Source organism: Pseudophryne corroboree, chromosome 6 (assembly GCF_028390025.1).
Source record: "Pseudophryne corroboree isolate aPseCor3 chromosome 6, aPseCor3.hap2, whole genome shotgun sequence".
Taxonomy (NCBI): Eukaryota; Metazoa; Chordata; class Amphibia; order Anura; family Myobatrachidae; genus Pseudophryne; species Pseudophryne corroboree.
The window spans coordinates 190,332,758-190,598,343 of NC_086449.1; the positions used below are offsets into that span (position 1 = coordinate 190,332,758).

The following is a 265,586-nucleotide window of genomic DNA, read 5'->3' on the forward strand; positions in this document are numbered from 1 at the left end:
AGGTGAAGTAAGTGACTTGTGTATTTTAGGGAGGTGATAATAAATAGGGACTGTGGGGTATTTGTTAAACAAAAAGTTGAATTCATCCTTGGAGATAACTCCATCAGCCAGGGCATCGTCCAAGAGATGTTGTAATTCTCTCAAATAATTTGGCGTCGGATCTTTAGTTAACTTTTTGTAAAAATCCTCATTATTAAGTTGTCTAGTGGCTTCAGTGATGTAGTCACTCCTATCCTGCACAACTAGACCACCCCCCTTGTCTGCCTCCCTAAAAACTAGAGACGTATCTTTGGTGAGATTCTGCAAGGCTTTGCATTCCCATTTGTTGAGGTTCCTCCTGAATTTCTTATTATTTTTTGACACCCCTTGTTGGCATAATTTATTAAAGTCGTCTAAAGTTGTTTTGTAAAAACATTCTATCATGTTACTTTTGTATGTGAGAGGGTAAAACTCGGATTTTCGTTTAAACTTACTCTTATTTATATCAAACATTTTTTTAGTAGTAGTAGTAGTATCAGTAGTGATACCAGGGTTCTCGTCCAATAATTGTTGTAAAATGTGGAGGGCTGGATCATCCCCTGAATCTAAGGAGATGGCCAAACCCTCCTCATTATGTCTGTGCATATTGCGCTGAATGAAGTAGCGTTTTCTGCACAATGTGCGAACAAAGCGATTTAATTCTGCAAAGAGATTAAACATGTTGGGAGTACTAGTGGGTGCATAACTTAAACCCTTCGATAAGAGGGATTTTTCAGTTTCAGTCAATTTTCTTGTGGATAAATCAAATATGTTGGTACGAGTTTTAGATTTGTTAACTAATCCCATCCTCTTGGCTGTCTCCTTTTTCCCCCCTCTACACCCTCGTGGCTTCTTGATCTTCTTCTTTTTGGTGTTTGTGGTCCCCAGTTGTTTTTGGGGGGTGGCCCTTGTCTTTCTTCCTGTCTCTGTTCTAAAAAAACCCCAGAGTCTTTAGAATTCTGTTGTTGGTCAAATCTGGGCTCACGTGATCTAGCTCCCGGGTTAGGGGCAGGGTCAATTCGATCTAGATGGCCATTTCTTTCCCTATTAGTTCGAGGAGATCTGTAATTAGAGTTGGTTTGGCTTTTTGTTTGAAATTTAGTAGGCCGGGATCTATAGGTCTCTCGGGATATTCCTTCTCTGTTACTGGGAACACGTTCTCTATTTTTATCTCGATTGAGGGTTCGATAGCTCCTAACATGTCCCATATTGTAATCTTCTAAGTCTCTTTGGAATTTTTTACACTTATTATCTACCACCAACTGTTCAAATTTGGTCATCCTTTCCATGACCAACTGATCCCTCTCTTTATATTCTTTGGTGTTACTATGAGGTTCTAATTTATTTTTAAGAGCTTCTATCTCCGCTTCTACTTCCCTAGTTTTTTTGTCTCTGTAGGAAATAACCAGTTCCATAAGGCTTAGGGAACATTTATCTAAGGCCTTCTCCCAAAGCTCCTCAAATTCCCTATTGCCATTAAAAATGGAGGGTTTAAATAGCCTAAGGCCTCTGGGTATCATATTCTTATCTACATATTTTCGTAGATTAGTCCCATCAAGCCAATGTTTAGTTTAGTACGAATATAACTAACCATTTGAAAGATGAATTTTATAAGTTAGAGGACCTTATGAGATCTGAAACTAAACATTGGCTTGATGGGACTAATCTACGAAAATATGTAGATAAGAATATGATACCCAGAGGCCTTAGGCTATTTAAACCCTCCATTTTTAATGGCAATAGGGAATTTGAGGAGCTTTGGGAGAAGGCCTTAGATAAATGTTCCCTAAGCCTTATGGAACTGGTTATTTCCTACAGAGACAAAAAAACTAGGGAAGTAGAAGCGGAGATAGAAGCTCTTAAAAATAAATTAGAACCTCATAGTAACACCAAAGAATATAAAGAGAGGGATCAGTTGGTCATGGAAAGGATGACCAAATTTGAACAGTTGGTGGTAGATAATAAGTGTAAAAAATTCCAAAGAGACTTAGAAGATTACAATATGGGACATGTTAGGAGCTATCGAACCCTCAATCGAGATAAAAATAGAGAACGTGTTCCCAGTAACAGAGAAGGAATATCCCGAGAGACCTATAGATCCCGGCCTACTAAATTTCAAACAAAAAGCCAAACCAACTCTAATTACAGATCTCCTCGAACTAATAGGGAAAGAAATGGCCATCTAGATCGAATTGACCCTGCCCCTAACCCGGGAGCTAGATCACGTGAGCCCAGATTTGACCAACAACAGAATTCTAAAGACTCTGGGGTTTTTTTAGAACAGAGACAGGAAGAAAGACAAGGGCCACCCCCCAAAAACAACTGGGGACCACAAACACCAAAAAGAAGAAGATCAAGAAGCCACGAGGGTGTAGAGGGGGGAAAAAGGAGACAGCCAAGAGGATGGGATTAGTTAACAAATCTAAAACTCGTACCAACATATTTGATTTATCCACAAGAAAATTGACTGAAACTGAAAAATCCCTCTTATCGAAGGGTTTAAGTTATGCACCCACTAGTACTCCCAACATGTTTAATCTCTTTGCAGAATTAAATCGCTTTGTTCGCACATTGTGCAGAAAACGCTACTTCATTCAGCGCAATATGCACAGACATAATGAGGAGGGTTTGGCCATCTCCTTAGATTCAGGGGATGATCCAGCCCTCCACATTTTACAACAATTATTGGACGAGAACCCTGGTATCACTACTGATACTACTACTACTACTAAAAAAATGTTTGATATAAATAAGAGTAAGTTTAAACGAAAATCCGAGTTTTACCCTCTCACATACAAAAGTAACATGATAGAATGTTTTTACAAAACAACTTTAGACGACTTTAATAAATTATGCCAACAAGGGGTGTCAAAAAATAATAAGAAATTCAGGAGGAACCTCAACAAATGGGAATGCAAAGCCTTGCAGAATCTCACCAAAGATACGTCTCTAGTTTTTAGGGAGGCAGACAAGGGGGGTGGTCTAGTTGTGCAGGATAGGAGTGACTACATCACTGAAGCCACTAGACAACTTAATAATGAGGATTTTTACAAAAAGTTAACTAAAGATCCGACGCCAAATTATTTGAGAGAATTACAACATCTCTTGGACGATGCCCTGGCTGATGGAGTTATCTCCAAGGATGAATTCAACTTTTTGTTTAACAAATACCCCACAGTCCCTATTTATTATCACCTCCCTAAAATACACAAGTCACTTACTTCACCTCCTGGGCGCCCCATTATTTCTGGTATAGGTTCTCTCTCTTCCAATTTATCATTTTATGTTGATTCCTTTCTGCAACCCCGTGTCTCGACTTTGAGGTCACACATCAAGGACACCACACATTTCTTACAATTGTTAAAGGGCTTTGTATGGAATAAGACATATGCTTTCATGACTTTAGATGTACAGAGCCTGTATACCAACATTCCACATGATCTAGGTCGTAATGCCATAGCAACCAGATTATTAGCGGATGGTGACCTCACAGCGAGACACGGGATCTTTCTCTTGGATGCAATTTCTTTCATTTTACAACACAACTATTTTCTTTTTTTGGACACGTACTACTTACAGGTGATGGGAACGGCCATGGGGACCAGGTTTGCGCCTAGCTACGCCAACCTGTACATGGGTGAGTTTGAAGACATCCATGTGTGGGGCGGGGGCTGGGACGCGAATCTGGTCCTCTATGGCCGTTATATAGATGATCTATTTATTATTTGGGACGGGGATCACACTTCAGCACTTCAATTTGTTTCCAACCTCAACTCTAATCATTTTAATTTACATTTTACCCACACTTATCACCCCACCACTATTAATTTTTTGGATATAACCCTTGAAGCCAGGGAGGGTAGAATCCATACGTCCAATTATATCAAGGAGGTTTCCACCAACTCCTACCTGCACTACCGAAGTGCCCACTATCCCCCGTGGAAGAGGAACATCCCTAGGGGACAGTTCCTACGCCTGCGGAGAAATTGTACAGACAGGGCAAAATACATGGAACAAGCAGACTCTATGATAGAAGCATTCTCCTTAAGAGGCTATCCACGACCTCCCCTAGAGAGAATTATGAAAGAAGTGGCAGATCTTGATAGAGACAATTTACTCTGTCCGAAAGAACCAGTCGCTGTAAATATTCTGGACAATAAAAATAAAATTAGATTAGATCTCCCAAATGATCAATTGGATGATTTAGCTTTCATATCTACATTTAATAGGGATAGTATGCAAATTAAGAAAATTATCTCAAAAAATTTTGGTATATTGAATCAAGATAACATACTTAGAACATACCTGCCGCCAAAACCTAAATTCATTTTTAAGAAAAATCGGTCCTTCAAGAACATATTAGCACCGAGCTTCTTGAAAGATACATCTATCTCCGCACAAGATGGTACAATACAAGATACTTGGTTACCATCTAGACCAATAGGCTTCCATCGCTGTGGAGCGACCAGATGCACAACCTGTAAACACATCCCCAGAAAGACCACTCATATTACTGTTGAAAATGGCGAGAGATACAGTTTAACTAGCTTTATGAATTGCGACACCAATTATATAATTTATCTTCTTACATGCGGCTGTAATCAGAAATATGTGGGTCGCACCACACGTAGCATTAAGACCCGCTTCATGGAACATCGCCGCAACATCACTAATAAGGTATCTACTCATAGTGTTTCTCGTCACTTCAGGGACCATCATGGTGGAGACCCCGTTTCTTTGAACTTAACAGCCATTGAACATATAGCATTAACTAAAAGAGGAGGGGACCGTTACAAAACACTTTGCAAACAGGAACTTTATTGGATGTACAGATTGGATACCATCCATCCGTCTGGATTAAATGAGGCGGTTGAGCTTAATTCCATATTATGAGATATATATATATCAAACATCCCATTTTTTCCCTCTGGTTGCACACATTATGCTTCTCTTATCTCAATTAATTAATTTTTTTTTTAGATTAATTTAGAATAATGATTGATTATTCTTTGGAGTCATTATTCACATATTACAGAATTACATATAGTGGTTGTATGATTAATTTGTCAAAAATTTTTATTTTATTAGATGGAAAAAGATGATGTTTGAATAGACATGATTTTATATACATATGTTCAATTCCTTATATTGATTGTTTGCTTTGATATTTATTGTTATTCTTTGTTATTTTTTTCAATTTATAATGTTAAACATTACATGGGTATTTATTATATTGTTATGGAATTTTAATTTAAACCAGTCGCAGTAGTAATATTACTATATTCAATATAATTCTTTTGAGATACACTCTATGTAATTACAACACAAACACAACACGAAAAAATATATGTCAGACAGAAGTGATCCAGGCTATACACAAACACCTGTCGCCACGGTAATTGCTATTATGGTGTGTGGCTAAAATTATTACTCTTTATTAAAAGCATTACATATGGCCACAATATCCCTCTTTGCTAACTTCATTGCACAACATTATCAATCACTATTTGAGACCGTTATTATTCGGAATACACTGCATTTATATCACATGTCAGCTGATTAGCTGTCTTGGCGTCACTTAGTGTTGACGTCTCCATGGCAACAGGCTGCAGCTTACGTTCACCAGCCACGTTACTTCTGGAAACAATCCGGGAGTCAGATATCGCGTCTCCTGCGTCAACACGCTGGTGACGTTACAAGTCACCATGACAACTTAGCTGGACACCGTCTCCCTAGACGCGGGAGAATGACGCGATGGGAGTAATACACTCTGTCTATTTACATATATGGACAGCCTATTGGCTGGGGCCGCACTCCCTCACTACCACGTCACCGGCCCTATTCCCGCGGGACTTCCAGCGGAGGAGAAGGAAGGGGGTGGGGGGGGCATGTTCCCTTCCCCATATGGAAAACACGGGATATATCCTAACTATTAGATCATCGGCCACAATACAACAACTATCAATCACTTCTCCAGGTATTTGCACTATCCAATTTGGATAAATTTTATATTGGTCATGTGACTGGTTTCTATTAAACATATCTTTTTGGATTTTAAATATAATTAAATAAAATGCATAAATTACACTACCATTAATTCATAATATATTATTTCTCCGCTGTCTGTCATTATATGGTCATTTTATGTCTATAAGTGGTCACATGTCAATCACATAGGCTAATGAGCAGCCATATTGGCAAGGTATATAAACCACCTTTTAGCAGGACTCCCAGCACCTTGAAAAAGTTGTCTTTGATACAACGAAACGCGTCGGTGTAGCCTGCCTACTTGTGTGTCCTCCCACACCTTTGGAACCTCTGGACCTGGACCAAGCCCCCGTTGAATGTTCCTTGGACATTAAGGATCTCCCTAATACTGTGGAACGCCATCTGTTCATCACCCACCGAGGAACAGCACCTTTGCGGACGCAGCTTCGCTTAATTGCCTCGCGACACGCTGGTGGTAACTATTCAATCCACAATTGGGACATTGAACTTTTCTCTCCAAAGGGGACTATCATAGGAACAGGTCCATGCCGTTTACCAATTTCCAACAGGCCTTAATAATACTGGGAGCTACACAATTTTATTTATATTAATTTACCTTTTATGTGGTTATAAACCACTATATGCATTGCATTTTACCTTTTCATTAAATTGTGATTTGAATGTGACACACTTTGCATTTGTGACCCAAGCGCTAATATCTTTTTATACTGCTTAGATTTTAAGCCTGATCGCTCCGTGTGTACCCCATACAGCGATAGCGATGCGCAGCCCCACACATCGCTATCGCTGGTGCTAGATTGGCCTGCCTTGCACATCACGCTGTGCTGAGCGGTAGGAGAGATGTGTGCTGAGCGGTTTGCTCAGCACACATCTCTCCCACATCGCCCCGTGAATACGGGCCTTAACACCTATCAGCACGGGCGCGTCCTGCTACATCTGAGAGGCCTGTCATGAAAATGACTTACAACCAAATGTAAATGAGCCCCAAAGTTAGTAAGATCTGTTTGCTGAAGAAAAGACACTGATATTTTGCAGGATTTGTTTGTGTATTGTGTTTTACAAGAGGTTCCATATACTGTAAGTGGCCATAGGGATCATTGTGCCTTATAACCAATGCAGGGAAATGGCACTGATGATCCTATTTGAATGTTTGTATCTCTGATTTCTTTTCCCCCCATGAATGTACTGGCTGCATAATGGGGATAAGGTGCAATCAGGGAGATTGATGGACTTTTCAGGGAGTGAGGGAGATTGCTGCTATTTCAGGGAGTCTCCTGCAGAATGAGGGAGGGTAGGCAACCATGGGCCTAATTCTGAGTTGATCGCAGCAGCAAATTTGATAGCAATTGGGCAAAACCATGTGCAGTGCAGGTGGGGACAGATATAACATGTGCAGAGAGAGTTAGATTTGGGTGTGGTGTGTTCAAACTGAAATCTAAATTGCAGTGTAAAAATAAAGCAGCCAGTATTTACCCTGCACAGAAACAAAATAACCCACCCAAATCTAACTCTCTTTGCACATGTTACATCTGTCCCACCTGCACTGCACATGGGGGGTCATTCCGAGTTGTTAGCTCGGTATTTTTCTTTCGCATCGCAGCGATTTTCCGCTAATTGCGCATGCGCAATGTTCGCACTGCGACTGCGCCAAGTAAATTTGCTAATAAGTTTGGTATTTTAGTCACGGCATTACAAGGTTTTTTCTTCGTTCTAGTGATCGTTGTGTGATTGACAGGAAGTGGGTGTTTCCGGGCGGAAACTGGCCGTTTTATGGGAGTGTGTGAAAAAACGCTACCGTTTCTGGGAAAAACGCGGGAGTGGCTGGAGAAACGGGGGAGTATCTGGGTGAACGCTGGGTGTGTTTGTGACGTCAAACCAGGAACGACAAGCACTGAACTGATCGCAGATGCCGAGTAAGTGTGTAGCTACTCAGAAACTGCTAAGAAGTGTCTATTCGCAGTTTTGAGAATCTTTCGTTTGCAATTCTGCTAAGCTAAGATTCACTCCCAGCAGGCGGCGGCTTAGCATGTGCAATGCTGCTAAAAGCAGCTAGCGAGCGAACAACTAGGAATGAGGGCCATGGTTTTGCCCAATTGCTAACAAACTTGCTGCTGCGATCAACTCAGAATTACCCCCTATGTCCCAAACTCATCCCTAAAACTGACAAATTTTATAAATGATGTGTATGGGGTGATATTGGGGTGATATTTTTAACTACTTTTTGACGCCATTTTGTTAATGCATAACACCATTTTGTATATGTACAACTTCATTGCTTTATGTGTACTTTTTATTAGGATAAGTGCTTTTGCAGATATATAGGCATCAGCTAGAAATACAGCTCCACAGCTGTCTTTCACCTTTGACCTAACGTAAAAGACATAGTGAGTGTGGAATGTAGACAGCTTTTAGGCTGGCTGACTGATTATAATAAATATGTTCCTATTATCAGTATCTCAAATGGAAACTGTCTAGTAAGCTGTTTGGGGTTTTGTGTTTATAAGTGGGTGAATAGGGAAACTTGTCATAAATGATCTTACGTGAATGGCTACTGCACCCAGCTTCACAGACACTGAAAGTAATATTCTTCTAGACAATGTTAGAGTATTCTTGCAGGAAGGTTATAACCATTCCGTTCAATGCTAGTTTTGTCTGCAGTGGACCTAACCTTCTACAAATCCCCTCCAACTTTTAACTTGCAACGAAGTTATAAAACGGGACCTTGGAAAATCGACTGGACTTCATTATTTAAACTACTTAATCGATGACCATCATCTGGAACAGATCTTAAAACATCTGAGATAAGAGCTGAGGATTCGAATTTAATTTTGCTATTACTGTAACTGAGTTTTGTATGTTTTCAGTGTTGTAACTCAGGGCCCGATTTTGACCTAATCACTGTTGTGCAAATTCGCACAGCGTTTCATTATCGAATGACTGCGCGTTGCCAAAAGCGACAGGTTGGTGTGAAAATATAGAGGATGTTTGTGGGTGGTAACTGCCTGTTTTCTGGGAGTGTCAAGAAAAATGCAGGCGTTCCCAAGCTTTTTCAGGTCGGGTGTGTGACGTCAGCTCTGGCCCCGATCAGCCTGTATGTATCGCACTGTAGAAGTAAGTCTTGGGCTACATACAGACTGCACAGACTGGAAAAATCATTAGATGATGAGATGAGTGCGTTGCGAACGGATTTGCAGCTGTCTGGTGGAATTTTCACACGGCATACGCATGCATTCGCACACTTGCGCGGCGTGGGTTTTCACTCTCTCAGGGCGGCGATTATCTGATCGCAGACCTCTGCAAAACCTCTGTTTTTGCAGAGGAGCGATCAGGTCTGAATTAGGCCCTTAGATAAATAAATGCTTATCTTTTAAAAAATATCCTTTCAGTCTTCATATTTAACACATTGTATATCCCAGAACCTGGTTGCTTGATTTTTTTCAACTGACATGAGGTCACATGGCTTCTGGTTGGTGGGCTGGTATTTTTTGGCCAAAAAGTATGCCAAGCTCCTCGATTTTCCTCTGTTAGATTGCAGAGTTATAATTATTCTGCTTAGCAAGGCGTGGTAGTATGGAGTGTGCATCGCCATTACATTTTCTCTTTCAATGTTGTAGTTTGGTAATACACTTGCAACCCCCAGGCCCACTCCCCCTGCTAGTACCTCTACAGGGGCCCAGCTGCCCCTGGTTATACTGTTTCAGGGTAATTTACAGCTGACTGCAATAGATCCGCAGTGGATACAGTCTTTCACGCAGTCAGTGTAGGAGTTGGCGCAGGTGTTGGCATCTCCTCTAACACAGTGGGTCCCAACTGCGGTCCTCAAGTACCCCGAACAGTTCATATTTTCAAGGTCTCACAGGATTGCAAGTGAAATAATTAGCTCCACCTGTGGGTATTTTAAAATGTGTCAGTAAGTAATGAATACACCTGTTCAACTGCTGGGTGACCTGGAAAACACAAACTGTTGGGGGTACTTAAGGACCGAGGTTGGGAACCACTGTACTAACAGATGCTAGACAGGGACCGCACTTCCAAGCACACATCCCCTTAGATGAGAGTTTTAAGCCACTTACCGGTAATGATTCGGACTCCCAAGATTTCCTCAGACCACAAGGAAAATGTGTTCAACACTCATCTGAGAGGACTCCCTATCTCAGGTAGATATAGCAGCCCTGATTAAGGCTGTTAAATCTGTTCTCATTAAGGATGCTAAACAGGCCCCTAAGACTTGCCCACTGGTGTTCAAGTGACAGAAGATGGTTGCTGCTCAGTTCCCTTTTCTCTTACGTCCTAGAGGATACTGGGGTTCACATTAGTACCATGTGGTATAGATGGGTCCACTAGGAGCCTTGGGCACTTTAAGAAATCAATAGTGTGCACTGGCTCCTCCTTCTATGCCCCGCCTACCAGACTCAGTTTAGAAAATGTGCCCGGAGGAGCCGGTCACGCTTAGGGAAGCTCCTGAAGAGTTTTCTACATTTATTTTCTGTTTGTTGTTTTACAGGCATTGCTGGGTGGCACCAGCATGCCTGCTTCGTGGGACTTAGGGGGGAGAACGGTCCCAACTTCCTAAAGAGTTAATGGTCACGTTTTCCGCTGACAGGACACTAAGCTCCTGAGGGAGTCATTCGCAAGCCCCACCATGGCGAGCGTACCCTCCAGCAGCACGCCACCACCCCTAACAGAGCCGAAGATAGAAGAGTGGTGAGTACAGCGCCGGTGTCGCAGTTAGCGGGTCGCCTGCGGACATGGTGGCATGAGGGTTGGAGCGCAGCGCAGACATGCAGGCTGCGCTCTGGGGCCTCAGGATGACATGCGACTACATGTGTCCCGCTGTGAGGGGCGCGTTGAGCCACCAATGATACCCACACTGGCCATCCAGCTTACAGAGGGTTTTAACCCTCGGATTAAGCACTCCAAACCTCAGGCCAGTATAAAAAAGACTGTGATGCCGCGTGCCATTACGGGGGCGGGGCTTCACTATGAGCTGATCCAGCAGCTCACCAGCACCATTTTCCCTCTGCAGCTCATACTGGCAGGCATCACAGGGACGCACAGCTCCTCCAAGAAGACTCCACGTCTCCTCAGCTGTACCAGGGGGTCTAAGTAAGGGGGAGGAGGTTGTAGTATACTCTGAAGGGATTTAATGTGGCGACCCAGCTGTGTTTTTACTCAGCTACAGGGGCGCGGTGTGGCTGGCTCCTATTTGTCGCCCTGCGTTCTCTGTGTAGGTTATACTGTGTTTCACCTTCTGTGTGGGTCCCTTCGCATTACCATATCCAGGGACTGTGTGTCCTGCACAGCAGAGTATCTGTCCTCCCCTGGGGACTCGCTACCGTGTACCCAGAACAGTACACATGGGGGGTCATTCCAAATTGTTCGCTTGCTAGCTGCTTTTAACAGCATTGCACACGCTAGGCCGCCGCCCTCTGGGAGTGTATCTTAGCTTAGCAGAATTGCGAATGAAAGATTAGCAGAACTGCTACTAAATAATTCTTTGCAGTTTCTGAGTAGCTCCAGACCTACTCACAGATTGCGATCAGCTCAGTCCGTTTAGTTCCTGGTTTGACGTCACAAACACGCCCTGCGTTCGTTCGGCCAGCCACTCCACCGTTTCTCCAGACACTCCCGCGTTTTTCCCGGACACGCCTGCGTTTTTTTAGCACACTCCCGGAAAACGCTCAGTTACCACCCTGAAACGCCCCTTTCATGTCAATCACTCAACGATCAGCAGAGCGACTGATAAGCGCTGCAGGATCCACAGCAAATCTACTAAGTTTTTAGTAAAATAACTAAGCGCATGCGCCCTGCGTGCCTTGCACATGCGCATTTTGCAACGAATCGCAGGATAGCGAAAATCGGCAACGAGCGAACAACTCGGAATGACCCCCATTCTCAGGCTGGTGTGTCAGAACCACCATGGTTAGATTCCATAAAGGTGATATCTACTATTTCTTACTAAATTAGCCCATACTGAGAAAGAGACGCAATACTTAAGACAGTCTATGGATGACCTGATGAATAGAGATTCAGTTCCCATGCCAACGTCTCAGACCCCTGCCATTTGCCCACAAAAGCATACTCTGGCTCAGCTCATGCAAGCTGATACTGATGACGATGCATCTGACACAGAGGAGGGTGAAGTGGATGCGAGTGTGGGGGTGGGGGGGGGATGCTGTCCTGTCACAAGGAATACAGGCCCTGATAGAAGCTATAAGAAATGTCCTGCACATTCCTGACAAGGTGGCGGAGGTGGAGGAGGAATATTATTTTAATGTAAAAAAATAAATCCTCAGCTACTTTTCCTGCTTCAAAGGAATTGAATGCACTGTTTGAAGAAACTTGGGCTAATCCTGACAAAAAATGTCAGATCCCTAAAAGGTTAATTACATCCTTTCACTTTCCTCTGGAGGATAGAAAGAAATGGGAAAACCCGCTGATTGTGGACGCATCGGTATCTAGGCTGTCGCGTTAGATAGTCTTACCTGTTCCTGGGGCAGCATCCTTAAAGGACACGGCTGACCGCAAGATTGAGACCACTCTCAAATCCCTATACACTCCCGCTGGGGTGGCCCAGAGACCCACTATTGCTTGTGCATGGATTACTAGGGCCATTGCTAAATGGTCAGGTAACCTAATTGATTAATTAGATTCCTTGCCCAGGGGGGAGATCATTTTACTCCTACAGCATATTCAGGACTCTGCTAACTTTATGGTGGAGGCCATAAAGGAAATTGGTTTGCTCAACGCACGCATCACTGCCATGGCAGTGTCAGCACGCAGGGGCTTGTGGCTGCGCCAGTGGACTGTGGATGCGGATTCCAGAAAAGGTGATGCCCTTTTTGGAGATGAACTGGGTACGTGTATATCCAAGGCTACGACGGGTAAATCTACATACCTTCCTTCCGCAGCACCCCCAGCTAGAAAAACCTACTTGGCTCCAACTCTGCAGTCCTTTAGGACAGCAAAGATTAAAGGCAATCAAAAAGGTTCTTCTACAGCCTTCAAAGGCAATAAAGGTAAACCCAGAAAACCGGCAGCTGCAGGTTCTCAGGAACAGACCTACGGTTCTGCTTCCTCAAAGCCTTCAGCATGACGGTGGACCACACTGCCTGGAAGACAGGCATGTGGGAGCCAGGGATGTGCAGTCAGGGGAGGCAGTGCCTCCCCCGTCATTAATGAGTAAAATAATACAAAGAAGATACTTATGACACATATATTCTGTGTCATAAGTATCTCTTATATTATTCTAATCATCATTATAAGGTGTAAAATGGGGTTGGGAGGCACGGATCGTGGTGCCTCCCGTTGTGAATGGGGAAAGGTATGGGAGCAGGGGGTGGGCGGGGCCAAGCAATGGGCAGGAAAAGCCCATTGAAATTACATAGGAAAGCGGCACCATTAGAGGTGCCGCTTTCATACAGGGACGTGCTTTCAACCTATGAAAGCACGCCCCTGTGAGTGAGGCCACAGTGATTGGCCAGCGGATCCGTCACTGGGTCCGCTGTCAATCACTGTGTGGGCGGCGGTGGTGCGGGATGCGGCGGAGATGCGGGTGGCGGCGGCGGGACGCGGCAGTCAGGGCCATTCTGCAGAGTTTGGCAGCGGAGTGGTACCCATTTCAAAAATGGCGCCTCAGCGTAATTTTTGAAATTGAAGATGGCCACCGCGAGCCAATCACGGCTCGCCACGTCATCGCCCCACCCCCTCCCGCTGACTTATATAAGTCAGCGCGAGGCAGCGTCTGTCAGTCCGTCGGCGGAGGAGGAGCAGAGAAGAGCTCCTGAAGAGAAAAGACGCCGTGGAAGTCCTGGATGGGCGGCGGCTATGCAAAAGAGCTTAACAGCCGCTGCCCACCAGGTGAAGTTGCTGGAAGCCCTGGGAGGGTGGCGGTCATGCAAAATAGCTTAAAGGCCGCCACCTCCCAGGTGAAGACACCGGAGGAAGATGCCGGAAGCCCTGGGGAGGTGGCGCCCCCCCAGGTGAAGACACCGGAAGCCCTGGGAAGGCGGTGGCCACGCAAAAGAGCTTAAAGGCCGCCGCCCCCATGTGAAGACCCTGTGTAATAAAACTTTTTTAAAGACAGTGTTGTGTTGTTTTTTTTATATATATTTTCTTTACAGGTGGACTACAGGTGCCAGCGGGCCCTTTATGTCCGGGCATGCTGGCACTTGTGGTTCTCCAAGTGCCAGCATGCTGGGGCAGGCTTGCTGGGTCCTGTAGGCCACCTGTAAAGAACAATATTAGCATACAATGAACTCCGCACCCACCGCCACCAGGGGTGCGGGACACAGCACTGGGCTATCAGCCCAGTGCTGGTTGTTGCTCGGGAGGGGGGGGGACGACCCCATTTTAATTTTTGGGGGGCCCCACTTTCCGAGGAATTCCACCCCTGGACTGACTAGCATGAGGGGCACTTTAATGGCAGGGGGACCCCACACTGAGTGTCTCCCCTGCTATGGAATTCCCCCCCCCCCCTGCTGTTTCTGCCTGGTGCTGGTTTTAGTGGTGTGGGGGGGAACGACACTTCCCCCCCCCCCCCTCAATGGGGGGGATGTGTTTAGCTGCCAGTGCCTCCCCAGCCAGTGAGCTCACTGCACGTCACTGGCGGGAGCCCAGTTACATTATTTCAGTCACGTTTGGGCAACATCATGCCAGGATCCCTGGGTCAAAGACCTTATCGCCCAGGGATACAGACTGGAGTTTCAGGAACTCCCACCCCACAGATTCTTCAAATCAAGCTTACCAGCTTCTCCACACGCAGGTATGACTTTTCAGACAGCAATTCAGAAACTGGTACAAACTCAGGTCATTGTCCCAGTTCCACTTCAACTACAACACAAGGGTTATTACTCCAACCTGTTTGTGGTACCGAAACCGGACGGTTCGGTAAGGCCTATTTTAAACCTCAAGTCACTGAACCCATACTTAAGGGTGTTCAAGTTCAAGATGGAGTCTCGGAGAGCGGTGATCTCAGGTCTGGAGGAAGGGGAATTTCTGTTGTCTCTGGACATCAAGGATGTGTACCTTCATATTCCGATTTGGCCGCCTCATCAGGCTTATCTACGGTTTGCACTGCAGAACTGTCACTACCAGTTCCAGGCCCTACCATTTGGCCTCTCCACGGCACCGAGGGTGTTCACCAAGATAATGGCAGAGATGATGTTTCTCCTCCGCAAGCAGGGAGTGGACATAATACTGTACCTGGATGACCTGCTAATAAAAGCACCATCCAGGGAGAGGTTGTTGGACAGCATTGTCCTCTCAACCTGACTACTCCAGGATCACGGTTGAATTCTGAAGCTACCAAAATCCCACCTGGAAGCAACACGGAGGCTTCCGTTCCTGGGGATGATACTGGATACGGAGGTACAGAAGGTATTCCTTCCACTTGAAAAGGCATTGGTAATCCAATCAGTGGTGTGGGATGTTCTAAAAGCAACCCGGATATCGGTGCATCTATGCATTCACTTTTTGGGGAAGATGGTAGCCTCTTACGAGGCTCTGCAGTATGGAAGGTTTCATGCAAGGCCCTTCCAGCTGGATCTGTTGGATAAATGGTCCGGATCGCATCTTCACATGCACCAGAGGATACGCCTGTTGCCAAAAGCTAGGATTTCTCTTCTGTGGTGGCTTCAGACTTCTCACCTGACCGAGGGTTGAAGGTTCTGGATTCAAAATTGGATTCTGCTATCCACAGGCGCAAGCCTCAGAGGTTGGGGAGCAGTCACCCAGGGGGAACAGTTCCAAGGAAAATGGTCAAGTCAGGAAACCATCATTCCGATCAACGTTCTGGAGATAAGGGCCATATACAATGCCCTTCTACAGGCATCACATTTTCTTCAAGATCACGCCATTCAAGTTCAGTCGGACAATGTGACGGCAGTAAAGTACATAAACCGACATGGCGGAACGAAGAGCGGAGCTGCAATATCAGAGGTAACAAGGATTCTCCTCTGGGCAGAAAGACACGCAGTGGCGCTGTTGGCAATCTTCATTCCGGGAGTGGACAACTGGGAAGCGGACTTCCTCAGCAGGCACGACCTCCACCCAGGAGAGTGGGGACTTCACCAGCGGGTGTTCGAGTCCTTGAGACGTCGGTGGGGGACTCCACAAATAGACTTGATGGCCTCTCATCTCAACAAGAAGCTCAAGCGGCATTGTTCCAGGCGAGGAACCCGCAAGCAGTTGCGGTGGACGCTCTGGTATCTCCATGGGTCTACCAGATGATTTACGTGTTTCCACCACTGCCATTGATCCCAAGAATTCTCAAAAAAATAAAAAGGGAAAAGGTTCAAGCAATTCTCATTGCTCCGGACTGGCCAAGAAGGGCCTGATACGCGGATCTACTGGAGATGCGCCTAGAGGACCTATGGCCTCTGCCTCTTCACGAGGATCTTCTACAACAGGGGCTGTTCGTTTATCAAGACAACACGGCTACGTTTGACGGCATGGAGGTTGAGCATCAAATTCTAGCCCGGAAAGGGGCTCCCGGGCAGGGTTAGTCCAACCCTGATCCAAGCCAGGAAAGGGGTAACGTCTAAACACTACCACCGTATTTGGAAAAAATATGTCTTGTGGTGTGAAAATAGGAAATTTCCTAAAGTGGAATTTCAACTGGGCCGTTTCCTCCGTTTTCTGCAGTCAGGTGTGGATGTGGGCCTACGTTTGGGCTCCTTGAGAGTCCAGATTTCAGACTTATCCATTGTCTTCCAGAAACAATTGGCTTCTGTCCCTGAGGTTCAGACATTCTTGAAGGGTGTTCTGCACATCCAACCGCCCATGGTGCCTCCCATGGCACCTTAGGATCTCAACGTGGTGTTGCAGTTTCTACAAATGGTATGGTTTGAGCCTTTACAGGAGGTTGATGTAATGTTTCTTACGTGGAAGACCGTTACACTTTTGGCCTTAGCTTCTGCAAGGCGTGTGTCGGAACTGGGGGCGTTGTCTCATAAAAGCCCCTACTTGATTTTTCATGAAGATAGAGCTGAACTCAGAACTCGTCAGCAATTTCTTCCTAAGGTGGTGTCTGCATTTCATATCAACCAACCTATTGTGGTTCCGGTGCTTACGGACACCTCTGCTACCTCAAAGTCCTTGGATGTGGTGAGGGCTTTGAAGATCTATGTGAAGTGGACAGCTCGTCACAGAAAATCTGACTCGCTGTTTGTTCTCTATGATCCCAAGAGAATTGGGTGTCCTGCTTCAATGCAGTCTATTGCTCGCTGGATCAGGCTTATTATCTAGCAGGCTTATTCATCGGCAGGATTGCCGGGTTCCTAAAGTACAGGCCCACTCTACTAGGTCGGTGGGTTCTTCCTGGGCGGCTGCCCGGGGTGTCTCGGCTTTACAGCTCTGCCGAGCAGCTACTTGGTCAGGTTCGAACACATTTGCTAAATTCTACAAGTTCGATACTTTGGCCTCTGAGGACCTTCAGTTTGGTCATTCGGTTCTGCAGGAACCTCAGCACTCTCCCACCCGGTTTGGGAGCTTTGGTACATTCCCATGGTACAAATGTGAAACCCAGTATCCTCTAGGACGTAAGCGAAAATAGGATTTTAATTACCTACCAGTAAATCCTTTTCTCGTAGTCCGTAGAGGATACTGGGCGCCCGCCAAGTGCTTCATGTTTCTCGCACTGTTACTTCGTTAAGTATTGTTGGTGGTTCAGCTGTTGCTGTTCCTGTTCAAGTTTGGTTAGCATGGTTTTCCTCTTGTTTGTGTGTGCTGATTCAAATCTTACCACTGACCTGTTACATCCTTCCTCAGGATATGTCCGTCTCCTCAGGCACAGTTTCTAGACCGAGTCTGGTAGGAGGGACATAAAGGGAGGAGCCAGTGCACACTATTGATTTCTTAAAGTGCCCAAGGCTCCTAGTGGACCCATCTATACCCCATGGTACTAATGTGGACCCCAGTATCCTCTACAGACTACGAGAAAAGGATTTACCGGTAGGTAATTAAAATCCTATTTTTCAGCACAGCTGGAGGCATGGGCTCACCCGAATAGGTGCTTACAAGTTTCCATGCGCATTGCTTTCTTTTATGTGCTACCTGCTGCGGAGTGGGCCAAAGGGATTCTCTTCCTCCAGTGGATGCTTACATTGCACGCCTAGTTAAGACCACTGCCCTCCCTATCCTTAACATGGCAACCCTTAAGGATCTGGCAGATAAGCTGGAAGCTTTCTTCAAGGGGATGTATTCTCTTGCTGGTGCTATTGCACGTCCAGCCCTAGTGTCTGCTTGGGTGGCTGAAGCCACTGGGGTTGGGAAGGCATCCTTGAAGATGGCCTCAGTTCTGGTACCAAACAGGAACGAGCTGTTGTCTTTAAAGGAACATATCAAAGAGGTGGCCTCCTATATTGGTGAACAGGGACGTGTGGTCAGGTGAATGGCTCAGGAAGCACTGCCTAGTACCAGAGCCAGATTTGCTGTACACGCAATATATGAGCCAACTGCTGGAAATTTGGTGAGTTTTGATCAGAGATGTGCGGAAAAGATAGGCAGATGAGGCACTGCCTCGCCTGCCATAGACTTTTTACTCCAGAGTTTTCACTATAAAAATGATTAGAATAATACAAAGAAGATATTACTAATACATTCTTTGTATTTTTCATATGCTTTATATAGTCAAATGACAGGAAAGGCTCTGCCTCACCTCACCGCAAGTCACTGTAGGTGAGGCGGGACCCCGGTGGTCAGCATAACGACACTGGAATCCCGACGACTGACTATTCTGACAGCCGGATTCCCGGCTTAAAGGGGCAATTCCCACTTTTGTCCACGACACCCATAGAGTGGGAATAGAACCTGTGGCGAGCGCATTGAGCCCGCAAGGGGCTTAGTTGCGCTCGCTCCCCTGACGTCATTCTGGATCACGGTGCCACCAGCATACCATACCCGGCCACTTCAGATAGAAGTTTTGGCCCAGTGGAATAAATTCCATCTGCTGCTCAAGACTCAGACGATCATCCTATCTCTGGAAGTCCAGGCACTCCCTTTTGTGGTGGCTCCAGGGACGCCACTTGGACAAGGGCTGCCCCTTGGATTAAAGACTGGGTCATCACCACCGACACAAGGCTTTGCAGGTGGGGGCAGTGACCTGTCAACAACCCTTTCAAGGTCGTTGGACGGCTCAGGAGAGTCGGAACTGATCAGTATTCTGGAACTTTCTGATGCTCCTCTGGGATCACCTGGTCCAGATACAGTTTGACAATGCACCAGCTGTTGCATATATCAGGTAGGCAGTTGCAGCACCATGACATAGGTGAGTTGCATTCTCAATTGGGTAGAGCGTCAACTTCCAAAATTGGGAAGTGGACTGACTAAGCTGCCAGGTCTTTCAGTTGGGCGAGTGGGCTCTACCTCCAGACGCCTTTCATCTACTGATTTGTCGATGGGGCTTGTGGGACACTGACATGATGGCGTCTCGTACTGCTTATGCACCAGAGATCCAGAAGCTCTACTGGTGGACGCCTTAGCCGTTCGGTGGATCTTCTCCATCCAATCTCACTGATTCCGCGGGTCCTCCGTAAGTTGAAGTTGGAGGGAGGCACAGTGATCCTAGTGTCTCCAGATTGGCCACAACAGGCTTGGTATGCAGATTTTCTATGCTTCTCCATCAATGCTCTGCTGCGTATTCCTCTGCAACCGTCTCAGAGCCCGTGCTTCCATCTAGATCTGGTCCGTCTTGCTTTGATGGGGTGGTTTTTGAGACACTGATCCTGAGCAAAGGGATCTCCAAATCTGTCATTTGTACCATGCTGAATGCCTGTAAACCTCTTTCTGCCAGGATTCGGCTACATATTTTATCAGCTAGATCGTTTCAACTCTCAGGAGTCCTTTCCTTTCTGCAAGCATGTCTGGATTTGAGCCTCCGCATGTCTTCTTTGAAGGTGCAGGTTTTAGACCTTTCAGTCCTCTTCCAGAAGCAAAGTGTACTGCTGCACGATGTACGTACTTTCTTACAGGGTGTCCTCCACATGCATCCTGTTTGTTCCTCCGATGTCTCCATGGACCTTGACTTTGGTACTTAGGGCTGTTCAATAATCACCTTTTGAGCACTGGGACACTGGACATTTGATGGCTTTCATGGAAGACTGTCTTCCTTCAATAGCCTCGGCCTGGCAGGTGTCAGACCAGAGTGCGTTATCTTGTCGCTCTCCACTTCTGTTCTTTCACTCGGACTGGACTGTCCTTCTGTAATTTATTTGTTTCATATTGTGAAGATACAGGGTTCCAAATCACTCAGGCACAGTGGTAGATGAAAACCAACAGTGATTTATTGAACAGAATGGGTGATAAACAGCTCAGTACTCTTCAGAAATACAGTCCAACCGACAATTCCTACAATGACCTCCTGACATAATATTACTTCACCTAGGAGCAGAGAATCAACTTCAGCTCTCTGGGTAGCCTTACTTATACCCCCAAAATAGCCTCAGGTTATAGGGATGTGTTTTGCTTTCATCATTGTTTTAAAGGGGGGTACTCACGGAGAGATCCATGCTTAAAATCTAAGCAATCTGACTAGATTGCTTAGATTTTAAGCACAGATCACTCGTGTGTACCCCCCACAGCGATAGCAATGTGCAGCACCGTACATCGCCATTGCCGGTACTAGATTGGCCCGCTTGGTGAAATGAGCGCCCTCCCGCACACTCGGCACACATAGCGCTGTTCTGAGTGGGGGGAGAGATGTGTGCTGAGCGGTTCACTCAGCACACATCTCTCCCGTGTATAGGGCCCTTTAGGCATAGAAATACATTACATATTTTCTAATCAAGGTGATTAAATCAGCCAGAGACTGTCTGGCTAGCTTTAGAATAAAGGAGGGGACACCACATATAACTGGTTCTCCTGTGGTTTGGGTAAACAAAAATCACTTATGTTGAACAATTGGGTATACATAGAAGGAACAATGGTACCTTAAATCACCCAACCTTTGAGTGTCCCTTGTGGTACAAGTAAACAATAGAAAACTAGGGCTAACATGAATACATTACCTAGAGTGTAACAGATAACATAACACAATTGCATATATTACCAATATTAAGGCTGGTTCAAACACAGTTGGGGGGCGGGGGGGTTTAGGAGGGACATGCTATGGAAAATGAACCAACACAAACTGAATATACTGTAGATAGCTCTATAGGGGGACATGGGGATAAAAAGTTTTGTTGATGTGGGAAATTAGGCAATTATATTAATTTTCACAGACTTAACACTGTTTCTCATTCAATTAATCCACAGACACGGCTTTTGGACGAAGGGTTCTCAGCTCAGGAGCATTCCCTCCTTTAGAATAATGGCTTTGGGACGTCCCAGTGTCTAAAGTCTGTGTCTCCTATGGAGTGAAGGGGATTTATGTTCTCACCTGGTTAAATCCTTTTCTTTAAAATCCGTATTGGACACAGGGCACCCACCCTGACGCACCTGGTTTGCGGGGTTTTGCTCTGCTTCTGGTTCCCCTGTCCGTATTTTCTTTCAGGTGAAAGGGGGTTAATGGCATAAGCACACCTACAGAGAGAATACACTGCACACATTAGCGAGAGAGACTAATATGAAATGCACACAGAGAGCAAAGTCAGACAGGGGATCGTACAAATATTTGGGGGGGAGCAGAGGAGAAGGAACCTTAATTAATATGCTGTCAGGAGAATAATTACAATGAAGGGGAAGTGTAGGAGGTGGGGGGACACTCAGCACTGCAGCCTGTGTATTCATATTCCCTCTCGAAGTACCTACGAAACCTATCCCAAATTATTTGATTTTTGGACTTGGCCACTAACCCATGGCACCCCTGCAAATGTCCTGTGGTACCACTGTTCTTCGCCATGGGAAATGTTACATTCATCCAAAGGTCTTAAACAGCCGATGGCACCTGAAAGGTGGCATTTTATTGGATTGAAAGGTGAAGGCTGAGGGACCTGCAGACATTTCTGGTAGATATCTTGGAACTTTAATCTTACCTACTACTATGATCTTCAGAGGGTGCGTAAAAAGAAACAAATAAAACCAGTTTAAGCATGTGTATGGGGGCTTGGTTTTAACGACATGGCTGTTGGAACGATTAACCTTAGTGCTAAAAGTTTTGGTAGTGGATCAAACCATGCTCATAGCTAGAAAGATTGTTTTGAAATTGAATGATATACCATAGAGCTTGAAAGATTGATATTACCTATAGTAAAGCGACATTTACTATATCTCTTTACTATATCCTGCTTTCATGCAAGTGGTCTCAGTGGAGGTGAACTGTATTACCTGTAAGACTGTGTTCCTACTGTAAGTGCATTGTGACTTGAGTATTGAAGGCAAGCTTCTAAATCGAGCGTTGGTTGGCTTGGAAAGTTGCTTTTCTTCTGGCCAATGCCTCTGCTCGGCAGGTCTTGGAATTGGCAGATTTATCAGCCTATTCTCCTCTCCTGATTTTCTACTCTGACCTATCGGTACTTCGTTCCCGGCCATCCTTTTACCCTAAGGTGGTTTGTTGTTCCATCTGAATCAGGAGAGATTGTTTAACTGGATTTTCATCCTACAGCTCTCTCCACTTCCTGGATGTTGTCCAGGCGTTGCAAATTTATATTGAACAGACTGCGGCAGTTTGAAAGTCTGGCTGTCTCTTAGTCCTCTATGATGCGTCCAAACAATTTGTAGCTTGCTGGGTTACTTCTTCTATTAAGCAGACTTACCTTTCTTTGGGCGAACCATAAAATTCTCATAGCAAGCGAGATCGCAGTGGCACCTTGATGCATGCACATTGCGATCACAGCACATGTGCAGTTGGCTGATAATCGTTCTGTTGCAATAACATCATCCATTGGTCAAAAACATGCATTAGGTCCTGAATCCGATGGAGTTTCTGTGGGATGTGCTAGAAAAACAAGTCTGATCCATTGAGGCCCCACCTTGCACCTTACAGGACTTAAGAATCTGCTGCTAACGTCTTGGTACCAGATACCACAGAACACCTTCAGAGATCTTGTGGAGTCCATGCCTCGATGGGTCAGTGCTTTTCTGGGAGCATGAGGGGGACCTACATGATATTAGGCACGTGGTTCTATGGTTATGGCAGATAGGTGTATATTGATAGTCATCACCTAGAGCTTCACTGGATTATGGGCCTAATTCAGACCTGATCGCAGCAGCAAATTTGTTAGCTAATGGGCAAAACCATGTGCACTGTAGGTGGGACAGATATAACATGTGCAGAGAGAGTTAGATTTGGGTGGGGTGTGTTCAAACTGAAATCTAAATTGCAGGGTAGAAATAAAGCAGCCAGTATTTACCCTGCACAGAAACAATATAACCCACCCAAATCTAACTCTCTCTGCACATGTTATATCTGCCCCCCCCCCCCCCCCTTCCCTCTACAGTGCACATGGTTTTGCCCATTAGCTAACAAATTTGCTGATGCGATCAGGTCTGAATCAGGGGGCTATGTATGTAGGTTTGGGAGGTACACTGTGTGTCTCATGTTGCTGTCTCCTGTACAGCAATAGTTCTGATGCCTTCATGCTGTTTTCTTGTGTGTAATGTGACTGGCTGACTGCTGCTATTAGGGGTATACAGTATGGAGGAGTATATAGTATGTAAGGGACATGTCATATAAGGGAAATGTATAATTTCTTAGTGAGTTAGGACCCCAAAAATGTTTAACAATGGGTCCCTAGGACCCACATAATTATGAATTTGGCATTATCACTGCCTATCCTATCTATATATACACAATTTTATCTGTTAGGAAGGTCATTAGAAAAGTAACACATACGGACAGTGGCCTAGCTACTGAGGAGACAAGACCTGTTTGCCCTGAGCTCCGATTACTAAGCGTTATAAAAGCTTATAATCTCCCTCGGCCCACTGATCATCCCTGCACCCAGACTTGTCTCTGCTGTGCCCACTGAGACGCAAGGGTAGCCGCTGCGGAGTCGGGGAGCATCTTTTGGAGCTCCCGTGGACTGCGGCCTATCCTGACCCTTCAAGCTGGGGCCTCGATTCTGCAGCCTGGACCGGCGCCCTGCACTCCGCGGATCGCTGATCCTGCTGGCTCTGACTGCTCGGCTCGCCACCAGACCTGCCGTACCCACTGTACCTGCCTACGCCGCTACCCGCACTCACTCGCTCCAGCAGCGCTGGACATCACACCCGCGGCAGGAGACGCCCAGCGGCCATCTTGACTGGAGCCAGCGCTTGCATCTTGCTGCGCTCTGCTGCCTGCACAAGTGGGAGAGACGGCTGATCCAGCTCGCCTTCAGCGTTGTGGGACCCCAGCCATTTTACATACCCCAGGCTGCTCACCCTTGTTGTGGACCCCTCAGAGTGCATCTCCAAATATCCACTGCACTGCTGGGTTGGTGGGTGAGTACAGAGTGGGATCTGTTCCCACTTTTCTTCATTTCCTATACTGACTGTCCCTGAGCCCTGTGTCTCACCCTCACCCCCTTGTACACCCCTGTGCCAACCTAATAAGACCTCCCTGGCTACCACTACCCGGAAGTCGCCCCGCACCGTGGGAACACCGGGCCGACACCGCAAAAGGGCAGTGCTGCAGGGCCACACTGCCTCTTTCACTCAGTGCAGCCAAAGGCTCTATTCCTTCCCTGATTCAGCCACAGTGATTATCCAAGACTCTCAGGGCCCTGGCTGGCTCACCACCGAATGCTGATTACTGTCCTTTAGGGTTACCGCCATACCCTTTTCCCACCTCCGTTTTGCTCTGATCACCTAAGACCCCTAAGTCTATGTCTCAGATGTTGTTTCCTCACTTCATGTGCTCCCATCAGCCCCCATAATGATATATTTCCTTTAATTTACGAGATGACCTGACCCGATTAAGGGCCTATTTGCACGTCTTCCTAGCGGATGTCTATTGCTATCACTATGATTGTACAAGTGAACTGGTGACTGCTCCACCCTGCTGCTAAGGGAAGCTCCATTTTGTCTTTTTGGTCCTGCTACTCTTTGACTCTTTGCTCTAGCGTATGGTCCTCCGCACGGTATGCCACAGAAGCGCTGAAAGGCCCCTGCTCTCTCCAAACCCAGTATCATTAGAGCGTGGAAAAAAGCCGGTTCTCTTCCGAAACAAACACCTACAGAAGGAGATACCATGGCCGGTGTATCACCTACCGACCCCCCTCTATCAGCTAATGATGTGATCTCTATAGTCACCAAAACGATCCAATCAGAGATGAGATCTGCCCTAGCCGACTTTAAATCTGAGCTTGCCGACCTTGGCTCCAGAGCGGACACCCTTGAACAGAAAGTGGATGAAATCTGCCAATACCAGAGCGTCATGGACCAAGAATTCACAGATTTCCGGGCTGACCTTGAGTCTTACAAGGACCATCTTGAGGACATTGAAAATCGGAACAGACAAAATAATATCCGCATACGCAACATCCCGGAAATGAAATCGTCCGACTCTCTTCATACCTACTTAAAGGGCCTTTTCCTTCAACTGGCTCCTGACATCCCTGCTGATCTTCTACATCTGGATCGAGCTCACAGAGCTCTCCGCCTCAAGCCTCCTTCGACCCAACCCCCTCGGGACATCATCCTCCGCTTTCACTACTTTAGAGCAAAAGAGCAGATCATGGCAGCCGTTAGAGGACTCTCCACTGTCTCCTACTCAGGGTCTCAACTCCAACTGTTTCAGGACTTGGCCCCATCAACACTTAAAAAAACGGAGAGATCTACTGACTGTCACGAAAACCTTGAGAACCCACTCTATAAAATATAAGTGGAGCTTCCCATTTCAGCTCCTAGTCACCAGAAATGGTACGACTCACGCTGTCAAGACCCCAGCCCAGGGTTATGACCTCCTGAAATTATTTGGTCTCCTAGACGAAGTTCCAGAAATATGTCGACAGCAGACTGTTTCAACGCCTAAGCCCGTGACACCGTCCCGAGACTGGTTCACGGCATAACTGTTTTACTGTTCTTGTTGTTACGTAAAGTTATATTTTGCTTTTTTCTTAATATTAGTTCTTTAGACAGCTTTGACGCTCTATTAATACATGTTTGGCTCCTCTACTGGAGCACTCTTACCCACACACTGAATGATGCTCTTACTTTTTCTTTAATTACTATTTGTTATAGGGAAGTATCCGACTTAATATATCTACCTGTCACATTTGCTCTTCTCTATTTCAATATTGTCTACTTTTTCAGTCCCGCTTTTCCCAGCTGTCGTTATATACACTGGATTCATATTCTTCATCTCTTTATCCACTCGTAACTCAGACGTTATTGTGTCACTGCATGCCCTTTTTCCCCCCTTAGGTCATCTCGTTCTTGTACTTACCTAATATGTTCACTATATTTCAACTGATGCAAATTTTGTTGCTCTTACTCACCCACGCCTCCAGAAGATGGATGTGTCTTAGAGACACTCTCTCTTTCCACCCCGGACCTGTCCCCGCTATAGGAGTAGGTCGCCTTCTCTTTTCTCTAGTTCTTATTTCCTCTCTCTTTATCTTTGGCCCCCTTCTTGGCCCTCTTCCCTGCTCTTTCTGCCAGTCGAGGTGTAGATTTTGTTTACTGCTCAGCTCATTTTATTCTGATCCACCATGAAGTTGACTGTTCTGACTCTTAATGTAAACGGCCTCAACTCCCCCACCAAAAGAGCTATGGCCATTCAATATTTCCACAGACGTAAGTCTAATATTATTATGCTGCAAGAGACCCATCTTAAAACTCCCCATCCCTCCCTCGCATCTAAACAATATCCCACGGTTTTTCACTCCTCAATGAACGCTAAACGTCGAGGCACTGCGATACTAATTCATCATAATACGCCCATCACCATACACGATACTGTTTCTGATCCACTGGGCCGCTTTCTTATTCTCACGGGAACGTACAAACAAGCCCCAATCATATTAGCCTCAGTCTATGCCCCTAACGGCCAACAGGGGTCTCTCTACGCTACCTTTTTCAACTGACTTGCTCAGCTACCCCAGGGACTTACTATTATGGGAGGGGATTTTAATACTATCATAGACCCCAATCTCGATAGATCTCGTTCTCCAAATACCCCCCCAGGCACGCCAAAACATCCAAGATGCTTCTATCACGACTAGCTCTCCACGACCTACATGACGCATGGAGAATACAATACCCCTGTGCTAGAGGATTCACACATTACTCTTCTCCCCTTGACCTACACACTCGCATAGATTATTTCTTTATTGATCGTGCTACATCCCAAACCCTTCTCGGCGCTCAGGTCCTCCCTATCCCAAGGTCAGATCATCTAGCCGTAGAATTGGAAATTTCAACTCATATGGGTCCTCGCCATTGGCGACTTAACGAATCTCTCCTCTTGAAACAAGCCAATATTGAGGCTCTTACCACAGCTCTCACGGACTTCTTTACCCTCAATAACACCCATGATATCCCCCCACCCACTTTATGGGAAGCTCATAAAGCTACTCTCCGGGGTACCCTTATTAGTTTAGCAGCTGCATCTAAAAAAGCAGAGATGGCTCGAATACTGGAGCTTGAAAAGTCACTAGCCTTCTTAACAGATCTCCACCATAACTACGCTAAAAGACCTACTTATTTAAAAATACTCGCTGTTAAGGGACAATTATCGCAAATTTTGTCTAAAAAGGCAGCGCAGACTCTATTGTGGGTTCAACAAACTTTTTATGAAAAATCTGACAAAGCCGACACCACCTTAGCCCGTAAGCTCCGCGCTAAATGCACTCGCAACCGTATCCTTATGCTGAAGTGTCTCAATGGCACTACCACTCACGATCCCCAAGTAATGACTAGGCAATTCCGTCAGTTCTTTGAATCACTCTACAATCTCTCGCATAGTCCCGCCACCCCGCTCCCAGATTTCACCTCTCTAACCCACTATCTGGATTCCTGCTCTTTGCCCACATTATCCGCGATTCAACTTCAAACCCTTAATGCAGCGATCACTGATGAGGAAATTAGAATAGCTATTAAATCGCTACGCCGCACTGCAGCACCAGGCCCTGATGGCTTCACCGCCCTTTACTATAAAAAAATTACTGAGTCGCTGCTTCCTATGTTTCGCCCCCTTTTCAACTCGTTACTGGAGGGCGGCTCCCTTGATGACGCCACCACCAATGCCAACATTATAATTATCCCAAAACCACAGAGAGACCCTCTGGAGATGGGCAATTACAGGCCTATCTCTCATCTAAACGTTGATTTGAAACTCTTTGCTAAAATTCTTGCCATGCGATTAACCCCTATACAGTCGTCCTTGGTCCATCCAGATCAGGTGGGCTTCATCCCCAACAGACAAGCCTCCGACAACACGAGGCGTCTAATCAATCTCATTCATATGGCAACAACCCGCTCGCTGTCAACCCTGGTGGTGGCGCTCGATGCTGAAAAGGCCTTTGACAGGGTCGCCTGGCCGTTTTTGACACAAACCCTCTGTCAAATGGGATTTCAAGTTGCCTTCCTTAACGGGATTAACTATCTCTATCATAACCCCTCAGCCTCCGTACTGGTAAATGGCCTCTCCTCTGAACCCTTCCAAATTAAGAACGGTACCCGACAAGGGCCCTCATTCCGAGTTGATCGCTCGCTAGCTGCTTTTAGCAGCAGTGCAAACGCTAAGCCAACGCCCTCTGGGAGTGTATCTTAGCTTAGCAGAAGTGCGAACAAAAGGTTAGCAGAACTGCTCGAAAATTTTTTCATGCAGTTTCAGAGTAGCTCCAAACCTACTCCTACCTTGCGATCACTGCAGACAGTTTAGTTCCTGTTTTGACGTCACATACACGCCCTGCGTTCGGCCAGCCACTCCCCCGTTTCACCAGGCACGCCTGCGTTATCTACTGACATGCTTGCATTTGTTAGCACACTCCCGGAAAACGGTCAGTTACCTCCCAGAAACGCCCCTTTCCTGTCAATCACTCACCGATCAGCCGAGCGACTAAAAAGAGTCGCTCGACCTTGTGTAAAACTGCATAGTTTTGTGTGAAAGTACTTGGCGCGTACGCACTGCGGCCCGTGCACATGCGCAGAAATGCCGATTTTTAGCCTGATCGCTGTGCTGCGAACAACGGCAGCTAGAGATCAACTCGGAATGACCCCCAAGGTTATCCCCTTTCTCCTCTTTTGTTCACTCTTATCATGGAGCCTCTTGCCGCGAGGATTAGACTTAACGACAGTATTACGGGTATCAAGGTGGGACACTTGGAACATAAGATAGCACTTTATGCGGATAATGTAATATTGACATTAACCAATCCTATTGTCTCCCTTCCGACCCTGTTCGCTGAAGCTTGCACTTACGGCTATCACTCAAATTATAATATCAACACAGATAAAATTGAATTTTTAGATATCAATATCCCACGCTCAGATTTAACACTACTTCAAAATGAGTTTCCTTTTCGTTGCCAACCCGACAAACTCAAATATTTGGGGGTTTATTTAACTAAATCTTATTCCCGGCCAGTGGCGTCACAAGGCGGGTGCGGGGGGTGCGGCCCGCACCCGGGTGTGACACCTGGAGGGGGTGACACCAAATGTCAGCTACTCCGTAGTGACAGGAGCCAGGTGCTGCAGTGTGAAATTCCGCTACAGCACCCGGCTCCTGTCATAGCAGAGGAGCCGATAGCACACTGAGACCGTCTCTGGGGGAAGCCCAGCATCTCCGGAGATGCTGGGCACGCCCCCAGAGTGACGATACCAGTATCCCGCGAAGCCACGCCCCCTAGCTGTAAAGCCACACCCCTTTTTTGCCGCGATCAGTACATCAGGGGTGCGCACCGGGTGTCACCACACCTGGTGACGCCTCTGTTCCCGGCTATACGCTGCTAACTTTGCGAGGTTATTGGCCTCTATTTAATCGGACTTATCTACTTGGGATAAACAATATATTTCATGGTTCGGTTGCACGGCGGCGGTCAAAATTAACGTTCTACCCCGCTTATTATATCTATGGCAGACACTCCCAATTCATATTCCCATTTCAATTCTTAAGAATTTACAGCGGGACGTTTCAAATTTCATATGGGCAAACAAGAAACCAAGAGTTAAGATGCGAATATTGCAAAAACATCAGGCTTCTGGGGCAGTGGGCATCCCTGATCTTATTAAATATTATCGTGCTGTCCATTTAGCCTCCTGTATTCATTGGCATGCCCCTCCAAATCAAAAAGTATGGACACATATTGAAGCCCACACATTGTCAGTCTATTCCCCTTCTACCCTCTTATGGTGCTCCCGCGCACATCGTCTACCAACTTCGTCCCTTCTCCCTACGATACGATTCACACTATCCATCTGGGATTTCTGTACATGTTTCTACAAACTTTGTTTGCTTCATCCCCTTCTGACCCCACTATGGAACAATCCCGCTTTCATTCCTGGTATGGACCACTCAGAGCAAGTCCTTGTTGTCGTTCAACTTGAGGTACCTCAAACAGGAGAGAGACACTTAGTGTAACACCGTTTTAACAACACACAAGATCAATAATGTGGTACGGTATCACACTCACATTTGAGTAGTATAATACATGCTCATCATCCCCCAAAAATGATAGTTGTATCCTGAAAAGTCTTCCAATGGGGTATATGAAAATCAGAGGAGAAGAATATAGTGCAACACTGTTTTTCATAAATACCATAAATTTAATAACACCATTACACTCACATTCTTTAAAAACATAAAAGCATATAACCCTCCATGGGAGTAACAGCTCACACTTGGACGTAAATTCCAAACCAACAAGTCAGAGTCCTCGTTTTCCAGATGTTATCAAAAGAGGCTGTGTGCTGGTCCCAAGGAAGTCATCTGAAGAACCACCTGCTTTACGCGTTTCGGACTATGAAAGTCCTTCGTCAGATGCTTCCCACTGTGGACTGCCCATAATATTTTATTTCCTCTGGACATAGCCCCCCTGCACACCTTTCCGGACTTTGCTAACATACAATCTCGCTTTAATCTCCCTCACAGCGTCTTCTACCAGTATTTACAAATCCGACATTTTTACCACTCACTTGATCGTCCCCCTCCGGGTACACCCTTTACGCCCATCTCAGCTATTGAATCCCTTTGTCACTCACACCAATTATCTAAGGGACTCAATTCGTCAATCTATCAAATTCTGCTATCCTACAATCAACCCCCTAAAGAAACTCATGAACTGGCCTGGGAAAATGACACTGAGGAGGTTCTTACTCCTAACAAACGGTATCAAATTAAGCTAACAATATCGAAATGCTAAATCTCAGTACGTATTAAATAAAATGCATAGAAGCTCTACACTCACTGGTACCTGGTCCCGACCCGACTCCGTGTTATTTACCCTAATACTTCGGATCTCTGCTGGCGACAATGTGGCCAGAAGGGGTCTTTATTACACATCTGGTGGACATGCCCTGTTATAAGCCAATATTGGAAGGAAATATACAAATTAATTAAAGACATCACTGACTTTGAAATGCCCTCTTCACCTTTTTACTCTCTTTTAGCTAGACCGATCCCCAACCTTTCACTGCAGATACAGTACGCACTGGGACGGGCACCCAGCATCCTCTACTGACTAAGAGAAAAGGATTTACCGGTAGGTATTAAAATCCTATTTTCTCATACGTCCTAGAGGATGATGGGGTAACCATAAGAACCATGGGGTTATACTAAAGCTCTAGAACGGGCGGGAGAGTGCGGATGACTCTGCAGCACCGATTGACCAAACATGAGGTCCTCCTCGGCCAGGGTATCAAACTTGTAAAACTTAGCAAAAGTGTTTGAACCCGACCAAGTAGCTGCTCGGCAAAGTTGTAACGCCGAGACCCCCCGGGCAGCCGCCCAGGACGCGCCCACCTTCCTGGTAGAATGGGCCTTCACCGATTTCGGTAACTGCAATCCAGCTGTAGAATGAGCCCGCTGAATCGTAGGACAAATCCAGCGTGCAATAGTCTGTTTTGAAGCAGGAGCCCAAATCTTATTGGGATCATACAGGACAAACAGAGCCTCCATTTTCCTAATCTGAGCCGTTCTGGCGACATCAATTTTTAAAGCTCTGACCACATCGAGAGACTTCGACTCCACTAAGACGTCAGTAGCCACTGGCACCACAATGGGTTGGTTCATGTGGAACGATGACACCATTCGGGCAGAAATTGTTGACGAGTCCTCAACTCTGCTCTATCTTCATGGAAGATCAAATAAGGGCTCTTGTGAGACAAGGCCGCTAACTCCAATACCCGCCTTGCGGATGCCAAGGCCAACAGCATGACCACTTTCCAAGTGACAAATTTCAACTTTACCTTCTGTAAAGGTTCAAACCAATGTGATTGAAGGAACTGCAACACCACGTTAAGATCCCATGGTGTCACTGGAGGCACAAATGGAGGTTGGATGTGCAACACGCCTTTCACGAAAGTCTGAACTTCTGGAAGGGAGGCCAATTGTTTTTGAAAGAAAACCGATAAATCTGTACTTTAATTGAGCCCAACTTTAAGCCCACATCCACACCTGCTTGTAGAAAATGGAGAAAACATCCTAACTGAAATTCTTCCGTAGGAGCCTTCTTGGATTCACACCAAGACACATATTTTCTCCAAATACGGTGGTAATGTTTAGACATTACCCCTTTTCTAGCCTGAAGAAGTGTGGGAATGACTTCACAGGGAATACTCTTTCGGGCTAGGATCCGGCGTTCAACCGCCACGCCGTCAAACGTAGCCGCGGTAAGTCTTTATACACGCACGGCCCCTGCTGTAACAGATCCTCTCATAGAGGAAGAGGCCAGGGATCTCCTATGAGTAATTCCTGAAGATCTGGATACCAAGCCCTCCTTGGCCTGTCTGGAACAATGAGGATCGCCTGAACTTTGTTCTTCTTATGATCTTTAGTACTTTCGGAATGAGAGGAAGCGGAGGAAATGCATACACTGACTGAAACAGCCATGGTGTTACTAGGGCGTCCACTGCTATTGCTTGAGGGTCCCGCGACCTGGAACAATATCTCTGAAGTTTCTTGTTGAGACGAGACGTCATCATGTCTATTTGAGGAACTCCCCAAAGACTTGTCACTTCTGTGAAGACCTCTTGATGAATACCCCACTCTCCTGGATGGAGATCGTGTCTGCTGAGGAAGTCTGCTTCCCAGTTGTCCACTCCTGGAATGAAGATTGCTGACAGAGCGCTTGTATGTTTTTCCACCCAACGGAAAACATTCGTGGCCTCTGCCATTGCTGCTCTGCTTTTTGTTCCGCCCTGGCGGTTTATGTACGCTACTGCTGTTACATTGTCCGATTGAATCAGGACGGGCAGATTGCGCAGAAGATGTTCCGCTTGAAGAAGGTCGTTGTAAATGGCTTGATCATCTTCCCTGGAAGTTTTCCCCCTGTGTGACTGCACCCCAGCCTCGGAGACTCGGATCCGTTGTTACTAGGATCCAGTCCTGGATCCCGAACCTAGGAGGTGAGAGCTGTTCAGCCACCACAGGAGCGATATTCTGGTCTTGGCAGACAGGATTATCCTTCGGTGCATGTGAAGGTGGGATCCGGACCACTTGTCCAACAGATCCCACTGAAACACCCTGGCATGGAATCTGCCAAACTGAATGGCCTCGTAAGCCGCCACCATTCCCCAGCAACCGAGTGCATTGATGGATTGACACTCTTGCCGGGTTCAGAATTTGTTTGACCAGGTTCTGAATTTCCAGAGTATTTTCCCCTGGAAGAAAAACTCTCTGTAATTCTGTGTCCAGAATCATTCCCAGAAAGGACAGCCGCGTTGTCGGCACCAACTGTGATTTCGGCAAGTTTAAGAGCCAACCATGTTGTTGCAGAACTGTCAGGGAGATCGCCATGTTCTGCAGCAATTGGTCCCTGGATCTCGCCTTTATCAGGAGATCGTCCAAGTACGGGATAATTGTGATTCCTCGCTTGCGCAGGAGAACCATCATTTCCGCCATTACTTTGGTGAAAACCCTCGGAGCCGTGGACAGACCAAACGGCAACGTTTGAAATTGGTAATGACAATCCTGAACTGCAAACCTCAGGTAAGCCTGATGCAGAGGATAAATGGGAACATACAAGTAGGCATCCCCGTATATCCACCGACACCATAAAATCCCCTTCCTCCAGATTGGAGATCACTGCCCGGAGAGATTCCATCTTGAATTTTCTTAGGTAGAAATTGAGGGATTTTAGATTCAGGATTGGTCTGACCGAGCCGTCCGGCTTCGGGACCACGAATAGGCTCGAATAAAATCCTTCTCCCTGTTGTGACGGGTGAATCTTGATAATGACCTGATTTTGACACAACTTTTGTATTGCGTCGCGTACCACCTCCCTGTCCGGAAGAGAAGCTGGTAAGGCCGATTTGAAAAATCGGCGAGGGGGAACATCTTGAAACTCTAGTTTGTACCCCTGGGACACTATTTCCAAAACTCATGGGTCCAGGGCCGAACGAACCCAGAACTGACTGAAGAGTTTGAGACGTGCCCCCACCGGTGCGGACTCCTGCAGAGGAGTCCCAGCGTCATGCGGTGGATTTGGCAGAAGCCGAGGAGGACTTCTGCTCCTGGGAACCTGCCACTGCCGGTGATCTTTTACCTTTACCCCTTCCTCTAGTAGCAAGGAAGGAAGAACCTCGGCCTATCTTGTATTTATTGGGCTGCATCTGATAGTGGTGTGTTTTTTGTTGTTGTGCAGGAAGGTAAAAAGGATGACTTACCCGCGGTAGCCGTAGATACCAAATCAGCGAGGCCGCCACCAAACAAGACACCACCTTTATATGGTAGATACTCCATATTTCTCTTAGAATCAGCATCAGCATTCCATTGATGAATCCACAATGCTCTCCTAGCTGAGACTGCCATGACATTGGCTTTCGAACCCAAAAGGCCGATATCCCTCGCAGCTTCCTTTAGATAGGCTGCAGTGTCCCTGATATGACCTAGTGTCCTAGTGTCAAGAGAACGCTATCCCTATCCAGGGTATCTATCTCAGAAGACAAGCTATCAGCCCATTTTTCGATAGCACTACTCACCCAGGCAGATGCAATGGCTGGCCTGAGCAGTGTACCTGTGGTGATATAAATGGATTTCAATGTAGTTCCGCAGGATCCTTAAGGGCTGCCGTGTCAGGGGACGGAAGAGCCACCTTTTTGGACAGCCGTGCTAGAGCCTTGTCCACAATGGGGGGTGACTCTCACTTTTCCCTATCCTCCGAGGGAAACGGATACGCCCAGGGTCGGTGCAAGGTTTCTCGACACCCTAGGCAAAAGTTTAGCTTACTGCCTGCCCCCTGCTAGCACAGGGCATCCAGATATGGCCACTGCTACCCATAACTCCATGGTGGCCGGCCCCTTATGTATCTGGGTGACATCCATGGACTGCGTCCCAACCACATTGCATCTGTGTCACCTAGCAGCACAGCACCCCACCCTGTATCACCCGGCACATCAAACCCCCCCCCCCCCCATCCCCCCGTGTTCACCCTGCATCACCCAGCACGGCACCCCACCCGTGTTACCAAGTACAGCTCCCCACCCAGTGTTCCCAACACAGTACCCCACCCTGTCACCCAGCACATCAATCCCCATGTCACCCAGCACATCCCACCCCGTGTCCACCATGTCACACAGCACAGCACCCCACCCCTGTGTCACACAGCACACCTCCCCACCCTGTGTCACACAGCACAGCTCCCAACCATGTGTCACACAGCACATCAATCCCCATGTCACCCAGCACATCAAACCCCCCTCGTGTCCACCCTGTGTCATCCAGCACAGCACCCCACGCTGTGTCACCCAGCACCCCACCCTGTGTCGCCCAGCACAGCACCCATCACCCAGCACAGCTCCCCATCCAGTGTTTCCCAGCACAGCACCCCACGCTGTGTCACCCAGCACCCCACCCTGTGTCGCCCAGCACAGCACAGCTCCCCACCCAGTGTTTCCCAGCACAGCACCCCGCCCTGTGTCAACCAACACCACACCCTGTCACCCAGCACAGCTGCCCTTTGTGAAACACTGCACACCAAGTGTCACCCACCCACTATCATTACAGTATCCCACCATGGCAGCCTGTGCTGGTAGCAATTAAAATAAACCGGCTTCTCCCCATTTTAAAAGGACCCTCCAGTTAAGATTCGTGTCCCTGTGGTAGAAGCTCAGGCCCATCGATATGTATCTTTAGCTGATGTGACTCTCAGGCCAAGTAACATACGCCTCAACACCTGCGATGGTGCTGTGAGCACAGACCTCTTCATGGCTCCTCTTACCTGTGCAGACACCGGACACCTCTCTCCCGGTCTCTGCTGCTGCTTCAGTGCGACGTTAATTTGTCTAGGCTCCGCCCCCAAAACTTCCTGACCGCACATGCGCACTAGGGATTCGAGAAGAGACAGTGGGTAATCCGCCACCTCGTCTGCTCCTCAGCGTCTCCATCCAGAGAAGCTGCGCCCCGGCATCCTCTGAGCCCGTCACTTTCGCACACAGCAGCAGCACGCTTAGCTCTGCTGCTGCCGCCGCCGCTACCACCTCCTCCGCTCCCAGACAAACAGCAGAGCAGCCTTCAGATGACAAAAAAAAATATTTTAGCTGGACTCGGGAGCGTGCCGCCCTCCTGTGTCAGGCGCCCTTAGGCAGCTGCCTAATGGTGGCGCCGGCCCTGGATACGCCACCTGAATCCTTTTGGGAATCTGAAACTTTTTGTCAGGATTTTCCCAAACCTTTTCAAATAGAGTGTTCAGTTCATGAGAGGGAGGAAACGTTACCTCAGGTTTCTTTCCCTTATACATACAGACCGTTTTGTCAGGAACAAGAGGGTCTTCCGAGATATGTAATACGTCTTTTACCGCCACAATCATGTACCGAATGCTCTTTGCCAATTTTGGATCTGATCTGGTATCACTGTAGTCGACACTGGAGTCAGAGTCCGTATCGGTATCTGTGTCTGCCAACTGAGCAAACGATCGCTTTTGATACCCCGAGGGGGTCTGGACTTGTAACAACACATCTTCCACAGATTTCATCCATGCCTGGTTCTGAGACTAAGATTTATCCAATCTCTTATTAATAAGAGCCACATTTGCATTCAAAGCATTCAACACATTTACCCAATCAGGAGTCGGCGGTGCCAACAAGGTCACTCCCACAGCCATTTGTGTCCCTAATACAGTCTCCTCCTGGGAAGAGCACTCTGCCTCAGACATGCCGACACACGTGTATTCCCCACTCACAAACACACTGGGCATATAGGGGACAGACCCACCCAAAGTCTGACAGAGAGACACAGAGAGTTTGCCAGCTCACAACCCAGCGCTTCACCAACGGTTCTGACAGCACTAAACAATGCCTCAGACCTGCAGCGCTTTTATAACACACATATATTGCACCAAATTTACTGTGCCCCCCTTCCCCCGTTTTTCACCCTGATACTTATGCAGCAGTGTGAGGAAAGACCAGCGACTCTGCAGCCTGTTGTAGAGAAAATGGCGCTGTTGTGAGCTGGGAGGGCTAAGCTCCGCCCCCGTAATGGCGCACTTCATTCACGCTATTTTTAAATAAATATTTATACTGGCGGGGGTTAGGACAGTGCCCGGGCACTATGTCCCCTATAGCCAGTCTCCTTTGAGGTTTATATGCTGCCCAGGGCGCCCCCCCCCCCCGTGCCCTGCACCCTGTAGTGCCGCTGTGTAGTGTAGTGGGAGCATGGCACGCAGCGTGCGATCGCTGTGCGGTACCTCAGAAGCTGTCACTGAAGTCTACTTTGCTTCTTCTACTCACCTGTCTTCTGACTTCTGGCTCTGCAAGGGGTGTGACGGCCGGCTCTGGGAACGAGCATCTAAGCGTACCTAGTGATCAGACCCTCAGGAGCTAATGGTGTCCTGTAGCCAAGAAGCAGAGCCTTTAAACTCACTAGAAGTAGGTCTTACTTCTCTCCCCTAAGTCCCACGAAGCAGGGAGACTGTTGCCAGCAGTCTCCCTAAAAAGAAAAAAAACTAACAGAAGTCTTTTCGCGAGAAACTCTGTAGAGCTCCTCAGTGTGCATCCAGTCTGCCTGGGCACAATTCTAAAACTGGAGTCTGGAGGAGTGGCATAGAGGGAGGAGCCAGTTCACACCCATTCAAAGTCTTAAAGTGCCCATGTCTCCTGCGGATCCTGTCTATACCCCATGGTTCTTATGGTTACCCCAGCATCCTCTAGGATGTATGAGAATTAAATGTATTCAATAAAATTAACTATATTTTAATTTAATATTGCCATGTATCTTTCTTGCTCTTTCAAGACTGACACATATACAGAGCTAAGAGCTTGTCAGGCATCACTAACAAGTGTCATTCCGTGAAAGACTTGACATTGTTTGTATAATGTTGCTCTGAGTTTCGTCCTTGAGTATCTGGCTCTGATTTCAGGATCTGTGAGTGTGGGATTAAATTCCTGTATATAATAACCTGATCTGACCACCTGCTCCTGGCACTTCCTTTGGAAGTGATCCAGGTCTCTCCGGGCTATAATATGAGCTGACCCAAGATCATCTTCTCTTTATTAACAACATATATGCCTTGATCATATAACATCCATTTAATCTCCTTAACTCCCTGTCACACATTATCTGACGGCATTTTACTTTGCATAGTAACAAACCTTATATCTGGAAATATAGCCCAACATAACTAGTATTTCACTAAATATGATCACTGTATACTCTTGTTATGCTAGCAAAAATAAAATTGTTACTGCCTGAAGTTTGGTTCTCACACATTGCAGAAGAGTTGTTCTTTTTTATTTGTTACAGATAATGTTTGACATATGGATAGTGGGGGTTATTCAGGTTTGTTAGCAAACCAAAGAAGTTAGCAATTGGGCAAAACCATATTGCACTGCAGGTGGGGCAGATATATCATGTGCAGAGAGACTTAGATTTAGGTGGTGTCAAAGTCGAAAAATATTGCAGTACACACATCACATACAAACTACACACAGATGGCCTCCGCGCGTGTACTTGTTCTGCCGTGAGTGCGCATATCCGCAATTTGCGTATGGTCGCTCCCGCGGTCCTGCGCATTAGCGCGTGGTATGAGTATTTACGGTAGAGTTTGTGAACGCATGGAAGGCTATCAAAACACATTACATATAATCCAAATAGTGCACAGTGTACACATAGTCTCCCTGCACCACATCAGAAAGTAACAGCAGTTTAAATGGTAACAGAACAAAGGGATTCACCTTTACAGGATAGGAGGGGACAGAACAAGGTTATAAGGTGGTGTTTGGTATCCAGAAGAAGGGTATTTTAAGGGTAACATTCCGGTGTTGGTTTGAGAAAGATCGCATGTTCCTGCGGATAGTTATGTGCAGGAGCAGAATATAGATATAAACTGTATTTACTGTACATTATGTATGCGGCAGGAATCCAGAGGAGACCACCCACAAGAGCAGTTGGAACAGACATCGCCCACCTATTCAAACCGACCTATGACCTCTCCTGTACTGTAAATGACCATCCCTGTGTCCAATGGACAAAGAGATTACAGTATCCATTGTGTTATGTTTTGGATGAATTGTATAAAGAGAGCCTGCAGCAGGCCTGGTCAGACACAAGACTCGCAAAGTTATCGATTAGATGACCGAGGACCGGACCGGGTAGCGCGGCGAATCCAATCACGTATGTACTATTGAATGTAGCCATTATTCTGTTGTATTGTATTGTTTATATTGTAACCCCCTTTCAGCAATAATATGCTGTGGTGTCGGAACCCAGTGGTTTAACTACAGACTGGTGTCGTGTCTTTCTTTCCCTGCTAAGGTTTAAAGTGTAATAGCATCGCACTGCATTGCTGCATAAGGTTTAAAGTGTATTCATTGGGTGTGTACGCGCTGTGTGTACTTTGTACCGTCAGCGCGGCGTTTGTACGCAAAGTCCGTACACGGTACGGGACTCTGTACGCTAACAGCGTAAAAGGTGCGTAGAGTGTGTATTAAGTTTAGCGGCCGCAGTGGCTCCATGGTAAAGTGTATTTAAAGTGTGTATAAGGTATAGCTTTTCATTCCTGTATATAAATCAGCATTCTCAATTGGGGGCTCCGTCCGGTTTTCCACATACTCACAGCCTAACAGGTCACAGCAGACTTAATCTACCAGCAAAAGGGTGGACAGAAAGTATCCTACGTATCCTTTTCCTGGTCGATGGATACACTGAAAACCCTACTTATTTGCTAATTAGATGGCGTCTGCTCTGTATGGTTTGTAGAGATGCTGGTAGAACCCGTAAAATAAACAAAAAAAGCTATTTAAAAATCTGTGAAAAATTTTTTTGCCGCCAAAAGTGTACACAGCACCCATACTCTTTGTATACCCTCACATTGTTGCCATAACATTCAGATTGCTAGATTCATTTAGACCTGTGTGAAACCGGAGATATTTGTTGCTATATAGTTAAAACTAAAATAAATATTTAAGGAAGTAAGCGTAAAGCACAAACGCAGTCTGGCCTAGTTGTAAAGGTTTATACAGAAAGAAACTGTGTTGTGTTTAGTGGGCAATAGTAGTTTTATTGCTCACATTTATAGAGTTGTATGATTTGTGCTATTGCGGACGTACGGTTTTGTAACGTGTCTCGGACAAAGTACGGAACTGCACACGCGGCGTAAGAGACACGCACGGTCGCGTGTTTACGCAAATTGCGTAAGAGTACGGGCGCTAAGTACAAATTACACAATAGTTCGTTTAGTTTAAAGGTGGGACAATGGCCACGCTACAATAGCACAAAACTACCCGGTTTCTAAAAATAATTTAGTATAAAAACAAAATTTAGTATAAATAATTTTTATTTAAATTGCCTCTGGGGGTACAGCTGCCAACCTGAATGAATCCAAATTTTCTGTACAGAAAAACAAAGTGTATTTGAGTGAGCGAACGTAAGAGTGAACGTATTGAAGCCCGGAAGTCGGGTCCCGTGGTACATCAAGTAAGAGGAGGCTTGGTGGCGTGAAGTGGCTGACTCACGTTAATATAGATTGAAATACGCAAATCGTGAGGTGATTTGCAGAGGAGCGTGATAGTGCATAGTAGTGCGAAGTATTGAAATTAAAAGGTTTTTGTATTACGCTCCGGGCTGAGGGTCGCAGTTTGTACATCGACCCGTGGTTGTACGGCAGATAGGTAACAAGTACCTATACGCTGTACGATTGGACCGCGCGTTTGTGGGTGCAATAGATAGCGCAACGTGATATCCTTTTTACGAGTTTTGGGTAAAATCACGGTATCATTAGCGCTGTATAGAGCATACGCAAGCGTGATTTGTGTATAAGGTTATAGGGAGTTTTCGCTGGTCTCTCTCAGGAAAATCTCCAGCGGTGTATATTTACTGGAATAGGTAAGTCACTCCTAAAAACTTCCAGTAAATATAGGTCAGATAGTGCCCTAGGTTGGGTACATTGCCTTCGCTATCGACAGTGTATGGTAGTACTGGCCAACGTGGGCGTGAGCGAGTGAAAGCGCTAGGTGTCTTTCACCGTGTATCTGCGGTGTGCATTGGGGATTGCGTTTATTGGCAAAATGTCCGCGATGGGATCCAATTGCACAAGCAATTCAGTAGCTAGGGTTCAGGTTGAAGAAGTGGGATCGAAAAGGTCAGATTTGCGACCGAGAGGGTCAGCAAGGTTTATTATGTGTGAAAAGTATGGTTCACACACGGAGGCTTTTTGCAATGAATGGGTATGTATGACTAACAAAGATAGGGAACCATTCCCTAGGGTGGGCAGCTTTGAACCAGAGGTACTGGAGAATGTAAGCAGTAAAATATGTCTTCTTAATTCCAGAAAACAAAGGATTAGACATAATGATTGTTTAATTTTATGGCAGCAAGAGGGGGATATGCAAAGGGAACAAATTTGCAAAACAGGTCAAAACCTAGCGGGAATGAGAACACAAACACACCACTGTCGACACAGGGCGAAGGGGAAGAGATGGCTACAGTCAATGGTATATCGGTAAATGATAGTAGTATGCAAAAACAATGTATTAACCCTCATTTTTGCAAGATGTATCCTGTTTTGAAGTCTTTTCAAGGTTATAGGTCACAAGAAGATGAAGGATCCAGCCAAATTGCAGCTCTCCTCCAAGCAGTCACCTTGCAGGGAACTCAGGTGGGGCCTGTCCAACCAGGTAGAGCAGTAACAATATTCCCCAATGAAAGAATTGTTGAGGTCACAGCCAGAGGCGCCACTTACTTTTAAAACACCCGGTGCGGTCGCGGGTGAAAGGGGCGTGGCTCAGTGGAAGGGGGCGTGGCTTCACATCCCGACCCCCTTTTTGGCACACTGTGGGTCCGGGGGATGCGGGCTTCACCCGGAGACTGCTGAATCTGCAGTGCTGGCTTCTGCATTGTGACAGTAGCCGGGTTGCAGCATCCAGCTGCTGCCACTGAGCAGGAGCCGGCACTTTGGTGTCACCCCTCAGAGGGGAACACACGGGTGCGGGCCGCACCCCCTGCACCCACGTTGTGACGCCACTGGTCACAGCTACCGGTAAGTGTGAGACAGTTCATTGCACAGAGACAACAACACCTCACAGTAAACAGATTAGGAACGGAATGGTAGAATTACACCCTGTCTTGGAAATAGTAACTCCCAATGGGGGAACCGATAGTCAGAGAGTAGTCCTCACCAGGAATAATGCAATGTATTGCCCGTAGCCCAGAGATGAGCTGCGATCAATCATTTCAGAATTCCCCGACCCTCGGAAGCTTTTAGCCAGATGTCAGAAATTTATCAGAGATCTCGGTAATGCGTATGAACCGACAAACACTGATGGATATTTTTGAAAGCGTGCCTACCCCCTAATATTGACACCCAAAAATGTATCACTGATTGTAGGTTAGAGTCGGATAGTCTTATGACTGACAAACACAATCAGGAGAACTTAGAGCAAATTAACATGCAACTAGAGTTGTATTTCCCCACAACTGTTAAGTGGAGAAGAATTTTCTTCATAAAACAGAGGGAAAATGAAATGACATCTGAATATTTCCATCGGGCCCTGCAAATAATGGACAGATATATTGGGGTATCAGATACAGGGAACGATGCGAATTACAGGGAGGTGGCTGTCTCTGTGCTAATGTACGGACTCAATAAGACAGTAAGGGACAGGGTACAAACATCTTTGCCTAATTGGAGAGACAAGGTAGCTTGTCTTAGAGAGTGCGCAATTGAACACCACAAGAATATTGTTAGGCGTAGAAAACAACAGGAGGAGAGGCTGCGGATTGAAAGTATACAGGCTCTTACACCAAAGACTCATCAGCCTAAACCCCAAAACCCTGGTGGTAAGAAAAGACCAATAATATGTTACACTTGTAAAAATAAAGGACATTTTGCTAGAGATTGTAATAGTAGTAGAGCACATAGCCAATATAGACCCCTAGACAGAGGAAACAAGCCACGTTATTAAAACACATAGACGGGATCAAGGGACATATAGTAAGGAATCACGAGCCATATAGAAGACACAGATTCGGTTAATGGGAAGAACAGAATAAATGCAACCTTACCCTTTAGACAGAACTTGCTGGGGTTAGGAGGAGGCCTCTAAACTTTTGCTTCTCTCTCTAGCAGAAGTGACCTCTAATTAACTTAACAGAAGTTTTGTTAGAGATGGTATACATATAGAGTGCTCCCGCCCAGGAAGCACAAAGTATGTTGGATACCTACGAAGACTAATGTTGCATTTCACTGTTTTAGATGCATGTCCATCACAGGTAGAGGAAATGATCTCAAAGATACCGGGTTCCCTATGAACTTAGAATGGACAGGACACTGGATTGATGGCTGGGATAGTCCCAGTAGAGATATAACACACATAAAAATAGATTATTTTTTTTAGGGGAGCAGACCGAGTAGAGAATCTTTCCCCGTAGGGCCCAATCCAGATGTCAAATTTTGTAAAATCTTCTTTGCCTCTACAAACTTATCTGTTACTAAACTCTATGTGATTTGTCTTCAAAGTTTCCTCTTCATCTCTTACGTTCACCGTCAGGATTACAGTTCAGACGTCACATGCCTATTCGGTCCTTCAGAGCTCTGCCCAAATCCAGTACATCTCACCAGCATAGGGACACCAGTATTAATGCAGTGTGCCTGGTCATGCACAAAGGGTGGAGAATGGGAATACTGGTGAAGGGAGACTGTGTATAGACACCGATATGCATGATGGTGTGACAGCCTGATGGTGAACGCAAATCTGACAAATTTTCTTTTTATTATTTCCCCTCTCTTTTCGCTTTCCACAGTAGGTTTACTTTACACAACTGATAGTACACAACAGTTAAACACACTGAAATACAAGATTTGTGTTCCCTTTACAGGAAAAGGCAGTCTGGAGGTCAAAGGGATATGGCCAGGAGTCCTCAGGACTGTGGGCAGGTGGACACGGTAAGCCAGTAGCCCCCAGAGCATACCTTCCAAGTCTAGCTGAGGTGGCACACGGTCTGACTCATCTAGGCAAAGAGGGTAGGTGCAGGCTGATGAGAGCCTACTGGTGTGCGCCAGGATTCTATTCTCATGCAGGTAAGAGAGCAATGACCTGTCTTACTTGCTTGAGGAAGAATATTGGTAAAGCAATACCAACAGAGCCATCCCATATCCCTCCTGCAAACGGATCTTTTCAGGAAATACAAATCGACTTCGTACAGTTAACACCCTTTAGGAATTATTGCTATGTATTGGTGTGCACTGATGTTTTCTCAAACTGGGTAGAGGCATTTCCTGCCGCCACGGATGCTGCTGTGTTTACCGCAAAGGAAAATTGCGCAGAAATTTGTGTGTAGATAATGGTACCCCTAGAAGTAGGAGCAAAGCCTGAAATTGTACTATTGTGATCATAGATACTGCCACTAGTATTATGTAGCTTTGGAACCACTCCCATATCTCCACTCAACGAATCACCCTCTTCGAAATTTGTTTTTGTTTTTGTTTTGGTATTTGTGTTTTTTTTTGGGTTGTTTTTGGAAGACAACCTCATGTCATGATTGATCCGCACAATGATCAGAAATACACCAATGAGGTGACAGTACACTACCTTATTGAGATGAGCCAGCATTTGAGAACTTGACAAAGAACTTGAAACTGTTGATTGCTGGTATGCCAAATGCTAACTGTCTTGATTGTGAACCAAGAGACTGTGTGATTGTTCTTACGCTCAGGTTGCCTAATAGTCAGGTGGGAAGGACCATACCAAGATTTGTTGACAGCACTAAAGGTCGCAGAAAGAGAGACTTGGGTCCACTCGTCCCACTGCAAGAAGGTCGCTGACCCGGAGAGAACTCGTGACAAAGTAGTTTATTGCTCACATTCATCGAGTTTGTGAACTGTGTGTTTGAAGTGAACTGTGTGTTCCAAGTGAACTGTGTGTTCAAAGAGCAAGGTGGAGAGCAAAGTGAACTGTGTGTTCCAAGTGAACTGTGTGTCCAAAGAGCAAGGCAAAGAGAACCTCGTATCACCAGAGACTCTGTTCCGTAAAGACTGAGAGGCGGCACTGTTGAACACTACCTGAGCGTACTAAAGGATTGCAGAAAGACCAGTCATTGTAATTGATTTGTTATGAACAAGAGTTGTTTTGTTCTATTTCTCTTTTCTCTCTTTCCCGCTGACAAACATTTTCTTTCAGGATATTCTATTTTTGCGAGGTTTTTTTTTTTAATGAGTCGAGTGTGGGAATGGAACTGGTTCTGTAGGAAGGAGTGATCTCGTTATAGGATCCCAGGATTAGCCGATCAGTTTGTTAAAGTCAGAGAAAAAAATCAAAGGTCTAGTAGTTATGAAGTTCAGAGGTAATCAGGAACAGTCAGACCAGAGCCGGCCCTAACCAATATGATGCCCTAGGCAAGATTTTGGCTGGTGCCCCCTAGCAGCACCGCTAGTTCCGCCTCTGACCTTGCACCTCTCTCTTTCCCAGCACCATCACCCCTCACCCATAACAGTCCTTATTTTGGTGTTTGTACCCCCTATATTTTAAATAGGAACAGTTCACACATTTGACGCACAGCCCAAAAAGGGGTGTGTTTTTGCTGGCAAGGGGCATTGCCACACAATAGTAACCCCAATTCCAATTACGCCACACAGTACTGCAACTTCATTCACATTTGATCATGTGATAGTGTCCATAATTCATATTACACCCCACAGTAGTATCACTTTACCTTATAAACATTACTCCTCACAGTAGTGTCCCTTATTCACATTACATCACACTGAATTGCTCCTTATTGCACCCTATTGCTCTTTAGTCACATTAGACGACACAGTAGTGCCCTTTCTATACGCAACGCCACATAGTAGAGCACCTTATACACATAATGCCACACATTAGTAATGCATTTATACACATAATTCCACACAGTAATGCCCTTTACACATATGAGACACATTATTAATGTCCTTATAAATATAATGCAACTTACACATTATGACAACCTTTAGTAATGCCCTTTTACACATAGTGCCCCCTACACATTTGCTGCACATTACTAGTGCTCCTATACACATAATGACACACATAATGTCCCTTACACATATGTCGTACATTATTAATGCCCTTATACACATAATGACACACATAGTGCCCCCTACACATTTGCTGCACATTATTAGTGCCCCTATACACAATGACACACATACAGTAGTACCCTTTTACACATATGCCGCACATTCTAAATGCCCTTATACACATGACATGCATAGTGCCCCTTACACATATGTTGCACATTATTAATGCATTTTTACATGACACACATAATGCTCCTTACACATATTCCGAACACTACTGCACAACCAACCCACTCACATGCACACAGCAATCACAATGCCACTAACACTGTGACCTCTGCCTCTGCCTGGATACAGATGTGTCCTCATAAATCTTGCCTCAATGCTAACGTTTGGCACCTTTTTCTAATGAAAATGCATCTTATTTGCATTGCTATGTGGCTAGGATGCACAAGCAGCTTCTGCTGATTAAAATGATATGCAGCATGCCTATATACCTTGTGAGACTGTGGCTGTCTCTGCATATGAAATGCTACATACAGAATATAGGCATGCCGCACATCATTTTAATCAGCAGAAGCTGCTGATGCCCCTAGGCATATCAAATGCCCTAGGCAATTGCCTAGTTTGCCTATGCCTATGGCCGGCTCTGAGTCAGACAATGGCTATTCACACATTGCAGATAAAGAGCTCATTAATATATGTGGAAGAAAGGTTTATTAGTGGCTCTCCCCGAACTCCGAAGGTTTATGTTATTTAGGAAGGACACTACTTATAACCCTTGTTCAATTATTAAACAGACCTAGCATACGTTCCAGAAATGGAAACAATGTTCAGAAAATGATAGGAATATGTAGATCATGAAAATTTGATATGTCACTGTCACGATTTGTTTGTGTCTTCTTCACCTACCCAGCAGAACCTCAATTGAATCCACACATCAGTGTACAAAGACGTAGGTACATGTATGTGTGAAATGTTCGTCGCAAATCAGACATTATAGGCCAAAGCACTGTCCCAGCATACTCTATAGGTTGAATGTTGTCCCACACCCAACCAGTGGTCCCGTGACCACCGAGTGCATATAGAGGATGTCTCGTCCTCCTCCCTGTCTTCCCCAAATATAGTCAAGTGTCTGATTTATGAAATGCATACATACTTGTGTCTAGGTCACCGATTATGGTATGAAATATTTTTTTCTTATGTTAATAATTGATGGCAGTTATTGTTTACTGCCAACGGGTGGACTGTCAAAGTCAAAAATATTACATAAAGAGAACATACAAACTACACACATTTAAGTTGCTATACTTGCAAATATGCGCAGCGAGCACAGCAATATATAGTAACACACGCATTTACACGGACATGCCACAGAGATGGATTCGACACTTATTTCATACAGTACATAATTATAATAATATCAAGCGCCAGACATCATGATTTAAAATTATCTAATGAATTAATGTCATGAATGTGTATTATTTGAACGAAACAAGATAGACCTGTCATGTTTACTATTGAAACGACCAGATTAATGTGTGGATTCATTTGATACTTGTTATTAAATTGTAGGACATTGCAACACGGAATTATGATTAAATGTATAAAAGCTAAAATCACTTTTATTAGAACAATAGATATTCCAAACAGGTAATGAACAGGAAACTCAGGCCAGTCCCTTTGGACATCCCCAAGGCTGAACCTGTTCAGCATATACAAAGAAACTAGTGACTCAATCATGAATGAGAGAGAGTCCCCTCCCCCAGAAACTAGTTAAAACATTTTGCTGATCACACAGGAAGGTTGTTCCTGTTTTGGTCTCAGAGTTGCTGTAAGGTCTCAGAGGAAGATGGAGTCCCAGCATTACATTACAGAGAGAGAGAGAGAGTGATATGGAAAGACGAATTTATATAACTTAAGGATAATGGTATTGTATCGCTAGTATGTAACTGAAACTGTATGTAATTGTATGTTTTAACTGCTTACTGTGTGAGTTGTAATCATGTAACTATAGGTATACTGTACTTTGTAATATATATTGAATCCATATCCTTTTTAATAACAAATATATACATCAATGAGCTTTGGAACTCAGATAATGTGTGGGTGTATTGTTTTCTCTTATGGGATGCAGTGTTTTGCGATGTATAGAGCACATTCATGGGATATGGTAATAAGAGGTGCAGGTGTTTACAATATATATTAGAGCGGGCATTTTAAATATTTGTGAGAAATCAATTTGGCATTCTTAGTGGGTTATTTTGTTTCTGTGCAGGGTAAATACTGGCTGCTTTATTTGTACACTGCAATTTAGATTTCAGTTTGAACACCCCACGCAAATCTAAATCTCTTTGCACATGTTATATCTGCCCCACCTCCAGTGCAACATGGTTTTACCCAATTGCTAACTTTTTTGGTTAGCTAACAAACCTGAAAAAGGCCCATAGGTCAGTATTTGGGGTTGTAATAATTGCAGTACGGTATGTGTCCAATATATCTGTGTAGTGGCACTACAAGCAGTGCTCAATGTGGGACTGTATATGGCAGTTTGCCGTGCTACCACTTCTACTGTTCCATCTGCAATACTATCAAATACTTCTAAACATCCTCATTCACTGGGAGAAAGTGTAGAGAAAGGGAATATACATGTAATTTGTGAGGGTAATGTGATAAGTAACAAGTGAGGAAACCTATAATATGGTACGGACGGAGGAAGGTGCCGGAAGCGGGAGCCGGGATGGAGGTGCAGATATTTCTCTTTCTGAGTTTGGTGATCCCACTCTTGCCTAGTGAACTCTCCACAAACTTAATTGGTGGATCCTGCCAATACCTGTGGACAGAGGAAGCAGAGATCGGGTGCTGGGTGCTCCGGAGGGGAAGCAGTTGTGTTATAGATAGAAGGTGTAAAGGTGGGAAGAAGAGACAGGCCAGCAATGAACTGCCAATTCCCAGCAGATTCGCCCGATTGAATGAAGATACTATGAATTGCAGTACAGATCTGGCGGAGCTGGCAGAAACTGTTTCCTCTAGCAACCAGAGGAACGGTCACTCCGGCACAGAGGGGAAAGTTGTTGGCAAGGTATCTAGACAAATTTTGGTAGTAGGGGATTCAATTATTAGAAAGGCAGATGTGGTAATCATTGTGACAAGAAAGAACTAAATTAAAAGCGCTGTCCCCAATAAAGGATAGATAAAATTGTATTTATTTTGTATTGATAACTGTTAATATAAACACTTAAAAAGCTAAAACATAATATGTATATCTACGAAGCCTATTTATTCAGTGATCCTTATCACAGGTACCTTGTGATTGCACTGGTAATGAATACTAGATTGCTGATTAGAACAATATAGCATGCAATAGGTGCTCTAATTAGCTCCACAGTGACCAATTCTTAGTAGCAAATTATATTATTCAGCCTCCTAAATACTTAAGTACATTTATATGGAACACTTATTTTCACAGCCCAAACATATCTAGAGGAAATGCATACAGTTGATAAATGCTTTTTCACCTCCTGCTGGGACAGCGTAGTGATACAATGTGTCCAAAGTGTCTCTGCCTTAGAATCAGGCTGAATATGTAACAAAGAATCAAGTCTCCTATGGAAGCTTTCCAGCTAATTAGCTTCTGACAGGCGTCCCCGTCTAAGCATAAAATAATTATGGATGAGATTCTTATGAAATAAACTGATTGCACAGTAACTTGAATGTCCACTGCAGGTGAACTGTAGAGATAGCTTATCTCACCGGTTTGTGCAGCTACCACACCTCCCGCCGGGCTCCGTCTCTGCCGCACATAGCGCTCAGCGGCTCTATCACTGACGTCAGCACTGTATTCCTCCCGTTGGTGTGGGTTGGATGCAAGCGTGCAAACAGCTTGGAGCGCAGAAATCCTCCGGCCAGTGGTTCAGAACTGCATCGGCTGTTATGCGCTTGGCCGTAATGGCAGGGCGGCACAAGTTCGCACCGGCGTTAGGAGAAGTGATGTCGGCTTTGTAGAAGCTCAAGTCCATATACAGGGGTAAAAACTTAACATGTTTCTCAGCCTGTTACCCGTGGCTGTTTCCTCAGAAGTGAATCACCGATGCAGTTCTGAACCACTGGCCGGAGGATCTCTGCGCTCCAAGCTGTTTGCACGCTTGCATCCAACCCACACCAACGGGAGGAATACAGCGCTGACGTCAGTGATAGAGCCGCTGAGCGCTATGTGCGGCAGAGACGGAGCCCGGCGGGAGATGTGGTAGCTGCACAAAGCGGTGAGATAAGCTATCTCTACAGTTCACCTGCAGTGGACATTCAAGTTACTGTGCAATCAGTTTATTTCATAAGAATCTCATCCATAATTATTCTATGCTTAGACGGGGACGCCTGTCAGAAGCTAATCAGCTGGAAAGCTTCCATAGGAGACTTGATTCTTTGTTACATATTCAGCCTGATTCTAAGGCAGAGACACTTTGGACACATTGTATCACTACGCTGTCCCAGCAGGAGGTGAAAAAGCATTTATCAACTGTATGCATTTCCTCTAGATATGTTTGGGCTGTGAAAATAAGTGTTCCATATAAATGTACTTAAGTATTTACGAGGCTGAATAATATAATTTGCTACTAAGAATTGTTCACTGTGGAGCTAATTAGAGCACCTATTGCATGCTATATTGTTCTAATCAGCAATCTAGTATTCATTACCAGTGCAATCACAAGGTACCTGTGATAAGGATCACTGAAGAAATAGGCTTTGTAGATATACATATTATGTTTTAACTTTTTAAGTGTTTATATTAACAGTTATCAATACAAAATAAATACAATTTTATCTATCCTGTATTGTGGACAGCGCTTTCAATTTAGTTCTTTCTTGTCACAATAAATATATTGGGAACCAACAACCCAATAACTTGAGAGCGGCAGTCCGTAATAAGGAGAGGAGTATTAATGAACTAATAAAGCATTTTAGCAATTTGAGTTGGGACAGCTGACACACATTGAAGCTTAGCGCTTTTTTTGCTTGGAGTTTAGATATGGTAATCTTCTACCGGGACTGCGATCGTCATATAGTATGTTGTATTCCAGCTGCTCTGGTACGACACATTAGGGCAAGAACATCTAATGTAATATTCTCCAAAATATTACCTATGCCACACACTAGCCCAGGGAGATTAGGGAGATAAATGTGTGACTTAGAGACCGGTGTAGGAAGGAGGAATTTGTTTTCCTGGAACATTAGGCAGGCTACTCGATCCGGTGCCATCTTTTTGTCGTGATGGATTGCACCTGAACGAAGAGGGGGCAGCAGTGCTGAACGAAGAGGGGGCAGCAGTGCTGGGGGAGGGGGGTGGGAAGGATGGTTAGAAGGTTGTTGGAGATTTTAAACTAGGTGTCTGGGGGAAGGGAGATCAAAGAATTAATGGGACGATCAGGAAGAGCAGAAAGAGTGGTATTAAGTAAAATAGGGGTGGAGAGGAGGGCGGGGGGAGGGGAAATAGTCAGCAACGGAAAATCAAGGAAAACACAATTAACTAAGGGAATGACATCAACAATAAAACATACAGACCAAGGGAGTACTAAACTAAAGTGAATGCTTACAAATGCAAGAAGCCTATCAAGCAAAATGGGGGAATTTAGAAACGATTGCACTTAATCAATACGATGATATAGGTATTACGGAGACATGGTGGGATGATTCTCATGATTGGGCAGCATACTTGGAGGGATGGATGTACTCTGTTCAGGAGAGACACGGCTAACAAAAAGGGTGGGGGTGTATGTCTCTATGTAAAGCCATTTTTGAATCCGTATTTAAAGGAGGTTATTTACGAGGAGACTGGAGATACCTTGGAGTCGGGAGGCCCTCGATATACTGGCTGTCAGGATACCGAAGCTCAGCATTCCGTCACCGGGATACCGACAACTATTTTCCCTCTTGGGGTGTCCACGATACGGAAGAATACATAGTGCCGTACCCACAGCGTAGCGAGCCCGCAAGGGGCTATTTTGCGCTCGTCCTGCTGCCTGCATTTCGTCCTTCATAGTATACCCCTTGGAGTCATTATGGGTTGAAATTTCAAGTGGGGGGAAAGATAAAAAAAAGCTACTTACACCGCAAAAAAGCTACTTCACACCGCAAAAATAACCCATTATCTCCCCGGTATATTGCTGGGTTGACACCGGTTGCTGAAAGGGACCATGGACGAATTCCCAGGTCACCTGAACCGATAATTTAACCCGGGAATAAAGCAATGTTATTCCCGAGTTAAATATCTGGTCAGGTGCAGTGTCAACGAGTTGCCAGGTCGATGCGACCAGGGACCCGTTCACTACATAGGGAGAGGTGGCGCGGAGATGATCTCATCTCCCAGCGCCGCCTCCGCACCCGATGCCGGCTTTGCCCCCATTCGTGATAAAAACCCAACCCTGCATATTGGCGGGTCGAGGTGGCAGTGTGTAGGGATCCAATGTTGGGTCCCGCCCGGGAAGGACCCGTTTCCAATTTCCGGGTGGGACCCAGCATTGCGATGTGAAAGGGTTATAATAGGGACAAACAAATTGCTGACAGCGCCTAATTAAATAAACTACCAAAATGCAATCACACCTGAGCGCTGCCGATGATTGGCACTGTGCATGTGCCTGTGGATACAATAATAAAAAGAGAAGAAAAACGGCTGCGCTTAGGGTGTTGCAAATGGGTGTAAATCACGGAGAGTTGACAGTCTTCTATATAAAATTGTTTATTATAGTGTTAAATACATCAACAGAAAATAAAATTAACCATCTATAAAAAGATGAATATCTATACTCTAAAACACCGTTATATGAACACACAGTATCAATCAAAGCTTGTGTATAGTATTCCCCTGATTCAGGGTATGAGGTTGATACTCTGAGATTGTAACAATAATGTAACTAAATAGTTACAATTTTACTCTCTACAGTTTATTGTAACTGAAATATATAAAAGCGACAGAACTTTTTCTCTAGTAATAGGAGAAGAAAGGAGGGCCCAGCGGTCAAATATACAATGAGCAGTATGCAATATTACCTCTCCTAGGGGCTGGTATTACCTAGCATCCTCGGTAAAGTCCTATATAGAGCCCACAGTGTGATGCTAGGGAGAGAAATTCAATGAGGGAGTGATTATCCAGGCTTGCTCCTTAATCTGTAAGTCCTGGATGCAGGACAGATGCCTGTATATTCCCTTGGGCTGGTGGAAATCCTTTTATTGCCCTAGATGTAGGGAATCACACATCTTCCAAGACATCAGAGGAGCACACGCTGTGGCCACTAATTGCGGAGAAGATGCACAGGTGTGACGTTAGCCGGAGCCGTTGCTGGCACTGAATTTCAAGGACTGAAGCGCTGTCCCACGGCCGAATGTAGCCGTTTAGATGATACAGGCTGGCGCTGTCCCACAGCCAGATATTACCGTCAGATGATGCAGGCTGGCGATGTCCCGCGGCCAATTGCAGCCGTCAGACAATACAGGCTGGTGCCGTGCAGAGACTGCAATGGAGCCACCGTGCAGACAAATAAACTCTCCGCTGTAGGCAAAGTTCCTTAGAGCTGTAGTGCCGGTGAATCAGAGTGGAAAGGGAGGAGCTAACGCGTTTAGTCACGATTAACGTGACCTTTTCAAAGGAATTCCTTTGAAAAAGTCACGTTAATTGTGACGAAACGCGTTAGGCTCCTCCCTTTTCACTCTGATTCACCGGCACTACAGCTCTAAGGAACTTTGCCTACAGCGGAGAGTTTATTTGTCTGCACGGTGGCTCCATTGCGGTCTCTGCACGGCACCAGCCTGTATTGTCTGACGGCTGCAATTGGCCACGGGACATCGCCAGCCTGCATCATCTGACGGCTGTGTCTGACTGTGGGATAACGCCAGCCCGTATCAACTGACGGTAATATCTGGCTGTGGGACAGCGCCAGCCTGTGGGGTATATGCAATTGCGGGCGAATCGCGGCAAATTATCGCCATTTTTTTAATTCGACACAATTCGACAGGTGAATTCCGGCAGGTGGCTGCCGGAATTCACCATATTCAATGAAAAACGGATTCGACATTCCCGCGGGTAAAAAACGTCCGATTTGCCGGATTTTGGCGAGAATTAAAAAAACGGGAAAAACCCGGAAAAAAATGGCGTGGGGTCCCCCCTCCAAAGCATTACCAGCCTCGGGCTCTTCTAGCTGGTCCTGGTTCTAAAAATGCGGGGACAAAATTGATAGGGGATCCCCCGTATTTTTAAAACCAGCACCGGGCTCTGCGCCTGGTGCTGGTGCAAAAAATACGGGGGACAAAAAGAGTAGGGGTCCCCCGTATTTTTTACACCAGCATCGGGCTCCACTAGCTGGACAGATAATGCCACAGCCGGGGGTCACTTTTATACAGTGCCCTGCGGCCGTGGCATTAAATATCCAACTAGTCACCCCTGGCCGGGGTACCCTGGGGGAGTGGGGACCGCTTCAATCAAGGGGTCCCCCCCCAGCCACCCAAGGGCCAGGGGTGAAGCCCGAGGCTGTCCCCCCCATCCAAGGGCTGCGGATGGGAGGCTGATAGCCTTGAGAAATATTTCAGAATATTGTTTTTTCCAGTAGTACTACAAGTCCCAGCAAGCCTCCCCCGCAAGCTGGTACTTGGAGAACCACAAGTACCAGCATGCGGGAGAAAAACGGGCCCACTGGTACATGTAGTACTACTGGGGAAAAAATACCCAAATAAAAACAGGACACACACACCGTGACAAGTACAACTTTATTACATACTGCCGACACACACAAACTTACCTATGTTGACACGCCGACTGCCACAGTCTCCGACGATCCGAGGGTACCTGTTAAAAAAATTATACTCACCTTCCAACGTCCAGAGATAAATCCACGTCCAGAGTATAATCCAGGTACTTGGCAAAATAAAAAAACGCAAAAACCCGTGCCAGCGGACTGAAAGGGGTCCCATATTGACACGAGACCCCTTTCCCCGAATGTGCCGGGACCCCACGTGACTCCTGTCACTGAGGTCCCTTCAGCCAATCAGGAAGCGCTACTACGTGGCGCTCACCTGATTGGCTGTGCGCTGTCTGTGCTGTGACAGCGCATCGTACAGCTCTCTCCATTATATTCAATGGTGGGAACTTTGCCGTCAGCGGGGGGGGGGGGGGGGGTTACCCGTGGTCAGCCGCTGACCGGCGGGTGACCCCACCGCTAACCGCAAAGTTCCCACCATTGGATATAATGGAGAGGCTTTGCGATGCGCTGTCTGACCTCAGACGCGCAGAGCCAATCAGCAGAGTGCAAGGACGTTGCACTCGCTGATTGGCTGAAGAGACCTTTCAGTGACAGCTGTCACGGAGAGGTCTCTGCATTAGGGGAAAGGGGTCTCATGTGTCAATATGGGACCCCTTTCAGTCCGCTGGCACGGGTTTTTGCTTTTTTTTATTTTGCCAAGTACCTGGATTATACTCTGGACGTGGATTTATCTCTGGACGTTGGAAGGTAAGTATAATTTTTTCACAGGTACCCTCGGATCGTCAGAGACTGTGGCAGTCGGCGTGTCAACATAGGTAAGTATGTGTGTGTTGGCAGTATGTAATAAAGTTGTACTTGTCACGGTGTGTGTGTCCTGTTTTTATTTGGGTATTTTCCCCCCAGTAGTACTACATGTACCAGCAGGCCCGTTTTTCTCCCGCATGCTGGTACTTGTGGTTCTCCAAGTACCAGCTTGCGGGGGAGGCTTGCTGGGACTTGTAGTACTACTGGAAAAAAACAATATTCTGACATTTTTCTCAAGGCTATCAGCCTCCCATCCGCAGCCCTTGGATGGGGGGGACAGCCTCGGGCTTCACCCCTGGCCCTTGGGTGGCTGGGGGGGACCCCTTGATTGAAGGGGTCCCCACTCCCCCAGGGTACCCCGGCCAGGGGTGACTAGTTGGATATTTAATGCCACGGCCGCAGGGCACTGTATAAAAGTGACCCCCGGCTGTGGCATTATCTGTCCAGCTAGTGGAGCCCGATGCTGGTGTAAAAAATACGGGGGACCCCTACTCTTTTTGTCCCCCGTATTTTTTGCACCAGCACCAGGCGCAGAGCCCGGTGCTGGTTTTAAAAATACGGGGAATCCCCTATCAATTTTGTCCCCGCATTTTTAGAACCAGGACCAGCTCGAAGAGCCCGAGGCTGGTTATGCTTTGGAGGGGGGACCCCACGCCATTTTTTTCCTTGATTTTGCCGTTCCGGCTATTAAAAAAAAAATATATATATATTATTAAAAATATATAAATAATACTTGTGCCTCCAAAAAAGACAAACCAAGTACCTAATCCCTTCTAATATAAATAGATATGCTATTGCCAAAAAAAAACCCACCAAAAAAAACATGTTTTAAATTTTTTTTATTGGTTTCACCCTCCAAAGTGTGGCGGATTGAAAATTACGAATTTACTGTCTAAAAGCACTGTTGTCGAATTTCCAAACTTGAATTGAATACACTTTGGTCGAATTGCAGCACTTGTATCATTGCAGAAAAGTCGAATTTGACAAAAGTCGAATTTCAAAAAGTCGAATTTTGAAAGTCCGTTTTTTTGACGGAGAGCACTGAATTGCATTGACGATTTTTTTTTTTTGGCAAAAAATTCCCGAAATTCGACAATTTCGGGAATTCGACCGCAATTGCATATACCCCTGTATCATCTAAACGGCTACATTCGGCCGTGGGACAGCGCTTCAGTCCTTGAAATTCAGTGCCAGCAACGGCTCCGGCTAACGTCACACCTGTGCATCTTCTCCGCAATTAGTGGCCACAGCGTGTGCTCCTCTGATGTCTTGGAAGATGTGTGATTCCCTACATCTAGGGCAATAAAAGGATTTCCACCAGCCCAAGGGAATATACAGGCATCTGTCCTGCATCCAGGACTTACAGATTGAATTTCTCTCCCTAGCATCACACTGTGGGCTCTATATAGGACTTTACCGAGGACGCTCAGTAATACCAGCCCCTAGGAGAGGTAATATTGCATACTGCTCATTGTATATTTGACCGCTGGGCCCTCCTTTCTTCTCCTATTACTAGAGAAAAAGTTCTGTTGCTTTTATATATTTCAGTTACAATAAACTGTAGAGAGTAAAATTGTAACTATTTAGTTACATTATTGTTACAATCTCAAAGAGTATCAACCTCATACCCTGAATCAGGGGAATACTATACACAAGCTTTGATTGATACTGTGTGTTCATATAACGGTGTTTTAGAGTATAGATATTCATCTTTTTATAGATGGTTAATTTTATTTTCTGTTGATGTATTTAACACTATAATAAACAATTTTATATAGAAGACTGTCAACTCTCCGTGATTTACACCCATTTGCAACACCCTAAGCGCAGCCGTTTTTCTTCTCTTTTTATAATAGGGACATACTACAAACCACCAGATATTAGTGTGACTGAAGAAGAACAACTCTTGCAGCAAATCATAAAAGCTGCAGGACTGGGGAAGGTCCTTATCATGGGGGATTTTAATTATCCGGGCATAAATTAGAATAATGAATCTTGTGATACAGCTAGGGGAAACAGGATCTTAAATATGCTAAAAGATCACTACTTGTCTCGGTAATTGAAGAACCAATTAATTTTAGGACTACTGTATACTGGACCTAGTACTAACTAATAATGTGGAGATTATTATTATTATTACATTTTATTTATAGGGCGCCACAAGTGTTTCGCAGCGCCGTACAAAGGACAGTACAGGGAGAGAAAACTTAGCATAACAGTAAATAAATAACAAAAATGGAGTGCAGGTAACAAAGAGCAACACAATTCTCAAAACATAATACAGCTTAGATGTAAGTAGCGAAGGAGTAATCATTGTACTACTTGGGGCTGGCGGCCATAGATAGAGATGAGCCTTTACCAGCAGGAGAGAAAGCAGGTAAAGATGGTCGCTGAGTGAAATGTGTCAAGAAGAGGGTTTAGACAAGAGGAAAGAGGGCCCTGCTCTGAAGAGCTAACAATCTAGTGGGGAGGGGCAACAGACAGATGACATGAGGTGCAAGCAGGTAGATGCCTGATGGTGGTATGCGAGCAAAGCAGAGATGTCCAAGGCATGGGGCAGGGGAATGGAGGAGCAGCCTAAGGACTAGGTTATGCATTGGAGGGTTACGCTTTGATAAATAGGTGGGTTTTCAATGCCCGTTTGAAGCTTTGCAAGGTCGGGGAGAGTCTAATGGAGCGGGGGAGATTATATCAAATACTAAAGTAGGGGAGACCTTGGAAAATAGCGATCACAATATGGTCACGTTCAACATTAGTTTTCAAAAACATCACTATAAGGGTTAAACTAAGACTCAACTTTAGAAAAGCAAATTTCAACATGCTTGTCAGGTTCGGTTTTACTTGTGTCCCCGGAGGGGGCGCTAGTGGGTCAGTGGAGGTAGGATGGAAGAAGTGAGGAGGCTGGATTGGGTTTCTGCGCATCAGCGCAATGGTGTTTTATTAACATAAAAGTTCACACAATAAGGCAGCAGAATAACGTGCAGGAATAAACAATAAAAAGTATGCAATGGAAATGGTGCAGCTTGGAAGCTGAGAGTCTATGGAGGAAATGGTAATGATGGATAAGTTCACTGGTGTGAGAACCAGAATGGTTTAAAACGTGGAGCCAGCAGAGATGGTAATAAATGTGTAGCAAACCTGGTAGCAGATGCAGGAGACTCAGGTGGAAGTCCACAGTGTAGTTCGATAGGCACAGGCAGCTAGCAAGCTGCTTCACAGGTGAGGTGATGGAATGCACCTGGAGAGAGTCTCTACTGCTGAGGCTGAAGCACACTGCGGTTGTAGTTAGGTGTGGAGCCAAATACAGATGCAGGGGTTGCTGATGCTTGTAGTTCCACGGAGATGTAGCAAGGTAACCAGGAACACGGAGAAACAGGAAGGTAACCAGGAACACGGAGGATCCAGGCACATGGGTCGCAGGAGTGACACAAAGTTCAGGACAACCACAGGCTCACCCTGCAGCTCCTGATATACCCCCTGGTGTGCAGACATTGGTTGGAGTGGGAAAAGGAGGTGCGGCCAAGCTCCGGATTGGCCGCCGTACTCTGACCGATGGAGACTGTCATGGCGGCGCCAATGCCGCGGCCCGGCGGGAACGCGGCATGCTCACACGCCCGCTGTTACAGGAGCGTTCCTAGGCCGAGGATGACGTCTGGCGGCAGAGGAGCGGACGACAGCAGAACGTAGGGACCCCGGACGGAGTCTGCACCGACGGACAGATGTGGCTGTGGTGAGTCGATTCCTGACAGTACCCCCTCCTTTATGGGTGGGCACTGAACACCCACGTGGCTTGGAAGGATGAGTTCTGTGGAAGACACGGACCAACCTTGGAGCATGGACATCTGACGAATTCACCCAACTTCTCTCCTCAGGACCATAACCGGACCAGTCGATAAGGTATTGTAGACGACCGTACCGGCAACGGGAATCCAGAATCTTCTCTATCTCGAACTCCACGCCCCGCTGAGTTCGCACTTTGGGGCCGACTGGAAGAGCTCTTTGGAAGCGATTCAGGACTAACGGTCTGAGGAGAGAGATATGAAAGGCATTAGGTATTCGTAGAGAAGGTGGTAACTTGAGCTTGTAGGCCACAGGACTGATGACTCTTTCGATGGAAAAGGGACCAATGAAACGTGGTGCAAATTTCATCGACGGGACTCTAAGACGGAGGTTCCGGGTGGAAAGCCAAACCTGGTCACCAGGTTTCAGGCTAGGAACTGCACGTCTTTTGCGGTCAGCAAAGAACTTATACCGGCTAGAAGCCTTCTTGAGAGAAGCATGAATCTTCCTCCAGGTTGAAGAGAACTGACTCAAGACAGCAGTGGCAGCAGGAACATCAATGTGAGGAAGTTCTTGAAAATCTGGAACACGGGGATGTTGTCCATATACAGCAAAGAACGGAGTTGTTTCTGTAGCAGTATGGTAGCGGAAATTGTGGGCAAATTCAGCCCATGGGAGCAGGTCCAACCAGTCATCTTGAGAAGACGAAACATAAAGTCTTAAAAAGGTTTCTAACTCTTGGTTTACCCTCTCCGTCTGCCCATTCGTCTGAGGGTGGTAGGCTGACGAAAACTTGAGGTTGACTTGCATGGCAGAACAAAGGGCTCTCCAAAATCTTGCCACAAACTGAACTCCACGGTCAGATATAATTTCAGTGGGTAGTCCATGTAAGCGGAAATTCTCCTGTAGGAAGATTTGGGCAAGCTTTGGTGCGGAAGGAAGACCCTGGAGTGGTACAAAATGGGCCATTTTGGTAAACCTGTCAACCACAACCCAGATGGTATTGAATCCTTGAGAAGAGGGAAGGTCAGAGATGAAATCCATGGACAAGTGTGACCAGGGACGGCTGGGAACAGATAATGGTTGTAACTGACCTGCTGGAGATTGTCGAGGAGTCTTGTGCTGCGCACACTTCGGGCAGGATGCCACGAAATCTTTGATGTCAACTTTCATCTTCGGCCACCAGTATGTCTCAGAGAGGAACTTGAAAGTTTTCAGGACACCAGGATGTCCAGTGAATTTGGACTGATGAGCCCAAGACAGCAACTTGGAACGGAGTTCTGGGGAAACAAAAGTCTTACCAGGAGGTGGAGCAGGAGAAACTTGAGACGAAGCAAATACCACTGGACTCAGGATGGAATGCGGAACCGAGTCGGACGTCTCCTCTTCGGACTCCATAGATCGGGATAAAGCGTCTGCCTTGATATTCTGAGAACCTGGGCGGAAATGAAGCTTAAAGTTAAAACGAGAGAAGAACATAGCCCACCGGGACTGGCGAGGATTGAGGCACTGGGCTGCCTTCAAATAAAGCAGATTTTTATGATCCGTTTAGATGTTGAACGGAAATTTGGCCCCTTCCAGGAGATACCTCCATTCCTCAAGGGCCAGCTTGATCGCTAGTAGTTCTTGATCTCCAATTGAATAGTTAGCTTCTGCAGGGAGGAATTTACGAGAATAAAATCCACAAGGGTGAATCTTCCCATCAGTTCCCTTCTGGGAGAGAACAGCTCCAACTCCTACTGTGGAGGCATCCACCTCCAACTCGAATGGCTTGTTTACATCCGGTTGAGACAGAACTGGAGCAGACATAAAGGCCAGCTTGATCTTTTGAAATGCCGCTAAAGCTTCTTCTGACCAGTTGGAATGATCTGCCCCTTTCCGAGTTAAGTTGGTAATAGGAGCGATGAGAGTTGAAAATCCTCGGATAAACTTCCTATAATAATTGGCGAATCCCAGGAATCGCTGAATAGACTTGAGACTACTTGGAATGGACCAATTGGCAATGGCTTCCAACTTTGTCGGGTCCATCTGGAGATCCGATCCGGAAATTATATACCCCAGGAAGGGTATGGAGGGAACTTCGAAGGTACACTTGGATAATTTGCCGTAGAGACGGTTCTCACGAAGACGTCGGAGGACCTCACGGACTTGCAGACGATGAGAAGAGAGATCTTGGGAGAAGATGAGGATATCATCCAGGTAAACTACGAGGTATTTGTACAGAACGTCACGGAAGATTTCATTAACAAAGTGCTGGAACACTGCTGGGGCATTGCTCAACCCGAATGGCATTACCAGGTACTCGTAATGACCATCTCGAGTATTAAAAGCTGTCTTCCATTCGTCACCACTACGGATTCTGATGAGGTTGTAGGCACCGCGGAGATCTAACTTGGTGAAGATGCGGGCTCCCTTAACTCTATCAAACAATTCAGTGATGAGTGGTAATGGATAACTGTTTTTGATGGTAATGTCACTGAGACCCCGGTAGTCAATGCACGGACGTAATCCTCCATCCTTTTTTTTAACAAAGAAGAAGCCCGCACCAGCGGGTGAAGATGAGGGACGGATAAATCCTTTCTGTAAGTTCTCCCTGATGTAGTCGCTCATCGCCTCAGTTTCAGGAACGGATAACGGATAGGTACGCCCCCTTGGTGGTTTCTTGCCGGGAATGAGGTCAATGGGGCAATCCCACTCTCTATGGGGCGGCAGAACATCAGCGGCCTTTTCACTGAAGACGTCAGAGAAATCTTGGTAAGCCGCAGGAAGATTTGACTGGGTTTTGACTTCAGAAGACTTGATAGGACAAACTTGGGCTAAGCAGGACTGGCGACAATGCGAACCCCAGGAAGTGAGTTGTAACGTAGACCAATCAATCTGCGGATTATGTAGTTGGAGCCAGGGCATTCCCAACACGATCTCCTGGGTTGCCTGAGGAATAACTAAAAACTTTATTAATTCAGAATGCAGGAACCCGACTCCCAGAACCACTGGTCTGGTTTGGTGAGAGATATTCCCCTTGGAGATTCGGCTACCATCTACTGCAGTGATGTAGACTGGATATGAGAGTTCGCAGATAGGCAAACGAAACTTATCTACCGCAGCTTGAGTGATGAAGTTTCCTGCGGCTCCACAGTCCACTAACGCAGATGCAGACTGAAGACCATCTGTAGTCTCTAAAGTCACAGGAAGAATGAGGTCTTGGTTTGAAGGAGCTTGTCTAGAAGATCCCAACTTGACTCCTCCTTTACAAGTCAGGATCTGGCGTTTCCCGAACGCACTGTACAAGAATTGATCTGGTGACCTGCAGCCGCACAATAAAGACACAATCTCTCACGGAGTCTTCTTGACCGCTCCTCAGGAGTTAGACCGGACCTATTGATTTGCATAGGCTCATCAGAAGGTGGAGATGAAATTGTACTGAAGGTACCATTCTTGACTTGCGCGGCTCACTACGAGCACGCTCACTGTTGCGTTCGCGGATGCGAGAGTCCAACTTGATGCATAGATAAATCAGTTCAGGCAATTGCTCAGGGACATCGCGGGTTGCTAGTTCATCCTTGATCCGATCTGAAAGTCCATGCCAGAAGGCTGCTACCAGGGCTTGATTATTCCACTGAATCTCTGCGGCTAACGTCTGGAACTGGATGACATATTGTCCCATACTCCGGGTACCTTGACGAAGCTGAATAAGGTCTGCAGAGGCTGATGTTGCACGACCTGGCTCGTCAAAGATACGTCTGAAGGTTGACACGAATTCAGCGTAGTTGTTCATCAGAGGGTCAGCACGTTCCCACAGAGGAGACACCCAACTCAAGGCAGAACCAGAGAGCAGTGAGATAATGTAGGCAACCTTGGATCTTGACGTGGGGAAATTGTGTGATAATAATTCAAACTGGATTTCAAATTGGTTAAGGAACCCGCGACATAACTTCGGACTGCCATCATATTTGCTAGGCACGGGCAGGTGCAAGCGTGACACTGGAGCTGATGCAGCCGGCGTAGAAGAACTCACAGCACTTGCAGGTGCTGGGGTAACTGGAACTGGAGTAGCAAGTACACTAGGCAGGGTTTGCTGTAATGTATCAATCCGGGAGGACATCCCTTGCAGAAACTGGAACATCTGCTGCTGCACAGCCTCTTGACCATCCAAGCGGGAGACCAGATTTTGTAAGGCCCCTGACCCCACACTCTGACCACCGTCCGAGTCCATCGGTCCTGAACTTACTGTCAGGTTCGGTTTTACTTGTGTCCCCGGAGGGGGCGCTAGTGGGTCAGTGGAGGTAGGATGGAAGAAGTGAGGAGGCTGGATTGGGTTTCTGCGCATCAGCGCAATGGTGTTTTATTAACATAAAAGTTCACACAATAAGGCAGCAGAATAACGTGCAGGAATAAACAATAAAAAGTATGCAATGGAAATGGTGCAGCTTGGAAGCTGAGAGTCTATGGAGGAAATGGTAATGATGGATAAGTTCACTGGTGTGAGAACCAGAATGGTTTAAAACGTGGAGCCAGCAGAGATGGTAATAAATGTGTAGCAAACCTGGTAGCAGATGCAGGAGACTCAGGTGGAAGTCCACAGTGTAGTTCGTTAGGCTCAGGCAGCTAGCAAGCTGCTTCACAGGTGAGGTGATGGAATGCACCTGGAGAGAGTCTCTACTGCTGAGGCTGAAGCACACTGCGGTTGTAGTTAGGTGTGGAGCCAAATACAGATGCAGGGGTTGCTGATGCTTGTAGTTCCACGGAGATGTAGCAAGGTAACCAGGAACACGGAGAAACAGGAAGGTAACCAGGAACACGGAGGATCCAGGCACATGGGTCGCAGGAGTGACACAAAGTTCAGGACAACCACAGGCTCACCCTGCAGCTCCTGATATACCCCCTGGTGTGCAGACATTGGTTGGAGTGGGAAAAGGAGGTGCGGCCAAGCTCCGGATTGGCCGCCGTACTCTGACCGATGGAGACTGTCATGGCGGCGCCCATGCCGCGGCCCGGCGGGAACGCGGCGTGCTCACGCGCCCGCTGTTACAGGAGCGTTCCTAGGCCCAGGATGACGTCTGGCGGCAGAGGAGCGGACGACAGCAGAACGTAGGGACCCCGGACGGAGTCCGCACCGACGGACAGATGTGGCTGTGGTGAGTCGATTCCTGACAATGCTGAGACAATCACTAAAGGACATAGATTGGGAAACTTTGTTTCATGGTAAGAATACTGCTGAAATGTGGGATATTTTTAAAATTTTGCTCGATAAGTATACTCATAAGTTCATTCCCATGGGCAGTGAACGCAGGACTATTAAAACCAAACCGCTGTGACTTAATACGGAAGAAATGGATAAAAAGAGGTGTGCCTTCAAAGCATTTTAAAACAACGAGAAGGTGGTGTAATTCCAGTACTACAAGGAATGTAACAGAAAATGCAAAAAAGAAATCAGGGCAGCTTAGATTGAAAACGAAAAGCAAATTGCTAAGGAAAGTAAAACTAACCCCAACAAGTTTTTTAAGTATATAAACAGTAAAAGGTTAAAAAAAGACAATATAGGACCGCTTAAAGGCAAGTTGGGAGTCTTGTTTAATGATAACAAATATAAAGCAGAAATATTGAACAATTTGTTTTCATCAGTGTTTTTACTAGAGGACCAGATGGTGGGAGTAGTGTACAACAAAAGCAATGATAACGTCCTGTTGCTGAGTACTTGTTTAAGTGAGGAAGTAGTCCAGGAGAGACTATGCAAAATTAAAATAAATAAATCTCCTTGTCCGGATGGACTTCACCCAATGGTTCTTATGTAGCTTAACTCAGAACTAGCAAGGCCTTTATATTTGATTTTCTATGCTTCAATGACATCAGGCACGGTACCAAAAGACTGGCGTATAGCAGAGGTAGCGCCAATTTTTAAAAAGGGAATTAAAGCTCATTCTGGTAACTATAGACCAGTAAGCTTGACATCCATAGTGGGTAAAAAAATGTTGGAAGGTATAATAAAGGATAGCATACAGGAGTACTTGGAAACCACCAAGGTTATTAATAAGAACCAGCATGGTTTTGTGAGGGATAGGTCATGTCAAACTAACTTAATTAGCTTCTATGAGAAAATGGGCGATTATCTTGACCAGGGAAAAGCAGTGTATGTGGTAAATTTTGATTTTGCTAAAGCCTTCGACACAGTGCCACACGAGACTGATTTTCAAATTAAAAGAGCTTGGTTTAGGCAACACTATTTGTACTTGGGTACGTAATTGGCTGGATAACAGGGAACAGCGAGTAGTGCTAATGGGATGTTTTCCAACTGGGCCTCAGTATACAGTGGAATACCACAAGATTCCATACTCAGGCCACTACTGTTCAACATATTTATTAATGACCTAGTAGTGGGTCTGGAAAGCACAGTGTCAATTTTTGCAGATGATACTAAACTGTGTAAGGTATTCAGGCATGGATGTTCAGTCTCTACTAAACAACTTATTTAAACTGGTAATTTGGGCAGATAAATGAAGTTCCACATAGAAGTTATTCACTTTGGGACTAAAAATAGACATGCTACCAATAAATGAAATGGGGAAAATGAAGGGCTAACAGTAGCTGATAAAGATTTGGGGGTGCTCATTGATAATAGACTTAGTAGCAGTACCCAATCTCAAAGTGCAGCAACGAAGGCAAATAAGGTGTTAGCATGCATAAAATGGGGTATTGAGAATTTGAGACAAGGTAACATAGTGTAATCCTGCCACTGTTTAAATCATTGGTACGGCCACACCTTGAATATTGTGTACAGTTCTGGGCACCGCACCATAAAAAAAGATATCTTGGAACTTGAAAGGGTTCAGAGGCGAACCATGAAATTGATTAAGGGGTTAAAGGCACTGGATTATGAGGAAAGGCTTACTATGTTAGATATGTTTACACTACTGTAGAAAAGTGTTATGCACACCAGTGCCAGCAGGAAAGTACTGGTGTCAGAACTGTTATGCACTCCAGTGTCTGCAGGAATGTACTGGTGTTTGAACTGTTATGCAAAACAGATGGACTCACAGACAAACTGGGGGATATGACATAACGTACACAGAAGGTGATAGGGTAACAAAATACACACAAAGTGAACAGAGAAGCCCAGAGGCTAAGGAACTGGGTATCTCCCTTGTATTAGAACTGCTAAGATGGAAAAAGCAAGATGTTGTGTTTTAATACGTAGAGTACCCGAAATGCTGTTGCTAAGGGCAACAGCAAAACCCTAAAGGGTTACCAACGGGTGTGGCAGTAAACTCCTTGGTCAGAGATGGAATGATAGACACAAGGAGTATCTCCACAATCCAAATTCTCACTTGCAGTGCACAGGTTTTAGCTTACTGCCACTAAACTGACCCCTGACACCTAGCACAGTGAGACAGGATTAGACAGGCAAGTCTTAGAATACAGCCGCAAACTTGCTAAGTTCACAGAGTAGTAACAGAACCCCAGCAAGCTAAACGACTGACTCCAGTCTTACTGCTAGGTCTGGATTGGCAGAGTGTAATACCAAATTCCCAGGCCTATTTGCAGTAAGCAACAAACAAATACAAAGCTACACAGTACTGGCTAACGTTCATGAACTGACTAACCAACAAAGATTCAGCAGCATCTGCTTACCCTGAAAAGAGGCCTTATAAAGCAGGTGCTGTCCACGCCCCACTCAGACCTCACAGACTGTGAGCACAAAAACCAGCACCGGATCCCCTGCCGTGCACAGAGCCTATAACCACTGCACAGCAAAAGACCCGAACCGGAGTATCAGCTGCGCTCAGGTTACTCCACTAGCACTTGTCTCCCGGTTGCCATGACGACGTGGCAGCACAGGGCAGGAGACCCTAACAGTACCCCCCCTCTGACGAGGGGTCAAAGAACCCCTACCACCGGGTTTATCGGGGAACTGCGAGAAGAAAGAGCGTATCAGTCTGGGGGCATGAAGATCACAACTGCGCACCCACGACCGCTCCTCCGGGCCATACCCCTTCCAGTGCACCAAAAATGACAGCCGACCCCGAACCACCTTGGAGTCAAGAATCCTTTCAACAACAAACTCCCTCTGGCCAGGTATCAGAAGAGGGGAAGGTCTTCCACTGGTAGAAGGATTACTAATCGCCCGTTTTAAAAGGGAACAATGAAATGTTTTATTGATACCCAAAGAACGGGGCAGATCTAACTGAAATGCCACCGGATTGATAACCCTGGTGATCTTATAAGGGCCGATGAACCGGGGCCCTAACTTATGAGATGGCTGTCTCAACTTCAAATTCTTGGTAGACAACCAGACGAAGTCTCCTAATTTGAAGCTGCAGGGTCTTTTCCGCTTATCAAAAACCCTTTTGGTCACTAATGACACAGACACAAGGGCTTTCTTCACTTTCCGCCAAATACCTCTAAGGACCGAAACCACAGAGGAACCACCAGGCGTGGAGTCCACGGGGTCAAAAGAATTGGCCTTAGGATGATGCCCATACACACAAAGGAAGGGAGAGATCCCTGTAGCAGAGTGAGCCGCGTTGTTATAGGCAAACTCCGCCATGGACAGATGAGCAACCCAGTCAGTCTGACACTTGGAGACATAACACCTGAGGAACTGCTCCAAGGACTGGTTCACCCTTTCAGTCTGCCCATTAGACTGCGGATGGTAGCCTGACGACAAGCTGACAGAAATCTGGAGATCGGAACAAAATGCCCTCCAGAATTTGGCCACAAACTGGGATCCGCGGTCAGAGACCACATCAAGTGGCAACCCGTGGAGACGCACAACATGCAGCATAAATAATTCAGACAGGCGTCTGGCTGATGGCAGCCCAACCAGTGGAACGAAGTGCGCCATCTTCGAAAACCTGTCAACGACAACCCAGATGGCTGTCATCCCCGAGGATTTGGGCAAGTCCACCACAAAATCCATTGAAATGTGGGTCCATGGCTTAGATGGGATAGAGAGTGGATGTAATGGGCCAACAGGAACCCCTCTAGGAGTCTTATTTCGGGCACAGATGTCACATGCCCGAACCCACTGATCCACATCCTTAGCCACCGAGGGCCACCACACCGCCCTAGATAGCAACTCCCGAGTTCTGGCAATACCCGGGTGACCTGCCGACTTCTTGGCATGGAATTCCAGGAACACTCGCTGTCTTAACCTAGGAGGCACAAACAAAAGACCTACCGGAAGGTCTGGAGGAGCCTGCTCCTGTGCTCTAAGGACTAATGATAAGAGGTCCTGGGTAATGCCCACTTTAATACATGATGGGGAAACAATGGGCAACGGCTCCTCGGTGGTCTCCTGGATTGGAGCAAAACTCCGCGAGAGCGCATCAGCCTTGATGTTTTTTGACCCAGGGCGATATGTTATCAAAAAATTAAAGCGAGCAAAAAACAAAGCCCATCGTGCCTGCCTGGCATTGAGACGCTTCGCTGACTCTAAATATGCCAGATTCTTATGGTCAGTGAGAATTGAGACCACAAACTTAGCCCCCTCAAGCCAGTGTCTCCACTCCTCGAGTGCATCCTTAATAGCCAACAATTCCCGGTTACCCACGTCATAATTCATCTCGGCAGGCGAAAATTTACGGGAAAAGTAAGCACAGGGATGAAGGCGATTATCAGACACTCCCATCTGAGAAAGCACTGCCCCAATACCCATCTCAGAGGCATCCACCTCCACCACAAAAGGACGCTCTGGATCTGGGTGTCGCAGCACCTTGGCCGAAACAAATGCCCTTTTGAGACGGGCAAAAGCCGCTTTAGCCTCACAAGACCAGTGAGCAACATCTGCCCCTTTCTTAGTGAGTGCCACCAAGGGCGCCACTATAGACGAAAATCCAGCGATAAATCGTCTATAAAAATTCGCAAAGCCCAGGAAACGCTGAAGCGCCTTCAAACTAGTGGGCTGCACCCAATCCAGGACTGCCTGTACCTTGGAACCCTCCATTTGGAAACCTTCTGGGGAGATAATATATCCTAGAAATGCGATTTGCTGAACTTCAAATTCGCACTTCTCCAGCTTTGCCCCAAGCCGGTGGTCTCTGAGTTTCTGGAGGACTAAGCGTACATGCTTCCGATGTTCCTCCAGGGAATGGGAGAAGATTAGGATGTCATCTAAGTATACAACTAAGAATCTATCCAAATATTCCCTGAGCACATCATTCATGAAATCCTGGAAGACTGCCGGGGCATTACAGAGCCCAAAAGGCATCACCAAATATTCATAATGCCCTGAGTGGGTATTAAAGGCAGTCTTCCATTCATCCCCCTCTCTTATTCGGATTAGATTGTACGCACCGCGTAGGTCAATCTTAGAAAAAATGGTGGCAGTACGAAGCTGGTCAAACAAGACCGAAATGAGAGGCAGTGGGTATGAGTTTTTAATCGTGATACGGTTCAATTCCCTGAAGTCGATGCAGGGTCGCAACGAACCGTCCTTTTTACCCACGAAGAAGAACCCCGACCCAACTGGAGACTGTGAAGGTCTGATAAATCCCTTAGCCAAGTTCTCCTGAATGTACTCTGCCATAGCCTGAGTCTCAGGACGTGACAGGGAGTACAACCTGCTCTTGGGAAGCTTAGCATTTGGCAACAAATCAATGGCACAGTCATAGGGGCGATGGGGAGGTAGTACCTCTGCAACTTTTTTGGAGAACACGTCCACAAAATCTGCATAACACCCTGGCAATCCTGGCAAACTTAGCTGCGAGAGCCTGACTGGAAGGCTCAAGCAACTCCTGAAACAATCAGTACCCCAACTAAGAATCTCCCCAGAGACCCAGTCAAATTGAGGATTGTGGGCCCTTAACCAGGGTAACCCCAACACCAATGGGGCAAAAGTACAGACAGTCACATAAAAGGACAATTTTTCAGAGTGTGTGGCTCCAATAAACAAAGAAATCTGGCTAGTGCAAGAGGTAATTTTACCTTGGGATAATGGTTCCCCGTTTAACCCACAAATCTCAATTTCCGATGCCAAGGGTACTAAGGGAACAGAGTGTTTCAGGGCGAATTGGCGGTCCATAAAAACCCCGTCGGCCCCACTGTCCACAAAGGCCTCAGTCTTGACAGTTTGACCGAGGATCTTCAAGGTCACCGGAATGATAAAAGTCTTCTTGGGAAATTCTGACTTCTGGCCTGACAGGATATTTCCCATCACCCTCAGGCCCTGAAGTTTTCCGGCTTTTCTGGGCATGATACTACCACATGACCTTTATTCCCACAGTACAAACACAACCCCTGCTGTCTCCTCCGCGTCTTCTCACGCGAGGAGAGGCGGGTAGCCCCAATCTGCATAGGCTCCTCAGAAAATTCCTCAGAGTCTGAGGTTCCCTTGGGAAGGAAGGAAATCTCAGTCTCCCTTTCAAACCTACGCTCTCTCAGCCGTCTATCCACCCGGATGGATAACTGCATGAGCTGATCCAAGCTATCAGGCAAGGGATATTGTACCAGTTGGTCCTTTATCTGGTTAGAAAGACCTCTTCGGTACTGGTGTCTCAGGGCTGGGTCATTCCACTGGGTATCATGGGCCAACCTCCGAAACTCCGTTCAGTAAACCTCAACTGGCCTGCGCCCTTGCTTAAGGATCGAAATCTGAGCCTCGGCTGAGGCCGTCTTGTCAGGGTCATCATACAACATGCCCAGTGCCGTAAAAAAAGCATCAACACTTTTAAGCGACGGACAGTCAGGCTGCAACCCATATGCCCAGACCTGTGGGTCTCCTTGTAGCAAGGAAATCACTATGCCCACCCGCTGAATGTCCGACCCAGAAGACTGAGGCCTAAGCCGGAAGTATAGCTTGCAGCTCTCCTTGAAACAAAAGAACTGCGAGCGATCTCCAGAAAAACGATCCGGGAGATTTACTTTCGGCTCCTTAACCCCTGCAGGTGCTGCTGCTGCGGGAGCTCCGCCAGCAGCCTGGGAGGTGTGCATTTTAATGGACAAATCATTAAATTGTCGAGTCAGGACCTGCACCTGATCGACCACCTGTTGCAACGTATTTTGAGGGGTATGCTCCATATTCCCACAAAATTTCAACAGGAGTATTAGGCTGCTGAATATGTTATGCACACCAGTGCCAGCAGGAAAGTACTGGTGTCAGAACTGTTATGCACTCCAGTGTCTGCAGGAATGTACTGGTGTTTGAACTGTTATGCAAAACAGATGGACTCACAGACAAACTGGGGGATATGACATAACGTACACAGAAGGTGATAGGGTAACAAAATACACACAAAGTGAACAGAGAAGCCCAGAGGCTAAGGAACTGGGTATCTCCCTTGTATTAGAACTGCTAAGATGGAAAAAGCAAGATGTTGTGTTTTAATACGTAGAGTACCCGAAATGCTGTTGCTAAGGGCAACAGCAAAACCCTAAAGGGTTACCAACGGGTGTGGCAGTAAACTCCTTGGTCAGAGATGGAATGATAGACACAAGGAGTATCTCCACAATCCAAATTCTCACTTGCAGTGCACAGGTTTTAGCTTACTGCCACTAAACTGACCCCTGACACCTAGCACAGTGAGACAGGATTAGACAGGCAAGTCTTAGAATACAGCCGCAAACTTGCTAAGTTCACAGAGTAGTAACAGAACCCCAGCAAGCTAAACGACTGACTCCAGTCTTACTGCTAGGTCTGGATTGGCAGAGTGTAATACCAAATTCCCAGGCCTATTTGCAGTAAGCAACAAACAAATACAAAGCTACACAGTACTGGCTAACGTTCATGAACTGACTAACCAACAAAGATTCAGCAGCATCTGCTTACCCTGAAAAGAGGCCTTATAAAGCAGGTGCTGTCCACGCCCCACTCAGACCTCACAGACTGTGAGCACAAAAACCAGCACCGGATCCCCTGCCGTGCACAGAGCCTATAACCACTGCACAGCAAAAGACCCGAACCGGAGTATCAGCTGCGCCCAGGTTACTCCACTAGCACTTGTCTCCCGGTTGCCATGACGACGTGGCAGCACAGGGCAGGAGACCCTAACAGTAAGAGGCGTTTAAAGGTGCATACACACGGTGAGATTCGGGCTAACCCTGATTCTCACTGTGTGATAGAAACTAGGTCAGTATCGCAAGCACATAATGACTGTGCTTGCAATACTGACTATGGGGGTCATTCAGTCCTGAACACACGCAGGCTATGTTTTGCACTGCAGTGATCAGGTAGTCACCGCCTATGGGGGAGGGGGATAATTGCTGTGCAGAGGTGAGAACGCTTGTGCAGAGAGCTCAGGACTTACGCACAGCTCAGGACTTACTCAGCCGCTGCAATGATCCTGGACGGAGCTGACGTGAGGAACCCGCCCTGGAAACGGCAGTGCACGCCTGCGTTTTCTTGGACACTCCCTGAAAACATTGTTCATATTTACAAATATATAAAGAGAAAATACATGGAGCTATCAGGCGACTTCTTTACTGAAAAATCTCTACACAGGACACACAGACATCCTCTGAGGTTAGAGGAGAGAAAATTTTGTACCCAAAGAAAGAAAGAAAGAAAGAAAGGGTTCTTCACAGTAAGGGTAGTAAGGATTTGGAATTCTCTGCCAGAGAAGGTAGTAATGGTGGACTCAGTCAATAAGTTTAAAAATGGATTAGATAAATTCCTAACTCATAAAGATATCCAAGGATATAACATTTAAAATGAATGTATTTTAGATACAGCATGAATTATAGTGGTTAGTAAGTCTTAAAAAATAACTTCATCTGGGTCATTATAGTTATACTATAGTTACATACAGAATAGTGTAAGAATTATAATACAGGTTGAACTCGATGGACAATTTGTCTTTTTTCAACCTCATTAACTATGTTACTAGTAGGAGTCCAGCCTCCGTGAGTGTAGCTGGTAAGATACTTGCTTTAAATATTGAAAATAAGCGGTGGATATGGAAAAATGTAAATAAATAAACATACAGGGGCCAGATTAATGCATGTGGGGGCCCTAGGGTAACTTAGTTATAAAATGGACACCCTGTCGCCACCATGCCCCTTCACTTACCCCAGAGCACACCCCTGTATGCTACATAGTGCCATTCCTCCATGCACCCGAGGACTCACCTTCTGTGGCATGACCGTCTTCACTTGAATGCTTCGGGCTCTGTGTTCTGCATGTACAATGCATACAGTGACTAGGGAGCCACTGTGCGCTGTATGCCCTGTACATGTAGAACACAGAGCCACGGAAGCCCCCGCATGGGAACAGTCTTGGCAAATGCAGGGCCAGACCGCTCTTAATCCGGCACTTTATAAAACAAAACAAACCAGGTTGATGACATTGAATTACAATGTTTCTTAGCGGCTTGATTTTGAGCCGCATGCAGTGCCAATACACATGTAAATGATCAATGTTTATGTATTACGCATATGTCTAAGTTGCTAAATAGTGGCACATGACATGCTTCCCGCATGGATACGCATGGACGCACAGCAGTGATTGAAACGCAGGGTCTGACAAATGTGCTGACCATTCCTGGGCAGTGACTGGGAGGTGGCTATTCAGACACACGGAGATGCACTGCCTTATGTGCGTGTTATGGGAGTGTCACAGGCATGGCGCAGAAGTGGTTGTGAATTCAGATGCTTAATTGCTTACACTGGAGGCCATATTCTGAAGGAGAGTCTGCACCTAGCAGGAAACCTCTATATATATGATCCTTCTATTACTGTGATGGATGTCAGCAATATGTATGGTCTTTCTTTGTCATCATTTTGACTCAAGGCTATTCTTTCTATGTCAATTTATTGACGGGGTATAATTTATGCATGTGTTGTCTTTTTTGATAATTCCTGGCACAACCGCATAATGCCTTATTCCTCTTGTACCAATCCTTTTTCAGTTATGTATACATGTTTCTGCTGCGGGGTACACTGGGCTCCACAAGGATAGACATTGGGGTGTAGAGTATCATCTTGATCCGAAGCACCAACAGGCTCAAAAGCTTTGACCTTCTTCCCAAGATGCATAGCGCCGCCTCCTATATCACCCCGCCTCCGTGCACAGGAGCTCAGTTTGTAGTTGGTGCTTGCAGTGCAAGCATGTGACAGGAAGAGCTGCTCACAGCAGCTCTAGAAAAAGCTTTTTCTGAGGAAAAAAGAAGACTACAAGGGCCGCACTTCGGGAGGAGGTAAGTGGGTCCAGCTCACGGGACCCGCACTTTATCGCGATCCGGTGCACCCGGTGGGAGGTGGGCCGCGCGCGCTGGCGGTGGACACTGTGGCAGTACAGGCGATCCCACTAGATCACCAGGGCATGGGTGCAGGTCAGGTTTTCTCTCTAAACCTTTTTACAAGTAGCCCGGAGTACCAGGTGGTTTTGCAAGCAGAGGGGATAAGGCTTAGACCCGGAGCCCCTCCCCCAGCCCCAGGGCGCCATTTACAGTAAATGTTCCCGCCCTGGAGCTGCATATCTGTCTCTCCCTCACTTCTTGTCAGTGTTTGGGCGCCATTTCCCCAGCTACACTGTTCTTGGGACTGCTTGGGCAAATCCTCCTTTGTAAAGCCGCCTGATAGTCAGCGCTGTGCCTTTACAACACACTTAAGTATTCTACATGTCGTTTAAACAGTGTTAGTTAAGAAAAAGTGCATTTAGTCAGGGCTATCTGGTGGACCCTGTGATATACATCCAGTCTTTATTGTGCAGTGTTATATCTATTGATTACATAGCTATATATAAGCTAGTCCAGTGCAGTATTATTGTTTGTAATAACCTCTGCATGGTACAAATGTGACTATATGTGTGTGCATTGGCTTGCTGTGTGACCTCCATTTCATGTCTCTCACTCAGCTTGCCATCCCTATATTCTATAACCTGAGGGGGCTAGGTGCGTCAGGTTTATAATACTGTAATATAGGATATTCACAAGGTATACTGTAATTGTATTTTTCTCTGTGATTTTAGTCACCATATCTCTCCTGAATCCCTGTTTGTGCTGACAACACTGTGCAGGGGTTTGGGTCAGGTATTGTGCTGCTGACAATTTGTACTATGTTACCTTATACTGCAAGTTATAACATGTCTGCTTATGAGGGTAACGTTTCTGGGGCTGAACACACTGGTAGTGGTGCTGAAGCCACAGATACTTTTGAGGAAATGACAGCAGCTGAGGGCTCCGGTTCTAGGGGTTGTTTGCCCCCAAATGGGACGATAGCAACCGGGGTCCAGAATGACCCGCCGTGGGCTACCGTCTCTACGCTACTGAATACGCTAGTTACTAAACTAACGCCCCCTATGGGACCTCCTATGCTGGTTCAACCGTATATGGTCCCCGCGGCAGATTGTTCGCTCAGTTATGAACCAGTCCCTGACTACTAAAAAGTCTAACCTTCGCCTGCTTAAGACCAAGGAGTCCTCTAAGCGGGCCATTACTTCCTCACAATCCACTGCTGTCACTGACACCTCGTCTGATGACGCCATGTTTACACTGACCCCACATATTCTGACACTGATAATACTGATGGGGATAGTAGTTCACAAGAAGATGTTCCTGATCTATTGGAGGCTATTACGGATGATCCTAAGCCATCCGTTCCTCCTAAGAAACCAGATAGATTCAAGCGTCAGAAGTTGGTTAAACAAGTTTTACCTCACTCTGATCACCTGGTTGATATATACGTCAGGAATCCTGGGAAAAATCCAGGTAAAACGTTCGTGCCTCACAAGAAGTTGCTTGCTCGCTATCCCCCCGCGCCAGAGCTGTCCAAAAATTGGGAAACGCCTCCTCCAGTGGACTCGCACGTGGCTAGGATGGTGGTTTCCTCAGCTCTACCTCACTACCGTCACGTCTCTGAATGAGCCTATGGATAAACGTGTGGAGGGTTGTCTGAAAGCGATTTACACCCTCACGGGTGCTGCACAAAGGCCCATTATGCATGGGCCCTACAGTTGGAAGCTGACCATGCTAGACAATGCTTGTCCTATATTGTCACAGCTTCTCACTATATTAAGGAGGCAGCTTCTGATGCCGGTATTCTAGCAGCCAAGGCCTCTACTACGTCAGTCCTTGCTCGCCGGATACTGTGGCTGAGATCCTGGTCTGTGGATCTGGACTCTAGAAAAACCCTGGAGGTACTCCCTTTCAAGGGAGATATTCTGTTTGGGGAGGACTTAAATAAGATAGTGGCTGACTTGGCTACTGCCAAAACTGCCTGTCTGCCAAGTACCGCTCCTTCTGTGTCGAAGGCTAAAGGTACTTCCTTTCGCCCCTTTCGTCCTTCAGGTAAAGTAAAAGGTCAGGCGTACAACAAGCAGGCCCGCACTTCCAAACCTGGTAAGCCAAAGCCCAAAAGACCTGGGCTGCCCGTCAGCCAGCTTCCAAGACCGATAAGCCTGCCGCATGACGGGGCGGGCCTCCCCCTTGGGGATCCCAGGGTGGGGGGACGGCTTCTAGGGTATACCCAGGAATGGTTGAAGACAACTTCAGATGCCTGGGGGAAGTCGTCACTCGAGGTTACGCCATAGCCTTCAAAAACCGTCCCCCTCATCGATTTTGCCTGACAGACGTCCCTTTGGACCAGACAAAGACAAAAACTCTACATTCGGTGGTACAGACCCTCCTGGACACAGGAGTGGTAGTACAGGTGCTTCTTGCTCAGAGAGGCCAGGGTTACTATTCTCCGCTGTTTCTAGTCCCGAAACCGAATGGGTCCTCCCGGCCCATTCTCAACCTCAAGGCGTTGAACAAGTTTGTGAAAGTCTCCAAGTTCCGTATGGAAACTCTTCGCTCTATAGTTCTGGCCTTGGAACCTGGGGATTATATGGATGCTTACCTGAATATTCCTATAGCAGTGTCGCATCAGCAATACCTGAGGTTTGCGATTGGCAACCTCCATTACCAGTTTCGGGTGTTACCTTTTGGTTTAACTACGGCTCCGCGAGTCTTCACCAAGGTTATGGCGGTGATGACGGTGGTACTCCGCCGTCAAGGGGTCAGGATCCTACCGTATCTGGACGATTTGTTGATCCTTGCAAATTCCCCAGAACTTCTCCTGCGTCATCTGGATATGACTGTCCAGTTTCTGCAAGCCCACTGGTGGCTCATCAACTGGAAGAAATCCTCCCTGGACCCTGCTCAGAGCATGGTGCACCTGGGAGCCCTATTGGACACTCACAACCAGCGGTTGTTCTTGTCACAGGAGAAAGTCCTGAAGCTTCAGGACAGAATTCGTTGCTTCCTTTTTCTTCCGCAAGTGTCGATACATTCGGCGATGCAGGTGCTGGGCCTCATGGTGTCAGCATTCGACATGGTGGAGTATGCTCAATTCCATTCTCGCCCCCTCCATAGGCTGATTCTGGCCAAGTGGGACGGCCTGCCTCACCGGATCAGGTCTCACATGATCTCATTGACTCCGGAGGTACGTCTGTCGCTGTACTGGTGGCTCCAGGCCCAACGATTGTGCAGGGGCTGTCCCTTCTGGATATCCGACTGGGTCCTGTTGACGACAGATGCCACTCTAAGGGGTTGGGGCGCGGTGCTGGAGCAACACTACCTTCAGGGTCGGTGGACCAAGGTGGAGTCTCTCCTCCCGATCAACATTCTGGAATTGCGGGCGGTCTTCAACTCATTGAACCTGGCCCAGCATTTACTTCAGAACGTCCTGTTCAAGTACAGTCGGACAACGCCACCACAGTGGCTTCCATAAATCATCAAGGCGGCACTCGAAGCCGTTTGGCAATGAAGGAAGTCTCACGGATTCTGCAATGGGCGGAACGCCATCTACCGGCCATATCGGCGATATTCATTCCGGGAGTCCAGAATTGGGAAGCGGACGTACACGCCGGAGAGTGAGGCCTCCATCCAGAAGTGTTTCAACTCCTAGTGGAAAGGTGGGGTCTTCCAGACGTGGATATGATGGCGTCTCAACACAATCACAAGGTTCCGGTCTTCGGAGCAAGGACAAGGGATCCTCAAGCAGCATTCGTGGATGCGCTGGCGGTGCCGTGGAGGTTTCGGCTGCCGTACGTGTTCCCTCCGGTGTCACTCCTGCCCAGGGTAATTCGGAAGTTCAAGCAAGAAAGAGGAATTCTGCTTCTCATAGCTCCAGTGTGGCCCAGACGACACTTGTTCTCAGACCTGCAGGGCCTATCGTCAGAGCGTCCAATTCTACTTCCACAACGGCCAGACCTCCTCGTTCAGGGCCCCTGTGTCTACCAGAACCTAGCCCGGCTGTCTTTGACGGCGTGGCTCTTGAAGCTTCCGTCTTGAGGGCTAAAGGGTTTTCTGAGGCGGTCATTCAAACTATGTTGCGGGACCGGAAACCGGCTGCTGATCGGATTTACCATAGAGTCTGGCATTCTTACTTTGTTTGGTGCGCATCTATCAATTATTATGCTTCCAAGTTTAGTACAGCCAAGTTGTTGGCTTTTCTTTAGCAGGGCCTGGACTTAGGCCTGCGTCTGGCCTCCCTCAAGGTTCAAATTTCTGCCTTGTCGGTGTGGTTTCAGAGAAAAATTGTGACCTTACCTGATGTGCATACCTTTACTCAAGGTGTGTTGCGTATCCATCCTCCCTATGTCCCGCCTGTGGCTCCTTGGGACTTGTCGGTGGTTTTGGAGGCATTACAAGAGTCTCCGTTTGAACCTCTTGGTTCAGCTGATCTTAAGTGGCTTTCCCTTAAGGTGATGTTTCTGCTGGATATTGCCTCAGCTAGTAGAGTGCCGGATTTGGGTGCCTTGTCTTGTAGTTCCCCATATCTGATATTTCACAGTGACCGGGCGGTTCTTAGGACTCGTCTCGGATATTTACCTAAGGTGGTTTCTTCGTTCCACCTTAATCAGGAGACTGTGGTTACAGCACTTGTTTCTCCTGATCTGTCTCCCAAAGAGCGGTCTTTGGATGTGGTACGGGCTCTCCGTATCTATGTGAAGAGAACTGCTTCTATTAGGAAATCTGATTCTCTCTTTGTTCTGTTTGGGTTTCACAAACGGGGCTGGCCTGCTCACAAGCAGACTTTGGCCAGATGGATTAGAATGGTGATTGCACATGCTTATGTGAAGGCTGGTCTGTCAGCTCCTGCTCACATTACGGCCCATTCTTCTCGGTCTGTTGGACCATCTTGGGCGGCCCGCCGTGGTGCGACCCTTGAACAATTGTGCAAGGCGGCTACGTGGTCCTCAGTGAACACGTTCATAAGGTTCTATGCCTTCGATACTGCCGCTTTCCAGGATGCTTCCTTTGGACGCCGGGTTCTTGTGCCCGCTTCAATGCATCCCCTCCCATAAGGAACTGCTTTAGGACATCCCCAATGTCTATCCTTGTGGAGCCCAGTGTACCCCGCAGCAGAAAACGAGTTTTATGGTAAGAACTTACCTTTGTTAAAACTCTTTCTGCGAGGTACACTGGGCTCCACAATGCACCCACCCTGACGCACTTAGCTTCTTTGGGTTGGTGTGGCTATAGCCGCTGACACTTTCTCCTGTTGGGAGAGTGTGGTGTTTGTGGCAACTTGCAGTTGTCGTCTCTTTTACTTGCTACTGCATTGGGCTGGTTAACAAAACTGAGCTCCTGTGCACGGAGGCGGGGTGATATAGGAGGCGGCGCTATGCATCTTAGGAAGAAGGTCAAAGCTTTTGAGCCTGTTGGTGCTTCGGATCAAGATCCTACTCTACACCCCAATGTCTATCCTTGTGGAGCCCAGTGTACCTCGCAGAAAGAGTTTTAACAAAGGTAAGTTCTTACCATAAAACTCGTTATCATGAAGGTCTCTTCTGTCTTTGTACTTTTCCATAAACCCTAATAAAATTGTTGATTTAAAAAAAATAAAAAAAGTAGGTCGCAGCAGCATTCGACATTGATCATCCCATTAGGGTAGATTGAGGGATGATCCTATTGTGATCATTACATGTAAAAGTCCATAACATGGGGGTTAGCCAACTAGTTTCTATAATAAAGTACATTGTCACAACGTATATATATATATTGTAATGTCACATACTTTACCCCCAGTGTACTGTATCTCTCGTGTAGCTGCCTGGGAAATACTCAGCCTGTAGCTAATGCATACTCCAGTTTTTTGGGAGGTTTTCTATAGCTGAAGCTTAGTTCTATAGACCCATTTTTTCCCCTACTAGATTGTGATATCTTTTCCAAGGTAGAGGCTTTACATCGATCAGCCTCTCCATCTTTCTTACATCTAATGATAATTTCCTCAACTGCTTAATTTTGTGGCTAGCACTATTTTGTTCAATAACATAAACAACTGGTTTTCACCCAAAAACTCTGACGAGTTTTTCTCTAGGTTTCTTAGCACTGACCATTCTGAAGAACAATCTGAGCACAGAGAATTCACAATTATTCCTTTCTTACAACACCAATAGGGGGCAAAACTTTGCAATATGGAAACGTTCCATCAATGATCAGTGGGTTCTAGGGATTATTAAAAAAAATGGCTTCAGGATTGAATTTCACCAATATTCAAAAGGGGAAATGTATCTGTACAGTGCAGAACTCCCAATGCACATTGAGTAAAACCACGTTCCACAGTTGGTGGGGCAGATGTGACATGTGCAGAGAACTTAAGGTTTGGGTGTGGTGTGTTCAAACTGAAATCTAAATTGCAGTGTGAAATAAAGCAGCCAGTATTTACCCTGCACAGAAAAAATATAACCCGCACAAATCTAAGGGGTACATTCAATTAGGGTCGGATCCATTCCGACATGCATTTGTCGGAATGGATCCAACAAGGGCTATTCAATGCCCATCTCAATTCGACTTTAAAATAGTCGAATTCAGATGAGGGACTGGAGAGGGGGGAGACCAGCGGGGATACAGGGGACAGCCGCGGGCAGAAGGGGGACAGCAGAACTGCAGGAGGATGTGTCATAGCCGCCAGACCTCACGGCAGCGTGCACCCGGCTCCAGCAAGCGGGACCTCACTTGCTGGAGCCGGGTGGACGCTGCCGTGAGCGGCGGCTATGACACAATACTCCTGCTGTGCTGTAGCGCTGCTGTCCCCCGTCTGCCTGCAGCTCTCCCCCTCTCAGGTCCTTCATCTCAGTTCGACTTTTTGTTAAGTTGAACTGAGATGGTCAGAAACGGGGCCAAAACCTGTCGAATTTGGGGCCCAGTTTCCCTCAGAAGCATGCGAATCGGCCGCTATACCGCCGATTCATGTACTATTCGATAAGTCGAATTCCCCGACTTGTCAAATAAAAATGCTGGGGACCCAATAGGACGGAACCCCTTCCGACCTGAAAAATGTGAAAACTGCAGTTTTCTCGACAAGACGGCAGTTTCGACATTAATTGAATGTACCCCTAAATCTCTTTGCATGTTACATCTGCCCCACCTGCAGTACAACATGGTTTTGCCCAGTTGCTTGCTGTTTTGCTTTACTTACTATAAACATGATTCAGGGCCATAGTCACAATGCTTAATCAAAGACAAAGCTATTTTTTCCATTAGATCAGAAAGAGAATCATTCCAAACAATTCCTTGTCAAGAAACTTTCAAGTGCTTATCACACTATTCTGGATCTGAGGAGGCTCAATAAATTTGCCAATGTCTATATCCTAATGTCTGTCCGAAAAGGGGATTTCCACATGTCCACAGATCTTTAGGAACCTTTGTTTGATATTACTGCTCAACATAGAAAATTCCTAATGGTCTGTTTCCTGGATCCGCACTTCCAGGTCACTAGTCTGCCCTGTAGCCTAGAAACATCTCCAAGACCCTTCACAAAGGTTCTGATAACTTTAATAGTGGAATTAAGGCTGTCTGGTGACAGGTTGTGGCCCTATATGGATGACATCCTGGTGCTGGAAAGCCAATGCAGACGGTAAACTCCAGAACATCACAAAGTAAAACTTTTCTGTAGAAAAGTACCTGAATTGTAAATAAATTAAAATGTTTGTTGTATACTTTTGAAGGAAGCGGATCTTTATTTTCTCATATCGTGCAGCCTTTATCTATTCAGGTATAGTGTTTTAATGAGAGCGACATTTATTGGTTTTCTCCTATACTGGCATTACAGGCCTAATAGCCGCACTTCACAAGTTTACTTATGTTTCTAAGGGAAGATAATTTAGTTAGTGGTTAATGGGCAATTTGGTTTTTAGGTTGTATGGTGTCTTCTTACAATGGCCTGAGAGATGGGTGCTGTCTCTTACACTGGCCATTTCCTTTCATAGAATGTATTTCAACTGCTATTAAATATACAGTATGTATTATAATATCTGTCGGCTTGCTGACTGTGAGTATATCTGTTTTTGCTCCCAAGTGCTCGCAGTTTTCATGGTATGCTGGGACGATGCTCTGCCTATACTCTATCTTAACTCCATCTTCCTGTTCGCTTTGAACTCTTTGCATCAATTGTAATACAGATCTTCCTTTACCCTGTTGGAATGCCCTGGGGCTGAATGATGGAATAAAATGTAACTGGCAGTCTTTTCATACTAGTGAAACTGGGTAAGAATCCATTATTTCAGGACTCATACTGTCCAGTTTCCCTCATATCTACCGATGTAAAGAGACTTCATTGCGTCATCCTGGAACTGGTATATCCTGGTCATACGGGTAAATGCTCTGTAAATCTACCATTATTGCTCATTAAAGTCTGCAGATTTCACTGTAAAATTACTTGCATTCTGTTGCAGCTGTGTCTTTGGATGCAGGTACTGTGCAAAAATATGCTAATGCCTGCAGGAAGCATCTGAAGGCAAGAGAAGCCTCCTGCCAGCATATCAGATCTGACTCCTGAGTCCTAAGATGCATGATCGAATCAACATTGAGGCCATCAGTTATGATGGGGCAGCATAGATCATCTAAGTAACCTAAACAGAATGGCCACCTCCTGCCAGCTTGCAATGCCATTAAATCTGCATTTCTGGAAATGTAGTCAGCACCGCCCCCAAATGGCCACAGGTTGTTAATCATGCTGCGGCTTGGGAGCACTGCGTGCGATCTTCCATGATGCGCAGTCCCACAAACATGGGAGATGTACATAAACCATCTCTCCACTTACTGCCTCTCCAGTGTAGCTTCCAAAGCAACACAGCCTGTAGCTGTTGCCATACTCCATACCTCCCAACTTTTGCCGCTGGTGACCCGGGACCTGCCGGTCGCAATGGTGACGTGGCCTTGAGAGGAGTGGGTGGGGCTTTGAGTGGAGGGGCGGGACCTAATGCAGCAACCCTCGTTTTCATCATTTTGGAGGCGTGCACTGATAGATGCCGTGTTGCAGAACAGAGCAGCGGTGATCACTGGCTCTCCGAATTTGCCCTCCCAACCGCCCGCAGGACACTGCGACCCGTGGGAGGATTATACATTGCAGTCAAGAAACAACTATGGCTAGGTATGTTCTAAGTAGTAGCAGCGCCCTTCATTTAAACTTATCAAACCAGGATCTGTAATACTCAGTTCATCATAGAGAGAAAGTAAGCAGTCTCCTTATTAGTGACTTAATGATGATTACAACAAATGTATAACTTTATCTGGACACAGTCAAGCCCGCTTCCCAATATTCATTACCATGATAATAAAACATTCCGTTCATTCCACAGTGTAGCTGCTGTGGATTCTGCAGAGTCTGTTCCTTTGTTCACCTTACTGCTGTTATTAAACCACACTACTTCCTCTCCCATAACAATTGTGCAGAATCCTCTTTATCTCTTTGCCAGGAACCTTGGGCGTCATTCCGAGTTGATCGCTAGCTGTTTTCATTCGCAGTGCAGCGATTAGGTAAAAAAGTGTCACTTCTGCGCATGCGGCGCAATGTACTTTCACAACAGCCGTAGTTGTTTCACACAAGGTCTAGCGACGCTTTCCAGTCGCACTGCTGGCCGCAGAGTGATTGACAGGAGTGGGTGTTTCTGGGAGGTAATTGACCGTGTGTGGAAAAAGGCAGGCGTGCCTGGGGAAACGCAGGCGTGGCTGGCCGAACGCAGGGCATGTTTGTGACGTCAAAACAGGAACTAAATAGTCTGAAGTGATCGCAAGCTAGGAGTAGGTCTGGAGCTGCTGAGAAACTACACAATCTTTTTTTGTAGCCGCGCTGCGATCCTTTCGTTCGCACTTCTGCTAAGCTAAGATACACTCCCAGAGGGCGGCGGCCTAGCGTTTGCACGGCTGCTAAAAGCAGCTAGCGAGTGAACAACTCGGAATGAGGGCCCTTTTCCCAAAATCCTAAGTGAAGCTTTTGTGTGCTGTATGTTCTAGTATGCTCAGACCTGCCCTGGTGATGTACCTTGTCTTAATCCTGTCAGTCTGGGAATCTTTTCCATTCTACGGCCCAGTATCCGTATGCAATTTTTCTGGTACACCAAGGAGTCTATTTATCAATAATCACATACGCAATGCGATCTGGGCATGATATTAGTGCCTAGAATCACATTACAATGTGCCCTTACATAAGGCAGATGTATGACTGCACAGGGACAGGGGCTCTGATAGGAGCCTGTCCCTACAATGTTCTCAGAGTGGTAGCCGGACTCCTGCGCATACGCGGGCCCACTGATCATGCATGCATGGCATTCATTGCCAGGGAGGGTTCCGGATGAACCCTCTACCGCTAAGTTTACGAGTGTAACCCATAGGCTACAACAGGCTAACGGTAAATCTGACAACATCACATTCACCACAGAAACCTAAAGGGGCTGCAGTGGATGTTGAGAATGGATCCCTCCTTCATACGTGGGAGTGATACTAAATATTTGCGGTTACCCACCGAAACCCCCCGCAAATATTTAATGATAAATAGTCCCCTAAAACAGGTTTCAAATTCAAAGTATTGCATCCCTGACAACTGGGGGAACCTACAGTATTACAGTTTCAAAAAGCATACTGCAGGTAAAAAAGCCAATGGGCATTGGGTATGTAAGCACTAGAAACACTGGACCTCTTTATATTCATTTACTATGTCTTACTGTATATGCAAATGCCTGAAATACAGCAAGTGAGACACTGCTGCATGCAAACCAATGACAGCTAGAATATATTAGAGCCAGGGACGTGCAGTCAGGGGAGGCAGTGCCTCCCCTGTCATTAATGATTAAAATAATACAAAGAAGATACTTATGACACAGATTTTGTGTCATAAGTATATTTGTATTATTTTAATCATTTTTATCCGTGTTAAAAGTGTTTTGCGGTGCCTCCCGCTGAGAAGGTAAAAGGGCCGGAAGGGGGGAGGGGGGGGGGCAAGGAGCGGGGTGTAAAATCCCATTCAAAAAAATTCCTGTAAGCGGCACTAGTAGAAGTGCCTCTTTGACAGGGGCGTGCTTTCAGCCCATATGAAATCACGCTCCAATCTCTGTGGAGGAGGTGATTGGGCGCCGGTACTTTAGGGGCGCTGCTGAGTCTGTCTACCTCAGAGACATTCTTTTACATGGCACTTGTGGCGGCTGTGGGTATTATCACCCACAGCCGCTGCTATGCCAGACCACACTGTGACCTCTCTCCTCATCAGCAGCTGTTCGGGCTGACTCAGCCCCCCCCTCCCCTCCTATGCTGGATGATGCTCTACCTGCGATCACAGTCACAGTTGGCCCGACTACAGGTGGCCCCTGGGACCTGCTGGACAGCGTTTAGCCCGCAGGGCTGGTCTAGGTTAGTGTCAGAGATTCAGAGTGGGGGGATGGTTGTAGGCATCAGTAATAGAAATAGCAACGGGAGGGGGGGTGTTTGGCAGCATCCCATAGTGACCACTGCTCCCTGCATGTCTGTCTCAAGTGGTTGTGCCCCCCAGTGGTTTTGCCCCCAGTAGTTGTGCCCCCTGTCGCTGTGCCCCCAGTAGTTGTGCCCCCTGTTGCTTTGCCCCCAGTAGTTGTGCCCCCTGTTGCTTTGCCCCCCAGTAGTTGTGCCCCTTTTCTTTTCCCCCAGTAGTTGTGCCCCCTGTTGCTTTGCCCCCAGTGGTTGTGCCCCCTCTTTCTTTGCCCCCAGTAGTTGTGCCCCGTTTCTTTGCCCCCCCCAGTAGTTGCGCCCCCTCTTTCTTTGCCCCCAGTAGTTGTGCCCCCTGTTGCTTTGCCCCCTGTCGCCGCTTACAAACACACACACACACACACACACACACACACACACACACACACACACACACACACACAAATAAAAAATAAAACAATAACCACTGCCCCGCTCCTGCTTCCCGATCGCTGCTGCTGCTCCGTCTGTCCGCCGGCTCCTCTCTATGGGAGAGACGGTTCCGGTATAAAAGATAGGTAGTGTCTAGTTAGACAGTCAATAGATAGACACCATATGTTAGACAGACATTAGGTCGACAAGGTCAAAAGGTCGACAGGGTCAAAAGGTCGACATGAAAAAGGTAGACAGGATAAAAGGTCGACAGGGTCATAAGGTCGACATGAAAATGGTCGACATAAAAACGGTAGACACCATGTTTTTTGCATTTTTGTGGTTTGTGTGGATAGTTTTGTCATCTGGGACCCCCAATTGTAGAAAGGCTTCGCTCGCCACGCTTCGGGCTCGGTGGCTGGCTGTGCTCGCCACAAGGTTTATAACCAACTCTATGCCGACATGGATAGAGAAAATATGAAATAGTCCAAAAACATGTTACATTTAAAAAAAAATTTGTCTATCTTTTTTATGTCGACCATTTTCATGTTGACCTTTTTGACCATGTCGACCTTTTGACCTGTCGATCTTTTGTACTGTCTACATTTTTCATGTCGACCATTTGACCCTGTCGACCTAATGTCTGTCTAACATATGGTGTCTATCTATTGACTGTCTAACTAGACACTATCTATCTATCAACCGGATACTGGGAGAGGCGTCATGACGTCTCTCCCATAGCAGCGCCGCACAGACACTAGAGGTCAATACTAACCTCTAGTGTCTGTCCCTGGAGCCGGCTGCAGCGGACGCTTACACAGACGCCATGTCTGCTGCAGCCGGGGAGCGGGTAGGCGGCGGTGCCTGCAGGGTGACTGCGGCCACGCCCCCAGGCCGCAGCGCCCCGGGCGCAGGCACTGCTTGCCCGCACCAAGAACCGCTCCTGATCATATTGCATACTACACAGCTAGATGTTAGCTCAGAGAAAGTTGCATATTATAAATGAATACATAATATACGTATGACATGTATATGATGGTGCCATAACACTGGCAAGAGCATCAGCGCCCCCAAGCCACTGCGGGGTCTGCAGGGGCTGATGCTATGCCACTGATGCAGTGTGGTATCATCATGCCCGACATTCTGGGAGGAGAGAGGACCTGCTGCACAGCCGATGCCCAATATATTGTTATATATATTGGCATTTCGGTGTGTGTGTACGGACGGACAGCCGACCGCCCGTACACAAGCTGCAGCAGCCGGTGGTGACTGACAGCTGAACTGGACGGGTGTGTGTAAATGCCCGCCCAGTTCATGACGTCAGTCCCTGACGGATTCAGCTGTAGATATATCTGCAGATCAATTAATCTGCAGCTATATCTGTACATGTGTACACAGCATTAGCTGCCACCTGTAAAAATATTTGATAAAACAGGGTGTGGATTCTACACTAAAAAGGTCTATAGTCAATAGGTCTACCACTAATGGTAGACATGCAGTAGGTCCACAGCGTCAAAAGGTTAACAGGGTCAAAAGGTCGACACAGAATAGGTAGACTGTAAGAAAAGTCGACCGGGTCAAAATGTCAACATGTAAATGGGCGATACAAAAAAGGCAGACACTATTTTTTTTTTTTCTGGGGTGTTTTGTCATTTTTCTGCCACAAAGAAGCCCCATTAGTGGACCACGTTAAATCAAATGGATTTAGCCAATTTGTCTGAATGTCTGTTTTCCAGTGTTTGGGAGCAAATGGTCAATTGTCATTTGCCCCCAAACATTATCAGATTTTTGTACCAACCAGAAAGATTGGACAGACAATCTTATGCTGGCCATACACTTGTGCAATGCCACACGACGCAACATCGCGGGGCATCGCACCAGCAGTTCAGGTGCGATCAAATCGCACCTGAACTGCCAAAGTGGTTACCGTGCAATCATGCGATAGATCGCATGGTAATCACGTGATGGGCCATTTTCCAAGTGATTTCTCTACTGTGCAAATGACCGCTGCGCCATTTTCACAGTGATTCCACAGTGCTGCTGACGTCGGCGTGGGACTCCGGAGGGGTAAGTATTCACAAAATGGACTCAGGAGATACGCCAGTGTGTATAACTCAGAACCTGGCCCTCAGTGTTTTAAAATAGCATGTGCTTTACACAGAGATTAAAATAACTTTACATTTGATTATATTGTCTGTATAAATAAAATAAAGAAAAGTAGAATAAAGCATGTGTGATCTCTCTCTCTCTCTTCTCCATCAGGCACATGAATGCTCTGTGTAGCACATGTACAGCTGTGCAGCTGCTCTACCTGCGTGACACTGTGCTGCATTCCCGCAGCTGCAAGGTGTGTCCCGGCATCAGAGCTGGGGAAAAGTTCTCAGAGGAAGTTCCGCCCACAAACTTTTCCACGCTGGAGATTGGCCCATCGACTGCCAGTCTGGATCATGTTTTGCAATCTCATTGGAGGGGAGAAAGGGAACCGTTCACAGCCAGAGGGAAAGTGTAGGGAAAGGAAAGTGAGTGTAGGAGGCAAAGTAGAGGGAGTGATAGGTAACCACATGTGGAGCTCGCTGCGGCTGGCATGAGGAGACAGCTGGCTGGGGGCTGCTGCAGGTGAGGTGAGAGAGAGAGGGCAGCCCGCAAACATGAAGAGTCTGAAATCCAGGCTGAAGAAGCATGAAGTCACCATCACAGTGAGTGCAACAGTCTGGCTGGGAGGGGAACACGGGGACTGGGTTCAACTTCAAAGGGACATGAGAGTAGGAGCAGTGCTGGATGGCTAGGGGTCATCTCCATTTATAGCCCTACATCCGTTTCCAAACCATAAGGCAATTACAAATCAAATGCACCCCTGAGCATCATGAGCTGTCTACTCCTTATCGTGTCAACAACAAGTATCTTAATTATTAATAGATGAAAATAATGCATGCTGCCTATTCACTATGCAGGGTGACTCCCAGCCAGAACATACAGCCTGCAGCCAAATGTTCTGCTCAGTACAGTAGCCCACTGTGTCTGGGGACCTTTAGAAAGCAGCACAGTAGTGGGTGGAGTTGGGTTATCAATTTCCTTTTGCAGAATCCTTTGACCATCCTGTTTGTAATGTTGTTTGACTGGACTGGCCAGCCAGGCTCATTTCCAGTGTGTCACAGCCATGGTAACACATTACATGACCTGCTGTGAGCTATGTTTTACTGAGTGGCATCACTGTTCCATGCTGAGATTTGGGTGTATGCGTTATTGCATTGTATGTGCTATGTGGATTATATGCAAGCCAATCAATGTAGAGTGTGTAAAGCCAAGGTGTCCTAATTTGTTTTTAGGTCATTTTTTCAATCATGTGTCTCCTTGTTGAAATGCATGTGTGCAAAATGTGCTATTGTGTATGTTGAGCAAGAATGAATTCACATTTACTTTTCATTCCCTGAGAAGGGCATGTCTGTTTTAATAAGGGCATAAAAAAACGCATGTACTTTATACCCAGAGCAGAACTCTGAGCTGTATGTCACCCTGTAGCCTGGTGTAGCTCACTTCTATATGAAAAGGATACAAACCAGTTGCCTGGAGAGTAATCCGGCACACCCTGTGTTTTGAAATTCTCTCTTTCTGTAAAAGCCGCCAATTTATTTTCTATCAGTGCCAAAAGTTCTCATTGATATATATTCCCACAATTCCTTTTTTTTTTTTCTTATCTGTTTTCTCAGCCTTTTCTTACCATGTCCCCTGTATGTTTTACAATATGTGATATCTGATTGTTTAATAAACTGTATCCGTTCACATGGTCGACCATGTTATGGTCGACAGTCATTAGGTCGACCACTATTGGTCGACATTGACATGGACACATGGTCGACACATGAAAGGTTGACTCATGAAAAGGTCGACATGAGTTTTTTTTTACTTTTTTTTCTTTTGGGGAACTTATCCATACTTTACGATCCACGAGGACTACAATTGGAACGGTAATCTGTGCAGAGCGAAGCGGTAGCGGAGCGAAGGCACCATGCCCGAAGCATGGCGAGCGAAGCGGTGCACTAATTGGGGTTCCCAGTCACTACGCAAAAAACGACACCAAAAAAAGTAAAAAAACTCATGTCGACCTTTTTATGCGTCGACCTTTTTATGCGGCGACCTTTTTATGTGTCGACCTTTTCATGTGTCGTCCATGTCGACCATGTCAATGTCGATCAATAGTGGTCGACCTAATGACTGTCGACCATAACATGGTCGACCATTCATACCGGAACCTTAATAAACACCACCACTTCTGTTCTAATACAGTACATCTATGACTATAACTATGTACAGTAAGTGCTAGCTGCTTCCTAGCTATTTATTATTCTGTTATACTGTGAAAAGTTTTGGGGCTGATTCAGAGGTGGACCCTAATGGCAGAAGCCACAAGATGCGTCTTAAGTAAAAAGATTCCCACTGCCGGCTTCTCTGATCCATTGCCAAGTCTGAAGATGCAGCATTGGAGCTTCTGCATGAACATTGGACATCTGAGCACCATCACTGCCAGGACCAATGAGGCTGTGTCCAAGGATGCAGCCGCTGCTGCACACCCAGATAACGAGGCCACTGCCATAAATTTTTTAGAACGATTACCGTTGTTGCCCCATTTTGGGGCTTTGCATGCAACATTACAGGATCTTATCTGCACAGTCAGTGTAGCTGCTGTGCAGATCATTAAACATCAGAGATTTACGTAAATATCAGATTTACGTGGATCTCAGAATTAGGCCATGAAGGCAGAAAGTTAAGTAAGTAAGAAATCATAGTTCTACTATGGGGGGTATTCAATTAGTGCTGTTTTTTATGACCAGTCTCATTCAGTCCTATTTTTAGGTCGAATTTACATTTTACCTACTCAATGCCCAAGCGTTTTTTTCGACTGGCGAAAACCACGTGTATCAGCGAATTCACCACTGATGCACGTGTTTTAGCGAATGTGCGGGTGTTTTTGGTGCAGTTTTCACCCATGTCGATTCGAAAATGTATAAAAAAAAATGGCGAAAATGCCTGCAATTGAATACTCTGTGTCGAATTAGTGACGTTTTTCGACCAGTGGAAAAAAAAACACTTAATTGAATAGCCCCCTATGCCGTTACACCGTCAATAAAATAGTAAACAAAACATATTAATGTAAAAAAGATCCCAATAGTTACCATGGGCAGAATTCAACAGTTGGCGCCCAACGGAGCTATTCAATTGTAGCTCCGTTCTGGTGCGATCGAGTACCAGCACCAGCACTTCAGACCTGTTTAAGAGCCCAGACCGGACTTTTCCCATTGCGCCCATTAGTTTGGTCGGGTTTTTGTAGCTAAACACACCTTTTCTGGGCATTATCAGTGTGGGGAAAAAAACAAACACATTGCTCCCTGTGGTCTCCCGTCACTATAGACATGAGATCGTGCGCGCAAAAACAATTAAATTACCCCCTAATTTGTTAGCACATAGAATAAACAGAAAAATTATCCAGCATGTTTTGATGCTTATACAGAGAAACAAATGAAGGTTTGTACCTGTAACTGTACCTGAGCCCTCCCTCACCTTCTCCACCTTTTGAGGTCCACACTATCCGCCTCTTCTACCCCATTCACCTCCATATGGCAGTGATCTACCACCCCCCTGGCCGCTGTTCACCTTTCCTTGACAACTTTGCTGCCTGGCTTCCCCACTTTCTATCCTCCGACCTCCCCTCTATCATTTTCGGTGACTTTAACATTCCTATCGACATCACTAATGCAGCTTCCTCTAATCTACTTGCCCTTTCCACCTCCTTTGGACTTTCTCAATGGTCCTCCGCCCCTACTCACAATCTCTGCCACTCCCTCGACCTTGTCTTCACCTACCGATGTGATCTCTCTGATTTCTCTAACTCTTCCTTCCCTCTCTCTGACCACCATCTGCTTTCTTTCACCCTCTCATCTTCCCCTCTCCACTCCACGCCCAGACCCACCATCACCAGACGCAATCTCGGGTCTCTCAACCCCGCTATCCTGTCCTCCCTCAAGACCTTCCTCTCTCCTCTTTCCACTATGACTTGTCCCAACCAGGCCGCCGCCTTCTATAACTCTTCCCTTACTGCTGCTCTCGACTCTGTGGCCCCCTCTCCTCTGTCCCACTCCGCCGCTCCAAACCCCAACCCTGGCACACCAAACTTACACGATTCCTACAAAAATGTTCACGCTCCGCAGAACGCTCCTGGAGGAGATCCCACTCTCTGGCGGACTTCCTCCATTTCAAGTTTATCCTCTCCTCCTATAGCTCTGCTCTTTCTCTCGCCAAGCAATCCTTTTTCCAAGCACTTATCTCTTCTCAGTCCTCCAGTCCACGCTGACTTTCAACACTCTCCTTCGCCCCCTCCTCCTTCCCTCCCCTCCTCCCTCACTGCCACTGACTTTGCCTCCTTCTTCATCTCCAAAATTGAGGATATTCAAAATTACATCTCTTCCCGTCCCCCCTCCATCCCTCCCCTCCATCTATCCCACCCTGTCCTGCTTCCGTCCCACCTCGGACAAGGAAGTCCATTCCCTCATTTTATCCTCCTCCACCCCCCCCTCAACCTGCCCCTTGGACCCCCTCCCATCTTCTCCGCTCCCTCCCCCCCACTACCTGCTCCCACCTTGCTCACCTCTTTAACCTATCGCTCTCTACTGGCATCTTTCCCTCACTATTCAAACATGCTCTCGTGTCCCCTATTCTCAAAAAAACCAACCTCGACCCTTCATCACTCACTAGCTACCGCCCCATCTCTCTTCTCCCCTTCGCCTCCAAACTACTTGAACGACTGGTCTACAGCCGCCTCACAAGCTACCTCTCTGACCACTCCATCCTTGATCCACTACAATCTGGCTTTCGCCCACTCCACTCCACCGAGACTGCCCTGGTGAAAGTCACCAATGACCTGCTTTCGGCCAAATCCAAGGGCCACTTCTCTTTGCTCATCCTTTTGGACCGCTCTGCTGCCTTTGACACCGTGGATCACCCTCTCCTCCTCCGCACACTCCAAAACTTTGGCCTCTTTAGCACCGTCCTTGACTGGTATACCTCATACCTCACTAACCGCTCCTTCTCTGTGTCTGCCTTCGGAACCACCTCACAACCTTCCATCCTTCCTGTTGGTGTCCCTCAGGGTTCTGTCCTAGGCCCCCTTCTGTTCTCCCTGTACACCTCTTCCCTGGGTGCGCTCATTAACTCCTTTGACCTTCAATACCACCTTTATGCTGATGACACACAACTCTACCTCTCCTCTCCTGATCTGTCCCCCTTGTCCTCTCTCAGGTCTCCAGCTGCCCCTCTGCCATCTCCTCCTGGATGTCTGAGCGCTCTCTGAAGCTCAACATTGACAAACTGAACTCATTATTTTTCCCCCAGCCAGAGCAACACCCCCTACAAATATCTCTATCACTGTTGACAACACTATCATCTCCCCCGTTCCCCAACTCCGCTGCCTGGGCGTCACTCTTGACTCCTCCCTCTCCTTTGCAACCTACATCCAAGCTCAGGCGCAATCTTGTCGGTTCCAGCTAAGCAACATTGCTCGCATCAGGCCATTTCTCTCCCAGAGTGCAACTAAACTTATCCACTCACTGGTCATCTACTGCAACGTTCTCCTCACTGGCCTCACTTGCTCCCACCTCGCTCCCCTCCAATCTGTCCTCAATCCGCAGCTAGGCTTCCTCTCCCGCCGCTCCACTTCTGCCACTCCCCTTCGACAAAATCTACACTGGCTCCCATTCCCCTACCGAATCCTCTTCAAACTCCTCACCCTCACATACAAGGCCATCTCTAATTCCACTGCTCCCTACATCTCCAACCTCCTCTCCCTTCATACTCCCTTCCGCCCACTACGGTCGGCTGATGACCGTTGCATCTCCTCTGCCTTGGTCACTGCTTCCCATGCACGAGTTCAGGATTTTGCCCGTGCTGCACCCCTTCAGAAGGGGTGCAGCACGGGCAAAATCCTGAACTCGTGCATGGGAAGCAGCGCTCCCCCACTCCATTAGACTCTCCCCAACCTTGCAAAGCTTCAAACGGGCACTGAAAACCCACCTATTTATCAAAGCGTACCCCTCCAATGCATAACCTAGTCCTTAGGCTGCTCCTCCATCCCCCTGCCCCACGCCTTGAACATCTCTGCTTTGCTTGCATACCGCCATCAGGCTTCCTCCTGCTTGTTTGCACCGCATGTCATCTGTCTGTCGCCCCTCCCCACTAGATTGTTAGCTCTTCAGAGCAAGGCCATCTTTCCTCTTGTTGTCTAAGCCCTCTTCTCATCACATTTCACTCAGCGACCATCTTTACCTGCTTTTTCTCCGACTGGTAAAGGCTCCTCTCTATCTATGGCCGCCAGCCCCAAGTAGTACAATGATTACTCCCTTGCTACTTATATCTAAGCTGTATTATGTTTTGAGAATTGTGGTGCTCTTTGTTACATAAACTCCATTTTTGTTATTTTTCTCTGACGTCCTAGTGGATGCTGGGAACTCCGTAAGGACCATGGGGAATAGACGGGCTCCGCAGGAGACTGGGCACTCTAAAAGAAAGATTAGGTACTATCTGGTGTGCACTGGCTCCTCCCTCTATGCCCCTCCTCCAGACCTCAGTTAGAATCTGTGCCCGGCCAGAGCTGGATGCACTTAGTGGGCTCTCCTGAGTTCACTAAAAAGAAAGTATTTGTTAGGTTTTTTATTTTCAGTGAGATCTGCTGGCAACAGACTCACTGCTACGTGGGACTTAGGGGAGAGAAGCAAACCTACCTGCTTGCAGCTAGCTTGTGCTTCTAAGGCTACTGGACACCATTAGCTCCAGAGGGATCGAACACAGGGCCGACCTCGATCGTCCGTTCCCGGAGCCGCGCCGCCGTCCCCCTTGCAGAGCCAGAAGACGGAAGATTCCTGAGAAAATCGGCGGCTGAAGACTCCGGTCTTCAATAAGGTAGCGCACAGCACTGCAGCTGTGCGCCATTGCTCCCACAGCACACCACACGCTCCGGTCACTGGTGGGTGCTGGGGGCGGGGGGGGGGGGGCGCCCTGGGCTGCAATTAGTATACCTTAAGTGGCAAAATGCACATAATACAGTTCTAAACTGTATATGTGCCTAATCCCCCACCATAATTATTATTAAAAAAGCGGTAGAAGCCCGCCGCTGAAGGGGCGGGGCTATCTTCCTCAGCACAGCCAGCGCCATTTTCTCTTCACAGCTCCGCTGGAAGGACGCTCCCCAGGCTCTCCCCTGCAGTATACACTACGGAAAGGGTAAAAAAGAGAGGGGGGGGGCACATAAATTTAGGCGCAAATTGTGATATAAGCAGCTATTGGGGGAAAATTCACTTTGTGTATAGTGTAAATCCCTCTGTTATATAGCGCTCTGGTGTGTGCTGGCATACTCTCTCTGTCTCCCCAAAGGACTTTGTGGGGTCCTGTCCTCAGTCAGAGCATTCCCTGTGCGGTGTGTCGGTACGGCTGTGTCGACATGTTTGATGAGGACGCTTACGTGGAGGCGGAGCAGGTGCCGATTAGTGTGATGTCGCCCCCTGCGGGGCCGACACCAGAGTGGATGGATATGTGGAAGGTATTAACCGACAGTGTCAACTCCTTGCATAAAAGGTTCGATGACGCAGCTTTGGGACAGCCGGCATCTCAGCCCGCACCTGCCCAAGCATCTCAGAAGCCATCAGGGGCTCAAAAACGCCCGCTACCTCAGATGAAAAATGTGTTGCACATTTCTGACAACCCGGTTACCACAAAAAAGGGTATTATGTTTGGGGAGAAAAAGCAGCCAGTGACTTTTCCCCCATCTGATGAGTTAAATGAATTGTGTGAAGAAGTGTGGGGTTCCCCAGATAAGAAACTAGTGATTTCTAAGCGGTTACTAATGGCGTACCCTTTCCCGCCAACGGATAGGTTACGCTGGGAGACATCCCCTAGGGTGGACAAGGCGCTCACACGCTTATCAAAAAAGGTGGCACTGCCGTCTCAGGATACGGCCGCCTTAAAGGAGCCTGCAGATAGAAAGCAGGAGGCTATCCTGAAGTCTGTGTATACACACTCAGGTACTATACTGAGACCTGCTATTGCTTCAGCATGGATGTGTAGTGCTGCAGCAGCATGGTCTGATTCCCTGTCTGATAACATTGATTCCCTTGACAGGGACACAATTTTGCTAACCATAGAGCATATTAAAGACGTAGTCTTATATATGAGGGATGCACAGAGGGACATTTGCCGGCTGGCATCTAGAATTAATGCAATGTCCATTTCTGCCAGGAGAGTATTATGGACTCGGCAGTGGACAGGTGATGCTGATTCTAAAAGGCACATGGAGGTTTTGCCTTATAAGGGTGAGGAATTGTTTGGGGACGGTCTCTCGGACCTCGTATCCACAGCAACAGCTGGGAAGTCGACTTTTTTACCTCAGGTTACCTCACAGCCTAAGAAAGCACCGTATTATCAAGTACAGTCCTTTCGGCCTCAGAAAGGCAAGCGGGTCAGAGGCGCGTCCTTTCTGCCCAGAGGCAGGGGTAGAGGGAAAAAGCTGCACCAGACAGCCAGTTCCCAGGAACAAAAATCCTCCCCTGCTTCCACTAAGTCCACCGCATGACGCTGGGGCTCCACAGGTGGAGCCAGGTGCGGTGGGGGCCCGTCTCCGGAACTTCAGCGACCAGTGGGTTCGCTCACAGGTTGATCTCTGGGTTCTACAAGTGGTATCTCAGGGATACAAGCTGGAGTTCGAGACGTCTCCCCCTCGCCGTTACCCTAAATCAGCCTTGCCAGCTACTCCCGAGGACAGGGAGGTAGTACTGGCGGCAATTCACAAGCTGTACCTCCAGCAGGTGATAATCAAAGTTCCCCTACTTCAACAGGGACGGGGTTACTATTCCACAATGTTTGTGGTACCGAAACCAGACGGTTCGGTGAGACCCATTCTAAATTTGAAATCCTTGAACACTTATATAAGGAAGTTCAAGTTCAAAATGGAATCGCTCAGGGCGGTTATTGCAAGCCTGGAAGAGGGAGATTATATGGTATCACTGGACATCAAGGATGCTTACCTACATGTCCCCATTTACCCACCTCACCAGGTGTACCTCCGATTTGTGGTACAGGACTGCCATTATCAATTCCAGACGTTGCCGTTAGGTCTGTCCACGGCACCGAGGGTATTTACCAAGGTAATGGCCGAAATGATGATACTCCTTCGAAAGAAGGGAGTTATAATTATCCCGTACTTGGACGATCTCCTTTATAAAGGCGAGGCCCAAGGAGCAGTTGTTGGTCGGAGTAGCACTATCTCAGGAAGTGCTACAACAGCACGGCTGGATTCTGAATATCCCAAAGTCGCAGCTGGTTCCTACGACGCGTCTGCTGTTCTTGGGTATGATTCTGGACACAGAACAGAAGAAGGTGTTTCTCCCGGAGGAGAAGGCCAAGGAGTTGTCATCTCTGGTCAGAGACCTCCTAAAACCAGAACAGGTGTCGGTGCATCACTGCACGCGAGTCCTGGGAAAGATGGTAGCTTCTTACGAAGCAATTCCCTTCGGCAGGTTCCATGCAAGGATCTTTCAGTGGGATCTGTTAGACAAGTGGTCCGGATCGCATCTTCAGATGCATCGGCTGATCACCCTGTCCCCGAGGGCCAGGGTGTCTCTGCTGTGGTGGCTGCAGAGTGCTCATCTTCTCGAGGGCCGCAGTTTCGGCATACAGGACTGGGTCCTGGTGACCACGGATGCAAGCCTCCGAGGTTGGGGGGGCAGTCACTCAGGGAAGAAACTTCCAAGGACAATGGTCGAGTCAGGAGACTTCCCTACACATAAATATTCTGGAACTAAGGGCCATTTACAATGCCCTAAGTCAAGCAACACCCCTGCTTCAAAACCAGCCGGTGCTGATTCAGTCAGACAACATCACGGCGGTCGCCCATGTAAACCGACAGGGCGGCACAAGAAGCAGGATGGCAATGGCAGAAGCCACAAGGATTCTCCTATGGGCGGAGAATCACGTGATAGCACTGTCAGCAGTGTTCATTCCGGGAGTGGACAACTGGGAAGCAGACTTCCTCAGCAGGCACGACCTCCACCCGGGAGAGTGGGGACTTCATCCAGAAGTCTTCCAGCTGATTGTAAATCGTTGGGAAAGGCCACAGGTGGACATGATGGCGACCCGCCTCAACAAAAAGCTAAAAAGATATTGCGCCAGGTCAAGGGACCCTCAGGCGATAGCTGTGGACGCTCTAGTGACACCGTGGGTGTACCAGTCGGTTTATGTGTTCCCTCCTCTTCCTCTCATACCAAAGGTACTGAGGATAATAAGAAACATTCCTACGCTGATAAAAGCTAGGAAATATGTGACCGCACAACATTATCACCGCATATGGCGAAAATATGTTGCTTGGTGTGAGGCCAGGAAGGCCCCTACAGAGGAATTCCAGCTGGGTCGTTTCCTGCACTTCCTACAGTCAGGAGTGACTATGGGCCTAAAATTAGGATCCATAAAGGTCCAGATTTCGGCCCTATCTATTTTCTTTCAAAAAGAACTGGCTTCACTGCCTGAAGTTCAGACGTTTGTTAAGGGAGTGCTGCATATTCACCCCCCTTTTGTGCCTCCAGTGGCACCTTGGGATCTTAACGTTGTGTTGGATTTCCTGAAATCCCACTGGTTTGAGCCACTTAAGACCGTGGAGCTAAAATATCTCACGTGGAAAGTGGTCATGCTATTGGCCTTAGCTTCGGCTAGGCGTGTGTCAGAATTGGCGGCTTTGTCATGTAAAAGCCCTTATCTGATCTTCCATATGGACAGGGCAGAATTGAGGACTCGTCCCCAATTTCTCCCTAAGGTGGTATCAGCGTTTCATTTGAACCAACCTATTGTGGTGCCTGCGGCTACTCGGGACTTGGAGGACTCCAAGTTACTAGATGTAGTCAGGGCTTTGAAAATTTATGTAGCCAGGACGGCTGGAGTCAGGAAAACTGACTCGCTGTTTATCCTGCATGCACCCAACAAGCTGGGTGCTCCTGCTTCAATGCAAACTATCGCGCGCTGGATCTGTAACACGATTCAGCAAGCTCATTCTGCGGCAGGATTGCCGCATCCTAAATCAGTAAAAGCCCATTCCACAAGGAAGGTGGGCTCTTCTTGGGCGGCTGCCCGAGGGGTCTCGGCTTTACAGCTTTGCCGAGCTGCTACTTGGTCGGGTTCAAACACATTTGCTAAGTTCTACAAGTTTGATACCCTGGCTGAGGAGGACCTTGCCTTTGCTCATTCGGTGCTGCAGAGTCATCCGCACTCTCCCGCCCGTTTGGGAGCTTTGGTATAATCCCCATGGTCCTTACGGAGTTCCCAGCATCCACTAGGACGTCAGAGAAAATAAGAATTTACTCACCGGTAATTCTATTTCTCGTAGTCCGTAGTGGATGCTGGGCGCCCGTCCCAAGTGCGGACTTTCTGCAATACATGTATATAGTTATTGCTTAACTAAAGAGTTATTGTTATGAGCCATCTGTTACTGAGGCTCAGTTGTTGTTCATAGTGTTAACTGGGTATGGTTATCACAAGTTGTACGGTGTGATTGGTATGGCTGGTATGAGTCTTACCCTGGATTCCAAATCCTTTCCTTGTTGTGTCAGCTCTTCCGGGCACAGTTTCCTTAACTGAGGTCTGGAGGAGGGGCATAGAGGGAGGAGCCAGTGCACACCAGATATAGTACCTAATCTTTCTTTTAGAGTGCCCAGTCTCCTGCGGAGCCCGTCTATTCCCCATGGACCTTACGGAGTTCCCAGCATCCACTACGGACTACGAGAAATAGAATTACCGGTGAGTAAATTCTTATTATTTACTGTTATGGTAAGTTTTGTCTCCCTGTACTGTCCTTTGTACGGCGCTGCAAAACACTTGTGGCGCCCTATAAATAAAATGTAATAATAGTTTAAATTGTATTATCCCCAATAGACAAGTTATATTATTTCTACCTGACATAATTGTGCAGTATGGGTGTTAATATATGAATCCTGTCCATCTCGACCAAATATGTAATCACTGTATAGGAAAATTACAAGCGCGTTCATATATCTTGTAAAACATACACAGGAGGGAGAAATTACCTGACCTCTTCAGCAGGTCTTTTTAATACTGTAGAATACCCCTTGGTCATTCCCATGTCATGAATTATGCACATTTTAAGAGGATTAAATACATTTGACTTTAGTATAATAAGTGAGCGCCTATGATGGCATGCTTTAGTCAGGGTGTGCAAGTTCGTTAAAGTTAAAATGTAGTGATTCTGTATGTTTGAAGTTTGCTAAGTGATGTTCAGAAGATTGAGAATTCTGGTCCTACATACTGTAGCTAAAGATGATCATACCCAGACATACTGTAAAAGATCTGGTGACCAGAAAACCCCCAGGTCCATACACTCGCATGCTGATAGTATTCATCATCTACTTTCATTTTGGGACATTTGATTCAGTTATTGGGGCAGATGCATTAATCTGGAGAAGGCATAAGGAAGTGATAAACCAGTGATATGTGCAAGGTGATAAAGGCACCAGCCAATCAGATCCTAACTGTTAATTTACATATTGGAGCTGATTGGCTGGTGCCTTTATCACCTTGCACATAACACTGGTTTATCACTTCCTTATGCCTTCTCCAGGTTAAGACATCTGCCCCATTATTTGTTAGCAGATGGGCAAAACCGTGTGCACTGCAGGGGGGCAGATATAACGTGCAGAGTGAGTTAGATTTGGGTGGGTTATATTTCTGTGCAGGGTAAGTACTGGATGCTTTATATTTACACTACAATTTAGGTTTCAGTTTGAACACAACCCACCCAAATCTAACTCTGTCTGCACATGTTACATCTGCTCCCCCTGCAGTGCACATGGTTTTGCCCATCTGCTAACAAATTGGCTGCTACAATCAGGCTTGTCCACTGCTGAGCTGGCAGATGTAGACTACCAGGGATTTTCTTCAGGAGGATCACCTTCCTAAATTAGTAGAGGTGCTATAGCCATTTCTGTGATTTTTGTTAAACAATAAAACTGTGATTTTCATTTGAAAGATTTTTTGTCAGACAATATTCTGAACGCATGGCTAGCAGTGCCAGGGTTAGTTTAGACCACAGGTTCTCAAACTCCGTCCTCAGGACCCCACACAGTGCATGTTTTGCAGGTCTCGTCACAGATCACAAGTTAAATAATTAGCTCCACCTGTGGATCTTTAAAAATGTGTCAGTTAGTAATTAATACACCTGTGCACTTGCTGGGTTACCTGCAAAACATGCACTGTGTGGGGTCCTGAGGACCGAGTTTGAGAACCACTGGTTTAGACCATAGGTCTACAGACTCGGACCTCATTACCCCACACAGTGTATGTTTTGCAGGTCTCCTCACAGAATCACAAGTGACATAATTAACTCCACCTGCGGACCTTTTAAAATGTGTCAGTGAGTAATTAATACACCTGTGCACCTGCTGGGTTACCTGCAAAACACGCACTGTGTGGGGTAATGAGGACCGAGTTTGCAGACCTATGGTTTAGACCAGTGGTTCTCAAACTCGGTCCTCAGGACCCCACACAGTGCATGTTTTGCAGGTAACCCAGCAAGTGCACAGGTGTACTAATTACGCACTGACACATTTTAAAAGTCCACTGATGGAGCTAATTATGTCACTTGTGATTCTGTGAGGAGACCTGCAAAACATGCACGATGTGAGTTCCTGAGGACCGAGTTTGAGAACGTCTGGTTTAGACAGTATTCAGTATTGGAGGTGATCTTTGGGGAATCATTGCTAGTTGACATGGCAAAGAGCCATTAGAAATTCACCTGTTCATTCAAGATTTCCTCACAGTCATACCCTCTGTTCTGCTTAATCTATTCCTAGTCCACCCGTTATACCCCTCTCCACCCGTTAAACCCCACTCCCTTAATTTGTAAGCTGTCACAATCACGGCCATCCACCGTTCCAGATCTCATCCTGCACTATTCTCCAGTGACCTATCACTCCTAGTGAATGGACCTTCCCCCGTACTGTCTGTTACATCATTTCACAAAACTATATGAGGAATCAAAACTGCACTTAATCAAAACATCTCCAGCCCCAGGTTCCTACCTAGGGATACACCTTCCTCTTACAATCTCAAAGCAATATAATAATGGTAAGCTCCTGTGCTTGGTTGTAAACGGTACTAAAGCAAAAAGATAATCGGTCTTATAATTTAGAGCACACGGTTCCTGTGAAGTCTCGTGTAGTTTCATTAGTTGAATCACACAAACTCGATTAGGACCATCAGTACACCAAGGATGATACTTTCATTAATAAAAATATGTGCAGGTAGGGGGCGTGGCCTGGCACCGGAGGAGAGCAGTAGCAGCTTGCATCAGCTCCTGCTCTAATACCTCCTAATATACCCTCCTGGTGTGCTATTTTCCTATCCTGCACTCCTATCAGTCTCCTTACCCCTTTCCCTAGCCCCGACTGCAAACAAACTGAACGGGAGCAGTTGCGGACGCTCCCGAGAATTGAGGCCTACTCACCAGCCTGAAGCCGGGGCCTCTATTTTGGCGGTGGCCCGCCGGATCCCCGGACACTTCGTACTGCCGGCGGGTGGGCTCACCCTAACTCCTCCTTGGTGCTCCGGCCGTGTTTCCACCCGTGGGGGGCCCTGCATGAGCCGCGGACAGCTGCCTTGCCCCTGCCGCCCGGAGGACTGAGCTGAAGCCTGCGTCCCCGTCGCCTCACACTGCCCGGCGGCCATCTTATCTCCGCTGCTGCGGGCTGCACCCGAGGGGCCTGCAACGGAGGGAGACGGGAGCCGCACTGTCACTGTTGCGGATCGTTGACTGTGCAGTGAGGAACTCTTCCCCCCCCCCCCCCCCCCCAACCCCCTGTGACCTGACTGCCCTCTCCTGCTGCCTGCGGTCCCGCGACGGGAACGCGGTTCGAGGCCCACCATCACTCCTTCAGCCGCAGCCTCGATTTCCCGGCCAACCCCGCCGCAGACAACACACTGACGTAGAGGACCGGCTGAGCCTGCAGTTTGGCCCACAGACACCCCACCCCAGCCTGGGGATGCTATAATACTGGCCTGCAGCGTCGGCATACCCCTGCCGCCTGGCTGACCGCCTCTCTCCGCTTGGCTCCTGCTTCTGGGGAATTGGTAGAGGTTCCGCACTTCCTACCTGCACGCACCCCTCATTACCTGGGTACTTCTGCAAGATACTACGCAGCGACTCCTGCGCTGCTCCGACGCTCCATCTCCGATAAAGGTGTGTTTTATTGCTGGTCTGTTCCCCATTTACAAATTCCCGGGTGCCTGCCCCGTGTTCGCTGACGGGATGTGAATGCGGCTGCTCTCCGCCGGCCATGCTGTCTGATTAGTGGGGGAATGTATCCCCCGCCATCCTTCTAAAAATATAGTGTTGCCCTTTTGAGATGGTCCTTTCATTCACCCTCTTCTGGTGGCCAGAGGCAAGAAGAATCAACAGGGAAAATCCGCCCGGTCTACACGTAGTACCCCGTCTCAATCGAATCTCCGCTCCTACTTATCCATACCGCTGGTCCCGGACCCCCCTCCTACTGTGCCTGATACGGGTATTACCCCGCCCACGATGGCTTCCTCTCCCACGACTGGAGATCTCCGGGCCCAGATGACCCAATTGCGTGGTGAAATTGGGGAAATTTTGTCTCACGTTCGCTCCCTCCCTCCCAAACAAGACATGCAAGCTCTTGAATGCCGACTTCAGGACTCTATCCAAACCCAGATCTCGTCGGTACAATCCGACATAAAACATCTGGGAACCAGAGTTGTCTCTTTGGAGGAGGAAAGGGATACACTAGAGGACCAATTGCTCCAGCTTCGGGACACAGTCGCCCAACAGGGATCGGACATGGAACTGATGCAGAATAAATTGGACGACCTGGACAACAGAGGTCGTCGGAACAATATTAGAGTCCGGAGCCTCCCTGAAGAGGTTCCTCCTTCCGGCCTTGTTGACGCCCTGACCAAAATATTAGGCGAAATCCTGGGCCTGGACTCCTCTGACTCGATTTGAATTCGACCGGGCTCACCGAAAGGACCAGCTTCTGATCGTCCGAGGGACGTCATCTGCAGACTCCATTATTTCTCACAGAAAGAGGAGGTTTTTCGCAAGGTAAGATATTTGGAAGGAGTTGACTTCAACGGTACTCGTATCCAGATCTTCCAAGATCTCTCCTGGCGTACGCTCCAACAGCGGAGGTTGTTGAAGCCTTTGACAGAAACGCTACGCAAACACGACCTGAAGTACAGATGGGGTTTTCCGTTCTCCTTACAAGTCTCCCATGCTGGTAGGGTCCTCTCTCTCCAATCCCCAGTGGATTTACCTGGATTTTGCACTGCCTTGGGACTGGGGGATATTTCCCTCCCTGATTGGCGAGCTTTTACTCTCCCCTCCCTGGCCTCTGCCAATCCATCCAGAAGAGAGAGGTGGCACAAGGTCCAGAATCCGAAGAGGAAATCCAATCGATGGATGCCACCTGAAGAGAATCCAGCTGGAGGGCCTTGCTAGCCCTTTTCGAGCTCTGATTTTGACAATCTTTTTGTCGGGTTCGCAGATGGACCCCCATATAAGACTCATTTGCTTAGCTTCTCTGTTGATTCTGCCTCGTGACTCTTGATTCATTTTATGTCCCCCCCCCCCCTTTTTTTTTTTTTTCTCCCTCTCCTCCCCCTCCCCTCAGTCACCTTAGACGACTTGACACCACCAATGCCCTATATCTCATATTTGTACCATGGCGTAGCTGTCAAGTACAACTCTGCATTAAGACCCCGTTCCTTATTCTTACGTGTGCACTTAACGCAGTTGTGGTCCTCATTTATGCCCCTTGAAACCCCCTCTCTTCCCCCTCCCCCCCCCTTTTTTTTTCTCTCCCTCTCTCTCCCTCTATCCCCTGAAAGGACCCTTACCGTTATTGCCGTTATTAACATTTAGTATTGCTGTTATTGTTATTCCTCCCGTTACTGTTCATGCATTGCTCAACCAACACCGGTTATCTTCATTGCTTATGTTCCACTTGAAATTATTGTTTTTAGGATGGCGTGGCTGCGGCCCCCTACTGTACCCCCTACCGCTATGGTTTTCCCGAGACAGGGGCACCCTTACGGTCCCTCTCCTGTCCGGCTGCGGTATCTTACTGTCCGACCTACTCTGGTACGTCGCTTCTTTTCTTTCTTGTTCCTGGACATTCCTCTTTCTTCTTTTATCTCTTTTGTACTATCCTTCCTTTTCTCCCTCTCTTCATCTGGTCCACAGCCTGAGATCTTTGAGACACCTTATTTCTCCGACACATGGCTTCTTCACTTAGGATACTCTCCATAAACGCCAGGGGCTTAAATGTCCCTGAGAAGAGGTCTGGCGCTCTCCGCTCGTTTCATGCGGAGAGGGCTGATATTGTCCTTGTGCAGGAGACTCATTTCCGACACTCCCCCTCTGCACCTCATATCAGGAATAGGTTCTTTCCCACCTCGTATTATTGTAATTACTCCCACTCTAAGTCTAAGGGGGTGGCCATCCTTTTTGCTAAACATTTACCTATCACCAACGTGGTGGTCCACAGGTTGGAGGAGGGGAGATGCCTCTTACTTATATGCTCTATTTTTAATACGACTTTTACAATGGTTAACATATATGCCCCTAACCAGGGTCAACCTGCCTTCCTCGAGGCTGTTCTGGACAGGGTCGACGCGTTGAAACAGGGGATCCTGATTGTGGGAGGTGACTTTAACTGGGCCCTCGACCACACCCTAGACACCTTCTCCAAGCCCACGTTAGTGCATCACTGCTCGTCCGGGAGGGTGCGGCGCCTCCTTCACCTCCATCAGCTGTCCGACGTCTGGCGCATATTCCTTCCGTCCGACCGGGATTACACATAGTATTCAGTTCCCCATCGCTCATACTCTAGACTGGATTATATTCTTCTTGACCACAGGCACTTACGCCTGGCCTGCGATGCCTCCATAGGCCAGACAACATGGTCTGATCACGCACCGGTCAGACTGGACATTGTCAACGGTCCTTCTCCTGCCCAGCGACGCTCGTGGTGTTTTAAAGAGTCCCTATTACACGACCCATACTGTAAAGCCCAACTCGAGGATGCCATTGATATGTATATTGAGTGTAACGCCAATCCTGAGATTTCTGACTTGACGATCTGGGAGGCTCATAAATGTGTAATCCGGGGACAGTGCATTCAATTGGGCTCCTACCTAAAGAAACAACGTTTGGGCCAAATTGAGGGACTTTTGCGGCAAATTGAAAACCTGGAAACTACCCATAAGGCCACTCTCTTCCCTGACACTTATGTAGATCTGGTCGCTGCCCGTTTGTCCCTGAATAAATTACTGTTGGATAAAGTGAAATTCTCCTTTCGGAAGTGTCGTAATCTGTATTACCGATGGGGCAACAAGCCGGGTAAAATGCTTGCCCGGGCTTTACGTAATCAGAGGGCGCTCTCGTTCATCCTTTACATAAAAGACACACATGGGCACTCTCTCCATGACACGGATAAAATTGCGGAGACGTTCTGTTCGTACTACACCTCCCTATACAATCTCCCCTCTACCGATTCGAATGGCGACAGGTCACGCGACGTAGACGCTTAACTTACGAAGATTGGCTTCCCTAAACTCTCCGAGGATGCCGGGGAGGAGTTGGAGAGACCCTTTACTTCCCTAGAACTTGATGAAGCTATTAATTCCACTCCTTCTGGGAAGAGTCCTGGCCCTGATGGTTTCACCATCAATTACTATAAAGCCTTTAGGGATAAACTGTTCCCTCTACTTTTAGACGCGTTCAATACAGTCTCCGATACTAATCCCTTTTCTAAGCAGTCTCTTGAGGCCCATATCGCGGTCATCCCTAAGGATGGCAAGGACCCCTCCCTGTGCCCCAGCTACCGGCCTATATCCCTTCTCAATGTTGACGTCAAACTCTTCGCCAAACTCCTAGCTAATAGGCTCAAGTCCCTCCTACCCTACCTTATACACAGTGACCAAGTGGGGTTTGTCCCTGGCCGTGAGGCGAAGGACAACACGTCTAAGATCATTGTTCTTATACACTACGTCTCCCTACAAGATTCCCCGGCAATCCTACTATCTACTGACACTGAAAAAGCGTTCAACAGAATTGACTGGGGCTTTATGGCTGGGGTGCTGAGGCACATGGGACTGGGTCCGACATGCTTACACTGCGTCCTGGCCCTTTACACCTCCCCTTCGGCTAGAATCATGATTAACGGTTCCTTATCCGGATCGTTTAATATTAACAATGGAACTAGGCAGGGCTGCCCTCTGTCCCCATGATTTTCATTCTCTGTATGGAGGCCCTAGCTAGGGCGATCAGGCTGAATCCAAATATTTCTGGGATCAGGCTCCAGGACACTGAATATAAGCTTGCCCTCTTCGCCGACGACTTACTGGCTACAATCACAAACCCTATAGTTTCCCTGCCTAACCTAACGGTCGAGTTCGGGCTCTTTGGCGAGCTCTCTAACTTTAAAATAAATTACTCGAAATCAGTGGCCCTGAATCTTACTGCCCCGCCTACCATGGTATCCGGTCTTAAAGCAGCACTTCCCTTTACCAGGCACACCTCTCAACTAAAATACTTAGGGACTACCATTACCAGGAATCTTTCACGTCTTTTCGACGCCAACTTCACTCCTCTCCTAACTAAGCTTCGTGTGGATCTCCAGTCCTGGACTTCCAAGTCTTTCTCTTGGCTAGGCAGAATGGGTATTCTCAAGATGAATTCCCTCCCTAAAATCTTTTCTCTGACGTCCTAAGTGGATGCTGGGGACTCCGTCAGGACCATGGGGAATAGCGGCTCCGCAGGAGACAGGGCACAAAAGTAAAAGCTTTAGGATCAGGTGGTGTGCACTGGCTCCTCCCCCTATGACCCTCCTCCAAGCCAGTTAGATTTTTGTGCCCGGCCGAGAAGGGTGCAATCTAGGTGGCTCTCCTAAAGAGCTGCTTAGAGTAAAAGTTTTGTTAGGTTTTTTATTTTCAGTGAGTCCTGCTGGCAACAGGCTCACTGTATCGAGGGACTTAGGGGAGAAGGAGTGAACTCACCTGCGTGCAGGATGGATTGGCTTCTTAGGCTACTGGACACTAGCTCCAGAGGGACGATCACAGGTACAGCCTGGATGGGTCACCGGAGCCGCGCCGCCGACCCCCTTGCAGATGCTGAAGAGAGAAGAGGTCCAGAAATCGGCGGCTGAAGACTTCCCAGTCTTCTTAAGGTAGCGCACAGCACTGCAGCTGTGCGCCATTGCTCTCAGCACACTTCACACCAACGGTCACTGAGGGTGCAGGGCGCTTGGGGGGGCGCCCTGGACAGCAATGAAAGTACCTATGCTGGCTAAAAATACATCACATATAGCCCCTGGGGCTATATGGATGTATTTAACCCCTGCCAGGTTGTCAGAAAAACGGGAGAAGAAGCCCGCCGAAAAGGGGGCGGGGCCTATTCTCCTCAGCACACAGCGCCATTTTCCCTCACAGAACTGCTGGTGGGAAGGCTCCCAGGCTCTCCCCTGCACTGCACTACAGAAACAGGGTTAAAACAGAGAGGGGGGGCATTTTTGTGGCGATATTATTACATATTAAGATGCTATAAGGGAAAACACTTACTATAAGGTTGTCCCTGTATAATTATAGCGTTTTGGTGTGTGCTGGCAAACTCTCCCTCTGTCTCCCCAAAGGGCTAGTGGGGTCCTGTCCTCTATCAGAGCATTCCCTGTGTGTGTGCTGTGTGTCGGTATGTGTGTGTCGACATGTATGAGGACGATGTTGGTGAGGAGACGGAGCAATTGCCTGTAATGGTGATGTCACTCTCTAGGGAGTCGACACCGGAATGGATGGCTTATTTAGGGAATTACGTGATAATGTCAACAAGCTGCAAGGTCGGTTGACGACATGAGACGGCCGGCAAACCAATTAGTACCTGTCCAGGCGTCTCAAACACCGTCAGGGGCTTTAAAACGCCCATTACCTCAGTCGGTCGACACAGACACGGACACTGACTCCAGTGTCGACGGTGAAGAAACAAACGTATTTTCCATTAGGGCCACACGTTACATGTTAAGGGCAATGAAGGAGGTGTTACATATTTCTGATACTACAAGTACCACAAAAAAGGGTATTATGTGGGGTGTGAAAAAACTGCCTGTAGTTTTTCCTGAATCAGATAAATTAATTGAAGTGTGTGATGATGCGTGGGTTTCCCCCGATAGAAAATTAAAGGCGCTCACACGCTTATCAAAACAAGTGGCGTTACCGTCTCCAGATACGGCCGCCCTCAAGGAGCCAGCTGATAGGAGGCTGAAAAATATCCTAAAAAGTATATACACACATACTGGTGTTATACTGCGACCTGCGATCGCCTCAGCCTGGATGTGCAGCGCTGGGGTGGCTTGGTCGGATTCCCTGACTGAAAATATTGATACCCTTGACAGGGACAGTATTTTATTGACTATAGAGCATTTCTATATATACGAGATGCACAGAGGGATATTTGCACTCTGGCATCATGAGTAAGTGCGATGTCCATGTCTGCCAGTAGATGTTTATGGACACGACAGTGGTCAGGTGATGCAGATTCCAAACGGCACATGGAAGTATTGCCGTATAAAGGGGAGGAGTTATTTGGGGTCGGTCCATCGGACCTGGTGGCCACGGCAACAGCTGGAAAATCCACCTTTTTACCCCAAGTCACATCTCAGCAGAAAAAAACACCGTCTTTTCAGCCTCAGTCCTTTCGTCCCCATAAGGGCAAGCGGGCAAAAGGCCAGTCATATCTGCCCAAGGGTAGAGGAACGGAAGAAGACTGCAGCAGGCAGCCCCTTCCCAGGAACAGAAGCCCTCCACCGCTTCTGCCAAGTCCTCAGCATGACGCTGGGGCCGTACAAGCGGACTCAGGTGCGGTGGGGGGGGTCGTCTCAAGAGTTTCAGCGCGCAGTGGGCTCACTCGCAAGTGGACCCCTGGATCCTACAAGTAGTATCCCAGGGGTACAGATTGGAAATTCGAGACGTCTCCCCCTCGCAGGTTCCTGAAATCTGCTTTACCAACGTATCCCTCCGACAGGGAGGCATTATTGGAAACAATTCACAAGCTGTATTCCCAGCAGGAGGTGATCAAAGTACCCCTCCTACAACAAGGAAAAGGGTATTATTCCACACTATTTGTGGTACTGAAGCCAGACGGCTCGGTGAGATCTATTCTAAATCTGAAATCTTTGAACACTTACATACAAAGGTTCAAATCAAGATGGAGTCACTCAGAGCAGTGATAGCGAACCAGGAAGAAGGGGACTATATGGTGTCCCTGGACATCAAGGATGCTTACCTCCATGTCCCAAATTGCCCTTCTCACCAAGGGTACCTCAGGTTCGTGGTACAGAACTGTCACTATCAGTTTCAGACGCTGCCGTTTGGATTGTCCACGGCACCCCGGGTCTTTACCAAGGTAATGGCCGAAATGATGATTCTTCAAAGAAAAGGCGTCTTAATTATCCCTTACTTGGACGATCTCCTGATAAGGGCAAGGTCCAGAGAACAGTTGGAGGTCGGAGTAGCACTATCTCAAGTAGTTCTACGACCGCACGGGTGGATTCTAAATATTCCAAAATCGCAGCTGATTCCGACGACACGTCTGCTGTTACTAGGGATGATTCTGGACACAGTCCAGAAAGAGGTGTTTCTCCCGGAGGAGAAAGCCTGGGAGTTATCCGAGCTAGTTAGGAACCTCCTAGAACCAGGCCAAGTGTCAGTGCATCAATGCACAAGAGTCCTGGGAAAAATGGTGGCTTCTTACGAAGCGATTCCATTCGGCAGATTTCACGAAAGAATTTTTCAGTGGGATCTGCTGGACGAATGGTCCGGATCGCATCTTCAGATGCATCAGCGGATAATCCTGTCTCCAAGGACAAGGGTGTCTCTTCTGTGGTGGCTGCAGAGTGCTCATCTACTAGAGGGCAGCAGATTCGGCATTCAGGACTGGGTCCTGGTGACCACAGATGCCAGCCTGAGAGGCTGGGGAGCAGTCACACAGGGAAGAAATTTCCAAGGAGTGTGGTCAAGTCTGGAGACTTCTCTCCACATAAATATACTGGAGCTAAGGGCAATTTACAATGCTCTGAGCCTAGGAAGACCTCTGCTTCAAAGTCAACCGGTGCTGATCCAGTCGGACAACATCACGGCAGTCGCCCACGTAAACAGACAGGGCGGCACAAGAAGCAGGAGGGCAATGGCAGCAAGGATTCTTCGTTGGGCGAAAAATCATGTGATAACACTGTTAGCGGTGTTCATTCCGGGAGTGGACAACTGGGAAGCAGACTTCCTCAGCAAGCACGACCTCCACCCGGGAGAGTGGAGACTTCATCTGGAAGTCTTCCACATGATTGTGAACCGTTGGGAAAGACCAAAGGTGGACATGATGGCGTCCCGTCTGAAAAAAAAAAAAAAAAACTGGACAGGTATTGCGCCAGGTCAAGAGACCCTCAGGCAATAGCTGGGACGCTCTGGTAACACCGTGGGTGTACCAGTCGGTGTATGTGTTCCCTCCTCTGCCTCTCATACCCAAGGTACTGAGAATTATAAGAAGGAGAGGAGTAAGAACTATGCTCGTGGCTCCGGATTGGCCAAGAAGGACTTGGTACCCGGAACTTCAAGAGATACTAAGAAGGGACTTGCTTCATAAGGATCATGTCTGTTCCAAGACTTACCGCGGCTGCGTTTGACGGCATGGCGGTTGAACGCCGGATCCTAAGGGAAAAAGGCATTCCGGAAGAGGTCATCCCTACCCTGGTCAGAGCCAGGAAGGAGGTGACCACACAACATTATCACCGCATTTGGCGAAAATATGTTGCATGGTGTGAGGCCAGGAAGGCCCCACGGAGGAATTTCAACTCGGTCGATTCCTACATTTCCTGCAAACAGGAGTGTCTATGTGCCTCAAATTGGGGTCCATTAAGGTTCAAATTTCGGCCCTGTCGAATTTCTTCCAGAAAGAATTGGCTTCAGTTCCTGAAGTCCAGAAGTTTGTCAAGGGAGTACTGCATATACAACCCCCTTTTGTGCCTCCAGTGGCACTGTGGGATCTCAACGTAGTTCTGGGATTCCTCAAATCACATTGGTTTAAACCGCTCAAATCTGTGGATTTGAAATATCTCACATGGAAAGTGACCATGCTGTTGGCCCTGGCCTCGGCCAGGCGAGTGTCAGAATTGGCGGCTTTGTCTCACAAAAGCCCATATCTGATTGTCCATTCGGACAGGGCAGAGCTGCGGACTCGTCCCCAGTTTCTCCCTAAGGTGGTGTCAGCGTTTCACCTGAACCAGCTTATTGTGGTACCTGCAGATACTAGGGACTTGGAGGACTCCAAGTTGCTAGATGTTGTCAGGGCCCTGAAAATATAGGTTTCCAGGACGGCTGGAGTCAGGAAAACTGACTTGCTGTTATCCTGTATGCACCCAACAAACTGGGTGCTCTTGCTTCTAAGCAGACGATTGCTAGTTGGATGTGTAGTACAATTCAGCTTGCACATTCTGTGGCAGGCCTGCCACAGCCAAAATATGTAAATGCCCATTCCTCAAGGAAGGTGGGCTCATCTTGGGCGGCTGCCCGAGGGGTCTCGGCTTTACAACTTTGCCGAGCTGCTACTTGGTCAGGGGCACACCCTGGCTGAGGAGGACCTGGAGTTCTCTCACTCGGTGCTGCAGAGTCATCCGCACTCTCCCGCCCGTTTGGGAGCTTTGGTATAATCCCCATGGTCCTGACGGAGTCCCCAGCATCCACTTAGGACGTCAGAGAAAATAAGAATTTACTTACCGATAATTCTATTTCTCGTAGTCCGTAGTGGATGCTGGGCGCCCATCCCAAGTGCGGATTGTCTGCAATACTTGTACATAGTTATTGTTACAAAAATCGGGTTCTTATTGTTGTGAGCCATCTTTTCAGAGGCTCCGCTGTTATCATGCTGTTAACTGGGTTCAGATCACAGGTTGTACAGTGTGATTGGTGTGGCTGGTATGAGTCTTACCCGGGATTCAAAATCCTTCCTTATTGTGTACGCTCGTCCGGGCACAGTATCCTAACTGAGGCTTGGAGGAGGGTCATAGGGGGAGGAGCCAGTGCACACCACCTGATCCTAAAGCTTTTACTTTTGTGCCCTGTCTCCTGCGGAGCCGCTATTCCCCATGGTCCTGACGGAGTCCCCAGCATCCACTACGGACTACGAGAAATAGAATTATCGGTAAGTAAATTCTTATTATATCTATTGCAGACCCTGCCAATCAAAATCCCTTCCACTTGGTTTAAAGAGGTTCAACAGCTATTTAGAGAATTCATCTGGGGAGGTAAGAGGCCCCGCTTGAAATTCTCTACGATGGTTAGGCAGACAGACAAAGGTGGCCTTCGCCTGCCAGACATACAAGGTTACTACCGAGCATGCAACCTCCAAAGGATTCTATGGTGGTCTAGAGCTGCCCCGTCAAAACAGTGGGTGCCGGTCAAGAGCCAGGCGCTCCCTTCGCCTATTACCGTTGTTCCGTGGTTGCACACCCTCCCTGCCATTTCCCATCCCACGGTGGGCCCTACTTTGGCGTGTTGGAAGGCGATTGGAAAATCCCCCTCTTTTTCCTCACCGACTTCCTCCTACATGTCTTTTCTATTTAATGAAAGATTTCTCCCTGGTACGGACGTGCGGGCCTTCCAGCATTGGTTTGATTTGGGACCCTGTAGGGTCGGGCAGCTGATGGACGGGGGTGGGTTATCTCCTTTTCGGATTTACAGGAGAAATGGCACTTACCGCCCAGAGATTTTTGGCGCTATCTGCAAGTTCGACATTTCTTGGTATCCCAGGGGTTCCCTGGAGGGAGGCCCTCAACCCTTACACCGTTCGAACGCCTCTGCGACGGCCCGTCCCCCCCGCTCCACTCTATCTCCTTGATCTACAACCTTCTACTGACAGACTCCAGCTCATCCCTCCCATCCTTTACTGAGACGTGGGACAAAAATCTCGGCCGGAGACGTATGGAAGAAAATATTCAAACTGGCTCATGCTTGCTCCCCTAGTACACTGGTAGTGGAGACCCAGTACAAATTGATCTCTCGGTGGTATAGATGCCCTGACATTCTTTCTAAAATGGGTCTTGGTCTCCCAGACACCTGTTGGCGCTGCTCTTCTGGCCCAGGGAACCCGCTCCATATATGGTGGTCGTGCCCCTTGCTCCAGCCCTACTGGCAGGAGATACTCTCGCTTTCTGCTGAAATTACAGGGGAAGCGGTACCGACAGATCCTCTGTTTTGGCTGTTTTACTACTCGTCCAGACCCGTCTCGAGCTATAAACATTCCCTCTTATGCCATCTTAACAATGCCGCCAAAGCGGTGATTCCTGTCCGTTGGCGATCCTCCTCTCCTCCAACTGTTAGAGATTGGTTGACTAGAGTAGACCTTTATATGGACTTAGATGATATAATGACGTCCGCTGAGGGGGGCTATTCATCCTTCAGGGATACGTGGGCTCGATGGCTACTTTTCAAAGATTCCCGACCTTCAGGTCCACCCTTGCTTCCAGTTCTTCCATGTCCTCTTAGATGCTTCTTCACCTCAACGTACTGCTTTCCATCCTGTGGTGAGCGGGAGACTCGCGCTTTGGACCAGGTGACTGATTCTGATTCCGACTGATGCTAGTTCTTACCCTTTTCCCCTTCTTCTCAGCCTCTCTCTGTTTCTTTCCTTTCTTCTTCTTTATCTTGTTTTTTGCTTTGAACTAATACGGTTAACATGATGTGTTTGCTATCGAACTATATCTGTCCATGTGCTGTGCTGTTATAAAACATTCATGCATGCTTTTCTGTTAACGGCCATGGGAGTTAAATAGGCCTCCAGTTGTATTGCAACACTACTCTCTATCATGACTGTCTGTATGTTAACCGTTTGTTATTGCCATTGTTTTTCAATAAACACATTTTACACTAAAAATATGTGCAGGTAAAGGTTTCTTTGGACCCCCTTCAAATAAGATGCACTCAAAGCAAATACCCATCTGTCCCACACACCACCAAACGATCTAGTGTAACTCTGGCTCACTTAAAGGTTTCTTTCTCCCAACTCACTGTGCCTCCCTTCAGCTGGTATGCAGGTGTGTTATAACATTGTTATATTGTATTGATTGTTTGTAGTTTTGTAACTTACTTGTACAGCACTACAGACTTGGTGGCGCCATATAACTAAGAGATGATAATTGGTAACCTCTGTATTGTAAAATGCTAGATTATGCTAGTATTTGTCACTTGTTTATTTGCGAGGTGTGGTTTCCATTTGTCACATTGTCTATGCATTGGAGTTTTTGATTTAAGTCTGCATTCTTTAAGTTTCTGTTATCAAGAGGTTGTCCTCATTGTTGGGCTATCAGAGCTATTGTCTTGACAGCCCCCTTCTAATTTTATGGTATTCAGGCAATCCGTGTTCTTTATTGTTTAGTAGAAGACCTGTTGTTGTCTTTGCAGGAATAGATGCTACCACAACCCAATTATCACCACACTGCTCTATCCTGGTGGATGTTTGTCACTGCAGATTGTCATTAATGCATTAAGCCAGTGGTTCTCAAACTGTGTGCCATGGCACCCGGGAGTACCTTGGAACCCTTGCAGGGGTGCCCTGTGTTGGAGGTCCAGGACCAATTAAAATAATTTCTGGTCAGTGTAATAGGCCAGTGGTTTCCAAACTTTTTTGAATCACGGCACCCTAGATAGAATATCAGCATTTTTTTTCACTACACACCTAGGCCAAAAATTTCTTATTCAGAAATTTAGAAAGAAATATATTACATTAAGTAGATTGCGTTTATATGTCATCCTTAGGGTCAGTTGTGTGGTGAGGGACAAGATTTGCGTCTGTTTGGCCACATATTTTATGACTGGCAGGCACCACCACTGGTTTTGCCTATTATATTGACCATGAATCATTTGAATTGGTCCTGGACCACCAACCCAGGGCACCCCTGCAAGTGTCCCGAGGCAACCCAGGGAGCCACGGCACACAGTTTGGGAACCTCTATAATGGGCAAAACCAGTGCTGGTGGCTGTTGGTCATAAACTATGTAGACAAACAGTAGCAAAATCACCACACAATTGAACCTAAGGATGACATATGAACACAGTTTACTTAATTTAAGATTTATTTTTCTAAATTTCACAATAAGAAACTTAAAGCTAGAGGTGCCGTGAAAACAATTCTGATACTCTAAGGCTCCGTGATTCAAAAAAGTTTGGGAACCACTGCACTAAGAGCCTAATTCAGAGTTGATCGCAGCAGCAAATTTGTTAGCAGTTGGGCAAAACCACGTGCACAGCAGGGGGGGGGGGGGGCAGATATAACATGTGCAGAGAGAGTTAGATTTGGGTGTGGTGTGTTCAAACTGAAATCTAAATTGCAGTGTAAAAATAAAGCAGCCAGTATTTACTCTGCACAGAAACAAAATAATGCACCCAAATCTAACTCTCTACAAATGTTATATCTGCCACACCTGCAGTGCACATGGGGCCTAATTTAGACCTGATCGCTAGGCTGCGTTTTCGTATAGCCTGCGATCAGGTCTGAACTGCGTATGCACCGCAATGCGCAGGCGCGTCAATCTGCGTCAGTTAGCGACGAGATGTGCGAGAAAAGCGATCGCACGGTGACTGACGGGAAGAGGCCGTTTGTGGGTGGCAACTGACCGTTTTTAAGGAGTGTCCGTAGAAACACAGGAGGGACCAGGCGTTTGAAGGGATGGTTTCTGATGTCCGCTCCGGCCTCGATCATCGCACTGGAAGAGCAAGTCATGGGCTGTGCAGAGACTGCACAAACTTCTGTTTGTGCAGCTCTCCTGCACATGCGATCGCACCCTTGCACGGCGATTTCCCCCTCCCCTATAGGCCGCGACTACCTGATCACAGGGATGCAAAAAACGCACCCTAGCGATCAGGTATGAATTAGGCCCTTGGTTTTGCCCAACTGCTAACAAATTTGCTGCTGTGATCAACTCTGAATTACCCCCTAAGTGCATCACTGTAACCACATTATCTGTATGTGGTGTGTCGCTGCCTTGACATCAACTTTCTTCTGGTATAATGGTGTTGCACTGACCACACTCTCAGACCTGCAGTGTTTCCCACCACGGACGTAACTGTGTGGAGTTTGTATATTCTCCCTGTACTTGCATGGATTTCTTCCGGGTGCTCCGCTTCCCTCCCACACTCCAAAATGTACTGGTAGGTTAATTGGCTCCCAGCAAAAATGAGCCGACAAAATGGGTCAAGTGGTTCTTTTCTGCCATCAAATTCTATGTTTAGAGGTGACTTACTGGCCACAGTAGGCCTGCTAGATCATAGTGGTTCTTGGATAACCACATGTGGCATCATGAACGTAAGAGCTCATGGCATCAAGAGCCTACTTGCACCTGTGCGGGGAAAAAAAGTATTTTATTAAATAAATGATCCCCTACAAATCTCTCGTTAACCCATTTATTAGGACTACCTTTCCAATGCGAGTACAGGGTCCTGGTTATTTGACAATAAAAAAACCCTCATAGATACAGCGACTTGTCCCTTTCGGAACCCTGACACCAATGAGAGGTCATTTGCGGATCCTCTCCATAAGAATAAATAGGGCCATGCTGATTGGTCAGTGTGAGAACTATGGGACCCACTCATAGTTGGCCAGTTGGCACCAGGGCTCCTGGTGCCAATTGGCTTAGAGTTGGTGAAATCATGGTGCGGGTCTCCCCTATATGGTTCTACAAGCCCTTGATGGTCAAGCATAATGCTAGCAATGGAAAATTTGGGATGATCCCGTGCTCTTTGTCCCACAGTTTTACAATGAAGGATAGGCACTATCACTGCCACACAATGACAGACATTTGCTGAATCAGCCTCAAACTCGCAGCCTATTACATTGAGCGAGTTTATGCTCCAACTCGCAGCTGGTTCCAGGGAATTTGATCCTGCCTAAAAACCACAACCTTTTGCGTTCACCCATAGTATGTCCTTACAAGAACTGGTCAGTGTATTCACATCAGATTATACATTTTGGTATGCCGATTTTCTCTGTTGATGTGTCACTGTGCTGCACTCGTATTCATTGGCTCACTCCAGTTACTGTAGGCTTCTTGTTTTATGAGGCCTATCTTAATACAGTTGCCTTAACAAGCTTAGCAGGTGTAACCTTGTTACTGCTGGGTGTTTCCACTCCTATTGCTGACAACTTTAAGACTGACTCCAAGGCATACGCAGTAAATACAATACGATCAGTGTTTGAAGCTCGCATTACTATGTCTAGTCAAACTGTCCGATTATATGTGCAGCATAGTATGTTAACGTTTATAAAATGCTTGCAAAAATCTTGTAGCTTTTAAACTGTGTTTTGAAGTGGATGGAGATAAATAAGCCAATTGGATCATTAGAATGCTCACAGCTGCACAGATATATCAGGAAATAGGTGCACTCACCGTGTGGGTGTTGGTGCAAAAAAAGAAAATCTGGCTCCTGGTAGGAATGGCCATCGATGGGTTAACCATTGGCGCCATCTTAACATTGATAGTATGAAGCCATCAGTGGAGAACTATTGATGGTCTGAACCATCAATGATTATCCTTACTGTGGACCAGTTAGGTAAAGAGGTGTATGCGGGCTGGATGTTGCAACTTGGGGCGAGCCTAAGCAATTGGCCAGTCGGGAAAATGAGGGGGGGCTAAGAAGTGTAGTGGGGGAGGAGCTTAACCCCCCTGCACCAGGAGAAACAAATAAACATTGCTGTCTCTGTGCCATCAATTGCAAAATCATTGGCCATAGGAGGCAAAGCATTGATGGTCATCCCTAATTCCTGGTTGATACTTGATTGAACCAAATTAACTGTATAAATTTGTGGGTGTTTAACCGTACATTTTACATGTGACATGTTTATGTTTTGTTGATACAAATTTTGTACCCTGAAGTACCATATTCTCCAGAAATACCAGTGGATTTGTCTAGTTACTGGTTAATTCACATATATTATAGCAGTGGTTCCCAATCTTTTTTCAATCACGGTGCCCTAGAGTATCAGAATTTTTTTCACGGCACCCCTAGGCCAAAGGTTTCTTATTGAGAAATAAAGAAAAATATTAAATTAAGTAAATTTGTGCTTATATGTCATCATTAGGGTCAATTGTGTGGTGAGGGACAAGATTTGCTTCTGTTTGTCCACATACTTTATGATTTGCAGCCACCAGCACTGGTTTTGCCTATTACATTGAACATAAATAATTTTAATTGGTCCTGGACCACCAACCCGAGGCACCCCTGCAAGTGTCCTGAGGCACCCCAGGGTGCCACGGCACACAGTTTGGGAACCACTGTATTATAGGATGACCTATGACAGGAATAGGTAACCCTTGGCCCTGATGCTGCAAGGTGGCATTTGATGTTTAGAGTGGCAGCTACAGGGTCATTCCCACTCCAACTAGCTGTGCTGCTCCCAAACTACTCCAGCTTCCTAATCGAGAACTTCTTTGAGCATTAGACCTTGCCCGTACCGCAAAACTCAAGCTTGGCCTACATACCCAGCGACGCTTGGGCCCCTGATGAGTGAACCCTGCCACAGTTAGTCCTGATGACAACCGAATAGCAGTACATCATTCTCAAACATATCTTTATCTTCATACTACAGATTAACCACCCATCCGGAGCAAGTAACAAAAATATACTAAGGGGGTCATTTACTAAGCAGTGATAAAAGTGGAGAAGTGAGCCAGTGGTGAAGTTGCCCATGGTCACCAATCAGCTGCTCCGTACAACTGTATAGTATGCAAATTATACATGTTACGTTAATGCTGATTGGTTGCCATGGGCAACTTCTCCACTGGCTCACTTCTCCACTTTTGTCACTGCTTAGTAAATGTTCCCCTAAGGGTGGTAAGTACTGACGGTTATTGCCTGGTACCTACATATCAGCCAATTATGTCAGTGTTGACATAGCAAGTTTTCCCTCGAACCGCTATGGGGTACGATGGAAAACTTGTGATGCTGACAGGACACTATGCTTTTCCGAAAAGTGCATATTGGGCCTGCTTTGTGTTTGTAAGTAAAGCAAGCAACTGGGCAAAACCATGTTGCACTGCTGGTGGGACAGATGTAGCATGTGCAGCGAGATTTAGTTTTGGGTGGGGCATGCTCAAACTGAAATCTAAATTGCAGTGTAAAAAATAAAGCTGTTTTAACCATTGTGGGCTACACACACAAGCAACCAGTATTTCTCTGACGTCCTAGTGGATGCTGGGAACTCCGTAAGGACCATGGGGAATAGCGGCTCCGCAGGAGTCTGGGCACAACTAAAAGAAAGCTTTTAGACTACCTGGTGTGCACTGGCTCCTCCCACTATGACCCTCCTCCAAGCCTCAGTTAGATTTTTGTGCCCGGCCGAGCTGGATGCACACTAGGGGCTCTCCTGAGCTCTTAGAAAGAAAGTATAATTTAGGTTTTTTATTTTACAGTGAGACCTGCTGGCAACATGCTCACTGCAGCGAGGGACTAAGGGGAGAAGAAGCGAACCTACCTGCTTGCAGCTAGCTTGGGCTTCTTAGGCTACTGGACACCATTAGCTCCAGAGGGATCGACCGCATGGAACTGGCCTTGGTGTTCGGTCCCGGAGCCGCGCCGCCGTCCCCCTTACAGAGTTAGAAGCAAGAAGAGGTCCGGAAAATCGGCGGCATGAAGACTTCTGTCTTCACCAAGGTAGCGCACAGCACTGCAGCTGTGCGCCATTGCTCCTCATACACACTTCACACTCCGGTCACTGATGGGTGCAGGGCGCTGGGGGGGGGGGCACCCTGAGCAGCAATAAAAACACCTTGGCTGGCAAAACAATCACAATATATAGCCCCAGAGGCTATATATGTGATAATTACCCCTGCCAGAATCCTTAAAAAAGCGGGAGAAAAGTCCGCGAAAAAGGGGTGGAGCTATCTCCCTCAGCACACTGGCGCCATTTCTCCCTCACAGTTCCGCTGGAAGGAAGCACCCTGGCTCTCCCCTGCAGTCTACACTACAGAAAAGGGTAAAAAAGAGAGGGGGGGCACTAAATTTAGGTTCAGTAAATATTATAGCAGCTATAGGGGACATAATTCAGTTAGTCCCTGCATTATATAGCGCTCTGGTGTGTGCTGGCATACTCTCTCTCTCTGTCTCCCCAAAGGGCTTCTGTGGGGTCCTGTCCTCTGTTAGAGCATTCCCGGTGTGTGTGCGGTGTGTCGGTACGGCTGTGTCGACATGTTTGATGAGGAAAATTATGTGGAGGCGGAGCAGATGCCTATAGAAGTGATGTCACCCCCTGCGGGGCAGACACCTGAGTGGATGGTTTTATGGAAGGAATTACGTGCAAGTGTCGACTCCTTACACAAAAAATTTGACGACATGCCAAATGCGGGACAGCCGGCTTCTCAGCTCGTGCCTGCCCAGGTGTCTAAAAGGCCATCAGGGGCTCTAAAACGCCCGCTACCTCAGATGGCAGACGCAGATGTCTACACGGATACTGATACCAGTGTCGACGACGATGAGTCTAATCTAATGTCCACTAGGGCCATTCGTTGCATGATTGAGGCAATGAAGGAGGTATTACACATTTCGGATATAAACCCAGGTACCACTAAAAAGGGTATTATGTTTGGGGAGAAAAAACTACCCGTAGTTTCTCTGACGTCCTAGTGGATGCTGGGGACTCCGTAAGGACCATGGGGAATAGACGGGCTCCGCAGGAGACTGGGCACTCTAAAGAAAGATTTAGGACTATCTGGTGTGCACTGGCTCCTCCCCCTATGACCCTCCTCCAAGCCTCAGTTAGATTTCTGTGCCCGGCTGAGCTGGATGCACACTAGGGGCTCTCCTGAGCTCCTAGGAAGAAAGTGTTTGTTAGGTTTTTTATTTTCAGTGAGACCTGCTGGCAACAGGCTCACTGCATCGAGGGACTAAGGGGAGAAGAAGCGAACCTACCTAAGTGGTGGTAGCTTGGGCTTCTTAGGCTACTGGACACCATTAGCTCCAGAGGGATCGAACACAGGACCCGACCTCGTCGTCCGTTCCCCGAGCCGCGCCGCCGTCCCCCTTACAGAGCCAGAAGCAAGAAGATGGTCCGGAAAATCGGCGGCTGAAGACTTCTGTCTTCTCCAAGGTAGCGCACAGCACTGCAGCTGTGCGCCATTGCTCAGTGGCGGATCCAGGGGGGGGGGGGCACTCGGGCCCGTGCCCCCCCTGTCCGTTCTCCCTCCGTCGTCCGTCCCCGCTGCCGCCGCCGCACAGGGAAATGACGGGCGCCCGCTGAGATTGTGTTACCAGCGGGCGCCCGTCTCCCTGCACAGCGGCAGCCAGAGGCAGGAGCTCCGGCGCTGTCACTGTGTACGGCGTGCGCTATGGGAGAGACGTCAGTCATGACGTCTCTCTCATAGTGCTGAGGAGAGGACGCCAGGAGGATGTCTGGAAGCGGGAACGGGGATCGGTAAGTATGTCGTTTTTTATCTTTCTTAGTGCAGCGGGGGCACCTACTGGGGCAATTTACGGGGGACATTACTACTGGGGAGGGGGCAGCAGCAAGGGGCATTACTGCTGGGGGCATTATTACTGGGGGGCATTACTACTGGGGGGGGAGTCATATATTGGGGCATTACTACTGGGGGCATTATTACTGGGGGGCATTACTACTGGGGGCAGCTACTGGGGGATATTTTTACTGGGGGGCATCTACTGGGGGCAAACTGCTGGGGGACATCTACTGGGGGCAAACTACTGGGGGACATTATTACTGGGGCCAACTACAAGGGGGCAAACTACTGGGGGGTAAGCTACAAGGGGGCAAACTACAAAGGGCTAACTACTGGGGCATACTGCAGGAGGGCATTACTACTGGCGGCGTAACTACAGGGGCATTACTACTGGCGGCGTAACTACAGGGGCATTACTACTGGTGGCGTAACTACAGGGGCATTACTACTGGTGGCGTAACTACAGGGGCATTACTACTTGGGGGCTAAACTACAGGGAGGCTAAACTACTGGGCGATAACTACAGGGGCCAAACTACTGGGGGCATTACTACTGGGGGCATAACTACAATGGGGCAAACTACAGGGGGGCATTACTATTGGTGGCTAAACTACAAGCAGGCAAACTACTGGGGGCATTACTACTGGGAGGCTAAACTAAAGGGGGGGTAAACTACTGGGGTCATAACTGCAGGGGCATTACCACTGGGGGCATAACTACTAGGGTGCTAAATGACTGGGGGTATTACTACAGACAGCATTACTACTGGGGGCAATACGGGCATTGCATAAGGGGCACTACCAGTACAATGGACATTGCATAATGAGCGCTACAACTGTGGGCATTGTATAAGAAGCGCTACTGTGGTGGGCATTATGTGTATTACGGGGTGCTACTACTGTGGGCATTAGTACGCTGCCCCTCACACACTGCCCCCTGTACCCAGCACCACACACATTGCCCCCTGCACCTTGACCTTCACACGCTGCCCCCTGTCCCTCAAACGCTGCCCCCTGCACGCTGCACCATGCACCGAAGTTGCACGCAAATGTACTTGCCGCTTCCATGGTGCCCCCCTATCATTTTCTTCTGGATCCGCCCCTGCCATTGCTCCTCATGCACACCTCACACTCCGGTCACTGATGGGTGCAGGGCGCTGGGGGGGGGGGGCGCCCTGAGCAGCAATACTGACACCTTGGCTGGCAAACTGGCACCATATATAGCCCCAGAGGCTATATAGGTGCTTTTTAACCCCTGCCAGAATCCATAAAAATGCGGGAGAAATTCTGCGAAAAAGGGGCGGAGCTATCTCCTTCAGCACACTGGCGCCATTTTTCCCTCACAGCTCCGTTGGAGGGAAGCTCCCTGGCTTTCCCCTGCAGTCAATACACTACAGAAAGGGTTAAAAAGAGAGGGAAGTCACAATTTAGGCGCAGTATACAATATATATAGGCAGCTATAAGGGAAAACACTCTTTATATGTGATATCCCTGTGATATATAGCGCCCTGGTGTGTGCTGGCATACTCTCCCTCTGTCTCCCCAAAGGGCTTTGTGGGGTCCTGTCCTCTGTCAGAGCATTCCCTGTGTGTGTGCCGTGTGTCGGTACGGCTGTGTTGACATGTATGAGGAGGATAATGATGTGGAGGCGGAGCGAATGCCTGTAAATGTGATGTCACCCCCTGCGGGATCGACACCGGTGTGGTTGGACTTATTGGAAGGATTACGTGAAAGTGTCAACTCCTTACACAAAAGGTCGACGACACAGAACAGCCGGCTACTCGGCTTGTGCCTGTTCCAGCGTCTTAAATGTCATGGGGGGGCTCTAAAAACGCCCGCTACCTCAGATGGCAGAAACAGATGTCGACACGGATACCGACTCCAGTGTCGACGACGATGAGACTAGTGTACCCTCCAAATAGGTCCACCCGTTACATGATTGAGGCAATGAAAAATGTATCACACATTTATGATAATACCCCAGGTACCACATAAAAGGGTATTATGTTTGGTGAGAGAAAACTACGAGTAGTTTTTCCTGCATCTGAGAAATTAAATGAGGTGTGTGAGGAAGCGTGGTCTTCCCCCGGTAAGAAATTGATAATTTCTAAACGGTTATTGGCAGCGTACCCTTTCCTACCAGAGGATAGGTCACGTTGGGAAACACCCCATAGGGTAGATACAGCGCTTACACGCTTATCAGAAAAGGTGGCACTACCGTCTCCGGATACGGCCGCCCTGAAGGAACCTGCTGATAAAAAGCAGGGGGTTACCCTGAAAGATATAGTCACACACTCGGGCATTATATTGCGACCAGCCATTGCTTCGGCATGGATGTGCAGTGCTCCCGCTGCGTGGTCAGAATTCCCTGTCGGAAAATAACTATGGACAGGGACAATATTTTGCTGACAATAGAGCATATAAAAGACGTGGTCTTATACATGCGTGATGCACAGAGGGATATTTGCCGGCTGGCATCAAAAATAAGCGCTAGGTCCATTGCCGCCAGACGGGGGTTATGACTCGGCAATGGTCAGGCGATACCGACTCGAATCGGCACATGGAAGTTTTGCCCTATAAGGGGGTAAAACTGTTTGGGGATGGTCTTTCAGACCTCGTTTCCACAGCTACTGCTGGGAAATCGACTTTTTTGCCACAGGCTACCCCACAACAAAAGAAAGCACCGTATCATCAAGTACAGTCCTTTCGGCCCCAGAAAAGCAAGAGGGCTAGAGGCTCATCCTTTCTGCCGAGAGGCAAAGGTAGAGGAAAAAGCTGCAGCACACAGCTAGTTCCCAAGAGCAGAAGTCCTCCCTGCGTCCGGTAAGTCCACAGCATGACGCTGGGGCTGCTCAGGCAGACCCGGGTACGGTGGGGGCCCGTCTCAGAAATTTCAGCGCCCAGTGGGCTCTCACATGGATCCCTGGGTCCTTCAAGTAGTATCTCAGGGGTACAGGCTGGAGTTCGAGACGTTCTTCCCCCCCGCCGTTTCCTAAAATCTGGCTTACCGGCACCTCCCTCTGCCAGGGAGGCGGTGTTGGTGGCTATTCAACACTATAATCGCAACAAGTGATTGTCAAGGTGCCCCTCCTTCAGCAAGGAAGGGGTTACTATTCCACAATGGTTGTGGTACCGAAACAGAACGGTTCGGTGAGGCCCATCTTAAAATTAAAATACTTGAACTTTTATATCAGAAGATTCAAGTTCAAGATGGAATCGCTCAGGGCGGTTATTACGAGCCTGGACGAGGGGGATTACAGGGTCTCCCTGGACATCAAGGATGCGTACCTGCATGTCCCCATTTACCCTCCTCACCAGGAGTACCTCAGATGTGTGGTACAGGACTGTCACTATCCGTTCCAGACGCTGCTGTTGGAGTTGTCCACGGCACCGAAGGTCTTTACCAAGGTAATGGCCGAAATGATGATACTCCTTCGCAAGAAGGAAGTTTTTATTATCCCGTACTTGGACGATCTCCTGATAAAGGCGAGGTCCAAAGAACAGTTGGTAGTGGGGGTAGCACTCTCTCGGGAAGTGCTACAACAGCACGACTGGATTCTCAATATTCCAAAGTCACAGCTGGTCCCGACGACACGTCTTCTGTTCCTGGGAATGATTCTGGACACAGACCAGAAAAGAGTGTTTCTTCCAGTGGAAGCACACGAGTCCTGAAAAAAAATGGTAGCTTCGTACGAAGCATAATTCCATTCGGAAGGTTCCACGCAAGGATGTTCCAGTGGGACCTGTGGGACAAATGGTCCGGGTCCCATCTACAGATACAACAGCGGATAACCCTGTCGGCAAGAAACAGGGTGTCGCTGCTGTGGTGGCTGCAGAGGGCTCATCTACTAGAGGGCCGCAGATTCGGAATACAGGACTGGGTCCTGGTGACCACGGAGGCCAGCCTTCGGGGCTGGGGTGCAGTCACACAGGGAAGAAATTTCCAAGGAGATTTCGCTTCACATAAATATTCTGGAGCTAAGGGCCATTTACAATGCCCTAAGCCAAGCAAGGCCCCTGCTTCAGAACCAGCCGGTACTGATCCAATCAGACAACATCACGGCGGTCGCCCATGTAAACAGACAGGGCGGCACAAGAAGCAGGATGGCGATGGCAGAAGCCACAAGGATTCTCCGATGGGCGACCTACACCCGGGAGAATGGGGACTTCTTCCAGAAGTTTTCCAAATGCGGGTAAACCGTTGGGAATGACCATGGGTGGACATGATGGCGTCCCGCCTCAACAAAAAGTTGAAAAGATATTACGCCAGGTCAAGGGACCCTCAGGCGATCGCTGTGGACGCTCTAGTGACACCGTGGGTGTACCAGTCGGTTTGTGTGTTTCCTCCTCTACCTCTCATACCCAAGGTACTGAGAATAATAAGAAGGCGAGGAGTAAAAACCATACTCGTGGTTCCGGATTGGCCAAGAAGAGCTTGGTACCCGGAACTTCAAGAGATGCTGGCAGAGGACCCTTGGCCTCTGCCGCTCAGACAAGACCTGCTGCAGCAGGGACCCTGTCTGTTCCAAGACTTGCTGCGTTTGACGGCATGGCGGTTGAACACCGGATCCTAAAGGAAAAGGGTATTCCGGAGGAAGTCATCCCTACCCTGATCAAAGCCAGGAAGGATGTCACCGCAAGACATTATTACCGCATTTGGCGGAAATATGTTGCTTGGTGTGAGGCCATGAAGGCCCCGAAGGAGGAATTTCAACTGGGTCGATTCCTACACTTCCTGCAAGCAGGGGTGACGTTGGGCCTCAAATTGGGGTCCATCAAGGTCCAGATTTCGGCTCTGTCGATTTTCTTCCAGAAAGAACTGGCTTCACTGCCTGAAGTTCAGACTTTTTTGTCAAAGGAGTTCTGCATATTCAGCCTCCTTTTGTGCCCCCAGTGGCACCTTGGGATCTCAATGTGGTTTTGGCATTCCTGAAATCACATTGGTTCGAACCACTTAAGACTGTGGAATTAAAATATCTCACGTGGAAAGTGATCATACTGTTGGCCTTGGCTTCGGCCAGGCGGGTTTCAGAATTGGCGGCTTTGTCTTGTAAAAGCCCTTATCTGATTTTCCAGATGGATAGGGCAGAATTGAGGACTCGTCCTCAGTTTCTTCCGAAGGTGGTCTCAGCTTTTCACTTGAACCAACCTATTGTGGTGCCTGCGGCTACTAGGAACTTGGAGGATTCCAAGTTGCTGGACGTAGTCAGGGCCCTGAAAATGTATGTTTCCAGGACGGCTGGAGTCAGAAAAACTGACTCGCTGTTTATCCTGTATGCACCCAACAAGCTGGGTGCTCCTGCTTCTAAGCAGTCTATTGCGCGCTGGATTTGTAGCACTATTCAGCTGGCGCATTCTGCGGTAGGATTACCGCAGCCTAAATCAATAAAAGCCCATTCCACAAGGAAGGTGGGCTCATCTTGGGCGGCTGCCCGAGGGGTCTCGGCTTTGCAACTTTGCCGAGCAGCTACTTGGTCAGGGGCAAACACGTTTGCAAAATTCTACAAATTTGATTCCCTGGCTGAGGAGGACCTGGAGTTCTCTCATTCGGTGCTGCAGAGTCATCCGCACTCTCCCGCCCGTTTGGGAGCTTTGGTATAATCCCCATGGTCCTTACGGAGTCCCCAGCATCCACTAGGACGTCAGAGAAAATAAGATTTTACTCACCGGTAAATCTATTTCTCGTAGTCCGTAGTTTATGCTGGGCGCCCATCCCAAGTGCGGATTGTCTGCAATACTTGTACATAGTTATTGTTACAAAAATCGGGTTTTGTTGTGAGCCATCTCTTCAGAGGCTCCAATTGTTATCATACTGTTAACCGGGGTTCCTATCATGTGTTATATGGTGTGATTGGTGTGGCTGGTATGAGTCTTACCCGGGATTCAAAATCCTTCCTTATTGTGTCAGCTCTTCCGGGCACAGTTCCTAACTGAGGCTTGGAGGAGGGTCATAGGGGGAGGAGCCAGTGCACACCAGATAGTCCTAAATCTTTCTTTAGAGTGCCCAGTCTCCTGCGGAGCCCGTCTATTCCCCATGGTCCTTACGGAGTCCCCAGCATCCACTACGGACTACGAGAAATAGATTTACCGGTGAGTAAAATCTTATTTTTTCCCCCATCTGAAGAATTAAATGAAGTGTGTGAAGAAGCGTGGGCTTTCCCCGATAAAAGATTGGTAATCCCTAAAAAATTACTAATGGCGTTCCCTTTCCCGCCAGAGGATAGGGCACGTTGGGAAACACCTCCTAGGGTGGATAAAGCGCTCACACGTTTGTCTAAAAAGGTGGCACTTACGTCTCCGGATACGGCCGCCCTAAAGGAGCCTGCGGATAGAAAGCAGGAGGCGATCCTGAAGTCTGTATATACACACTCAGGCATTATACTTAGACCAGCTATTGCGTCAGCATGGATGTGCAGTGCTGCCGCTGCATGGTCAGATTCCCTGTCAGAAAATATTGACACCCTAGACAGGGACACTATTCTCCTAACCATAGAGAATATAAAAGACTCAGTCTTATACATGAGAGATGCACAGAGGGAGATCTGCCGGCTGGCATCTAAAATAAGTGCATTGTCCATTTCTGCTAGTAGAGGCTTATGGACTCGGCAGTGGACAGGGGATGCAGATTCCAAAAGGCACATGGAAGTTTTGCCTTATAAGGGTAAGGAGTTATTCGGGGATGGTCTCTCGGACCTAGTTTCCACAGCGACAGCTGGGAAGTCAGCATTTTTACCCCAGGTTCCCTCACAGCCAAAGAAAGCACCGTATTATCAGGTACAGTCCTTTCGGCCCCAGAAAGGCAAGCGGGTTAGAGGCGCGTCCTTTCTGCCCAGAGGCAGAGGTAGGGGGAAAAAGCTGCACCAAACAGCAAGTTCCCAGGAACAAAAGTCCTCTCCCGCTTCCTCTAAGTCCACCGCATGACGCTGGGGCTACACAGGCGGAGCCAGGTACGGTGGGGGGCCGCCTCAAAAATTTCAGCGATCAGTGGGCTTGCTCACAGGTGGATCCCTGGATCTTGCAAGTAGTATCTCAGGGGTACAAACTGGAATTCGAGGCGTCTCCCCCCCGCCATTTCCTCAAATCTGCCTTGCCAACAACTCCCTCAGGCAGGGAGGCTGTGCTAGAGGCAATTCTCAAGCTGTATTCCCAGCAGGTGATAGTCAAGGTGCCCCTACTTCAACAAGGACGGGGTTACTATTCCACACTGTTTGTGGTACCGAAACCGGACGGTTCGGTGAGACCCATTTTAAATTTAAAATCCTTGAACACATACATAAAAAAGTTCAAGTTCAAGATGGAATCGCTCAGGGCGGTTATTGCAAGCCTGGACGAGGGGGATTACATGGTATCCCTGGACATCAAGGATGCTTACCTGCATGTCCCCATTTATCATCCTCACCAGGAGTACCTCAGATTTGCGGTACAAAATTGCCATTACCAATTCCAGACGCTGCCGTTTGGACTGTCCACGGCACCGAGGGTGTTTACCAAGGTAATGGCGGAAATGATGATACTCCTTCGAAAAAAGGGAGTTTTAATTATCCCGTACTTGGACGATCTCCTAATAAAGGCGAGATCCAGGGAGCAGTTGTTGGTAGGAGTAGCACTATCTCAGGAGGTACTACACCAGCACGGTTGGATTCTGAATATTCCAAAGTCACAGCTGGTTCCTGGGAATGATTTTGGACACAGTCCAGAAAAGAGTGTTTCTCCCGGAGGAGAAAGCCAAGGAGCTGTCATCTCTAGTCAGAGACCTCCTGAAACCAAAACAGGTGTCGGTGCATCACTGCACGCGAGTCCTGGGAAAGATGGTGGCTTCTTACGAAGCAATTCCTTTCGGCAGGTTCCATGCCAGAATCTTTCAGTGGGACCTGTTGGACCAATGGTCCGGATCGCATCTTCAGATGCATCGGCTAATAACCCTGTCTCCAAGAACCAGGGTGTGTCTGTTGTGGTGGCTGCAGAGTGCTCATCTCCTAGAGGGCCGCAGTCAGACAACATCACGGCGGTCGCCCATGTAAACCGACAGGGCGGCACAAGGATTCTCCGATGGGCGGAAAATCACGTGCTAGCACTGTCAGCAGTGTTCATTCCGGGAGTGGACAACTGGGAAGCAGACTTCCTCAGCAGGCACGACCTCCACCCGGGAGAGTGGGGACTTCATCCAGAAGTCTTCACACTGATTGTAAATCGTTGGGAACGGCCACAGGTGGACATGATGGCGTCCCGCCTAAACAAAAAACTGGAGAGATATTGCAATAGGTCAAGGGACCCTCTGGCGATAGCGGTGGACGCTCTAGTGACACCGTGGGTGTACCAGTCAGTTTGTGTTCCCTCCTCTGCCTCTCATACCAAAGGTACTGAGAATAATAAGAAAACGAGGAGTAAGGACAATACTCGTGGTTCCGGATTGGCCAAGAAGAGCTTGGTACCCGGAACTTCAAGAGATGATCTCAGAGGACCCATGGCCTCTGCCGCTCAGACAGGACCTGCTGCAGCAGGGGCCCTGTCTGTTCCAAGACTTACCGCGGCTGCGTTTGACGGCATGGCGGTTGAACGCCGGATCCTAAAAGAAAAGGGCATTCCGGAGGATGTCATTCCTACGCTGATTAAAGCCAGGAAAGCTGTAACGGTAAAACATTATCACCGCATATGGCGGAAATATGTTGCTTGGTGTGAGGCCAATAAGGCCCCAACAGAGGAATTTCAGCTGGGTCGATTTCTGCACTTCCTACAGGCAGGAGTGACTATGGGCCTAAAATTAGGCTCCATTAAGGTACAGATATCGGCTCTGTCGATTTTCTTCCAAAAAGAACTAGCTTCACTACCTGAAGTTCAGACATTTGTAAAAGGAGTGCTGCATATTCAGCCCCCCTTTGTGCCTCCAGTGGCACCCTGGGATCTCAACGTGGTGTTGAATTTCCTAAAATCACATTGGTTTGAGCCACTAAAGACCGTGGATCTAAAATATCTCACGTGGAAAGTGGTCATGTTATTGGCCTTGGCTTCGGCCAGGCGTGTATCAGAATTGGCGGCTTTGTCATTTAAAAGCTCTTATCTGATTTTCCATATGGATAGGGCAGAATTGAGGACTCGTCCCCAGTTTCTCCCTAAGGTGGTATCTGCTTTTCACTTGAACCAACCTATTGTAGTGCCTACGGCTACTAGCGACTTGGAGGATTCCAAGTTACTGGACCTAGTCAGGGCCTTGAAAATTTATGTTTCCAGGACGGCTGGAGTCAGGAAAACTGACTCGCTATTTATCCTGTATGCACCCAACAAACTGGGTGCTCCTGCTTCTAAGCAGACTATTGCTCGCTGGATTTGTAGCACAATTCAGCTGGCGCATTCTGCGGCTGGACTGCCGCATCCTAAATCGGTAAAAGCCCATTCTACAAGGAAGGTGGGCTCATCTTGGGCGGCTGCCCGAGGGGTCTCGGCTTTACAACTTTGCCGAGCTGCTACTTGGTCAGGGGAAAACACGTTTGCAAAATTCTACAAATTTGATACCCTGGCTGAGGAGGACCTGGAGTTCTCTCATTCGGTGCTGCAGAGTCATCCGCACTCTCCCGCCCGTTTGGGAGCTTTGGTATAATCCCCATGGTCCTTACGGAGTTCCCAGCATCCACTAGGACGTCAGAGAAAATAAGAATTTACTCACCGGTAATTCTATTTCTCGTAGTCCGTAGTGGATGCTGGGCGCCCGTCCCAAGTGCGGATTGTCTGCAATACTTGTACATAGTTGTTGTTCACTAAAGGGTTATTGTTATGAGCCATCTGTTGAGAGGCTCAGTTAAATTTCATACTGTTAACTGGATATGGTATCACGAGTTATACGGTGTGATTGGTGTGGCTGGTATGAGTCTTACCCGGGATTCCAAATCCTTCCTTATTGTGTCAGCTCTTCCGGGCACAGTATCCTAACTGAGGCTTGGAGGAGGGTCATAGTGGGAGGAGCCAGTGCACACCAGGTAGTCTAAAAGCTTTCTTTTAGTTGTGCCCAGACTCCTGCGGAGCCGCTATTCCCCATGGTCCTTACGGAGTTCCCAGCATCCACTACGGACTACGAGAAATAGAATTACCGGTGAGTAAATTCTTATTTTACCCTGCACAGAAAAAATATAAATGTATTTGCTCTCCTTGCTTTGCAAAATGGTTTGCTCTGTACACAAAGATGATATCCCTTATCTGCCCCTCAGCTGTGCCATCTGTATCTGCCCTCAGAAGGTTCACCAGATCTGGGGTAGACAGGTAAGACTGTGTATTCACATGGTTCCGTGAACTGATCAGATGCGGAAAAGTAGATTTGTGCGATGTGATTATGATATTGTTGTGCCTCTTGCCCAGTTCATTGTTCAATTTTCAGTTAAAAGTAAAACCGTGTTCAATCTTCATACCACACTGCTTTCTGCAGAGATTTTGTAAGATGCAAAATGTTAAAGATGAGAGAGATGATTATTGATCCTTTACTAATAAGTTCTTAAGGGAATGCAGTAGATTGATAATATATAAACATGGACTGTTCCTTTTGCGGTTCTTATTTACCGATGGCTGTTGAACTACTCAGGAGGGATCTCATAAGAAATATACAAATTATTTTTGAAAGTTATTTTGTAGTGTATTAGATAGTCAGTAGGCACTTTGGGGGGCGATGCACAAATCTAAAACTGGGCTTGGGAGGGGTATAGAGGGTAAGGAGCCAACTACACTTCTTTAAGAATTAAAGTGCCAGGCTCTACTCACAGAACAGTCTATACCCCATTGTATATGCTCCAAGGTTCTCTGTGGAAACAGAGAAATGGATTTATCAGTAAGTACCAAAATCTTGTTTTGTTTCTCTGACGTCCTAGTGGATGCTGGGAACTCCGTAAGGACCATGGGGAATAGCGGGCTCCGAAGGAGACTGGGCACTCTAAGAAAGAATTAGGACTACCTGGTGTGCACTGGCTCCTCCCTCTATGCCCCTCCTCCAGACCTCAGTTAGAATCTGTGCCCGGCTCGAGCTGGTTGCACACTAGGGGCTCTCCTGAGCTCCTAGTAAAGAAAGTATTTATTAGGTTTTTTATTTTCAGTGAGATCTGCTGGCAACAGACTCACTGCTACGAGGGACTTAGAGGAGAGAAGCGAACCTACCTGCTTGCAGCTAGCTTGGGCTTCTAGGCTACTGGACACCATTAGCTCCAGAGGGATCGAACACAGGCCCAGCCTCGGTCGTCCGGTCCCGGAGCCGCGCCGCCGTCCCCCTTGCAGAGCCAGAAGACGGAAGATTCCGAGCAGAAAATCGGCGGCTGAAGACTCCGGTCTTCATTAAGGTAGCGCACAGCACTGCAGCTGTGCGCCATTGCTCCCCATGCACACCACATACTCCGGTCACTGATGGGTGCAGGGCGCTGGGGGGGGGGGGGGGGGGCGCCCTGGGCTGCAATTAGATTACCTTACAAATGGCAAAAAAACACATAATATAGTCTAATAAACTATATATGTGTAAAAATCCCCTGCCATAATATTAATATAAAGAGCGGGAGAAGCCCGCAGAAAAAGGGGCGGGGCTATCTCCCTCAGCACACAGGCGCCATTTTCTTTTCACAGCTCCGCTGGAAGGACGCTCCCCAGGCTCTCCCCTGCAGTTTCCAGGCTCAATAGGGTAAAAAAGAGAGGGGGGGGCACTAAATTTAGGCGCAAATACTATATATATATAGTTGCTATAGGGTAAAATCACTCATAATAGTGTACATCCCTGTGATTTATAGCGCTGTGGTGTGTGCTGGCATACTCTCTCTCTGTCTCCCCAAAGGACTTTGTGGGGTCCTGTCCTCAGTCAGAGCATTCCCTGTGTGTGTGCGGTGTGTCGGTACGGCTGTGTCGACATATTTGATGAGGAGGCTTATGTGGAGGCGGAGCAGGTGCCGATAAATGTGATGTCAACCCCTGCGGGGTCGACACCTGAGTGGATGGATATGTGGAAGGAATTACGTGACAGTGTCAACTCCTTACATAAGAGGTTTGATGACATAGCAGATGTGGGACAGCCGGCTTCTCAGTCCGTGCCTGCCCAGGCGTCTCAAAAGCCATCAGGGGCTCAAAAACGCCCGCTACCTCAGATGGCAGACGCAGATGTCGACACGGATACTGACTCCAGTGTCGACGACGATGAGACTAGTGTACATTCCAATAGGGCCATCCGTTACATGATTACGGCAATGAAAAATGTGTTGCACATTTCTGACATTAACCCTGGTACCACAAAAAAGGGTATTATGTTTGGGGAGAAAAAGCAACCTGTGGTTTTTCCCCCTTCTGAAGAATTAAATGAAGTGTGTGATGAAGCGTGGGTTTCCCCCGATAAGAAACTGGTAATTTCCAAAAAGTTACTAAGGGCGTACCCTTTCCCGCCAGAGGCTAGGATACGTTGGGAGACATCCCCTAGGGTGGCTAAAGCGCTCACACGCTTGTCAAAGAAGGTGGCACTACCGTCTCCGGATACGGCCGCCCTAAAGGAGCCTGCGGATAGAAAGCAGATGGCTATCCTGAAGTCTGTATATACACACTCAGGTATTATGCTGAGACCGGCTATTGCTTCAGCATGGATGAGCAGTGCTGCAGCTGCGTGGTCAGATTCCCTGTCTGATAACATTGATACCCTAGACAGGGACACTATATTGCTAACTGTAGAGCATATTAAAGACGTAGTCTTATACATGAGAGATGCACAGAGGGATATTTGCCAACTGGCATCTAGAATAAATGCAATGTCCATTTCTGCCAGGAGAGTATTATGGACTCGGCAGTGGACATGTGATGCGGATTCTAAAAGGCACATGGAAGTTTTGCCTTACAAGGGTGAGGAATTGTTTGGAGATGGTCTCTCGGACCTCGTTTCCACAGCGACGGCTGGGAAGTCGACATTTTTACCCCATGTTCCCTCACAGCCAAAGAAAGCACCGTATTATCAGGTACAGTCCTTTCGGCCCCAGAAAGGCAAGCGGGTTAGAGGCGCGTCCTTTCTGCCCAGAGGCAGAGGTAGGGGGAAAAAGCTGCACCAAACAGCAAGTTCCCAGGAACAAAAGTCCTCTCCCGCTTCCTCTAAGTCCACCGCATGACGCTGGGGCTCCACAGGTGGAGCCAGGTGCGGTGGGGGCCCGTCTCCGGAACTTCAGCGACCAGTGGGTTCGCTCACGGGTGGATCCCTGGATTCTACAAGTGGTATCTCAGGGATACAAGCTGGAATTCGAGACGTCTCCCCCTCGCCGTTTCCTCAAATCAGCCTTGCCAACTACTCCCCCAGACAGGGAGGCGGTGCTGGAGGCGATTCACAAGCTGTACTCCCAGCAGGTGATAACCAAAGTACCCCTCCTTCAACAGGGACGGGGTTACTATTCCACAATGTTTGTGGTACCGAAACCGGACGGTTCGGTAAGACCCATTTTAAATTTGAAATCCTTGAACACTTTTATATAAGAAGGTTCAAGTTCAAAATGGAATCGCTCAGGGCGGTTATTGCAAGCCTGGACGAAGGGGATTACATGGTATCACTGGACATCAAGGATGCTTACCTGCATGTCCCCATTTACCCTCCTCACCAGGAGTACCTCAGATTTGTGGTACAGGACTGTCATTACCAATTCCAGACGTTGCCGTTTGGTCTGTCCACGGCACGAGGGTATTTACCAAGGTAATGGCCGAAATGATGATACTCCTTCGAAAAAAGGGAGTTATAATTATCCCATACTTGGACGATCTCCTTATAAAGGCGAGGTCCAGGGAACAGTTGTTGATCGGAGTAGCACTAGCTCGGGAAGTGCTACAACAGCACGGCTGGATCCTGAATATTCCAAAGTCGCAGCTGGTTCCATCAACGCGTCTACTGTTCCTGGGGATGGTTCTGGACACAGAACAGAAAAAGGTGTTTCTCCCGGAGGAGAAGGCCAAGGAATTGTCATCTCTAGTCAGAGACCTCCTAAAACCAAAACAGGTGTCGGTGCACCACTGCACGCGAGTCCTGGGAAAGATGGTAGCTTCTTACGAAGCAATTCCATTCGGAAGGTTCCATGCAAGGATCTTTCAGTGGGATCTGTTGGACAAGTGGTCCGGATCGCATCTCCAGATGCATCGGCTGATAACCCTGTCTCCAAGGACCAGGGTGTCGCTGTTGTGGTGGCTGCAGAGTGCTCATCTTCTAGAGGGCCGCAGATTCGGCATACAGGACTGGGTCCTGGTGACCACGGATGCCAGCCTTCGAGGTTGGGGGGCAGTCACACAGGGAAGAAACTTCCCAGGATTATGGTCGAGTCAGGAGACTTCCCTACACATAAATAGTCTGGAACTAAGGGCCATTTACAATGCCCTAAGTCAGGCAAGACCCCTGCTTCAACACCAGCCGGTGCTGATCCAGTCAGACAACATCACGGCGGTCGCCCATGTAAACAGTCAGGGCGGCACAAGAAGCAGGATGGCGATGGCAGAAGCCACAAGGATTCTCCGATGGGCGGAAAATCACGTGTTTGCACTGTCAGCAGTGTTCATTCCCGGAGTGGACAACTGGGAAGCAGACTTCCTCAGCAGGCACGACCTCCACCCGGGAGAGTGGGGACTTCATCCAGAAGTCTTCTAAATGATTGTACACCGTTGGGAAAGGCCACAGGTGGACATGATGGTGTCCCGCCTCAACAAAAAGCTAAAAAGATATTGCGCCAGGTCAAGGGACCCTCAGGCGATAGCTGTGGACGCTCTAGTGACACCGTGGGTGTACCAGTCGGTTTATGTGTTCCCTCCTCTGCCTCTCATACCCAAGGTACTGAGAATAATAAGAAGGAGAGGAGTAAAAACTATACTTGTGGTTCCGGATTGGCCAAGAAGAGCTTGGTACCCAGAACTTCAAGAAATGATCTCAGAGGACCCATGGCCTCTGCCGCTCAGACAGGACCTGCTGCAGCAGGGGCCCTGTCTGTTCCAAGACTTACCGCAGCTGCGTTTGACGGCATGGCGGTTGAACACCGGATCCTAAAAGAAAAGGGCATTCTGGAGGAAGTCATTCCTACGCTGATTAAAGCTAGGAAAGATGTGACCGTAAGACATTATCACCGCATATGGCGAAAATATGTTGCTTGGTGTGAGGCCAGGAAGGCCCCAATGGAGGAATTTCATCTCGGTCGATTTCTGCACTTCCTACAGTTAGGAGTGACTATGGGCCTAAAATTGGGTTCCATTAAGGTCCAGATCTCGGCTCTGTCGATTTTCTTCCAAAAAGAACTGGCTTCACTGCCTGAAGTTCAGACTTTTGTTAAGGGAGTGCTGCATATTCAGCCCCCTTTTGTGCCTCCAGTGGCACCGTGGGATCTCAACGTGGTGTTGGATTTCCTAAAGTCGCATTGGTTTGAGCCACTTAAAACTGTGGAGCTAAAATACCTCACGTGGAAAGTGGTCATGCTGTTGGCCTTGGTGTCGGCCCGGCGTGTATCAGAATTGGCGGCTTTGTCTTGTAAAAGCCCTTATCTGATTTTTCATATGGATAGGGCGGAATTGAGGACTCGTTCCCAATTCCTTCCTAAGGTGGTTTCAGCTTTTCATGTGAACCAGCCTATTGTGGTGCCTGCGGCTACTCGGGACTTGGAGGATTTCAAGTTACTGGACGTAGTCAGGGCCCTGAAAATTTATGTTTCCAGGACGGCTGGAGTCAGGAAAACTGACTCGCTATTTATCCTGTATGCACCCAACAAGCTGGGTGCTCCTGCTTCTAAGCAGACTATTGCTCGCTGGATCTGTAGCACGATTCAACTTGCACATTCTGCGGCTGGACTGCTGCATCCTAAATCTGTAAAGGCCCATTCCACGAGGAAAGTGGGCTCTTCTTGGGCGGCTGCCCGAGGGGTCTCGGCTTTACAACTTTGCCGAGCTGCTACTTGGTCGGGTTCAAACACATTTGCAAAATTCTACAAGTTTGATACCCTGGCTGAGGAGGACCTTGAGTTTGCTCATTCGGTGCTGCAGAGTCATCCGCACTCTCCCGCCCGTTTGGGAGCTTTGGTATAATCCCCATGGTCCTTACGGAGTTCCCAGCATCCACTAGGACGTCAGAGAAAATAAGAATTTACTCACCGGTAATTCTATTTCTCGTAGTCCGTAGTGGGTGCTGGGCGCCCATCCCAAGTGCGGATTGTCTGCAATACTTGTATATAGTTATTGCCTAACTAAAGGGTTATTGTTATGAGCCATCTGTTCGTGAGGCTCAGTTGTTGTTCATACTGTTAACTGGATATAGTATCACGAGTTGTACGGTGTGATTGGTGTGGCTGGTATGAGTCTTACCCGGGATTCCAAATCCCTTCCTTATTGTGTCAGCTCTTCCGGGCACAGTTTCCCTAACTGAGGTCTGGAGGAGGGGCATAGAGGAAGGAGCCAGTGCACACCAGGTAGTCCTAATTCTTTCTTAGAGTGCCCAGTCTCCTTTGGAGCCCGCTATTCTCCATGGTCCTTACGGAGTTCCCAGCATCCACTATGGACTACGAGAAATAGAATTACCGGTGAGTAAATTCTTATTTTTTCTTGCGCGCCTGATCTCCCTTCTAAAGTGATGGGAGAGCGGGAGTTGCAATTCAAATATTTTTTTTATTGCGCCCAAACAGACTGGGTTTAGCTGCGCAAAGCAGCTAAACCCATCTAAAGTCCTGGGTGCGACACCAAAAGTGCAGTTTTCGCACATTTCTGCTCTCTAAAAAGGTGGGCTGCGAGCAGAAACATGGCAGCCGACGTGAAGAACAATTGAATACCTCCCTTTATTAGGGACACTCGCTCATTTTTGCAAATACCCAATACGCAAATCATGTCGCAGCAATTTTAATTTTTATAAAATATGCAGAAATAATTAAAAATGGGTACACACTATACAATAATCACTTAAGGTGCAAAGTCATTATAGAATTCTCTTGCCGATCATATAATTCTCAGCTGATCTCCCAGATAATTGTAGAGTGTGTACCCGAGGTTCAGACAAACTGCCAGAATCTGAAAGAAATTAGACTTTGTCCGCGGAATGATTGTTGATACCAGATGGGTTTGTTTGCTAAACTCCCAAAATTTTCATGTGTGACCGAGTTGACGGACTGGTGCACAAAGCTAAAAACATCCAGTGCGTGGCAGTCCTGTGGGTGAAAGTAAATAACCAGCAAACCTTTTATCTTCTGTCAGCTAATAACAGAAAATGGGGCCGCAGTGGGCATCGGCTGACAATAATGGACATTTAGAAGATTGGTAATTTTTGCTAATTTTAATGTCTGCTGCACTATGCAGATCATAGGGTCTGAACTTGGTGTAAACAACATGAGCTGCTATAATTAATTGGCACCCGATGGATCATTTCAGTTGTTCCAAGCACCAATTAATAATTGTACATGTTGCACCAAAATAAACATGGCTGAGCAGCGTATAGCGGGTAAACCCGTCAATAGTCCTGGTTAGAGCGCCCAAACTGCAGACTTTTCGCACATTTCTTCTTGCCACTACCAGAGGCTGTGAGAGGAAATGTTCCCCTGTGGCTCTCGTGCCCCAACAATTGAATTGTTCCATCAGGCGCACACTAGTCGCAGCCATGTGTACAGTTATCAGCCAATGTTTGCCTAATGTGTCCATAATGTGCCAGGCCAAGTTTTGGCACTAGTCCATTTGTTCAGCAGTGGTATCCCGACAGCCGGCATTTTAACTGCATCCCCATTTGTGAGACATCACATTTCAGAATTGGTCAACATACCTTCGGCCAGGGCTGGCCAAACCGGTCCTCGAGATCTACCAACAGCTCATGTTTTCCAGGCCTCCTGGAGATCTGTAGAAATGTCAGTTAGGAGTGAATGCAGCACATCTTAATTAGTAATGACTACACCTGTGCACCAACTAGGTGGTCTGGAAAATGTGAACTGTTGGTAGATCTCGAGGACTGGTTTGGACAGCTCTGTCTTAGGCTAACACCTGAAATAGGTCAACATGGACCAAAGGTCAACATGGAAAACTATCGACATGAGGTTTTTCTTTTTTCTTTTAACTTTTTCATACTTTACGATCCACGTGGACTACAATTGGGAATGGTAACCTTGCCCAAAGCATGGCGAGGGGACACTGTGCACCAAGTGGGGTTCCCAGTCACATTACGGAGAAAATGACACCAAAAAAACATTAAAAACTCATGTCGACTTTTTTCCATGTCAGCCTTGTTCATGTTGACCGTTTGTCCATGTCAGCCTATTTCAGGTATCGACCTAAGGGGTGTCAACCTTGAGTCCCAGACCCTTTCAGAATAGTGCCAATGTAATGACAGATTGTAGTGGCTTACAGATCTAAAGAGCCAAATGATTCTACTATGGTGGAAATTCAGTCCAGTTAGCAGAGAAGTGTTCAGCCGTTCCTTGCTGTGAAGGTGACTGTAGAGGGCACATTCTTGTCCACATCTGTTAAGCATATAAGTGAGTCTGTTAACTGAACACTTCCCTGTGAAACTGTTTTCATAAACATACAGTACATAGTCTACCTCAATGTGTTTTGCCATTTATACCTTCAGATAAATGATGGGTGGGTGCTCTGTGCCCTATGGAGCAATTCTGTTGCTGCTTCATTCAGGTGTGAATACCTGCAGGTGCCCACTATTTCCGCTCCCCCCTTCCCTCCCAATTAGGGGGTGCGCAGAAATGTGCAGAGTTCAGCTTTACAGTTTAGATGGGTTTTGCATTTTTTTTGCACAGCTAAACCCCGTCTATCTGGGGCATGACCCATGCAAAAAGTATTGAGCACCCAGCGCTGGAAGAAATCATTTCATATTGTCCCGTCTAAGCTGACTGCCAATATGCAATGGCGGGGCACGAGAACACATTTAAATCACCCCCCTAAGAGCCTGGAATTGTGAATGGCAATGCTAAAAGGTCAGCACTTACTAGGCGCACAGAGATCTGTAACCTGCCATTGCATACTATTCAGTCTCCTCCAAAGCTATTCCTGGGTGCCGGGTAACTTTATACATGAATGTTGGGCTCTTCGAGTTCTGTTTCTATGTATGTACAGTAGCTGAGTCTACACTATATTTCCATATGATATATCTGTGAAGGTATATATAAATATACAGTAATGATTTACTTATCTTGGAATGCGTGCTTATCTGGTGCTGAATGGGTGTTACAGGCACTCTCATCTTGTGTCTATTTCTTTGTGTGTATTCTCAGTATATAGGGATGGCAGTATACCACTTTTCTTAATATAGGACTATAGTTGTGTGCAGTAACTTGTTTACAGACCTTTTTTCTCGGTTTTATCCCCTTTCAGACGATTCCTACCACTTGATCCCCATGTGATATACATTTGTGGATATACAATAGCTTGGGTGTGACTCAGTTGCAACAGATATGAGTGACCTAATTCAGGGAGGGGGTAAGTGAGGTCCAAATATATAGCGGAAAGCAGGCAAAATTCATCAGGTGTGCTTTATAGCCTGCACAGAAGGATAACCAAATGCTCTGTGGCATGTCTGTACAATCCCCTGTACTAGGCACACTAAAGCAAAGAAATATATTCAGATAAATGTCCGTTTAAGTGTTTCCTAGCAAGGTTGAATGGGAAAATGGGAAAGGCTGGTGCTGTACTGGGGAATATTGTGTTTTTTGGAATGAGGATGGAATCTTTAAGGAGCAGCAGCCACATGTGTGAGAGGCTATACTAACAGGGGCCATGTACTGTGGAGGAGATATGATTAGGTTTCATTATTGAGAGAGTAGGGATGGTTAGGTATACTTGTATAAATATGTAATGTGGGACGTGAAGGGCAATGACGAGATTCAAAAGATAATTTTGAATATTATATTATTTTGAATAATATATTGAGTATTCAATTAGTGACTTTTTTTCGACTAGTAGAAAAAACGTCACTTTCCGCCCGTTTGTAGGTCGAATTCATATTCAACCTTTTCAAAGCCCGTTCCAATTTCTCGACTTGTCAAAATCCGCCCGGGCGAAAAACCATGGGGATCGACTAATTTGCTGCTGATCCACGTGTTTTGTCGAATTTGCAGGCTTTTTTGAGAGCTTTCTGGTCCATTTTCACTCATGCCAGCTCGACAAAAAAACCGAAAAAAAACGAAAAGGCATGTCGAAAACGAAGCAAAAACCTGTTAAATGCCCGCTATTGAATACCCAACGGTCGAATTAGTGCTGATTTTCGGACTGTCGGGAAAACTCGGCACTAATTGAATATCCCACTTAGACTGAATGATCCTTTCTACCAAATAAAACCATTTCCGCAGCCACTTCAGGGAAACCAAAATTGATTAAACCCATAAGGCCAGTCCGGTCAGAGTTTAAAAATAAAATACAAAATGAACAGAAATGTTTGAGTAGTGAAAAAAAGACATACTTCTATATAGTACACATTTACTATTGCCACCTATATTATATCACAAGACTGGCATGTGCACAGATTTACTGTATGCATGTCGAGAAGCATACAGTACAGGTGCATAGCATATGAGCCAACAAGTCATTATCATCCTGATATAGTTATGACGCGGGTCGGATCATCCATATCACTCAGTGGGGCTGATTCAGTTGTTTTACCCTGCAACTGCCAGTAGGAGGCGCAAAATGGAGCAATGCAGTTTTTGCTCTGATGCCCAGTAGCTGCAGGGATGTGCACTAAGACAGGAGTTTGGACGCCCAAAGCAGGACTTGGGGGTTGGTGGTAATGCCATAATTGAGATTTATGGTTACTGGAGTGTGTAGGGGCATAACGCTATAGTGAACTGCTAGACACAATCATGGATTGGTGCTAGATGTTTTTTTTTAGTAAAAAATATTAAATGTTTTCAATAGCCATTATTTACCTAATTCATAACAAAATGAAATTTTGGAGATATGTTAAGTAACAGTACCTGATCATAGGCGTGCGCAGCACATTTTATTAAGGGGTTAACGATTTGAGGGGCGTGTCTAGCACTGCCTATTGGGCGTGACTAAAAATACCTGTTGGGCATGTCTAGCACCGTATATTGGCACTCATTGCAAACTAAACAATATAGGCCTAGCCAAATACAGTAAGTTATAAAAAAGAAAAGTATGAGATCTAAAAAATGAGATCTGTGGGTGCACTCATGGGGGGGGAAAAATAAAATAATGGTTACATACAAATACTAGCTGAGCCAAGCATTTAGTCGTTTCCCGAGTGCACCTTTAGACTGTAGGTGCACTCAGGAAACTGAATGTTTGGCTCAGCTAGTAAACATATGTAGAAAAGAAAAGAAAAGGGTAACCCTTCTTTTCTTTTTATTTATTTATTTTCCCTCAAGAGTGCACACTGCACCCACAGATCTCATTTTTGGGGGGTTGGGTAACTAATATCTATACTACAGTACATACATGATTTTATTCCCCATGGCTGGCCTGGCCCCCTCTCTTTCGACTGCAGCAGGTGCAGCTGCAGGCTCAGTGAGCTGTCTCAGGGACACACTAACAGAGAGAGTCTGTCTCACCCCATCTGTTGAGTGCTGAACTGTCTCAGGGTCACTCAGCGCGCAGTGTCCTCCCCTCCGGCGGTGGTTCCCAGTCCTCCTTAGCGGAATGCTGCCTGGGTTGGCCCGGGGGCACTGGTGGCAGCGGGTGAGAGAGGAGGGAGGGCGCCGCGCGGTGTGATATCAACACGTCACATCTGGAGGTGGAGCTTAACATCGGTCTTCCATTAAAGTATAAACGGTGACACTGGGAAAAGGGAAGGGCACAGTGACACACTGCAATGAGCAGCACTGACAGTGCAGTAGGAGGGGCTCGGCGTGGTCTAGCACCGATCATTGCAGTTGTGGTGTGTGGGGGGTGCCGGACATTAGGGGATGCCTGTGCGCACCTGGCCCCCCCCCTATGCGCACGCCTATGTACCTGATTAAATCCCATAATTTACTAGAGTTAAATAATACAGTAAGGGGTCGATTCAATTCACTGACAGTTGAATAGCGCCGGGAGTTTGCTCCCAGTGCTATTCAATACAGTGATGAGTGACCCTCAATTGTTGGGAATTCTTCTCTCATCCCCGGGGGATGAGAGAAGAAACCCGACAAAAGTGCTGCCGCACGGCCAGCGCGAGGCTGATTCTGTTCGGGAATCAGCCTCGCGCCGGGGAGTTAAGTCGGAGAATGCCCGTTGTCCCGACAAAACAACCTGTTTAGTCGGCGAGAACGGGCCATCGCCGACTTAACTGGAGCTGAATTGAATTGGCAGATTCATAAATGTGACATTTGTTGCAAGACTATAACTTCATATTATGTGTGCTCTACAACTATAAGGGCCAGGTTACACACAAAATACTACACACACAATTACATACCTTTTATACCCTCATTCGTCAGCACCACGTAGTATTATTTTTATTATTATTATTATTATTATTATTATTTACTTGTTACCAGCTTATCAAAATTACTGAACAACATTACAATGTTGGAGGAAGAGAAAAGCTGATGCACACTCTTAGCACTAAGAACAATGATAGTATAAATAATTTAAATAAATCCTCACAATTAGCATGGAGTATAATTGAAGTTCTTAGCACACAGTTGCACAAATATGCGGGCCCATGCATCGCGGCCAGGTGACTTCATCACATGGGTCCCTAACATTCCTAATACTATCACATTAAATAAATTTATCTAGGTCTTACCTTCAAATAGAGCTCTTATCAATGTGTGATCTGAAATGCTGACATTGTAGTAATGTCAGCGATTGTGCATGCCCGGACGGAGCAACACTGGAATTGCTCCATTGGGCGCTATCAAGTGGCCGACTGCAAGCTAAACACTTGAATTCCCCCCCCCCATAGAGGTGAGGAGCAGCTTTAGCATTTATTTATATAATATATAGCGCCAGCATATTCTATTGCACTTTACAAATCGGAATTGAGAACAAAATAGTTATAGAAAAGTATTAAAACAAGACTGGGTAATAACAGACACAGAGGGGTAGGAGGGTCCTGCTCACAAGCTTGCAATCTATAGGGGAATTGACATGTGATACAAAAGTATAATGCCCCCTCACATTGATACGGGCGATCCGGCAGTGGTGGTGGGGGTGGGGGTGGGGGGTGGGGGGGGGTGAAGTTTCTTCACTCCTCCCGGCTCCATAGCAGTGCATGCTAAAATGGATGAGCATGAATAAGCGACCCGGGCCCCAACGATGAACGAGTGCGGGGGCCGTGCATCGTTCATCGTTGGTGCCTACACACTGAACAATATGTACGACTTCTCATTCATTAATGAACGAGAACGTTCATATCGTTCACTAATATCTTTAAGTGTGTAAGGCCCTTAAGTGCTACATATTGCATATTGGTCCAGCCAGATTGCAGAGGTTCTTGGTGGGCTGTGTGATCCATTTACACTGAAATGTTGGCCTGGGGTTGGTGGGATGTGAGTTTAGATTTAGAACATATGTAAAGTTATGTGTAGACTGTATAGAGCGGATGTAATTGGGTAGGATAGCTAATGGAAGTTCTGAAATTTGATAAGCTTGTCTGAAGTGGTGAGTTTTCAGGGAATGCTTGAATGTTTGGAGGCTATAAGAAAATCTTGTGTGTGGGAGGGCATTCCACAGTGTTGGGAGTAACCATGAATAGGAACAGGTAATGAGTGTAAACTAGAGATGTAGATCTTGTGCAGAGTGGAGTGTACAAGCTGGGAGATAATTTGTGATAAGTGAAGAAATGTATATCCGTTTAGTTTGATTAATAGCCTTATATAGAAGTAGAAGTATTTTATATTGAGTTCTGCAAAATGCAGATAACCAATGGAGGGACTGACAGAGCGGTTCAGAAGACAAATGTTTTGCATGAAAACTCAGCCAAGTAGCTGCATTCAGCATAGATTATAGGGGTTTAGGGAAAGACCAGTAATGAGACTATAGCAATAATCAATGCAGGAGATAATGAGTGCATGAAATAGTTTTTTGCAGTGTCTCGGGTAAGAGGGTGTATTCCGGATATGTTTCTTAGATTTATGTAACAGAATTTGGAAACAGATTAATACCCCTTTTCCACCTGAGTACCGGGTCCGATCCAGGATGTTTAACCCTGGGTACAACCCGTGTCGGCCCCGCCGTTTCCACTGCACTTCGATACGGGTTATTCCCGAGTCGGATCCGTTTCCACTTAACATGGGTAAACTCTGTAAAAGCTATTGATTTTACTCGGGTCTGAAAACTCGGGTAATGACCGTTTCCACTGCACAATTACCCGGGTCGTTACCGTGTTCAACCCAGGTAGCTACCCGGGTAGGATTCCAGGGTCACTCAACCCGTGTTGAGCCGTTTCCACTTACTAAAAACTTGTGTTGATGCGTGCCCCCGTGCAAAAACATGGGTAAATAGTGGAAAAGGCGTATAAATATGGGGAACAAAGGACAGTTCAAAGTCAATGATGACACCTAGGCAGCCAACTTAAGAGGAGGTAGGGTTAATTCTCATGTTATCAACAGTGATAGATATCCGGTTGGTAACTACTATTGGCCGGAGGAAATATTAATTCTGTTTTTGAAAATTAAGTTTGAGGTGGCAAGATGATGTTAAAGATGACATGGCTGAAAGTCAAGTTTGTAATGAGTACAGGAGACAGAGTTCTACTGATTTGTGAGGGTAAAGGATCAAGGTGAGAGGTAGCAGAGTAGGAATATAAGAAGAGCGCTGATCTTCGTTTGAGGGATATAATGAAGAGAAATTACCCGAGAGTTCAGGGAAGGAATTGAGCAGATTGCTGGTTGAGGAAGTGCATATAACTTTATTTTAAATCTTACCAATCAACTCCTTTAAAGTAGGAAACAAGATCTTGAGTTCTGTTGGTAGATGGTGGGTTGGTTGTGGGAGGGACTGAGAAGTGATTTAAATGTACCGTATGAAACAGTCATTCGGAGTTAGAAGCTTCAGCAGAAATGATAAATTGGAAATATCTTTGGCTGGCAGTATCCAGAATCTTTTGATAGGAGTGTAGTGGTGCACAAAGGGGAGTTCTGAGTACACAGAAACCTCCATGACAGACTTATTTTTTCCCCCTCAAATAGCCATGACCTGTGATTGGAGCCCAATGATTCGCTGGTCATTGGGGAGGAGGAGGTGCCAATATAATTCCATTAGATTAGCGTCATTTTGTCCCTGCCCCTTGCTTCCTGATAGAAATGCGTATAACGGCATTATGCCCTGAGAAGGCGGTGTCTAATGACGTTGTGTCCATTCTCGCTCCCATGTACAGCCTGCAGTTGGTAAGTGTGCCATATATTGTGTGTGTGTGTGTGTGATATAAAAATAGGATTTTAATTACCTACCAGTAAATCTTTTTCTCGTAGTTCGTAGAGGATGCTGGGGTCCACATTAGTACCATGGGGTATAGACGGGTCCACCAGGAGCCATTGGCACTTCGAGTTTGAGACTGTGGGCTGGCTCCTCCCTCTATGCCACTTCTACCAGGCTCAGTCTAGAAACTGTGCCCGAGAAGACTGACATCTTCGAGAGAAGGATTATACACAGATAGTGGCGAGATTCATACCAGCTCACACATACAAGGCAAATTAAGCTAAGCTAACGAGCTTGAAACTCAGCCAAAGCTGAAACATTACTTAACCAAGTATCAGAAGCAGTACTCAACCAAGAACAAAGTTGAACTGAACCAGATAACCCCTGCAAGATCACGAAGCGCTGGGCGGGTGCCCAGCATCCTCTACGGACTACGAGAAAAGGATTTACCGGTAGGTAATTTAAAATCCTATTTTCTCTTGCGTCCTAGGGGATGCTGGGGTCCACATTAGTACCATGGGGATGTACCAAACCTCCCAGAACGGGAGGGAGAGCTGGAGGCTCCTGCAGAACTGACTGACCAAACCTTAGGTCCTCAGAGGCCAAAGTATCGAACTGGTAGAACTTAGCAAACGTGTTCAACCAAGACAAAGTAGCCGCTCTGCAAAGTTGTAAAGCCGAGACACCCCGGGCTGTTGCCAGCAGCCTCCCTGTGCCTAAACTCTATTCAAGGAAATAAAACTAAAGAAACTCCTATGGAGCTCCCCTAGCTGTGACCGGCTCCTCCTGGCACATTTTCTAAACAGAGTCTGGTAGGTGGGGCATAGAGGGAGGAGCCTGCCCACACTCTCAAACTCTAAAAGTGCCAATGGCTCCTGGTGGACCCGTCTATACCCCATGGTACTAATGTGGACCCCAGCATCCTTTAGGACGTAAGAAAAAAAATATAACGTGTGTGTGTAAAATGGAATACATACTATTTACCGGCAATCGATATGCCGGCTGTCAATATACCGACGGCAGCATCCCAGCCTCCAGTATGCTGACAGCGGGGCAATCACTAGAAAGCCCCTTGTAGGCTCGCTCCGCTTGCCACGATGCGGGCATGGAGGTTTGCTGCTGCTGCTGTGGACACCCACAGAGGGAGAAAAGCTTGTGGTGCCGGTATTCCGGCGGCAGCATTTTACCGTTTGTCAGGATTCCGGCGGCTGCATTGTGACCTCCAGGATCCCAACAGGCGGTCTCATGATTGCCTCCCCTGTAAAATATATGTTTGTATGAGACTACAGAGGGTCACTTGGAAATTATTAGGGCAGTAGGTGTTCTGCCAAGGTATGAAAAGCATGCTTGCAGTGTTCAATTGTCTTTACCTATAGTAGTTACTTTCTGATGGGATCTCCTACTGTGTGTGGGGACAATGCAAACATCACATATGTCCAGTGCTGAAAGTAGGGTGGTACGAAGAACCATTAAGAAATTTGGTCGTACCACCAGCCCTCCACTGGGGCATTTTTGTGTGTTGGACATAAAATGGGGTCATTGGCATAATATGTAATAGGCATTATGGTCTGTGGTATAATATGTAAGGCATTATGTTGTGTGGCATAATGTGTAATGGGAATTACGGTGTCTGGCATAATGTGGCCATGCCCCTATTGTCATGTAGCAACTCACCTAGTTTTGTATGACCTCGCCCCCTCATGACACATGACCACACCCATTTTAACTATCAGATCCACTAAGAAAAAAATGCTATTTGCACCACTGCATATGTCATAGGTGCATATGAGGATGGAGCTTAAGGGGTATATTCAATTGCAGTCGAAAAGACGTCAGTTTTCGACTTTTTAAGGTCGAATCCTGATTCAACCTATTCAGAGCTTGATGTCGAAAACGGGGCCAAATCCGACAGGTTTTGGCCCCCTTTTCGACTATCTCAATCCGACATCAAAATGTTGTCGGAATGAGATGGACCCGGAGGAGGCGAGGGGGGACAGCGATCAGCGCTGCAGCCGGGTGGAAGCTGCCGTGAGGTCGGGCGGGTGAGTGACATCCTGCTGCAGCGCTACTCCGTAGCACTGATCTCCTCTGGCTGCAGCCGGCTGCCCCCCGGCATACATGTCTGTATGGATCCGACTTTAATTGAATTTACCCCTATGTGACTACGCTTCGGAGGATTTTGATAATACCAAACTTTTGCAGACTACATATTGGATGAAAGGTGACCATTTGCACAGGACAGTCTCAGCCAGTCCATTATCATGAATTGATATGGAATCTGCCCTGAATGGGTAAGCAATGTTCTGCCGCTTGAAGCTGATAAAACTTGATCACAAAGCTTGTAATATGCATTGCAGCTGCAGCAGCGAGCTATATTTTAGATGTCCACTAGATGGTGATGCAGGAGAGTATTTGCTATTTGTACTAATTGGTTATAATGAGTCCTTTTTTCATTGGTGTTACTAAAACTCACTAGGGCATATGTATCAAAGCTTGCAGAGAGATAAAGTACCAGCTCCTTTCATGTTACAGGCTGTGTTTGATAAAGGAACTTGACCTCTGTGGACGCGATCAGCGTGAAATAAATAAAAATTATTTGCGCCCCGTGATCTCCCGTCACTTTAGATGGGAGATCGGGCGCGCAAAACAATTGAATACCTCCCCTATGTTTCTATTCCGGTGCCACTTCATAGCTATTGAACTGAATTAGTCTTCTGACTTTTTGTCTGCTTTAGACCTATTTTAAATGGTGATCATTTTGGAACATTGACTTCAGTAATTTGTGGAGTGTTGAATCTTTGGTTTAAACGTACCATAGAAAGGGGAAAAAAAAAGTATGCCTATCCCTCTGTGCTTTATAATGGTTGGCAAACACAGTGGGGTCGATTCAATTCTCCAACGGTTGAATAGCGCCGGGAATTAGCTCCGATCGCTATTCAATACAGTGCCAAGTGACACACAATTGTAGAGAATTCTTCTCTCGCCCCCGTGGGATGCAAGAGGAAATCCGACAAAAGTGCGCCCGGCGCAAGGCTGATTCTGTCGGGAATCAGCATCGCGCCAGGGAGTTAAGTCGGAGAATTCCCGTTCTCCCTACAAATCAGCCTGTTAAGTCCGGGAGAACGGGCATTCGCCGACTTAACATGAGCTGAATTGAATAGTGACGGGAGCTAATTCCCGGCGCTATTCAACTGTCGGAGAATTGAATCGACCCCAGTGATGATTTAAGATTGAGTATTAACAGACAGAGAAAGAGGGAGCGAGGGAGCATACAGTGACTATTTCCTTCCTGAAGAATCATAGCCCTCCCTTGAAACTTAATTCCATCTGTCAGTCTGCTAGTGCTTTGCAGTGGAGGAACTACAGTAAGTGCAGAGGTTGCGGCCACTACATTTTTTAAATAAAATCTCAAAGATTGTTAATAAATCCTCAAAGTTTTATTTTGGGATCATCATGGGATCACATGCTATAAGAGCTTTCATTTTTGAGTGATTCATGAAAATTGTATTTAAAAATCAACAAACAATATTTTTTTTTGTGAAAAAATTGCAGCTTTAAAAGGCAACTTCAAAACCGTTGAACATATTGGCCTAAGAATTGGGGGTTTTCTTTACACCAATGGTAGCATTTATTATACCAAATTTCATTACAATCTGAAACGGTCAGTCTGTGTTGATTTGGTGTGGAATAACCAGAGATAATTTTGCAAAATGAGTGACAGTTTCAGAACACATTTCCTGACTGGAAGTACAGTGGTAAGTATAAACACTGCTCGACTGGATGTAAAAAATGAGGGAATTAAATTTGGTCTGATGTGCTGCAGCTAGGCGCGTATCTTTAATTCCGTTACTACTGACATTGCAAGTATTTATTTTAAATGTAAGTGAATGGGTGTGTACACACGGTGAGATATTTTCTTCAGATTCTAACTATATAGTCAAAATCGTAAGAAAAGTTAGTGCAGATCGCAAGGTGAAAGTCACCTTGCGATCCCGATTCGATCCCGATGCGCGTCCCCGCCAGGTCGGCATCGCAAGAAAAGATAGACCGTGCTGGCAAGTCAATCCTTGCTAGATCGGTGTACTATCTAGTTCATATCGCAAGTGTTTCTAGTACCTTGCGATATGAGCTTGCGATGCCGATCTGCGTCATCCAGCCACTCCCCGCCGGGTCCATTTTCTTTACTGCGCGGAGGAAGAAGCAGCGGCAGCACGTGGAGGAGAAAACCATCCTTGGAAACGTAAGTATATCAGCAGCGGGGTTGGGGGGCAGCACTGGGGGGCACCGTAGGGGGACATATCTGGCACCGTGGGGGGACATATCTGGCACCATAGGGGGACATATCTGGCACCGTGGGGCAATGTATACTGGCACTGGGGGGGGGGGGGGGGGGAATCTGGCACTGTGGGGCAATGTATACTGGCACTGTGGGGCAATGTAACCTGGCACTGGGGTGGGCATATCTGGCACTGTGGGGCAATGTATGCTGGCACTGGGGGGGGGGGCATATCTGGCACTGTGGGGCAATGTATACTGGCACTGGGGGGGGGGCATATCTGGCACTGTGGGGCAATGTATACTGGCACTGGGGGGGGGCATATCTGGCACTGTGGGGCAATGTATACTGGCACTGGGGGGGGGCATATCTGGCACTGTGGGGCAATGTAACCTGGCACTGGGGGGGGGGGGGGCATTTCTGGCACTGGGGGGGGGGGGCGGGGGGCATTTCTGGCACTGGGGGGCAATGTATACTGGCACTGGGGGGGGCATATCTGGCACTGTGGGGCAATGTATACTGGCACTGGGGGGGCATATCTGGCACTGTGGGGCAATGTATACTGGCACTGGGGGGGCATATCAGGCACTGTGGGGCAATGTATACTGGCATTGGGGGGCATATCTGGCACTGTGGGGCAATGTATACTGGCACTGGGGGGGCATATCTGGCACTGTGGGGCAATGTATACTGGCACTGGGGGGGGGCATATCTGGCACTGTGGGGCAATGTATACTGGCACTGGGGGGGCATATCTGGCACTGTGGGGCAATGTATGCTGGCACTGGGGGGGGGGCATATCTGGCACTGTGGGGCAATGTATATTGGCACTGGGGGGGCATATCTGGCACTGTGGGGCAATGTATACTGGCACTGGGGGGGCATATCTGGCACTGTGGGTGAATGTAACCTGGCACTGGGGGGGGGGGGGCATTTTTGGCACTGTGGGGCAATGTATACTGGCACTGGGGGGGGGCATATCTGGCACTGTGGGGCAATGTATACTGGCACTGGGGGGGCATACCTGGCACTGTGGGGGCATATCTGGCACTGTGGGGCAATGTATACTGGCACTGGGGGGGCATATCTGGCACTGTGGGGCAATGTATCTGGCACTAGGGGGGCAATGTATCTGGGACTGTGGGGCAATGTATCTGGCACTAGGGGGGGCACCGTATCTGGCACTGTGGGGCAATTTTTCTGGCACTGTGGGGCAATTTTTCTGGCACTGTGAGGCAATTTTTCTGGCACTGTGGGGCACCGTATCTGGCACTGTGGGAGCAATGTATCTGGCACTGTGGGAGCAATGTATCTGGCACTGTGGGAGCAATGTATCTGGCACTGTGGGAGCAATGTATCTGGCACTGTGGGGCAATGTATCTGGCACTGGAGGGCTCTCCCACATGCGGCGCTCCCCCCTCCTCCGCCGCCGGCTCCGTCCTCCCACTGACAGGAGCAGCGGCATGGCCCTGCAGTGTATGCGGCTCTCCCCAGCAGCAGCAGCAGGAGGTTAGTGTCTCTCTCTCTCTCTCTCTCTCTCTCTCTCTCTCTCTCTCTCTCTCTCTCTCTCTCCTGTGGATGTGTTAAGTATAATTTTCATTTTTACAGGTACCCCTACCCTATTGGATTCTACTGGACAAGTGGACGTGATCGGCGTGGGATGTAGGTAAGTTATCTGTCTCATTTTTACAGGTACCCTGTTGGATTCTACTGGACAAGTGGACGTGACCGGCGTGGGATGTAGGTAAGTATGTGTGAGTGTGCAAGTGTGTTTTAATACATTTTTACTGTCACGGTGTGCGAGTTGTGTTTTTATTTGGGTATTTTTGTTGTTGTAGAACTACAGGTACCAGCGACCCCGTTATTTCCCTGCATGCTGGTACTTGAGGTTCTCCAAGTGCCAGCAAGCGGGGGAGGCTTGCTGGGCCTTGTAGTTCCACAACAAAAGACAATATTCTTTTCTTTACACACATGACTATCAGCCTCCCATCCACCGCCCACGGATGGAGGGGACAGCCTCGGGCTTCAAGCCTGGTCCTTGGGTGCCTGGAGGGGGGGGTGACCCCTTGATTTAAGGGGTCCCCACTCCTCCAGGGAACCCCGGCCAGGGGTGACTAGTTGGGGGGGTAATGCCACGGCCGCAGGGACCTCCATAAATGTGTCCCCCGGCTGTGGCATTATGTCCCTGGCTAGTGGAGCCCGGTGCTGGTTTTAAAAATACGGGGGACCCCTACATCTTTTGTCCCCCGTATTTTTGGAACCAGGACCGGACTAAGAGCCCGGTGCTGGTTGTCTAAATACGGGGAACCTCTGTCCAACCTCTGTCCAAACACTGGTGCCGGCGTGTGAGATAGTGCCAACTGACCCTTGGTATCACCCAAATTTGGCCCGTCCCCCCTTCCCAAACAACCCCCCCATGGAGCATGCGCCGGTAAACCCCCCTCAGCAACCGTATTTTTTTCCGTCGGGAGCCACACAGCCCAGCCCCTCCCCCCAATCTAGCACCTCGTCCAGTGGCATGTACTCTGACATGCCGAGTACACAGTCCTCTGTGCTGGGCGACCCACGCTTTTTTAATTTATAATTAGTTTTTTGTACCCGGTTTTTTAGTTTTGTTTGAAAAATCTGCTGGTGACCTTATCCTACGCTCTTGCTCAAAATGAACTGTATTGAGGTCATTAGTACTGCAGCGTCGGTTTTGTGACCTCACTGTCCCGGACTACGGATCGTTGTGAAGACTGCACTTCTTGTGTTCCTTCAAGACTGTTTGGAAATTTGATGATGTTCTTCACCCAAGGCAAAATTGCACTGTTTGCCTCTACTGTACTCTGATATGCCCGATTCCTGTTCTGTTGGCATAGTCCCTGTCCAAAGGCACTCGTTCTCATGGTACAGCTTCTGAATCCTGGCCAGAGTTGGCGTTGGCATTTAATATTTTTATAAAGTTTTGGAAAAAACAAACTGTGTGGTGTATTTTTTTTAAAATGTAAAGGGGCTTACATTGTGTTATTGGAAGGTAGTAAAAACGCCCTATAGCATTTTTAGGTGGGGGGGTGGTGTTTTTTTTTTTTTGGGGGGGGTGGATGGGAGTTGAGTGTTGCTGAGGTGGGGGGGGGGGATACTGCAGAAAACCACATATTTTTTATGTTTTTTTGGGGTCATGTTTTATTAGAGGCTAATTCAGACCTGATCGTAGCCCTGCATAATTTTGCAGGTCTACGATCAGGCACACCGACATGCAGGGGGACGCCCAGCACAGGGCTAGTCTGCCCCGCATGTCAGGCCCACCCACCCCCCACAGAAGTGCAAAAGCGTCATACAGCTGCAATGCTTTTGCACTTCAGTAGTAACTCCCAGCCAGCACAACTTTTGCGTGCTAGCCGGGAGCTACTCGTCGTTGGCCGGGTCACAGCGGCTCCGTGTGACGCCACGCTGCTGCGGCCTGCCCCCCCCCCCGCACAGTCTGGCCACGCCTGCGTTGGCTGGACCGCGCCCACAAAACGACAGCCTCCCGCCGCCGTGCCGCGCCCTCCCGCCTCAGCCTGTCAATCAGGCAGAGGCGATCGCAAGGCCACGACAGCTGTCGGCCATTCGGTGCACTTCTGACCTGATCGCTGCGATGAACTGCAGCAAGCAATCAGGTCAGAATGACCCCCTTACTCAGAAGCATACACAGACCAGTAAGATCCGTGCATGCTTCTGTGTAAAAATGTTAAGAAAGTGTTAAAAATAAAAAAAAAATGATGTGCAGGTCCCCCCAAAAAACATAACCAGCCTCGGGCTCTTTGAGCCGGTCCTGGTTTCAAAAATATGAGGAAAAAATGGAGTAGGGATCCCCCATATTTAAGCAACCAGCACCGGCTCTTTGTCCGGGCCTGGTTCCAAAAATACGGGGGACAAAAAGAGTAGGGGTCCCCCATATTTTTTAAACCAGCACCGGGCTCCACTAGCCAGGGAGGTGATGCCGCAGCCGGGGGACACTTTTTAAAGGTCCCTGCGGCCGCAGCATCACACACCCCAACTAGTCACCCCTGGGCGGGCTTCCCTGGGGGATTGGGGACCCATTAAATAAAGGCCCCCCCCCACCTCCAGGCACCCAAGGGCCAGGGGTGAAGCCCGAGGCTGTCCCCAGCACCCCTGGGCGGTGGGTGCCGGGCTGATAGTCAAAATTGTGTAAAAAAAGAATATTGTCTTTTGCTGTGGAACTACAAGTCCCAGCAAGCCTCCCCCACATGCTGGTACTTGGAGAACCACAAGTACCAGCATGCAGAGAATTAAAAGGCCTGCTGGTACCTATAGTTCCACAACAAAAGAAATACTCCAAGAAAGACAAAACACACACACCGTGAAGGTAAAAGTTTATTGACACACTCGCACATACTTACCTAGTGTCCCACGCAGCCCCTCGGTCCTCTTGTCCATGTAGAATCCTTGGGTTCACTGGAAAAAAATGTAAACAAAAATCAGCCACAGAGCAGAAATGCACTGTTTTAAAAGTGGCTGACAGTCGAAAAAGACACTCCCCCCAACCTTGTAATGCCATCCCACTATTATAATGAGAGAGTCAAAATCTCACATAAGCCGAAATCTCATATAAGCCAAAATCTTAAGTACACAAACACAGATCTCGAGAAAAGTTAGTCAAAATCTGTACTATCTGGGCTCCAGGGAGTTCAAGGGAAATCTCAAGTAAAAATAGGACATAGCAAGGATCTCACCGTGTGTACACACCTTAATAGTTCCACTACTAGGCATGTTTACAAAAGGATATTTGGGTGTGTACACACGGTGAGATCCTTGCTATGCCCGATTTTCACTTGCAATTTCCCTTGAACTCCCTGGAGCCCAGATAGCACAGATCTTGACTAACTTTTCTTGAGATATGGACTATGTGTGCTTACGATTTTGGCTTATGTGAGATATCATTGACATGTGAGATGAACGTGATCAGAGGTTCTCAAACTCGGTCCTCGGGGGCCCACACAGTGCATGTTTTGCAGGTCTCCTCACAGAATCGCAAGTGAAATAATTAGCTCCACCTGTGGACCTTTTAAAATGTGTCAGTGAGTAATTAATACACCTGTGCACCTGCTTGGTTACCTGCAAAACATGCACTGTGTGGGCCCCCGAGGACCGAGTTTGAGAACCTCTGAACTAGATAGTACACCGATCTAGCAAGGATTGACTTGCCTGCACAGTCTATCTTTTCTTGCGATGCCAACCTGGCGGGACCGCGCATCGGGATCGCAAGGTGACTTTCACCTTGCGATCTGCACTAACTTTTCTTGAGATTTTGACTATATGGTCAAAATCGAAAGAAAATATCTCACCGTGTGTACACACCCATTCACTTACATTTAAAATAAATACTTGCAATGTCAGTAGTAACGGAATTAAAGATACGCGCCTAGCTGCAGCACATCAGACCAAATTTAATTCCCTCATTTTTTACATCCAGTCGAGCAGTGTTTATACTTACCACTGTACTTCCAGTCAGGAAATGTGTTCTGAAACTGTCACTCATTTTGCAAAATTATCTCTGGTTATTCCACACCAAATCAACACAGACTGACCGTTTCAGATTGTAATGAAATTTGGTATAATAAATGCTACCATTGGTGTAAAGAAAACCCCCAATTCTTAGGCCAATATGTTCAATGGTTTTGAAGTTGCCTTTTAAAGCTGCAATTTTTTCACACAGAAAAATATTGTTTGTTGATTTTTAAATACAATTTTCATGAATCACTCAAAAATGAAAGCTCTTATAGCATGTGATCCCATGATGATCCCAAAATAAAACTTTGAGGATTTATTAACAATCTTTGAGATTTTATTTTAAAAATGTAAAATATTGGCCTCTTGAGAATATATATATATATATATATATATATATATATATATATATATATATATATATATATATATTTTTTTTTTTTTTTTATGGAAACATACTGCGGTGTTATATCATAAGAAAGCCCATAAAAAGATGTTTAAAATGAGACCTTATCCAACTCTCTAGCTCAATTAGGTGAGCTGCAAGTGCAATTTAAAAACGCGTTAATAGCACTTTTTTTTTATTTTTTGGAGAAAACAAATTCAGCTTTCAAGGCGTATAACTTCAAAACCTTTGAACATATCAGCCTAAGAATTGGGGGTTTTCTGTACACCCATGGCAGCATTTGCTATACCAAATTTCATTACATTCTGAAATGGTCAGTCTGAAACCTGTGTTGTTTTGGTGTGGAATAACTCCCCTCTCAGTATGATATCACTGTCTTGAAGAATGACACTGACCCTTCTATTAACCGATGCCTGGCAGGACCCATTCGCACACCTTTGCCAACATAATACTGTAGGTAAAACCACATGAACACAAACACCCCTTAAACACATTTTTCGTTATGCTTTTTTAATGCATGTCTCGTGCACTTTCAAACAATGGGCCTGATTCACTATCATTTGCAAATGTGTGAACGCACGTACTAGTCGATTATCAACAGACTGCGCATGTGCTGCGAGTGGATTGCATGTGCGTGTAGGGCAAAATGCGATTGCAGTTGAAAAGCGATAGCAATTTGACTGGAAGTGACTGTGGGTGGTAACATGGCGTTTGTGGGGAGTGGTTGGGAAAACGCAGGCATGTCATGGCCGTTTTTGGAGCGTGTATCTGACGTCATCTGCGATTGCTGCAATGACAAACATGGCGACCGGTGCGACTGCAATTGTGTAATTCTGAGTAGACAGCTGTTGATGGTACTCTGTTTTTGTGTATTAATTGCAATACTCTGTAATTGGGCGCTGCGGAACCCTTGTGGCGCCATATAAATAAAGGATAATAATAATAATAATAATAATAATAATTCTGCTAATGCATACGCAGATTTACGATTGCATCGGTGGCCGTCTTACCCTTTCTGGGCGCCTCTTCACATGTGATATTTAGCAGTCGCAGTATTGTGAAAATCGCTATTTCAGCCTCAGTAGCGAGTAGTGAATTAGGCCCTATGTTTCTTAAAATACAAATGCATTGCACTATAAGCATGATCATTCCTAAAACCAACAAATTATTCGAATGTATGGTGGGAACGAACGCATAAGAAACCATTTATTCTATTTTTAGTTCAGTTAGCGGCTGAAAAAAAACAACAACTTAGCGAGGGTTAGGTGTGAACAAGCCTTTAATGTGCCAGTTAGTCCTACAGACATCTACCCTGAAGCGCAAATAGGTTTAAGTGGTATTATAGAAGAGGTCAGGAGACCAGAGAAAGCTTTTGTTAGTTCAGATTCCTGTGACATTCTTGGTGTATGTCACTTGGTAATTCTCTGTAATGTGTCATCTTGTGGAACCTTTAAATACAACAATATCGCCAAAATCCGTGCCCCCCCTCTCTGTTTTAACCCTGTTTCTGTAGTGCAGTGCAGGGGAGAGCCTGGGAGCCTTCTCTCCAGCTTTTCTGTGAGAGAAAATGGCGCTGTGTGCTGAGGAGATAGGCCCCGCCCCTTTTCCGGCGGGCTCGTCTCCCGCTATTTTTGAAGTTAGGCAGGGGTTAAATATCTCCATATAGCCTCTGTGGGCTATATGTGAGGTATTTTTTGCCTCTAATAAGGTTTTTATTTGCCTCTCAGAGCGCCCCCCCCAGCGCTCTGCACCCTCAGTGACTGTTGTGTGAAGTGTGCTGAGAGGAAAATGGCGCACAGCTGCAGTGCTGTGCGCTACCTTTATGAAGACTCAGGAGTCTTCAGCCGCCGATTTTGGACCTCTTCTCTCTTCAGCGTCTGCAAGGGGGCCGGCGGCGCGGCTCCGGTGACCATCCAGGCTGTACCTGTGATCGTCCCTCTGGAGCTAGTGTCCAGTAGCCAAGCAGCAAATCCACTCTGCACGCAGGTGAGTTCACTACTTCTCCCCTAAGTCCCTCGTTGCAGTGATCCTGTTGCCAGCAGGACTCACTGTAAAGTAAAAAACCTAAGCTAAACTTTCTCTAAGCAGCTCTTTAGGAGAGCCACCTAGATTGCACCCTTCTCGTTCGGGCACAAAATCTAACTAGAGTCTGGAGGAGGGTCATAGGGGGAGGAGCCAGTGCACACCACCTGATCTGGTAAAAGCTTTACTTTTTTGTGCCCTGTCTCCTGCGGAGCCGCTATTCCCCATGGTCCTTTCAGGAACCCCAGCATCCACTTAGGACGATAGAGAAATACATTATTTCTTTTTATACCTCTCTGTTCTCTTTAAGTTTATTAGGAGCCTGGGACATCTAGACAAAAAAAAACATGTTTGGAAATCCATTGCTCAGACAGAAGTTTCTCAGTGTCGCTGGACAGGAATCCTGTTCAGTTATAGATTGCCTATTATAAATCAGAACCAGACTGGATGGGGGCTCATGGTGCAGTATTATTTCATTTCCATCCACACAAACACACAGCAATTTTAAACAAGCCACTTAACCTACTGTATGCCTGAACCTTTGGTCTGAGCAGTGTAATGGCTTCCATACATCAAGTGGCCCGTTTCCCTGATCAGCCGATTGTCAGCCAGGGTTGCTAGGCAGTTCATCAGGAAATTAAACATGCTAAAAACATGTTTAATATTCTCGATTCCCCGGACGTTGTGGGATTGGGACATTGACCCAATATGTCTTTAATGTGTGGGGGCCGTAAAACAGGCGTTCTAACCAATGTAAACGGTTGACAATGACTCAAAACAACTGGTAAATGGCACAACATTTGTCTGTTTGTTCAATAAAGTTTATTTTGAAATAAACATAAGAACATAGAGAATATGGGAGCATGGCTTGACAGGTATGTAATGAAATGCATGTTTTAGAACTCTGAAGTCTGTAATCCTGTTTTATAATCCTGGGGAGATATACGAAGTAGTGAAAAGAGTGAAGTTGCCCATGGCAACCAATCAGCTGATCTCTATAATCTTATTTTATGCAAATTATAAGTGTTACTTCAATGCTGATTGGTTGCCTGGCAACTTGTCCACTAGCTCACTTCTCCACTCTTTTCACTGCTTAGTACATCTCCCCAGTCAGGACTACCCACTCCATGTATATGTACCACACTCATGCTGCCTTGGAGGTGCCTGCAGTGGTTTGCCCTGGGCGCCTTCTCTCCTGGATGCTGAACTGCCATTGCAGACTCCTAGACTCGGCTAAACCCTGTCTAATTGGGTGTGACAAGTGCGATAATTAATGGGCGCCTGGAATAATTGAATTGATCCATCCTAGGATGCTGCATTGGATTGACTGTGGCACCATTGGCTGGCTGCGTGTCCTCTGACGGAGATCCTGGCCTCGTCCTTCTCCTGACACTCCGCCAGTATCAGAATGTCAATCACTGACCGTCTGAGGCCTTACTACGACCACCGTCACAGACATGTACTGCACAAGTGCAGCATATGCGCAAAGTACCGAAAATCTGTGCCGCAAATCCGTCAGGACCTGAATCGGTACCCCGGGTAAACAAACCAATAAAGTAACATAATAACCTATTTACAAGTCTAGGCATAGTTGCAATGTATACACCTATTTGGCTGAGCTAAGTGGGAGTGATGAAACTAGAGAAGTGAAGGCCAAGCTCGCAAGAGCTTACATTCTTATAGGTACAGTGGAGTCATAGGGGTATGGGAGACAGAGAAATGGTGTGGGATAGGCACTTTACTAACGTCCTGCTCATGCCTAATTGTTATTGCATATATTATTGCAGCTAGGACATTGCAGTGCTTTTCAGTCTGACCGTTTGTAATCCGCACTAAAAACACTCTGTGCAACAGGGACTGTTTAGATTTCTAATGTATTAAGGGCTTTTATTTTGAGCATTTTGGGCACCTGTCCAAAATGTTGCTGTTGGCATTTTTTAAAAGTGACGCTACCCTATATACAGTAAGCATAGAGCAAGGGATATTTACAGCAGTCTCCTACTGGGGCCATGGGAAATGCTGCCGCTGCCCCCCTGGCTCTCTGCTCTTTGTAATCAGACCATGTAATGAGGTATTGTTTCACTGCTGAGTTTTCAGGGAATGATTGGCAGAAATGCCCACCCTTCACTCCCTATTCACTTGTTTGCTTCTGCTGCTACACAATGTCCATTCACTGTTTGCTGCCTGATCTCACAGCCAGACACCAGCGTCCGGCTTTCGCTTTTCTCACGCTTTGTGAATGCAGATCATATTTTAGCTGCAAAAAAAGGTGAAGTTGTTGTCAGATGATCTTGTGGTGACAGTGGAAGAGAAACATGCATATTAATGTACGTTATATACTTGGTATTCACAGCTAATCTCTTCCCCCATCTCTCCTTCTTGTGACCAGATCCTTTGATTTATTCTTGCACTCCCTATGGGGGAGTCTCTGCTGTATTTGCTTCCAAGTTAAAACCAGACTAGAGGAATGCTCTTGGCGCCTCCTGTGCATTATACAATATGTAGTGTATTCTGGTGTGTGAGTGCGCACATGTGTAATTATACACCCAGGTATTTGGTTTAACCTGCTGCCCAGGTTAGGTAATGTCCCCCTGCAAGGATTAAAGGCATTCACGCAGAATAAAATCAGAAGCAAATGCCTGATATTCACGTGAGGCCATGTACAGTTTGCCTGCCACAGTGTTTTTATAGTCTCCAATGTTTCTGTGTGGGTGTGTGAACATGGAATAGCCACCTCATATTAATACAGCTGCCCTTTCTGTCATTTGACTGTCTGATACTCACCTATACTTGCTGGTGGCTTAATGCAGGCTGTCAGGTAAAAATAAATTGTACAGTATGTGTGATAGAGAGGGAGAATGGTCAGGATAAATGGCATTGAAAAGCACTATGAGCATGATTTGGTAATTGGGCAAGCAAGTAACACAGCTAGACTCTTCATGTACAACGCTGCCTTGGGTATATATTACCAAAGTCCTTTCCAGCCGATGGTAGTCCTGCGCTCAGAAGCAGACCATGGTAAAAAGGGGCTAACAGAGATATTGTATACTTATCTTGTGTGAACTACCAGATGGGCTGTAGCAGTCAGCAGAATACAACATTGGTTTTATTACATGCATATGATTTGATAGACAACGACTAGGGAACCCGTTACCAGACAGTTGTTGGGTACAAAAAATACAAGGATTATAATTAAATACCAGGTATTATGGGATCCAAACACACAGCCTGGAAGGAAATTGCTGGTGTTGTGTCTGGTCCTTTCAGACTCTCCCAGCTGCCCATAGTAGAATAGGTGGTGTCCCATGGTGGAGTTGCTCTCAGTCACTGATAGGCTGGGAGCATACTGCGCAATAACCTCCTCACTATGCGGCATGATCCCTGCCAATCGGTGACTGAGAGTAGCTACATCACATGGCTACATCTCTTCTACTGCAGCTGGGCCTGGGAGAGTACAGTATGTGTCTTTGGAAAATATGTTTTTAAAGAGCAGGGGAAATGGTTGAATGCTCAAGGTTATCTGATTACTGGTTCTCATCAAAGGACCTATTTAGAATAATTTGCAGCGGTTTAAAATAATTTTGCAAATATTAATTATCCCCCGACTGTACCATGGCGCGTCCGAGATAGCCGGAGGTGCCGTTTGCCGGACGATCTGAGTTGTGTTTTTTTTTTTAAAGCAGCAGTCATTTACAAGGCATGGCTTTGCAATGTAAATGACTTGCCGTTTTAAAACTCGGAAATCGGCCGGCATCCCACACCTCCAGCAATCTCAGACCCTATTACATCTCGCCTCGTATGTGACGCAGTCGCTCTATTTCCAACAGCAGCTGCAGCCTCCGTAGGTTTCCCTGGGAGCTTCAAAGCTGTCCGAATTTCCAAGCTCTAGAATGCAAAGCATTCCGAAGATTTGCCCCTGCAGCTAATGCCATCTAAAGGTGGCTTTAGCCTGTTGTAGGCTATGGGCTACATTTTGCAAAAATGACTGGGAAAGGGTTCATCCGGAACCCTCTCCGGCATTGGCTCATCCGGAACCCTCTCCGGCACCTGCTTTGTCAGTAGACCAACAAGAGTCCCAGTAGAGGAGTGAAGAAACAGCTGATGTAGTCACTTAACTCCGAGTACAAAGCATGAATGGGCTTCAAAAGGAGCCCCTCTCCCTGTGTGTGCCTTTTTAATACATTCTGGCTGTTTGTGGCGATAAGAAATTACAATCACTGTGCCTGTAACCTGACAATTGATAAATACGCCCCAAATTGTCTTTTCTCTTAGTATCCCCTTCTTCTGCAAATGGACTTTTAGTGACAGATTCAATTAACTTTGAGCTATTCCGTTAAGATGTGCTACTGCATGTGTTTAACCCCATAGGGGGGCTTCAATTGTTTATCACGCCGGCAGCCACTAGATGGCGCCGACAAAGTAAGTCAAATGTTGCTTCGTTCAGGCGCGAACAGGAGTGCCTGGACCGTTGGGAGGGCAGACCGCGGTGGCTGTGTGACGTCACACGCAGCCGCAGCGACCCTCACTTCGACGAGTCGCTCCTGCCTGCGCGCAGGAGCTTAGCTGGCAGGGAGCTACTCCTAAAGTACAAAAGCATGGCCGCTGTGCAATGCTTTTGTACTTTGTGTGTATGTGTGGGGAGTCGGGCCTCACATGCGGGGGCGGACTAGCCCTGTGCTGGGCATCCCCCCGCATGTCTGTGTGACTGATTGTAGATGTGCTAAATTTAGCACATCTACATTCAGGTCTGAATTAGGCCCCAGGTCCACTCAGGTCATCTCTTGGATATGTTGGATAAATTCTATAAAGATGAACATGCTCCATTGGATTCTACCTCTTTCAAACCCTCCCAATATATATTCCCCCTTACATTTTTAAATGTTTGCAATTTCAAATTTCTCGCTTCGTTTGAGCTTACAAACTCCCTCCGGTTAAATTGACACTGTTACAGAAACCCGCTCGTAGTGATGGCCTGAGTATCCCCGATTTCTAGCACTATTACTACAGATTTCCTACTGTGTGCAGCGGTGTGATTCTGATATAAAGAAGGTCTGGGTGTCTACTGAGGCTGATGCTCTGGGTTTGTCAGCGATCTCCCCTCGTTTATGGTTGCCAAGGCCTCACCGTCCCCATAACGTCCTGTCACACCCGACAGTCGGCCGCTCTTTTCTCTGACGTCCTAAGTGGATGCTGGGACTCCGTAAGGACCATGGGGAATAGCGGCTCCGCAGGAGACTGGGCACAACTAAAGAAAGCTTTAGGACTACCTGGTGTGCACTGGCTCCTCCCACTATGACCCTCCTCCAGACCTCAGTTAGAATCTTGTGCCCGGCTGAGCTGGATGCACACTAGGGGCTCTCCTGAGCTCCTAGAAAGAAAGTATAGATTTAGGTTTTTTATTTTACAGTGAGATCTGCTGGCAACAGACTCACTGCAGCGAGGGACTAAGGGGAGAAGAAGCGAACCTACCTAACAGGTGGTAGTTTGGGCTTCTTAGGCTACTGGACACCATTAGCTCCAGAGGGATCGACCGCAGGACCCGACCTTGGTGTTCGTTCCCGGAGCCGCGCCGCCGGCCCCCTTACAGAGCCAGAAGCAAGAAGTGTTCCGGAAAATCGGCGGCAGAAGACTTCTGTCTTCAGTGCTGTGCGCCATTGCTCCTCATGCACACCTCACACTCTGGTCACTGATGGGTGCTGGGGGGGGGGGGGGGGGGGAGAGATTCCCTGAGGGCAATATAAACACCTTGGCTGGCAAATCATCACAATATATAGTCCCAGGGCTATATATGTGATAAATTACCCCTGCCAGAATCCATGAAAAAAGCGGGAGAAAAGTCCGCCAAAAAAGGGGCGGGGCTATCTCCCTCAGCACACTGGCGCCATTTTTTCTTCACAGTGCAGCTGGAAGACAGCTCCCCAGGCTCTCCCCTTTAGTTTTCAGGCTCAAAGGGTTAAAAAGAGAGGGGGGCACTAAATTTAGGCGCAATATGTGTATACAAACAGCTATTGGGGGGAAAAAATCACTCAGTTATAGTGTTAATCCCTGCATTATATAGCGCTCTGGTGTGTGCTGGCATACTCTCTCTCTGTCTCCCCAAAGGACTTTGTGGGGTCCTGTCCTCAGTCAGAGCATTCCCTGTGTGTGTGCGGTGTGTCGGTACGGCTGTGTCGACATGTTGGATGAGGAAGGTTACGTGGAGGGGAGCAGAGGCCGATAAATGGGATGTCGCCCCCTGTGGGGCCGACACCAGAGTGGATGGATAGGTGGAAGGTATTAACCGACAATGTCAACTCCTTACATAAAAGGCTGGATGACGTAACAGCTGTGGGACAGCCGGCTTCTCAGCCCGCGCCTGCCCAAGCGTCTCAAAAGGCCATCAGGGGCTCAAAAAACGCCTGTTACCTCAGATGGCAGACAAGATGTCGACACGGAGTCTGACTCCAGTGTCGACGAAGTTGAGACATATACACAATCCACTAGGAACATCCGTTGCATGATCTCGGCAATGAAAAATGTGTTACACATTTCTGACATTAACCCAAGTACCACATAAAAGGGGTTTTGTGTTTGGGGAGAAAAAGCAGCCAGTGTTTTGTTCCCCCATCAGATGAGTGAATGAAGCGTGGGTTCCCCCGATAAGAAACTGGTAATTTCTAAAAAGTTACTGCTGGCGTACCCTTTCCCGCCAGAGGATAGGTCACGTTGGGAGATATCCCCTAGGGTGGATAAGGCGCTCACACGTTTGTCAAAAAGGTGGCACTGACGTCTGGATATGAAGGATGCACAGAGGGATATTTGCCGGCTGGCATCCAGAATTAATGCAATGTCCATTCTGCCAGGAGGGTATTAGAGACCCGGCAGTGGACAGGTGATGCTGCCTTTAAAAGGCACATGGAGATTCTGCCTTATAAGGGTGAGGAATTGTTTGGGGATGGTCTCTGGGACCTCGTATCCACAGCAACAGCTGGGAAGAAATTTTTTTACATCAGGTTTCCTCACAGCCTAAGAAAGCACCGTATTTTCAGGTACAGTCCTTTTCGGCTTCAGAAAAGCAAGCGGGTCAAAGGCGCTTCCTTTCTGCACAGAGACAAGGGAAGAAGGAAAAAGCTGCACCAGACAGCCAGTTCCCAGGATCAAAAATCTTCCCCCGCTTCCTCTGAGTCCACCGCATGACGCTGGGGCTCCACAGGTGGAGACAGGTGCGGTGGGGGCGCGTCTCGGGAACTTCAGGGACCAGTGGGCTTGCCCACAGGTGGATCCCTAGGTTCTGCAAGTAGTATCACAGGGATACAGGCTGGAGTTCGAGGCGACTCCCCCTCGCCGTTACCTCACATCAGCCTTGCCTGCTACCCTCGGAGAAAGGGAGGTAGTACTGGCGGCAATTCACAAGCTGTACTTCCAGCAGGTGAAATCAAGGTACCCCTCCTTCAACAAGGCCGGGGTTACTATTCCAGAATGTTGTGGAACCGAAACCAAACGGTTCGGTGAGACCCATTCTAAAATTGAAATCCTTGAACACTTATATACGAAGGTTCAAGTTCAAAATGGAATCGCTCAGGGCGATTATGGCAAGCCTGGAGAATTTCATGGTATCACTGGACATCAAGGATGCTTACCTGCATGTCCCTATTTACCCTCTTCACCAGGAGTACCTCAAAATTGTGGTACAGGATTGTCATTACCAATTCCAGACGTTGCCGTTGGTCTGTCCCCGGCACCGAGGGTATTTACCAAGGTAATGGCCGAAATAATTATCCTGTACTTGGACGATCTCCTTATAAAGGCGAGGTCCAGGGAGCAGTTGTTCGTCAGAGTAGCACTATCTCGGGAAGTGCTACAACAGCACGGCTGGATTCTGAATATTCAAAAGTCGCAGCTAGTTCCTACGACGCGTCTACTGTTCCTGGGTATGGTTCTGGACACAGAACAGGAAAAAAGGGTTTCTCCCGGACGAAAAAACCAAGGAGTTGTCGTCTCTAGACAGAGACCTCCTAATACAAATACAGGTGTCGGTGCATCAATGCACGCGAGCCCTGGGAAAGATGGTAGCTTCTTACAAAGAAATTCCATTCGCCAGGTCCCATGCAAGGATCTTCCAGTGGGATCTGTTGGACAAGTGGTCCGGGTCGCATCTTCAGATGCATCGGCGGATAACCCTGTCTCCAAGGGCCAGGGTGTCGCTGTTGTGGTGGCTGCAGAGTGCTCATCTTCTAGGGGGCCGCAGATTCGGCATACAGGACTGGGTCCTGGTGACCACGGATGCCAGCCTTCGAGGCTGGGGGGCAGTCACACAGGGAAGAAACTTCCAAGGACTATGGAAAAGTCAGGAGACTTCCCTACACATAAATATTCTGGAACTAAGGGCCATTTACAATGCCCTAAGTCAGGCTAGACCCCTGCTTCAACACTGGCCGGTGCTGATCCAGTCAGACAACATCACGGCGGTCGCTTATGTAAACCGACAGGGCGGCACAAGAAGCAGGATGGCGATGGCAGAAGCCACAAGGATTCTCCGATGGGCGGAAAATCATGTGTTAGCACTGTCAGCAGTGTTCATTCCCGGAGTGGACAACTGGGAAGCAGACTTTCTCAGCAGACACGACCTCCACCCGGGAGAGTGGGGACTTCATCCAGAAGTCTTCCAAATGATTGTACACCGTTGGGAAAGGCCACAGGTGAACATGATGGCATCCCGCCTCAACAAAAAGCTACAAAGATATTGCGCCAGGTCAAGGGACCCTCAGGCGATAGCTGTGGACGCTCTGGTAACACCGTGGGTGTACCAGTCGGTGTATGTGTTCCCTTCTCTGCCTCTCATACCCAGGGTAATGAGAATAATAAGAAGGAGAGGAGTAAGAACTATACTCATTGTTCCAGATTGGCCAAGAAGAGCTTGGTACCCAGAACTCCAAGAAATGATCTCGGAAGACCCATGGCCTCTGCCGCTCAGACAGGACCTGCTGCAGCAGGAGGCCTGTCTGTTCCAAGACGTACCGCGGCTGCGTTTGACGGCATGGCGGTTGAACGCCGGATCCTGAAGGAAAAGGGCTTTCCGGAGGAAGTTATCACTACGCTAATTAAAGCTAGGAAAGAAGTGAACGCAAACCATTATCACCGCATATGGCGGAAATATGTTGCGTGCTGTGAGGCCAGGAAGGCCCCAACGGAGGAATTTCAGCTGGGTCGATTTCTGCACTTCCTACAGTCAGGGGTGACTATGGGCCTAAAATTGGGTTCCATTAAGGTCCAGATTTCGGCTCTATCGATTTTCTTCCAAAATGGTACTGACTTCACTGCCTGAAGTTCAGACTTTTGTTAAGGGAGTGCTGCATAGTCGGCCCCCGTTTGTGCCTCCGGTGGCACCGTGGGATCTCAACGTGGTGTTGGATTTCCTGAAGTCGCATTGGGTTGAGCCACTTAAATCCGTGGAGCTAAAATACCTCACGTGGAAAGTGGTCATGCTGTTGGCCTTGGCGTCGGCCAGGTGTGTATCAGAATTAGCGGCTTTATCATGCAAAAGCCCTTATCTAATTTTTTTATATGGATAGGGCAGAATTGAGGACTCGTTCCCAATTCCTTCCTAAGGTGGTATCAGTTTTCATGTGAACCAACCTATTGTGGTGCCTGCGGCTACTTGGGACTTGGAGGATTCCAAGTTACTGGACGTAGTCAGGGCCCTGAAAAATATATGTTTCCAGGACGGCTGGAGTCAGGAAAACTTATCCTGTATGCACCCAACAAGCTGGGTGCTCCTGCTTCTAAGCAGACTATTGCGCGCTGGATCTGTAGCACGATTCAACTTGCACATTCTGCGGCTGGACTGCCGCACCCTAAATCTGTAAAAGCCCATTCCACGAGGAAAGTAGGCTCTTCTTGGGCGACTGCCCGAGGGGTCTCAGCTTTACAAATTTGCCGAGCTGTTACTTGGTCGGGTTCAAACACTTTTGCAAGAGTCTACAAGTTTGATACCCTGGCTGAGGAGGACCTAGAGTTTGCTCATTCGGGGCTGCAGAGTCATCCGCACTCTCCCGCCCGTTTGGGAGCTTTTATATAATCCCCATGGTCCTTACGGAGTCCCAGCATCCACTTAGGACGTCAGAGAAAATAAGATTTTACTCACCGGTAAATCTATTTCTCGTAGTCCGTAGTGGATGCTGGGCGCCCATCCCAAGTGCGGATTGTCTGCAATACTTGTATATAGTTAATGCCTAACTAAAGGGTTATTGAGAGGCTCAGTTATATTTCATACTGTTAACTGGGTATAATATCACGAGTTATACGGTGTGATTGGTGTGGCTGGTATGAGTCTTACCCGAGATTCAAAATCCTTTCCTTATTGTGTCAGCTCTTCCGGGCACAGTATCCTAACTGAGGTCTGGAGGAGGGTCATAGTGGGAGGAGCCAGTGCACACCAGGTAGTCCTAAAGCTTTCTTTAGTTGTGCCCAGTCTCCTGCGGAGCCGCTATTCCCCATGGTCCTTACGGAGTCCCAGCATCCACTACGGACTACGAGAAATAGATTTACCGGTGAGTAAAATTTTATTTTTTTTCTATGGGACTACTGTATGTCAATAGAAAATTTCAATTAGCCCCTGGCCTATCCCCGATCGTACCTTTGTTTCACAACCCTGCCTTCCCTGTGGGTATGTTCAGGTTTTCCTTTTTCTTCATGAAAGAAGAGGAACATTTTCTATCTTAATGACATCAATAGAGATTCCAGTTTCCCCCCAGTTCTCGCAAATTGAGTCTCATAACGCTCTTCTGTCTTGTGACTTTTTTTCCATTATTTGATAATCAGACACTTTCACTCCATGGTCCATACTGTCCTCGCTAGTAGACCCCTTACCACTTTCGAAGTTCTCTGCAGACAGTGTTCTACTATCAAAGGCTTGATCTCCAACTTATATGTAATGGGTTTTTGGGACTGATCCCGAATGTACCTCTCAAAGTACTCTACTTTTCTATTCTGACTTTTTCTTCCTCTTACTTCTCTTCTCTACTTTTCGCCTCTACTCTTACTGACCCTTTTCTCCTCCACCCCCCCCCCCCCCCCCCCCATGTTCTTAATTTTCAACTTGTTTGGAATATTTTCTATGAATTGTGACACTGTGACTTCTTATGCTGTATTGTGTTGTAGCCTGGTCATAGTGTTAGTGTTTTGATTTGCTCATTGTTATGTGGCCATATTCTCTTCTGTATGGTCGAAAGTCTGTATTTCCTTTTTATGCTATTCAAGCCTGTATTCCATTTTGCTCTATGTATACAAATATTTCAATAAAAATGGGAGTACAAAAAAAATTGTATGTAATGCTAGCCAATGGACTAGTCCTAGGAAAGCCTTCTTATGAGCTGGCATGGGAGAGAGACCTTGGGGTCACTGTGGATGATGAGGAATGGACCAAGATTTGAGACAACGCCGTCTCTAGTTCAGTATGTGTAAAGATCAAAGAAAATGTCTATAAATTGCTATATCTCTGGTAATTTTGTCCCCTCTCATCTTAAAGCTATGTTCCCAGACATTGATAGATGTTGGATGGGCTGCTCAGTGGTGGGTAGCTTCCTCCATGTGTTGTGGACCACTCTGAGACTGGTTACTCTCTGTCCTGAGGTTAGAACTCGCCTTTCCCATTTATTTAGCTCCCCAATTCCCAACGATCCAAAATATTTTCTTTTACCCCTGGGAATTCTCGAATCGGCTTGATCTAAAAACAGATTGCTGCGTCATACAGTATCAGCCACAACTTGTCAAATAGCTCTTGACTGGAAGTTGCCTGCCCCCACCCCTTCTTCACAATGCAGACCGTCCTCTCGCGAATCTGGTGTATCTTTCTTTCTCTCGCGCTCTCTCTCTCTCTCTCTCTCTTTTTTCTCTCTCTCCTTATACTCTCCTCTTCTCTGCCCCTCTGTCCGCTTTCTTTGAATTATTAGCCACACCATTTTACAAGCGGAAAGTCTTTTTGCTCCTTTCATTTTTGTAAAAAACGATTATCATGGTAGCGATCTCGATTTGTTGTACCGCTATGTTAATATGCATTCATTGTCAGCCACTTGTTTACTGATGATTCATGTGATCGGCTTTATAAATAAACTCTGCAAAAAAAAACCATGATTGAATTCCCCCCATAGGGTGCAATTAACGCATATTTTTCCTCGCAGCCTCAGAAGCTGCAAGTAAAAAAAATCTGTGTTCAAATACACCTTCTGAGGCTTAACGCATGGGGTAACCAATAGCTTCTGGCACTTAACACAGAATCTATTGGATAAAGAGCGCTACCCATGGGGAAATTGCCTAATAATTGACTGGCGTTAAACCTGGAGCTTTACCTGCACGGTAAACAAAATATGCAATTGAATCTGCCACTTAATATCGCCCCACAGGTCAGTGTTGCACAGACCAATCTTCAGAGTCACTCTCCATTGTGGTCATGTTCTAGATCAGGGGTGGCCAACCAGTCAGTGACAAAGAGCCAAAAAACCTTGTTGGGTACGTCAAAGAGCCGACATCGAGCCGATGGCGCACATGCAAAAATGGAATGTGGCCTTGTGCCTGCTAGACCACACCCCTGGTATAAAATACATTGAATAAGCCAGAACGACATAAAACAAGAATTTTTAAGCCAGATCCATTGAAAAAGCCACTTTCACATAAAATAATTGAAAAAGCCAGATTCACATAATAAACTTCAGCTCCCCCATGTTTCACTCCAGCCAGCACCCTCCTGTCACTCCAGCCAGCTCCCCATGTGTCACTCCTGCTAGCACCCTCCTATGTCACTCCAGCCAGCTCCCCCATGTCACTCCAGCCAGCTCTCCCATGTGTTAATCCTGCTAGCACCCTCCTGTCACTCCAGCCAGCTCCCCCATGTCACTCCAGCCAGCTCTCCCGTGTGTCAATCCTGCTAGCACCCTCCTATGTTACTCCAGCCAGCTCCCCCATGTGTCACTCCTGCTAGCACCCTCCTATGTCACTCCAGCCAGCTCTCCCATGTGTCACTACTGCCAACACCCTCCTGTCACTCCAGCCAGCTCCCCCATGTGTCACTCCTGCTAGCACCCTCCTATGTCACTCCAGCCAGCTCTCCCATGTGTCACTACTGCCAACACCCTCCTGTCACTCCAGCCAGCCTCCCCATGTGTCACTCCTGCTAGCACCCTCCTATGTCACTCCAGCCAGCCTCCCAATGTGTCACTCCTGCTAGCACCCTCCTATGTCACTCCAGCCAGCTCCCCCGTGTCACTCCAGCCAGCTCTCCCATGTGTCATTACTGCCAAGACCCTGCTGTGTCACTCCAGCCAGGTCTCCCGTGTGTCACTCCTGCCAACACCCTCCTGTCACTCCAGCCAGCTCCCCCATGTGTCACTCCTGCTAGCACCCTCCTATGTCACTCCAGCCAGCTCCCCCGTGTCACTCCAGCCAGCTCTCCCATGTGTCACTACTGCCAAGACCCTGCTGTGTCACTCCAGCCAGGTCTCCCGTGTGTCACTCCTGCTAACACCCTCCTGTCACTCCAGCCAGCTCTTCCATGTGTCACTCCTGCTAGCACCCTCCTATGTCACTCCAGCCAGCTCTCCTATGTGTAACTACTGCCAAGACCCTGCTGTGTCACTCCAGCCAGGTCTCCCATGTGTCACTCCAGCCAACAACCTCCTGTCACTCCAGCCAGCTCTCCCATGTGTCACTGCTGCTACCATCCTCCTATGTCACTCCATCTAGCTCTTCCATGTGTCACTACTTCCAGCACCCTCCCACGTCACTCCTGCCAGGACCCTCCTGTGTCTTTCCAGCCAGCTCTGCCACGTGTCACTCTAGCACTACAGCTCCCCCCTTCCCCAATCAACTCATGCCATTGCAACAGTCCCTAATGTGTCCTCTGTTTTCCAGTGGGTGTCACACCTCTAGTATCCGACTCCTTCAGTTTTCAGTCCCTGTAGTGCTGCTGCGTGTCTGGCTGGAGTGCAGCGGTTTCTGTATCTGTTGTGGTCACATGATTTAGAGTGTTGGGAGCCACATTTGAATAAAGAAAGAGCCACATGCGGCTCAAGAGCCACAGGTTGGCCACCGCTGTTCTAGATGTTCGTAGGTTTTCGATCCTTTACCATCAATGGTGTCAGTGTGGTCATAAGATGTACACCCAAAGGTCAATTGAAGTTCTCTCATGACTCTATTTACTAACACACCATATAATGATTTTATTGATTCCCCGCCCCCAATAATTAATTTTCATGCCCTGCATGTTTTGGTGCCCCACATACTGCATTATTGGTTAATTGCTCTTTATCGTCTGTCATGCGAGATCAGATTTGCTGTGCTTAGGAACAACATTACAGTAATATGATAATGATGTTATTGCCACCCCAGCCACCAGGTTTCAATCGAACCTCTGTGAAAACCGTTGAGACAAAGGGCTCTATGTACTAATATACAGTATTTAGATTTAGTGGCTATAGATGAAGAGTATCTATTCGAAAATGGAGCTGAACAAACCTGCCTCCAATGTTGAACAAACCTGCCTCCAATGTCCCCAATAGCTGATGGTGGATATCTTTCTTGTATCCCTCTTCCTTGATGAACACAGATATAGTTGTGTCCAGCGGTGCTGTACGCTGAGACACGATGTCCACCTACCATCTCTGCAATGTTCCCGGAAGGGATCTCCATTACAGGGCCTGTCACAGTAACATACTGTAAGCGCAGCTTAACTATTATTTTGGCGTCACTAATTGCCTGTATACGAAGTACAATAGGGCTAGGCGTAAAAAAATGCCACAGCCGCTGCATCGTAGCACTTCATATGCAGATTCAGACTCTGCCTCACAGATATACAAGTGTCTCATGAAGCGGTTTTGTCACATTGTATTGCTATTAAGATGCATATTTAATTGCAATAAAAGCTCAGTGCAAGCAGAGCTGCACGGAATCTGGTGTGCCGATGAGGGGTGTTTGACGCGACTACAGCAATAGTGTATGAGAACACAACTGTAATGTAATGACAGCCGCCGATGGTACGCTCCTGCCTTGGGTGACGAGCAGTCATTCAGTGCTCTTGCCAAACAAATAGATCTCTAGTGGCGCTGAGAAATGGCTGCACACAGCCCAGTAGAGGTAACAATAATGGTCCATCTGATTTTGGCTGACTTCTCATCGACAGTTAGAACCACATTCTGCAGGATTGGGCCTTTCTGCCCAATATTGCAGTGTTTGTGTCCAGTATAAATGTTACGGGAGGTATGAGGTTTTCTTACCACGGTGCAGATTTCCTGTGGGTAATCACTGGAGGCCACCGCAGCCAGCCTCTTAGCTGCAAACAAACTCATTTACAAGTATGCCAAGCCTCTGAAAGATGACCGGTTTCCATTGACTTATTGCAGCCAGGTGACAGAGTGCATCCCAGTGTGCATTTTCTCAATGATATGGTTATGTTACTCAGAAGAGGACAGAGGAAGTGCCAGAGCTGTGTTACAGAAGCAACTCGTGGTGTGGATGCTGTAATTGTTATTATAATGCTCCTGTCCCTGAGTTAGGAGGCAGGCCGGATGGCTCAGTGCATGGGAATGCAGGGCATGTGTGTACAGATCCTTCCCACTATCTCAGCTGTTAACTACCTCCTGGGCGAAAAATAGAGCAGCCCCCTCCTGGGACAGAGGCCAGAGACGCTGTGTTTACAAGGAAAGCGATTTGGGAGATGCCTCTATTTGTGTGAGGAGCAAAGCCTCAGTGAGAGAGAGAGGGGTACAGTGCTCTTTTTAAGAGGAGGGGACGCAACCTCACAAAGGAGCCAAGTCTCTCACTGAGGAGGAAGCAGGCAGACAATGACTTGGATATGACTGACTGTGCTCCCCTGTCCTAGGACAGGGAAGGAGCACCCATCTCTGGGGCAGATGGGTGTTGGTATTGTGTGTTTGATGCCAAACCATGTGCTGACTCTGCCGTATTCCAGTGTGGGCTCCTGGGTCTTCCCATAAAACCTGGTGTTCGTGCCAGGAAACCAGGGGGAAGGCAGGATGACACCTTGGTTTTCCTGTTCTTCCAAGCACAAGGTACGTTCTACCTGCTTATTTTCCTGTCTGTGAGCAGCACTCGTGTCAGGTCCTTTGGCAAATTGGTTCCTTTTGGGACACTTGGCAACAAAGTGCTTTTTTTATCACGTAGATTTTTAAAAAAAATTAAACTACTGTACTTTGTGCGTTGTCCTTATCTTACTGTGCTATGTGTGTCTCTATGGAGATCTGAATGCCTGTGAGTAAATCCTAAATCCAGTTTGTATTTTATTTAATGGTTTTGTACACTCCGCTAATTATTTTATGTGTGAATGTTAATTCATATTTAATTCCACCAGCCTGAGCCTTCTACACAGATTTTACATCTGTAGGTACCTGTATGTACATCATTGTGTCCAGTTACAGCCATGCACCTGCACTTTCTGCTGTGAGCTGTGTGCATAGTGTGTCTGTGTAGCATTGTGGTTCTGTAGCTGTCTGCTGTACTTATGCTGCCCGCTATAGTTCTGTATGCACATTTTTTGTACTTGGTGTGTAGGCTGTGTACCTTTTTTTTTTGTTCTTACAATAGTCAACCTCTATAAGTGATTAAATCCTGATACCCCTAGAGTAATCAGTGGATAGTCTTAGCACTTGTCTGTGCATATATATTTAGATTTTGTTCTAGAGAAGGGGAAGGTAATACTCGTATATAGAATGCAGCGTAAGAGACTATTAGTGTCATAGACTCCACAATGTTTCATCATCATTTATTATTATTATATTATTACCCTTACTGAGAAATGTCGCTGGACCCGTCGTTGCACTGGCCGATGACGGTAAGTGTAAAAACGTACTGATCGGCTGCTTGATGTGTCTGTTCCTGTCATGCAGCTGGGTGGCCAGTGTGTGCCCAGCATTACGTAGTGTGTTTTTAATCTGTCACATCGGTCTGTCCAGTAGAGCTTTGTCTACACATTGTAGTTCACACAACACCCCCTGCCTCTAGCACAGCGTCACAAAGTCCTGGTTTCAGCCACAGTTTTGATGAACAACCGAGCACTGGAAAGTCAGCAGCACGGAGCAGCCTCATCAGCTCTATACAGCTAAAAATGGAGCTCTGAACAAAACTGTAAATGCACATACATCTAAAATGATCAGTACAGTAGTATTGGTAAAATACTGGCATATAACACTGTAGCACCTCTGTTATACTATGCGTCTGTTCTTACCTTCACACACGATACATATTGCTTTCTAGTCCCTACATTGCAGATACACTGCGGGAGGGGGGGGGGGGGGCATTCAAATGTTATCGCACCCCCGATCTCCCGTCTTAAGTGGCAGAAGATCGAGGCGCCCAACGGATCCCTTTATGCGCATTTCATCTTGCTATACCTGGGGTAGCGAGCTGAAAAGAACTTGTCGCGGCCGCCGGCAGCAACATTAGAATATTGGTGGGGGGAGGGACATTTGAATACAGCCCTATATTTCTCTATCGTCCTAGTGGATGCTGGGGTTCCTGAAAGGACCATGGGGAATAGCGGCTCCGCAGGAGACAGGGCACAAAAAGTAAAGCTTTACGATCAGGTGGTGTGTACTGGCTCCTCGCCCTATGACCCTCCTCCAAGCCTCAGTTAGATTTTTGTGCCCGGCCGAGAAGGGTGCAATCTAGGTGGCTCTCCTAAAGAGCTGCTTAGAAAAGTTTAGCTTAGGTTTTTTAATTTACAGTGAGTCCTGCTGGCAACAGGATCACTGCAACGAGGGACTTAGGGGAGAAGAAGTGAACTCACCTGCGTGCAGGATGGATTGGCTTCTTGGCTACTGGACATCAGCTCCAGAGGGACGATCACAGGTACAGCCTGGATGGTCACCGGAGCCTTGCCGCCGGCCCCCTTGCAGATGCTGAAGTAAGAAGAGGTCCAGAATCGGCGGCAGAAGACTCCTCAGTCTTCTAAAGGTAGCGCACAGCACTGCAGCTGTGCGCCATTTTCCTCTCAGCACACTTCACACGGCAGTCACTGAGGGTGCAGGGCGCTGGGAGGGGGGCGCCCTGGGAGGCAAATGAAAACCTATTTTGGCTAAAAATACCTCACATATAGCCTCCGGAGGCTATATGGAGATATTTAACCCCTGCCAGAATCCGTTCAGAGCGGGAGACGAGGCCGCCGAAAAAGGGGCGGGGCCTATCTCCTCAGCACACAGCGCCATTTTCCCTCACAGAAAGGCTGGAGGGAAGGCTCCCAGGCTCTCCCCTGCACTGCACTACAGAAACAGGGTTAAAACAGAGAGGGGGGGCACTAATTTGGCGTTAGAAATATATAATAAAGATGCTATAAGGGAAAACACTTATATAAGGTTGTCCCTATATAATTATAGCGTTTTTGGTGTGTGCTGGCAAACTCTCCCTCTGTCTCTCCAAAGGGCTAGTGGGTCCTGTCCTCTATCAGAGCATTCCCTGTGTGTGTGCTGTGTGTCGGTACGTGTGTGTCGACATGTATGAGGACGATGTTGGTGAGGAGGCGGAGCAATTGCCTGTAATGGTGATGTCACTCTCTAGGGAGTCGACACCGGAATGGATGGCTTATTTAGGGAATTACGTGATAATGTCAACACGCTGCAAGGTCGGTTGACGACATGAGACGGCCGACAAACAATTAGTACCGGTCCAGACGTCTCAAAAACACCGTCAGGGGTTTTAAAACGCCCGTTTACTTTAGTCGGTCGACACAGACACAGACAGGGACACTGAATCCAGTGTCGACGGTGAATAAACAAACGTATTCCTTATTAGGGCCACACGTTAAAGGCAATGAAGGAGGTGTTACATATTTCTGATACTACAAGTACCACAAAAGAGGGTATTATGTGGGATGTGAAAAAACTACCGTAGTTTTTCCTGAATCAGATAAATTAAATAAAGTGTGTGATGATGCGTGGGTTCCCCCCGATAGAAAATTAGGGGCGGTATACCCTTTCCCGCCAGAAGTTAGGGCGCGTTGGGAAACACCCCTTAGGGTGGCTAAGGCGCTCACACGCTTATCAAAACAAGTGGCGGTACCGTCTATAGATAGGGCCGTCCTCAAGGACCAGCTGACAGGAGGCTGGAAAATATCATAAAAAGTATATACACACATACTGGTGTTATACTGCGACCAGCGATCGCCTCAGCCTGGATGTGCAGAGCTGGGGTGGCTTGGTCGGATTCCCTGACTAAAAATATTGATACCCTTGACAGGGACAGTATTTTATTGACTATAGAGCATTTAAAGGATGCATTTCTATATATGCGAGATGCACAGAGGGATATTTGCACTCTGGCATCAAGAGTAAATGCGATGTCCATATCTGCCAGAAGATGTTATGGACACGACAGTGGTCAGGTGATGCAGATTCCAAACGGCACAAAGGTGTATTGCCGTATAAAGGAAGAGGAGTTATTTGGGGTCGGTCCATCGGACCTGGTGGCCACGGCAACTGCTGGAAAATCCACCGTTTTTACCCTAAGTCACATCTCTGCAGAAAAAGACACCGTCTTTTCAGCCTCAGTCCTTTCGTCCCTATAAGATCATATCTGCCCAGGGATAGAGGAAAGGGAAGAAGACTGCAGCAGGCAGCCCATTCCCAGGAACAGAAGCGTTCCACCGCTTCTGACAAGTTCTCAGCATGGCGCTGAGACCGTACAGGACCCCTGGATCCTACAAGTAGTATCCCAGGGGTACAGATTGGAATGTCGAGACGTTTCCCCTTCGCAGGCTCCTGAAGTCTGCTTTACCAAGGTCTCCCTCCGACAAGGAGGCAGTATGGGAAAAAATTCACAAGCTGTATTCCCAGCAGGTGATAATTAAATTACCTCTCCTACTACAAGAAAAGGGGTATTATTCCACACTATATTGTGGTACTGAAGCCAGAAGGCTAGGTGAGACTTATTCTAAAAATTTTTTGAACACTTACAAAGGTTCAAATCAAGATGGAGTCACTCAGAGCAGTGATAACGAACCAGGAAGAAGGGGACTATATAGTGTCCCGGGACATCAGGGATGCTTACCTCTATGTCCCAAATTTGCCCTTCTCACTAAGGGTACCTCAGGTTCGTGGTGCAGAACTGTCACTATCCGTTTCAGACGCTGCCGTTTGGATTGTCCACGGCACCCCGGGTCTTTACCAAGGTAATGGCCGAAATGATGATTCTTCTTCGAAGAAAAGGCGTCTTAATTATCCCTTACTTGGACGATCTCCTGATAAGGGCATAGTCCAGGGAACAGTTGGAGGTCGGAGTAGCACTATCTCGGATACTGCTACAACAGCACGGGTGGATTCTAAATATTCCAAAATCGCAGCTGATCCCGACGACACGTCTGCTGTGCCTAGGGATGATTCTGGACACAGTCCAGAAAAAGGTGTTTCTCCCGGAAGAGAAAGCCAGGGAGTTATCCGAGCTAGTCAGGAACCTCCTAAAAACAGTGCATCATTGCACAAGGGTCCTGGTAAAAATGGTGGCTTCCTACGAAGCAATTCCATTCGGCAGATTTCACGCAAGAACTTTTCAGTGGGATCTGCTGGACAAATGGTCCGGATCGCATCTTCAGATGCATCAGCGGATAACCCTATATCCAAGGACAAGGGTGTCTCTCCTGTGGTGGTTATAGAGTGCTCATCTTCTAGAGGGCCGCAGATTCGGCATTCAGGATTGGATGCTGGTGACCACGGAGCCCAGCCCGAGTGGCTGGGGAGCAGTCACACAAGGAAAAAATTTCCAGGGAGTGTGATCAAGTCTGGAGACTTTTCTCCACATAAATATACTGGAGCTAAGGGTAAATTTATAATGCTCTAAGCTTAGCAAGACCTCTGCTTCAAGGTCAGCCGGTATTGATCCAGTGGGAAAAACATCACGGCAGTCGCCCACGTAAACAGACAGGGCGACACAAGAAGCAGGAGGGCAATGGCAAAAACTGCAAGGACTTTTCGCTGGGCGGAAAATCATGTGATAGCACTGTCAGCAGTGTTTCATCCCGGGAATGGAAACTGGGAAGCAGACTTCCTCCGCAAGCACGACCTCCACCCGGGAGAGTGGAAACTTCATCGGGAAGTTTTTTCCACATGATTGTAAACCGTTGGGAAATACCAAAGGTGGACATGATGGCGTCCCGTCTGAACAAAAAACGGGACAGGTATTGCGCCAGGTCAAGAGACCCTCAGGCAATAGCTGTGGACGTTCTGGTAACACCGTGGGTGTACCAGTCGGTGTATGTGTTCCCTCCTCTGCTTCTCATACCTAAGGTGCTGAGAATTATAAGACGTAGAGGAGTAAGAACTATACTCATGGCTCCGGATTGGCCAAGAAGGACTTGGTACCCGGAACTTCAAGAGATGCTTACAGAGGTCTTATGGCCTCTGCTGCTAAGAAGGGATTTGCTTCAGCAAGTACCATGTCTGTTCCAAGACTTACCGCAGCTGCGTTTGTCGGCATGGCGGTGGAACGCCGGATCCTAAGGGAAAAAGGCATTCCGGAAGAGGTCATTCCTACCCTGGTTAAAGCCAGAAAGGAGGTGACCGCACAACATTATCACCACATGTGGCGAAAATATGTTGCGTGGTGTGAGGCCAGGATGGCCCCACAAAGAAATTTCAACTCGGTCGTTTCCTGCATTTCCTGCAAACAGGAGTGTCTATGGGCCGCAAATTGGGGTCCATTAAGGTTCAAATTTCGGCCCTGTCGATTTTCTTCCAGAAAGAATTGGCTTCAGTTCCTGAAGTCCAGAAGTTTGTCAAGGGAGTATTGCATATACAACCCCCTTTTGTGCCTCCAGTGGCACTGTGGGATCTCAACGTAGTTCTGGGATTCCTCAAATCACATTGGTTTAAAACCAGTCAAATCTGTGGATTTGAAGCATCTCACATGAAAAGTGACCATGCTCTTGGCCCTGGCCTGGACCAGGCGAGTGTCAAATTGGTGGTTTTTTCTCAAAAAAGCCCATATCTGTTTGTCCATTCGGACAGGGCAGAGCTGCGGACTCGTCCCCAGTTCTCTCCCTAAGGTGGTGTCAGTGTTTCACCTGAACCAGCTTATTGTGGTGCCTTGCACCTACTAGGGACTTGGAGGACTCCAAGTTGCTAGATGTTGTCAGGGCCCTGAAAATATGTTCCAGGACGGCTGGAGTCAGGAAAACTGACTTGCTGTTATCCTGTATGCACCCAACAAACTGGGTGCTCTTGCTTCTAAGCAGACTATTGCTAGTTGGATGTGTAATACAATTCAGCTTGCACATTCTGTGGCAGGCCTGCCACAGCCAAAATATGTAAATGCCCATTCCACAAGGAAGGTGGGCTCATCTTGGGCGGCTGCCCGAGGGGTCTCGGCTTTACAACTTTGCCGAGCGGTTATTTAGTCAGGGGCAAACACGTTTGTAAAATCCTACAAATTTGATACCCTGGCTAAGGAGGACCTGGAGTTCTCTCATTCGGTGCTGCAGAGTCATCCGCACTCTCCCGCCCGTTTGGGAGCTTTGGTATTATCCCCATGGTCCTTTCAGGAACCCCAGCATCCACTAGGACGATAGAGAAAATAAGAATTTACTTACCGATAATTCTATTTCTCGGAGTCCGTAGTGGATGCTGGGCGCCCATCCCAAGTGCGGATTGTCTGCAATACTTGTACATAGTTACAAAAATCGGGTTATTATTGTTGTGAGCCATCTTTTCAGAGGCTCCGCTGTTATCATACTGTTAACTGGGTTCAGATCACAGGTTGTACAGTGTGATTGGTGTGGCTGGTATGAGTCTTACCCGGGATTCAAAATCCTTCCTTATTGTGTACGCTCGTCCGGGCACAGTACCTAACTGAGGCTTGGAGGAGGGTCATAGGGGGAGGAGCCAGTACACACCACCTGATCGTAAAGCTTTACTTTTTGTGCCCTGTCTCCTGCGGAGCCGCTATTCCCCATGGTCCTTTCAGGAACCCCAGCATCCACTACGGACTCCGAGAAATAGAATTATCGGTAAGTAAATTCTTATTATTTCAACAGATCCTAATTTGAGAGAAATGGTGAGAGTAGCTTCTAGTAATACTGGAAATAATGGAAGGGATATGAAAGGCACATACACCAGTCACTGCATTCATCCAGGCAGGGTGGTCTTCAGTATGCCGGTTGTCTGGATCCCGGCGCACAGTATACCGGCGCCGGAATCCCGACAGCTAGCATACCGACACTTATTCTCCCTCGTGGGGGTCCACTACCCCCCTGGAGGGAGAATAAAATAGCGTGGCGCGCCACCGTGCCCGCAAGGGGCTCATTTGCGCTCGCCACACTGTCGGTAAGCCGGCGGTCGGGCTCCCGGCGCCAGCATACCATACTACACCCATCCAGGCATTCTGATCTTTGGCCTCCACAGATAGAATGAGCACAAGTAACAACATTCTATCAACAAATAAAAACTGGGTAAAATGTACTAAATTGTCCGTATAAACTCCTCAGGCGTGAGACATTCAGTCTCTGTCGCAGTGATACGGTTTGAGATGTGCTGGTCCCAATGTGGATCATATTCTACACAAGTGGGATAAAACAAGCCGCCACTCTAAAACTGGATTGCACTAAGTTCAGCAATATGAGTGCATCCAAAACCTAATCTCCTGCAGTTATTACAGTTATTGCTTCATCAGTTACAGATCCATTCACAGTGTAATCATTCAAGCTACTCTTTCTTAATTTGCATATCTATATTAGGTGTTGGGTTCTGTTTATTATTTGGTAGAGTCTTTTTTTTAACAGATTTTCAAATCTCGCTGAATCCTGAAATAGACTTAATGCATCTTTAAACCGGACTTTTACACAAGCACACATGATTATATTCCTGTCATGGGATAAAGAAGACGCTTGCCATTAATGAATCATTAGTTTGGTAGCATATAGTAAACTCTCTAAAGTTTTTAGTCATCCATTTTTCCACAGCTATAAACATGTTTTAGAGAGATGATTATTCCACGGAAGTTGGTGATGTGGGAAGTGTCATTAGGCCATGTGCTATGGGTTTGGTATTGATATCCCAGTGCACAGGACCCCAAGTCAGAATACCGACAACTGCATCCCGCTATCAAAAATCTAGCGGATTTTGATTAGTATTATAACACTATCCCACCCCTCCCACAGCCTAACCCTAATTGTGCCCCACCCCCCGTGCCTATACTTAACCCCATTACTTTCTATCGGGATGCTGCTTTCTGCATTTTCATCATCGGAATCCTGAGCAGAAAGATATTTAACTACATCCCTCACTGCGTGGACATTCAGGTGCCACCTGCTTTAGGGAAGGGTGTGGTATGAAGGGTCGACCAGACTTAGATTGGCAGTAAGTAGATCGACATGTACTTAGTTGACATGAATTTTCACTTTTTTTGGTGTCGTTTTCTCCGTACAGTGACCGGGAACCCCAATTAGTGCACTGTGTCCGCTCGCCATGCTTCGGGCAAGGTGCCTCACACCGCTGCGCTCGGCACAGGTTACCGTTCCTGATTGTAGTTCACGTGGATCGTAAACTATGAAAAAGTTAAAAAAATGAAGAAATAAAAGTGAAAAACTGTCGACATTTTGTCATGACGACCTAGAGTCCTTGTCGACCTAGAAACCATGTCCTACTTACTGTCGACCTAGTGACTGCATACCTTTAGGGAGAACCCTGTGTAAACTAGAAGCACACCTTGGGGTTCTGACAGGAAGAGAGATCTCAAGGGGCACAAGGTGCAAAAGTGAAATCATCACCTCAGAATCTTGCTACGTACCACATTACAGCCACAGCTTTCAGCAAATACAAACCCTTCAGGTTTTCAGATGTTATGGCTTTAATGATGAATCTGAGGAGTTTTTATTACATTGTGCGGAGTGCGTCTAGAAGTGTGCTTCTCTACAGAAGCTAAGCATTGAGCCACAAAACTGGTACTAGATGACGGATTCCTGAAGACAATCCGCTCTGAATAGGTATAAAATTGTGGTCATTTTGCAAAGTAAATGTGACCATGGACGCTCCACGCTGCAAGTAACACCCCTGTAGCTGCAGCCTCTTCATCCTGCTCCCTAATCATGGTCTGCTGGGAGATGTAACTTTGCATGTTTTCATAAAGGAAAGCCACTTGGTGTAGACTCAGAGCAACAATTTAAGAGTTGTAAGTTTCTGATTAAGAGGAGAACAACATGACCAATTTTATAATGTGTATTCTTGATTACCAAACCTGGTCCACGGTGTTAGTTGCCATCACTTTGGACAGCTGGCTGTTGCACATATCTATTTTGCAGTTAGTACAGGACTCTTATCACAATTCCTTTTGCCATCACTGAAAGTATTTCTTTCTCCTTTGCCAGCAAACTGCCGACTGGAGCAAATACGATGATCGTTTGATGAGAGGAGCAGAGAGGGGCGATGTAGAGAAGATTTCATCCACGCTCACAAAGAAGGGTGTGAATCCCAGCAGGCTGGACTTGGAGGGTCGCTCCGCGTGAGTTGCATGACATAGTGACCCTAGTGTTACAGTGAGTCGGGGTATGAATGTAAATTCCACCAATGAATAGAACCCTGAAGCAAGGATTATTACATAGTACAGTATATAACAAAGCAGCACAGGAAAGATATCTTCCTTATGCTGTAAACCAGGGATGGTGAACCTTTGGCCCGCCAGCTGCTGTTGAACTACACATCCCAGCATGTCCTGCAACAGTTTTAGCATGGCCAAATAGCAAAACTGTAGCAAGGCATGCTGGTATGTGTAGTTTAACAGCTGGAGGGCCGATGGTTCCCCATCCCTGCTGTAAACGGTCATAAATCTCTGACCACCTGACATGGATATAGAAACTCTGCAGTATGGGAGGCTCGCTCACTCCATTGAAGATAACCGCATAGATTAACACTTTAGTAGGCGAGTTTTGCTGCTGGTAATATCACCACTTCGCTTTGGTAGCTATTAAGCTGCAGTCTTTAGACTAATCGGTATAATAAGCAATGCTGCTCGCTGTTGGACAGTCTTTTAGTACAGACAGTGACTCCCATCAAAATCGCTATAAAAACCAGGGACTGTGGGCCTGTTTCAAAGATCGTGGCAAATGCCGTTGCAGTTACCAGTTTGTACACAGCGGCTGTACGAAAATATGCAAATGCCACTGGGATTTGTATTCAGACGCCCATACGTGCACAAAGACTCAAACATCAACCGTCTGAGTAACCCCTGTGGTTGTGCAGTATGTCCGCTGCAAGTAAGATGCTGGAGTGACTGCGTATGGGATCACAGTCGCCAGCTGTGACACTCCCCCAAAATAATTGCAACATGTCTGCATTTCAGTCGCTGCTCCCCCGTTACCTCCCACAAACGGTCCCTGACTTAGTCACTTCTCAATAATTCCATCTCTGAATCAGGCCCTGTGTGCAGACATTATGGATAAGGGGAGGCTACGCAGAATGGTCTGTTTCTCTCTTGCCTTATAGAGAACCTTGGGATACGTGTGACACATTGTGTAATCGGAGTGAGCTGCGGGGAGGTTATGTAGCATTACAGTGCAATGACCTGAGAGCTATGGAATCTGGAGTCTCCTTAAAACACCAGTGAAATGTGATATTTATTTTATAGACTAAATTCTATCATAATCCAGATTATATCTTCCGGCCAGGAATTCTAACACTCTCCTGCAAGGATGTTGTGTTCTGTGATCGGTGTTTGTTTTCTCACGCTGAATATCTTTGCCATTTATGGAGACAAAAATATCTGTCAGTGGCAGCAGGAGGAGAAGGGGCCATATAGTGCCAGTTATGTCACCTGTGCTCAGAAACTATAAACCCCATCACACCCAGGGATTATCATTCTGTATACACCCATGGTGTGTGATATGGTGCACTGGCGAGTTCATGGTGTAACCTGCAGAGTCTCTCTCTCTCTCTCTCTCTCTCTCTCTCTCTCTCTCTCTCTCTCTCTCTCTCTCTCTCTCTCTCTCTCTCTCTCTCTCTCGTATGGAAGTGACATTAGCCATGTTACAGGCAGGTGGATCCAAGCCAGAGTCCCGAGTGCTGACCTTCTATTTATTTTTATGAATGATTTTAAAGGGTGATGTTTGTTTTTTTGTAAACTATAATTCATACAGATACTCAGACTCCATTAGTCATCTGTATGTCCTCAACACATGGGATGGTCCTGCCTTTAAACCTGGGCAGGATGTGTGAGTGTACGCGCTTTGTTTATGTTTCAGGAAAACCTAGTAAAGCACAACCACAGTGAAACGTGCATCGTTCTCTAATTATATGGTGCCTTGTTTAATACATTTCCTGTGGTTTATTCACTGGATAGTTTTATTATTGTTTTCATGTACGTAATTTATTTGTATTGTTTTTTTACATTCAGATTCCACGTTGTTGCTTCAAAGGGTCACCTGGAGTGTCTGAATGCCATCCTATTACATGGGGTGGATCTCACGGCCCCCGATGCTGCCGGTATGTTCATCACTTATGGTCAATGCCCTGGACACAACGTTGTATGTATTTAGTTCCCCTCGCACATGTGCTCTCACCTCAGTTCTGCCAAAACTTTTACTCACTGCAATCAACTGGTTACATTTTATTTAACCGTTTCCTTATTCATTAGATCACAAACTGATTTAGGAGATGTATCAAAGCTTGGGGAGAGATAAAGTTCCAACCAATTATCTCCTTACTGTCCCTTTTCACACACTGCCCATAACATGACAGGACCTGATTGGTTAGTTTTATCTCTCCCCCAGATTTGAGCTATCTCCCCCTTTGCTTTTACTGCAAGTAGGACTCAAATTATACATATATCTCTTTATGAGAGCACTTCTCTGTGGGCAGAAACACTTTCGGAACTATGTGTTATGTAGGATAGCTCAGACTTTGGTAGTGATGGCTAACCTTGACAATCCAGCTGTTGAACTACACATCCCAGCATGCCCTGCTACAGTTTTGCTATTTGGCCTTGCTAAAACTGATGCAGGGCATGCTGGGATGTGTAGTTCAACAACATCTGGCGTGTCAAGGTTAGCCATCACTGGACTAAGGGGTCAGTCCAATTAGCCTCAATGATCTTGCGGGTGCGAGTCATTGCAGCAACGGATGCACTTTCTACGGTGGCCTGAATTTGCACAAAAAGTGCTCGCTGCCCCGTTGGGCTTCGAGCAATATTGTGCAAATTCAGGCTGAAACCTGTGAAGGGAGCAAGATCGGGTGTCGTTGCCGGTGTTAACCTAACCCTTCGCGCATGGTTGGATTGATCCCTAAGTGAGAGCTTAATGTCAAAATGGAGACTGTAAATTCTGAACACTGCATGAAAATTGTCAGTACGCCTAGATGTGTTAGTGCTGCAATCGTCCAAATGGGTTTGATTTTTTCCCCCCCAAAACATAAATGTGTGTTTTCTTTTGTCAGGGAGAAATGCATTGCACCTGTCTGCGAAGTATGGCCACTCCCTATGTCTGCAGAAGCTACTGCAGGTAGGTGGCGCTCTTCTATTGGGGAGATCTGTGTATTTTGGATCTGCAAGTCATATGTTAGCAAATAAGCTTCTCTGATATTAATAGGCACTTTGTTCTAGGGAAGATTGGGGATTATTTTCTAATTAATGTAGCTGTAAATTTTGTACAAACCACAGATGATGTGAACTCCAAGCGCAGTATCTTCTGCTTGTATGTCTGTACTGTTGCGCATGGGAGCACCCTATACAGTAAAATAAGCAATGCCTGGCCTCTCCCACTGCTGTGCTTTGTGTTATGTAAGAGTTAGTGGAAGGGAAGTAAAGCTATGGGATCTTATCTTTTTTGCCTAAGAGCTAACAATGATCCCACTCTTCCCCACATACTGCCCATGTCATTTCCTTTCTCATACACGTGTAGCAGTGCTCCTCACAGTGACTGCAAATGGGTGTTGGTGGTGATATAGAGCAGACAATGATTTACTTTGCTTGTCTTTTAGGCTCTAGATAGAAATAAACACTTCCAGATCAAATAATGCTTGAAAAATATTTTCATTGTTCTTTTCAAATTTATTTGGAGACCTCATGGTTTTTATTTTCAGTTTAACTGCCCGACAGAGAATGTGGATCTGCAGGGCAGGACAGCGCTGCATGACGCAGGTGAGAGAGCAGGTTTCCTAGTGCGGTGGTCCTCCCCCAGATCCATCAGTATTTATTTGTTCTTTTTTGATTAGATTTTTATTTTCTCTCTTTAAAGCGATAAGTCTCCCACTTCTGAATCTGTGTTCTTCCTCTTGCACAGCCATGTCCGACTGCTGTTCCAGTGTGCAGCTTCTATGTGATCACGGGGCGTCTGTAAATGCAAAAGACTTGGTGAGGATCACATTTCCTTCACCCCCTCCCTGATCCCTTTTTTACACCCTTTCTCTCCATTGCTAGCACCAGTCTCCAATCTGTTTGCTCTGAAATCTGCTTTTAAGCCAGCGGTTGATTAAATACTTACCCTCTGCCAGGGCCGGATCCAGGGGGGGGCGAACGGGGCGAACGCCCCCCCTAACAGTCATAGCCACGCCCACTTACATGAGGTGGGGGCTGCTGCCAGGTGATGGTGTGTGGCTGCACTGACATACCTCCCCATCCTCCGTGTCCCTGGGGCCCCTAGCCCCATCTGCCATCATCACATGCCGTTACCCCCACCTTGGGCAGTGTGTGCCGCCCATCGGTGTGTTAGTAGTTACATGTGCCCGGTTGTGGGTGCTACATAAGAAGCACATTTGCATGCTGAAAATGCTTTATATGCTCTTTAGAGCATTAATGGACAGTTGGTATGGGAAGTGGGAGGAGTAATGAGTGTAGGGGAGGAGTCAGGAATAAATAAACCGCCCCCCCTAAAAGAAAAGTCTAGATCCGTCCCTGCCCTCTGCTCACTCCTTTTCTTTCCTGTAAGGATGGAAGAACCCCACTTGCATTATCCACACAGATGTGTCGTCCAGCAGTATGCCAACTCCTAATAGAGAAGGGGGCAGATATCAATGCCCGGGACAAGCAAAATAAGTAAGTGATGGAGAGACGTATTCTCTAGATGCTTATTGCTAATATGGGGTCTGTCTCTGTCTGCTCTCTGCATTCTCAATGTCCGCTCTTCTCCCATCCCGTTCCTAATACTCACCCTTTTCCCTTCCCGATCCTCTTCTCTCTCACCGCATGCATGCACGTCACACCTAATGTGCAGGATGTGCGCGGACGTGTGTGATGACCTCATTAAAATCCAGGTCCAATTTTATAACCATAGACTGTGACTGTGCACCGTTGCGTAGATATGCGTGCCCATGCAGTAATTACTATTTCTTACACAGGACGGCTCTGATGCTTGGCTGTGAATACGGATGCAGGGAGACTGTGGAAGTGCTGCTGAGAGCAGGGGCTGACGTTGGCCTAGTTGACGCCTTGGGACATGACTGCGCCTATTACAGCAGGATCGGAGATAATCTGGATATCCTGTCCATGATCAGGACAGCGGTTGAGAGCTCTCCTCGAGGTGCCAGTCTTTATTTTCGTAGAGGGACTAATATTTACAGTGGTTGCACTTCAAGAAAAGCGATGCTTAACTGTCTGTATCTTCCCACAGGGACAGAACCTGTACGTAGCATGGTGTCTTTACGCTCGGTGAGTTTGTGTATTTGTGATTACAGACGTCAGACTTGGTCAGTAATGTGCATTTATAATTACCAGCTTCTTAGTAGTATGTTGTGGGTAATGGCAGTGGGTAATGTTAAGATTGCCCACATCATTTAAGTTTATTTAGTCAGCGCTACCCTGCCCTTTATTTACCGTTCACACTGTATTTGGTGTGCATATTGTTATCCTATGTATTTTTGTATGCTGTTACTTATCACACCATACTGTATGGTGCCCTATACAGGGTGTGGACCCTGTCTAGGTCGAACACTTTTTGTTGAGATGAACTATGGCGACACCTGAAAAAAAAAAAAAAAAAAAAGTTGACGTGAGCTTTATTTATTTATTTACATTTTTGGGTGTCATTTACTCCGTAACATCAATGGGAACCCCAATTAGGGGTTCGTTCACCATGCTTCGGCCAAGGTGGCTTGCTTTGCTACCGCTGCGCTCAGCACGGGTTCCTATTCCCAGTTGTAGTCCATGTGGATGTCCACTATGTTGCATGGATGTTACTAGTCCCAGTCATAGTACAAGTATGAGAGAGTTCAAAAAATTAAGAAGAAAAAATTTTAAAAACGCACGTCGACCTTTTCCTGTGTCGACCTTTGTCATGTTGACCTGTTAGTGTCGACCTTTGGACCATGTCGACATAATGCATGTTAACCAATAGTGGTCGACCTAAGAACCGCATTACCCCTACACAGATGTGTCCTCGTACACTTATCCCTTTTTGTGCTACTTTTTCCCCAATTTCTCTTTCATCCACTAGGGGACACTGGAGCTCCATCTTAGACATTAGGGGTGTGAAGTCTGTGAACCGGAGGTGTGGCACAATCTCAAAAATTTGCATTGACTGCACAGCCGGCTCCTCCCCCTTCACGCCCCTCATGCCTCAGTTTCGAAAATTGTGCTAGAGGTGTTAGCACATAGGAGCGGAGCTCCTGAAAGAAAAATATATAAAACAAATATTGCAGGCTGAGTCAACCTAATTAAACGGGGACAAAAAGCCTAGAGGTAGCTGAGAGACAAAGATCCCTTTTGAAGGGATCAGCATCTCTCCGCAGGAGATCCTTGGCGGGGCCTGGTCTGAGTGAGTACTGGTCGATAAGGGCCCTAGATAGTAAACTAATATTTACTTTAGTTAGCTTTTTCCCTGTCCCCTCTGAGAGTGTAGCGTCTCCTCTGTAGAACGGGTGTACGCGCCCAGCGGCAGCGCCGAGCAGTTCCGGTTTCCATGACTACGTCGGGCTCCGCCGGGCGGCGCGACTAGAAAGAGCCGCATAGAGAGTAGACATGCGTCGCACGGGGGAATAGAGCTCCCGGTGCGGCGCGTAGGGGGACGGAGGGGAGATCTGTTATGAAGATCCACAAAGCGGCCATAGGGGGAGAGCTTCTGAAGGGTAATCAAACGGCCTGTGTTCAGATCCCAGGCTTTACCCATATAAACTTATAACGATCTTTACATAAAAATGGAGTGGCGGCCATTTTAATTTTACATTTAGGCGCCATCCTGAGGTAAAGTTTAACCCCTCCCCCTCGTATAGCTTATAACTGTAACACATCTACTGGTTAGGTTTAGTATGGGTTGGATTCAGGCTCCCTCTGCTGGTAATGTTTATATATATATAAAGTTTAAAAGAGGATCTCCTGTGGAAAATAATTATTACTTGTATTATTTATATTTTCAAGGGACTTCTGATAAAAGATCCTGAGGAAAATACAGGGAGTACGTGGACAGCCCGATCACTGTAGCTGATTGACAGCTGGGTCTGTGAGGACTGCTAACCGGCTGGTTTTTTATATATATATATATATATATATATATATATATATATATATATATATATATATATATATATATATATATATATATATATAAATATTTATTAATATTTTTTTTTATATCCAAAAAAAAAAAAAAAGAGAGCATTTTACAGCCGGTTCCAAACACTTCACTCCCGTCATATTACAGGCTTTATTCTCCCGTATAGAGAGTGAAAGTTCTGTGTAAATTATTAACTAACGAGCATCATGTCTAAGGCAGCAACCAAGTCATCTAAGACATGCTACGTGTGTACGAAGTGTGATAAAAAAAGCACTAGGATTGGCAGTACAGGGGTGTGCGAATCCTGCATAGACAAGAGCGCACAGCCAGGAAACAGTGCTCCATCAACGTCATGGGGGGGATGTTCTTACAGACAGAATATCCAAGGAAATGGTGGAATCACGCAAGCAGCAATCAGAGTGGGCTGCGGGGTTCTCAAAGACAATGGAAGAGTTCCTGATTAGATTAACGCCGACCGCACAACCAGACAAGATTGTACGCAAGGCAGTCAAGAGACCACTTCCGGTTGTTCAGGTAACGGAAGAGAATCTCCTTCTGGACACGGAGGAGGGTGAGTTGATTGAAACTAACCTGGAGGCTGATCCCACAGAAGAGGAGTCAGCGATCTCAGGTATTGATTCCCTAATTGAGGCAGTTAAGGAGATACTGGATTTTAAAGGTGAGGAGGTTAAAGAACCTGAGGAATTCGACTTATTCGATTCCCAGAAACCTTGTTCGGCAGTGTTTCCTATTCCCAAGTCCCTCCAAAATCAGATGGAGGAAGCCTGGAAACAGCCTGATAAGCGATTTCAATTCCCAAAGCGATTTCAGGCAACGTATCCTTTACCTAAGGGGGTAATGGATAAATGGGAAAATCCACCGGTAGTGGATGCTTCCTTAGGTAGATTATCAAAAAAGACAATCTTACCAATACCTAATGTAACGACATTGAAGGAGGTCTCAGATCGCAAGGTTGACACGGCCTTAAAGTCGATTTTTGTAGCGGCAGGTGCAGCACAGAGGCCTGCTCTCATCTGTGCCTGGGTTAACAAGGCCATGGGAGCATGGGCCAGTCGTATTATACAAGCTATTGAAGAAGAAGATAGTTTGGAAGAGATTACTAATCTGGCGGAACACATTCGTGAATCAGCTTCATATTTATGTCAAGCATCTAAGGATGCTAGTAGAATTGCATCACGCATATCCGCATCGGCCGTATCAGCAAGGAGAATCTTATGGCTTAGAGAATGGCAGGGAGATTCTGACACTAAGAAGGCGGTGGAAGCTATTCCCTTTACGGGTGATACGCTTTTCGGCCCAGAATTGGACAAGTGGATTTCCCAGACTACAGCGGGAAAGTCTACATTCCTTCCTACTCATTATACAAGGAGCGCGCCACAGGCTAAAAGAGGTTATTCGGGACCAACATTTAATTCCTTCAGATCTCAGTCCTTTCGAGGCCGAGGTAGAGGTTTCGGTGGACAAGCCCGTGGGGGCAGAGGTAGAGGCAGGCCACAGGCAACGTACAAGAAGCAGGATAAACCTGCTGAGAAAACCGTGGCATGACGGTCTCCCAGCTCACCTGGGGTCTCCCCTGGTGGGTGCACGACTGGAGAGGTTTCGGGACAGATGGGCCATCACCTCTCCAGAGAGCTGGATAAACAGCATAATCTCTCAGGGGTACAAGATGGAGTTTCAAGAGAGACCTCAGTCAATTTTTTACGACAGGACTACTTCGGTGCCCTCAGAAAACAAAGGCGTTACTTTCCGCAATTCAGAAATTGTTACAATCAGAAGTTATCGTTCCAGTTCCTACCCCTCAGAGAGGATCAGGTTTTTATTCCAGTCTTTTTGTCGTGCCAAAACCAGACGGAACAGTCAGGCCGATTCTAAATTTAAAAGTTTTAAATCAATTTCTAAGAATTTACAAATTCAAGATGGAATCAATACAGTCGGTCATTGCAGGTCTAGAACACAAGGAGTTCATGATATCCATGGACATAAAGGATGCATACCTGCATATCCCAATATGGTCTCCCCACCAAGCTTACCTACGGTTTGCGTTGGTAAAGGATCATTATCAATTCAGAGCTCTACCGTTCGGTCTGTCAACAGCCCCAAGGATCTTCACGAAGATCATGGCGATCATGGTGGCAGAATTGAGAGTAAGAGGGATCACTATAATACCTTATCTAGACGATCTCCTAATCAAAGCCTCGTCTCGGGAGAAGCTGATACAGGATGCTCAGACATCTCACCAATTCCTGATTCAACACGGTTGGATTGTGAATTTCAAGAAATCCAGCCTCATTCCATCACAACGGATTCAGTTCCTAGGGCTTATATTGGACACAGTGAAACTGAGAATTTTTCTACCAGAATCCAAGATTCAGGATATACGGAAATTGGTAACTCAGGTACTGGAGACACAAACTGTGTCTCTACATCTCTGTGTACAACTTCTAGGAAAGATGGTAGCGTCATTCGAAGCTCTCCAGTACGGAAGACTTCATTCCCGACCCTTTCAGATGAATCTCATTGCTCAAGGAGCAGGTTCACATTGGCTACTTCATCGGAGAATCAAACTTCAACCACAGGTACGTATCTCTCTGACATGGTGGTTGATACACAAGAATCTCGCAGCAGGGAGGAGATTCGGCATATGGGACTGGAGGATTCTGACAACAGATGCCAGTCTGAGAGGTTGGGGAGCCGTCCTGGAGGACCATCAATTTCAGGGACATTGGACGTCTCAAGAAAGCAGGTTACCCATAAATATTCTGGAACTAAGAGCTGTTTACAACGCACTCCTATTAGCCGAAAATCTGGTCATAGGCCAGTATGTAAGGATACAGTCGGACAATGTCACGACAATGGCTTATATAAACCGTCAAGGGGGAACAAAGAGCAGGATGGCGTTGAAGGAATCAACAAAGATCCTATTGTGGGCAGAAAGGAGAAACATCATACTCTCGGCGATCTTCATACCAGGAGTAGAAAACTGGGAAGCAGACTATCTCAGTCGATAAGACATGCATCCGGGAGAGTGGTGTCTTCACCCGCGGATTTTCAAGATGATAGTGAGGAGATGGGGTCTTCCACAGATAGACCTCATGGCATCGAGACAGAATCAGCTGCCCAGATATGTATCCAGGACAAGGGATACTGCAGCAGAAGGAGTGGATGCGTTGACATTTCCTTGGGACTACGAAAGGGTGTACATTTTTCCACCTTTTCCTCTCATACCAAGGATACTGAAGAGGTTAAAAAGAGAGCGAGTGTGGGCGATTCTAATCGCACCAGATTGGCCACGCAGGAGTTGGTACTCGGATCTGCAGGGATTACTGTCAGAAGACCCGTGGAGGTTACCTCAAAGAGAGGACCTACTATCGCAAGGACCGTTTCTTCACCCAGACCTGAACAGACTGCGTTTGACGGCGTGGCTGTTGAAACCAGGATTTTAAGAGACAGAGGGATACCAAAAAGAGCTATCCCTACGATAATTGCGGCTAGAAAGCCAGTTACAGCGAAACATTACTACAGAATTTGGAAGAAGTATATAGACTGGTGTCAGGAACGGGGTTGGGATTCGAAATCCTTCCACCTGTCCAGATTGTTACTGTTCCTTCAAGCAGGTCTGGCGTTAGGCTTGCGTTTGGGATCCCTGAAGGTTCAGTTGTCGGCCTTATCTATTCTGTTTCAACAAAAGTTGGCATTGTTGCCAGAGATTCAAACTTTTTTGCAGGGGGTGCTAAGGATACAGCCCCCTTTTCGAGCACCCACGGCACCTTGGGACTTGAATTTGGTGTTAGGATTTTTGAAATCACCTTTGTTTGAGCCATTACTACGGATAGATCTAAAATATCTGTCTTGGAAGGTGACGTTGTTGTTAGCCTTAGCTTCGGCTAGACGGGTCTCGGAGTTGGGAGCCTTGTCTTGTAAAAGTCCCTTTTTGATTTTTCATGAGGACAGAGCGGAACTCCGTACAAGAGCAGATTTCCTTCCCAAGGTTGTTTCAGGTTATCATGTAAACCAGCCTATTGTGGTCCCATCTTTCCAGAGCGTAACAGATGGGGATGTGGCATTGGATGTAGTACGAGCTTTAAAGGTGTACGTACAGGTTACATCAGCATTTCGAAAGTCGGATTATTTATTTGTACTTTATGATGGGCCAAGGAAGGGTTGGCCGGCTTCTAAACAGTCTCTGTCCAGATGGATTAGACTGGCTATCAGACAAGCGTATATTTCCAGTGGGAAACAGGTTTTGGTGCGGACAGGTGCACATACCACTAGATCAGTGGGTGCCTCCTGGGCAGCTGCCAGAGGAGTATCCACTACTCAACTTTGCAGAGCGGCGACGTGGTCTTCAGCTCACACGTTTGCTAAATTTTATAAGTTTGATACCTTTGCGTCTGAAGATGCCAATTTCGGGCGTTTGGTTTTGCAGGCAACAGACAGCACTCCCTCCCTGGGGGATAACTTTGGGACGTCCCCTAATGTCTAAGATGGAACTCCAGTGTCCCCTAGTGGATGAAAGAGAAAAGAGGATTTTGGTACTTACCGATAAATCCATTTCTCTGAATCCTCTAGGGGACACTGGACGCCCGCCCCTGTGCTGTCAATCCTGCAGTGTATATAGTTCTGATTTATACAGTTCGTACAGCAGCGTTGGTTATCTGTTAAGGATGTTATTGGATGCTGTTTGGCAAGTTGCACGCTTCGGTTCCTTCGCCATAGGCTCTCATACTTGCCCTCATCTCTCGGTACAATTTTCGAAACTGAGGCATGAGGGGCGTGAAGGGGGAGGAGCCGGCTGTGCAGTCAATGCAAATTTTTGAGATTGTGCCACACCTCCGGTTCACAGACTTCACACCCCTAATGTCTAAGATGGAACTCCAGTGTCCCCTAGAGGATTCAGAGAAATGGATTTATCGGTAAGTACCAAAATCCTCTTTTTAGTTTACTATATAGTGTACTAGGTACTTATGATGACATTATTTATTTATTTATTTATTTTTGTCGTAAAGGAACTGGTATAAAGTTGCATATTAAGCCTAGGGATACATGGCGAGTAACACTCATATTGGACTTTTTTTGTCTGCTTAACCTGGATTATGTACTTTTTCCTCAGCTGTGCTACTTTTTCCTCAAGCTTGCATCTTAGTTGGCTTATAGTGTACTGGGTACTTAGTGTCTCGGCTAAGTAGAAAAGTCTGTGGTGCAATAAACGGGCCTGTCCGACATGATATGAGGATAGGTGTACTGTATGTGGACACGCCTGTAAATAAAAGAAAATAATATACAGTAAAATGATACCATTTGGCTTATGACTTTCCCATGACAAGCTTTTATATGTGGCATCCCACAATGGGGGTCATTCTGAGTTGATCGCTCGCTAGCTGTTTTTAGCAGCCGTGCGAACGCATAGTCGCCGCCAACAGGGTAGTGTATTTTAGCTTTGCAAGTGTAGTTTGCAAGCAAACGCCTGCGCAGCCGAGCAGTACAAAAACAGTTAGTGCAGTCTCTGAATAGCCCTGGACTTGCTTAGCCGCTGCGATCACTTCAGCATGTCCTGTCCCGGAATTGACGTCAGACACCCGCCCTGCAAAAGCTTGGACATGCTTGCATTTTTCCAACCACTCCCTGAAAACGGTCAGTTGACACCCATAAATGCCTTGTTCCTGTCAATCTTCTTGCGATCGGCTGTGCGAATGGATTCTTTGTTAAATCCATCGCCCAGCAATGATCTGCTTTGTACCCGTACGACACGCCTGCGCATTGCGGCGCATATGCATCCGCAGTAGTGACCTGATCGCTGCGTTGCGAAAAACGGCAGCATGCGATCAGGTCGGAATGACCCCCAACGTACACAGTGCTACACACAGCCTAGCTTAGCCTGCAGTTTGTTTGCTGTCACCCAGCCCATGCAAGAATATAATGTCTGTAACCATGCCGGTTATGTTCCAATTAGTTTTTATTGTTAAAATTGTGTTGTTCCTTTGTTTGCTAATGTAAATTAAAAATAAAAATGCTTTACCCCCACCGGCTGCCCTGTGTGACTCCACAAACCCATTTTCTCTTTCATCCATCTGGGGGACGCTGCGCCGTTACTTGTGGGTTAGAGGTGTGTGGTTGTGGAGTTTGGCACAGAACTATTAAGAACTGACCCCTCCCCCCTCTAACCCCTCCCATCTCCTTCCTGCCCAGCCAACACCCCAGTTTTAGTTTTGTGCCTGTGGAGTACAGACACAGATTTTTCTCTCTGAAGATTTTAGTTAGGTATTTTATTATTTTATCACTTGGAGTGCCTAGTCCCTGTATACAGGTGACAGGTGCTACTAGAGTGGGGTTAGCTAGAGATTCCCACTCTATTCTGCCGCTGAAGGCCACCAAACTTCGGTCACTGGGGCTGGATTCCTGTTCCTAAGAAGTCGGCAGTGAGGAGGTACAGGATAGACACAATCTGTCTCTGACAGTATTGGTCTATCCCTCCTAGATAATAATATATATATATATATATATATATATATATATATATATATATATATATATATATATATATATATAATTTATTTATTTATTACTATGTCTTTCATATTTATATTTATCTTTCTCTCCGGAGGTGAGCGGTGGAGCGCAGTAACATATTCCACTGTGTTTTGACTGAAGAGAAAAAGGGGAAGAGAGTGGTGAGTCACTCTCCGGGGGATCGCTAGAGGCTGCCCGCACAGAGCCGCTGTATGTAGCGGTGCGCGGGAGCCGCTACCCGAACACAGCCGCTGTATATAGCGGTGTGCGGGAGCCACTGCCCGATCGGAGCCGCTGGATGTAGCAGTGAGCAGGAGACGATAGCAGGGGGACGCGGCGCTTACTTACTTCAAAAGGACGGATTCCCGCCCTGCACTGCCTCGCGCGCCCTCCCGGCCAGCGTCTGCAAAGCACCGGGCGCCATCTTCTACGGAGACAGTACGAGGGGCGCTGTGCAGCACACACAGTTTGAAGGTCACCTAACAGCAAGTATACTTTGGGGGCATAGTGTTATTCTACACTTGTAATGAAAGTTAACAGATTTAATTTTTGCACAAATTACTCTACTAAGCTTATAGTTCGTTTGTAGTGCATTTGTTTAAAAATAAATAAATTAAAAAAAATTAAAAATAAAAATAAATAAATAAAATAAAAATAAAGTTTAATTATGTCAATACGTCAGACGGATCTACAAAGAGGAAAGACATCCTCAGTGGTTATTTTCCTGCTTACAATGTGGGTCAAGGCTAGCTAAGGGTAAAGTGGATGCTGATACCCTCTGTGTTTCATGCTCTGGTGCATCTGTGGTGATCCAACAGGGAGGTTCTGCGGATCAGTCTATGTCTGCTTGGGCCAGACACATCTGGTGTGGGCTCAAAATATGGGCAGATGTCTGGCTGATTTAATTCAATCCCAAAACAAGTTTGTAAACTCTGCCGGCAGTTCTTCTGCTACAAAACGGCCATAGCCGTTGCCCGCTATAACTTTCTGGGGGAGGAGTTGGAGTAATTCCCATTGGAGGTTCTGATTGACACAGCACATGTGCTGTCTGCATGCACCTAGAACAATGTTCAGGTGTAGTTTTTATAAAATGGGGAAGTAGACCCAGAGTGGGGCGAGATTTCGGTCTGGGAAGATGACTTTTCTACTAGCTCAGCTGTTAGATTGCTGATAGACTCCATCCGTCATCTTAATAACAGGGATATTTTAAAGGAGCCTGACTTAAGCCGGATTCTCGTTTCCAAGCCCCTAGGACATAAAAATTTCTATATCCTTTTACAGAGGGAGGATATGAGATTTTGGGAAACAAGCCAAAAGGTAGACGTTCCCATCTCAAATTTAGCAGGAACTACGGTTATTCCTTCTGTACAGTCTGTGACGTTGAAAGATCCTACAGATAGGAAGATTGAAGCAATGCCTAAATCTGTTTTCTTTATCAGGTGTTTCTCTTCACCCACTTTTAGCTGGCGCTTGGGTCCTCAAGGCCGCGGATGACTGACTAGCACAGGTCATCTCTGGAAGGCAGTCTGACGATCCATCGGAAGCCATTCAATTAGCAGAACAGATTTCAGAAGGCTCTTACTTATGTGGGTAAGGCCTTGGTTGATCCTGCTGCGCTACAATCCCGTATTTCTGCCTTGACCGTGACAACAAGACGGTCTCTTTGGTCTCGGGTTTGGAATGCCGATTTTGACTCCAAACAGACCTTGCCGGCGGTACCCTTTGAAGGTGAGTTCTCTTTAGGTCGGAATCAAAGAATATTATCTCACATTCTACAGAAGGAACCCCTTTCTTCCAGTTGCTCCTCCGAAACAGAATTCTACAAGGTTTCGGTACTTTCATATACAGGGGATACCCACGAAGGGAGGCATTCAGAGGTAGACGTAAACCTGCCAACAAACCTACTGCATGACGGTTCACGATCCCCGGAGGGGTCAGTGACCGTTGAGATTCGGTTACTACAGTTCAAAGAAGGGTGGTTCCTGTCGAGACCAGATCGGTGGGTGACGGAGGTCATATCCAGAGAATATTTGTTAGATCACGAGGGACCAGTCCCATATCGGGTATTCATCACTCCTCTTTCAAATGGTCCCTTCAGACGTCGAGCTCTTCATCATGCAACAGCCATTTTTCTTACGAAATGAAGTAATTCTTCTAGGTCCCGCTCGGCAGAGAGGTCGGGGATTTTACTCGTGGACAAACTGGACAGTTCATTTCAACCCAAAAGTTCAAAATGGAATCCATCCTCTCGGTTATTGTCGCCAAGGAAACAGGGGGATATTTGGCCTAATTGGACATAAGACGCCTATCTGCTTGTTTCTATTTGGACGGGTCATCAATTTCTTCTGAGATTCGCTGTCGGCCTTGACATTTTCAGTTTCAGGCAGGGAATCAACATTATTCTGTATTTGGGTAATCTCTTGATCAAGGCAGGGTTGATTCTTCATCAGAACTTGCGTCTCGCTATGGAGTCTCTGCGGTCATTCGGATGAATAATATATTGTCTGAAGTCGTCTTTGCTTCCTTCACGGAAGATGATGTTTCTGGGACTTTTATTCGACACCAACAACCAGAAAAGTGGTTTTTCCTCAGGACAAGATTCAGGACATACAGTCCAGAATTCGAACACGGCTACATTTACCGGTGGTTTCGGTTCTCCGATGCATGCAAGTGAGACAAGATGGTGGCAACCTTCAAGGCAGTTCCATATGCCACGTTTCATACTCGACCCTTTTCAGGCTCAGATTCTCAACTGTTGGACTCGGACAGGGCCTCATCTCGAATTACTGTTGGTCCGCGTGTCTGTACAGACTCGTCAGTCGCTTCGCTGGGGGTTTCACAGATCCAATTTGACCAAAGTAGTTCCGTTCACAATTTGGTCTTGGGTGATGGTCACCACAAACACCGGCCTCAGAGGTTGGGGGGCGGTGTTTCAGACTCATCACTTTCAGGGACTCTGGACCAGTCAAGAGTTAAAGTTGCAGATCAGCATCTTGGAGTTAAGGACAATCCGGTATGCACTACTTCGGATTCAAACCATGGTTCAGGGTCATCCAGTGCGGATTCAGTCCGACAGCGCCTCGGCAGTTGCTTACATAAACAAGGAAGGAGGTACTCGAAGCTGATCCGCAATGAAAGAAGTCGCTCAGACTCTCACATGGGCGGAACATTGGTTCCTGGCCATATTCGCGATTCATATTCCAGGAATCGAGAACTGGGAAGCGGATTTCTTAAGTCGTCACACGATGCATCCGGGAGAGTGGGAGTTTCACAAGGAGGTGTTTCTGACTCTAGTAGCCCGGTGGGGGTTGCCCGATGTAGATCTGATGGCGTCTCGCCTCAATAATAATCTTCCTCTCTACGGGTCGCGTACTCGGGACCCTCAAGCAATTCTAATCGATGCACTGACAGCACCGTGGCACTTTCAACTGGGATATGTGTTTCCACCATTTCCACTGATTCCACGTCTGCTTAAACGCATTCAGAAAGAAGGTATCCCAATCATTTGGGTAGCCTCAGCTTGGCCACGCTGACAGTGGTACATTCTTCGTCACAATATGATCGTCGAGGAACCATTCCGACTCCCTCTGTGTCCGGATCTTCTGATTCAAGGACCAGGTCACCACCCAGGTTGGGTCGGCTGGCTTTGACGGTTTGGTTCTTGAACCCAACATTTTAAGGGGAAAGGGTTTTTTTCTCGTCTTGTTGTGTAAACGATGATTCAGGCTAGAAAACCGGTGACTTCTAGAGTTACCACAGAGTGTGGCGTATTTACATTGATTGGTGTGAAAAGCGTGGTTTAACACCGGATTTGTTTCGTATTCCTCGTCGGTTATACTTCCTTCAGGAGGGTCTCAATAAGGGTCTGAGACTTCTTCACTGAAGGGTCAAGTTTCTGACTTATCGGTTCTTTCTTTCAAAAGAGACTGGCTATCTTTCCAGAAGTTCAGACGTTCCTTCAGGGAGTTCTTCGGATTCAGCCACCTTTTGTTCCTCTGGTTCCTCCCTGGGACTGTAACTTAGTCTTTACGGCTCTTCAGTATTCTCCATTTGAACCTTTGGAATCTGTAAAATTGCGGTATCTAACGTTCAAAAGTTGTCTTCCTATTGACAATTGCCTCCGCAGGACGAGTATCTGCATGGACAACTTTCTTGCAGACCACCCTTGTTGAGGTTTCATGATAGCCGGGTGGTTCTGTGAACAAAAACCTTCCTTCCTTACGAAAGTTGTGTCAGCGTTTCATCTAAATTAGGACATTGGCCCTCATTCCGAGTTGATCGCTCGCAAGGCGATTTTAGCAGAGTTGCTCACGCTAAGCCGCCGCCTACTGGGAGTGTATCTTAGCATCTTAAAATTGCGAACGATGTATTCGCAATATTGCGATTACAAACTACTTAGCAGTTTCAGAGTAGCTCCACACTTACTCGGCATCTGCGATCAGTTCAGTGCTTGTCGTTCCTGGTTTGACGTCACAAACACACCCAGCGTTCGCCCAGACACTCCCCCGTTTCCCCGGCCACTCCTGCGTTTTTTCCAGAAACGGTAGCGTTTTTTCCCGCACGCCCATAAAACGGCCTGTTTCCGCCCAGTAACACCCATTTCCTGTCAATCACACTACGATCGCCGGAGCGATGAAAAAGCCGTGAGTAAAAATACTATCTCCACTGTAAAATTACTTGGCGCAGTCGCAGTGCGAATATTGCGCATGCGTACTAAGCGGAATTTCACTGCGATGCGATGAAAAATACCGAGCGAACGACTCGGAATGAGGGCCATTGTCCTTCCAGCGTTTACTCCTTCTCCTTCCAGGGAGGATTCCCATTTGGCTCTCTTAGATATGCTTAGGGCCTTACGGATTTATTTATCTTGTCCGGATCCTGTCTGTCGTACGGCTGCATTGTTAGTTTTTAATTGATGCGCCCAAACGAGATTGGCCGGCTTCCAACAACACAGTGGCTCGTTGGGTGATTTCACCATAAAAACAGTTTTCTGATATTTCAGTTTCTGAATCGATTCCAGCTCATTCGAGTTGGAGCTTCTTGGGCTGCTCGCGGGAGTGCATCTATTGAGCAGCTAGGAAGGGCGGCGACTTGGTCGCCTGTGCATACGTTTCAAAACGGGTTTACCGTTTTTCATATTTTCAATTTGGAGACTGCCTCTGTTGGGCGTCAAATTTTACGGACGGCTATGCCGTCTACTTCTCCCTCCTCTCATTAACTTGCTCCCTCCCATATGGTTGTCTGGTTTAACCAGTAAATTTTTTCGGTCTATCTTCTTTGGCTTGGCTAAACGTTAACTGAGGTGCTGGCTGGGCAGGAAGGAGATGGGAGGGGTTAGAGGGGGGAGGGGTCAGTTCTTAATAGTTCTGTGCCAAACTCCACAACCACACACCTCTAACCCACAAGTAACGGCGCAGCGTCCCCCAGATGGAATCGGAGAAAGAGATTTTACGGTAAGTAAACAAAAATCCCTATATCTTGCCCCTAGCTATGATATGACAGCAATTTAAGTCAGGTGGAATTGGTGGGTGCGCCTTAGTTTTATATTTGTAACAAAAGTAATAAAGGTATTAATGTGCCTTCTGGCTATGCTTCCTATGCCACACACTTTCCTCCTCTTCTCTGTATGCAGGCTGTGATGGGCCAAAACTTTTATCTGTTTTACCTCCATACAGAAATGGGCAAAGCATAATTCAAAAGAGGAGTCGCAGGCAAAGTCTAAGGACCAGTCACAGGTGTGTGTTTATGTGGTTACCTGGGAGAGTGGTCCTGTCACACTTGTGTGTTCTTTCATCATCATCTCGCTCGGTTTACATTCAGGACTTGGAAGCTGAAAACGATGATCTCCGGGAAAGACTGAGGAAGATACAACATGAGCAACGCAGCCTGCTAGATAAAGTGGGGGGCTTACAGCTACAACTGAACCAGGTGGAGCTCCCTATTTAATATTGATTTATTAACCACGGTATGATTAGAGAGCTGAATAAGGCATGCAATATGTCTTCATAATTTATATGCAGGAGTGTGAGGCATTTTATATGTATAGGTCATTCATCTCTTTGTGTATATATTATTTACTGGGGTGTGGTAAAGATGAAAGAGAGCACAAACCCATAATTTGTTCTATGTGTTATCATGATGATTGAGAAGTTTTATTTTGCTGAAACAAGGAATTACAAGCTTGCCCGCCACCCCCTTTACGAAAACAAATGGGAAAAATCTCCCTGACCATGTGTACAGAATACAGGAAGTTGCTTATTTCTGCAGCTTCAGTAAATTGGGGTGTGGTAGGCTGTGTTTTTGTATGTGGGGGAACTAGGTGGGGTTTCCAGTAGGGTCTGTGTGTTCGTTACTGTGAGCAATAGGATTGTGCTGTTGTATTAGACGGAGCCCTTACGCTGAGTTTATATTGCAGGAACAGATGATGACTGATGACCTAGAGAGCGAGGTAAAATCCATGGTTTCCTCACCTCTGGTGTGCGGTGTACATCTGTGCTTTTTATGTGGGTCTCACGGAAACATTTTTTTTTTCCCCTCTCTCTGTTTTTTTTGTTTCCCTCAATTGTTCAATCACAGAAGGAGGAGCTGAAACTGCTGCTGGAAGCAAAAGAAAAAGAATTGGAAGAGAGTCTGAGAACTATGGAGAACCTGCGAGGAAAAGTGCGATATTATGAGGTAAGAGAGGGAGATTGTGGCGAAAAAATTCGGAATTGTGAAGAGATTCCGTTTTGGATGGTGGGACAGTGTTAGAAATGGAGACTAAAGACAGTAGGAGGTAGCGCTCCTGCTCCAGAAAGTGGAGTGAAGATCAATATAATCGCAAAGGAGCAGAATTGTTTCCAGTGTGGGTCTGAAAAGCTGTATATTTTTTATTGTATTTTATCTGTACATTTGTACCTGAACTGTGCTTTGCTTCATGCTCGCTGTACATAAATGATCTGACCCCTCCTGATTGCAGAGTCTAGACCTCATCCTGCTCCGGGTTCTCCTGTGTGTTGCTTTTGATCCTGTGCAGGCAACAGTAAGCATGCACAACATTATGGTGATAACGCGCTCTGCATGATAATGGTATATAATGAATGCAAGAGACTGTTAGAGCCCTAAATTGAGAGTGTTAAAATTGCGCAATTAGTTTTTCATAATATATATGTAAAAGCATTTTTAAGGCATGTTTTAAAAGTGGTGTGTGAAATGCATTTCGGTATGCAACAAAGTCCTCACATACTATAACTTGCTTATCTCATAATACGTTTGACCTGATCGATTTTGGAAATCCAGAGTTGCACGTATATGTCTGGTTAATCTAGAATCAGGTTACACAGATTACCGAGTGTACAGTACATACAGAAGGCAATTTCCTTGCTCATTCAGACTTCAAATGTTTTGTCAGAACCATTAACCACAAAAGATAACCATAGCGTTATCCACTGTACCCCAGGGGGAAAGTCTGACCATAGTGTGAGCTAGTGTCACATTTTGTTTTCCAGCAGAAGAATAACTCCACACCAAGCAGTCCATTCAGCCCTGGTAAGTATGTATATATATGTGTGTGTATGTGTGTATATATATATATTATGCGTGTGTGTATGTATGTGTGTATATATATATATATATATATATATATATATATGTGTGTAAATATAATATATTTCTGCTGCGGGGTACACTGGGCTCCACAAGGATTGGACAATGGGGTGTAGAATAGGATCTTGATCCGAGGCACCAACAGGCTGAAAGCTTTGACTGTTCCCAGAATGCACAGCGCCGCCTCCTATATCACCCCGCCTCCAAGCACAGGAGCTCAGTTTTGTAAGTTGGTGCTGCAGTAAGCAGGCACTGAACAGAGAGGGGCTGCTCCAAGCAGCACTAAAAAAAGCTTTTTATGAGGTAAAAAGTGAAGACTTCAAGGGCAGCAGCGGTGGTAAATGTCTTGTGACATTCTCTGCTGCAGCTCCAGCTCTCCACAGCAGCGCTGTACACTCCCGAGCCCTGGTTGCCGGGTACCTACAGCGGAGGCTGCGGTTTTCCTCACGTTAGACACACACGGCTGGGGCTATCCAGGATCGCGTGGCCACGCTTCGGGAGGTGGTAAGTAGGTCCCGCTTGCGGGACCCGTTCTTTATCGCGATCTGGCGCGGTCAGTGGGAGGCGGGACGCGTGCGCTGGCGGTGGACACTGTGGCAGTACAGGCGATCCCACTAGATCACCAGGGCATGGGCGCAGGTCAGGTTTTCTCTCTAAACCATTTCTTATATCGCTCACAGTACCAGGTGGTTTTGCCAGCAGAGGGGATAAGGCTTAGACCTGAAGCCCCTCCCCCAGCCCCAGGGCGCCATTTCTAGCAAGTGTTCCCACCCTGGAGCTGCATCGCTGTCTTTTCCTCACTCCCTGTCAGTGTCTGCGGCGCCATTATCCCTGAGCTCACTGTTCCTGGGACTGCTTGGGCAAATCCTCCTATGTAAAGCCGCCTGGTTGTCAGCGCTGTGCCTTTACATGACACTTAAGTATTCTACCTGCCTTTTTAGACAGTGATAGTTAAGAAAGAGTGCATTTAGTCAGGGTTTTATAGTACAATTACCCTGTGATATACATCCAGTTCTTACTGTGTACTGTTATATCTATTGTTATATAGCTGTGTAAGCTAGTCCAGTGCAGTATTATTGTCTGTAATAACCTCTGCATTGTACAAACTGTGACTTTCTGTGTGTGCATTTGATAGCTGAGTGGTGTCCATTTCGTGTCTTTCACTCAACCTGCTATCCTTATATTCCATAACCTGAGGGGGCTTGGTGCATCAGGTGTTATCTAATATAGGATTTTCACAAAGATATACTGTATTACGTATTTTTCTCTGTGATTTAGTCACCATATCTCTCCTTTATCTCTGCTAGTGCTGACTACACTGCGCAGGGGTTTGGGTTTAGGGATATAGTGCTGCTGATAATTGTACTGTGTTAACCTCATACTGCAAGTTATATCATTTCTGCTTCTGAGGGGAACAGTTCTGGGGCTGAACACACTGTCTGTGTTGCTGACGCCACGGGGCCATATGAGGAGAATTTAGCAGCTGTGGGCTCTGGTTCCGGGGGCTTCTTGCCCCCCAGTGGGACTGTGGCAACGGAGGCACATACTGACCCACCGTGGGCCACTTTTTCCACGCTTCTGCATACGCTAGTTCACAAACTAACTACCCCTATGGGACCCCCAATGCCGGTACAACCGTGTGTGGTCCCTGCAGCTAACCCGCCGTGGGCGGACGATTTATCTGCTCAATTAAAGAAGTTGAACCAGTCCTTGACTACTAAAAAGTCTGACCAACGCTCGCCTAAGTCCAAGAGGTCCTCTAAGCGAGCGCTTATCTCCTCACAATCCACTGCTGTCACTGACACCTCGTCTGATGAAGACGGCACATATACTGACCCCTCAGGTTCTGACTCAGATACGGCTGATGGGGAGGGTAGTTCACATGTGGATGTTCCTGATCTTTTGGAGGCTATTAAGTTAATTCTGCAAATTACGGATGATCCCGAGCCATCCGTCCCTCCTAAGAAACCAGATAGGTTCAAGCGTCAGAAGGTGGTTAAGCAAGTTTTACCTCACTCTGACCACCTAGTGGATATACGTCAGGAACCCTGGGAAAACCCGGGTACGAAGTTTGTGCCTCAAAAGAAGATGCTGGCTCGCTATCCCCTCGCGCCAGAGCTGTCTAAAAATTGGGAAACGCCTCCTCCAGTGGACTCACATGTGGCTAGGATGGTGGTTTCCTCAGCTCTACCTGTCACTACCATCACGTCTCTAAAAGAGCCTACGGATAAACGTGTGGAGGGTTGTCTGAAAGCGATTTACACCCTCACGGGTGCTGCACAAAGGCCCACTATTGCAGCTACATGGGCTGCAGAGGCTATTGAAGCATGGGCCTTGGAGTTAGAAGCTGAAATCTTTTCTGACCATGCTAGACAATGCTTGTCATATATTGTCACAGCTTCTCGATATATTAAAGAGGCGGCTTCTGATGCCGGTATCCTAGCAGCCAAGGCCTCTACTACATCAGTCCTGGCTCGCCGGATATTGTGGCTGAGATCCTGGTCTGTGGATCTGGACTCTAGAAAAACCCTGGAGGTACTCCCTTTCAAGGGAGATATTCTGTTTGGGGAGGACTTAAATAAGATTGTGGCTGACTTGGCTACTGCCAAAACTGCCTGTCTACCTAATACCGCTCCTTCTGTGTTGAAGGCTAAAGGTACGCCCCTTTCGTCCTTCAGGTAAAGCAAAAGGTCAGGCGTACCATAAGCAGGCCCGCACTTCCAAACCTGGTAAGCCGAAGCCCAAAAGAGCCTGGGCTGCCCGTCAGCCAGCTGCCAAGACCGATAAGCCTGCCGCATGACGGGGCGGGCCTCCCCCTGGGGGATCCCAGGGTGGGGGGCCGGCTTCTAGGATATACCCAGGAATAGTGAAGACCACTTCAGATGCCAGGGTACGGGAAGTCGTCACTCGAAGTTACGCCACAGCCTTCAAAACTCGACCCCCTCATCGATTTTGCCAGACAGATGTCCCGTTGGTCAAAACAAAGGCAAGCACTCTACATTCGGTGGTACAGACCCTCCTGGATACAGGAGTCGTCGTACAGGTGCCTCTTGCTCAGAGGGGCCGGGGGTACTAATCTCCGCTGTTTCTGGTCCCGAAACCGAATGGGTCCTCCCGGCCCATTCTCAACCTCAAGGCATTGAACAGGTTTGTGAAGGTTTCCAAGTTCCGTATGGAAACCCTTCGCTCTATAGTTCTGGCCTTGGAGCCTAGGGACTACATGGTCTCCCTGGACATACAGGATGCTTACCTGCATATTCCTATAGCAGTGTCACATCAACAATACCTGAGGTTCGCTATTGGCAACCTATATTACCAGTTTCGGGCGTTACCTTTTGGTTTAACGATGGCTCCGCGAGTCTTCACCAAAGTTATGGCAGTGATGACGGTGGTACTCCGCCGTCGAGGGGTCAGGATACTGCCGTATCTGGACGACTTGTTAATCCTGGCAAATTCCCCAGAACTTCTCCTACGTCATCTGGATATGACTGTCCGGTTTCTACAAGCCCACGGGTGGCTCATCAACTGGAAGAAATCCTCCCTGGTCCCTGCTCAGAGCATGGTGCACCTGGGAGCGCTATTGGACACTCACAACCAATGGTTGTTCTTGTCTCAGGAGAAAGTCCTGAAGCTTCAGGACAGGATTCGTTGCTTCCTTTCTCGTCCGCAAGTGTCGATACATTCGGCGATGCAGGTGCTGGGCCTCATGGTGACAGCATTCGACATGGTGGAGTATGCTCAATTCCATTCTCGCCCCCTCCAGAGGCTGATTCTAGCCAAGTGGGACGGCCTGCCTCACCGGATCAGGTCTCACATGATCTCATTGACTCCGGAGGTCCGTCTGTCGCTGCACTGGTGGCTCCAGGACTAACAATTGTGCAGGGGCCGTCCCTTCTGGATATCCAACTGGGTCCTGTTGACGACAGATGCCAGTCTAAGAGGTTGGGGCGCGGTGCTGGAGCAACACTCCCCTCAGGGTCGGTGGACCAAGGAGGAATCTCTCCTCTCGATCAACATTCTGGAATTGCGGGCGGTCTTCAATGCGTTGAACCTGGCCCAGCATTTAATTCAGAATCGTCCTGTTCAAGTACAGTCTGACAACGCCACCACAGTAGCTTACATAAATCATCAAGGCGGCACTCGTAGCCGTTTGGCATTGAAGGAAGTCTCACGGATTCTACGTTGGGCGGAACGCCATCTACCGGCCATATCGGCAATATTCATACCGGGAGTCCTGAATTGGGAAGCGGACTTCGTCAAGCAGCATTCGTGGATGCGCTGGCGGTGCCGTGGAGGTTTCGGCTGCCGTATGTATTCCCTCCGGTGTCACTCCTGCCCAGGGTAATTCGGAAGTTCAAGCAAGAAAAAGGAAATCTGCTTCTCATAGCTCCAGCGTGGCCCAGACGGCACTGGTTCTCAGACCTGCAGGGCCTATCGTCAGAGCGTCCAATTCTACTTCCACAACGCCCAGACCTCCTCGTTCAGGGCCCCTGTGTCTACCAGGACCAAGCCCGGCAGTCTTAGACGGCGTGGCTCTTGAAGCTTCCGTCTTGAGGGCTAAGGGTTTTTCTGAAGAGGTCATTAAAACTATGTTGCGGGCCCGGAAACCGGCTTCTGCTCGGATTTACCATAGGGTCTGGCATTCCTACTTTGTTTGGTGCGCATCTAACAATTGTGACGCTTCCAAGTTTAGTACAGCCAAACTTTTGGCTTTTCTGCAGCAAGGCCTAGAGTTGGGCCTGCGTCTGGCCTCCCTAAAGGTTCATATTTCTGCCTTGTCGGTGTGGTTTCAGAGAAAAATTGCGACTTTGCCTGATGTTCATACTTTCACTCAGGGTGTGTTGCGTATCCAACCTCCCTATGTCCCGCCTGTGGCTCCTTGGGACTTGTCGTGGTTTTGGAGGCGTTGCAGGAGCCTCCGTTTGAACCCCTTGGTTCAGCTGACCTTAAGTGGCTTTCCCTTAAGGTGGTGTTCTTGCTGGCTATTGCCTCTGCTAGAAGAGTGTCGGATCTGGGTGCCTTGTCTTGTTGTTCCCCATATCTGATCTTTCACCGTGATCGGGCGGTTCTTAGGACTCGTCCCAGATAATTACCCAAGGTGGTTTCTTCGTTTCACCTTAATCAGGAGATTGTGGTTCCGGCCTTTGTCTCTCCTGATTTGTCTTCCAAAGAGCGGTCTTTGGATGTGGTACGGGCTCTCCGTATCTATATGAAGAGAACTGCTTCTATCCGAAAATCTGATTCTCTCTTTGTTTTGTTTGGATTTCACAGACGTGGCTGGCCTGCTCACAAGCGGACCCTGGCCAGATGGATTAGAATGGTGATTGCACATGCTTATGTGAAGGGTGGTCTCTCTGCTCCTGATCAGAACAAGGCCCATTCTACTCGGTCTGTTGGACCTTCTTGGGCGGCCCAACGTGGTGCGACCCTTGAACAATTGTGCAAGGCGGCTACGTGGTCCTCTGTGAATACGTTCATAAGGTTCTATTCCTTCGATACTGCCACTTCCCAGGATGCTTCCTTTGGATGCCGGGTTCTTGTACCCGCTACAGTGCGTCCCCTCCCATAAGGAACTGCTTTAGGACATCCCCATTGTCCAATCCTTGTGGAGCCCAGTGTACCCCGCAGCAGAAAATGAGTTTTATGTTAAGAACTTACCTTTGTTAAAACTCTTTCTGCGAGGTACACTGGGCTCCACAAGGTGCCCACCCTGACGCACTTAGCTTCTTTGGGTTGGTATGGCATTAGCCGCTGACACTTCTCTTGTCGTGAGAGTGTGGTGTATGTGGCTACTAACCGTTGTCGTCTCTTTTCCTGCTACTGCATTGGGCTGGTTAACTAAAAACTGAGCTCCTGTGCTGGGAGGCGGTGTGATATAGGAGGCGGCGCTGTGCATTCTGGGAACAGTCAAAGCATTGAGTCTGTTGGTGCCTCGGATCAAGATCCTATTCTACACCCCATTGTCCAATCCTTGTGGAGCCCAGTGTACCTCGCAGAAAGAGTTTTAACAAAGGTAAATTCTTACCATAAAACTTGTGTTATATATATATATATATATATATATATATATATATACACACACACACACACACACACACACACACACACACACACACACACACACACACCCCACCCCCCACCCCCCATACTGATATTGCAGCCGTTATTAGGAGAACTCTGATTCTATCTCTTGCTTTCAGGAAAAGAAGAGGTTGTAATGAAGCAGAATCTTGTTCTAAGCCTCGACCCACAGGTACAGAGCATGTGTGGAAGGGAATGCAGAATTGTACTGTAACTGTCCTGCTGTATTTGGCGCCCTCAAGTGGTCGTTATGGACATAAAGTATACAAATCATAGAAAACTTTATTAAAAACTGTTATAGATTAATATTTTATTATTGCGTTTCACGTTTCAAAGTGCTGTTTCTGTATTTAATCATATTTAGGTAATGTTTTTAATTTGTGGTTATTTTATATATTAGTCTTGAAATTTGCATACTGTAGAAAAAATAAGATTTTACACTTACCGGTAAATCTATTTCTCGTAGTCCGTAGAGGATGCTGGGACTCCGTAAGGACCATGGGGAATAGACGGGCTCCGCAGGAGGCATGGGCACTTAAAGAAAGACTTTGGACTCTGGGTGTGCACTGGCTCCTCCCTCTATGCCCCTCCTCCAGACCCCAGTTAGAGAAACTGTGCCCAGAGGAGATGGACAGTACGAGGAAAGGATTTTGGGGAATCCCAGGGCAAGATTCATACCAGCCACACCAATCACACCGTATAACTTGTGATAACTACTCAGTTAATAATATGAACAAACAACATAGTCTCGTCTAAACCGATGAAACTATAACATAACCCTTATTTAAGCAATAACTATATACAAGTCTTGCAGAAGAAGTCCGCACTTGGGACGGGCGCCCAGCATCCTCTACGGACTACGAGAAATAGATTTACCGGTAAGTGTAAAATCTTATTTTCTCGAACGTCCTAGAGGATGCTGGGACTCCGTAAGGACCATGGGGATTATACCAAAGCTCCCAAACGGGCGGGAGAGTGCGGATGACTCTGCAGCACCGATTGAGCAAACAGGAGGTCCTCCTCAGCCAGGGTATCAAATCTATAGAACTTTGCAAAGGTGTTTGACCCCGACCAAGTAGCTGCTCGGCACAACTGTACTGCCGAGACCCCTCGGGCAGCCGCCCAAGACGAGCCCACCTTCCTAGTGGAATGGGCCTTAACCGATTTAGGCAATGGCAATCCTGCCGTAGAATGCGCCTGCTGAATCGCGTTACAGATCCAGCGAGCAATAGTCTGCTTTGAAGCAGGCGCGCCAACTTTGTTGGCTGCATACAGAACAAACAGCGCTTCAGTTTTCCTAACCCTCGCTGTTCTGGCCACATAAATCTTCAAAGCCCTGACCACATCCAGGGACTCGGAATCCTCCAAGTCCCGTGTAGCCACAGGCACGACAATAGGTTGATTCATATGAAAAGCAGAGACCACTTTAGGCAGAAATTGAGGACGAGTCCTCAATTCTGCCCTATCCACGTGGAAAACCAGATAGGGGCTTTTATGTGACAAAGCCGCTAATTCCGAAACACGCCTCGCAGAAGCCAAGGCCAACAACATGACCACTTTCCAAGTGAGATATTTCAACTCCACTGTTGTGAGAGGTTCAAACCAAGGTGACTTGAGGAAACTTAATACCACATTAAGATCCCACGGCGCCACCGGAGGTACAAAAGGAGGCTGAATATGCAGCACCCCCTTCACGAATGTCTGTACTTCAGGAAGAGAAGCCAATTCCTTTTGAAAGAAAATGGATAAGGCCGAAATCTGGACCTTTATGGACCCTAATTTTAGGCCCAAAGTCACTCCTGTTTGCAGGAAGTGAAGCAGACGACCCAAATGAAACTCCTCCGTAGGAGCAGTCCTGGCCTCACACCAAGAAATATATTTTCGCCATATACGGTGATAATGTTTCAATGTCCCGTCCTTCCTAGCCTTGATCAGGGTAGGAATGACCTCCTCCGGAATACCTTTTTTCGCTAGGATCCGGCGTTCAACCGCCATGCCGTCAAACGCAGCCGTGGTAATTCTTGGAACAGACAGGGCCCCTGCTGCAGCAGGTCCTGCCTTAGAGGAAGAGGCCACGGATCTTCTGTGAGCAACTCTTGCAGATCCGGATACCAAGACCTTCGTGGCCAATCTGGAATAATGAGGATTGTTCTCACTCTTCTTAGTCTTATTATTCTCAACACCTTGGGTATGAGAGGTAGAGGCGGGAACACATAGACCGATCTGAACACCCAAGGTGTCACTAGAGCGTCCACCGCTACCGCCTGAGGGTCTCTTGACCTGGCGCAATACCACTTTTATCTTTTTGTTGAGACGGGACGCCATCATGTCTATCTGAGGCAGTCCCCACCGACCCACGATCTGTGCGAAGACTTCTTGATGAAGTCCCCTCTCTCCCGGATGCAGGTCGTGCCTGCTGAGGAAGTCCGCTTCCCAGTTGTCCACCACCGGGATGAATACAGCTGATAGGGCGCTTACATGGCCTTCCGCCCAGTGAAGAATCCTGGTCGCTTCTGCCATGGCCGATCTGCTCCTTGTGCCGCCTTGGCGGTTTACATGAGCCACTGCTGTGACATTGTCTGACTGAATCAGAACCGGTTTGTCCCGAAGCAATGCCTCCGCCTGGCGTAGGGCGTTGTATATGGCCCTCAACTCCAGGACGTTGATGTGGAGACAAGTCTCTAGATTCGACCAGAGACCTTGGAAATTTCTTCCCAGTGTGACTGCTCCCCAACCTCGGAGGCTTGCGTCCGTGGTCACCAGGATCCAGTCCTGAATTCCGAACCTGCGGGCTTCTAGGAGGTGAGCACTGTGCAGCCACCACAGGAGAGATACCCTGGCTCTGGGAGACAGGGTGATCCTCTGATGCATTTGTAAATGGGACCCGGACCATTTGTCCAGTAGATCCCATTGAAAGGTCCTCGCATGGAACCTTCCGAAGGGTATGGCCTCGTACGATGCCACCATCTTCCCCAGGACACACGTGCAGTGATGCACTGAAACCTTTTTTAGCTTTAATAGGTTCCTGACCAGGGCTATGAGCTCCTGAGCCTTTTCCATTGGAAGAAAAACCTTTTTCTGGTCTGTGTCTAGAATCAGACCCAGAAAGGTCAGGCGCGTTGTAGGGACTAGCTGGGACTTCGGTATATTGAGAATCCAGCCGTGCCCCTGCAATATCCTCACCGACAGCGACACGCTGTCCAGCAACTTCTCACGAGATCTCGCCTTTATGAGGAGATCGTCCAAGTATGGGATAATTGTGACACCCTGCTTGCGCAGGAGCACCATCATTTCCGCCATTACCTTGGTGAAAATTCTCGGGGCTGTGGAAAGCCCAAACGGCAACGTCTGAAATTGGTAATGACAGTCCTGTACTGCAAATCTCAGGAACACCTGGTGAGGAGGGAAAATCGGAACATGAAGGTATGCATCCTTTTTGTCCAGGGACACCATCCAATCCCTCCCCTTCAGGCTGGCGATGACCGCTCTGAGCGATTCCATCTTGAACTTGAACTTTTTCAAGTACAAGTTCAGGGATTTTAGATTCAAAATGGGCCTGACCGAACCGTCCGGTTTCGGGACCACAAACAGGGTTGAGTAATACCCCTTTCCTTGCTGGAGAAGAGGAACTTTGACTATCACCTGTTGAAGATACAATTTTTGAATTGCAGTCAACACTAACTCCCTCTCTGATGGGGAAGCTGGCAGAGCCGATTTGAAAAACTGGGGAGGAGGCACGTCTTCGAATTCCAGCCTGTATCCCTGAGAAACAATCTCTATAGCCCAGGGATCCACCTGTGAGTGAACCCAGACCTGGCTGAAAAATCGAAGACGTGCCCCCACTTGAGCTGACTCCCCCCGGGAAGCCCCAGCGTCATGTGGTGGACTTTGCAGATGTAGGGGAGGACTTCTGCTCCTGGGAACTAGCTGCATGCAGCTTTTTTCCCTTGCCTTTTCCTCTGGCAAGGACGGACGATCCCCGTACCTTTTTGCTTTTATTGGAACGAAAGGACTGCATTTGATAATGAGGTGCCTTTTTTGTATGCTGCGAGGGGACATAAGGTAAGAAATTCGATTTACCAGCCGTAGCAGTAGAGACAAGATCCGAGAGGCCTTCTCCAAACAATTCCTCCCCCTTGTAAGGCAACGACTCCATATGCCGCTTTGAGTCGGCATCCCCCGTCCACTGTCTGCTCCACAGGAGTCGCCTAGCAGAAATAGACATAGCATTTATTCTGGAGCTTAGTAAACAAATGTCTCTTTGAGCATCTCTCATATATAAAGCAGCATCTTTGATATGCTCTAGGGTCATTAGAATGGTATCCTTATCTAGGGTGTCAAATTCCGTAGATAAGGAATCTGTCCATGCTGCGACAGCACTACACACCCAGGCCGATGCCATAGCCGGTCTAACGATAGTACCGGAATGTGTGTAAATGTGCTTCATGGTAACCTCCTGCTTACGATCAGCAGGATCCTTGAGGGAAGCAGTATCCGGAGAAGGCAGTGCCACCTTCTTGGATAAGCGTGTCAGCGCCTTGTCTACCATCGGCGAAGATTCCCATCGTATCCGGTCCTTTTGTGGAAAGGGATACGCCATAAGAATATTTTTGGGAACTTGTAGTCTCCTATCTGGAGATTCCCAAGCCTTTTCGCACAAGTCGCTTAGTTCAAATGAGGACGGAAAAGTGACCTCAGGCTTTTTCCCTTTATACATGTGTACCCTCGTGTCAGGGACAGGGGGTTCCTCAGTGATATGCAAAACCTCTTTAATGGCAATAATCATGTAACGAATACCTTTTGCCACCTTTGGCTGTAAATTTTGCATCCTAATATTCGACACTAGGGTCAGTATCTGTGTCGGTATCTGTCAGTGATCTGGGATATGGTGCGTTTTTGAGACCCCGAAGGTCCTGGTGCCACAGGACAGGCACGGTCTGACTACCTGACTGATCCCTAGCTTCAGCCTTGTCTAATCGTTTATGCAGTAAATCTACATTTGCATTCAAGACATTCCACATATCCACCCAGTCCGGTGTCGGCGTTGCCGACGGCGACCTGACCATCATGCACTCCCCCTCCTCCTTAGGTGAGCTTTCCTCGTCAAACATGTCGACACACACGTACTGACACACTTCACACACAGGGAATCTCTTTTCTGAAGACCGGTTCCCCCTGAGGCCCCTTGGAGAGACAGATGGAGAGTATGCCAGCACACACCCCAGCGCTATATAACCCTGGAGAAAAACACAGATTGTTTACCCAGTAGCGCTGCTTAATGTATAAACGCCAATAATGTGCCCCCCCCCCCTTACTTTAAAACCCCCTTTCACCGTGTGTCAAGCAGGGGAGAGTCAGGGGAGCTTCCTCTCAGCGGTGCTGTGGAGAGAAAATGGCGCTGGTGAGTGCTGAGGGAGAAGCCCCGCCCCCTCGGCGGCAGGCTTCTGTCCCGCTCAAACGTACTAAAAAATGGCGGGGGCTCTTTTATATACATGTACAGTGCCCACCTGTACATGTATATAGACTTTTGCCATAGGAGAGGTGTTTTATTGCTGCCCAGGGCGCCCCCCCTGGGCCCTGCACCCTGACAGTGACTGGAGTGTGTGAGGTGTATGGGAGCAATGACACACAGCTGCAGTGCTGTGCGTTACCTCAGTGAAGCACCGAAGGCTTCTGCCGCCTGAGACGTCTTCTGTCTTCGTTTCTTCTGGCTCTGTGAGGAGAATGGCGGCGCGGCACTGGGGTGAACGCCCAGGACGAACCTGTGTTCACTCCCTCTGGAGCTAATGGTGTCCAGTAGCCGAGGAAGCAGAGCTTATTATTTAAGTAGGTCTGCTCCTCTCTCCTCAGTCCCTCGATGCAGGGAGCCTGTTGCCAGCAGTGCTCCCTGAAAAAGAGAAAAAATCCTAACAAAAATGCTTTCTAAGCAGGAAACTCAGGAGAGCTCCCTGCAGTGCACCCATTCTCCTCTGGGCACAGTCTAAAAGAGGGAGGAGCCAGTGCACACCCAGAGTCCAAAGTCTTTCTTAAAGTGCCCATGTCTCCTGCGGAGCCCGTCTATTCCCCATGGTCCTTACGGAGTCCCAGCATCCTCTAGGACGTTAGAGAAAAGTATGTTTAGTAATGAGGTAACATCATTTGAGAGTTATATCTGTCACCTTTGTACCTAAAGTATGATTGTGTTATTCCACTCTCGCTACAGCTTGCAGCTAACCTGCCGGCCAGGTCTCAGCTGCGACCCTTGGAGCTTCCTGGGGAGAATACCGAACAGCGTCAAGAGTTAGAGACGGTTCGCAGATACTATGAGGTGGCCAGGGAAGAAGCACTGAGGCTTCAGCAGGAGCTGTCACGGAGATCTTCGGAGTGTTTGGCACTGGCCTCTGAGAGAGACCGGAGCAAATTGGAGTCAGACCAGCAGATCAGACAGCTGGAAGAAGCTCTGCGTGATGTGCAGAAGCGCATGCTAGACTCCGAGAGCAAAGTGAAGCAGATGCAGTCACACTTCCTGGCCCTCAAAGATCACCTGACTCAGGAAGCTCTGAGTGGCAGCTCTCGTGCAGATGAACTGCAGGAACAGCTGAGGGAGATAAAGGGGAAATATGAAGGCGCATCTGCTGAAGTTGGGAAGCTACGCAACCAGCTGCGCCACAACGAGCTGTTGGTTCAGGAGCTGCGCAGAGAGGATGTTCGCTTGCGCAAAGAGAACCGTCGGCTGCAGGACGAGCTAGCGGTGTGCGAGGAGGACAAGGAGCATGCAGAGCGAAGGGCCCAGGAAGCTGGAGAGCATCTGGCTCTCGCCGTCACAACAGATAAGTTCGAGAACATGAGATGTCTCCTGACCAATGAGGTGAATGAGAAGTCACGGAGCCTGGAGGAGGCAGGGCAGGCGTTGTCACGGCTTAAAGATGAGATGGAGACTGCAAACAGGGAGAAGAAGAGATCAGATGCAAAGTGGGACATGCTTAAGAAGGAGTTGGATGAAATAAAAGTAAAGAGCAGCACTCTCACTCGGGAAAACGAGAAGCTGCAGGCAGAGAAAGTCCTGCTGCAAAGGCAGATTGAGGAGTTAAAGGGGCAGATGAGAAGTAAACATGTCCCAGCACAGCTGCACGCAGAGACCAAGAGAGCCTGTGAGGAGACCATTGCCCAGCTAAGCCAAAAATTAGCAGAGTCCGAGCAGAATCACCGGACGGCTGAGCTGGAGCAGGGCAAGTTGCTGGAGGAGAGAAACACCTTAAAGGAGGGCATAGTGCTCCTCCAGGCATCCACCACTCCTCGTCAGGAACATGAAAAAGATATGAAGGATCTGCAGTTAAAGGTCAAACAACTGCAGACACAGTTGGCAGAAGCATCAAAGAAATGTGAGGAGGAAGCAAGCAGAGCTAGTTCTCTCCTTTTAGAAAATGCCAGTCTGCGGGAAAACCACATTCCGCTGACGACACACCTGCAGGCCTCTGCCTCACTGACCACGGAGTTGGAGAAAGCTAAAGCTGAGGTGGCCATAACCAGGAAGCAACTAGATAGCGAGACAAAAGGCCTGACCGAGATACGAGCAGAGTTACAGAGCGAGGCCACCAAGCAAGCAGCCCTGCAAGCACAGCTGGTCAGCGAGATGGCACTGAAGTCAGAATTGCAGTCGCAGCTGCAGAGCAAGGTCTCAAAAGAGGCAGAATTGCAAAAAAAGCTGAACAGTGAGGCTGCAATAAATGCAGAATTGCGGTCTCAAATAACTAAAGAATCTACCACACATGCAGAGTTGAAGTTGCAGCTGCAGAAACTGAACGAACAGATACGTTCTGATTATGTGACTCGGGAGGAACACAAGGAAAAAGTGTCAGAGCTGCAGAAATGCGAAGAGGAGATGAAGCGAGAGTATTTAAAGGCACATGCGGATTACCAGAGCGAAAAAGGGGAGGCGAAGAGACTGCAGGCAGCTCTCAAAGAACAGAGAGCAGAACTGGACACGTTACAGCATTGCATCACTGAAAAGTATGCTCCGCTTACCAGCATGGAAGAAAAGGAGAAGAGCTTCCAGGCAATACAGAAAGAAATGGAGTCAGAGTTACAGAAACAGTGTCATTTTACGGAGGAGATGCAAGATTCTCTTTTGAAGCAGCAGCAGGAAACTACGAACGTCCGGGTAAAACTGGAGATTGCCGAGCGTAGCCTTCTTGATGAACGCACAGCTCGAAACCAGGAAGAGGGTGCAATGCTCAGAGAGTTGGAGGAACTGCGAGGCTGCGTGGAGGATTTGCAGAAGTTGCAGGTAGTTGCCACTGAGAAACACCATGTGTTACAGCAAGAGAATCTCCAAGCCACTAAGAATATGAAAGAACTTCAGGAATGCCTGAACAGTCAATACATCCCCATAGACAATCACAATGAGCTGAAGACCACACTGAAGAACACCAAAGCTACTTTAGAGGCTGAGCTGAAGGCCCAGGTTAACTTGAGTGAGAAGATGCAGGAGAGAGTCTGGAATTTGCAGCAGGAACTGGAGGAGCAGAAAGGTTGTTCTGTCCCTAGCGCACAGCATGCTGAGGAAAAGAATGCCTGGGAGAGGAGAGAGGCTACAACACAGAAGATATTAAGGAAAAAAGAGGAGGCGTTGCAGGCAGCTGAAAAGGAGATGAATAGACTCCAAGAGGAATTGAAGAGGGCACAGCTAAACCTGCATGAACTGCAGAACATCAGAGAAAGGGAAAAATCAGAGTCCGCTGCTGTGAAGACTGCTCTAGATGCCCAAGTGGCCCAGTTGGCGGAAACCAGCAATAGGTATATGGAGGATAGCAAACAAGTGGCCCAAGAACTGAAAGAAGTGTTGAAGCAGAGTGAGAAACTAAAGCAGAAGATCAACGGACAAGAACAAGAGATTACTCAAATCATGGGAAGGCATGAACAGTCACGTTCTACCATAGCGGAACTGCAGGAAACCATTCAGAGGTCCTCCAGAGACCTAGAAAGTAAAGAAAAGCAGGTGAGACTTTATACACACATCTTATGTCTTGTGTCCTTTTGAGCGAATACTTATGTATGTTTGGTGCTAAAACCTCCGTTTTATGTTGTTGCACTAAGTTTTAGAGGTCCTATTTATTATCAGTCATCATCTCTTACTTTTCCCTTATGCTCCCAAATATAAAGTGGGTGGTGCTAGAATAGACTTGGTTATAGAATTGAAATCTACACAGTGGCACAAAGTATTTCAGGAGCGGTGTGTTGATTTTGTAGATGGCAGTGACTTATGTGTAAGGGCTGGGCTGCACGTGTGCGGTAGTGTCATGGGGCAGGAGTAGTGATGTCATGGGGCAGGAGTAGTGATGTCGGGCACCTTTTTTTACCAGGAGCGTCAAAACTTTTTTTAAGTTGTACCATATTAAGACAAACTGAGGGCCACAGAATTGTTCTCAGTTAGCCTCCCAGCAGTTATGTAAAGGTTCTTTGCTGAGCAAGTCTTATTCTTAGAAATACTGAAATAAAAAAAAAATACCCTGAATAAATTGTTAATTTTAGATTTCAGTTTTACTCACTTTGATGAGATGCATTATATGCCACGTACCCCCAATTCATCATATGCCTCATAGCAGTGCCACCAGTTCTTAATATCCCAAACATCTGCGCCCCAAATTTATGATCCAGACATCGGTGGTCCTTAAGCTCAGCTTTCTACCCAAGGCACTTCTCAGTTGCACACAGTGGGGCAGATATATTAACCTGGAGAAGGGATAAAGAAGTGATAAAGCAGTGGTAAGTGTAAGTTGATAACGTACCAGCCAATCATTCCAAATTAGAAAAATGACAGGAGCTGACTGGCTGGTGCGTTATCAACTTGCGCTTATCACTGCTTTATCACGTCTTTATCCCTTCTAAAGGCTTAATACATCTGTTCCAGTGGGTGCTCTGCTAGAACACAGGGGGTGCATTGCAGCAGATGGTGGGCTACAGTTTGGATGCCCATGTTTTAGACTGAGAGCAGAATGATGTGATGTCAGAACAGTGCTATATGAAATTCATTTTAGGCTTCCACTTTGCTAAAAAATGTTTTATTTAAAATGTATAAAGATAGAATTGTGCCATGCTGTTTATCATTTGTCTCCGTCAGTAACTTTTGTCTGTTTTATGTCCTTTCTATCTTCCTAAGATCCGTTCTCTTCTTAACGATGTGGACAGGCTGAAGCGCACTTTGTCCCAGCATCCGGGGAAGAACCAATCCGCAGAGGTTCTACAGAATCAGATCAAATCACTACAGTGCCAATTGGATGTAAGTACTAATCACATGACTACTGAAGACCTAAACCATGGAAGAGGTGTACTCAGAGACCCGCGGTGTATGCCTATTTGGCTACCCACCTTGGCATGACTGTGGACTCTTGTAAGATGACTGCACAAATAGGCTGATGCCTATATCTGCTGTAAACTCCCTTTTATTGACATGACCAAATATGTTATGATATTAATACCCTTTGCTTTCTATGTAAAACTACGTGGGTTGCTTTGCACTGTAACCTAATGAAATCCACTTCTACATCTCTACATGTCATTGTCAGCCTCGTCACTCCATGTTTTCTGTTATGGTTCTCTCTGCCTTCTGCTTTGTCACAGGAGACCCAGCGCAGACACCAGGAGATCATCTCCATCTATCGGTCACACCTGCTGAGCGCTGTGCAGGTAAGAAGAGGATCTCCATTTCTCACAATTCCTAGATTTATTATTTAACCACTTGCCTCGCTTATTCCCATGTTATCCGACTGAAGCCAGGAGTCTGTTACCTGCCTTGGTCGCATCACATGCGGCCCACTGTCCACCGGTGTTCCACAGCACTCATTGTGAGACCACCGACATCACTGCCGAATTGTGCCCCAGAATGTCATGCTGCCGGGGAGGGTTAGGCTGTGGGGGGGTTAGCTTTAGGCTGCGGGAAGGGAGGGTTAAGTTTGGGCATCACCAGGGGTGGGGGGGGGGGGGGGGGTTAGGTTTAGGCTGCTAGAAGGGAGGGTTAGGGACCAGTGGGGGATTCTGTTGTGAATCTGATCATCAGGATGTTGCGGTATTCTGAGTGTCTGCATCCCAACCGCCGGCATTTAAAACCCAACCTGGTCACATGTTATTAGGGGGTGTACAGAAAAAGGGTTTTATAATGGGGTGGGGGGGATTTTATAAAACATGTATGGGTTTTTTTTTTTACTTCTAAGGGGGTGGGGGGGTACTATTATTAGACCACTGGGCGGGGCTTATTGTCACTGTGGGGTGTAAAGTTATTTTAGAATGGTGGGTCTATGGAAACAAGGTGGGGGGTGCAAAACATATTTTAATATTTTATTTAAAACTTTATTAAGTAATCCAAAATAACTCTGAACCAATAAAAAGCCTACCGCCCATTCATAAAACTATATAGATAGAGAATATTCTGAAGCTGAGTGGTCTCCTGTCACACGACTCTGGAGCACTACCAACCTTAGCGGAATGGCTGATATATAATATACGGACCTACACTCCTATATTGTTGCTAGAGAACATTTACATTTATAATCACCCCAGCTTTGTTTTTGTCTCCAGTTGCATCTTGTTAAATATAAACTGTTGGATTGCCTCTTCTATTGTAATGTGTGTGTCTTCACAGGGCCACATGGATGCAGATGTACAAGATGCATTGCTACAGATCATCCACATGCGGCAAGAACTGGTTTGCTGATCTTCCTGCCGCTGCCACAGAATATATAAATGGGCGGGGTAGCAGGCAATGTAACTATTCTAGAGGACAATTCCATAAACTCTACAATACTTACACCCACAGCCAATACACACTTTGCAGAGAGCACAGACTGTGATAGACACTGGATAGAATGTGGTCACTAAGGATGGAAAAAGAAAAGGATATATAGGAACATTAGATAGAGGGGAATTGTGATCTGGGATTGGAGGACGTGACAAATTACGTTTTCAGAGAGTAATAGGAAAGTTGGCGTTGATCTGAAGGAGGTGGTCAAACCAAGGTTATCCAGGAGAGGAAACATGGATGTGAAGAAAGAAAAGCAAGTGATAGAGGGATTTGTGCAAGCTGGGAGAGGAAAGGAAGATATGATGAAGGTGGAAGAGAGTAGTGGTGAGGAGGATGGGAGAAAGTCTGGACCTGGGTGGATGATGTAGAATGTGGACGCACCTAGAAAGGTGCTCGGTGGAAGTGTTTGATCTTATAGAAAATACAAGGCCATAGTAATGTTTATACACTGATGGAATGAGGGTGACCTGTTTTAGCAAAGACACTAAACAGAGAAAGGGACCTATGAAATTAATTATGGAGGTTCCCATTGAAATACAGCACACTTGGTTTTTATGAACTTCAATTATTTGTCAGTCATGGGTTGGGTTTTCTGGTCCATTAGTTATCACTAACTATGAGCTTATTGATCAGCAAGTGAGTTATTATTCCTGCTAGTAGAGTCACTGATTGGGTAGAGCATGGTCTCTGCCAGCTGCTTATCTGTTGAGTGCCAGGTGTTCCATGTCTTAGATCACTGCTTCTCGAACTCACTCCTCAAGGCACACAAACAGTCCAGGTTTTAAGTTTATCCATGCACAGGTGACTTACATAGTGTATTTTTTTTAGTTGAGGTATGGAGGGGAGCGTATTTGGTCTGTTGTACTAATGGCTCTCTAATCCTTCTGCCATGATTGTCACCTTGCTCTGCCAGGGGTGGGAGAAACATTTGAGTGTGAACCAGTGAAACCAAGCAAAACTGGTGAAATCCTGGAGACCTGAGAGAGGAGAAGAGTCAAAGACTAGCAAACAGTGCAGTATCCTCATCCAACTACCCGTATGTCATACAAGTTACGGACTTGGTTGGCAATGTTTGTTTTTGCGTGTGTATATATACAATATATATACAATATATATGTATATATACAAAATATATATGTGTGTGTGTGTGTGTGTATATATATATATATATATATATATATATATATATATATATATATATATATATATATATATATATATAAATATTTTAAAGAAACATTTTAGATTTGTCTTTATACCGGTTTACACTTTCCAATACAAGTTTACACTCCAAGTACATAGGTAGAGAGCTATATTTATAAATATATATATATATTTTGTATGGATATTTGGATTGATTTACCTATTCTGTGGAATTGATCAGCTGGTCTGACGCCAGTTCCATGTGAGCTAATTAAGTAGTGTGTAGTCCTACAGGTGGCAGAACTATACAGTATTCCTGTAGTCCTATAGGTTGGGTTTATACACCTATTTTACTTCTTGTCATAGGTAATAATGTTATTTATGTAGCTGCATACATCTTTACTCAATGACGTTGGCTTTTGGAGTGTTGGGTGTTATTTGGGCAAATGTGTAACGCTCCTGTCTGTACTTCTGAGTTATATTATACTATGGGCTTCTGAACTGGATTAATATAAACTAAAATAAATGTAGATTATGCGCAATTTCTTGTTGTGTTTTCTTTCTGTGTGTGTTGTTCAGACGGTGTATCCTGTACACAAAGCTTATTGTGCCACTGTGGAAGTAAATGCCCCATATTATGTGTAACTGTGGTGGCCCTTCCACTTGACCTTGATCTCTGATTAACTATACATCAAAACACATAGTGATTTTGCAACACAATAAACATAAATAAGTGATCCAATATCAATGTATGTAAAGTAACCACACTCCCTATAAAACGTAGGTGGCTGCTGTCCATTAGGTGCATTCTGTGTGATGGTCTACTAGTATAATAACCAAAGATAAATATTAGGTGCCACGTACATGTGTAACAAAGGTAAAAAATAAATCAAGCTGATCCGTTTAGCATATTCTCCTGGTATCATCTTTTCTCTTACGTCCGAGAGGATGCTGGGGACTCCGTAAGGACCATGGGGATAGACTGGCTCCGCAGGAGACATGGGCACTTTAAGAAAGACTTTAGGTATGGGTGTGCACTGGCTCCTCCCTCTATGCCCCTCCTCCAGACCTCAGTTTACTACTGTGCCCAGAGGAGACTGGGTGCATTACAGGGAGCTCTCCTGCGTTTCCTGTCAGAAAGTATATTTGTTAGGTTTTTTTATGTTCAGGGAGCCTGCTGGCAACAGACTCCCTACATTGAGGGACTGAGGGGAGAGAAGCAGACCTACTTCTGTGAGTTTCAAGGCTCTGCTTCTTAGGCTACTGGACACCATTAGCTCCAGAGGGAGTCGGAACACAGGTCTCACCCTGGAGTTCGTCCCGGAGCCGCGCCGTCGTCCTCCTCACAGAGCCGGAAGATAGAAGCCGGGTGAGTATGAGAACAAAAGAAGACTTCAGAGGCGGCAGAAGACTTCACGATCTTCACTGAGGTAACGCACAGAGGTGAAGCTGTGCGCCATTGCTCCCATACACCTCACACACGGCAGTCACTGTAAGGGTGCAGGGCGCAGGGGGGGCGCCCTGGGCAGCATATAAACCTCTTTCTGGCAAAAATGGTTATATATACAGCTGGCCACTGTATATTTAAAGAGCCCCCGCCAGTTTTCAGTATATTTGAGCGGTACAGAAGCCCGCCGCCGAGGGGGAGGGGCTTCTCCCTCAGCACTCACCAGCGCCATATTCTCCACAGCACAGCGCTGAGAGGAAGCTCCCCCGGGCTCTCCCCTGCTTAATCCACGTTGAAAGAGGGTTTTGAAGAAGAGGGGGGGGCACATAATTGGCGCATTTATATATATTACAAACGGCGCTACTGGGTAAACATGTATTTATATAGTGTTTTTTCCTGGGTCATATAGCGCTGGGTGTGTGCTGGCATACTCTCTCTCTGTCTCTCCAAAGGGCCTTGTGGGGGTACAGTCTTCAGATAAGAGGATTCCCTGAGTGTGTGGTGTGTCGGTACGCGTGTGTCGACATGTCTGAGGTAGAAGGCTTTCAGGAGGAGGAGGAGGTGAAAATGAATGAGGTGTCTCCGTCGACGACGCCGACACCTGACTGGATGGATATGTGGAATGTTTTAAGTGCTAATGTAAATTTATTGCACAAAAGATTAGACAACGCTGAAGCTAGGGTACAGCCAGGGACTCAACCCATGCCTGCCCCTATGTCGCAGGGACCTTCGGGGTCTCAAAAGCGCCCACTATCCGAAATTGTTGACACAGATACCGACACTGATTCTGACTCCAGTGTCGACTACGATGATGAAAGTTGCAGCCAAAATTGGCAAAATGTATTCGATATATGATTATTGCAATAAAAGATGTTTTGCATATCACAGAAGAACCCCCTGTCCCTGACACGAGAGTACACATGTATAAGGGAAAGAAACCTGAGGTAACCTTTCCCCCCTCACATGAGTTGAACGAATTATGTGAAAAAGCTTGGGAATCTCCAGACAAAAAATAAGATTTTAAACCTACCGGTAAATCTGTTACTCCTAGTCCGTAGAGGATGCTGGGGACTCCGTAAGGACCATCGGGTATAGACGGGCTCCGCAGGAGATAGGGCACCTAAAAAGAACTTTGACTATGGGTGTGCACTGGCTCCTCCCTCTATTCCCCTCCTCCAGAGAACTGTGCCCAGAGGAGATGGACAATACAAGGCAGGATTTAGCAATCCAAGGGCAAGATTCATACCAGCCCACACCAATCATACCATGTAACCTGGAACATACATAACCAGTTAACAGTATGAACAAAAACAACAGTAACGGTCCATGACCGATGTCAACTGTAACATAACCCTTATGTAAGCAACAACTATATACAAGTCTTGCAGAGTTTCCGCACTGGGACGGGCGCCCAGCATCCTCTACGGACTAGGAGAAATAGATTTACCGGTAGGTTTAAAATCTTATTTTCTCTTACGTCCTAGAGGATGCTGGGGACTCCGTAAGGACCATGGGGGCGGGAGAGTGCGGACGACTCTGCAGCACCGACTGAGCAAACGCTAGGTCCTCATCAGCCAGGGTATCAAACTTGTAGAATTTAGCAAAAGTGTTTGCCCCAGACCACATCGCCGCTCGGCAAAGTTGTAAAGCCGAGACGCCTCGGGCAGCCGCCCAAGAAGAGCCCACCTTCCTAGTGGAATGGGCCTTAACCGAATTTGGTACCGGCAATCCAGCCGTAGAGTGAGCCTGCTGAATCGTATTACAGATCCAGCGAGCAATAGTCTGCTTTGAAGCAGGAACGCCAATCTTATTGGCCGCATACAGGACAAACAGAGCCTCTGTTTTCCTAATTCTAGCCGTCCTGGCTACATACATTTTGAAGGCCCTGACTACGTCCAGGGATCTGGAATCCTCCAGGTCACCGGTAGCCACAGGCACTACTATAGGTTGATTCATATGGAACGACGAAACCACTTTAGGCAAAAATTGCGGACGTGTCCTCAATTCAGCTCGATCCACATGAAAAATCAAGTAGGGGCTCTTGTGTGATAGAGCCGCCAATTCTGACACTCGCCTTGCTGATGTTAAGGCCAACAACATTACCACCTTCCAGGTAAGAAATTTCAACTCAACCTTGTTAAGCGGTTCAAACCAGTGTGATTTTAGGAACTGCAACACCACGTTCAGGTCCCATGGTGCCACTGGAGGCACAAAAGGGGCTGGATGTGCAGCACTCCCTTTACAAACGTCTAGACTTCTGGAAGAGAAGCCAATTCCTTCTGAAAGAAAATCGAGAGGGCCGAAATCTGTACCTTAACCGAGCCTAATTTCAGGCCCATATCCACTCCTGTCTGTAGGAAGTGGAGAAAACGACCCAAATGAAAATCTTTCGTAGGTGCATTCTTGGTCTCACACCAAGACACATACTTTCGCCAGATACGGTGATAATGTTTTATCGTCACCTCCTTCCTAGCCTTTATTAAAGTAGGAATGACCTCTTCCGGAATCCCCTTTTTTGCTAGGATTCGGCGTTCAACCGCCATGCCGTCAAACGTAACCGCGGTAAGTCTTGAAATACACGGGGCCCCTGCTGCAACAGGTCTTCCCTCAGAGGAAGAGGCCAGGGGTCTCCTGTGAGCATCTCTTGTAATTCCGAGTACCAAGCCCTTCGAGGCCAGTCTGGGACAACGAGTATCATCTGTACTCTTCTTCGTCTTATGATCCTCAACACTTTCGTGATGAGAGGAAGAGGAGGGAACACGTAGACCGATTCGAACACCAACGGTAAACCGATTCGAACACCAACGGTGTTACCAGTGAGTCTACTGCTACTGCCTGAGGGTCCCGAGACCTGGCGCAATACCTCCGAATTTTTTTGTCGAGGCGTGACGCCATCATGTCTATTTGAGGAGTTCCCCAAAGATGTGTTACGTCTGCAAAGACTTCTTGATGAAGTCCCCACTCTCCTGGATGGAGATCGTGTCTGCTGAGGAAGTCTGCTTCCCAGTTGTCCACTCCCGGAATGAAGACAGCCGACAGAGCGCTTACATGATTTTCCACCAGCGAAGGATCCTTGTGGCTTCCGCCATCGCAACTCTGCTTCTTGTCCCGCCTTGGCGGTTCACATGAGCCACTGCTGTGACATTGTCTGATTGAATCAGAACCGGAAGGTTTCGAAGAAAACTCTCCGCTTGTCGAAGGCCGTTGTAAATGGCCCTGAGTTCCAACACATTGATGTGTAGACAGGACTCCTGGTCTGACCAAAGACCCTGAAAAGTCTTTCCCTGTGTGACCGCTCCCCATCCTCGGAGGCTCGCGTCCGTGGTAACCAGGATCCAGTCCTGAATCCCGAACCGGCGACCCTCCAGCAGGTGAGCACTTTGCAACCACCACAGGAGGGACACTCTGGTTCCTGGGGACAGAGATATTTTCCGATGTAAATGCAGATGGGACCCGGACCACTTGTCCAGAAGGTCCCATTGAAAAGTCCTTGCATGAAACCTTCCGAAGGGAATGGCCTCGTAGGCCGCCACCATTTTCCCCAGAACTCGAGTGCATTGGTGAACTGACACCCTTTTCGGTTTAAGCAGGTCTCTGACCATGTTCTGGATGTCTTGGGCTTTCTCTATTGGGAGGAAGACCTTCATTTGTTCCGTATCCAGTATCATACCTAGGAACGGTAGTCGAGTTGTCGGAATCAACTGTGACTTCGGTAGATTTAGAATCCAACCGTGTTGCTGGAGCACTCTCGGAGAGAGCGCCACACTGCTCAGCAATTTCTCCCTTGATCTCGCTTTTATCAGGAGATCGCCAAGTATGGGATAATTGTGACTCCATGCTTGCGCAGGACCACCATCATTTCCGCCATTATCTTGGTGAAAATCCTCGGGGTCGTGGAAAGTCCAAACGGCAACGTCTGAAATTGGTAATGACAATCCTGTACAGCGAATCTCGGGTATTCCTGATGGGGGGCATATATGGGGACATGAAGGTACGCATCCTTTATGTCCAGAGACACCATAAACTCCCCCTCCTCCATGTTGGCTATTATTGCTCTGAGAGATTCCATTTTGAATTTGAATCTTTTTATGTACAGGCTTAGGGATTTCAGATTCAAAATCGGTCTGACCGTACCGTCCGGTTTCGGGACCACAAATAGGGTTGAATAGTAACCTCTTCCCTGCTGGTGCAGGGGAACCTTGATGATCACTTGCTGTATACACAGCGTTTGAATTGCAGCTAACACTACATCCCTTTCCGATGTGGAAGCTGGTAGGGCCGATTTGAAAAATCGGAGCGGGGCACCTCCTCGAATTCCAATTTGTAACCCTGGGAAACTATTTCCAACACCCAGGGATTCAGGTCCGAACCGACCCAGGCCTGACTGAAAAGTCGAAGACATGCCCCCACCAGTGCGGACTCCCTCATGGGAGTCCCAGCGTCATGCTGTGGGTTTTGGAGCAGCCGGGGAGGACTTTTGTTCCTGGGCACCTGACGAAGCAGGTGCTCTCTTGCCTCTGCCCTTACCTCTGGCGAGGAAAGAGGATCCCCGACCTCTTTTGGACTTGTGCGACCGAAAGGACTGCATCTGATAGGGTGTTGCTTTCTTTTGCTGTTGGGGAATATATGGTAAAAAAATTTGATTTACCTGCTGTAGCTGTGGAAACCAGGTCCGTCAGCCCATCCCCAAACAATACATCACCCTTATAGGGTAGTACTTCCATATGTTTTTTTGGAATTCGCATCACCCGTCCATTGGCGAGTCCATAAGGATCTTCTCGGTGAGATAGACATGGCATTGGCCCTATACGCTAGCAATCCAATGTCCCTTTGAGCATCCCTCATAAATAAGACTGCGTCTTTTATATGGGCTAGAGTTAGGAATATAGTATCCTTATCCATGGTATCAAATTGATCTGTCAGCTCATCTGTCCAAGCTGCAATTGCGCTACACACCCATGCCGACGCAATCGTCGGTCTTAACACAGCACCCGTATGAGAATAAATACCCTTTAAGGTAGTTTCTTGCCTGCGATCTGCAGGGTCCTTAAGGGCCGCTGTGTCAGGAGACGGTAGCGCCACTTTCTTGGACAAGCGCGTCAGGGCCTTGTCCACAGTGGGGGGTGATTCCCAAATCTCCCTGTCCTGCTTAGGGAAAGGGTATGCCATAAAAATTCTTTTGGGGATCTGCGGTCTCTTATCCGGAGTCTCCCAAGCTTTTTCAAAGAACTCATTTAATTCATGAGATGTGGGAAAGTTAATAATCTGTTTCTTTTCCTTAAACATGTGTACCCTTGTGTCGGGGACCGAGGGTTCATCCACAATATGCAACACATCCCTTATTGCCACAATCATACACTGAATGGTTTTAGTCACCCTAGGGTGCAATTTTACTTCGTCATAGTCGACACTGGAATCAGAATCCGTGTCTGTAGTAGTGTCTTGTGTTAAGGGATGCTTTTGAGACCCCGACGGGCCCTGTGAGTCGGTCCAATCTGAGGATTGACCGCCTGATGTCCCCGCTAAACCAGCCTTATCAAGCCTTTTATGTAAAGATGCCACACTTGCATGCAACGTATGCCACATATCCATCCAATCTGGAGTCTGCACAACCGACGGGGACACACCACTCATTTGCTCCACCTCCTCCTTGGAGAAGCCTTCCGCCTCAGACATGTCGACACACACGTACCGACACCCCCCACACACAGGGAGTTACCTATAAGGGGACAAAACCCCAACCAGGCCCTTAGGAGAGACAGAGAGAGAGATATGCCAGCACACACCCAGCGCTTAAAAACACTGGAATATATGACCAGATAGCGCTGTTATATGTATATAATTATAATCTCCACTCACTGCATCGCCAAAGTGCCCCCCTCCTCTTTTTTCCAGCCTGTGAAGCTCAGCAGGGGAGAGAACAGGGAGCCAGCGTTTCCTCATGGAGTCTCTGTGGAGAAAATGGCGCTGGTTAGTGTTGAGGATCAAGCCCCGCCCACCCGACGGCGGGCTTCGGTCCCATCAACTTTCTATAAAAAAATGGCGGGGGTTACCGGATTTACTGTGCCACAGCCTAATCCATACTTATCAATGCCAAATATGAGGAATATTGCTGCCCAGGGCGCCCCCCCCCTGCGCCCTGCACCCTTCAGTGCCGGCTTGTGTGACTGGGAGCAATGGCGCGCAGCTTACCTCATGAAGATCTGATGTCTTCTGCCGCCTGATGTCTTCTTTGCCTTCTCATACTCACCCGGCTTCTATCTTCGGCATCTGTGAGGAAGACGGCGGCGCGGTTCTGGGACGAACCCCAGGTGAGACCTGTGTTCCGACTCCCTCTGCAGCTAATGGTGTCCAGTAGCCTTAGAAGCAGTGCCCAACTTAACAAGCCAGCTCTGCTTCTCTCTCCTCGGTCCCACGATGCAGGGAGCCTGTTGCCAACAGGACTCCCTGAAAATAAAAAACCTAACAAAATTCTTTTTCCACAGAAAACTCTGGAGAGCTCTCTGCAGTGCACCCATTCTCCTCTGGGCACAAGATCTAACTGAGGTCTGGAGGAGGGGCATAGAGGGAGGAGCCAGTGCACACCCATAGTCAAAGTTCTTTTTAGGTGCCCTATCTCCTGCGGAGCCCGTCTATACCCCATGGTCCTTACGGAGTCCCCAGCATCCTCTAGGACGTAAGAGAAAACTGCAGATTCCCAAAAGGATTCTTATGGCGTATCCTTTCCCGCCAACGGACAGGATACGGTGGGAATCCTCCCCTAGGGTGGATAAAGCATTGACACGCTTATCCAAAACGGTAGCGCTGCCATCCCAAGATACGGCTACCCTCAAGGATCCTGCGGACCGCAAGCAGGAGGTTACCTTGAAGTCCATTTACACACATTCTGGTACCTTACTCAGACCGGCGATTGCGTCGGCCTGGGTTTGTAGCGCGGTAGCAGCATGGACAGATACCTTATCAGCGGAAATTGAGACCCTAGATAAGGATACCATTTTATTGACCCTAGGGCATATAAAAGATGCTGTCCTATATATGAGAGATGCTCAAAGAGACATTAGTCTACTGGGTTCTAGAATCAACGCTATGTCGATTTCTGCTAGACGAGTCCTATGGACCCGGCAATGGACAGGTGATGCCGACTCAAAGAGGCATATGGAGGTATTACCTTACAAGGGTGAGGAATTGTTTGGAGAAGGTCTCTCGGACCTGGTCGCTACAGCTGGTAAATCAAATGTTTTGCCTTATATTCCCTCACAGCCTAAGAAAGCGCCACATTATCAAATGCAGTCCTTTCGATCACAAAGAAACAAGAAAGTACGAGATGCGTCCTTTCTTGCCAGAGGTAAGGGCAGAGAAAAAAGCTGCACAACACAGCTAGTTCCCAGGAACAGAAGTCCTCCCCGGCCTCTACAAAATCCACCGCATGACGCTGGGGCTCCGCTACAGGAGTCCGCCCCAGTGGGGGCACGTCTTCGAGTTTTCAGCCACATCTGGGTTCACTCACGGGTGGATCCCTGGGCAATAGAAATTGTTTCCCAGGGTTGCAAGCTGGAATTCGAAGAGGTGCCTCCTCGCCGGTTTTTCAAATCGGCCCTACCAGCCTCTCCCCCAGAAAGGGAGATAGTGTTAAATGCAATTCACAAATTGTATCGGCAACAGGTGGTGGTCAAGGTTCCCCTGCTTCAACAAGGGAGGGGATATTACTCAACCCTGTTTGTAGTCCCGAAACCGGACGGTTCGGTTAGACCCATTTTACATTTAAAGTCCCTGAACCTATACTTGAAAAGGTTCAAGTTCAAGATGGAATCGCTAAGAGCGGTCATCGCCAGCCTGGAAGGGGGGGATTTTATGGTATCTCTGGCCATAAAGGATGCATACCTTCATGTTCCCATATATCCACCTCATCAGGCGTACCTGAGATTTGCGGTACAGGATTGTCATTACCAATTTCAGACGTTGCCGTTTGGGCTTTCCACGGCCCCGAGGATTTTCACCAAGGTGATGGCGGAAATGATGGTGCTCCTGCGCAAGCAAGGTGTCACAATTATCCCGTACTTGGACGATCTCCTCATAAAAGCGAGATCAAGAGAGCAATTGCTGAACAGCGTGTCACTTTCATTGAAGGTGTTCCAGCAACACGGCTGGATTCTCAATATCCCGAAGTCGCAGTTGGTTCCTACGACTCGTCTGACTTTCTTGGGCATGATTCTGGATACAGACCAGAAAAGAGTTTATCTTCCGATAGAAAAAGCTCAGGAACTCATGACTCTGGTCAGGAACTTATTGAAGTCAAAACAGGTGTCAGTGCATCACTGCACTCGAGTCCTGGGAAAGATGGTGGCATCATACGAAGCCATTCCCTTCGGCAGGTTCCATGCGAGGACTTTCCAATGGGACCTACTGGACAAGTGGTCCGGGTCACATCTACAAATTCATCAGTTGATCACCCTGTCCCTTAGAGCCAGGATATCTCTCCTGTGGTGGCTGCAGAGTGATCACCTTCTAGAAGGCCGCAGGTTCGGCATTCAGGACTGGATCCTGGTGACCACGGACGCGAGCCTCCGAGGTTGGGGAGCAGTCACGCAGGGAAGAAACTTCCAAAGTCTTTGGTCAAGTCAAGAGACTTGTATTCACATCAACATCCTGGAACTGAGGGCCATATACAACGCCCTACGTCAAGCGGAGACCTTACTTCGCGACAGACCGGTTCTGATCCAGTCAGACGACAACACCGCAGTGGCTCATGTAAACCGCGAAGGCGGCACAAGGAGCAGAGTGGCAATGGCGGAAGCTGCCAGGATTCTTCGCTGGGCGGAAAATCATGTAAGCGCACTGTCAGCAGTGTTCATTCCGGGAGTGGACAACTGGGAAGCAGACTTCCTCAGCAGACACGACCTGCATCCAGGAGAGTGGCGACTTCATCAGGAAGTCTTCGCACAGATTGCAAGTCAGTGGGGACTGCCCCAAATAAACATGATGGCATCCCGCCTCAACAAAAAGCTACAGAGGTATTGCGCCAGATCAAAAGACCCTCAGGCGGTAGCTGTAGACGCCCTAGTGACACCGTGGGTGTTCCAGTCGGTCTATGTGTTTCCTCGTCTTCCTCTCATCCCCAAGGTGTTGAGAATAATAAGAAAAAGAGGAGTACAGACAATTCTCATTGTTCCAGATTTGCCACGAAGGACCTGGTATCCAGATCTGCTGGAAATGCTCACAGAAGATCCGTGGCCTCTTCCTCTACGACAGGACCTGTTGCAACAGGGGCCCTGTTTGTTCCAAGACTTACCGCGGCTGCGTTTGACGGCATGGCGGTTGAACGCCGGATCCTAGTGGAAAAGGGCATTCCGGATGAGGTCATTCCTACCCTGATAAAGGCTAGGAGGGACGTGACAGCTAAACATTAACCGTATATGGCGAAAATATGTTGCTTGGTGTGAGGCTAGGAATGCTCCTACGGAAGAATTCCATCTGTGCCGTTTCCTTCACTTTCTACAAACTGGAGTGGATATGGGCCTAAAATTAGGCTCCATTAAGGTTCAGATTTCGGCCTTATCCATTTTCTTTCAAAAAGAATTGGCTTCTCTCTCAGAAGTACAGACTTTTGTAAAGGGAGTGCTGCATATTCAGACTCCTTTTGTACCTCCGGTGGCACCTTGGGACCTTTAACGTGGTGTTGAGTTTCCTTAAGTCGCACTGGTTTGAACCACTTAAAACGGTGGAGTTGAAATATCTCACTTGGAAAGTGGTCATGTTGTTAGCCTTGGCTTCGGCGGCTTTGTCTCATAAAAGCCCCTATCTAGTGTTCCATATGGATAGAGCGGAATTGCGGACCCGTCCTCAATTCTTGCCTAAGGTGGTGTCATCTTTTCATATGAACCAACCTATTGTGGTGCCTGTGGCTACTCGAGACTTGGAGGATTCCGAGTCCCTTGATGTAGTCAGGGCTTTGAAAATTTACGTGGCCAGAACGGCTAGAGTCAGAAAAACAGAAGCACTGTTTGTCCTATATGCGGCCAACAAGGTTGGCGCCCCTGCGTCAAAGCAGACTATTGCTCGCTGGATCTGTAACACGATTCAGTAGGCGCATTCGACGGCTGGATTGCCATTACCAAAATCTGTTAAGGCCCATTCCACTAGGAAGGTGGGCTCGTCTTGGGCGGCTGCCCGAGGGGTCTTGGCACTGCAACTATGCCAAGCTGCTACTTGGTCGGGTTCAAATACCTTTGCAAAGTTCTATAAGTTTGATACCCTGGCTGAGTAGGACCTCCTGTTTGCTCAATCGGTGCTGCAGAGTCATCCGCACTCTCCCGCCCGTTTGGGAGCTTTGGTATAATCCCCATGGTCCTTACGGAGTCCCCAGCATCCTCTAGGACGTAAGAGAAAATAAGATTTTAAACCTACCGGTAAATCTTTTTCTCGTAGTCCGTAGAGGATACTGGGTGCCCGTCCCAAGTGCGGACTACTTCTGCAAGACTTGTGTAGAGTTTTGCTTACATAAGGGTTATGTTATAGTTTTCATCGGTCTCCGACTGATGCTATGTTGTTTTTTCATACTGTTAACTGGTTAGTTTATCACAAGTTATACGGTGTGATTGGTGTGGCTGGTATGAATCTTGCCCTTGGATTAACAAAAATCCTTTCCTCGTACTGTCCGTCTCCTCTGGGCACAGTTTCTCTAACTGAGGTCTGGAGGAGGGGCATAGAGGGAGGAGCCAGTGCACACCCATACCTAAAGTCTTTCTTAAAGTGCCCATGTCTCCTGCGGAGCCCGTCTATCCCCATGGTCCTTACGGAGTCCCCAGCATCCTCTACGGACTACGAGAAAAAGATTTACCGGTAGGTTTAAAATCTTCTTCTTTTATTTATATGGTGCCACAAGGGATTAACAATACAAGTGTACATTGATACACAGGATAACTGGAAAGTACAGAAAGAGATTAAAAGATAAAAAAATAAAAATAAAAGTTCTGTATTTTCCAAATACAGGTACACCACCAATTTTCCGGCATCCTCGTGTCAAAGTCGAAAAATATCATAATGCATATGCCTTGTACTAACACTTTCTGTACTAACCATTCTGCCGTGCGTGCACATACTCGCAATTTGCGTATGATCGTTCCTGCGGGTGGTGTGCGCATTTACGGTAGTGTTTGTGAGCGCATAGAGGGTTATCAAAACATTTCATATTTAACCCAATTAGTGCACATTGTACACACAGCCCCCTGCACCACATCAGAAAGAAATAGCTGTTTAAAATAGTTACTGAACAAAGGGATTCACCTTTACAGGATAGGAGAGGACAGAACAAGGTTACAAGGTGGTGTTTGGTATTCAGCTGTAGGGTATTTTAAGGGAAACATTCCGGTGTTGGTTAGAGGAAGATCGCATGTTGCAGCGTATAGTTATGTGCAGAAGTAGAATATAGATATAAAACTGTATTTACTATGTATTATGTATGCGGCGGGAATCCAGAGGATACCACCCCCAAGAGCAGTTGAGAATGACATCGCCCACCTTTTCAAATCAACCTATGACCTCTCCTGTAATGTAAATGAACATCTCTGTGTCCAATAGACAAAGGGATTACAGTGACCATTGTATTGTTTTGGATGAAGTGAATAAATAGAGCTTGCAGCAGGCTTGGTCACACAAGACTCTGAACGCTTTCTACCTGATAGCAGAGGACTGGTCCAGGACGCGCTTGCGAACGAATTCTCAGGTATGTACATTCTCTGTAGCCATTATTCTGTTTAGATATCATGTTAGCTTGTAGTGTATAAATTGTATTGTTATTTCCTTTTGTCTAATTAATCCGCAGTGGCCTTAGAACCCTGTGGTTTTACCCCATATATATGTTGTGTCCTCATTTCTCTGCTAGGGGTTATAGGGTTATTATATTCACAAACTGCTTAAGGTTTTAACGTGTATTTGGTAAAGGGTACGCACTGTGAGTACTTTGTACCGACAGCGCTGCACAAGGTTTAAAGTGTATCATCATTACAGTGCCGTGCTGCAGAAGGTTTAAAGCATAAACGTATCATTACATTGTATCACTAACAAGGTTTAAAATCTATCATTCTATTGTGTGCGCGCGGTGTGTACTTTGTACTCCCGGCGCGGCGTCCTGTACGCTAAGTCCGTAAGCTATAGGACTCTGTACGCAAATAGCGTACACAGTACGTAGCGTGTGTATTCAATCCAGCGGCGGCAGCGGCCCCACGATAAAGGTGTATTTAAAGTTATAGCTTTATGTTTAAAGATAATAATTGACATTATCAATTGGGGCCTCTCACGGGATATCACGTTCTTAATGATGCACTGTACATTACAAACGCGGCTGTAATTGACCGGCTAATGATGGACGCATCGCAAAATGCTGACGAAAAAAACATCCACGTTAATGTATTGTTGTGGTATCAGTAAGACGCTGATAGGAAATTTTAAGGGACAAGGCGTTTCTCATAATATTTAAGATGCTAAAATGTATTTTTATTGTTACAAAACAAGATTCAAAGGTCATATTGTGTTTGATTCAGATTGGATTGTTTAAACATAGAAACATAGAATTTGACGGCAGATAAGAACCACTTGGCCCATCTAGTCTGCCCCTTTTTTATTTTATCCTTTAGGCAATCTCAACCCTTTTTTTAACCTTGATTCTTTGTAAGGATATTCATATGCCTGTCCCAAGCATGTTTAAATTGCCCTAGAGTCTTAGCCTCTACCACCTCTGATGGGAGGCTATTCCACTTATCCACTACCCTTTCTGTGAAGTAATTTTTCCTTAAATTTCCCCTGAACCCCCCCCCCCTCCAGTCTCAATGTATGCCCTCGAGTTCTAATACTTCTTTTCCTTTGAAGAATGTTTCCCTCCTGAACTTTAAGACCCTTTATATATTTGAAAGTTTCTATCATGTCTCCCCTTTCCCTTCTCTCCTCCAAACTATACATGTTAAGATCTTTTAGCCTTTACGGGTAAGTTTTGTGATGTAGGCCATGCACCATTTTAGTTGCCCTTCTTTGTACACTCTCTAATGTATTTATATCCTTCTGGAGATAGGGTCTCCAGAACTGGACACAGTATTCCAGATGCGGCCGTACCAATGACCTATACAGTGGCATTATCACTTCTTTTTTCCTGCTACTGATTCCTCTCCCTATGCAACCAAGCATCTGACTTGCCTTTCTCATTGCTTTGTTGCATTGCTTTCCTGCCTTCAAGTCACTTGAAATAGTGACTCCTAAATCTCTCTCCTCCTCAGTAGTTTCCATTATAGTACCCTTGATACTATACTTAGCCTTTGGGTTTTTGAGACCCAAGTGCATGATTTTGCATTTTTTAGCATTAAACTGTAGTTGCCACGTTCTTGACCATTTCTCAAGCCTACCTAGGTCATTAATCATTTGTTTGACCCCTCCCGGTGTGTCTACCCTGTTGCATATCTTTGTATCATCTGCAAAAAGGCATATCTTCCCTTCAATACCATCTGCAATGTCACCAACAAAGATATTAAAGAGAACTGGACCAAGTACAGATCCCTGGGGTACTCCACTGGTAACATTTCCCTCCATAGATTGCACTCCATTAACTACGACTGTCTGTTTCCTATCCTGCAACCAGGTTCTTATCCATTTAACTGATTTATAATCCATCCCCAGGCTTTCAAGTTTATTTAGCAGTCTGCGATGTGGGACAGTGTCAAATGCCTTACTAAAGTCTAGATATGCTACATCTACAGCTCCCCCTTGATCTATTATTTTCATCACAGAGTCAAAAAAGTCAATAAGATTTGTTTGGCATGATCTCCCACCAGTAAATCCATGCTGTTTTGGATCCTGTAAGTTGTTTGATTTAAGATATTCCACTACTCTTTCTTTTAATAGTTTTTCCATTACTTTCCCTACTACTGATGTAAGGCTTACTGGTCTGTAGTTACTTGCTTCTTCCTTGCTTCCACTTTTGTGCAGTGGAACTACATTTGCTGGTTAAATAAATCTGTTAAAGGTGTAACCAGCACATCTTTTAGCTCTTTGAGTATCCTTGGGTGTATCCCATCTGGTCCCATTGATTTATCCACTTTTAGTTTTGAAAGTTCTGTTAGGACCTTCTCCTCTGTAAATGTATTTTCATCTACCTTATTTTTATGAATGTCCTTGCAATTTAACTGTGGCCCCATCCCTTCTTCTGTAGTAAATACTGAGCAAAAATAATTATTTAGGTGATCTGCTATTGCCTTGTCTCCCTCCACCAAATGCCCACTCTCTGTCTTAGGTCTTATTATTCCTCCATTTGATTTTCTCCTTTCACTTATATACTTAAAAAAAGTTTTGCCCCCTTTATCTACTGACTGGGCCATTTTCTCCTCAGCTTCTGCCTTTTATCTGTTTAAGTAGGTTTAAAAGTATATTTAAAAGTTTGCATAGCTTTGATATAGTTTTATTTTTAACTCAGACCTAAAATAACTTCAGGGGCTTGCATGGTGTGTGATTTCTTTGTGACAAAGGAAGCCGCATGGTCTGTCCTCCATTTTGGACTAACCACATGGCCTGTGCACCATTTTGTGTAACCCTCATGGATGTGGAAGGGGGAGGAGCAGCGGCCATGTTGGGAAGGTAATTTTTTCTAAACGGCTGATTTTCACTGCCCGGAATAATCAGCCGTCCTTGGTCAAAAAGAAATCACCATTTATGAGTTACCAATGCATTTATTTAACCCATGCCATAGTCAATTACAAATAGTTTCAGATGGGGCTAGTGAAAAGTTAATAGTAAGATGAATACCTGATGTAAGAACCACACATAGATATAAACAAAGTTTTTTTTTTTGTTTTTTTTTCTTTACCTCTAGGATTCAGTTAACTCTGCTTGTTGTAAGATAGCCATTGAAATGCAAATTAACCTGTGTAACTGCTTTTTCCTAGCAGTGAAAAACCATCTTCACAGACAGTCAAAAGCACACAGCATTCATATGCAAATTAGAAGCACTTAATGGGTAAATGGGTCTCAGGAGACCAGTGAATGGTACATAGATATAATATTATAATTATGTGTGTGTTCATATCAATGTATGTTCTGCAAGATAGCTATCCAATATGAATCATACCATTGGAATTATTGATTACTAGATTCATTTAGACCTGTATTTTGTACTCTGTATACCTGCTCGCATTATTGCCATAAGCATTGATTACTAGATTCATTTTGACCTGTACTGAGAAAATTTGTTGCTATTTAGTTAAAATATAGAGTTAATATTTAAGGAAGTAAGTGTAAGACGCACACACAGCCTGGCCTAGTTTTAAAGGTTTATACAGAAGAAACTGTGTGGTGTTAAGTGAGCGATTATAGGTAATATCGCTTACATTTATAGAAGTGTGGGATTTGTAGTACTGCGGACGTACGGCCTTTGTACGCGTGTCTCGGACAAAACACAGGACTGCGTACGCTACGTAAAGCCATACGCACGTGGCGTGTTTACGCAACGTGCGTACAAAGTACGACCGCGAAGTACAAATTACACAATAGCATTGTTTAGTTTAGGCGCAAATCGGTAGCCACGCGATAATAGCACAAATCAATCAGTTTCCAATATTTAGTTTAAAAACCTTTTTTACTGTAGTACCTCTGGGGAAAGCTATCCGTTAACAGGAAAAGATATTTTTCTGATCAGAAAACTATAGAATGATAGTGTGGGCTGAAAAAGGTATGAGTGTATTGAACCCCTCTTGGTGAAGTTTGGTGAAACTTGGTGAAGCACGGTCTAGGTGAGCACGGTCTAGGTGAATACGTGCAACGGAGTGTGATAAAGTTTTCGTGGTATTACGCTCCGGCTGTTTTGGAGCACAGTGTGGAGACTCCAGTGATCCTACCACTTATAGATAGCAAGTGTCTATAAGCGGTACGATTAGACCGCACGGTTGTATGGGCAATACGTGACGCAACGTGAAATGAAGTTTTGCATATTTGTGCGTAAATCTCGTCATCATACGCGTTATAGGAAGCACATGCAAGCGTGATTTGTGTAAAGTAAAAGTTTATGGAGTTTTCGCTGATCTCTCAGGAAAATCTCCAGGGGCAGATATTCACTGGGTACCTAAAGGCCCAGGGGATATAGGCCGAAGTAGGGCCTGCAACGCTACACGTGTCTGCTAAAAAGGGCGGATCCGTGATACTCGGAGCAGAAGAAGTTTAGTGGAAGAACTTTAATGATTTCCACCGTAGACTACTGTGTTTGGAGCATTTTAGGCAGTTTTCCCGTGTTAAAAAGGTCCACAATGGAAGCCAAGTGCACAACACAGGGACGTTCCTCAGCTAGGGTTCAGGCAGCAGAGATGAGACCCAGGGGGTCAGCTCGGTTAGTAATATGGGGGAAGTATGGTCCCCACACTGAGACCTTTTGTGATGAATGGACACGAATGACTGTGGGGGATAAAGCATCATTTCCTGGGATAGGTAGTTTTGAACCAGAGGTGTTGCAGAATCTAAGGATTAGGATATGTCTGCTAAAATCCCGAAAAGAAAGGATCAGACACTCAAACTGTTTACATTTATGGCAACGAGAGAGTGATATACAGAGGGAACTAGCTCACGCAGCCGGTTCCAGACCTAGCAGGAAACTGATGGCAACCGCACCACCACCACCGTATATTACAGGGAAGAAAGTGGCTACAGACAATGGCATACTGATAGATGATAAGAGTAAAGTTGATAAACGTATTAATGATGATAAGAGTAAAACTGATAAATGTATTAATCCTAACCCCTGCAAGTTGCATCCCATTTTAAACTTCCCTCGGGACTACAAGCAAGAAGATGAACCCAGCACGATATCGGCACTCTCTCTAGCAGCCACCATACAAGACACCCAAGTGGGCACGGCCCAACCAGTAAGAGCAGTAGCAAAGGCCCCTAGCGAAGGGACAGGTGAGGTCGTGTCCACAGGTAAGTACGGTACTGTACATTATGCAGAGACAATAGCACCTCACATTGTAGAGGCAACTAAAATGTACATCATAGGGAGGTAGCTGTGTCCGTATTAATGAACGGGTAAAAAGAAACGTTGAGAACAAGGGTACAAACCACTCAACCTAATTGGAGAGGTATCTCGGTGGCTGCATTAAGAGAGTCCGCTATCGAGCACGATCTGAACATCATTAAACACAGGGAGTCACAGGGGGATAAGCTGATGACAGTAAGTATAAAAGCCCTGATAACGAAGCCACATCAGCCAAAACCCCAGACCCCTGATGGTAAGTCGTATGTAGTTAAAAAAATTATATAACTGCCAGAAGGAATTACATTACGCACGGAACTGTAATTATAAAAGCACACATAAGATATACCGAACCCCTAGACAAGAAAATGAGCAAAGTTATGATACACGTAATTGGGATCAGGGATCACATAGGAAAAATTTTGGGCCGCACCTGTAGTCTGCAGCCAGTGAAGTTGATTGCTAGCCTTGGAAGTGAACCTGAGGTCACAGTTGATGTAGTTGGTAGATCATTTCTTGTAGATACAGGGGCGGCCAAGTAAACTCTGTGATTTATCTTTAAAAGTTTCCTCTTCATCTCTGACGTTCACCGACAGAACTACAGCTCAAACGTCACATGTCTACTCGGTCTTTTCAGAGGTCTGCCCAACCCCAGTATATCTCACCAGCATCATTGTGCCTGGCCATGCACAGAGGGTGGAGAGTGGAAATACTGGTGGAGGGAGACTGTGTAGAGATACAGATAGACATGTTGGTGTGACAGCCTGATGGTGAACAATAATCAGACAAATTTTCTTTTTAAGTCTCTCTCTCTTTTTCATTTTCCACGGATGGTTTACTTCACACAACAGTTAAACACATTGTAATGTAGGATTTATGTTCCCTACAGAAAGGTCGCTGACTCGGAAAGAATCGTATCACTGGAGTGTCTTTTCCGGGAAGGCTGAGAGGCAGTACTGTTGAGACGGCACCTGAGCACTGAGAATAATAAGACCAGAGGCGGCTGTCGCACCAGTTTTTCTTTTTCCCTTTTATTATTTTCTCCACCTCCCGTCACCGTCCTTTCCTCCCCCTTCTCATTCTTTTCCTCTTCCTTTAACAAGATGGACTTACCCCAAGAGACTGCGTTCCGGGTTTTCCTGTTGACCCTGTTGTTGACCAGAGCAGTCTGTTTCGGTGAGAGTACCAGAGAGGTCGAGAGAGGATCTGGAATGGGTTCTGATGGCAATGACGGATTAGTAGAATTCCAAGAGCAACACAACCATCGAGCAAAGGCGAGTATCAGAAAACGATCTGGTAGTCATGAAACTAAGAGGCACTGTGAAGGGTTATTAGCTGAGGAAAATTGTATTTGTAGGAACTGTGAAAACATAGTTGAGGACGGTTGCATACAGATATGTCAGTCCAGCCGTAATATTAACATGGACTGTCATCCATTGAGTGATTATCACTCGTTAGTGGGTAAGATCTTAAACCAGACAGAATGCTGGGTGTGTTCACAAGTACCTCAAGGTCAGAGCAAGTCAGGACTAATACCATATCCTTTAGCAATAGATGAGGTACTCGAATTACGGGGTGGGAGACCGGTGGACAAGAAATTTAATATTTCTAAACCCCCTAGTTTGAAGCTCCACCAATATCATGTGGATAGATCCTTAGTATGTTTCAACATTTCCAATTCCCGAAAGCCGGGAATTTGGGAAGTGACATGGAATAACCAAACCATGGCGTTTTCACACAGAGCTGACAGAATGCCTGTAGACCCTGAACTTATACGCCAAATAGCCAACAGTGGAAGGTATTTTCGGTATAGGTATACTCTAGGAAGTAAGACCATGCGAGTTGGAGAAGTATCTCCGGGGTACTGTGCGCATATCATACAGCCTGATAAGTGTACTGAACAGATGAGAGAACTAGGGATAGGATTTTTCACTTGGAAGGTTTGCAATATGGTAATGTCATATTCTGTCCCATATGTTCTCCCCGATGATGCTTATTTCATATGCGGGAGAAAGGCGTATAAGTGGCTTGCCCCAAACTCAGAGGGATTGTGTTACATTGGAAGAGTGTTGCCAGAAGTAATGACCATAACCCATAACAAGATGAAAGACGTTCACCGCAATGCTCAAGCTCCTTACACTCATACTCATTATGAACACATCGTTAAGAGACGCCTTATAGATAGGACAGAGCACGCAGCCTCTGATTTGATCCACGAATCCACCGGGATTCAATTCCTACTCGCGTTAGATATCACCCGTACCGCCAGAGGAATTATAAATTTTAGGTATATTCATGCGCTAGCGGACCTGATAGATAATATCACTGAGATGTATGATGATACCTTCAGGTATACAGGGAGGGAATTGCAAGCTTACAAAACGGAACTGATCCAGCACAGGATGGTTCTCAATTACATCACAGCGGTGACAGGCGGGTACTGTGTCTCCCTAGCAACTCAGTATGGTGTGAAGTGCTGCACGTATATTACAAACAGCACTGATGACTCAACCGAGGTCATAGATCAAAAGATGGACGATATCTTGCAATTGCAATGGGAGTTCCGAAGGAGACACAACCTTACCCTTACTGCTGTGAGTAATGAACTAACCGGCTGGGTCTCATGGTTGAACCCACGCAATTGGTTCTCTGGTTTAGGAGAATGGGCTCAAAATGTTATCGTGAATGTAGGAAAGTTTCTCCTTTGTATCTTGGGAGTCGTCGTAATGATTGGTTTGATATTTAGATGTGTTCGATTTTTACGCGGCGCAAGCGCAGAACCAAAGTGATGAGTTTGAGGAGCGGGGGCATTGTTACAACTGATTTAATTTATGACCCATCAATTGAGACAATGTTGTGATAAAATGTGATTCCACGGTCCGTTTCTTTCACCCGTTTCTCCTTTGTTTTTCTCCCAAGCAAAAATACATCCATTCGGAAGAAGACTTTGATGGACATTCTACAGACTTTGATGGACATTCTACAGACTTTGATGGACATTCTACAGACTTTGATGGACATTCTACAGACTTTGATGGACATTCTACAGACTTTGATGGACACTCTACAGACTTTTTATGGACACTTGAAAGACTTTGATTACCACCCACAGCCAGGATACACCCATCCGGACAAGACTTCAACCAACACCGAAGGATGATTGCACATTTGTTGTATGAATGTATTTGTGATATGTTTCTTATCTTCATCTCTACAACCTTCAGGTAATGACACACATAGTCGACAGGTGATATATATATCCACATATTAGCATTCACATGTTTCTCCCCTCCATGTATCATCAACTAAATGTGCACCCCATTTGTTGGAACAAGAAGCCGAAAAGAGCTCGGTAGTGTTTGTTGGCCCACTTACAGACCCTTAATATGGGATAAGAAGGATTTAATGTATACTTCGCAATACCTCGAAGCTTATCTAGAACATGTACGGCACGATGATACATGCCCCTCAGACATGAAGTTCATACATACATGCTTTTATTATCCCACTAGGTCATACATTTCCCTCCTACTCATCTCCTCCTACCACCCAATCATTTATAGGTATTGTATATTTTTCTGTTTAATGTTTAGATAGTGGCAGTTATTGTTGACTGCCAAAGGGTGGACTGTCAAAGTCGAAAAATATCATAATGCATATGCCTTGTACTAACACCAGGCGCATGCCCGCTGTGCGCGCGCCCATTCTGCCGTGCGTGCACATACTCGCAATTTGCGTATGATCGCTCCCGCGCTCCTGCGGGTGGTGTGCGCATTTACGGTAGTGTTTGTGAGCGCATAGAGGGTTATCAAAACATTTCATATTTAACCCAAATAGTGCACATTGTGTACACAGCCCCCTGCACCACATCAGAAAGAAATAGCTGTTTAAAATAGTTACTGAACAAAGGGATTCACCTTTACAGGATAGGAGAGGACAGAACAAGGTTACAAGGTGGTGTTTGGTATTCAGCTGTAGGGTATTTTAAGGGAAACATTCCGGTGTTGGTTAGAGGAAGATCGCATGTTGCAGCGTATAGTTATGTGCAGAAGTAGAATATAGATCTAAAACTGTATTTACTATGTATTATGTATGCGGCGGGAATCCAGAGGATACCACCCTCAAGAGCAGTTGAGAATGACATCGCCCACCTTTTCAAATCAACCTATGACCTCCCCTGTAATGTAAATGAACATCTCTGTGTCCAATAGACAAAGGGATTACAGTGACCATTGTATTGTTTTGGATGAAGTGAATAAATAGAGCTGGCAGCAGGCTTGGTCACACAAGACTCTGAACGCTTTCTACCTGATAGCGGAGGACTGGTCCAGGACGCGCTTGCAAACAAATTCTCACGTATGTACATTCTCTGTAGCCATTATTCTGTTTAGATATCATGTTAGCTTGTAGTGTATAAATTGTGTTGTTATTTCCTTTTGTCTAATTAATCCGCAGTGGCCTTAGAACCCTGTGGTTTTACCCCATATCGGTGTTGTGTCCTCATTTCTCTGCTAGGGGTTATAGGGTTATTATATTCACAAACTGCTTAAGGTTTTAACGTGTATTTGGTAAAGGGTACGCACTGTGAGTACTTTGTACCGACAGCGCTGCACAAGGTTTTAAGTGTATCATCATTACAGTGCCGTGCTGCAGAAGGTTTAAAGCATAAACGTATCATTACATTGTATCACTAACAAGGTTTAAAATCTATCATCCTATTGTGTGCGCGCGGTGTGTACTTTGTACTCCCGGCGCGGCGTCCTGTACGCTAAGTCCGTAAGCTATAGGACTCTATACGCAAATAGCGTACACAGTACGTAGCGTATGTATTCAATCCAGCGGCCGCAGCGGCCCCACGATAAAGGTGTATTTAAAGTTATAGCTTTATATTTAAAGATAATAATTGACATTATCACTCGGTTCCAGTGCCGTGCCGGATTATTGATTTTGCCGGATTAACGGTGGAAACTAATTTTGCACCTTCAGAACATTTCTAAAGCAATAAATAGTAAAATATATGCTACAGTATAATATTAATTAATGAATAAACAGTAGTGTATGCAAAACTGTTTCTAAGCAAAACAGGTATCAGGCTCAGGCTGTGTGTTCCGCCCATGTGCGGTACTTGCTGTGACCTTGGACACCATAACAGCCCCACTGATGCTTGCTGTGTCACCTGCAGTGTCCGTGGAAGCTGTACCCACTAACACTTGCGCGTATTGCGTGTTACGCCCATGCGCAGAAAATGTTCCGGATTAAAGGATGTCCCTAATCCCCTTTAATCCGGACAAATCAAAATTGTCTGGATTAAAAGAGGTTCCGGATCATCGGTTGCCGGAAAATCGGTGGTGTACCTGTACTTGTTTCTAAACCCATGGGAGCACCACTGACCATCACATTAATAGACCCTAAAAGATCTACTATATAGGTGTAAAGGTGATATAGTGTGGGGTTCACCCACAAGTATCAGTTTCTCTGGAAACTCCTAATTTTTGTTTATTCTTTTGTTATTTATGAGAATCCTGAGCGGCTTTCCCAATTCACCACTTTTCCAATACATAGGGATTCGCCTATGCAATAGCAGTTATCCTATTTGTTCTTAAAAAAAAAAAAAGTCACTAATTTTGGCACCCCCTATGTGGGAAGTGTAGATCAGCAGCTCCCCAGTGTCTCCAGGGGGAAGATGTGCTACAAGATAAAACAGACATATAAGTGCAGAATGACCATGTCGGTTTGGTATACAGTTTGCCACGATAACATTATATACACCAGAGTGCAATATATTTGTGGCTTATCTGATGATCTTGTCCAAAATGACCTCACTGTACCCATTGTAGATTCCCCCCCAGCCCCCCCCCCATCCCCATCCCAGCCCAGAGACAGATTCCACAGCTGGGTTTCTCGTTGTCCCTCTCCAACATGTGTCTCTTAATTGGAACAGGTGTGCTGCAGGGCTCTGGGAATGCTGGGTTCTGTCTCCTTGTATACCTTTCCCAAAGTGGCCAGGTTATACATGCACTAGTCCTACCTGCCAGTGTGGTGTGAGTAGTTGACTTCAGTGCCCATTGCAATTGTTATTTACTTGCATTGTATGTGACTTGTGCTAGCTCTGCTGTCTGACTGCATTTTTTTTTTTTAACTCTTTATTTGTACCAGGAGAGACAAAAAGGTATACAATACAGATTCAGCTGTACAATAAAAGGTGAAAACCAGTCTCCATGGAATTTTTTCAAGAAATTTTTCAGTTAACATACAAACAAAAATGTCCAGCGAGGGGGGACCACAAGCGAGAGAAAAAGAAACATAGAAGGGTAGAAAGAAAGGAGAGGGGGGGGGGGGGGAGAAGAAAGGGGGGGATACATAAGAAGAGAGCAGGACTGATCTAAGCCATGAGAAGGCAAGAACGACAAATATAAAAAGAAATAGTGCATAAGCATAGCTATATAAATACAGACAAATGGGCCAGTCATTGCTCAACAACCAGAAAGAGCTATAGAGGACAGGATGGCGTCCGGAGGGAGGGTCCATGTACAGCATGGCCCGGAGGCTCAGAAGACAAGGACAAAAGAGCGGCTTGAACATCAATTTGGGGGATACATCATAAGCAACCAGGGGCCCCAAACGAGTTCAAATGTGTATGGACAATCATGCAGATAATAAGTGATCTCCATATTAGCAACGAACTAAATATAATTATTCAGAGCAGGGACAGTAGGAGCATCGGAGGCCTTCCAATTTTTAGCAATTAAGGATTTAGCAGCCACAAATATATGGGAAAACAGTTTATTCAAAAGAGGATCAAGGTCTGGATATGGACGGGCCAATAGAAATACCCACGGGTCCAGTTCAAGCGCCAATCCAGATAGGGAGTTCAGTATATGAAGTACCTTATTCCAGAAGCGAACAATATGTGGACAGGTCCACCATATATGTAAAAGAGTTCCCCGCTGACCGCATCCCCGCCAACAAACCGGGGTAGCAGAAGGGAACATCCGAGACAATTTATCCGGGGTGTAATACCACCGATAATATAGTTTATAGGATGTCTCCTTGAGTCGGGTAGAGAGAGAACTTTTAGCTATGCCCCCCAGTACCTCCCCCCAACAGGCATCGTCCGGCGGGGGGCCCCGGTCCCACTCCCGCTCATGGCGAGTCTGCGGTCCCGAGGAAACTCCAACCAACATAGAATATATCAGCGATATTAGCCCTCTACATATGTTTTTTTTAGTACATAGGGATTCAAAAGAGGTAAGATCCCGCAGAACATCAACTTGAGGTAGGGAGAGTAAGAAATGGCGGACCTGAAAGTATTCAAAAAAGGGAGGGGACATAGAGGCAAACTTACTTTTGATATCGTCTATTGACATCCAATGGCCTTGGAGGGAAAGATCATGCACCACATGAACTCCAGCACTAAACCAGGGTGTGAATCGATAGGGTGAGACTCCAGCGGGAAAAGCAGGATTGTCCCAGAGGGGTGTGAGGGGGGAGTAGGAGTAGGATAGATTATATTTTGTGAGATATTTATGCCAAATAGAAAGATGAAATTTAAGAGAAGGAGAAGAGTTTGTTAGAGTGAGCTGATATGGTTTGCCCAGACCCCATAGCGAAGCCAATGAACGAAGCCCCAACGAAAAGGGCTGCAAAATCTACCCAGGCAATAGAGCCTCGGGGTACAAAAGAAGCCACCATTTGACTCAGATAACTAGCCAGGTAATAGAATTTAACGTCGGGGAAACCCCGACCACCCTCAGAACGAGGTAGCCGGAGCACAGTAAAAGCTATTCGTGGGGGTTTATCATTCCAAACAAACTTCACAAATGAGGCCTGGGCGTCCCTAAGAACCCTCTCCGGAACCCTTACAGGTAAAGTTTGAAAAAGGTAAAGAAGTTGTGGCATAACTGTCATTTTGAGGGCAATAATCCTACCCAGCCAGGATATGATATGGGACCTTCATTTCTCTTACGTCCTAGAGGATGCTGGGGACTTCGTAAGGACCATGGGGTATAGACTGCTCCGCAGGAGACATGGGCACTGTAAAGACTTTAGAATGGGTGTGCACTGGCTCCTCCCTCTATGCCCCTCCTCCAGACCTCAGTTAGTTCCTGTGCCCAGTGGAGGCTGGGTGCACTGCAGGGTTTCTCTGGAAAGACTTTTGTTAGGTTTTTTTATTTTCAGGGGGCACTGCTGGCAACAGGCTCCCTGCATCGTGGGACTGAGGGGAGAGAAGCAGACCTACTTAAATGATAGGCTCTGCTTCTTAGGCTACTGGACACCATTAGCTCCAGAGGGTCGGAATGCAGGTCTCACCCTTGCCGTTCGTCCCGGAGCCGCGCCGCTGTCCTCCTCACAGAGCCGGAAGATTGAAGCCGGGTGAGTATAAGACGAAAGAAGACTTCAAAGGCGGCAGAAGACTTCAGATGTTAACTTACCGCAGCGCGCCATTGCTCTCTCACACACACACACACACACACACACACACACACACACACACACGCGCACACACACACACGCACAGCAGGGGGGCGCCCTGGGCAGCAATAAACACCTCAATTTAATCTGGCAGCAAGTTTAGATACTGCAGGGGCAGTATGTTATAAAACCCCCGCCAGTATAAAGATATGAGCGGGACCGAAGCCCGCCGTCGAGGGGGCGGGGCTTGATCCTCCAGCACTAACCAGCGCCATTTTCTCCACAGCATGCTGCAGAGAACCTGCTCCCGGACTCTCCCCTGCTGAAAACCGTAACGGGGCAAAAACGAGGGGGAGCACATTATTTGGTGAAAATAATTTCAGTATATTGTGGCGCTGGGTGTGTCCTGGCATACTTGCTCTCTGTCTCTCCAAAGGGCCTTATTGTGGGTCAGTCCCCATATTTCAGTTATCCCAGTGTGTGTGGGGGTGTCAGCACGTGTATGTCGACATGTCTGAAGCGGAAGGCTTGTTTAGGGAGGATGGAGAGCAGATGGTGATCGTGTCTCTGTCGGCACAGCCGACATCGGATTGGGTCGACTTGTGGAATGTTTTAAATGCTAATGGGACAGAGCAGGGAGTCAATCCATTGCTTTGACTGTGTCACAAGACCCATCGGGGTCACATAAACGTCCTCTTTCACAGATAGCACACTGATACCGACACGGATTTCGACTCCAGTGTCGACTATGATGATGTACGGTGCACCCAAGAGTGGCCAAGAGTATTCAATGTATGATTATTGCAATAAAAGATGTTTTGCATATCACGGAGGACCCCTCTGTCCCAGACACGAGGGTATGCATGTTTAAGGAAAAGAAACCTGAGGTAACGTTTCCCCCATCTCATGAGCTGAACGCTTTATTTAAAAAAGCTTGGGAGACTCCGGACATTAGACTGCAGGTTCCCAAGAGAATTATTATGGCGTATCCTTTCCCCTCAAAGGACAGGTTAAGGTGGGAATCCTCGCCCACGCTGTACAAGGCCTTAACGCGCTGGTCCAAAAAGGTAGCACTACCGTCCCCTGATACGGCGGCCCTATAGGATCCTGCGGATCGTAGGCAGGTTTCTACCTTAAAATCAATTTATGCGACTACGGGAGCCCTGTTTAGACCTGCAGTAGCGTCGGCAGGGGTAGGTAGCGCAATTACAGCTTGTGCTGATAACTTGTCATCTGACATTGACACCCTAGATAAAGATAGTATGGTGTTGACCTTAGGTCACATCAAGGACGCAGCACTATATATGAGAGAGGCTGCGAGAGATATTGGGCTTTTGGGTTTAAGAGCTAATGCCATGGCAGGTTCTGCTAGTACAGGCCTGGCCAACCTGTGGCTCTCCAGCTGTTGTAAAACTACAAGTCCCATCATGCCTTGCCACAGTTTTGCTATTAGGGAATGCTAAAACTGTGGCAGTGCATGCTGGGATGTGTAGTTTCACTACATCTGGAGAGCCACAGGTTGGCCAGGCCTGCGCTAGTAGGTCCCTGCGGACCCGTCAATGGACAGGTGATGCTGACTCGAAGAGACATATGGAGGCTTTACCTTACAAGGGTGAAGTTTTATTTGGGGAGGGCCTCGCGGACCTGGTTTCCACAGCTACCGCGGGTAAGTCGTCTTTTTTGCCTTACGTTCCCCCACAGCAAAAGGAAACACCCCAATAACAAATGCAGTCCTTTCGGTCGTGTAAGTTCAGAAAGGGGCGTGGCTTTCTTTCCTCGCCAGAGGTAGAGGGGAAAAAACACCGGCTATGGCTAGTTCACAGGAAAAATGTCCTCCCCGGCCTCTACCAAATCCATCGAAGAGGTGCTTCCACACCGATTTTCAAATCGGCCTTGCCAGCTACTTCCCCGTGAGGGAAATAGTTTTGGCTGCCATACTAAAGCTGTGTCAACAGCAAGTGATTATCATAGTTCCCCTAGTGCAACAGGGGAAAGGGTTATATTCAACCCTATTTGTGGTCCCAAAGCTGGATGGCTCGGTCAGACCAATTCTGAATCTAAAATCCCTAAACCTATATTTAAAGAGGTTCAAATTCAAGATGGAATCTCTCAGGGCAGGGATATCCAGCCTGGAAAGGGGGATTTTATGGTGTCACTAGACATAAAGGATGCATACCTTCATGTCCCCATATATCCTCCTCATCGGGCGTACCTAAGATTCGCTGTACAGGATTGTCATTACCAGTTTCAGACGTTGCCGTTTGGGCTTTCCACGGCCCCGAGAATTTTCACCACGGTAATGGCGGAAATGTTGGTGCTCCTGCGCAAGCAAGGGGTCACAATTATCACATACTTGGACGATCTCCTGATAAAAGCGAGTTCAAGGGGACAGTTATTAAAAGCGTGTCTCTCTCCCTGAGAGTGCTACAACAGCACAGCTGGGTTCTAAATCTACCAAAGTCGCAGTTGGTTCCGACAACGCGGCTGTCTTTTTTGGGCATGAGTCTGGATACGGAAAAACAAAGGGTTTTTTCTCCCAGTGGAAAAAGCCCAGGAACTCCAGAACATGATCAAAGACCTGTTAAAGCCAAAAAGAGTGTCCGTTCATCAATGCACTCGAGTATTGGGAAAGATGGTGGCGGCCTACGAGGCCATTCCATTCGGCAGGTTCCATGCAAGGACTTTTCAGTGGGACCTTCTGGACAAGTGGTCAGGGTCCCATCTGCAGATACATCGGAAGATAACCCTTTCCCCCAGGGCCAGGGTCTCTCTCTCTTGTGGTGGCTCCAGAGTACTCTCCTTCTAGAGGGTCGCAGGTTCGGCATTCAAGATTGGGTTCTTGTGACCACGGACGCGAGCCTCCGAGGATGGGGAGCAGTCACACAGGGAAACAATTTTCAGGGAATATGGTCAAGCCAGGAGGCTTGTCTACACATCAATGTGCTGGAATTAAGGGCCATATACAACGGCCTCCGACAGGCGGAGAATCTTCGCAACCTACCTGTTCTGATACAGTCAGACAACGTCAAAGCCATGGCGCATGTAAGCCGCCAGGGCGGGACAAGAAGCAGGGCAGCAATGGCAGAAGCCACCAGGATTCTTCGCTGGGCGGAAAATCATGTAAATCATGTCAGTGGTCTTCATTCCGGGAGTAGACAACTGGGAAGCAGACTTCCTCAGCAGACACGATCTCCATCCAGGAGAGTGGGGACTTCATCAAGAAGTATTTGCAGAGGCGACAAGTCGTTGGGGACTTCCTCAAATAGACATGATGGCGTCACGCCTCAACAGAAAGCGTTGGACGTATTGTTCCAGGTCAAGGGACCCTCAGGCAGTGGCAGTGGACGCCCTGGTGACACCGTGGGTGTTTCAGTCGGTCACTGTGTTCTCTCCACTTCCTCTCATCTCAAGGATATTGAGAATCATAAGACGAACAAGGGTGCAGACAATACTCGTTGTTCCAGATTGGCCTCGAAGGGCCTGGTATTAAGATCTTCAGGAAATGCTCCCAGAAGATCCGTGGTCTCTTCCTCTCAGGGAAGACCTGTTACTACAGGGGCCCTGTGTGTTCCAAGACTCACCGCGGTTACGTTTGACGGCATGGCGGTTGAACACCAATTCCTAGCTAGGAAAGATATTCCGGATGAAGTCGTCCCTACTCTTATTACAGCTAGGAAGGAGGTAACGGCGATACACTATCACCGTATCTGGAGAAAGTATGTCTTGGTGTGAAGCCAAGAATGCCCTACGGATGATTTTCAACTGGGTAGTTTTCTCCGTTTTCTGCAATCAGGTGTGGATATGGGCCTGAAGTTAGGCTCCATTAAGGTGCAGATTTCGGCCTTATCTATATTCTTTCAGAAGGAGTTGGCTTCTCTCCCAGAAGTCCAGACTTTTGTAAAGGGAGTGTTGAACATCCAATCTCCTTTTGTGCCTCCGGTGGCACAGAGGGGCCTTAACGTGGCATTACAGTTCCTTAAATCACACTGGTTTGAACCTCTTCAAACAGTTGAATTGAAGTTTCTCAATTGGAAAGTGGTCATGTTATTGGCCTTGGCATCTGCAAGGCGGGTGTCTGAATTGGCGCCTTTGTCTTACAAGAGCCCCTATCTGATTTTTCATGCGGATAGAGCAGAGTTGAGGACTCGTCCTCATTTCCTGCCTAAAGTGGTTTCGTCATTTCATATGAACCAACCTATTGTGGTGCCTGTGGCTACGGGGGCCTTGGAGGATGCCAAGTCCCTTGATGTAGTCAGGGCCTTAAAGATTTATATAGCCAGAACGGCTAGGGTTAGGAAAACAGAAGCACTGTTTGTCCTGTATGCAGCCAACAAGGTTGGCGCTCTTGCGTCTAAGCAGACTATTGCTAGCTGGATCTGTGACACGATTCCGCGGGCTCATTCTACGGCTGGTTTGCCGTTTCCAAAATTCGGTAAAGGCCCCTTCCACTAGGAAGGTGGGCTCTTCTTGGGCGGCTGCCCAAGACGTCTCGGCATTACAGCTTTGCCGAGCTGCTACTTGGTCGGGTTCAAACACTTTTACAAATTTTTTACAAGTTTGATACCCTGGCTGATGAGGACCTCATGTTTGCTCAATCGATGCTGCAGAGTCATCCGCACTCTCCCGCCCGGTCTGGAGCTTTGGTATAATCCCCATGGTCCTTACGGAGTCCCCAGCATCCTCTAGGACGTAAGAGAAAATAAGATTTTAAACCTACCGGTAAATCTTTTTCTCCTAGTCCGTAGAGGATGCTGGGCGCCCGTCCCAGTGCGGACAAATGCTGCAAGGCTTGTATATAGTTGTTGCTTACATAAGGGTTATGTTACAGTTGAGATCAGTCTTTGGCTGATGCTCTTTGGTTCATACTGTTAACTGGTTTGGTTCATTCCATGTTCTACGGTATGTATGGTGTGGGCTGGTATATATATCTTGCCCTTAGATTAACAAAAATCTTTTCCTCGTACGGTCAGTCTCCTCTGGGCACAGTCCTAACTGAGGTCTGGAGGAGGGGCATAGAGGGAGGAGCCAGTGTACACCCATTCTAAAGTCTTTACAGTGCCCATGTCTCCTGCGGAGCTGTCTATACCCCATGGTCCTTACGGAGTCCCCAGCATCCTCTACGGACTAGGAGAAAAAGATTTACCGGTAGGTTTAAAATCTGATTTTTGCCAGGTCAGATTTAATCTTAGTTAATAGCCGTGGAAAGTTTTCCGGGTACAGAGAGCTATAGTGGGAAGTAATATAAACTCCTAAGTATTTGCCATTGGATAACTGGAAGGGAGGGGATAATATTCAGTTTGTAAGGACCTTACCTATCGGGGAGGAATAGAGGGCTGAGACTCCTGTTAAAAATTTGGCTGATATCCCAAACGCCTGCAAAGTCTGAAATAAGAAATGCCATGAGATACGGTCGAACGCCTTTTCAGCATCGAGTGAAAGGATAATAGATGGGGTTTGTCTGCAGTTCAACAATTGAATAAGGTCGATCGCTCTCCTAGTGTTATCCCTGGCCTGGCGCCCAGGGATAAATCCCACCTGGTCATAATGTATCAGATCAGGGAGCACACCATTGAGACGGGTAGCTAAAATTTTGGCATAGAGTTTAATGTCCAAATTTAATAGGGAAATCGTTCGATAGTTAGCGCAGTTTCTAGGATCCCTGCCCTCTTTGTGGATAACTATAACTCTGGCCTCCAGCATAGTGCTCGGGAATGGGGTGCCATGCAGTACAGCATTAAACAATACTCTGAGATGGGGGACCAAAATGGAGGCAAATTTCTTATAATATGAGGCCGAGAAGCCATCTGGGCCTGGAGCTATAGAGGTGTTGAAATTTCTTAGAACGGCAGCAATCTCCTCATCAGTTATATCTTTATCCAGCTCCGAAGAGGCGAATTCAGACAGCCGAGGGAGGTTAGCCCGATGCAAGAATTCTGTTATTAAGGCATCCGGGGGACCGGGACTGGGACCTGAGTCGGCTGAGTTTAAATTATAGAGTTTAGAATAATAGTCCCTGAACACCTTATTTATGGCATCAGGGGCATGTGTGACCTCGCCAGACTCGGTATGTACTGCCAGAATATTATTCCGTGACCGCTGTGCTCTAAGACGGGATGCCAAGATTCTATCGGCTTTGTCTCCCTTCTCATAGAAGGTCTGATTTAGCCTCTGGAGAGACTTTGCTGTACGCTCTGAAAGAGAGAGCGAGATCGCAGATCTCTCCTCCAGCAAGGTCTCCAAGTTGGCTGGGGTAGGGGAGAGTTTATGTTGTCGTTCAAGAGTCTGGAGTTTAGTAGAAAGAGAGGAAGCTAGCTTCCTGATTCTTTTTAAACCTAGAAGCCTGGCTAATCAAATGCCCGCGTAAAACAGCCTTATGTGCTTCCCATAAAGTAATAGGCGAAGTCTCCGGGAGTTCGTTAAGTAGAAAATATTCAGTAAAACCGCTTTTAATCTGGCTAGTAACCTCCAGACTATGCAGTAGGGAGTCGTTCAACCGCCAAGAGGCAGGAGGGGGGCGGGGGCAATAGAATGGAGATCAACAGTGATCGGGCAGTGGTCGGACCATATCATAGGGTGTTTACGAGTAGATTTAAGTTTAGAGGACAGGTCCCGGCTGAGTAGGATCATGTCTATCCTAGAATAGGATTTATGGACAGGAGGAAAAAAAGCACAGTCCCTAGTCAGTGGATCAGTTAATCTGTATGAGTCAAATAGTAATTGGAGTTTCAAAAGATTTAACAGTGCGAGAGATGCCGAGGATGGGCGTTTAGGGATAGAAGGGAGAGGAGAAGGAGGGGAGGATCTATCCAATGAGGCGTCAAGAACCTCATTAAAGTCGCCTGCCACTATAACTTCCCCGGCCTCTACAGAGTCTAGTCAAATGTGAATTCAAACTTCTAAAGAAGGCGGCCTGGTTTTGGTTCGGAGCATAAACATTAACAAGAGTACATAGATCATTATTCAGTTTCCCAATAAGAATAAGCCATCTACCCGATTTATCTACATGACTGTCCACCAATTCGAACGTGAGGTGGGCAGCTAACAAGATGGAAACCCCACTTTTTTTTGCGTGTAGCATCACATGCATGAAATGTAAGGGGGTAGGATTTAGACTTTAAGTCAGGATGAAGGGATTTCTTAAAGTGGGTTTCTTATAAGAAAACAATATCACCCTTGGCCTGTTTAAGGGAGAGAAAAAGCTTGGTGCGCTTGGTAGGGCTGTTCAAACCTTTAACATTATGTGAGTAGAGCCTAAGAGCCATGACAAACGAGTCTTCGGAACGCCTTACCTCCTCCCTCCGGACACCGCACCCCTGCAACAAACCAAATCAAAAACATCGGAAACAGACATGGCAATCGGGGTACATCCTTACACATCTGAACAAGAAAAAAGAGACGGGGACAAAAAAAAACAAAAATCGGGAAAAGTAGGGAAGAGGGGAAGGTTGGGGACGAGAAGAAACCATATCTGGTCTAACGTGCCGGTCGGGAAACAACAGAAAAAGGTCACTAAGTGACAACAACCGGACTCTGGTATAAAACCCTACTAAGGGGACGCTGCCCGGCCGGGCCAAGTGCATCAAGGACAGCGGACACTGAACATCATGTGTCCTGAGTCCAGGGACCAGTGTTATAGGGAGAAAAGATGGGACAAAACAACCTAGTTCCTACTACCATATAGGGTAACCGGTAATATATAGAAATAACTTCCCGGGGCCAAAACAAATATTGCCTTGGGACGGAAGATAGAGGTAACGCACAACAAGGACAAAGGGAGTCAATTCCAGTACAGCAGGTTACGTTTCCTGGAAGGGGAGCTCTAACCATAGACCCTCCCACCAGGCACTAATATTCTATAACATAATGGGAAGTCCTTAGTAGCTATACATATACGCAAGGTGCAGGGAAACAGGGCCAAAAGTGGAGACAAAAATGGAGAAAAATTACAGCACCACAGCATACACATGCACAAAAACAAAAAAAAATACAGAGTTAAACAGCGTATAAACATATGAGGCCTCAGGTGGGCGGGCCAGCAGAGGCAGATTTCCGTGCAGAGGGTAATCTCGTCGAGTCTCGGTTCAAGGAGCGTCTGGGGGTGGCCGTCGACTCTCTGGGAGAGGCCTCAAATGCCCGCTGCGGAGACTCAGATAAGATCGGTGGAGGGGAGAGACCCAAGGTTTGCAAGAGTCCTTTAGCTTCAGCCAGATCTCTAGCCGAGTGGAGTCTGTTATGGTGCCACACCAAGATGCGAAAGGGGAAACCCCATCTGTAGCGAGTGCCATTGTCCCGAAGAAACGAAGTTATGGGCCTGAATTCCTTTCTTTTAAGCAGGGTAGCAGGTGCAATATCTTGGAATATTTGAAGAGAGTGACCCAGGAAATCTAGTTTGGGGATCTTCCTAGCCTCTCTAAGAATGTCCTCTTTAGCCGTGTAGTAATGGCATCTCAGGATAACATCTCTAGGCTGAATCCTGGCGGAATCCTGGGAGCGCGGGCGAAGAGCTCTGTGAGCCCTATCCGGAGTGGATTGTGAAAGGTGCACAAACAGTTTTTTAAGGTAATCATGCAGGGACGTCATATCAACGTCCCCAGGGACTCCTCTGATGCAGAGATTATTTCGTCGCGCCCTATTGTCTTGATCTTCTTGGCGTTCCAGGATAAGCTGAATCTCCTGCTTTAGGCCCTGAATGTCATCACTCATTCCCTGTTGGGAAGCGACCACGTCATCCACCTTAGACTCTAGGTGGTCCGTTCTGTCTTCAAGGTCGGTAACATCGGTCTTAAGAGACGCAATTGCTGTATGTACCACCGCCTGCATAGATTTCCTCGTCTCCTGAATTTCACAGAAAAGCAGTTGTAGGTCTTTCCGGGTCAATGGGGAGTGGTCTTAGTCCTCCGAATCTGAAATATCCGGTAGCGAGGGAGTCCCTTGCCCCGAAGATTTAGCGTGTGAATAGGCAAATTTTTTTAGGCTTTGGTTCAGATCCGCTCCGTGCTGTTTTTTGTTGCTTCTAGGCATGATGGAACGAATGGGCAGATCAAATTAAGAGAGTCACTGCATCAGAGAGCCAGGAAAATCCCGGTAGTAGGAAAACAATACTGTAATTATTATGACATAGATATCGGTGAAGGAAAGTCCCAAGACTCAGGGCATGGTCCAATGGATCACATCATAAGGAAAGAAGGTTCCCGCATGCAGATTAAATCAAACAATAAAAGCTACCAGTAGGTGGAGCTCCCATGTCATTTATCATAGATGATGCAAGATATCCCAGGCAGTGGAGATATATAACAGAGACTCTCCCCGTATTTGAAGATACAGTCCCAGTGGGGTCCACCCAGTTACCTGTCGCTATGACTTAGAGTAACCAGGTCCCCCACTGTGATACACATATGAGTGGGACACAAGCAGTGTCAGTATAGGGATTTGTGTTAACACTGGCACAAAACTCTTCCCCACACTCCCACAGCAAGACCCTCTAGGAGAGATGAGGCAGTGCCCAGCAGGCGGTGGGCCCCAGCCACGGACCAGCCAGTAGCTAGGGCACCCTGCCGTTACCTCTGACAGCTGAAGGAGGCAGAGGGTCCCTGGTCTCCGGATCCAAGATGGCCGCCGGCGTCTGGATAGACTAATGCAGCAAGGACCCAGCTCCACATAGGCACCGAATACAGGGCTTCCCGGGAGCCAGAGGTGAGGAGGCAGACGGCGCAGGGCTTGTAAGGTAGGGGGGGAGGGCCCTTCCAGGCCAGCCGCAGACATGGGCGGCCCGATTGCAGGCCTCCGAAGGTAGGCGGCGGCTGCCGCAGTTACTGTAGTTCCCGGCGTGGCCGGCGGAAGTAGGCCGCAGCACGGACTCCGGCCCCGGAGCCCGCTGTTCGGATTCAGAGCCCCGCCAGGCGCACACGGAGGGCAGCGGTGAGAGAAGGGGAGCCGGGTATGCTGTATGACCAAAGGTTGGGGAGGCCAGAAGGAGCCACCGCACAGCGTCCACGGCGGGGTCCGCCTCAGTAGGGTCAGAGTAGAAATTTAGCCCCTGGCTTCTGTAAGGCGCGCAGGCCCCAACCCGCAAGGAGGCAGGAGGCCCCCTCCGGCTCCTGGACCTGAGACACCAGGCGCAGGGGGGGACAGGGGCAATAAGCAGGGGGCAATAAGAGCCAAAAAGGGCTAAAAAGAAATGTGGAGAAGGCTCTAAATTAGTCAGGGACCTGGAGCTTCTCCAAGGCACGTCCGTCCACTGCCTGCCAGGCCACGCCCCCGTCTGACTGCATTTCTATCTATCAGTTATATCTATCCCTATACATTTTCTTTAAAAAAAAGTTGAGTACAGGTGTTCAAGGCTGTGGTACTTCACAATTACTTTGTGTTTTGTGAAGCTGATCACATTTGCAGTTGCTAAAGCTGTACATTGTGTGTGCTTAGCTTCTAGTTATCTTGTTACAATGAATTCCAAAGGCAAAGGTAACAAAGAGCATAATGCACCTGTGCTGGTTTCATGTAAGGCCTGTACAGCTGCATTATCTCCACAAGACCTTGTGCAGGATGGTATGTGTGTTAAATGCTATGTTCCAAACTAACTGGCTGCCTCAATCAGCCCTTGTGCAAGAACCATCCTGGGTGGTTTCTTTTGCAGAAGTGTTAACACGTGTAGTGGACCGTTTGGCGCCTCCTGCTTTGCCGCCTAATACAGGGGTTCTGCAGCAATGTCCTCATGCATTGTAGGCCCCAGGGTATCCACCATGGATGAATCCATTTACGTATTCAGACCACATGGCAGCCGCCTCTCAGCAGTTGTTGCAGGCAGACCGTCCTCAGACGAGTACAGCGCATAAGCGTTATGTGTTATTCTCAGTCTACACAGTGGTAAGACTGTGGAATCCTCTTTCCCTGGGTTTCCCTCAGGCGAGGAGGATCATCATTTCTCCGTGGATGCGACAGCCCTTGTGAGGGCAGTTAAGTCTGTTTTCTCTTTTGAGGAGGAAGAACCAGGGCCTGTGCCTAAAACTTCATCACTTAAGAGTCAGAAGGTGATTAAGGCGGAGTTCCTTCACTCTGAGTATCATGCTGAACTCATGCAGGAAGCTTGGAATGCTCCTAGTAAGAAGTTCCCGGTGTCTGAGAGACTGGCGTCTCATTACCCTTTACCACAAGAAGAGGATATTCATGTGGCACGCCTGGTGCGCTCCTCCAGTTTTTACCTATACCGTCGGCTTCCTCCCTTAAGGATGCGATAGACTGGAAGATTGAAGCAGGTCTTAAGTCTATTTTTTCCCTTATAGGGGCTATTAATAGACCAGCGTTAGCTTCAGCCTGGGTGGCTAAAGCTGTGGAGCATTGGGCTGATGCACTAGAGGACAGTCTGATGTTGGTTCCAGAGACCAGCTGTCTCTTATTGCTAACATGAGGCAAGCGGCCCAATATTTAGAAGAGGCATCCTGGTATTTGAGTCTGTTGGCTTCCAGAGCCTTGGCTACTTCAGTGGTAGCTCGCCGTTTGCTCTGGCTACGCTCCTGGAAGGCAGATTCAGAGTCTAAAAGGGCATTGGAAGCTCTGCCTTTTGCTGGAAACATTCTGTTGGCGCAGAATTGGATAAGATTGTGGCTATGCTGGCGGCTTCTAAGTCTGCTTTTTTGCCATCCGCATCTAACTCAAAGGCTGGGACATCTTTCTTTTGGAATTTTCGGTTTCAAGGCAAATCGAAAGGGCAGGGTTTTTCACAGCAGGTTGTCTCCAGCAAGGCAGCTAAGTCTTGGACTAAGCAAGCCTGGATGGCCAGACGCCCAACCCCCAAGCAGGGGGATAAGCCCTCCATCTGATGAGTCAGGCCTCCTCCTTGGGGACCCTAGGGTGGGAGGCCAACTTCTGCGATTCGCAGCCTCATGGCACCAGTCAACTACAGACACCTGGCTGTGAGAAGTGGTCTCTCATGGGTATGCCCTTTCATTTGTGAGACGGCCCCCCAGCAGTTTTTTTATTCCACCAATCCTCCATCAGATACAGGTGCAGCCATGGCACTCAAGGAGCTGTTCAGTCTTAACTGAATGTAGGGGTTATCCCTGTTCCCCGAAAAGGATATCCAAGGTTACAACATTTAAAATATTGACGTTGTTAATCCGGTTGTAACATGATTTGTAGTTGTTAGCTAGTCATAAAACATTCTTCAGCAGGTACAGTAAAATCAACTCAACTTAATACAAAATACAGGTTGAACGCGATAGGCATTTTGCCT

General features: G+C 47.1%; 1 protein-coding gene across 3 annotated transcripts; it reads left to right on the top strand.

Annotated features, from left to right (window-relative positions):
• The first annotated feature begins 89,355 nt into the window (after positions 1-89,355).
• Positions 89,356-227,044, top strand: UACA (uveal autoantigen with coiled-coil domains and ankyrin repeats). Of its 3 annotated transcripts, none has more exons than XM_063925503.1 (19): positions 89,356-89,564; positions 186,284-186,417; positions 188,305-188,393; positions 189,342-189,406; positions 189,987-190,044; positions 190,187-190,257; positions 190,832-190,938; positions 191,241-191,422; positions 191,513-191,550; positions 205,594-205,653; positions 205,739-205,846; positions 206,334-206,366; positions 206,495-206,593; positions 207,406-207,445; positions 213,703-213,755; positions 219,786-222,560; positions 223,722-223,841; positions 224,183-224,248; positions 225,201-227,044. In XM_063925503.1, the coding sequence occupies exons 1-19, from the start codon at positions 89,517-89,519 to the stop codon at positions 225,270-225,272; spliced, it is 4,218 nt and encodes a 1,405-aa protein (XP_063781573.1). In that variant the 5' UTR covers positions 89,356-89,516; the 3' UTR covers positions 225,273-227,044. The 3 variants fall into 3 exon arrangements, with proteins under 3 accessions (XP_063781573.1, XP_063781574.1, XP_063781575.1); XM_063925504.1 differs by having other exon boundaries at positions 207,409-207,445; XM_063925505.1 differs by lacking the exon at positions 89,356-89,564 and adding an exon at positions 176,576-176,990.
• Positions 227,045-265,586: the final 38,542 nt, after the last annotated feature.

Coding starts and splice junctions, on each gene's coding strand:
- UACA (XM_063925503.1), top strand. CDS start 89,517: ATGAAGAGTCTGAAATCCAGGCTGAAGAAGCATGAAGTCACCATCACA. Junction 189,407..189,986: donor GTCTGCAGAAGCTACTGCAG/GTAGGTGGCGCT, acceptor TTTTATTTTCAG/TTTAACTGCCCGACAGAGAA. Junction 224,249..225,200: donor ACCTGCTGAGCGCTGTGCAG/GTAAGAAGAGGA, acceptor GTGTCTTCACAG/GGCCACATGGATGCAGATGT.